The sequence below is a fragment of the Callithrix jacchus genome, chromosome 22 (assembly GCF_049354715.1).
Source record: "Callithrix jacchus isolate 240 chromosome 22, calJac240_pri, whole genome shotgun sequence".
Taxonomy (NCBI): Eukaryota; Metazoa; Chordata; class Mammalia; order Primates; family Cebidae; genus Callithrix; species Callithrix jacchus.
Window position 1 is genome coordinate 22,875,248 of NC_133523.1, and position 288,358 is coordinate 23,163,605.

Sequence of the window (288,358 nt, forward strand, 5' to 3'; positions counted from 1 at the left end):
AAATATTTTAAAAATATTTAATATATTTTTCTTTGAACACATGGCCTTTGCAAGCAAATATGAACTGTTACTATTGATTTACAGTGTTAAATATACACATCTATTAGTCTAAAGATAAACCTTAGGTGTGGAGTGTGTTTGTGTGAGTATAAGTTTATAACTATTTTTAGCAGAAAAAAGCAATACTGGGACAAAATAAATTGTTTTAAAAAGGTGTCTAATTTACTAGAAAACAAAAAGTCTCAAAAACGCTTAAAGCAAATTTATGTTCTGTGCTTTTATATTGAATTCATTACTGTATTATTTTTGGGCTTGTGGTTCAGAGTCTCCACATATAAATTATGTTTTTTTTTTTTAATTTTTTATTGCATTTTATGTTTTGGGGTACATGTGCAGAACATGCAAGACAGTTGCATAGGTACACACATGGCAGTGTGTTTTGCTTCCTTTCTCCCTTTCACCCACATTTGGCATTTCTCCCCAGGCTATCCCTCCCCAGCTCCCCCTCCCACTGGCACTCCCCTTTTCCCCCCAATAGACCCCAGTGTTTAGTACTCCCCTCCCTGTATCCATGTGTTCTTATTTTTCATCACCCGCCTATGAGTGAGAATATGCGGTATTTCATTTTCTGTTCTTGTGTCAGTTTGCTGAGAATGATGTTCCCCAGATTCATCCATGTCCCTACAAATGACACGAACTCATCATTTCTGATTGCTGCATAATATTCCATGGTGTATATGTGCCACATTTTCCCAATCCAGTCTATCATCAATGGGCATTTGGGTTGATTCCAGGTCTTTGCTATTGTAAACAGCGCTGCAATGAACATTTGTGTGCATGTGTCCTTATAGTAGAATGATTTATAGTCCTTTGGGTATATACCCAGTAATGGGATTGCTGGGTCAAGTGGAATTTCTATTTCTAAGGCCTTCAGGAATCGCCACACTGTCTTCCACAATGGTTGAACTAATTTACACTCCCACCAACAGTGTAAAAGTGTTCCATTTTCTCCACATCCTCTCCAGCATCTGTTGTCTTCAGATTTTTAAATAATCGCCATTCTAACTGGCGTGGGATGGTATCTCAATGTGGTATTGATTTGCATCTCTCTGATGACCAGTGACGATGAGCATTTTTTCATATGATTGTTGGCCTCATATATGTCTTCTTTCGTAAAGTGTCTGTTCATATCCTTTGCCCAATTTTGAATGGGCTTGTTTGTTTTTTTCCTGTAAATCTGTGTTCTTTGTAAATTCTGGATATCGGCTCTTTGTCAGATGGGTAAACTGCAAAAAATTCTTTCCCATTCTGTTGGTTGCCGATTCACTCTAGTGACTGATTCTTTTGCCGTGCAGAAGCTGTGGAGTTTGATTAGGTCCCATTTGTCTATTTTGGCTCTTGTTGCCAATGCTTTTGGTGTTTTGTTCATGAAGTCCTTGCCTACTCCTATGTCCTGGATGGTTTTGCCTAGATTTCCTTCTAGGGTTTTGATGGTGCCAGGTCTTATGTTTAAGTCTTTAATCCATCTGGAGTTAATTTTAGTGTAAGGTGTCAGGAAGGGGTCCAGTTTCTGCTTTCTGCACATGGCTAGCCAGTTTTCACAACACCATTTTTTTTTTTTGGGGGGTGGGGAGGAAGGCAGGAAGGAAGGGAAGAAGGACGGTAGAGAGGAAGGAAGGGATGAAGGAAGGAAGGAAGGAAGGGAGGAAGCGGGGAGGGAGGGAGGGAAGGGAAGAAAGGAAATCAAGCAATGAAAGAGACATTGCCGACCTGGATCTAGAGGTTTACAAGTTGATTTCTTTTTTTTTGAGAGAAGGAAAGAAAAAAAAAAAATAAGTAAAGGAGAGGAAGAAAGAGGAAGAGAAAGAGGGAGAGTAAATGGAAATATTGCTTTATTTTGAAAAAAATTGGGTATTAATAATGGCCAATCAATGTTTCATTTAAACTAATGGGTAGGTGTGATGTGGTATTGACAAGAATGTATATTTTGTGTATTTGAAGTGGAGAGCTCTATAAATATTTATTAAGTTTACTTGTTCCGGATCTGAGTTCGAGTCCTTGATATCCTTATTAATTTTCTGTCTCATTGAATCTAAGTCTCCTATCTGGGTGTTAGGATCGTTAGCTCTTACTGTTGCATTGATCCTTTTACCACTATATCTTTGTTGCTTTAAAATCTATTTTATCCGATACGAGAATTGCAACTCCTGCTTTTTATTTATTTATTATTTATTTTTGCTCTCCATTTGGTTGGTAAATCTTTCTCCATCCCTTTGTTTTGAGTCTTTGTGTATCCTTGCATGTGAAACAGGTCTGGATGTAACATGCCGTTGGGTTTTGGCTGTGTCTTTTGATTGGGAATTCAGTCAATTTAAATTTAGGGTTACTGCCATTTGATGTTGACTGGCTGTTTTATCCATGTGTTGGTGTAAATTCTTCTTTATGTTGGTGCTCTTTACTTTTTGGTGTATTTTTAGAAAGGCTAATACTGGTTGTTTCTTTCTGTGTGTAATGCTTCTTTCAGAAGCTCTTGTAAAGCAGGCCTGGTGGTAATAAAATCTCTGAGTTCTTGCTTGTTCATAAAAGATTTTATTTTTCCTTCAGTTGTGAAGCTTAGTTTGGCTGGATATGAAATTCTGGGCTGAAGGTTCTGTTCTTTGAGGATGTTGAATATTGGCCCCCACTCTCTTCTGGCCTGTAGAGTTTCTGCCGAGAGATCTGCTGTAAGTCTGATAGGCTTGCCTTTGTGGGTTATCCGACCTTTCTCTCTGGCTGCCCTTAGTATCCTCTCCTTCGTTTCAACCCTGGTGAATCTAACGATTATGTGCCTTGGGGTTGCTCTTCTTGAGGAATATCTTTGTGGTGTTCTCTGTATTACCTGGGGTTGAATGTTGACCTGCTTTGCTAGTTTAGGAAAATTTTCCTGAATAATATCCTGAAGGGTATTTTCCAGCTTGGATTCATTCTCTCCGTTGCATTCAGGTACACCTATCAAACGTAAATTTGGTCTTTTCACATAGTCCCACATTTCTTGGAGACTTTGCTCATTCCTTTTTATCCTTTTTTCTCTAACTCTAATCTTTTCTTCACGTTTTATTTCATTAAGTTGGACTTTGACCTCTGATATCCCTTCTTCTGCTTGAACAATTCGAGTGTTTAAACCTGTGCATACTTCTCGGAGTTCCTGTATTGTATTCTTCAGTTCCATTAATTCACTCATACTCCTCTCTAAGTTGTCTATTCTCAATAGGATTTCATCAAGCCTTTTGTCAAAGTTCCTAGTTTCTTTACGTTGGGCTACAACATGGTCTTTTAACTCACCGAAGTTTGTTATTATCCATTCCTTGAAGAGTGATTCTGTCATCAGGAGGCGCTCGTTCTCCATCAAGCCTTGTTCCATTGTTGATGTGGAACTGTGATCATCTTTAGAGGGAGAGGCGTTCTGACTTTGAGTATTCTCAGCTTTTTTACGCTGGTTTCTTCCCGTCATTGTAAATTTATCCTCCTGTCTCTTTGAAATTACCAACTTTCAGATTAGGTCTCTTGAGTGGCCGTCCAGGTTGTTAGTTCCCAGGGCCAGAGCAGCGGCGTTAAAACTGATGGTGCTTTTCCGCCCAGGATTCTCCTGTCGGGCTTCCTTCTTGTGTCGGTAGTAGGCGACTCTGCCTTCTCGGGGCTCCAAACCTCGGTCAGAAGGGGAAGCAGTCCCGTTTACTCTGCTCCGAGAGCTGCCGCGCCGAGGTGCCGGCGGAACCGCTGCGCCGACCACGAGAGTCGCGCTGGCGACTTGTGTGTTTCCTCCACTGGGGGATCTTCTGCTCCGTGAGTGACCAGACTTTGTCTGAAAGTGTGGCGTCCTCTAGTTCTCTGCGCCTTCCCTGAGAGCTGCAATCCTGGGATGTTAGCGATTGGCCATCTTGGATCATTCTCACAACACCATTTTTAAACAGGGAATCCTTTCCCCATTGCTTGTTTTTGTCAGGTTTATCAAAGATTGTATTGATGTAGATATGTTGTGTTGCCTCCGATGTCTCTGTTTTGTTCCATTGGTCTATGTCTCTGTTTTGGTACCAGTACCATGCTGTTTTGATTACTGTAGCCTTGTAGTATAGTTTGAAATCCAGTAGTGTGATGCCCCTCGCTGTGTTCTTTTTGCTTAGAATGGACTTGGCTATGCGGGCTCTCTTTTGGTTTCATATGAAGTTCATGGTGGTTTTTTCCAGTTCTGTAAAGAAAGTCAATGGTAACTTGATGGGGATAGCATTAATTCTGTAAATTACTTTGGGCAGTATAGCCATTTTTACGATATTAATTTTTCCTAACCATGAACATGGAATGTTTCTCCATCTGTTTGTGTCCTCTCTTATTTCGTTGAGCAGTGGTTTGTAGTTTCCCTTGAAGAGGTGTCTTATGTTCCTTGTGAGTTGTATTCCTAGGTATTTTATTCTTTTTGTAGCAATTGTGAATGGCAGTTCGTTCTTGATTTGGCTCTCTTTAAGTCTGTTATTGGTGTAGAGGAATGCTTGTGATTTTTGCACATTGATTTTATATCCTGAGACTTTGTTGAAGTTGCTTATCTGTTTCAGGAGTTTTTGGGCTGAGGCGATGGGGTCTTCTAGGTATACTATCATGTCGTCTGCAAATAGAGACAATTTGGCTTCCACCTTTCCTATTTGAATACCCTTTATTTCTTCTTCTTGCCTGATTGCTCTGGCTAGAACGTCCAGTACTATATTGAATAGGAGTGGTGACAGAGGGCATCCTTGCCTAGTGCCGGATTTCAAAGGGAATGCTTCCAGTTTTTGCCCATTCAGTATGATATTGGCAGTTGGTTTGTCATAAACAGCTGTTTTTTTAATTTGATTTTGTTTTTAATTGTTTATGAAATAGAATAGACTATCCAATCATCATCAATCTCCAGTGTATTTTATGCATCTGCAAATTACATCTTTGTGAGAAAACACTGATAATCAATGAAAGAAATACATTGAACTAAAAATTAGAGGTCCAGGTCAGTTCTGGCTTTCCAGAAACTAGTTCTAATTCTGGGCAGATTATCATTTTACCCTGATCTTAACCATCTCCTATCTGTAGAGGAAGTAGCATAACTAGAAAATGGCTAAGAACTCCTATACCGGCGTCTGTGTCTCTGCGACTCTCTCAGGATAGACTAGAGATATAAACCTATGCTACACTTGTATAATCAGGTAAGGTGTTAATTGCATAAACAGCTTTTATTACTTTGAGATACGTTCCATCGATACCGAGTTTATTGAGGGTTTTTAGCATAAAGGGCTGTTGAATTTTGTCAAATGCCTTTTCTGCATCAATTCAGATAATCATGTGGTTTTCATTTTTGTTTCTGCTCATGTGGTGAATTACATTTATACACTTGCGTATGTTGAACCAGCCTTGCATTCCCGGGATGAATCCTACTTGATCATGATGGATAAGTTTTTTGATTTGTTGTTGCAATCGGCTTGCCAATATTTTATTGAAGATTTTTGCATCTATGTTCATCATGGATATTGGCCTGAAGTTTTCCTTTCTTGTTGGGTCTCTGCCGGGTTTTGGTATCAGGATGATATTGGTCTCATAAAATGATTTGGGAAGAATTCCTTCTTCTTGGATTATTTGGAATGGTTTCAGAAGGAATGGTACCAGCTCCTCTTTGTGTGTCTGGTAGAATTCGGCTGTGAACCCATCTGGACCTGGGCTTTTTTTGTGTGGTAGGCTCTTAATTGCTGCCTCGACTTCTGACCTTGTTATTGGTCTATTCGTAGTTTCAGCTTCCTTCTGGTTTAGGCTTGAGAGGACACAGGAGTCCAGGTATTTATCCATTTCTTCCAGGTTTACTAGATTATGTGCATAGAGTTGTTTGTAATATTCTCTGATGATGGTTTGAATTTCTGTGGAATCTGTGGTGATTTCCCCTTTATCATTTTTTATTGCATCTATTTGGTTGTTCTCTCTTTTCTTTTTAATCAATCTGGCTAGTGGTCTGTCTATTTTGTTGATCTTTTCAAAAAACCAGCTCTTGGATTTATTGATTTTTTGAAGGGATTTTGTGTCTCTATCTCCTTCAGTTCAGCTCTGATCTTAGTTATTTCTTGTCTTCTGCTGGGTTTTGAGTTTTTTTGATCTTGCTCCTCTAGCTCTTTCAATTTTGACGATAGGGTGTCAATGTTGGATCTCTCCATTCTCCTCATATAGGCACTGATTGCTATATACTTTCCTCTAGAGACTGCTTTAAATGTGTCCCAGAGATTCTGGCATGTTTTGTCTTCGTTCTCATTGGTTTAGAAGAACTTCTTTATTTCTGCCTTCATTTCATTGTTCATCCTGGCAACATTCAAGAGCCAGTTGTTCAGTTTCCATGAAGCTATGCGGTTCTGGGTTGGTTTCTGAATTCTGAGTTCTAACTTGATTGCACTGTGGTCTGAGAGACTGTTTATTATGATTTTAGTTGTTTTGCATTTGCTGAGCAGTGCTTTACTTCCAATTATGTGGTCAATTTTAGAGTAGGTGTGATGTGGTGCTGAGAAGAATGTATATTCTGTGGATTTGGTATGGAGAGTTCTGTAAATGTCTATCAGGTTTGCTTGCTTTAGGTCTGAGTTCAAGCCCTGGATATCCTTGTTGCTTTTCTGTCTGGTTGATCTGTCTAATATTGACAGTGGAGTGTTAAAGTCTCCCACTATTATTTTGTGGGAGTCTAAGTCTCTTTGTAAGTCGTTAATAACTTGCCTTATGTATCTGGGTCCACCTGTATTGGGTCCATATATGTTTAGGATCATTAGCTCTTCTTGTTGTATCGATCCTTTTACCATTATGTAATGACCTTCTTTGTCTCTTTTGATCTTTGTTGCTTTAAAGTCTTTTATCAGAGATGAGGATTGCAACTCCTGCTTTTTTTTGCTCTCCATTTGCTTGGTAAATCTTCATACCTTTATTTTGAGCCTTTGTGTATCCTTGCCTGTGAGATGGGTTTCCTGGATACAGCACGGTGATTGGTTTTGGCTTTTTATCCAATTTGCCAGTCTGTGTCTTTTGATTGGTGCATTTAGTCCATTTACATTTAGGGTTAATATTGTTATGTGTGAATTTGATATTGCCATTTTGATGCTAGCTGGCTGTTTTGCCCATTAGTTGTTGTAGATTCTTCATTATGTTGATGCTCTTTAGCATTTAGTGTGATTTTGGAATGGCTGGTACTGGTTGTTCCTTTCTATGTGTAGTGCCTCTTTCAGGATCTCTTGTAAAGCAGGCCTGGTGGTGACAAAATCTCTGAGTACTTGCTTGTTTGCAAAGGATTTTATTTTTCCTTCACTTCTGAAGCTCTGTTTGCCTGGATATGAAATTCTGGGTTGAAAGTTCTTTACTTTAAGGATTTTGAATATTGGCCCCCACTCTCTTCTGGCTTGTAGTGTTTCTGCCGAGAGATCTGCTGTGAGTCTGATGGGCTTTCCTTTGTGGGTGACCCGACCTTTCTCTCTGGCTGCCCTTAGTATTTTCTTTTTTATTTCAACCTTGTTGAATCTGACGATTATGTGCCTTGGGGTTGCTCTTTTTGTGGAATATCTTTATGGTGTTCTCTGTATTTCCTGCAATTGAGTGTTGGCCTGTCTCACTAGGTGGGGGAAATTTTCCTGGATAATGTCCTGATGAGTATTTTCCAACTTGGATTCATTCTCTTCGTCCCCTTCTGGTACACCTATCAAACGTAGGTTAGGTCTCTTCACATAGTCCCACATTTCTTGGAGACTTTGTTCATTCCTTTTTGCACTTTTTTCTCTGATCTTGGTTTCTCGTTTTATTTCATTGAATTGATCTTCGACTTCTGATATTCTTTCTTCTGCTTGGTCAATTTGGCTGTTGAAACTTGTGCATGCTTCGCGAAGTTCTCATATTGTGTTTTTCAGCTCCTTTAATTCATTCATATTCGTTTCTAAGTTATCCATTCTTGTTATCATTTCCTCGAATCTTTTTTCAAATCTTATTTCAAGTTTCTTAGTTTTTTTGCATTGATTTAAAACATGTTCTTTTAGCTCACAAAAGTTTCTCATTATCCACCTTCTGAAGTCTTATTCCGTCATTTCGTCACAGTCATTCTCCATCCAGCATTGTTTCCTTGCTGGTGAGGAGTTTTTTTCCATTGTAGGAGGCCAGGTGTTCTGGTTTCGCGTGTTTTCCTCCTTTTTGTGCTGGTTTCTTCCCATCTTTGTGGATTTATCCACCTGTCGTCTGTATAGTTGCTGACTTTTCGATTGGGTCTCTGAGTGGACGCCCAGATAGTTGATGATGAAGTATTTCTGTTACTTGGTTTTTCTTCTACCAGTCTAGCCTCTCCACTGTATGACTGCTGAGGTCCACTCCAGGCCCTGCTTGTCTGGGGTGCACCTATAGCAGCTGCAGAACAGTGAGGGATGCTACCAGTTTCTGTTTCTGCTATCTTTGTCCCAGAATGATGCCTGCCAAATGTCAGTCTTCTGGATATAGAGGGGTCAGGGAGCTGCTTGAGGAGACAGTCTGTACTTTGTAGGAGCTCAAGTGCTGAGCTGTGAGCTCTGTTGTTCATTCAGGGCTGTTAGGCTGGTATGTTTAATTCTGCTGCAACATAACTCATAAAAAAACCCTTTTTTTCTCAGATGCTTTGTCTCGGCGGGGGTTGGGGGTTTTTTTATGAGTGTCCATTGTGCTGTCCTGCCCAGCTAGGAGGCAGTCTAGTCACTATTTGCCTGCTGAAGCTCCGCCCTGCTGGTGTGAGGTTTGCCCTGTTGCTGCAGGCTCTGCCCTTCTGCTGCGGTCTCTGCCCTGCTGCCCCAGGCTACACCCGGCGGCGGAGTCTCTCTGTTGTAGCGGGTTTCCTCGGCAACGGCAGGCTGCCTCAGCAGTGGGCGTGTACCTCAGTAGGGGCGGATTGCCTCGGTAATGGCGGACGCCCCTCCCCCAGGGAGCTGCACCATACTGGGTTCAGCTGTGCCCTAAGGGAATCTCTACACCGGGAGCATTTGGAATCTCTGTTTTTTTTTTTTCCCTGCGCTACCCCAAATGCTGTTTTCCTGGAATCTCCTGGGCTGGCTCACTGTCCAAGTCTCATGTAGTCTCAAGTACAGCCCTCTCAAGTCTCAGATTGCCGGTTCAACAGGGCACCCGGACCAGTGTGCTTTGTGTGGAGCGCTGTGTAGCGCCACTGCACTATAGGGCTGGCCGCCGGCCGCACTGGCTGCCGGCTGCACCAGCCAAAACCTCTGCCTGGCATCCCGTGTCTATTTTATACCTGGGAATTTCTTTGTTCTATGGGCAACAAAGATCCGTGTGGAAATGCAACCCTGACTCACCCTCTCCGTGCATTCACCGAGAGCTTCAATTCTGGGTTGTTCTCACTGCGCCATCTTGAGTTCTTCTCCAAATTATCTGTTTTAACATGACTGGTACTCATGCTAGACTCATAATTTTCTTTTATTGTTGTTTGTTTAATACATTCTTATTTTTTCATATGGAGTCTTGCTCTTTTGCCCAGGCTGAAGTACAATGGTACTATCTTGGCTCATTGCAACCTCTGCCTTTTGGGTCCAAGCAATTCTGCCTCAGCCCTCAAGTAGCTGGAATTATAGGTGCCCATCAGCATGCGAAGCTAATTTTTGTAATTTTAGAGGAGGTGGCATTTCATCATGTTCGTCAGGCTGGTCTTGAACTCCTGACCTCAGGTGATCCACCCACCTTGGCCTCCCAAAGTACTGGGATTACAGGCATTAGTTACCACCCCTGACCTGTGTAATAGTTTATGAAGTATTCATTATGTGAACTGGTCTGTAAGTATAAGAATGATTTTTAAAAAATTTTTATTCTTCCATAAGTTATTGATATTTGGTTAGATGAGTAGGTTCTTCAGTGTTGATGTATGAGATCCTGATGGACTCGTCACCTGAGCAGTATACACTGCACTATATATGTTGTCTTTTATTCCTTCCCCTTCCCACCACTCTTCCTCCAAGTCAGTAAATTCCATTGTAGCATTCTTACACATTTTTGTCCTCATAGATTACCTTCCATATGTCTGTGAGAACATATGATGTTTTGTTTTTCATTCCTGAGTTACTTTACTTAGAATAATAGTCTCCAATCTTGGCCAGGTGCAGTGGGTCATGCCTGTAATTCCAGCACTTTTTGAGGCCTAGGTGGGCAAATCACAAGGTCAGGAATTTGAGACCAGCCTGACCAACATGGTGAAACCCCATCTCTACTAAAATATGCAGAAATTAGCTGGGCATGGTGGCATATGCCTATAATCCCAGCTACTCAGGAGGCTAAGGCATGAAAATATATTGATTCCCAGGAGGCAGAGATTGCAGTGAGCTGAGATCATGCCACTGTACTCCAGCCTGGGCGACAGAGTGAGACTTCATCTCAATGATGATAATAATAATAATAATAATAATAATAATAATAGTCTCCAGTCTTATCCAGGTCATTGTAAATGCTGGCAATGCATTTCTTGTTAATGGCTGACTATTATTTCAACATAAATATATATATAGTGATGTATCTATATCTATATATATATTTCCACTTTTTGATGGAGTTTTTTTTCTTACCGATTTGTTTGAGTTTGTTGTAGATTCTGGATATTAGTCCTTTGTCAGATGTATAGATTGTGAAGATTTTCCCACTCTGTGAGTTTTCTGTTTACACTGCTGTTTCTTTTGCCATGCAAAAGTTCTTTAGTTTAATTAGGTCCCAGATATTTATCTTTGTTTTTACTGCATTTGCTTTGGGGTTTTGGTTATAACTTTTTTTGCCTAGCCAATGCCTAGAAGGGTTTATTTGATGTTATCTTCCAGAATTTTCATAGTTTTAGGTTTAAGCCCTTATTCCATCTTGAGTTTTTTTTTTTAATAAGGTGAAAGATGAGAATCTAATTTTATTTCCCTACATGTGGCTAGCCAATTATTCCAGAACCGTTTGTTGAAAAGGGTGTTCTTTCTCCACTTTATGTTTTTGTTTGCTTTATTGAGGATTCTTTGGCTGTAAGTATTTGGGTTTATTTCTAGGTTCTCTATTCTGTTCCATTGGTCTATGTGTCTATTTTTATACTAGTACCATGCTGTTTTGGTGACTATGGCCTTACAGTATAGTTTGAAATCAGGTAGTGTAATGCCTCCAGATTTGTTCTCTTTGCTTAGTCTTGCTTTGGCTATGTGGGCTCTTTTTTGGTTCTATATAAATTTTAGAATTAGTTTTTCTAACTCTGTGAAGAATGATGGTGGTATTTGGATGGAGATTGTGTTGAATTTGTAGATTGCTGTTGTCAGTGTGGTCTTTTTAACAATTTTGGTTCTACCCATCCTTGAGCGTGGGATGTGTTTCCATTTGTTTGTGTCATCCATGATTTATTCTGGTAGTGTTTTGTAGTTTTCTTTGTAGAGGTTTTTTACTCGTTCATTAGGTATATTCCTAAGTATTTTATTTTTTTCAGTGATTGTAAAACTGAATTCTTGAGTTCTTGATTTAATTCTCCATTATGTTGCTGTTGGTGAATAGAAGAACTGCTGATTTGTGCACATTGACCTTGTCTCCTGAAACTTTGTTGAATTCTTTTATCAGTTCTAGGAGCTTTCTGGAGTAGTCCTTAGGGTTTTCAATGTAAATGATTATATCATCAGCAGACAGGGACAATTTGACTTCCTGTTTAGTGAATTGGATGCCTTTATTTCTTTCTCTTGTCTGATTGCTCTGGCTAGGACTTCCAGGACTATGTTGAAGAGAATTGGTGAGAGTAGTCATCCTTGTCTTGTTCCTGTTCTCAGAGGGAATGTTTTCAACTTTTTCCCATTCAGTATTAGGTTGTCTGTGGGTTTGTCATAGATAGCTTATATTACATTAAGCTGTGTCCCTCGTATGCCAGTTTTGCTGAGAGTTTTAGTCATAAAGTGATGCTGGATTTTGTTGAGTGCTTTTTTTGCATCTATTGAGATGATCATGTGATTTTTTTTTTCAATCCTATTTATGTGGTGTATCACATTAGTTGACTTGTGTGTGTTAAATCATCCCTGCATCCCTGGTATGAAACACACTTGATCTTGATGGATTATCTTCTTGACATGCTGCTGGATTCGATTAGTATTTTCTTAGTGATTTTAGCATCACTGTTTCTCAAGGATGTTGGTCTGTAGTTTTCTTTATTGGTTGTGTCTTTTTCTGGTTTTGTTATTAGGGGGATGCTGGCTTCATACAATGAAATAGGGAGGGTTCCTTCTTTATGTTGTAAAATAGTGTCAAAAGGATTGGTACCAATTATTTGAATATCTGGTAGATTTCTGCTGTGAATCTCTTTGACCCTGGACTTTTTTTTTTGTTGGTAATTTTTATTGTTATTTATTTATTTATGAGATGGAGTTTCGCTCTTGTTACCCAGGCTGGAGTGCAATGGCACGATCTTGGCTCACAGCAACCTCCGCCTCCTGGGTTGTGGCAATTCTCCTGCCTCATTCTTCTGAGTAGTTGGGATTACAGGCACGCACAACCATGCCCAGCTAATATTTTGTATTTTTTTAGTAGAGATGGGGTTTTACCCTGTTGACCAGGATGGTCTCGATCTCTTGACCTTGTGATTCACCTGCCTCGGCCTCCCAAAGTGCTGGGATTACAGGCTTAAGCCACCGCGCCCGGCCATGTTGGAAATTTTTAAACTACCATTTTAATCTCACTGCTTGTTATTTGTCAATTCAGGGTATCTAATTTCCTCCTGATTTAAGCTGGGAGGGTTGTATTTTTCTGGAATTTATTCATCTCTTCTAGGTCTTCTAGTTTGTGTGTAAAGGTGTTCATAGCAGCCTCGAATGATTTTTTATATTTCAGTTGTGTCAGTTACAATATCTCTTGTTTCATTTCTCAATGAGGTTGTTTGTATTTTCTTTCTTCTCTTCTTGGTTAATCTTGCTAATGATCTATGAATTTTATTTATCTTTTCAAAAGAGCAGCTCTTTGTTTCATTTACCTTTTGTGTTTTTTTGTTTGTTATAATTTTATTTAGTTATTCTCTGATCTTGGTTATTTCTTTATTTTTGCTGGGTTTGGGTTTGGTTTGGTCTTGTTTTTCTAGTTCCTTAAGGTGTTCGCTTAGGTTGTCTGTTTATGCTGTTTCAGACTTTTTGATGTAGGCATTTAGGGCTATGAACTTACCTCTTAGCCCTACCTTAGCTGTATCCCAGAGGTTTTTTTTTTTTTTTTTTTTAAAGAAAGAAAGAGAAAGAGAAAAGGGGGAGAGAGAACAGGAGTCTTGCTCTATTGCCCAGGCTGGAATGCAATCTAGAAATAGGTATTAAAAACCTCTTTTAATGCTGATGATTGTGCTTAACAGTGGAGACAGGAAGGAATAAGGAAAGAAAATAACAAACAGCCAACCAATATTTCGTTTAAATCTGTGAAATGCTGTGCAAGTGCTGAAGAGTGATTTGCTTCCATTTATGTGGTCACTTTCAAAATATGTGTAATGTGATACAAAAAAAAAAAGTATGTTCTGTGGACCTGGTATGTAGAATTTTATAAATATTCACTGAGTTTACTTGTTCCAGGTCTGAGTTCAAATCATAAATGTCTCTGTTAATTTTCTATCTCATTGATCCATCGAATATTAACAATGTGGTGTCAAAGTCTCCCGCTATTAGTGTGGGAGTCCAAGTTGCTTTATAAGTCATTGAAAACTTGTCTTATATATCTGGGTGCCCCTATATTGGGTACATATATATTTATGATCATTGACTCCTATTGTTGCATTGATCTTTTTATCATTATGTAATGTCCTTCTTTGTTTCTTTTAGTCTTGGTTACTATTGTAGTCTATTTTGTCAGAGATGAAAGTTAAGAGGTTTTTATAGGTTGTATCATTATTGTCATTCAGTTTGAATAATTTTTAAATTTCCATATTGATTTTGTTTTTGACCCAGTGCTCATTCAGGAGCAGGTTATTTAATTTCCATGTATTTGTGTGGTTTTGAAGGTTCCTTTGGGAGTTGATTTCCAGTTTTATTCCACTGTGGTATAAGAGAGTGTTGATATAATTTTAATTTTTAAAAATTTATTGAGGTTTATTTTATGGCCTATTATATGATCTATCTTGGAGAAAGTTTCATGCATTGTTGCATAGAATGTGTGTTCCTTGGTTGTTGGATGAAATGTTTTGTATATATCTGTTATGTCCATTTGTTCCACGGTATAGTTTAAATCCATTTTTTTGTTGTTGTTGTTGACTTTATGCCTTGATGACCTGTCTAGTGCTGTCAGTGGAGTATTGAAGTCCCCCACTATTATGGTGCTGCTATTTATCTCATTAAATTTGGGAGCTCCAGTGTTAAGTGCATATATGTTTAGGATTGTGATGTTTTTCCTATTGGATCAGGCCAGTGTGGGTAGGGAAAAACCACTGGGTGTCGGGGAGGGTTGCGGGGGAGGGGGTGGCAGTGGGCACTAGGTGTGTCTGAATACAGGCTCTCTTTGGGTGGCGGATCTTGCTGCAACTGCTGTGGGGATGGGGGTGAGATTCCCAGGTCACTGGATTTGTGTACCTAGGAGGATTATAACTCTCTGCTGAGTCATGCAGGATATCAGGAAATGGAGAAAGCCGGCAGTCACAGGCCTCACTGAGCTCCCATGCAAACCAAAGGGCCGATCTCACTCCCACTGTTTCTCACAACAGCCCTTAATCTGTTTCCCGGTGGAGGGCGAGTTGGGATTGAAAGTTGCCCAAGGCTTTCTGCCTGCAGGCTGGGAAAGAAAAGAGCTTTATTTCTTCTCCCGCTATGAAGTCTGCAAGCCAGATTCATGCCTTTCCTGAGTTCTGGCGAGGAAGCTTCTTGCTATGTTCAAATTGTTATAAAGTTTAGTTAGGGAAGTCCTTCTCCCCTTGGAGTTTTACCCCTGGCTCTTCTGTCCTCCCTCATGATGAATCCCTGTGGTGCCAGGCAGGAATGAGCTGCTTGGAAATTCAGCAAACTCTCAGGGCCTTTCTGCTGCCTCCTCCACCCCTGTATTTTACTCAGCCTGGCTCTCTAACTTGACTCAACTCCAGGTAGTGAGGAACTTCCATAAACAGACTTTCAGCTTCTCCAGTGGGTGTGTGTGTTTGGGAGAGGAAGGACTGCCTTTCACACTTCTGCAATTGGGGTACTCACACCATTTGGGGTGTCTCCCAGGTCCTGAAGCAGCAGTCAGCTTCCTTCAGTGGGTCTGTTCTGATGCCTCTAAACACAGATTCTCAAGATGAAGGTGGTGATTTGTTCAGATAATCTCTTCTGAGAAGAAATTAGAGAAGAGAGAAAAAATGGTTGATTCTCAGATAAATGTGTCCCAGGTAAATACTGTGTCTACATTTTCTTCTAGAATGTCATGTATTTAGAATTGCAATCATTTACATTTCTACTTGTGATGCTTTTACCTAACAAGATTATTTTAACTACCTTTTTCCTTCTCGTGACAGTGAATGGGCCTCTTTAAAGTAATTCTTCCCTGTATGTCAGAACCTTACCTTTATTCTCTCCATCCAGGCTTCTTACATATCGCAAATAATAACCACCTTAATTTATACCCTGAAATGTTGAAAATATTCCCTTTATTGACCGATAAGCCTGGGCAGGTGGGGATATAAAATATTCTTATTGGAGATGGTGCTGAGTCCTCAGATATCAGTGAGGGAGAAAAGGGCACTGTTTAGGCTTTATCTGGATGCTTTATCAATTCTATGAAGAACATAATTTTTAAATGTACACTTAAAAAGAATGGAATTAGCTGGGCACAGTCACTCACGCCTGTAATCCCAGTACTTTGGGAGCCCGAGGTGGGTGGATAACGAGGTCAAGAAATCGAGACCATCCTGGTCAACATGGTGAAACCCCGTCTCTACTAAAAATACAAAAATTAGCTGGGCATGGTGGCGTGTACCTGTAGTCCCAGCTACTCGGGAGGCTGAGGCAGGAGAATTGCCTAAACCCAGGAGGCAGAGGTTGCGGTGAGCCAAGATCGTGCCATTGCACTCCAGCCTGGGTAACAAGAGCAAAACTCCGTCTCCAAAAAAAAAAGAATGGAATTAATTTAGAAATATATATAAAGAAATTAATTAAAAAAATAAATGTGCATTCTAGAATGCTTGTAAGAGTATTTAAATACACTATTAGAAATTATAAAACATGGGCGACATATGTGTCTTGAACTTTACGTAAAATATGGTTTTCATGATTAGATTCAGATTATGATTTATGTTTTTTGGCCAGTAATCTCAGAAGTCATGTTGCATCTTCCTGTATGTATCAGCACTTGATACCAATCTGTCCCATTAATTTTATTCACTTGTTAGAGTGTTTTGTGAAGGATTTCTTCACGACAAAGTCACTTTTTAAAAACTATTATCAACAGTATTCTGACTAATGTATGTAAACAATCACATTTAATCTAAAAGTTTCCTTGTCATGCCATGTCAGGTTCCTGTAAGGCCGGTTGCCTTGCCGGGAGTCAAACGGACACATTCATCACTCTCCACACCTGATAACTGCGTCATCACCCGAGCTCATTATTTGGCTTCCCCACAAAGCTTCCCCACACCCACCTCTGCATACCATGCCCAAGCCCACATTCAGCACTAAATATGCATCCAACGTCCAGCCCGCTGTTAAAAAACCCTGCAGAGAAATTTTTTTTAAAAAGCCCCACCGTTTCCTGCACAGCAACAGCCTACCCAGTACGCCCCCCGCAGGCTCGCATACCCAAGGTCCTGCCCACCTACCAATGACAGCTAGTTTCATGTACTTCCTACTTTAACTCCATGTACTTCCTGCTCCTCAACAGCCAATAGAAATGCCTTCTCTTTGTTTCCCCAGTAACCAGTCAATTGCCTGCACTCCCCATAAAATCCCATGCCCTGAGCAGCCGGGCATGACTTCTCTGGCCCCCTCTTGGACCACTGAAGGTTGCCCGGGAGCTGAATAAATTAGCCTTTCACTTTTTTATACTTGCCTCAGTTTTCTCATTTTACCTTGGCAATAAATCTTACAGTTCTGACCCAAGCTGAGGTCTGATGGGAGTGGGTGGGCAAGCGGTGGGTTTCTGGAAAAACTCTCAAGGAATTGTGGGAAGTTTTGACATGGCTTTATTCTCTTTCTGGGCATAAGCCTGGGGACAAGCTCTGTGTAGAGTGCAAGCAGCTTTACTCTCTGTCTCCCCACTCCTGTCCACCTCTCTGTGTACCCCATACACACAATAGTGGTTCAGTGCCAAGTCTGAGCTTACACAACTAGGTTACATAATGAGCAGAATTGTGCACCTGCACTCCAAACTCACTGAGTCATGCTGAACCAGATGTTTACCTCAGCCTCTTCTTGACCACAGCACAACCATTTTTCTCACATCCCCTTTCTTAATAGTTTCTCTTTGTTTATACCTTGCTTTGGAAAATGAAGACTGTCATCTTTGTTTACTGGTCATATACACTGTGATAAAACCCAGGTTCTATCATTTACTAGATGTTTTACAGAGTATTTTCCTTAAGCTAAAATTATGGACATCATTGGTGAGTTTGTTAGGAATGCAGTAACTAAGGTATCATCCCACATCTCTTAAATTAGAATACATGTTTTAACAAAATCTTTAGTTCATTGATGTATACACTAAAATTTGAGAGGAACTTTGTAACTTAATGACTTCATATGAGAACTGGACACAACTTACTATGTATAATGTAAATATGGCACTTAAAACTATATGCTTGCTTTTATGCTATATATTTTATGATGTATCATTCAGAAAACTATAGTACCTCCACTGGCTTTATGGATCTTATTTCATGCTCTTTCCTCAGAATGAAGAACTATATTAGAGATTCTTTTTTTATTAAACAATTTTTTTTTTCTTTTGACATGGAGTTTTGCTCTTGTTACCCAGGCTGGAGTGCAATGGCGCAACCTCAGCTCACCGCAACCTCCGCCTCCTGGGTTCAGGCAATTCTCCTGCCTCGGCCTCCTGAGTAGCTGGGATTACAGGCACACACCACTGTGCCCAGCTAATTTTTTGTATTTTTAGTAGAGACGGGGTTTCACCATGTTGACCAGGATGGTCTCGATCTCTTGACCTCGTGATCCACCCGCCTCGGGCTCCCAAAGTGCTGGGATTACAGGCTTGAGCCACCGCACCCGGCCCTTAAACAATATTTTATTGGATAAGTCTAGTCTCTCATGTAAAACAGAGCCAGCTCTCTTAACTCTCAAACACCTAGAGTAAAATGAACAATTCTGCCCATAGCCACTTGATAAAAATGTGTGGGTGACGGCCGGGCGCGGTGGCTCAAGCCTGTAATCCCAGCACTTTGGGAGGCCGAGGTGGGTGGATCACGAGGTCAAGAGATCGAGACCATCTTGGTCAACATGGTGAGACCCCGTCTCTACTAAAAATACAAAAAATTATCTGGGCATGGTGGTGCGTGCCTGTAATCCCAGCTACTCGGGAGGCTGAGGCAGGAGAATTGCCTGAACCCAGGAGGCGGAGGTTGCGGTGAGCCGAGATTGCGCCATTGCACTCCAGCCTGGGTCACGAGAGCGAAACTCCGTCTCAAAAAAAAAAAAAGTGTGGGTGTTTGGGGTTTTATTTTTAGGAAATGTTAACATTCAAGGCTGTGGCCATAGCATTCCCTCAGGAGAGTGAATGTCTGAATCCTGCTCAGTGAAATTTGTATAGAGATGCAATATTAAAGAACTACAGAAACCTGGTCTCTCGGTGAGAATAAATTTTCCCCAGATTTCCTAATATACCCTAAGCCTCCTATTTTCTCCCTTTGTAGAATAGTTTTGGGAGTTTTTCTCTGCATACATTATTTTTAGATCAGTACTTTTTAGGAAAACTTGAAGGTTTATTGGAATAGAAAAACATCTTCAAGATGTTTTCTTTTTTTTCCTTTTTTTTAATTCAAGAGTTTTATCTTAACAGAAACCTTCTCCATTCTTGAACTAATCTGTATCCTTTGCTCTAGATTAATGATAATTTAAAAAATTCAGTGATATTAAATATGGTTGCCCAAATATTAAAATCCAATATCCAGCACCAACTTTAAATTCAATGGTATTGGATAGTAGAGATAAGGACCCAAATATGAAATATGTTCTAAATATTCTAAAAGTTCTTTCAGAAAACAGTATTTTGGAATTAAATTTCTGGAATCTTTTATACTATTCTCTCTACTGAACATAGTACTAGGTTGGTAACTGGAGAATCCCAGCAAGTCATGTTACTTTTTTCTAATAAAACAAGCCTTGCTGTCTCTAACCCTGATCTGATCTCCAGCCTTAAACAAATAAAAGAGCCCTGGAATGTGAAGAGACATGAGACAGTAGTCACTCAGGTACTTAAGCATGAATGAAACATAACACAAAAGACAAGAGGTACAAAGGTCAAAAGGATTCCAGACCTTAAAATGTGTTATGGGAGGCTCTTCTTCAATGGAAACGTTACCTAAAAAATCATTTTTTTTTTCTAGCTTTCAAAAAGGAGCACCTTTTGTCCCATACCCTTAAATTCTCTAAGGATTCTACTTCCTATTAGTGATTTTCCTTTGAGTGTACTGTAAGAGCTAAAATTCTCTTTATTGCTTAAAAGGTATTGCATAATATGCCTGTTCTTCCATTGCTTTGGGGAAATATGAGAATATCTCTGAGTATTTTTGAGGAACTTCATGTTAGATAATTTCTTATGTTTTCTTATTATCTAGATTATACACACATATTCTCTTTCTCTTTCTATATATATATATATATATATATATATATATATATATATAGCCTTTTCTGCCCAGGCTGGAGTGTGTTGGTTGATCTCAGCTTACTGCAACCCCCACCTCTCAGGTTCAAGCAGTTCTCCTGCCTCAGCCTCCCATGTAGCTGGGATCATAGGTGCCTGCCATCACGCCTAGCTATTTTTTTTAATATTTTTAGTAGAAATGGAGTTTCACCATCTTGACCAGGCTGAGCAGTATCAACAATAATAAGACAGTGCAACTTTATTCACCTGAAATGGAGCACAAGATTCATACCCATTCCTGCAAAAGTTGTATGACCCCCTGAAAGTAGCACAGAACTAAGTGTTTTTGTGTGCATTTCCAAAGAGGTTTTAGCCAAGACTTTTGTCTCTGACAGACTCCCTGATTAAAAGATAGCTTAGAAACAATAGCTGCCTACTTATAAAGGCATGAAATCTAGAGAATGCTTTCCGCGGGTGTTAAAAATGAATACAAAATCACATTATTCTCTTTGCAATTCCCTTTCCCTCACCTTCCACTTCTATTAAGTTTACTTTAGATTCATTGTGCACAGGTACGGAGACCACTACGTATAAAAAGAAAAAAATAAAACACCTCAAATATATGGGGATGGACTGGCAACTCTGCCTTTGCATAAATTACTTTGTTTCCTCCAGACAGAAATGTCTCACTATTTTCAGCATTCTTATCTAACAGGGAAACTTTGTTTCCATTGAATTTGAGAAGGCTAAGCTTAAATTGAAACTCTTAAACAAAAATGACAGTTCAATTTTCTATTAACAGAAATCCCAGACAGGTTTTTCAACCTACCACATCATTATATGCACCCTTCTATCTCTCACAACCAGTAACGTCAGCACCCACAAAAGAAGAAAAATATCCCTGCAATGTTCTTTGAATGTGTGCTGCTGCTAGTTGGGAAGCCGTGTAGTTTTGTAATGGGACGTGAACTGCTGCTCTGGATCTGGGCTCGTGTTCTGTCTCCGATCCAGTAAGGAGAGAGTGAGGACAAATCTGCTGAGCAGGGAAAAATTTTTTTCTCCTCATTTATAACCTCTCATGGATGCAGCGCTATTGAGGGTTGCTAGGTTCACGGGGCACCTGACAAGCGGCCCAATGGCCAGCGCTTCTGCGCGGGGCGGGGTCGCTGCGCTCTGCAGGTCTCCACCCTGCCTTAAAAGAAAGCAGCCCCGCCAGGCAGTGGGATCGACTGCCGCACCCGATCCTCACCATTGGCCAGAAAGGGTGTCACATCCTCAATGCGTCCTCGGCCCGGAAAATGTCCGGCTTCTCGGGGAGAGCATCGGTGACTGGAAGGACCTCCCTTGCTCCTTAGCAAACATTAGAGTCACAGTTTCCTAAGAGATGCAAGTGGGAAGGCGGGTAGAAACCTAGGCAGAGGCTGGTGCTGGGGGCAGAGGAAACGACAGTAGGCTGCGGGTCAGAGTGGGAGGAGGAAGGGAAGCCCCGGAACTATACAAATTTTTGCAGTGGGAGAAGACCCCAGCTTTTTCGCTGTACTCACTACGGCACCGGTCACCAACCCCCCAACTCGTGCAAGGAAGGTGCACTCCACACCGACGGATCCCTGTAAAACACGCACCCCACCAATGGAAGGGCGAGAAACAATAGACCAGGCCCTGGTCTCCTTTTTTCCTGGACGCCTTAGGTGGTAGTCAGCCACACCACAACCACCATTCAAGTCCCGGTGGAACCGTAACAAATTCACCCCAGTATTCCGGGAGGCCAAAGCAGGCAAAGCACTCGCGCCAAGAAGTTTCAGACCAGCCTGGGCAGCATGGTGAGACCCCATCACTACAAAAAACATTGTCAGGTGCGGTGGGCCACGCCTGTAGTCCCAGCTACTCAGAAGGCTGAGGTGAGTGGATCTCTTGAAACTACAGTAAGTCATAATCTTGAGCCACTGTACTCCAGCCTGGGTGACAGAGCAAGACCCTTTCTCGTAGATATATATATAATATATTAAATATATATTATATTTTTATAATATAATATATTAAATATATATTATATTTTTATAATATAATATATTAAATATATATTATATTTTTATAATATAATATATATTATATATTTAATATAGATAACATATAATAATATGTAATATATATTTATATATATATTATATATTTAATATAGATAACATAGAATAACATGTAATATATAATAATATAGATAACATATAACATGTAATATATAATATATATAATATGTCATATAAATATATAATAATATAGATAACATATAATAACATGTAATATATAATATATATATAATATGTTATATAAATATATATATATTATATATATAAACTCGGCCACTTGGGTTGGGCCGGATTCCTACCTTCCCAATGCTAATGTAGATGAACATAAGGTCTTGCTAGCATAGCACTGCAGAGGCTGCCACTACGTGTGCTGGGTGCTGTTTGGCATGGCCAGTGGCTCAGTAAGAGGAGAAGGAGGAGGAAAAGAGAAGAAGAGGAAAAGGAGAAAATTAGAGAAGAACAAGAGAAGAAAATGAAAAGTAAGAAGAGAAGAAGTAGAGAAAAAAACAGATAAAACAATGGGATGAGGAGAAAGGTAGCAGGGAGGAGGAGAGGAAAAGAAGGAAAAAGATTGGAGGAGGAGGAGAGGAAAAAGGAGGAGGAGAAGAGTTACCACGTGGCATTTGTGAATTATAAGTATTTTCATGGCTTTTGGAGTTAAGTTTAAACTCAATAGGAGAGATGGTGGCAAAGATGAAAGATCCAGATTATTTCAAGAGCCTGATTTCAGAGCTAAAGGAAAAGCTATGTGGTAATACAACCGTGGACATTGCCAGTGCAGAAAAGTTGCATTATCTTGGTTTTGGAGCCAGCCATATGTCATCGTATGCAATGTATGCAGTGTCTAGGAAAGAGCACAGAGCCACAGCACTTGGACGCTGGGCCCAGTGATACATCACAATCTCTCCTTGGTCAGAGCCCAAACAGTAGAAGAGAGTCACATTATCTAGGTCCAGCAATACATCACAGTACTTTCTGAGAGGAAGGCCAAAGCAGGAAAGCACATCACCTAGGTGAGAGCTCCAAAAATATGGCATGCTGCCTTTTGTTGGTAGGGCTCAGGAGGAAGAGGAAAGTTATATAATTTAGGGGCTACAGCCAGATAGATGTCACAATCATGCCAAGGGGCATGAACAATGCATGAGAGGAGAGTGACATCAAGTAGGTGGTGGGCAAAGCAATAAGTAACAGAGGAGAGTGTTATCACCTACATGCTGGGCCATGAGATATGTTACAACCTCCCTTATGGGCAAAGCCCAGGTAAGAGAAGAAATTAACATCAAATAGTTGATGGGCAAGAGATACTTTGCAATGCCCCCTGTAACAAGAGACTAGGAGAAATAAATCATGTTGCCTGTGTGCTGGGCCCAGGAATAAGTCAATTCCTTATCAGTGGACGTGACCCAGGCAGGAGAGGAGAGTCACATCATGTATATGCTGGGCACAGAGATCTGTAACAATCTCTTCTATAAGCAAAACCCTGTCAAAGGTTTGATGTGTCAAACCACATCAAATATAGTTTATTTTTTCAAAAGCTCAGGTGGAATTTAATGACTTTTGAATTAACAAATGGGATAGCTTGACCAACAAAAATAGTAACACACACAGTATATTAAAAGATGTGAAATATATAGATATCCATAAGTTCACAATGATATTTAAAGATAACATGTAATGTGCCATACACTTTGTTAGGATACCAATTATCTTAAAAATGGATAAATGTAAGAAAAGGTTCAAACATTTATACTACTTTCCTTGGTAACCTGTATTTCAGGTTAACCAAATAATTCACCCAGAAAACTTGTTTTATGTAGCAATGAACTGAATCTAAAATTTTTTGATATTATAAATTAAGCCCTCATGAAAAAATAGACTTATACCATGGTTATAAATGCAAGCTAAAACTGTCAGGTAAATGATTAATGGGTATATTTATTATGAATATGCTAGGCTGATAATACCTGATACAATTGATGAAATTATTTTAGAAAATGAACACTGAGGAGGATGTAAAAAAAGAAGGAAGAAAAGAAGAACAAAGGAAAAAGAGGAATAGTAGAAAGAAAATGAGGAAGAAGAAGGGGAGCAGGAGGAGGAGTGGTGAGTAAAGGACAAGGAGCATTGGTGGTAGAAAAATACCAAAACATGTATAACCAAAATTTAGCATTTAGATGACACATCAAATATTTTATGGACCCAGAGATATGTGACAGTGCCCCCTCTTGACATAGTCAAAGCAACAAAATTGTATCACCTCAGTCCTGCCTCCAGCAATAGGTCACAATGCCTTCTGAAGACAGGGCCAAATGAATAACATCTTGAAGCTGGTGCATCATATACATAACAATCTCCCCTGTAGGAAGACGTATTAAGAAGAGAAGTGTCACATTAGCTAGGTGCTGAGCCCAGGGATATGTCACTATCCCTCCTGTGAGCAGAAACCAAGCAAGAAATGAGAGTATATTACCTGGATGATGAGTGAACAGAGATGTCACATTCCCCCCTTTAGGCTGGACCCAGGAAGAAGAGTTACATCACCTGGGTGTTAGAATGAGGAATCTGTCACAATCGCCCTTGTGGGCAGCACCAAGGTAAGAGAAAACTTACATGACCTGAGTGCAAGTCCAAATGATATGTCATAATGCCTCCTGTAAGAAGCACCAAGGCTTGAGAATAGAGTCATCTCACCTAGGGGTTGGGTACAGCAATATATCACGATTCTATTTGTGAACCTAGCCCAGGCAGGAGAGTCAAATCAGGTGTTTGGCAGAGGTATACGTCACAATTACACCTCCAAAAAAGTCCTGGGGTGAGATTATCAATCCCTCACCTGTCCTGGTTCCAGGTATGAGAGTCAACATGTCTTGTATGTTGGATAAAGTCCACAAGTCACAATCTCAAATGAAACTGGATCTGTGCAGCAGCTTCTCAATGTTTTCTGGGCATTGTATACCCTTAGATTAGTCACAGCCTGAGACAAGTGCTAAAGTTTGGCTTGAGGGTACCAAATTCATGCATAACAAATCCATGTATGACAGTAAACATTGCATACCAACATCCATGTAGGAGAGTCAACATTGCAACTTTTGACTGCCTCTAGATGTAAGATTCAAAACCTCAACAGTGGGCCGTGCTCATGTGAGTGAGCGTCTTTACTCTTGACTGTGTGTGTATACCAGTGTCACAGTCTCACCTTTGTGCTGGGCTCTGTTAGGACACTCTGTACCACCCAAAGAATTTATGAGATACATGGTTTGACTCTATGTCCTCACCCAAATCTCATCTACAATTGTAATCTCCATGTGTCAAGGGAGGAGGGTAATTGCACCATGGGGTAGTTTCCCCCATGCTGTTTTCATGATAGTGAATGAGTTCTCAGGAGATCTGATGGTTTTATAAGTGTTGAGAGTTTCTCCTTTATTCACTTTCTTTCTGCTGTCACCTTGTGAAGAAGGTCCTACTTCCCCTTCTGCCATGATTGCAAGTTTCCTGAGGCCTCCCCAGCCAGTTGGAATGGTGAGTCACAAACTTCTTTTCTGCGTAAATTACTTGGTCTTGGACAGTTCTTTAAAGCAGTGTGAAAGTGATATGATAGACATGAGAGTTGCAATCTGTATTAAGACTTTGATGCTGATACAGACCCATGGTTGTACCTGTCACTCTGAGCTGAGGTATGAGAGTCAACACCTCCCAGTTGGCTGGGTCTAAATGAAAGAGTACTCACCTACCTATGAGCTAGGTTTAGAAATGTGTCTATGCTGTGTGTGGCTAGATGTTCACATATGACTGACACAATTCCATCTGTGGACTGTGTCTAATTATGACATTCAGGATCTCACCAGTGGGTTGTGTCCATGTGTGAGAATGTCTATTTTAAGGATTGTCAGGGTGTGCATATCAGAAACACTATATCTCCTGGGTCCTTGGACCTGTGATAATACTCTCTGTACCACTTAAGGGTTTTATATAGTATGCAAGAGAGTGGTAAACCTCTGTGACTTTGTACAAAGAGGACACCGAAGATCTTACCTTATTCCCTAAGCCTAGCTAAAAGAGACAGTATCTATCTTACTGGCTAGTTCAAGGTATGAGAGTCATCATCACACCTGTGAGCTGGACCAACATATATGTCACAATCACTCTTCTGGATTTGGAGTAAGCAGGAGAGCAGCATTACCTGGGTTTGGAGCCAGATGTATGACACAACCTTCTCTGAGGGCTCAGCAATATGTCACAATGATCTGTGTATTCAAGACCCAGTGAAAAGAGCCTCCTCACCTTGTTGCAGGGTCCAGTGATATGTCATAATCTTTTCTGTTAGGAGGGTGCAGGCAGAAAAGGAGAGTCACATCTCCTAGATAGTGTATGTGTATGCAGATGTATGTCACAAGGCCCCCTATGCGTAGGGCCCAGGCAGGTGCCTCTTATCTTCTAGGTGTTGGACCCAGCATTATTTCACAATACACCAAATATTTGAGGCCTAGGAGAAAGGAAAGTCACATCATGTAGGTGCTGGGCCAAGTGATATGTTATGATCCTCCTCTTTAGCAGGGCCCAGGCAGAAAAAAATGTGTGTCACATCACCTAGGTGATAAAAAGTTATGGCATAATACCCCTGTGGGCAGGCCTCATGCATTTCTCTTCAAAGAATCAGTATGTCAGTATGTTCAGCTCTTTTATTCTTTTTTGTTGTTGTTGTTGTTGCATTTTAGGTTTGGGGTACATGTGAAGTACAGGCAAGATAGTTGCATAGGTACACACATGGCAGTGTGATTTGCTGCCTTCCTCCCCATTGCCTATATCTGGTATTTCTCCCCATGCTATCTTTCCCCAATTCCCCACTCCCCGCTGTCCCTCGCCTGTTTCCCCCTGACAGACCCCAGTGTGTGATGCTCCCCTCCCTGTGTCCATGTGTTCTCATTGTTCAACACCTGCCTATGAGTGAGAGCATACGGTGTTTGATTTTGTGTTCTTGTGTCAGTTTGCTGAGAATGATGGTTTCCAGCTTCATCTATGTCACTACGAAGGACATGAACTCATCATTTTTTATGGCTGCATAGTATTCCATGGTGCATATGTGCCACCTTTTCCCTGTCCAGTCTATCATCAATGGGCATTTGGGTTGGTTCCAAGTCTTTGCTATTGTAAACAGTGCTGCAATGAACATTCATGGGCATGTGTCCTTATAGTAGAATGATTTATAGTCCTTTGGATGTATACCCAGTAAATGGGATTGCTGGGTCAATTTCTAGGTCCTTGAGGAATCGCCACACTGTCTTCCACAATGGTTGAACTAATTTACTCTCCCACCAACAGTGTAAAAGTGTTCCTATTTCTCCACATCCTCTACAGCATCTGTTGTCTCCAGACTTTTTAATGATCGCCATTCTAACTGGTGTGAGATGGTATCTCAATGTAGTTTTGATTTTCATTTCTCTAATGACAAGTGATGATGAGCATTTTTCATATATTTGTTAGCCTCATAAATGTCTTTTTTTTTTTGTAACGTGTCTGTTCATATCCCTCACCCACTTTTGGATGGGCTTGTTTGTTTTTTTCTTGTAAATCTGTTTTAGTTGTTTGTAGATTCTGGATATTAGCCCTTTGTCAGATGGGTAAACTGCAAAAATTCTTTCCCATTCTGTTGGTTGCTGATTCACTCTGATTACTGTTTCTTTTGCTGTGCAGAAGCTGTGGAGTTTGTTTAGGTTCCATTTGTCTATTTTGGCTTTTGATGCCAATGCTGTTGGTGTTTTGGTCGTGAAGTCCTTGCCTATGCCTATGTCCTGAATAGTTTTGCCTAGATTTTCTTCTAGGGTTTTTATGGTGTTAGGTTTTATGTTTAAGTCTTTAATCCATCTGGAGTTAATTTTAGAGTAAGGTGTCAGGAAGGGGTCCAGTTTATTCTTTCTGCACATGATTAGCCAGTTTTCCCAACACCATTTATTAAACAGGGAATCCTTTCCCCATTGCTTGTTTTTGTCAGGTTTGTCAAAGATCAGATGGTTGTAGATGTGGCATTGCCTCCGAGGCCTCTGTTCTGTTCCATTGGTCTATATGTCTGTTTTGGTACCAGTACCATGCTGTTTTGATTACTGTAGCCTTGTAGTATAGTTTGAAGTCAGGTAGTGTGATGCCTCCAGCTTTGTTCTTTTTGCTTAGAATTGACTTGGCTATGTGCGCACTCTTTTGGTTCCATATGAAGTTTAAGGTGGATTTTTCCAGTTCTGTGAAGAAGGTCATTGGTAGCTTGATGGGGATAGTGTTGAATCTATAAATTACTTTGGGCAGTATGGCCATTTTCATGATACTGATTCTTCCTAACCATGAACATGGAATGTTTCTCCATCTGTTTGTGTCCTCTCTTATTTCGTTGAGCAGTGGTTTGTAGTTCTCCTTGAAGAGGTCCTTTATGTTTCTTGTTAGTTGTATTCCTAGGTATTCTATTCTCTTTGTAGCAATTGTGAATGGCAGTTTGTTCTTGATTTGGCTCTCTTTAAGTCTGTTATTGGTGTATAGGAATGCTTGTGATTTTTGCACATTGATTTTGTATCCTGAGACTTTGCTGAAGTTGCTTATCAGTTTCAGGAGATTTTGGGCTGAACATTGGGGTCTTGTAAATATATAATCATGTTGTCTGCAAATAGAGACAATTTGACTTCCTCTTTTCCTAATTGAATACCCTTTATTTCTTTTTCTTGCCTGATTGCTCTGGCTAGAACTTCCAATACTAAATTGAATAGGAGTGGTGAGAGACAGCATCCTTGTCTAGTGCCAGATTTCAAAGGGAATACTTCCAGTTTTTTCCCATTCAGTATAATATTGGCTGTTGGTTTGTCATAAATAGCTTTTATTATTTTGAGATACATTCCATCAATACCTAGTTTATTGAGGGTTTTTAGCTTAAAGCGCTGTGAATTTTGTCAAAGGCCTTCTCTGCATCTATTGAGGTAATCATGTGGTTTTTGTTTTTGGTTCTGTTTTTGTGATGAATTATGTTTATAGACTTTGTATGTTGAACCAGCCTTACATCCCCAGGATGAAGCCTACTTGATCATGGTGGATAAGCTTTTTAATGTGCTGTTGGATTTGGTTTGCCAGTATTTTATTGAAGATTTTTGCATCTGTGTTTATCATGGATATTGGTCTGAAGTTTTCTTTTCTTTTTCTTTTTTGAAGGAAAGAAAAAAATGGAGTGAAGGAGAGGAAGAAAGAGGAAGAAAAAGAGGGAGAGAGAATGGAAATGTTGCTTTATTCTAAAAATGGGTGTTAATAATGGCCCATCAATGTTTCATTTAAACCTATCAGTAGGTGTGATGTGGTTGAAGTTTTCTTTTCTTATTGAGTCTCTGCCGGGTTTTGCTATTAGGATGATGTTGGTCTCATAAAATGATTTGGGAAGGATTCCCTCTTTTTGGATTGTTTGAACTAGTTTCAGAAGGAATGGTACCAGCTCCTCTTTGTGTGTCTGGTAGAATTCGGTTGTGAATCCATCTGGACCTGGGCTTTTTTTGGTTGGTAGGCTCTTAATTGCTGCCTCAAATTCAGCTCTTGTTATTGGTCTATTCAGGGATTCGACTTCTTCCTGGTTTAGGCTTGGGAGGATGCAGTTGTCCAGGAATATATCCATTTCTTCCAGGTTTACTAGTTTATGTGCATAGAGTTGTTTGTAATATTCTCTGATGATGGTTTGAATTCCTGTGGAATCTGTGGTGATATCCCCTTTATTGTTTTCTATTGCATCTATTTGGTTATTCTCTCTTTTTTATTAGTCTGGCTAGTGGTCTGTCTATTTTGTTCGTCTTTTTGAAAAACCAGCTCCTGGATTTATTGATCTTTTTGAAGGGTTTTTTGTGTCTCTATCTTTTTCAGTTCTGCTATGATCTTAGTTATTTCTTGTCTCCTGCTAGGTTTTGAGTTTTGTTGATCTTGCTCCTCTGGCTCTTTCAATTTTGATGATAGGGTGTCGATTTTAGATCTTTCCTTCCTCCTCATGTGGGCATTTATTGCTAGATATTTTCCTCTAGACACTGCTTTAAATGTGTCCCAGAGATTCTGGTATGTTGTGGCTTCGTTCTCTTTGGTTTTGAAGAACATCGTTGTTTCTGCCTTCATTTCGTTTTTTTTGAGATTGAGTTTCACTCTTGTTACCCATACTGGAGTGCAATGGCATGATCTGGCTCACCACAACCTCTGCCTCCTGGGTTCCAGCAATTCTCCTGCCTCAGCCTCCCGAGTAGCTGGGGCTACAGGTGCGTACCACCATGCCCAGCTAATTTTTGTAGTTTTAGTAGAGACGGGATTTCACCTTGTTGACCAGGATTGTCTTGATCTCTTGACCTCGTGATCCACCTGTCTTGGCCTCCCAAAGTGCTGGGATTACAGGCGTGAGCCACTGTGCCCAGCCTTCTGCCTCATTTCATTGTTTATCCAGTCAACATTCAAGAGCCAGCTGTTTAGTTTCCATGAAGCTATGCAGTTCTGAGTTAGTTTCTGAATTCTGAGTTCTAACTTGATTGCACTGTGGTCTGACAGACTGTTATGATTTCCGTTCTTTTGCATTTGCTGAGGAGTGATTTCCTTCCAATTATGTGGTCAATTTTAGAGTAGGTGTGATGTGGTGCTGAGAAGAATGTATATTCTGTGGATTTGGTGTGGAGAGTTCTCTAAATGTCTATTAGGTTTTTTTGGTCCAGGTCTGAGTTCAAGTCCTGGATATCCTTGTTAATTTTCTGTCTCGTTGATCGGTCTAATATTGATAATGGAGTGTTAAAGTCTCCCACTATTATTGTTCAGGAGTCTAAGTCTCTTTGTAGGTCATTAAGAACTTGCTTTATGTATCTGGGTGCTCCTGTATTGGGTGTGTGTATATTTAGGATTTTTAGCTCTTCTTGTTGCATCGATCCTTTTACCATTATGTGATGTCCTTATTTGTCTCTTTTGATCTTTATTGGTTTAAAGTCTATTTTTTCAGACACTAGGATTGCAACTCCTGCTTTTTTTTTGCTCTCTATTTGCTTGGTAAATCTTCCTCCATCCCTTTATTTTGAGCCTATGTGTATTCTTGCATGTGAGATGGGTTTCCTGGATACACACTGATGGGTTTTGGCTTTTTATCCAATTTGCCACTCTATGTCTTTTGATTAGGGCATTTAGCCCATTTACATTTTAGGTTAATATTGTTATATGCATATTTGATCCTGCCATTTTTATGCTAGCTGGTTGTTTTGCCTGTTAGTTGATACAGTTTCTTCATTGTGTCGATGCTCTTTACCATTTGGTACATTTTTGGAGTGGCTGGTACTGGTTGTTCCTTTCTATTTTTAGGGCTTCTTCCAGGTGCTCTTGTAAAGCAGGCCTGGTGGTAATGAAATCTCTGAGTAATTGCTTGTTTGTAAAGGATTTTATTTCTCCTTTGCTTATGAAGTTTAGTTTGGCTGGATATGAAATTCTAGGTTGAAAGTTATTTTTTTTAAGGATGTTAAATATTGGCCCCCACTCTCTTCTGGCTTGCAGGGTTTCTGCTGAGAGATCCACTGTGAGTCTGATGGTCTTCCCTTTGTGGGTAACCCGACCTTTCTCTCTGGCTTCCCTTAGCATTTTCTCCTTCATTTCGACCCTGATTGAATTCACAGATTCTGTTGATTATGTGCCTTGGGGTTGCTCTTCTTGAGGAATATCTTTGTAGTGTTCTCTGTATTTCCTTGACTTCAATATTGGCCCGCCTTGCTAGGTTGGGGAAGTTTTCCTGGATAGTATCCTGAAGAGTATTTTCTAGCTTGGATTCATTCTCTCCATCACATTCAGGTACACCTATCAAATGTAGATTCAGTCTTTTCACATAGTCCCATATTTCTTGGAGACTTTGTTCATTTCTTTTTACCCTTTTTTCCCTAACCTTGCCTTCTCATTTTATTTCATTGAGTTGATCTTCAGCCTCTGATATCCTTTCTTCTGCTTGGTCAATTCAGCTATTGAAACTTGTGTATGCTTCGCGACATTCTTGTGTTGTGTTTTTCAGCTCCATCAATTCATTTATATTCCTCTCTAAGCTGTTTATTATCATTAGTATTTCATCAAATGTTTTTTCAACATTCTTAGTTTCTTTGCATTGGGCTAGAACAGGTTCTTTTAGCTCAGAAAAGTTTCGTATTGCTGGCCTTCTGAGACCTGTTTCTGTCAATTCGTCAGACTCATTCTCCATCCAGCCTTGTACTCTTGCTGGTGAGGAGTTGTGATCTCTTGGAGGAGGAGAGGCGTTCTAATTTTTGGGTGTTTTCATCCTTTTTGCTCTGGTTTCTTCCCATCTTTCTCAATTTATTTACCAGTAGTCTTTGTAGTTGCTGACTTTCAAATGGGTTCTCTGAGTGTATGTCCAGTTTGTTGATGATCAAGTTATTTCTTTCTGTTTCTTAGTTTTTCTCTAACAGTCAGGCCCCTCTGCTGTAGGACTGCTGGAGGTCCACTCCAGGCTCTGCTTGCCTGGGGATCACCTGCCCCAGCTGCAGAACAGTAAGGGTTGCTGCCAGTTTCTTCTTCTGCTATCTTTGTCCCAGAAGGATACCCACCAGATGTCAGTCTGAGCTCTCTTTTATGAGGCAACTCTTTGGATATATGGGGGTCAGGGAGCTGCTTGAGGAGACAGTCTGTAAGTTTATTTTTCCTTTGAATATAGACAATTAGCAACCAGTGATGACTTCCAATATTTAGGTGAATTAAAATAAACTATATGTGACAAATGGTGCCATCAAGTCTTCTACTTGAGAACTAATTATGGTGCCTATTTGCAATTAAGTGTCTTTGCAGTTTCTTAGCAGTTTGTTTATAATGAATGCCCATCACAATCTGGTGTAATTCTGTAATAAAAGTTGTTGGTTTTTTTTTTTTTTCTGTTCTCCAGTTGTGGATAATTTCTCTGAGGCTTCAGATAATTCTGTTTATAATTATGTTTCTCTAACTTTCTCCAGAATTACTAAATAGGATATGAACACATAATGTGCCCACCAGGCTTCATTCTCTATGGCCCTTTCTTTTTGGGCTTCAAGTCACAACACATAGTTGTGCAGCAAACTGTGCATGGCTTGCTTTTCTCCCTCCAAAACTTAAGTCTGCAGTTTGAAAATTTGAGTCCAGCTTCTAGGGTTCTCCAGTACATGTTAGAGCAGCCTTCATGTGGGGATTTCTTCTCCACTTTGCCACCTTTCCTCGCCTTACTGTAACACAAAGAATATGGAGCCAAGTTAATGGTACCTAGAATCTACATATAAGGCTGAAAGCCGCCTGAAATTCACAAGACAAGGCCAGACTTTGGATCCTGTCAGCAAACTTTTGAGGTTGTGTGAGAAACTCTTGATGTAAACTGAAGCTGGTGGCAGAATCTGTTAAGTGTAAAGAAACACCTTAGCAGGAGGAAGGCAGGGACACACTGTCCAGAGCCATGAATACAACTCCATCTCCTATATGTGAATTGTATTACTGGGGGAAAGTGTTATTTTATTATGTTATTATTATTTTTTGAGACAGAATTTCACTCTTGTTTCCCAGGCTGGAGTGAAACGGCATGATCTCGGCTCACCACAACCTCTGCCTCTTAGGTGCAAGCGATTCTCCTGCCTCAGCCTCCCGAGTAGCTGAGATTACAGGCATGTGCCACCATGTGCAGCTAGTTTTGTATTTTTAGTAGAGATGGGTTTTCACCATGTTAATCAGGCTGGTCTCAAACTCCCAGCCTCAGGTGATCTGCCCGCCTTGGCCTCCCAAAGTGCTGGAATTACAGGCAAGAGGCACTGCACCCAGCCAAGAAAAATATTCTTGTCCTTGTATCCAACAGTTAGCTGAACAGGCAAAGGCAATATAAGATCTGGATCAAGAATTAGAGACTGTTTTACTTTTACTTTTTTTGTGTGTATGTTGTTGTTTTATTATTATTATTTTTTGACAGAGTCTTGCTCTGTTGCCCTGGCTGAATACAGTGGTGCGATCTTGGCTCGCTACAACCTCCACCTGCTAGGTTCAAGCACTTCTCAAGCCTTAGCCTCCCGAGTAGTTGGGGTTACAGGTGCCTGTCACAACACCTGGCTAGTTTTTTTCTATTTTTTTTAAGTAAAGACAGAGTTTCACCATATTGGCTAAGGTGGTCTTGAACTCCTGACCTCAGGTGGGATGACAGATATGAGCCACTGCATCTGGTCAACTGTTTCATTTTTATTTTGGCCCCACAGAGTCAGCCTGAGTCTCTTCTGTTTAAATTACTTTTGAAGCATCAGCCCAGGGCCACTGCAGACCCTCTCACTAGCACCTAGGGGTCTGAGGCATTTGGGAATGTCCTGTGCAGACTAGGGTTGAGCTGACAATGGAGTCCAAACCTCCTCTTGGAGTAAGACGAGTGAGTAAACCAGGGCTTGTCCCCTTCGCCCCCACAGAAGGAATCTCCTTATTCGATGTCCAAATGGGAGTTGCCCTTGTTTTCTGATGCTTGGATGAAGAAAAAGTAGGAGGTCTGGAGGCTCACACTAATAGGTAAGCAAATTGCTTTCTTTTTGCCATTAGAAGAACAGGTGAAACAGTCATGGAGTCTCCTATTCAGGAATTTTTATTCTAGCACCAATAAATAAATGGTTGAATTAAGAGTAATGTGATCAGAACAAAGACGGGAGTTGCACAGAAAACTTGGGCTTTATTTGGGACACTGCTTTTATGTTGTTATTGTGAGTTCTGATGTTACCACATACAGAGCCATCATAGAAGAGTTGTTACAATTTTATTTCTGTTGCTTTTCCCTTGTTAAGAATAGTTTCTAATATAATTTTTCTAGAAAGTCCTACATGTTTTGGTTAAATCAGTAGTTAGTATATCATGCAAAATAAAGATGAGGCTTAAACCATTAAAATCAGAAAAATTCTGGGAGTCAAATTCTTGTTGGTCCAGCTTATAAAAGTTAGAACACAAAATAAGCCAGCAGCATAGAAATGAGAATCTGAGGCCCAGGTCCCTGCCCCAGCCCTATTTAGACCTACCATCTTCTGAGCCTTGTCTGGGTCTGGACACACCCTGAAGTCTTCCCTCACAGAACTAACTGGAGATCAGACTTTTATGTGGCTTCCCTTGGTTTCTCTTCAGAGCTGGAACTCACAATTTATTCAAACCCCAAAGCAAATAAATGGGAGCAAAGGACTATACATTTGGGCCTTAACTTCTTTCTCACTGGAACCAGTGCTTCTAGAGACATTTCGCAAACAACCTGTTTTTTTTTTTTCTTTTTTTTTGAGATGGAGTTTCGCTCTTGTTACCCAGGCTGAAGTGCAATGGCATGATCTTGGCTCACCGCAACCTCCGCCTCCTGGGTTCTCTTGGCAATTCTCTTGCCTCTGCCTCCTGAGTAGGTGGGATTACAGGTACATACCACCATGCCCAGCTAATTTTTTGTATTTTTAGTAGAGACGGGGTTTCACCATGTTGACCAGGATGGTCTCGATCTCTTGACCTCGTGATCCACCCGCCTCCGGTGTGAGCCACTGCGCCTGACCAAGCAACCTGTTTTACATGTCTGAGATCCAATAGTTCTTCCATAGTCATAAGAAAGTAAATAGAAACACAACAGTTAAAAGTCTCTGTACTTACCCCTTCATTCTACATCCTTCCCATTTGTCTGTATCTGGCTTTTATTTATTTGTTTTTCTTTTTTCGCTGCTGAGAATTGTAGATGTATTTAGCTTTTTTTTTTTTTGAGACGGAGTTTTGCTCTTGTTACCCAGGCTGGAGTGCAATGGCGCGATCTCGGCTCACCGCAACCTCCGCCTCCTGGGTTCAGGCAATTCTCCTGCCTCAGCCTCCCCAGTAGCTGGGATTACAGGCACGCACCACCATGCCCAGCTAATTTTTTGTATTTTTAGTAGAGACGGGGTTTCACCAGGTTGATCAGGATGGTCTCAATCTCTTGACCTCGTGATCCACCCGCCTCGGCCTCCCAAAGTGCTGGGATTACAGGCGTGAGCCACCGCGCCCGGCCGTATTTAGCTTTTGTAGTGATAGAGAAACAAGAGGAAATAAAAAGCCTGGGCCATCATCTAAATTCTGCTGGAAATTATGAGACACTTAGTACCCAGCTTACAAAGGTTTTTGAGGCTTAACTCACACCATGTGAGTTTCCCAGGACAGCCCATGACAGCATTCTTGTGAGCGCATAATACAAGCTCAATAAATATTGCATTACTGCATTCTCCAGCCTTTTGTAAATTTTAAAAAGCTGGCGAAGCATGTGATCCTTTGGGACACTGGTTTGTAGTCTTCACTGTAACAAAAAGGATTTGTGCTGCAATAAGGGTATTGGATGTAAGGGACTCTGTGTGCTATGCCTGCTTTCTCCAAGTGCTGGAGAGCAGCATTAACATTAACGGGGCACTTTTGATAAGCCAATTTCTGGACCTCTTGAAACCTGCAGAATCACATTAGTTAGAGAGTGGCCCAGAAGACCACAAGACCTATATGCACATTGAAGCTTCAGAAGCAATGGTCAGCTAAGTGGTCCTCAGGCCAGGCTGCTAGTTAGGATTACATGGCCAGTTTGAAGAAATACCATCACCTGTGTCTTTCCTACAGGTTTTGTTTTTTGATGATTAGATTCAGATTAGTATTTACTTTTCTCCCCACCAATATCACAGCTGTAATTATGGACCCATCCGTGCATTGACTTCTGGATCCAATTTGTTTCATTACAGCTGACACTAACTTTATTCATCGGGCTAAGGTGTTTTCTGCCAAATTTCTTTACTATAAAGCTAGTTATTTTTCTTTTTATTATGAACGAGTATCTTGGAGGAATGGGTTTCCTAAATGAAGTGTATAAATTGTCCCACTTAATTCAAAAACTCTATTTCTGTTTAGTTTTTTTTTCTTATAACTTGCTTTGAAGAACAAATAATCTCACATTTGTTGACTGTAGATAACAGCTTTTGAAACTGGAAGTTCTAAAAAATGTCTCAGTTTGGTAGATTTTTATTTTATTTCATTTTTATTTTACAAGCATACCCTTTATTCTCTGTTCAGAGAAGGGGAATAAAAATTAATATATAACTGATATATGCTCTTAAAATTCTAAAACATAACATGGTACATAGAATAAATGGAGCCAAAAATTGTTTGTTTGTTTTCAAGACAGAGCCTTGCTCTTTTGTCCAGGCTGGGGTACAGTGGCATGATCTCAGCTCACCACAACCTTAACATCCTGGATTTAAGCAATTCTTCTGTTTCAGCCTCATGAGTAGCTGGGACTATAGGTGCATGCCACCATAGCTGGCTAAGTTTTGTGTTTTTAGTAGAGATGGGGTTTCACTATATTGCCCAGGCTGGCCTCAAACTCCTGACCTTCTGATTCACCCACTTCAAACTCCCAAAGTGCTGGGATTACAGGCATGAGCCACGGTGCCTGGCTCAAAATATTTTCATAAAAGGGAATGGATGTTGTTATTTCTCTCATAAATTATTTTGTGATATTGTTCATTAATATATAAAAAATTACTAGGATGAAATTTAGTATATAGTCAATATAGCCCAAAAAAGATTGTTGCTGAGCATGGTGGCTCACACCTGTAATCTCAGCAGTTTGGGCTTTCAAAGCAGGAGGATCACTTAAAGTGAGGAGTTTGAGACCAGCCTGGCCAATATGGTGAAACATCTCTACTAAAAAGTATACAAAAAATTAGCCAGGCTTTGTGGTGTGTACCTGTAATTCCAGCTACTCAAAAGGCTGAGGCAGGAGAATCACTAAAATCTGGAAGGTAGAGGTTGAGTGAGCTGAGATCGCACCGCTGCACCCCATCCTGAGTGACAAAATATGACTCTGTCTCAAAAAAAAAAAGATTGTTGTCAATCTTGTTATAATGATATAAATCTGTAAATTATTTTCTTTTTTTAACCCATAACTCCAGAGAATATACCAGGTAATAAACCTGTAAATTCTGTGCAACTCCAGTTTCATATTCTCCGTGAGTTGTTATAGGCACACACTTGTAATTCCAGCTACTCAAAAATCTGAGGCAGAAGTATTGATTGAACCCTTAACGCAGAGGTTGCAGTGAGCCACAATTGTGTCACTGCACCCCAGCGTGGAGAATAGGTGAGACTCTGTCTCCAAAAAAAAAAAAAAAATGCAGAAATATAGGCCCAAGTCCAGATCTCTTAAATCAGAACCTGCATTTCAATAATATCTTCAGTTTATTGTTGCACATGATACACTTTGCAATGTATGCTTCTGAGTCACTAACTTTTCCACCTGATAATTATACACAGCTGATTCTGGATGATCTAAAACAGCACCCAGTAATGTATATTTTTTCCACATGTGGTGGCTCACACCTGTAAACCCAGCACTTTGGGAGGCCGAGGTGCAGCCTGGAAAACAGGGTGAAACCCGGTCTCTACTAAAAATACAAAAATTAGCCGGGTGTGGTTGTGGGCATCTGTAATCCCAGCTACTTTGGAGGCTGAGGCAGAAGAATCACTTAAACCCAGGAGGCAGAGGTTGCAGTGAGTCAGCATCGCACCACTGCACTCCAGCCTGGGTGACAGAACGAGATTCCTTCTCAAAAAAAAAAAAAAAAAAAAAGCTTCCTACATATTCTAAAGAAGATGGCAGGAAACAGTATTTTGGGCATAATTTTAAAAAATCTTTTATAGGCCGGATGTAGTGGCTCATGCATGTAATCCCAGCACTTTGGGAGGCCAAGATGGTTGGATCACGAGGTCAGGAGTTCAAGACCAGCCTGGCCAACATGGTGGAACCCCATCTCTGTTAAAAATATACACATATAAAATTTAAAAAATAATAAAAAAACTTTTATAACGGCCGGGCATGGTGGCTCATGCCTGTAATCCAAGCACTTTGGAGGCCAAAGCAGGCGGATCACCTGAGGTCAGGAGTTCAAGACCAGCCTTACCAACATGGCGAAACCCCGTCTTTAAAAAAAAAAAATTATAATGTTCCCTTTTCTCTTCTGGGCACAGTACTGTAACCAGGTTTTTTGGGGGTATTGGTGAGGCACAGCTTCCCCAAGTGAATGCTATGGGTTTTTGGTTTCCGCTCTTTTGAGAATAAGAGAAGGGACCACTGCAGGTGTGCTGTATGCTTGTAAAAGTAAATATTGGGCCAAGAAGTGTTGCAGAAAGGTGATTTTATTTAGGTAGAGATAAGAGAAGAGAAGGAGAAGAGAAAGACTTCCAAGAAGAGTGTGGAAGGGGATTCCAGAGGGGAAATATGGCCAGATGTGTGGACACGGACTTTTATCCTGGGAGGAACCCCCACCTTCTCCAAGACCCTGGGCCAATGAAAAGAGTCCCTTAGAACTTCCGCTGTAGTGATTGACTTTTAGTTTCTTCCTACGCCTGCGAAATTCAAACATAAACCGTTAAATTTTCCGGATGAAGAGAGATGGGAGGGGGGCATGGCACTGGGAAATTCTTGCCCTTAAAACTACGCCCCCCTTGTAAACCCAGTAAAAGAATACATTCCCTCAATACTAAATTGGAAATTACAGATCCTCCAGCATGAGTCATCCTACTTTTCATTAAAAAAACAGGTTTTGCTCTAAGCTGGACCTGGTGACCTTTTTGGAGGGAAGGAAAGAGCCCTGGACTGTGAAGAGTGAGGAGACTGTAGCTGCACAGCCAGGTAAGTGAAAGTGAAGGAAGTAGGTGACCTGACTGAGAGGTCCAAAGGTCAAGAAGCCAGATTTTTTTTGTCTTCCATTATTTTATTATAATATATATATGCAAATCTGTTTTATGTACAGCAATTGATTCTATCAAATAATCAGACCAAGGCATTCTACTGGTAATTTTCCCACAAATCAATTCAGGTAAGGTTAGATATTTATGCACTTCGCGGGCTATCAAAACTTGAGATTTCAGTATCAACTTCAGTTCTAAGGCCATACACACAATTCAAAATGTACATTAACTAGGTTAAGGCGATTAAAGTGGGCTCAAAGAAACCACAGGATTCAGAAAATGAAACCATGTACTTTGTTTGTATGAGAGTCACAATACGAACAGCAAGTATTTTGCATATCTCATAGCTCTTCAGTATAGCAGCATAGAGGCTTCCAAACATTTAAGGTGATTGCACAGCACGTGGCCAAACAGCTATTGTGGCCTCCTGGAGGCTCTGTCTAGGATTAATTTCTTCTCTGCCTCTTCTGTTTTAGGTTCTATTTTTCCTTTGTCCCTGTTTTTTTTTTTTTTTTTTGATGGAGTCTTGCTGTGTCACCCAGGTTAGAGTACAATGGTGCAATCTCAGCTCACTGCAACCTCTGAATCGTGAGTTCAAGTGATTCTCATGCCTCAGCCTCTCGAGTAGCTGGGATTACAGGCTTGTGTTATCATGCCCAGCTAATTTTTTGTATTTTTTTAGTAGAGACAGGGTTTTGACATGTTGGCCAGGCTGATCTTGAACTCCTGACGTCAGGTGAGCCTCCTGCATCCGACTCATAAAGTGCTGGGATTACAAGCATGAGCCACTGCACCAGCCTCCTTTCCTATCTTCCTAATTTTTTTCTCCCTTTCTCTCTCTTTCTTTCTGTGTGTCCCTCTATCTGTATGTTTTCTCTCTCTTTTATTTTGTATTTCTCTTCCTCCATCTTTCTATTTGTTTCTTTAAAAATTTTTTTCCTTGTAGAACTTGGTTTCTTTCTTCCTTTTTAACTTTCTGTCTTCTCTCCTTCCATCCTTTCCTCCTTTCTTCCTGCCTGTTTTCCTTCCTACTACATGAGTATGCCATCATGCCCGGCTACATTTTTTTCTTGTTTTCTTTTTTGAGATTGAGTCTTGCTCTGTTGCCCATGTTGGAGTGCAGTGGCATAATCTTGGCTCACTGCAACCTCTGCCTCCTGGGTTCAAGCGATTTTCCTGCCTGAGCCTCCTGAGTAGTTAGGATTACAGGCACATACCACCATGCCTGGCTAAGCTTTGTATTTTTAGTAGAGAGAGGGTTTTACCGTGTGGGTCAGGGTTGTCTAGAACTCCTGACCTTGTGATTTGCCCGACTTGGCCTCCCAAAGTGCTTGGATTACAGGTGTGAGCCACCACGCCCAGCCAATTTTTTATTTCTTGTAGTAGAGACGGGCCTCGCTATGTTCCCAAGGCTGGTGTCAAACTTCTGTGCTCAAGCAATTCTCCCGTTTCAGGTTGCGAAAGTGTTGGGATTACAGGTTTGAGCCACCATGCTCTACCCTCTCTTATTTTCTTCTTTTTCCTTTTCATTTATTTCCACCTCCTTCCTTCTTCCTTTCCTCCCTCCCTCCCTTCTTCCCTCCTTCCCTCTATTATTCTTTTTGTTTTTTTTCCCCAAGATGGAGTCTTGCTCTGTCACCCACTGGCGGGTGGGAAGCTCCCAGACTTACACACCAGAGGGACAGTTTTGGGCATGAGCACCACATGTGGCCTGCAGGGTGGACCCGGTGGCTTCTCAGTCAGGCTGCTGGGTTACCAGATATGGGCTACGAGCTGTGGCCAGTGGTCGTGGTCGCTGCCCTCTCGTTTGGATGGACCAGGGACTCAAAGCTTAGAGAAGGAAGGTTGGTGGACTTAGAGGCCGGCCACGGAGGTGTGCTTCCTTGGCGGGGAATACGGTTCCAATGGGGACAGCTTCAGGCTGCAAGCACCACATGTGGCCTGTAGGGCAGACCTGATAGGCTTCTGCTTTCTCATTTTGGCCACCAGGTCTACAGGATTTGGTCACCAGCTCGAAATGTTTAAGGTGGACCAGATGGCTCTCTCTTGGGCAGTACCACTTAGGTCTAGTGGAGGAGTTAAATGATGGCTCACTGTGGTCTCCACCTTCCGGGGCTCATCCAGAGATTCCTTCCATTTTGGCCTCCCAAATAGCTGGGGCTTTGGGGATCTTTCTGTTTTTTTGTTTGTTTGTTTTTGTTTTCTAGCCCCACTTTGACTTTGTTTCCACAGTACATTGAATTCTGTTAGTTTTCTCTCTCTCTCTCTCTCTGTGTGTGTGTGTGTGTGTGTGTGTTTGTGTGTGTGTATGTTTCTCTTATGCTTCTTTCTGTACACTAAAGTTGCTGTTGTTTTAGATTTCTTTCACCCAGGCTAAAGTGTAGGTACGTGATCACAGCTCACTGCAGCCTTGACCTGCCTGGACTCAGGTAATCCTCTCATCTCAGACACGTTGCTTCCTAGTAGCTGGAACTAAAGGCATGCACCACCACGCAGGTGCTTTATTTTGCATATTTTACTTTTCATTTTTGTAGAAAGGGGGTTCCATCATGTTTCTCAGGCTGATCTCAAACTCCTGTGGTCAAGTGATCAGCTGGCTCAGCCTCTGAAAGTGCTGAGCTTACAGGCGTGAACCACCATGACTGGTTCTGTCTGTCTCTCTCTCTCTAATTTATCTTTTTTTTTATTAAATATGTGGTCTTGCTATGTTTTCCAGGCTCTGGTTTCATATACATATATACACACACATATATATATGTATAACAATTGATTCTATCAAATAATTATCCAAGGCATTCTACTGGTAATTTTCCACATCTTTTTAGTAGAGATGTGTTCTTGTTATGTTTTTCAGGCTCTGGTTTTATATGTATATATGTACAACAATTGATTCTATCAAATAATTAAACCGGGACATTCTACTGGTAATTTTCCCACAAAGCAATTCAGGTAAAATTAGATATCTATGCACTTCACAGGCTATCAAAACTTGAGATTTCATTATCAACTTCAGTTTTGAGGCTATACACACAATTCAAAATAAATATTAACTAGGTTAAGGCTATAAAAGTGGGCAGAAAGAAACCATAGGATTCAGAACAATGAAACCGTTTGCGTGTGTGTGTATGTGTGTGTGTGTGTGTTCTTTTGAGTTGGAGTCTCACTCTTATTGCCCAGGAATGGCACTGCAGTGGTGCAATCTCTGCTCACTGCAACCTACACCTCCTCGGTTTAAGCAATTCTCCTGCCTCAGCCTCCTGAGTAGCTGGTATTAACAGGCATGCACCACCATGCCCAGCCATTTTTTTGTATTTTTAGTGGAGATGGGGTTTCTCCAACTTTGTCAGGCTGGTCTCGAACTCCTGACCTCTAGGTGATCTGTTTGCCTTGGCCTCCCAAAGTGCTGGGATTACAGGTGTGAGCCACTGTGCACAGCCTATATATTTATTTTTAACTTCAATTATTATTTTTAAATATGGGTGTTGTCTCACCATGTGGCCCCCAGGATAGTCTCGACCTTCTGGCTCCAGGTATCCTCCCACCTTGGCCTCCCAAAGTGCTAGGATTACAGGCATGAGGCATCATGCATGGTCTGGTCATATTTTTGATGTGTTGATTCTTTCCAGTCCAGATATATAATCTCATCCCTGAACATTTCTGACAGTGTGATTATGACCTATGACTTTACCTGACACCAGAGTGAGTTGATGCTCCTGCCTGGGTCCAGCTGACAGAAGGGATTATGACATATCGTTGGACCCAGCACCGAGGTGATGTAACTATTCTACTGCCTTGGCACTGACCACAGAGGGCATTATGACATAGTGCGGGGTCTTCTACCCAGATGGTGTGAATCTTCTCTCCAGTTCTGGCTCTTCCACAGGGGGCATCGGGTCATATTTCTGGGCCCCACACATAGGTTATGTGACTCTCCTGCCTGTGTTCTGCCCACGTGGGCACTGTGACATATTGCTGGGTTCAACACCTAACTCTTCTGCTTTTAGGCCCTGCCTACAGAGGACATTGTGACATATCCCTACACCCATCACACAGGTAATGTGGCTCTTCTCCTGCCTGCCCCCTGGTCACAGAAGGGATTGTGACTTATCACTGGGCTCACCCCCTAGCTAAGTGACTTTTCTCCTCTTCCTAGGTTTTGCCCACAGGGGTTATTGTGACATGTCACTGGGCCTAATACTAAGGTGACATTACTCTTTTGGCATGGCACTGCGCTGAGAGGTGTGGTGATGTGTTGCTGGGCCCAGAACAAATGTGATATGAGACTCCTGCCTGGACCCTGCCTACAAGGTACATTGTAACATATCTAAGGCCCTTTGACTGTTTTATTTTATTTATTTATTTATTTCGTTTTAGACAATCTCGCTCTGTTGCTCAGGCTGGAATACAGTGGCATGATCTTGGCTCACTGTAACCTCCGCCTCCTGGTTCAATAGATTCTCCTGCCTCAGTCTCCTGAGTAGCTGAGATCATAGGCTCCAGCCACCATGCCTGGCTAATTTTTGTATTTTTAGTAGAGATGGGATTTCACCATGTTGATCAGGCTGGTCTCAAACTGCTGACCTCGTGATCTGCCTGCCTTGGTTTCCCAAAGTGCTGGGATTACAGGCATGAGCCACTGTGCCCGGCCAACTTTTTATTATATTTTATTTATTTTTTGAGACAAAGTCTCACTCTATCACCCAGGCTGGAGTGCAGTGGTGTAATCTTAGCTCCTGGGTTCAAGTGATTCTTCTGTCTCAGCCTCCTGAGTTGCTAAAACTACAGGGTTTTGGATTTACTACTAATGAGCTAGTATGGGGGAAAACAAAACAAAACAAAACAAAAAAACTACAGGTATGCAGCACCATGCTCAGCTAATTTTTGTTTTTAGTAGAGACAAGGTATCACCATGTTGGCCAGACTCGTCTCAAACTTTTGACCTCAGCCAATCTGCCCACCTCAACCTCCCAATGTACTGTGATTACAGGTGTTTGCCACTGTGCTTGGCCCCCTTTGACTATTTTACGTGACTCCTCTCTTAACTGGATGTTGCCCAAAAGGAGATTGTGACATATTTTTGGTCCTGGCACCGCGGTGATGTGACTCTTCTTCTGCCTGGTCCTTGCCCACAGAAGAGAGAGTGACTTATTGCTGAGTTTAACATATAGGTGATATGATTCTTCTGCGGGATCCCAGAAGGCACTGTAACATATATCTGGGCCCATCAATGAGATTGTGTGACTCTTTTCTCCCTGGGACCTGTCCATACTGGGATGGTGACATAATTGCTTGGTTAAGCACCTACATAATATGACTCTCTTCTTATGCCTGGGCCCTGCCCACTGGAGTGATTTTGACACATAGCTGGGCCCAGCTGAAAGGTTTTGTGACTCCACACTTCTTCCTGAGCCCTACCCATGAGGGTCACTATGTCTTATCTCTGAGACCCTTAATTAGGTGATGCGATTCTTTTTATTTATTTATTTATTCATAAGACGAGAAGACGAGGTTTCACCATGTTGGTCAGGCTGGTTTTGAACTCCCGACCTCAGGTGATCCGCCTGCCTTGGCCTCCAAAGCGCTTGGATTATAGGCATGAGCCACCATGCCTGGCGATGTAACTCTTTTTGAGATGGAGTCTGGCTCTGTCACCCAGGCTGGAGTGCAGTGGTGCGATCTTGGCTCACTGCAACCTCCACTTCCTGGGTTCAAGCAGGTCACCTGCTTCAGCCTCCTGAGTAGCTGGGATTATAGGCCTGTGCTACCACAACTGGCTAATATTTTTATTTTTAGTAGAGATGAGGTTTCACCATGTTGGCCAGGCTGGTCTCGGACTCCTGATCTCAAATGATCCACTTTCCTCGGCCTCCCAAAGTGCTGGGATTACAGGTGTGAGGCACTATGCCCAGCCAATGTGACTCTGTTGTTTGGCGCTTCTTATTGGGATATTGTGACGTATTGCTGGGCCCAGCATCTAGGTGATGTGACTCTTCTCTACTGTTGGTTCTCTGCCCCAAAACGGATTGTGACATATCACTGGGTAAAGAACCTAGATAAGGTAACTCTCCTCTCCAGTCTGGGACCTGCACACTTTGTGTATTGAGACATGTCACTGGGTCTAACACCTAGGTAATGCAACTCTCTTGCATGGGCCCCGCCCATAGGGTTATTAGGAAATATCTTTCTATTAATCACGTAGGTGATGTGACACTTCTCTTCTGCCTGGGAACTGACTAAAAAGTATTATTTCATATCACTGAGCCCAGCACGTGGGTGATGTGATGTGACTCTTTTCTCATGCATGGGCTCTTTGTACATCTAGTTGGGCCTAAATCCTAGGTCATGTGATTCTTTTATTTTCCTGGACTGTACTCACAGAGAGCATTTTGACATATTTTTGGGTCCATAATTTAGATGATGTGACTCTCTTGCATGTGCCCTCCCCAGAGCAGGTACTGTGACATATTGCTGAACTCATTACATAGGTGATGTGACACTCTCATGGGCCCTCCCCGTAAAGGGTAGTGTGACATATTGCTGAGACCAGTGCATAGGTGATGTGACTCTTCTCTATGGCTTGGGCTTTGCCCAGGCAGGAATACTGATGTGTTGCTGGACTCATCACTCATGTGTTGTGACTCTCCTCTTCTGCCTTAGCCCTGTTTGCATTGCATGTTCTGACATATGCATGGACTCCGAAGCTAGATGAGATAATATTATGACATGGGAACTGCCCACAGAAGTATTATGACACATCTCCTTTCACACCTGGTGAAGTGACGCTTTTATTTTTTCTGTTTCTGGCATATTTTGGGTATAGTGACATATCTTTGAGTTCAACACCCATGAGATTTTTGTATTTATGTGTCTGAATCTCATACCCAGATGCAGTCAAAAGTTGGGCTTCTGCCTGAGCCCAGCACATAAGTGGCCTTATGACATATCTTTGATTCATTATCTAGGAGATTTAACTCATTTTCTTTGTCTGCACCCTGACCACTGGGAAGACTGTGACAAATCACTGGTCTCAGCAATCAAGTGTTGTATTTTCCTGCCTGGTCCTTGCCCATAGATCATTGTAACGTATCACAGTGTCTAGCATTCAGGTGATGTGACTCTGCTGACTGTGTTCTACTCTCAGGAGGAGGTTTTAAACACATTCCTAATCAAGCTCCCAGGTGATGTGACACTTCTGCCTTTTCTCTGCCCTCAGAGAAGATTGCGACATATCACTGCCCCAAAAGACAGTTGATGTGAGTCTACTGGTCAGTTTCTATTCAGTGGCAGGATTGTGATGCATATCTTGTCCAAACTTATAAGTGCAATAGTGACTCTCATACCTTAAAACAACCAATATCAGATACACTGCCTCTCATAGCCAGGGTCAGGAAAATGAATAATGTCTCAATTCTCCTCTTTGCACAAAGGTGATGAGGAATTAACACTCTCTCACATACTGTGTAAAGTTGTCAAGAGGTACAGAGATTGTTCTAACAGAACTCAGCACACAGGGGAGGTTGTGATACTCATAGACATAGCCTGCCAACAGTAAAAGCTGTCATTCTTCCACATACACACAGCTCACTGTTGAGGTTCTGAATCTCATACCTAGATGCAGTCGAAAGTTGGAAAATTAAATCTCATATGTTAATTTGGTCCATAGAGAGGTTAGTGTCTGAGACCAAGATTCAGCACACCTGTGAGCTGGTGACTTCACTAAATTGACACAATTAGCAGGAGAAATTGAGGTTCTCAGACACAAATCCAGATCATCGATATTGTCACTCATGTACTTATACCCACCATACAGAGGGTTATGTCTTGTACCTAGAACTAAGAAATGTGTGAAATTGTTAGTCTCATACCTCAACCCTCATGCAGGTGTGATTGTGATATACACCTCTGCCCACTATCTGAGTGATTTGACTCTTCTGCCTGGGCCCGCTGTACAGATGGGATTGTGCCATGTTGCTGGACCCAGGATTTAGGTGATGCGAATCTATTCTCTTGCCTTAGTGCTTTTCACAGAGAGCACTGGACATAGCACTGGGCCTAGTGCCCAGATAATGTGCCTTTCCTCTACTTCCTGGGCTGTTCCCAAGAAGGAATCATAATATATTGCTGGGACAAGCCCCTGGGTGATGTTACTCTCCTTGGTGATGTGAATCTCCTGCATGGGCCTTGCCTATAGAGGTGTTATAACATATCTTCTTGTTCATTACCTAGGTGATGTAATTCTCTTTTTCTGCCTGGGGCCCTGCCGAAAGGGAGGACTGTGGCATATCACTGGACCCAGCACCTAGGTGATGTGATTCTCCCATTTCTCCTGGGCCTCACATATTCTGAGTATTGTAAAATATTACTAGGCCTGCCACTTATGGGATTGCATGCTCCTGCCTGGGCTTTGCACACAGGGACCTTGTGACATGTATCTGCATTCATGACCTAAAGATGTAATATTTCTTGCCTGAACCTGGCCCTACACAGGAAAGATTTTTATGTATCCCTGGAGCAGATACCAGGTGATGTGGCTCTTCTGCCTCTGTCTTGTCCTCAGGGAGCACTGTGACATACTGCTGAGCTCAGCACCCTGGTGATGTGACTCTTGCCTGTGCTGTGCTTTCAGGAGAGAATTGTAACATAGCCCTGGCTGACCACCCAGGTGATGTGACACTCCTGCTTGGTTCCTTCCCTCAGAGAAAATTGTGAAACATCCTTGGCTAACATCTCAGGTGACATGACTCTGCTGCCCATGCCCTGCTTTCAGGAGAAGGTTGTAATATATTCCTGGCTGAGTTTTAACATTCCTATCTGGTCCCTGCCGTTGGTAAAGATTGTGATGTATTCCTGGCCAAAAACCCAGGTGATGTCACCCTCCTCTCTGCCTATTCACAGGTGGGATTGTAAAATATATTTTGGCCTAGCTCATAAGTGCAATGGTGACTCTCATACCTCAAACCATCTAATAAAAGAGTTGCTCTTTTTTTTTTTCTTTTCCTTGAGATGGAGTCTTGCTCTGTAGCCCAGGCTGGAGTGCAGTGGTGTAATCTTGGCTCACTGCAACCTCTGAGATTCTCCTGCCCCAAACTCCCAAGTAGCTGGATTACAGGTGCACGCCATGACTCCCAGCTAATTTTTGTATTTTTAGCAGAGATGGGGTTTCAGAATATTAGGCTGTCTTGAACTCCTGACATCATGACCTGCCAGCTTTGGCCTCTCAAAGTGCTGGGATTACAGGCATGAGCTACTGTGCCCGGCCAATATTGTCTTTTACAGCTAGGCCTAGGGTAATGTTTATGACCTTGTGTCTCCTTTTTGTACAGAGTCATAGGGAGTTACCACTTTCTTGCATGCTAAATAAATCTCTGTGGTACAGAGTATCATATCACCACAGTTGAGATTGTGGTTCTCATGTGCACATGTCACCAATTGTTAGGATTGACACCCTTGTACATGGCAGAACCCACTGATGAGGCCCTGAATTTCATACAGACACAGTCCACTGTTGAAATTGTGACTGTCTTGTGAAGACCAGCCAGAGTTAGAATCATAACTTATTTCTAAACCCAGTTCATAGACAGGTGAGAATTCTATCTGAACCCATGAAAATTCCACCTGGGTTTAGGGTCAGAGTGAACACAGTTTACAGGAGGAATGCAGGCTCTCATGCTCCAATCCAGTTCATTGGTGAGATTGTCACTACTGTACTTGGATCTAACATAGAAAATGTGACTCTCAGGCTGGGCGTGGTGGCTCAAGCCTGTAATCCCAGCACTTTGGGAGGCTGAGGCGGGTGGATCATGAGGTCAAGGATCGACACCATCCTGGTCTACTAAAAATACAAAAAATTAGCTGGGCATGGTGGCGCGTGCCTGTAATCCCAGCTACTCAGGAGGCTGGGGCAGGAGAATTGCCTGAACCCAGGAGGTGGCGGTGAGCCGAGATCGCGCCATTGCACTCCAGCCTGGGTAACAAGAGTGAAACTCCATCTCAAAAACAAAAAGAAAAAAAGAAAATGTGACTCTCCTACCTAGAACCGGGACCTGTGCAGAATTGTTAATTCATTACTGGACTTTCCTGCAAATGTTATTGTTACATATGCCCATATTCAGCACATGAGTGATTTGGCTTTGCTGCCTGTTTCTAGTCTGAAGGGTAAGATTGTGATATATCACGGGATCCAGAAATTCAGTGATTTGACTTGCCTCTTTTTTTTAAGACTACAAATTCTGGGTATTGTCAATTATTGCTGAATCCCACACCCATGTTATGTGACTCTTCCAAATGTGCCTTACATGTTGTGCCATATTGTGGCACAATATATTACATTAGACATTGTTACATATTGCTGGGTTCAACACCCAGATGATATAACTTTTTTTTTCAGGGGAGGCCTGCCTACAGAAGATCTTGTGACATAACTCAATACCCATTACCCTGGTGACTCTCTTCTCCTGCCTGGTCCCTGCTCACAGAGCAATTGTGACACATCACTGGCTTAGCATCTAGGTGATGTGACTCTCCTCTTTGTCTCAGCCTCCACATATTTGAGTACTGTGACATATTGCTGAACTCAACACCTAAGTGATGGGAGTCTCTCACCTCAGCCTTTCCTACAAGGGGCATTGTGACATGTCTCTGCATTCCTCACAGAAAAGATGTGACCCTCTTCTTCTGCCTGCACCCTTCCTACATGGAAAGTTGTGGCATATTGCTGGTCAGCAACCAGAGGATGTGTTTCTCCCACCTGGGTCTTTATTACAGGAAAGATGATTGACATATGACTGGGCCCGGCATCCAGGTGATGTGACCCTCTTCTTCTGCCTGGTCCCTGCTTACAGAAAAATTGTAGCATATTGCTATACCCAGCACCTAGCTTATGTGACTCTTCTTTTAGATTTTGCCCTCAGGGGACATTGTGACATACTGTTGGGACCTGAACTGACAATTTATGACTTTTTCCTGATATTTGCTCACTTGGGCCATTGTTACCTATTCATGGGTTCAACACTCAGGTGATGTAACTTTTATGACTGAACATCTTGCCTACAGAAGTCATATTGAAATGTCTTTGCACCAGTCCCATGGGTGATGTCTCTCTTGTGCTACTTGGTTTCTGCTCACAGGAAGAATTGTGACCTTTCACAGCATATAGCTGATTTGACTTTTCTTTTTTTTCTTTGTAGGCAATCTCACTCTGTCGCCCAGGCTGGAGTGCAATGGCACAGTCTTGCCTCACTGCAACCTTTACCTCTCAGGTTCAAGCGATTCTTCTGCCTCAGCCTCCCAAGGAACTGGGATTACAGGCATCTACCACCACATCCAGCTAAGTTTTATATTTTTAGTAGAGACAGGGTTTCACTATATTGGCCAGGCCAGTCTCGAACTCCTGACCTCATAATCCTCCCTCTTCAACCTCCCAAAGTGGTGGGATTACAGGGGTAAGCCACCACCCGCGGCCAATTTGACTTTTATTTCTTAGTCTTTCTACAGGAAAGATTGTGAAATATTACTGAACTAAGCACCAAAAGAATATTACTTTTTTTTTCTTGGACCTTCCCATGCAAGACATTGTGACATATTGCTGGGTTCCTACATCTAGATAATGTGAGTTTTCTGCCCATCAACTATTTTATGTGACTCTCCTCTCTTATCTTCACTTTGGCCATAGATTAGATTGTAATATATCTTTGGGCCTGGGTCATGCTAACAGAAGTGAGAGGGATTTATTACTGGGCCCAGCACACAGGGGATGTGATTCTTCTGCTTGGTTCCTGACCAAGTAGTCATTGGAACATATCTCTGAGCCAATCACCTAATGATTGGCTTCTCCTTATTTTTTCTGGACCTGTCCACAGTTGGAAATGTTACATATGGCTGGGCCCAGCACCTATGTGATCTGACTCTCTTGTCATGCCAAGGCTTTGCCTAATGTAGTGATTGTGCCATGTAGCTGGGCCCAGCTCCTTTGTTAGCTGACTCCTGTTTTCTTTCTGATGCCTACAAAATGATAGCATTATAAAATATTTCTGGGTCTTGCGATGAGCCGAGATCGTGCCATTGCACTCCAGTCTGGGTAACAAGAGTGAAACTTCATCTCAAAAAAAAAAAAAGTATATATTTCTGGGTCTTTTGCCTAGGTGATGTGACTTTTCTTCCTGGGTTGTCCTCTCAGGGGGTATTGTGACATACTGCTGGATGCAGCATTTGGATGATGTAACTCTTCCTCTACTTCTTGGACTTTTTTTTTTTTTAAGACAGGGTTTTAGGCCGGGCGCGGTGGCTCAAGCCTGTAATCCCAGCACTTTGGGAGGCCGAGGCGGGTGGATCACGAGGTCAAGAGATCAAGACCATCCTGGTCAACACGGTGAAACCCCGTCTCCACTAAAAATACAAAAATTAGCTGGGCATGGTGGTGTTGCATGCCTGTAGTCCCAGCTACTCGGGAGGCTGAGGCAGGAGAATTGCTTGAACCCAGAAGGCGGAGGTTGCGGTGAGCCAAGATCATGCCATTGCACTCCAGCCTGGGTGACAAGAGCGAAACTCCATCTCAAAAAAAAAAAAAGACAGGGTTTCACCATGTTGGTTAGGCTGGCCTTGAACTCCCAACCTCAGGTGATCCGCCTGCCCTGGCCTCCAAAGTGCTTGGATGACAGGAGTGAAAGGGAATTGTGATGTATCACCAGGCTGAGCACCTATGTGATGAAACTCTTGTCTGGGCCCTACAAACATTTTGCATTGTGACATATAGCTGGGTCTCCCACCCAGGTGATATGAGTCTTCTATAGATGCCCTGACCACAAGAGTATCATGAAAATTTTTTTTATTCATCACCTAGGTAGCGATATGACTCTTGTTCAGCTTGTACCCTGCCACAAGGTAATTGTGAGGTATCACTGGACCCAGCCCCTAGATGATACAACTCATCTTTTGACTGGACCTTGCATAGTTTGCATATTGTTACATATCACAGGGTCTGGCATTAGGAGATGAGAGGCTCCTGCCTGGGCTGTACCCACAGGCAGCCTTGTGACGTATTTTAGAATTCAACACCTATAAAATGTGACTCTCCTCACCTACATGCAGCATGCACAAAGAAAAGATTGTAACATATTGCTGGGATCAGCCACCAGGTGTTTGTCTCACCTCTCAAGGTGTTGCTCACAGTGAGCTTTGTAACGTATCACTGGGCCCAGCACCGAGGTGATGTGACTTATGGCCTGTGCCCATTTTTTCTTTCTTTCTTTTTTTCTTTTTTGTGTTTGGTTACAATGGGAGAGTGGTAACCAATCTTTCTTTTTTTTTTTCTACTTTTCTTTTGAGACAGTGTCTTACTTTGTCACCCAGGTTGGATTGCAATGATGTGATCTTGACTCACTGCAACCTCTGCCTCCTGGGTTCAAGTGATTCTTCTGCCTTAGCCTTCCAATTAGCTGTGATTACAGGCATGCATCACCACACCATTTTTGTATTTGTAGTAGAGGTGGGGGTTTCACCAAGTTGGTCAGACTGGTCTCGAACTCCTGACCTAAGATGATCCACTTGCCTTGGCCTCCCAAAGTGCTGGGATTACTGGCATGAGCCACTGCACCTAGTCTGCCTGTGGCTATCTGATAGGAATAGATTTTAATGCATCCCTGGCCAAACACCTAGGTGTTGTAATATGACTATCTTGCCTGGTCCTTGCCTCCAGAAATGATTGTGACATACCTTTAGACCAGCCCCAGGTGATGTGTTTCTTCTGCTCACTCCCTACCCACCAGTCTAATTGTGACATAGATCTTGCCTGAGATTGCAATTGGCTATGATTCTCATACCTTCAACCAGGCAATAAACCAGGCTTAGCCTGGTCTAAGATTGTGTTTCCTGAAATAACTTACTGGCTGGGCATGGTTGCTCATGCCTGTAATCCCAGCATTTTGGGAGACTGAGGCAAGCAGATCACCTGAGGTCAGGTGTTCAAGACCAACCTGACCAATGTGGCGAAACCTCATGTCTACTTAAAATATAAAAAAAAAATTAGCTAGGTATGGTGACATATCACTGTAGTCTCAGTTATCAGGAAGCTGAGACAGGAGATTTGCTTTAACCCGGGAAGCGGAGGTCACAGTAAGCTGAGATTGTGCCACGGCATTCCAGGCTGGGTGACAGAGCGAGATGTTGTCTCAAAAAATAATAATTCCTAGATTTGGACTGCCTAAGAGATTACAGAGAGATAACGACCTATCTTTCACAGTGACAATTACACAAATCCTATCTTCAGCCCTAGAAATTTAGTACTGCCTTTACTCAGTGTGGAGGCCACCGTTTTCAGTGAAAGTAAAAAGAGCTAATCAAACTTTAAAAAGGACTCTTGCTAAACTATGCAAAGAAACATCGAATGCCTGGCTGTCTTTATTATCTGTAGCCTTATTACAGGTTCCAGTGGGATCTATGGAAAATCTGCCACTCAGTCCCGCTCCCCCACTTTTTTCTTTTCTTTTCTTTTTTTTGAGACAAAGTGTTGCTAAGTCTCCCATTCTGGAGTGCAGTGGTGTAATCTCAGCTCACTGTAGCCTCCACCTCCCAGGTTGAAGTGATTCTCCTGCCTCAGCCCTTTTGCTCGACCCAGTGCCTTTTGAAATAATGTATGGAAGACCTTTCTTAGCTACAGATCCTCTAATAGACACAGATACTTTCAAGCTACAGAATTATGTGACAAGTGCAAAACACACTTTAAATATGGAAATCAAAGACTCCATTTTCCAACTATGGAAAATAATCTTGTTACAACCCAGTTGGGAAATTGAGTCTTATTAAAAACTTAGTCAGAAGGATTTCTAGCAGATCGACTTCTCAAAATGGAAGGCACCCTATCAACTTCTCTTTAGTACCCCAACTGCAGTTTCAATTCTGGTAATAAACAGCTGGGTCTACTTATCTAGAATTAAACCCATAAAGTCCTATAGGCCAACAGAACACAAGAGATGGATCCTGTTTATTCTCATAAGTTATGTTTAGGAAAAATGAAAAAAATGTGTAACATAAGATATGAATTGGCATTGTACTTTTTTTTTTGGAGACGGAGTCTCTGTTGCCTGGGCTTAAGTGCAGAGGCATGATCTTTCCTCACTGTAACATCTGCCTCTCAGGTTCAAGTGATTCTCCTGCCTCAGCCTCCTGAGTAGCTGGGATTATAGGTGCGTGCCACCATGCCCACTAATATTGTATTTTTTAGAAGAGATGGGGTTTCACCATATTGGCCAGGCTGGGTTTGAACTCCAAACCTCATGATCTGCTGGCCTTGGCCTCTGAAAGTGCTGGATTACAGGTGTGAGCCACCGCACCTGGCTCTTGGAGTTTCTAAAAACCATATATTCATTTGATTAAAGGAGTTACCCCTCCCTATTGCAGATTACCATCTCTGCTCCCCAGAATTCTTCCTTTTTATTAAGCCATTTCAATGGTATAGGAGCAGAAGTCTCAGGGAAGGACCCCATAGAATCTTTGGAAACGTGGTTTATTGCCTCCTCACCTCCTGCACCCCCTTCTCCCTCTCCTAAGTTCTCCACTTAACCAAACCTCCTCTTGCCATCTACCCAAGAATAAAACCAAAGTATTTGTTGTAGGGGTTAAAGATTTAAAACAAACTATGGCAATTGAACAGGGTATCAGGACACAAATTCCTGGCTGGAATACATTAGATATTCTATTTGCACGCTAAACAAGAGTGACTGTTGTGCTTGTGCAACAAGCAGGCCAGAGACCCAGATTCCCTTTTCACTTGGGTGGTCCTTTGATGGGCTGGGCATGAGCTCTATGGTAACTCTCTTCCAGAACCCCACAGCCGGTGCGGGGCGGGTGGGGGTGATGAGTCATGTGAGCTCTTTCACTGCTGTTCCCTGAGGTTAAGAGTCCTCAGGGTCAGCCCCCAAGGGCTATCAGGCCTCCAGTCCCTGATGTTAACTTCACCACCTGCCTTTCATGGCAAGGGGAAAAGTTGGCATTCTGTAAAGACTTTTTTTTTTTAGATGGAGTTTCGCTCTTGTTACCCAGGCTGGAGTGCAATGGTGCTATCTCGGCTCACCAAAACCTCTGCCTCCTGGGTTCAGGCAATTCTCCTGCCTCAGCCTCCTGAGTAGCTGGGATTACAGGCACATGCCACCATGCCCACCTAATTTTTTTTGTATTTTTAGTAAAGACAGGTTTCACCATGTTGACCAGGATGGTTTCAATCTATTGACCTCGTGATCCACCCACCTCAGCCTCCCAAAGGGCTGGGATTACAGGCGTGAGCCACCGCACCCAGCTTCCTTAAAGACTTAACAGGGTGCGGCAAAACCAAGCCTTTTCAAGAGCTTACTAATCAATCTGCCCTTGTTTATCCCCAAGCAAATGTGTGGTGGTATTGCAGGGGACTGTTGCTGGTACTCTGAAAAGTAATTACAGCAGCACTCGTGCTCTAGTCTAATTGGCCATCCCTTACACCCTAGTATTCCGTCAACATGATAAAAAAAAAAATTGTAGAAGTGCCGTATATGGGTTCTTTAACCCCCATGTTTATATAAACACTATTGGAGTTGCCAAATAAATTTTAAACCTGAGATCAAATAGCTGAAGGATTTAAGTTATTATTTTCATAGGTGACAACTAATGATGTAAATTAATTATATCCATTATGATCAGCAGCATTTTCTTAATTACACTAAGGGATGTTGTCAAAGAGATAGCAGAACAGCTAAGCCAAGACATGTTAAGGAAGTTTGAAGAGAAAACTAAAAATTCAAGATGGGGAATTGTTAGATATAGTGAACCCCAAGTTCCTCTTCAAAGAATCAGGATGTCAGTATGCTCAGCTCTCTTCTTTCATTCTCCATTTTAAAGTTTAACTTCCTTGTAAGCAACCTTTTCCACCAGTTCTAATCAGTAGTTCACATCTATTTCCCCGGTCCCTGCCTCCATTCTGACTCATTCCGGTTACCTGCTCCAGTCACCTGCTTTGACCCCTGGTTACCTGCTCTGACCTGCCCGTAACTGTTCTTTCCACCTAACTACCTACCCCACCACTCTGGCTCATACTCCTGCTCCCTTTAAAATAGCCAGTTAGAATTAGACTAGACTGTGCGGTCTCTAACCCTAGCCAATACGGAATGACACAGCAGTAGGCATGACCTCCATGAGGAGTAAGTACCCTTTACCCTCCCTTGTCCAAGTGTGCACTCACCATTGTTTCATCTATGAGTGGCCCCCTCTATAGAAGTAAATTGCCTTGCTAAGGAAATTTATATTTGAGTGCTACTTCTTTTGCAGCACCAAAAATTTTACATGTAAGAGAATGAACCTTCTAGCATTGTAAGACCTCATCTAATGACCAGATCAGACAACTCTAGGAATAACCCTTTCTAGTGCCATGGGGCCTGATGCTGTTGGCCTGATATGCATTCTGTGAAATGCTTTTTGGCCAAGAGAAGGGACTGAGGACTAAGCTCTGATTTTTTATTTTGCCCAGATTCCTACCTAAGGGGTCTAAAGAGTCATGCCCCACAAACCATAAATTCTCATTAGATGGGGTTTATTTGACCCTATATGTCATGACTTACTTTTCACCCTGACTCTGACATCACATGATAAGACAAGAAAAAAGTATTTAAACCCAAAACATATTTCCTTGTCATACCTTGGAATTGCCGTGTAAATCTCTTGTGGGAAAAATTTACATTCTGTAGAGAATCCCCTCCCGCCTTTGCTTTCCTTCTTTTTTTTTCCCCCAGATCCAGGAGATAATCAACTAAGATTCATGCACCCTTTTAGGTTTGATAAGAAACAGTTTACAACGTTCTCTTTCTCTGAAGTCAGCTATCTGAGGGACTTCTCTGCACAATGAAACTTGGTCTCCACAATCCTTTACCTTAACCTAAACAATCCCTTTTATTGATCTCAGGTCTTCAGATAAACTGCACCAATAGTCAACCAGAATATATTTAAATTTACCTGGAAGCCCTCTGCTTTGAGTTGTCTTCCCTTTCTGGACAAAACCAGTGTTTTTTGCTTGTTTGTTTTTGAGACAGTGTCTTGCTCTGTTGCCCAGGCTAGAGGGCAGTGGCATGATCTCGGCTCACCGTAACCTCCACCTCCCATGTTCAAGCGATTCTCCTGCCTCAACCTCCCGAGTAGCTGAGATTACAGGCACCCACAACTGCGGCTGGCTAATTTCTGTATTTTTAGAAGAGATGGGGGTTTCAACATCTTGGCTAGGCTGTTCTTGAACTCCTGACTTTGTGATACACCCACCTCGGCCTCCCAAAGTGCTGAGATTAGAGGCATGAGCCACCGTGCCTAGCCGCCAATGTATTTCTTAAATGTATTTGGTTGATGTCATATGCCAAACTATATCAAAGCAAGCTGTACTTTGATCATCTTGGGCACACGTTCTCAGGACCTCCTGAGGGCTGTGTCGTAGGCAATTATCACTCATATTTGGCTCAGAATCAACTCTTTAAAAAAAATTTTTTTTTAAAAAGTCATCTGTGACAAACCCACAGCCAACATTACACTGAACGGGAAAAAATTGAAAACATTTTCTCTGAGAATTGGAACAAAACAATAATCCCCAACCTCACCACTTCTATTCAACATAGTACTGGAAGTCCTAGCCAGAGCAATTAGAGAAAAGAAAGAAAGAAAGAGCATCCAAGTTGGCAGAGATGGTCAAATTGCCACTGTTCACCCATGTTATAATTATATACTTAGAAAACCCTAAATACTCATGAAAAAGCTCCTAGATATGATAAACAAATTCAGTAATGTTTCAGGATACAAAATCAGTCTGCACAACCGGGCACAGTGGCTCTCGCCTGTAATCCTAGCAGTTTGGGAAGCTGAGGTGGGTAGATCACCTGATGTCAGGAGTTCAAGACCAGCCTGGCCATCATGGTGAAACACCATCTTAAAAAAGAAAAAAAAAAAATCAGTCTGCACATATTAATGGCATTGGTATATACCAACAGCGACCAAACTGATATTTAAATCGAGAACTCCACCCCATTTTAAAGCAGCCACAAAAAAATAATTAGGAATATACCTAACAAAGGCAATGAAAGATTTCTACAAGAAAAAACTATAAAACATTTGCTGAAAGATATTATGGATGACACACACAAATGAAAACACATCCCATGCTTATAGATGGCTAGAGTTAGTATTGTAAAAATGAACATACTACCAAAAGCAATCTACAAATTCAATGCAATTTCCATCAAAGTAACACCATTAGTCCTCACAGAACTAAAAAAAATCTAAAATTTATATGAAATTAAAAGAGCCTGCATAGCCAAAGCAAGACAAAATCTACTCAAGATGAATAAAAAATGTTAAGACCTAAGGGCCGGGCGCGGTGGCTCACACCTGTAATCCCAGCACTTTGGGAGGCCAAGGCGGGTGGATCACGAGGTCAAGAGATCGAGACCATCCTGGTCAACATGGTGAACCCTGTGTCTACTAAAAATACAAAAAATTAGCTGGGCACGGTGGCACGTGCCTGTAATCCCAGCTACTCAGGAGGCTGAGGCAGGAGAATTGCCTGAACCCAGGAGGCAGAGGTTGCGGTGAGCTGAGATTGCGCCATTGCACTCCAGCCTGGGTAACAAGAGCGAAACTCCGTCTCAAAAAAAAAAAAAAAAAGTGTTAAGACCTGAAACTATAGAAATTCCAGAATATATTATTGCATAAACTCTTCTAGACATTGGCTTTAGCAAAGGGTACATGGCCAAGTCCTCAAAAGCGCATTCAACAAAAAGACTGATGAGACAATTCTCAAAAAAAGATATAAAAATGTCTAACAAACATGGGTTAAAATGCTCAACATTATTCATGATTAATGATCAGGAAAATGCAATTCAAGACCACAATGTGATACCACCTTATTCCTGTAAAAATGGCCATAATTAAAACATCAAAAATAATACACATTGACATGGCTGTGATGAACAGGAAAAATTTTTAATACTACTGGCAGAATATCGTACAACCACTATGGAAAACAGTACGGAGATTCATTAAAAAGCTAAATTAGAACTGCCATTTGATTCAGCATTGCCTCTACTGGGTATCTATAGAGAGATAGACGTCATTATATGAGTAAGACACTTGCACACGAATGTTTATAGCAGCAGAATTTGCAATTGCAAAAATATGGAAGCAGCCTAATGCCCATCATCTAATAAGTGGAAAAAGAAAATGTGGCATACATATACCAATGAAGGTTACTCGGCCATAACAAGGAATAAAATAATAGCATTGCAGCAACCTTGCTGGAGTTGGAGACCATTATTCTGAGTGAAGTAACTCAGGAATAAAAAAATCCAAACATTGTATGTTCTCTTAAGTGAGAACTAAGCTATGAGAAAGTAAAGGTGTAAAAATGATATAATGAACTGGGTACTCAGCGAGAAGGGTGGGAGGGGGTAAGAGATAAAAGACTACATATTGGGTACATTGCAGGCTGCTTGGGAGATGCATGCACCAACATCTCAGAAATGACTACAAAAGAACTTATCCATGTAACCAAACATCAATTGTACCCTTTTTAAGGTACCTTAGAAACAATAACAAAAAACCCCAAACCTTCATAAGTTTAACTTTCTGTGCTTTGGCTGTTTTTGTTTGGTTGGTTTTGTTTTAGAAAGGGTCTCATTCTGTCACCCAGAATAGAGTGCAGTGGCTTGATCAGAGCTCACTGCAGCGTCCACCTCTTGAGCTCAGGAAACCACCCTCCCGCAACCTCTCGAATAGCTGGTATTAAAGTGCAGGCCACCATGCTCACAGTTAATTTTTGTATTTTTTTAGACACGTGTTTTTGCTATGTTGCCCAGGCTGATCTCAAATTCCTGGTCTTGACCTCCCAAAGTGCTAGGATTATAAGCCTGAGCCACAAGACCTGACCAGAATTTTTTTTTTTTTTTTTTTTTTTTGAGATGGAGTCTCACTCTGTGGCCCAGGCTGGAGTGAAGTGGCATGATTTCGGCTCACTACAACCTCTGCCTCTCGGGTTCAAGCGTTTCTCCTACCACAGCCTCCTGAGTAGCAGGGACTACAGATGCCCACCACCACGTCCAGCTAATTTTTGTATTTTTTAGCAGAAATGGGATATTACCATATTGGCTAGGCTGGTCTCGAACTCCTGACCTCATGACTTGCCCGCCTCGGCCTCCCAAAGTGCTGGGATTACAGGGGCGAGCCACCACGCCTGGCCCAGAATCCTTTTTTTAAATTATTATTGTGATAAGATGATATAGAAATGCTAACTATATTTAGATCTGTTAGTTAAAAAAATGGAAAAAAACCTCTTTATTAAAAAACAAAATATTTTTTATCTACAAATATTGACAGAAAACAGTTCAAAATGAATTCCCAGGAATATCACTAAAAATTAGTTTGTTAAGAGTTAATGTAATTAACCAGTTCTTTTAGACAGTATATAAACAAAGGCCAGGAGTGGCTCAGGTCTGTAATCTCAGCACTTGGGGAGGCTGAAAGCAGGCACATTATTTTGAGTTTAGAAGTTCAAGACAAGCCTGAGCAACACAGCAAATCCAGTCTCTACTTAAAATACAGAAATAAACCAGGTATGATGGCGCACATCTTTTATCCCAGCTATTGCTGAGGCTGAGGAATCGGTTGAACCCAGAGTTGGAGGTTGCAGTGTGCCCAGATCACGCCACTGCACTTCAGCCTGGGTGACAGAACAAGACTGTCTCAGAAAACAACAACAATGACAAAAAACGAGAGAGTTTATGAGCAATAGCAAAATATGCTTTTGATGAAGAAAGAAACATTACTTCTACTTTGAAATTACTTAAAGGTTGTTTTAAATTGAAAAAATATAAAAAATGTAAATTAAAATAAAATACAGAAAGTTAAAAAATGGCCGGGCGCTGTGGCTCACGCCTGTAACCCCAGTACTTTGGAAGGCTGAGGTGGATGGATCCCGATCATCTGAAGCCAGGGGTTCGAGACCAGCCTGGCCAACATTAGACCCCATGTCTACTAAAAATACAAAAAAATTAGTCGGGCATGGTGGTGCATGCCTGTAATCTCAGCTATTCCGAAGGCTGAGACAGGAAAATCGATTGAACCCAGGAGGCAGAGATTGCAGTGAGCCGAGCTCAGGCCACTCCACTTCAGCCTGGTCAACAGAGCAAGACTCCAATCTCAAAAAAAAAAAAAAAAAAGTTAAAAAATTTAAGAGGTCATAAAATATCCTAAAAATCTAGAGCAGTGATAAAGACAAATTTGGTGGACTTCTTTTTTTAATTTTAATTATATATATTTTTGAAACAGAGTCTCACTGTGTCACTTTGGCTGGGGTGCAGTGGCACAATCTCGACTCGCTGCAACCTCTGCCTTCTGGGTTCAAGCAATTCTCCTGCCTCAGCCTCCCGAGTAGCTGGGATTACTGGCGCTCCATTATGCCCAGCTAATTTTGTTTTCTTTCTTCATTTTTTTTTTTTTGAAATGGAATTTCGCTCTTGTTGCCCAGACTGGAGTGTAATGGTGTGATCTAGGCTCACTGCAACCTCCGCCTCCCAGGTTCACGCAATTCTCCTGCCTCAGTCTCCCAAGTAGCTGGGATTACAGGCATGGGCCACCATGCTCAGCTAAATTTGTATTTTTAGTAGAGATGGGGTTTCTCCATGTTGTTCGTGCTGGTCTCGAACTCCTGACCTCAGGTGATCTTCCTGCCTCGGCCTCCTAAAGTGCTAGGATTACAGGGGTTAGCCACTGCACCTGGCTGCCCAGCTGCTTTTTGCATTTTTTTTTTTTTGACTGCAACCTCTGCCTCCTGAGTTCAGGCAGTTCTCTGCCTCAGCCTCTCTAGCAGCTGAGGCAGAGAACTGCCTGAACTCAGGAGGCACCTGCCGCCACGCCCGGCTAATTTTTTTAATTTTTAGTAGAGACGGGGTTTCACCATGTTAGCAGACTGGCCTTGAATTCCTGACGTCGTGATCCCCCCCGCCTCGGCCTCCCAAATTGCTGGGATTAAAGGTGGGAGGCACCGCGCCCGGCTGATGAATTTACTTATAATGTTTTATCAAATTAGCTCTAGTATTGATAATGCTCTATTACCAAAGTGAATGTTGATTTTCTTTTGAACAAAAATTTTATGTATCAATATACATAAAATGGTTTTGTTCACATTTTGAATACATTGAAAAAGAGAGCAAAAAAGAGACCGAATTTTCCCATGCTCTAGGGTGGGCCTGGCTCAGCTCAAGGAGGAAGCCTTGCCTGAAAATGCAGCAGCTTAGATTGTCACACGTTCTTCATTCAGCTCCGCGTCTCATCACATCTTCTGTCACTCAGAGTCAGAGAAGGCGGGGTCTTAAATGTTATCCAATCAGGGACACTGGTCTGGGAACTGTCCAATCAGGCACACAGCGGGAGCGGACAGGGCGGCTTCCGGGATGTGGCGGGGTCTTTGTCTCTTGCTGCGGCCGGACCTCCATGTCTCTGCTTCACTCGTCTCTGCCCTCTCCTTTTAGAGGCCGAGCCTCTGTGACTCTGTGACCTGCAGGTATTGGAGATCCACACCTAAGACGCCAGGACCCTGTGAAAGCCTAGAAATGGTGAGAGTGCTGGGTGCGACATTCCGACAGAGGGGATGGGGCTGATTGGAACCAGTGCGAAGTGGCCGTGGTGGACTCAGGCCTCTCCGCTGTCAGCTCAACAATCTGTGCCTCTAGTTCTCCTTGCCCAGCTGGGCTTCAGTCCCCTTCAGCCATAAGATGGCGGCTGCACTGACAGTCGGCTCCCGGGCGTCTTGTCTTTTCCCTGCCCAGTGACTGTGCCCTGGCCTGGAGCCCTCTCTGGGCAGCTCTGCATCGGTAGGCTCCCTCTCTCTTAGATTGTGCAGGGACCACTGGAGGATCCTCAGCACGGAATCCTGACTCGGGGTGCGGGTTCATGAATGGGAAGAGCTTTGGTCCATGGAGTTCCCAGGCTTTCTTTTTTCCTATTAAAAATTCACTGGCGTCACCGTGAAAATATTAAATAATTAAAGAGTGATTCCAAAATTGTAGAGCACCTAGCTGTGGTTTGTAATTTGTGGTCCATGGAAGGGACTTGATGGAAAGATTTTTTTGAGGTTCAGGATAAAGAAAACCAAATTCAATAATTGGCAAGGTATGTAGTGTTTTTTTTTTTTTTTTCTCCCCGGAGACAGAGTCTCACTCTGTTGCTTAGGCTGGAGTGCAGGGGTGTGATCTCGGCTCACCGCATCCTCCGCCTCCCGGGTTCAAGCGATTCTCACGCCTTAGCCTTTCTAGCAGCTAGGAATACAGGCAGCCCTCATCACACCCAGCCAATATTTTTTTTATTTTTAGTAGAGACGGGGTTTCACCATGTTGGCCAGGCTGGTTTTGAACTCCTTACCTGAGGTGATCCACCCACCTTGGCCTCCCAAAGTGTTGGGATTACAGGAATGAGCCACCATGCCTGGCCTAGTTTCTTTATTTTTACCATCTAGGTGGAAATACCCCGATTGTGTAATCAGTGCTTAATTGACAGTTTAAAGTTGTTTAAGCCTGAATTTTGTTCCGGCAATGTAGTAATTTACCAAAAAAATGCTCTTGAGTATAGTTGTTTTTTTTTTTAAAGAAATTGAAATCCGGGGACTAGAGCCACCTCAATCTGATTGCCTGCCACATAATTATTTTCACACTCCACAGGGGACTGATTTTTCCCTGAATTTTTCACATGTGCTTTCAAGCAGGGCCTCAAGTCCTCCCTTGTCACCTATCCCTCCAGCCTAACTCTGGCTTGCAGTAAAATACTAAATTTCCATTTTTTTTCTGACATTTCCAAATACCAATTTCCCCTTTTGTTTAATTTTCTTTTTTTTTTTTTTTTGAGATGGAGTTTTGCTCTTGTTGCCCAGGCTGGAGTGTAATGGTGCAATCACTGCTCACCGCAACCTCCACCTCCCGGGTTGAAGCAATTCTCCTGCCTCAGCCTACCAAGTAGCTGGGATTACAGGCACCCGCCACCACACCTAGCATATTTTTGTATTTTTAGTAGAGTTGGGGTTTCACTGTTTTGGGCATGTTAGTTTCCAACTCCTGATCTCGTGATCCTCCTACGTTGGCCTCCCAAAGTGCTAGGATTACAGGTGGGAGCCACTGCACGCAGCCCAATTTCCCCTTTCTAATTCACTTGATCAACTATTTGTTTTTTAGTGTACATTTTGATAACTATATTAATTTACCTTTTTTTTAAAAAATTCTTGAGATGGAGCCTTACTCTGTCACCCAGGCTGGAGTGTAGTGGCGCAATCTAGGCTCACAGCAACTTCAGACCCCTGGACTCAACCTATTCTCCTGTCTCAGTCTCCCAAGTAGATGGAATTACAGGTGCCCACTGCCATGCCTGGCCAATTTTTGTATTTTTAGTAGAGACATGGTTTCACTATGTTTGCCAGGCTGGTCTCAAACTCCTGGCCTCAAGCTATCTGCCTGCCTTGACCTTCCAGAGAGCTGGGATTACAGATATGAGCCACTGAGCCTGGCCAATTAATCAGCTTTTGACAAAGCATTTGATGGCACATTTAAAAAATTTGTGTTTTTTTGGTAAACATTTCCTATGAGAAGAAAGCAAAGAATAATTTCCTGACACTGTACTGTAAAATATCTCTGTGTGTTTTTTTGTCGTCTCTTTTCCCTAGACACAGGTATTTTTTCAGAATGCTTTTGGGTAAAGTTTTCCCAAATTTTATAGGGTGATGTGTCTTCAGTCACCTTTTAGTTTTTTTCTTGGACCTGGGTTTCAGTACTGTATGGGGATAAACCAAGATACCCACCATGGCCCATGGTTATGTCTGCTACAGTGTCTAGTGAATATCGGCTTCTGTATCATTTTCTCTCATAGGACAACCTGAGGTATTGAGTATAGTTTCTCAAGTGTTCAGGTGGATGTTGAGAGGATAAGAAGCAATTCCTGGTGAACTTTTTTTTTTTTTTAAGCTAATTCCTTGAGACATTCATATTGTCTTCACCCAACCCAGCTTTCATTTCTTGGAGACACATTGCTGGTCATCCAGTAAGATACTAGTATTGAGGAGAAAACAAATAATTTTTGCCTGCTGGATTTTCTTAGGGGGCAGAAAAGTAGTAAAAAATTTCTAGGAAAAAAAACAAAAAAAAAACGAACAAAAAACCCCTACGACTCCAAAAGACAAAAAGAAAAAGAAAAAAACAGGGCTGGGCATGGTGCCTCACGCCTGTAATCCAAGCACTTTGGAGGCCAAGGCGGGTGGATCACCTGAGGTTGGGAGTTCAAGACCAGCCTGACCAACATGGTGAAACCCGGTCTTTAAAAAAAAAAAAAAAGAAAAAGAAACAAACAAACAAAAAAATGACCCCAGTGAGATGGTATAAGAACTTGCAGAGTAAAATGTGCCTGAGGCACTCACTGGGGCATAGTTCAGTCTCTTGAGAGGAGGTTATTGAGCACTCAAGTGAGCAGGATAAGGTGGGACAATCTCTCAAGTAATTGAATGGCTTGACTTCTTGACACATGAGTAAGACAAATCTGTACCTTGAAAAGATTTGTTCACTTACTTTTACCTAAATTTTTTTGTTTGTTTTTGACAGAGTTAATCTCTACCACCCAGGCTGGAGTGCAGTGGTGGCATCTCGACTCACTGCAACCTCCAAATCCTGAGTTTATGTGTTTCTCATGCCTCAGCCTCCCAAGTAGCTGGGACTACAGGTGTGAACCACCATATCCAGCTAGTTTTTGTATTTTTAGTAGAGACAGGGTTTTGCTATGTTAGCCAGGCCGGTCTCAAAATTCTGACCTTAAGTGACTCACCTGCGTGAGCCTTCCAAAGTGCTGAGGTTACAGGTGTGAGCCACTGTGCCCAGCAGACCTCAGTTTTTTAACTGTATATTGCATTTTATTAGTAGAGCTTGAAAGGCAAGAAAATATTTCCAAACGCCATAACATACATGAGTTACAAAAAATTAATATCTAATAATATATTTATTTGTTGAAAATTTTCATTTGCCTTTTTCTTTCTCAGAGTGAATTTAGAAATTTTCTCTGTTTTTTTTTTTTTTTTTTTTTTTTTTGAGAGTCTCGCTCCATTGCCAGGCGCCAGGCCGGAGTGCAGTGGCGCGATCTAGGCTCACTGCAACCTCCGCCTCTTGGTTTCAAGCAATTCTCCTGCCTCAGCCTCCCGAGTAGCTGGGACTACAGGCGCATGCCACTACGCCCAGCTAATTTTTGTATTTTTAGTAGAGACGGGGTTTCACCATGTTGGCCAGGATGGTCCCGATCTCTTGACCTCGTGATCCACCTGCCTCAGCCTCCCAAAGTGCTGGGATTGCAGGCGTGAGCCACCACGCCCGGCCTCTGGTGTGTTTTTTATGGCTCAGTGATTTCAAACAGAATTCTATCTAGCTTTTAGAATGTTAGTTACAAAGGAAAATAATAAAGAAAATTTCTATTCAATTTCAACTGTAGAAAATGAATACATTTCCACGAAAAGTGTGGTAGATAATTGGTGAGTTACATAGATTTCTGAAAACTTCAGTTCTTTTTTTCTAGCCGGGTAAACTTGTGACAGTGAATATCTTTGTTTTATATCCTGGTTTTGTTTGTTTATTTTTGAGATGGAGTCTCACTGCGATGCCCAGACTGGAGTACAATGGTGCAATCTCAGCTCACTGCAACTCTCCCTTCCCTGGTTCAAGTGATTCTCCTGCCTCAGTCTCCTGAGTAGCTGGGACTGCAGGCACATGCCGCCACACCCGACTAACTTTTGTATTTTTAGTAGAGACAGGGTTTCACCATGTTGGCCAGGCTTGTCTTGAACTCCTAACCCCAAGTGAATCCACCACCTTGGCCTCTCAGAGTGCTGGGATTACAGGTTGCCTGTACAATACACCATGCCTGGCCCTATGTCCTGTTATTTTGATTTTTGAGTTTAATGCTAAATTTTATTTTATTTATTTATTGTTTGAGATGGAGTCACTTTGTTGCCCGGGCTGGCGTACAATGATGTAATCTTGGCTCACTGCAACCTCCAGCTCTGGGATTCAAGCATCTCTTGCCACAGCCTCCTGAGTAGGGATTACAGGCATCTGCCACCATGCCTGGCTAATTTTCGTATTTTTAGTAGAGAGAGGGTTTTGCTGTGTTGGCTAGGCTGGTTTTGAGCCCCTGACCTCAGGCAATCTGCCTGCCTCGGCTTCCCAACGTGTAATTACAGGTGTAAACCACTGCATCTGGCTCATTGTTTATTACATATTTTTTAATACAAATAACAAAATAATACATTTATTGTTTGAAAGAAATAAATACTTCTTCTTTTCTTACTCAGGTATAAAAGGTAAGCACCTTAAAATTTTTTCCCCTTATATGAAGACTTTGAGGAATTTTGGGAAGGTCTTATTGAAGATAAAGTTGATTTTTTTTTTTTTTTGAGATGGAGTTTCGCTCTTGTTACCCAGGCTGGAGTGCAATGGCGTGATCTCAGCTCACCGCAACCTCCGCCTCCTGGGTTCAGGCAATTCTCCTGCCTCAGCCTCCTGAGTAGCTGGGATTACAGGCACGCGCCACCATGCCCAGCTAATTTTTTGTATTTTTAGTAGAGACGGGGTTTCACCATGTTGACCAGGATGGTCTCGATCTCTTGACCTCGTGATCCACCCACCTCGACCTCCCAAAGTGCTGGGATTATAGGCTTGAGCCACCGCACCCGGCAAAGTTGATATTTTTAAAAGATAGTTTCTTGACTTTTTAAAATAAAACAGATACACGTAAAAAGTTGAATTTCAAAGGAGTATTGCAACAGGAGGAAGCAGCAAATATAAGATTTTTAAAGATTGCAAAGATTAGGCAGAAAAGGGCTATTTTTTTCTAGGGAAAAGCAAACAAGATTAGTAAGGCGGTTGGAGGGTAATGTTAAATGTTTAAATGGAGGGTAATAAAGTCAGAATTTAGGTCAGAGAATGTTTTACCCTGAAGCCAGCATGTTCTTAAGAGGGACATAAAATGGAGTTGTATGGTGGCTCAGACTGAGTAGCTCAGAGTTCAGGAGCCTGTGGGAAGAAAATAAACTTCAGTTCAGTTTGATTAAGAAGTATTTTATGTTGACCTCTGAAGACAAAGTCAGCTGATTTTTAAATGAGAAAAAGGAGAAAATGTGCGTTTTTCTGGCTGTGTGATAGGTAAGAAAAAAAGCACCATTTCAGTCATAATGGAAAGTTTTTTCTTTTCATAAAGTGTTCCTGGAGAACACAAAGAATAGAGAATTTTATTAATCACAGCTGTTGATCATTTATATGCTTCATCTTTTCTCACCTTTTTCTTGGTCCTATAATTGACTTTTTGGGGGTTGTATTTTTTTTTTTTTCCCAGTTGTTAGTTTTGCTCTTGTTGCTCAGGCTGGAGTGTAATGGCACATCTCAGCTCACCACAACCACTGCCTCCCAGGTTCAAGCAATTCTCCTGCCTCAGCCTACTGAGTAGCTGGGATTACAGGCATGCGCCATTATGCCCTGCTAATTTTGTATTTTTAGTAGAGACAGGGTTGCTCCATATTGGTCAGGCTGGTCTCGAACTCAGACCTCAGGTAATCTGCCCACCTCAGCCTCCTAAAGTGCTGGGATTATAGGCATGAGCCACTGTGCCTGGCTGGGATTGTATCTTTTGTATAAAAATGGTAAATGTAACTACAGTGTTCTGCTGAGTTCTGTGAGTAACTCTATCAAATTGGTAAATTTCAGTAACATTATGGGAGTCCTCAATTTGTAAACAGTATCTCAGAAGCATAGATGGGCAGTGAGGACAACGTTGTGGGACTGAGCCCTGAATCAGGGTCTGTGCTGAATCTGGGTGGTGTCAGAATTCAAGTGTTAGACAGTAAGTTGGTGTTGCAGAATTGCTTGTTCAGCAAACTCGACAGATTTGGTGGCAGAAGAAAGATATTACAGTCTCCTGGCCTAGAATAAAACTTTGAATGTCCAGGAATGGGAGGCTGTGCTATGCTCTACACGGGCTGTTACACTGTTTCTTGTTCTGTGATACCAGCTCTCCTTCCAAGGTGACAGAGGACTGAAAACTTAGAGAAAAGAAGCTCTGATGACAGACCCCTTTTGCCACAGCTGCCACCACAAGATTTTCAACCACTCACAAACATACCCACTAGACAGTAATGTGTCCACACCTCTTCCAGGACCAGGAACCACACTCAGGAATTTTACCTCAGCATTTTTAATCATCGTGTTTTTTTTTTTTTTTTTTTGCCAAAAACTTACAAAAGTGACTACAAGTCTCCTGGCATATTCTCACCTCCAAACACTCAATCTGCAGTAGCAGCAACCTGTTTTCTCTACCAACCTAGGGTTCTGGACCACTGGTTCATAATGTCATCTGCCTGCATGGACCCAGAAATAAATCAGAGTACAGCCCCACCTGGGCCACCATAAGTAGCACAAACCAGTCCTTCAGCCTGCATTGCACTCTTTCCCACCCAGGTATTTTTTTTTTTAACTTTTATATGTGGTTTAGGGATACATATACAGGTTTGTTGTACAGCTAAAATTGTGTCATGGGGGTTTTGTGTGTACATTATTTTGTAACTAAACTAGCATAGCACCAAAGAGGTATTTTTTCTGACCGTTTCTACTCCCACCTTCCACCCCTAACTAGGCCTCTGTGTCTGTCATTCCTCTCTGTGTTCCTGTGTTTTTATTTTTTAGCTCTTATAAACGAAATGCATTTGGTTTTCTGTTTTTACATTAGTTTCCTAACAGTAATGGTCTCAAGCTTTATCCATGTTGCTGTAAAAGACATAATCTTGTTTTTGGTTGTTTTTTTTAATTGCCACACAGTATTCTATGATGTTTATGTACCATATTTTAAATTATTTATTTATTTTTTTTGAGACAGAGTTTCGCTCTTGTTACCCAGACTGGAGTGCAATGGCACGATCTCGGCTCACCCCAACCTCCGCCTTCTGGGTTCAAGCAATTCTCCTGCCTCAGCCTCCTGAGTAGCTGGGACTACAGGCGTGCACCACATACCCAGTTAATTTTTGTATTTTTAGTAGAGACGGGGTTTCACCTTGTTGACCAGGATGGTCTCGATCTCTTGACCTCGTGATCCACCTGCCTTGGCCTCCCAAAGTGCTGGGATTATAGGCATGAGCCACCGCACCGGCCTAAATTATGTATTTTATGTTATGTTGTGTTGTTTTATTTTTGGAGACAGGGTCTCACTCTATTGCCCAGGCTAAAGTACAGTGGCGTGATGTTCGCTCACCGTAAACTCAACCTTCCAGCCTCAAGGAAACTTCTTTATGAGACGGTGTCTCTCTTGTGGCCCAGCAGGAGTGCAATGGTGCAATCTTGGCTCACTGCAACCTCTGCCTCCTGGGTTCAGGTGATTCTCCTGTCTCAGTCTCCTGAATAGCTGGGATTATAGTCACCTACCACCACCATGCCTGACTAATTTTTGTATTTTTAGTAGAGACAAGGTTTCACTATGTTGGTCAGGCTGCTCATGAACTTCTGACCTCAGATGATCCACTTGCCTTGCCATCCCAAAGTGCTGGGATTACAAGCATGAACCATCGTGGTGGGCCAAGCAATCCTCTTGTACCCCAGCCTTTTTTTTTTTTTTGAGACAGAATCTCACTCCATCACCAGGTGCCAGGCTGGAGTGCAGTGGCGTGACCTTGGCTCACTGCAACCTCCGCCTCCCAGGATCAAGCAATTCTCCTGCCTCAGCCTCCCAAGTAGCTGGGACTACAGGCGTGCACCACCACGCCCAGCTAATTTTTTTGTATTTTTAGTAGAGATGGGGTTTCACCATGTTGGCCAGGATGGTCTCGATATCTTGACCTTGTGATCCACCTGCCTTGGCCTCTCAAAGTGCTGGGATTACAGGCGTGAGCCACCGTGCCCAGCCACCCCAGCCTTTCAAGTAGCTGGAACTACAAGTGTGTGCCACCACGCCTAGCTGTTTTTTTTTTAAATTGTTTTAGAGATTGGATTTTTTAATGTTGCTCACTGTGGTCTCAAACTGCTGAGCTCAGACAGTCCACCTGTTTTGGCCTCTCAACGTGCTAGGTTTACAGGCATAAGCCATTGTGCTCAATTATACTAAATTTTCTTTATCCAGTCTACCATTGATAGGCATTCAAGTTGATTCTATGTCTGCTATTGTGAATAGTGCTGCAGAATACGCTTGTGCTTAGGTCTTTATGATAGAATAATTTATATTTCTTTTGAGTATATACCCAATTATGAGGTTGCTTGGTGAAATGGTAAATCTGGTTTTAGTTCTGCGAGGAATTGTCACACTACCTTTTACAATGGTTGAATTAACGTACACTCTTAACAGTAGCGTATAAGTATTTCCTTTTCTCAGCAACCATCACAACATCTATTTTTTGACTTTTTAATAGCTGTTCTCACTGGTATAAGATAGCATCTTATGTTTTTTCTTTTTATTTTTGTAGCGATTATTGGTGAGCATTTTATTATATGCTTGTGAGCCACATATTTGTCTTCTTTTGAAAACAACTTTTTCATGTTTTTTGTCTACTTTTTAGTGAGGTTTTTTTTTCTGTAAACTTGTTTAAGTTCCTTATGGATTCTAGATATTAGATCTTTGCCAGAAGCATAGTTTGCAAATATTTTCTACTATTTTGTAGGTTGTCTGTTTACTGTGTTGATAGTTTCCTTTTCTGTGAAGAATCTCTTTAGTTTAATTAGGTCCAATTAGTCAATTTTGGCTTTTGTTGCCATTGCTAAGTTGCAACAATTCCTAAGTTATCTTCCAGGGTTTTTTTTTTTATGATTTTAAAATACACATTTCAGTCTTTAATTATTCTTGAGTTGATTTTTGTATATGGTGTAATAAAGTGGTCCAGTTTCAGTCTTCAACATAGTGCTAGCTAGTTATTCCACCACCATTCAAAAAATTGGAAATTCTTTCCACATTTCTATTTCTATTGTCACCTTTGTTGAAGATCACATGGTTTTAGGTGTATGGCATTATTTCTGAACTCCCTATTCTGTTGCATTAGTCTATGAATTTGTTTCTGTACCATTCCATGTTGCTTCGTTTACTGTAGCTCTGTAGTATAATTTGACGTCAGGTAATGTAATGCTTTCAGCTTTGTTATTTTTGCTTATTATTACCTTGGCTATTTGGACCCTTTTTTGGTTTTAAATAAACTTTAAATAGTGGTTTTTTTTTTTCCCTTTAGTTTTGTTAAAAATATTTTGGTCCTTAGAATAGCGTTAAATCTGTAAATTTTGGAGGGCAGTATGATCATGCTTAGGATATTGATCTTTTCTGTTTATGAGCATAAAGTTGTTTTCTATTTGTTTGTGCCATTTCTGATGGCTTTAAGCATTGTTTTGTCATTCTTACAGAGATCTTTCACCTAGCTGGTTAGTTATTTTCATAAATATTTTATTCTTTTTGTGGCAATTGTGAATGTGATTGTGTTTATGATTCATATTTGGCTTGGATGTTGTTGATTTACAGGAATGCAACTAATTTTGTACATTTATTCTGTATCCTGAAATTACACTGATGTTGTTAGTAAGTTTAAAGAGCTTTTCTGCCAAGACTATATGGTTTTTCAGCTGTAGAATCAGGTAATCTGCAAACAGGGATAGTTTGATTTCCTCTCTTCCTGTTTAAATGCCCTTTATTTTTATATTTTGCCTGATTGCTTTGACCAGGACTTCCAATTTTATCTTGAATAGTAGTGTTGAAAGAAGGCATCTTTGCTTTGTGCCAGTTTTCAAGGAGGAATGCTTCAAGCTTTATTTTTATTTTTATTTTTTATTTCTGAGTTTTCTTTTGTTTCTGGGGCTGGAGTGCAGTGGCACGATCTTGGCTCATTGCAGCCTCCTTCAAGTCTTCTCCTTTCCTAGCCTTTTGAGTATCTGGGATTATAGTCATCCGCCCTCACACCTGGCTAATTTTTGTATTTTTAGTAAAGACAGCGTTTTGCCATGTCAGCTAGGTTGATCTCAAACTCCTGACTTCAGGTGATCCACCTGCCTTGGCCTCCTAAAGTGCTGGAATTACAGGTGTGAGCCACTGCACCCATCTTCTAGGTTTTGTTCATTCAGTATGTTGGCTGAGGTTTTGTCATAGATAACTTATTATTTTAACATATATACCTTCAATGCCTAGGTTATTGAGGGTTTTTAACACAAAAGATGTTAAATTTTATCAAACGTTTTTTCAGCATCTATTGAAGTAATCTTGGGGTTTCTGTCTTTAGTTCTGTTTATGTCATGAATCACGTTTATTGATTGTGTGTGTTGAACCAACCTTGTATTCCCAGAACAAATTTTACTTGATCATAGTTGGTTAGCTATTTTATATGCTGCTGGATTTGGTTAGTCAGTATTTTGTTGAGGATTTTTGCATTAATGTTCAAAGACATTGGCCTGATTTTTTTTTTTTGCCAGGTTTTGGTATTAGAGTAATGCTATTCTTATATAATAAGTTGGAGAGAAGTTACCTTTTCTTAATTTCTTAAAATAGTTTCAGTAGAAATAGTACCAGCACTTTTTGTACATCTGGTAGAATTCAGCTGTGAATGTCTGGTCCTTGGCTTTATTTGGTTGGTAGGCTATATATTACTAATTCAATTTTTGAGCTTTTTATTTACTTATTTAAGGCTTTTTTTTTGTAAATTTGTTCATTCTTGGAAGAATGTATTTGTTCAGTACTTTCTTCTTCTTTGTTTTTTTAAAAGACGGGGCCTCACAATGTTGCCGAGGCTGGAGTGCAGTGGCTATTCACAGGTGCGATCCCACTACTGATCAGCATGAAAGTTTTGACCTGCTCCATTTCCGACCTGGGGCGGTTTGCTCCTCTCTAGGCAACCTACTGGTTCCACACTCCTGGGAGGTCACCATATTGATGCCGAACTTAGTGTGGACACCCGATCGGCATAGCGCACTACAGCCCAGAACTCCTGGGCTCAAGTGATCCTTCCACCTCAGCCTCACGAGCGGCTGGGACTATAGGCATGTACCACAGCTCCTGACTTTTTTCTTTCTTTCTTTCTTTTTTTTTTCTTTGAGACAGAGTCTTGCACTTGTGCCCAGGCTGGAATACAGTGGCCTGCTCTCTGTTCACTGCAACCTCCGCCTCCTGGGTGTAAGCAATTCTCTGCCTCAGCCTCCCAAGTAGCTGGGATTACAGGTGCCCGCCACCACCTGGGCTAATCACGGGATTTCAGCATCTTAGCCAGGCTGGTTTTGAACTCATGACTTCGTGATCCACTTGCCTTGGCCTCCCAAAGTGCTGGGATTACAGGCATGAGCCACCGGCGCCCGGACAGTTTTTAAATTTTTTTCAAGATTTTTTTGTTTGTATACACAGAAATGTTCATAGTAGACTTCATTATTTTTTTGTGGGGTCAGTGGTAATGTGTCTTTGGTTATTTCTGATTGTGTTTATTTCAATCATTCCTTCTTTCTTCATTAGTTTAGCTAGTGGTTTATTTTTTTTCATAGATTTAATTATTGGATTTCTTGATATTTTGTAAAATTTTCATGTCTAAATTTAGTTAAGATTTTATTTTGAGGCCGGGCGTGGTGGCTCATGCCTATAATCCCAGCACTTTGGGAGGCCAAGGCGGGTGGATCACGAGGTCAAGAGATCGAGACCATCTTGGTCAACATGGTGAAACCCCGTCTCTACTAAAAATACAAAAAATTAGCTGGGCATGGTGGCGCGTGCCTGTAATCCCAGCTACTCAGGAGGCTGAGAATTGCCTGAACCCAGAAGGCGGAGATTGTGGTGAGCCGAGATCGCGCCATTGCACTCCAGCCTGGGTAACAGGAGCGAAACTCCGTCTCAAAAACAAAAACAAAAAAGAAACAAGATTTGACTTTGGTTATTTCTTGCCTGCTTCTAGCTTAAGGGTTGATTTGCTTTTGCTTCTTTCATTCTTTTATTTATAATGTCAGGTTGTTAAATGAAGATCTTTCTAACTTTTTGATTTGGGAATTAAATGGTATAAATTTCTCTTTTAACACCACCTTAGCTGTGTTGCAGAAATTCTGATGTGTGTGTACGTGTTTTTTGTTTTATTGTTCTTTTTTTGTTTCTTTAATTTTTTTTGAGATGGAGTTTCGCTCTTGTTGACCAATTTGAGTGCAGTGGCACGATCTCAACTCATTGCAACCTCCGCCTCCTGGATTCAAGCATTGTCCTACCTCAGCCTCTCAAGTAGTTGGGATAAAAGGCATGTTCCACCACTCCCACCTAATTTTTGTAATTTTAGCAGAGATGGGGCCAGGCTGGTCTTGAACTCCTAACCTCATATGATCTGCCTGCTTCACCTTCCCAAACTCTGGGATTACAGGCATGAGCCACAGTGTGTGGCCTGTTTTTTTGTTCTTATTTGTTAAAAAACAAAAACAGAAAAGCTTACTGGTTTCTGCCTTAATTTCATTATTTACCAATAAGTTATTCAAGTGCAGGTCGTTTAATTTTTATGTAATTGTATGGTTTCAAGTTGTTTTCTTTTTATTGAATTATATTTGTGTCAAGCTGTGGTCTGTCTGTATGGTTCGTATAATTTTGAGATTTTTGAATTTACTGAGGATTGTTTTATTTCTGATTGTGTGGTCAGTTTTAGAGTATATATAAAAATATCTATATCTATATATATGTATTGTTTTGAGACGAGGTGTTGCTTAGTCACTCAGGCTGGAGTGAAGTGGCAAAATCTTGGCTCACCACAACTTCTGCCTCATGGGTTCAAGTGATTCTCCTGCCTCAGTCTCCCGAGTAGCTGGGATTACAGGTGCCCACTACCACGCTCAGCAATTTTTTGTATTTTTAGTAGAGATGGGGTTTTGCCATGTTGGCCAGGCTGGTCTCAAACTCCTGACCTGAAGTGATCCACCTGCCTTGGCCTCCCAAAGTGCTGGGATTGCAGGCATGAGCCACTGCGACTGGCGAGAAGAATGTATATTATGTTATGTTTAGACAAAGAGTTCAGTAGATGTCTATTAAAAATATTTGGTCAAGTGTTGAGTTTAGGTCCTAATATTTTGTTACTTTTCTTCTTCCATTATCTGTCTATTAGTGCCTGTAGGATGTTGTAATCTCCCACTATTATTATGTCTGAATCTAAATCTCTTTATAGGTTTCTAAGAACTTGCTTTATTCATGTGAACCCATGAATTTTATATAACACATTTCTCTCTTCTGCTATTTTTCCCCATAAACATTTCCATGTGTGCACAGTGTGCAGAATTTAGATGTTCAAGAGTTAAAAAAAAATGTTTAGAGACCTGGCTGTTGCAAAAGAGAATATAACTTAGAAATAAGAGGCTTAATTAGTCTATATACAAATAAGAGAAAATGGCTTACTAAAATCTCTATTCTTAAAACATTTAGATTATGTGTAGATTTTTATCTTCCTTCTTTTGAAATATATGTAAATCATATTAACAGCTATATAAATATTTTGTCATTTTTTTTCTTTTTGACTCAGGATTGTCTTTATCCAGGACCTGATATTAATTGCTTGGTTTTTGTTTTGGCAAAAGATGATTCTTACTATTTTTAGTTGTTTAAAGTTGACACAGATTTGTTCAGAGTAAAGCTCATTCCAAGAGCACGTAAAAGTTGAGCATAAAAGCAGGATTAAATTTAGCATACAGAATTGTAAAGACTAAAAGATACTGAGCAAGTTGTTTGACAGAAATGTGATTATCCAAGGTGATTATTTACAGGCTGAACTATTTATGCTACAAAAGCAAAAAGAGTTCAGTTTTCTTCTTTCTTTCCTTTTCTTCTTTTCTTTCTTTGAGATGGGGTTTCTCCATGTTGGCTAGGCTGGTCTTGAACTTCTGACCTCAGGTGTGATCCACCTACCTCAGCCTCCCAAAGTGCTGGGATTACAGGCATTAGCTACCATGCCTGGCCTCAGTTTATAAACTGAACAGTGGAGTCTGTTGTCAAACTTTGATTTCTATTATTATTTAATACAATTAGCATAGTTATGTGTAGTGTTTGTAAACAGCCTGTATTCATATACATTCAGTAGTATTTTCTACAGTAGTATGAATGTAAAGTTACAGTATTTACTTTGAATGCATTCCTTACTTATTTACTATTGTGTTTCATACTTTTAAAGTTTCTCAACTGAATTATAGTTACAGAAAATTTTTGAAAATCTTACATACATTATTACCAGTACATTAAAATTACTGATACTTACATAACATCCAAAGAAAATTTACTATCAAATTGTTATAGTAGATATTAGTCTGATATGATTACCAATTTAACCAGCAAGGATAATTATATGTAAGCATAATTTTAGTGTCTTTTATTTTACAAGTTGGAATGCTGCTATTACAGGACAAGTAAAGGCAGGTGATGTGGCTGCCCCAAAACCGTAATAGCTTTCCAGTTAGCTGTGTTGCAGTCTCACATATATTCCACTACATTACCACAGGAAGATTTTAATTTTTTATCAAAAAGTGCCGGTGGAAGTTGTCAGATACATTTCAATATAGATTCTGCATTCAATTGCTAGAAGATTAGAGAGCAGCAGAAATTTAAAAAAATCTTAAAATTCTACTAATAATCTTCATGATACTCATATTTCTCATGTTGAGAGTATCTATGCATGTTGGGCATTTAGAGAGAAATTATTTTTAGAGAAATATTTTCTGGCTAACTTAATAAATCTTATGTCTGATCTCAGTTTTCTTCTTAAGAGGCTTTTAACTTCTTTTTTTCTCTCAGTATAATCTTTCTTGAAGTGAGAGCTGCTTTTCTTTTGAATGCTTTGTGTATCTGTTTTAGAAGCCCTATAAGAATCACATAAAGTCTGTGAAAAGTGTAGGCTGTCACAGTGAGGACTCTTGGAGCTATCTCTATCTGGATGCCTGGTGGAAATCCAGCAGTATTTCTTCTATGTCACCATTATAAATAGATCCTGTGGCTTCAATAATGCTCTTATTTCTATTATTGTGAAGGTGCAGCTCTACCCAGGAGTCCTGCAGGCTCTCCTCCTGCAGCTTAGGCTTCACTCTCTAATGTGACACTAAAGTGCTGCTATGACAATTGGCATACACCTAAGATGTGAGCTGCCAGCTGTGAGCCCTGTGTTGTGGGCTGTATCTCAGTGGCAGATAGTAGAAAACAAAAGAGAACACTGGCCACCAGAAGAGGGGAAGCAGGAGAGCTCTAGCCCAGTCCTCAGGGAGTAGAGAGCCACTACTTTAAAATGCAAATAGCCAAAAAGATAGCACCCTTTTCAACCACTTTTGTAGAAGAGTGAAAGTCTACTTTAAGCAGGCACCTGGATTCAGGTTGCAAAACTACCTTCTGTCATCAAGATGTGAAAAGCTTATTTTGTCATTGATATAACCAGTTACCATACACGGATGGCCTCTCCAATGACCAGGTGAATTTAGGATGAACTATGTATGACATGGTGCTTTAAATTCTTCTACTTGTGAACTAATTGTGGTAACTATCTTTCTGTCTTTTTAATCTCTTAAGCCTACTGACTGTAATATGTGTGACATTCAGATTTAGTTGTGTAATGAGACGGTTTTCTTTCTGTTCTATTATTGTGGTTTCTCTGGAGCTGAAGATAATTTCTTTAAAAATTGTATTTCCCAAACACTGTGTAGAATTACCAGACCAAATATAAATACATAAGGTGCCAACCAAGCTTTATTCTACAGGGGACTTTTCCTCTCAGGCTTCCAGTTAACTCACTGGAAATGCATGCTGTCACCTAAATATGCAGGCAGAATTGTGTCTCTGCCTATTTAGTATCTATAGTCCTCTACAGTGACTTTTAGAGAGGCGAGACCAGCTTTTTACAAACTTTATGGGCAGATATTAATCATTTTACTTCTTTCAGTGACTCTTGTGTCTTCAGAACTGGAACTGACTCAGAGGCTATAGAGCACAGAAACCCAATCTGAGTAACCGTGTGCACTGAGTAGACAAAGACATGAGAATCTCCACTTCTCTTTTCCTCCTCTCGATGAAATGCCCACAATTGCAGGTAAAACCTGCTGCTACTCCACCCATCTGGGACCTAAATCTGGAGCTCTAAAATCTAAATTTAGGCCTTGAAATTTTAAAAAAACAAAACAAAATAAAAAAAACCAAAACTTTTATTTGAGGAATGCAAGTCTTTTTACTTATAAAGTTTAGAGAGACTTTAAAATAAGAGCACAATTATGTCTTTCTCTTTTCTTTCAACTATTTGTTTATCTTTTGAAACCATTCACTATTGCTACAAGTGGGTATACGCTGAACTAATAATGTCAAAAAGTAATTAAACTTATTTATTTAAATAAGTCAGTGTCAGTAGCAGGGGAGGGCACCTGAGGACAAAACAAGAAAAACATATTTAAAACTGCCATCTTTATTTCTGTGGAGCAGCTCATTGTTCCTGAATCTTTTCTGTTATAAAAGACAGAAATTTTAGTTTTTCTGTCTTGGGCCCTCTGCCTTTGGGTGTGGTGGTGACAGGTAAACATGTGGTGCTCAAAATTGTAAAGAAATATTCTAAAGATGCAGGTGTAATTAGTCCAGAAGATCTCATCTGAAAAGCAATTCTAGAGGAGGAGAAAGAGAAAAAAACTTTTTTTTTTTCCTGCTAAATATGTCTCAGATCAAGAGCTGTGTTTGCTCTGCCTCCTGGAGTGCTATACATTTAGCACTTGCAAATCTTTACTTCTATTACCTGTGTTTTTTCTTTTTAATGAGTTTGTCTTAACTTAAAAAATGCTTATGATAGACAAGGGTCTCTGAAAAAAATTTTTTTTTCTCAATATCAGAGCCTTCTCTTCATTATGGCTTCTTAGATGCCATGCAGAATTCTCACCATAAATTTGTGATCTGCAGTATTGAAAATGTTCCCTTTGTGGCTGTTGAACATGGAAAGGTGTGGATAATATTTCTATGAGGAAAACCTGGGGTTCTTAGTAAAGATGGAGAACATATAATGTTGAGGTTATATCTGTTTTTTTTTTTATCTCTATGTAGTACATGATTAAGAAAATGCTCATTTAAACAGGATGACATTTATTACCCAGAAAGTTCTGAAAAAAATTATCAGGAGTTACCTGTTTATTAGGGTGCTAAAGAAAGACTACTTAAAATTCCTATTTTTTAATACTTTTTAAACAATTTTTATTGTGGAACATGGAAGATATCGGTATCTTGAACTGTCCATAAAACTGTTTTCTTGGGGGAACGATCCAAGATGGCCGATCGCTAACATCCCGGGATTGCAGCTCTCAGGGAAGGCGCGGAGAACTAGAGGACGCCACACTTTCAGACAAAGTCTGGTCGCTCACGGAGCAGAAGATCCCCCAGTGGTGGAAACACACGGGTCGCCAGCGCGACTCTTGTGGTCGGCGCAGCGGTTCCGCCGGCACCTCGGCGCGGCAGCTCGGAGCAGAGTAAACGGGACCGCTTCCCCTTCTGACCGAGGTTTGGAGCCCCGGGAAGGCAGAGTCGCCTACTACGGAAACAAGAAGGAAGCCCGACAGGAGAATCCTGGGCAGAAAAGCACCATCAGTTTTAACGCCGCTGCTCTGGCCCTGGGAACTAACAACCTGGACGTCCACTCAAGAGACCTAATCTGAAAGTTGGTAATTTCAAAGACGAGAGGAGGATAAATTTACAATGACGGGAAGAAACCAGCGTAAAAAAGCTGAGAATACTCAAAGTCAGAACGCCTCTCCCTCTAAAGATGATCACAGCTCCACATCAACAATGGAACAAGGCTTGATGGAGAACGAGCGCCTCCTGATGACAGAATCACTCTTCAAGGAATGGATAATAACAAACTTCGGTGAGTTAAAAGAACATGTTGTAGCCCAACGTAAAGAAACTAGGAACTTTGACAAAAGGCTTGATGAAATCCTATCGAGAATAGACAACTTAGAGAGGAGTATGAGTGAATTAATGGAACTGAAGAATACAATACAGGAACTCCGAGAAGTATGCACAGGTTTAAACACTCGAATTGTTCAAGCAGAAGAAGGGATATCAGAGGTCAAAGTCCAACTTAATGAAATAAAACGTGAAGAAAAGATTAGAGTTAGAGAAAAAAGGATAAAAAGGAATGAGCAAAGTCTCCAAGAAATGTGGGACTATGTGAAAAGACCAAATTTACGTTTGATAGGTGTACCTGAATGCAACGGAGAGAATGAATCCAAGCTGGAAAATACCCTTCAGGATATTATTCAGGAAAATTTTCCTAAACTAGCAAAGCAGGTCAACATTCAACCCCAGGTAATACAGAGAACACCACAAAGATATTCCTCAAGAAGAGCAACCCCAAGGCACATAATCGTTAGATTCACCAGGGTTGAAACGAAGGAGAGGATACTAAGGGCAGCCAGAGAGAAAGGTCGGATAACCCACAAAGGCAAGCCTATCAGACTTACAGCAGATCTCTCGGCAGAAACTCTACAGGCCAGAAGAGAGTGGGGGCCAATATTCAACATCCTCAAAGAACAGAACCTTCAGCCCAGAATTTCATATCCAGCCAAACTAAGCTTCACAACTGAAGGAAAAATAAAATCTTTTATGAACAAGCAAGAACTCAGAGATTTTATTACCACCAGGCCTGCTTTACAAGAGCTTCTGAAAGAAGCATTACACACAGAAAGAAACAACCAGTATTAGCCTTTCTAAAAATACACCAAAAAGTAAAGAGCACCAACATAAAGAAGAATTTACACCAACACATGGATAAAACAGCCAGTCAACATCAAATGGCAGTAACCCTAAATTTAAATTGACTAAATTCCCAATCAAAAGACACAGCCAAAACCCAACGGCATGTTACATCCAGACCTGTTTCACATGCAAGGATACACAAAGACTCAAAACAAAGGGATGGAGAAAGATTTACCAACCAAATGGAGAGCAAAAATAAATAATAAATGAATAAAAAGCAGGAGTTGCAATTCTTGTATCGGATAAAATAGATTTTAAAGCAACAAAGATATAGTGGTAAAAGGATCAATGCAACAACAAGAGCTAACGATCCTAACACCCAGATAGGAGACTTAGATTCAATGAGACAGAAAATTAATAAGGATATCAAGGACTCGAACTCAGATCCAGAACAAGTAAACTTAATAAATATTTATAGAGCTCTCCACTTCAAATACACAAAATATACATTCTTGTCAATACCACATCACACCTACCCATTAGTTTAAATGAAACATTGATTGACCATTATTAATACCCAATTTTTTTCAAAATAAAGCAATATTTCCATTTACTCTCCCTCTTTCTCTTCCTCTTTCTTCCTCTCCTTTACTTATTTTTTTTTTTCTTTCCTTCTCTCAAAAAAAAAAGAAATCAACTTGTAAACCTCTAGATCAAGGTCGGCAATGTCTCTTTCATTGCTTGATTTCCTTTCTTCCCTTCCCTGCTTCCCTCCCTCCCTCCCCGCTTCCTCCCTTCCTTCCTTCCTTCCTTCATCCCTTCCTTCCTCCCTACCGTCCTTCTTCCCTTCCTTCCTGCCTTCCTCCCCCCCCCAAAAAAAAAAAAAAAAAAAACAACTGTTTTCTTACATTTAAATTTCGACTGTAATTTCCTTTAGTGGTGGCAGTATCTCAGTAGTAATGATGTGTTCTGGGTGTATCAGTACAGTATAAAAACTTGTCCTAGTGCAGTTGATGTTAATAAGCTTTTTTATAGATTTTTTCACTACAGAGTTATTTTTCTCTCTTCATCATTAAGTATCTTTATGAAGGTAATATGCATAAACCATCACATTTAATCTGGCAGCTGTACCCCCATTTTTTTAAGGTTTTTTTTTTCTTAATCGTACTTTAAGTTCTGGGGTACATGTGCAGAACATGCAGGTTTGTTACATAGGTATACACAGGCCATGGTGATTGGCCGCATCCATCACCCATCATCTACATTAGGTATTGCTCCTAATGCTATTCCTCCCCTAGATCCCTAGCTCTCGACAGTAATGGTATGTGTGATGTTCCCCTCCCTGTGTCCACATGTTCTCATTGTTCCACTCCCACTTGTAAGTGAGAATATGCAGTATTTGGGTTTCTGTTCTTGTGTTCGTTTACTGAGAATGATGGTTTCCACCTTCATTCATGTCCCTGCAAAGGGCATAAACTTATTCTTATTTTTATGGCTGCATTGTATTCCACGGTATATATATGCCACAGTTTTTAAGTCCAGTCTATCATCGATGGGCATTTGCATTGGTTCCAAGTCTTTGCTATTGTGAGCAGTGCTGCAATAAACATACTTGTGCATGTGTCTTTAGAAGAGAGTGATTTATAATCCTTTGCGTATATACCCAGTAATGGGATTGCTGGGTCAAATGGTATTTCTAGTTCTAGATCCTTGAGGAATTGCCACACTGTCTTCCACAATGGTTGAACTAATTTACACTACCTCCAACAGTATAAAAGTGTACCTATTTCTCCACATCCTCTTCGGCATCTTTTGTCTTTTGACTTTTTAGTGATCACCATTCTAACTGGTATGAGATAATATCTCAATGTGGTTTTAATTTTCATTTCTCTAATGACTAGGGATGATGTGCTTTTTTTCCATATGTTTGTTGGCCGCATGAATGTCTTCTTTTGCAAAGTGTCTGTTCATATCCTTTGCCCACTTTTTGATGGGGTTATTTTTTTTTCCTGTGAATTTGTTTAAGTTCTTTGTAGATTCTGGATATTAGCTCTTTGTCATATGGGTAGACTGCAAAATTTTTTCTTCCATTCTGTAGGTTTCCTGTTCACTCTGATGATAGTTTTTTTTTAGCTGTGCAGAAGCTCTTTAATTAGATCCCATTTGTCCCTTTTGGCTTTTGTTACCATTGCTTTTGGTGTTTTATTCATGAGGTCTTCGCCCATGCCTATGTCCTCAATGGTATTGCCTACATTTTCTTCTATGGTTTTTATGGTTTTAGGTCTTACATTTAAATCTTTAATTCATCTTGAGTTAATTTTTGTGTAAGGTGTAAGGAAGAGATCCAGTTTCAGCTTTCTGCATATGGCTAGCCAGTTTTCCTAGCACCACTTATTAAATAGGGAATTCTTTTGCCATTTCTTGTTTTTGTCAGGTTGGTTAAAAATCAGATGGTTGTAGGTTTATGGCATTACATCTGAGGTCTCTGTTCTGTTCCATTTGTTTATATAATCTGTTCTGGTATCAGCATCATGCTGTTTTGGTTACTGTAGCCTTGTAGTATACTTTGAAGTCAGATAGTGTGATGCCTCCAGCTTCCCCCCAGCCACTTAGAATTGTCTTGGCTATATAGGCTCCTTTTTTGGTTCCATATGAAGTTTAAGGTGGTTTTTTCCAGTTTTGTGAAGAAAGTCAGTGGTCACTTGACGGAGATAGCATTGAATCTTTAGATTACTTTGGGCAGTATGGGGATGCTCACCATATCGATTCTTCCTAACCATAAGCATGGAATGTTTTTCCATTTGTTTGCATTCTTTCTTATTTCCTTGAGCAGTGGTTTGTAGTTCTCTTTGAAGAGGTCCTTCACATCCCTTGTAAGTTGTATTCCTAGGTATTTAATTCTCTTTGTAGCAATTGTGAATGAGAGTTCACTCATGATTTGGCTCTCTGATTGTCTGTTATTGCTGTATAGGAATGCTTGTAATTTTTGCACATTGACTTTGTATCCTGAGACTTCACCGAAGTTGCTTATCAGCTTAAGGAGATTGTGGGCTGAGACAGTGGGGTCTTCTAAATATACAATCATGTTGTCTGCAAATAGAGACAATTTGACTTCCTCTTTACCTATTTGAATACCCTTTATTTCTTTCTCTTGCCCGATTGCCCTGGCCAGAACTTCCAATACTATGTTAAATAGGAGTGGTGAGAGAGGGCATCATTATCTTGTGCCAGTTTTAAAAGGGAATGCTTCCAGTTTTTTGCCCAGTCAGTATGATGTTGGCTGTGGGTTTGTCATAAATAGCTTTTATTATTTTGAGATACATTCCATCAGTTCCTAGTTTATTAAGAGCTTTTAGCATGAAGGGTTGTTGAATTTAGTTGAAGGCCTTTTCTGCATTTCTTGAGATAATCATGTGGTTTTTGTCTTTGATTCTGTTCGTGTGATGAGATACATTTATTGATTTGCATATCTTGAACCACCCTTGCATCCCAAGGATGAAGCCGACTTGATTGTAATGGATAAGCTTCTTCATGTGCTTTTGGATTTGGTTTGACAGTATTTTATTGCGGATTTTTGCATCAATGTTCATCAGGGATGTTGGCCTAAAATTTTTTTTTTTTTTCGATTGTGTCTCTGCCAGCTTTTTCTATCAGGATGATGTTTGCCTTGCCTCATAAAATGAGTTAGGGAGGATTCCCTCTTTTTCTATTGTTTGGAATAGTTTCAGAAGGAATTTTACCAGCTCCTCTTTTACCTCCAGTAGAATTTGGCTGTGAAACCATCTGGTCCTGGACTGTTTTTGGATGGTAGATTATTAACTGTTGCCTCAATTTCAGACCTTGTTATTGGTCTATTCAGGGATTCAACTTCTTCCTGGTTTAGTCTTGAGAGGGTATAATTGTCCAGGAATGTATCCACTTCTAGATTTACTGGTTTGTGTGCAAAGAGGTGTTTGTAGTAATCTCTGATGGTAGTTTGTATTTCTGTGGAATCAGTGGTGATATCCTCTTTATAATTTTTTACTGCATCTATTTGATTCTTGTTTCTTTTCTATTAGTCTGGCTAGCAGTCTATCTATTTAGTTGATCTTTTCAAAAAACCAGCTCCTGGATTCATTAAATTTTTGAAGGTTTTTTTTTGTGTGTGTGTCTCTATCTCCTTCAGTTCTGGTCTGATCTTAGTTATTTCTTGTTTTATGCTAGCTTTTGAATTTGTTTGTTCTTGCTTCTCTACTTCTTTTAATTTTGATGTTAGTGTGTTAATTTTAGGTCTTTTCTGCTTTCTCTTTTGGGCATTTTGTACTAAAAATTTTCCTCTACATAGCGCTTTAAATGTGTCCCAGAGATTCTGGTACATTGTGTCTTCGTTCTCATTGGTTTCAAAGAACATCTTTATTTCTGCCTTCATTTAGTTATTTATCCAGTACTCATTCAGGAGCAGGGTGTTTAGTTTCCATGTAGTTGTGTGGTCTTGAGTGAGTTTCTTAATCCTGAGTTCTAATTTGATTGCACTGTGGTCTGAGAGACTGTTTGTTATAAATTCTGTTCTTTTGCATTTGCTGAGAAGTGTTTTACTTCCAATTATGTGATCATTTTTAGAATAGGTGCAATGTGGTGTCAAGAAGAATGTATATTCTGTTTATTTGGGGTGGAGGGTTCTGTTGATGTCTGTTAGGTCCGCTTGGTCCAGAGCCAGCTCAAGTCCTGGATATCCTTGTTAATTTTCTGTCTTGTTGATCTGTCTAATATTGACAGTGGGGTGTTAATGTCTCCCATTATTATTGTGTAGGAGTTTAAGCCTCTTTGTACATCTCTAAGAACTTACTTTATGAATCTGGGTGCTCCTGCATTGTGCATATATATTTAGGATAGTTAGCTCTTCTTGTTAAATTGATTCCTTTACCATTATGTAATACCCTTCTTTGTCTCTTTTGATCTTTGATGGTTTAAAGTCCGTTTTATCAGAGACTAGAATTGTAACCTCTGTTTTCTTTTTGCTTTCTATTTGCTTGGTAAATATTACTCCATCTCTTTATTTTGGGCCTCTGTGTGTGTCTGCACACGAGGTGGGTCTCTTGAATACAGCACACTGATGGGTCTTGACTCTATCCAATTCGCCAGTCTGTTTCTTTTTATTGGGGCATTTAGCCCATTTATATTTAAGGTTAATATTGTTATGTGTGAATTTGACCCTGCCATTATGATGCTGGTCATTTTGCCTGTTAATGTAGTTTCTTCCTCGCATTGATGGTCTTTACAATTTGGTATGTTTTTCCAGTGACTGGTACCAGTTGTTCCTTTCTATGTTTAGTACTTCCTTAAGGAGCTGTTGTAGGGCTGGCCTGGTGGTGTTCTTTAGGTTTTCTTTGCACTTACCTTTCTTTGATAAATGAAAGCTCTCTTCTTTGTTTACAGGCCAGAAAAACTGAAAACAAACAAACAAGAAAACAGGCTCTTCCAATTACTGGATGTTTGACAAAATAGTTTTCTGGGGCCAAAACATTGGCATTACTGGTGAGCTTGTTAGAAATTCAGTAACTTAGACTTCATTTCAGATCTCCTGAAAAAATAATCTGCATTTACGAGATGCCCAGTTTTGTGCACATTAAAATTTGAATGGTACCTTCTAACTCAACATGTCTATCTTGTATGAAAAATATAAACAACTATGTCTTTTTCTTCTGAAAAATATACAGAACTCATTCTGTATTATGTAAATATAGCACACAAAAATACACGTTAGCATTTATGCCCTCTATTTTCCATTTTATCATCCAGGCAAGTATATATACACTGATGTTGTGGATATTATGCCACTCTCTTTTCTCAGAGTTAGAGAATATGTTACAAAATGCTTGTATATTGACAGTTATTTTATTGGTTAGTTTCAGCCACTCTTATAAGTCAGAACCAATTCTATTCACTTTCTCATTTTACCTTGAGTCAAATGAAAAATTCTGCCCATACCCACTTTGTAAATATGTGTGTGTGTGTGTTTTCCAGGGACTATTGACATTTAGGGATGTGGCCATAGAATTCTCTCTGGAGGAGTGGCAATGCCTGGACACTGCACAGCAGAATTTATATAGGAATGTGATGTTAGAGAACTACAGAAACCTGGCCTTTCTGGGTGAGGATAACTTTAATATGGAATTCCTAATATAAACTAAAGGTTTCATTACTTTTTTGTAGAATGTATTTTGCTTATTTATGCTTTCAGATTTCTGTTTTCAAGAAAATCCTGGGGATTTGTTTAGAAAAGGATTTCTTCAAGATATTTTATTTTAACTCGAACTTTCCATATTCCTGAGCTGATCTGTGTCCTTCACTTTAGTGGTAATTTCAGTAGTTTAGTGGCATAGAACATTGTTTCTCACACTTTAAAATCTAATTGCCATCGTGAATTTTTGATTGAGTAGTAATAGGCAGTGAAATTAATAATCTACAAAATTAAAATATTTAATAAATATTAAAAAATTTCTGTTATAAATTGGTATATTGGGATAAATTTATTAGAATACTTTATTATATCTTCTTTACTGAGCACATTACTAAGTTGGTAATCGGAGAATATGAGCAAGATTCATGTTAGTTATTTTTAATAAAACAGGTATTGCTGCCTCTAAGCCAGACTTGATCACCTGTCTGGAGAAAGCAAAAGAGCCCTGGAAGATGAAGCGACATGTGATGGTGGATGAACTCCCAGGTAGGTGAGAGTGAATACAACAGACGACATGGATGAGAGGTCCAAAGTCAAGGAGAAAGCCAGTCTTTAAAGTGATTCGGGAAGCTGTGTTCCAGAGTAAATAGTTTCTGGGAAGCCTGTAATTAAAAAAAAAATTAAACTCTCACATAAGGGGCATCTTCTGTCTTATGCTTATAAAATATCTAAGAAGTCTACTTTTCCTTAAATGATCTTCCTTCCAGTTTACAGTGACAGCCAAAGTACTGTTCATGGCATAAAATAGAGTATAAAATCTGACTTGTTTTTTCTTGTTTTTGTGGAGAGACAGGTATCTGCATAATTTTGATTTACTGTATGTTAACCTTTTTTTTTTGAGATGGAGTTTCACCATGTTGGCCAGGATGGTCTCGATTTCCTGACCTTATGATCCACCCATCTCAGACTCCGAAAGTGCTGGGATTACAGGCGTGAGCCACTGCACCTGGGGTTAACCTATTTTTTAAGTTCTCTTTTTGCATCATGACTGAGATGCATGAGAGCAGTGGTTTCTGTTCCATTGATTTTTAAAAATTTTTCTGCACATTTTGTCCTATTTCCACTACTATAGTCTTAAATATGGTTTAAAATTATAAAGTATGATGTCATTCTGCTTTGTTCTTTTTCCTCAAGATTGTGTTGGCTATTCAGAGTTTATTGTAATTTTATATACATTTTAGGGTTATACTTTTTATTACTGTGGAAAAAAACTGGATATTGATAAGGAGTCTATTGAATCTATAGCTCACTTTGCATATTATGGCAGTTTCACAATAGTTATTCTTTCAATAGAAATAACATATTTTAAAATTTATTTTTGCCCTCTCTTAATTTTTTTCATTGATATAGTTTTCACTTAAAAGATTTATAAGTTTCTTGGTTAAATGTGTTCTAAAATTGATTATTTTACTGCTATTTTAAATTAGATTTTTTTTTCTTTATCAAATAGTTTGTTTTAGGTATATGGAACCATAACTTATATGTTAATTTATATTTTGCTAATTAACTGAGTATATTTATTAGTTTATACAGATTTTAACGTAGTGTTTATGTTTTTTAATATATAAGATTACATGATCTACAAACAGCAACGTTTTACTTATTGGTCTTCAATATTGATGTATTTCAATTTTTCTTTGTCTATTTCTTCTTCCACATACTTTCAGTGCTATGTTAAAATAGAAGCATTGCAATAAGAAGTTTACATTGGTGTCTGTAAATCTGAATGAGCAAACAGCTTTCCAAGTTTCTATAAACTGATTTGAGAAAGTAAAAATCTATTTTTGTTGGGTCTGTCAAGTGGTAGAATGCCCTCTGGGTTTGTAGTGAAGAGGGGTTATAGCTTGGTCTTAAGGCTGCTGGGTTTGCACACAGGCCACTGTTAGCTGTCTTGTTAAAAGGGGCTTGGATAGTTGTAATTCTCATTTAACTTTTGGACAGAGTGAATATTCTTCAGGACTTTGCTCGGCAGGGCAGATTCAAGTGCAGGTTTCTGTAGTCAGGTTTGCATATGGTGGGCTTTATATCAATATGTGGATGAGCGTGGCTTTCACTGAGTTCAAAAGAGGTTTTTCCCGGGTCACTCCGAGTTTGTACATAGGCAGAACTGATCATGAACTGAGTCATGGAACTGCTTCAGGGATCAAAGTAAAAGTCATGGTCTGCAGGCCTGCTGGATGGCTATAAAATGGGGGACTTCATCCAGGCCTCTGGAAGAACAGGATCTCCTTCAGACTGTGGCTGGGAAAAGTTAGGGATAGTTACAGATTAAGTTCAGAATTCTCAGTGGAATCAAGTTAGGTGGAACAACATTTTCTTATCTGTAGCCAAAAATGGTAGTCTAGTAGTTTGCCACCTGAGTGAGTGCCTTCCTTCTAAAACAGATTTTACCTTCAATCTTGGGCCTTAGCAGAGTTTCACAACTCCCTTCCTGAATCTCAGAGCTCTCTTAAAGGCACTTATTTTTGAGATGGGGTCTTGCTGCATTACCCAGGCAGGTCTTAATATTTTTACCAGAAGCAATTCTCCAATTTTAATGTACCATGTAGCTGACACTTCAGGTGGGATCCGTGATGCCTGCTTCTCTCATAAAGGCATTTTTTTCAGGAATGGCTGACAGATTTTCTTGCTGTCAGGGGATAAGCAAATAGGGAACCCTTTTTTTTAAAAAAAAAAATCTTATTAATGTCACTCTCCATATAAATTTTTAGTTTCTATTTTTTATTTCAAATTTGTCTATTATTCTAGATTCAGACATTTAGGGCAATATACTAAAATTTACATGTTGTACCTGAATTAGATATTATGCAGGCAGACAAAAAGGAATTACAGAATTTTCAACCATTTTTGTCAGCCTATATCTAAATAAAAACATAATTTCCCAAATATTTGTTTTATATATGAGGCTCTGTTAAATATATACATAATTTAGCAATGTTAGGCTATTTTTTGCTTTTAAACTTGGGTTACAGTAGTTTTAGTTTGTGAAAAATGAATATATTTAAAACATAAAAATTTACACTATTTTTAAAATTTATACATATACATATTTTCTATTTTTATTTTATATATATGTATTTTTTATTGCACTTTATGTTCCTGGGTACATGTGCAGAACATGCAGGATTGTCGCATAGGTATATACACGGCAATGTAGTTTGCTGCCTCTATCCCTCCATCACCTATATCTGGCATTTCTCCCTATGTTATTCCTCCCCAACCTCCCTAACCCCTGCTGTCCCTCCATTCTTCTGTACCAACAGACCCCAGTGTATGATGCTCACCTCCCTGTGTCCATGTGTTCTCATTGTTAAACACTTGCCTATGAGTGAGAACATGCGGTGTTTGATTTTCTGTTCTTGTGTCAGTTTGCTGAGAATGATGGTTTCCAGGCACATCCATGTCCCTGCAAAGGACACAAACTAATCATGTTCTGTGGCTGCATGGTATTCCATGGTGTATATGTGCCACATTTTTCTTTTTCCAAAAAGAAACACGAGAAAAAACAGAGACATAAAATGAGAGGAGAAGTTATACCATTAAGAGTACTATCAAAGTAAGTCTGTGGTTTAAATTCTGTTGTCATTGGTTTAAGAATCCAGTGTGCCACATTTTCTTTGTCCAGTCTATCATCGATGGACATTTGGGTTGGTTCCAGGTCTTTGTTATCGTAAACAGTGCCGTGATGAACATGTGTGTGCATATGTCTTTATAATAGAATGATTTATACTCCTTTGGATATATATGCCCAGTAATGGGATTGCTGGGTCAAATGGAATTTCTATTTCTAGGTCCTTGAGTAATCGCCACACTGTCTTCCACATGGTTAAACTAATTTACACTCCCATCAACAGTGTAAAAGTGTTCCTATTTCTCCACATCCTCTCCAGTATTTGTTGTCTCCAGATTTTTTAATGATTGCCATTGTAACTGGCATGAGAGGGTATCTCAATGTGGTTTTGATTTGAATTTCTTTAATGACCAGTGATGATGAGCATTTTATCATGTGTTTGTTGGCCTCACATATGTCTTCTTTTGAAAAGTATCAGTTCATGTTCTTCTCCCACTTTTGAATGTTTTTTTTTCATTGTAAATCTGTTTTAGTTTTTTGTAGATTCTGGATATCAGCCCTTTGTCAGATGGGTAAACAGCAAAAATTTTTTCCCATTCTGTTGGTTGCCAATTCACTCTAATGACTCTTTCTTTTGCTGTGCAGAAGCTGTGCAGTTTGATTAGGTCCCATTTGTCTATTTTGGCTTTTGTTGTCAATGCTTTTGGTGTTTTGGTCATGAAGTCGTTGCCTACTCCTATGTCCTGAATGGTTTTGCCTAGATTTTCTTCAAGGGTTTTTATGGTGCTAGGTCTTATGTTTAAGTCTTTAATCCATCTGGAGTTAATTTTAGTGTAAGGTGTCAGGAAGGGGTCCAGTTTCTGCTTTCTGCACATGGCTAGCCAGTTTTCCCAACACGATTTATTAAATAGGGAGTCCTTTTTTCATTGCTTGTTTTTGTCAGGTTTATCAAAGATTGTATGGTTGTAGATATGTTGTGTTGCCTCCAATGCCTCTGTTCTGTTCTATTGGTCTATATCTCTGTTTTGGTACCAGTACCATGCGGTTTTGATTACTGTAGCCTTGTAGTATAGTTTGAAGTCCAGTAGTGTGATGCCTCCTGCTGTGTTCTTTTTACTTAGAATTGACTTGGCTATGTGGGTTCTCTTTTGTTTCCATATGAAGTTTAAGGTGGTTTCTTCCAGTTCTGTGAAGAAGGTCATTGGTAGCTTGATGGGGATAGCGTTGAATCTGTCAATTACTTTGGGCAGTATGGCCATTTTCCTGATATTGATTCTTCTTAACCATGAACATGGAATGTTTCTCCATCTGTTTGTGTCCTCTCTTATTTCATTGAGCAGTGGTTTGTAGTTCTCCTTGAAAAGGTCCTTTATGTTCCTTGTTAATTGCATTCCTAGGTATTTTATTCTCTTTGTAGCAATTGTGAATGGCAGTTTGTTCTTGATTTGGCTCTCTTTAAGTCTGTTATTGGTGTAGACGAATGCTTGTGATTTTTGCACATTGATTTTGTATCCTGAGACTTTGCTGAAGTTGCTTATCAGTTTCAGGAGATTTTGGGCTGAGATGATGGGGTCTTCCAGGTATGCTATCATGTCGTCTGCAAATAGAGACAATTTGGCTTCCACCTTTCCTATTTGAATACCCTTTATTTCTTTTTCTTGCCTGATTGCTCTGGCTAGAACTTCCAGTACTATATTGAATAGGAGTAGTGAGAGAGGGCATCCTTGTCTAGTGCCAGATTTCAAAGGGAATGCTTCCAGTTTTTGCCCTTTCAGTATGATATTGGCCGTTGGTTTGTCGTAAATAGCTTTTATTATTTTGAGATACGTTCTATCAATAGTGAGTTTATTGAGGGTTTTTAGCGTAAAGGGCTGTTGAATTTTGTCAAAGGCCTATTCTGCATCAACTGAGATAATCATGTGGTTTTTGTTTTTGGTTCTGTTGATGTGGTGAATTACGTTTATAGACTTGCGTATGTTGAACCAGCTTTGCATCTCCGGGATGAATCCTTCTTGGTCGTGGTGGATAAGCTTTTTGATGTGCTGTTGCAATCGGCTTGCCAGTATTTTATTGAAGATTTTTGCGTCTATGTTCATCATGGATATTGGCCTGAAGTTTTCTTTTCTTGTTGAGTCTCTGCCGGGTTTTGTTATCAGGATGATGTTGGTCTCATAAAATGATTTGGGAAGGATTCCATCTTTTTGGATTATTTGGAATAGTTTCAGGGGTTATGGTACCAGCTCCTCTTTGTGTGTCTGGTAGAATTTGGCTGTGAACCCATCTGGACCTGGGCTTTTTTTGTGTGGTAGGCTCTTAATTGCTGCCTCAACTTCAGATCTTGTTATTTGTCTATTCATGGTTTTGACTTCCTCCTGGTTTAGGCTTGGGAGGATGCAAGTGTCCAGGAATTTATCTATTTCTTCCAGGTTTACTAGTTTATGTGCATAGAGTTGTTTGTAATATTCTCTGATGATGGTTTGTGGGATCTGTGGTGATTTCCTTTTTATAGTTTTTTATTGCATCTATTTGGTTATTCTCTCTTTTTTCTTTTTTTATTAATCTGGCTAGTGGTCGGTCTATTTTGTTAATCTTTTTGAAAAACCAGCTCCTGGATTTTTTGATTTTTTGAAGAGTCTTTCGTGTCTCTATCTCCTTCAGTTCTGCTCTGATCTTAGTTATGTCTTGTCTTCTGCTAGGTTTTGAGTTTTTTTGATCTTGCTCCTCTAGCTCTTTCAATTTTGATGATAGGGTGTCCATTTTGGATTTCTCTACTCTTCCCATGTGGGCACTTATTACTATATATTTTCCTCTAGAGACTGCTTTAAATGTGTCCCAGAGATTCTGGAATGTTGTGTCTTTGTTCTCGTTGGTTTCAAAGAACTTCTTTCTTTTTGCCTTCATTTCATTGTTTATCCAATCAACATTCAAGAGCCAGTTGTTCAGTTTCCATGAAGCTGTGTGGTTCTGAGTTAGTTTCTGAATTTTGAGTTCTAACTTGATTGCACTATGGTCTGAGAGGCTGTTTGTTATGATTTCAGTTGTTTTGCATTTGCTGAGCAGTGCTTTACTTCCAATTATGTGGTCAAGTTTAGAGTAGGTGTGATGTGGCACTGAGAAGAATGTATATTCCGTGGATTTGGGGTGGAGAGCTCTGTAAATGTCTATCAGGTTTGCTTGTTCTAGGTCTGAGTTCAAGCCCTGGTTATCCTTGTTGATTTTCTGTCTGGTTGATCTGTCTAATATTGACAATGGAGTGTTAAAGTCTCCCACTATTATTGTGTGGGAGTCTAAGTCTCTTTGTAAGTCATTAAGAACTTGCCTTATGTATCTGGGTGCTCCTGTATTGGGTTCATATATATTTAGAATCATTAGCTCTTCTTGTTGTATCGATACTGATACCATTATGTAATGTCCTTCTTTGTCTCTTTTGATCTTTGTTGCTTTAAAGTCTATTTTATCAGAGACAAGAATTGCAACTCCTGCTTTTTTGCTGTCCATTTGCTTGGTAAGTCTTCCTCCATCCCTTGATTTTGAGCCTTTGTATATTCTTGCATGTGAGATGGGTTTTCTGGATACAGCACACTGATGGGTTTTGGCTTTTTATCCAAGTTGCCAGTCTGTGTCTTTTGATTGGTGCATTTAGCCCATTTACATATAGGGTTAATATTGTTATGTGTGAATTTGATACTGCCATTTTGATGCTAGCTGGCTGTTTTACCCATTAGTTTATGCAGATTCTTCATTTTTTTGATGCTCTTCCCATTTGGTATGTTTTTGGAGTGGCTGGTACTGGTTGTTCCATTCTATGTGTAGTGTCTCTTTCAGGAGCTCTTGTAAAGCAGGCCTGGTGGTGACAAAATCTCTGAGTGCTTGCTTGTTTGCAAAGGATTTTATTTTTCCTTCACTTCTGAAGCTCCGTTTGGCTGGATATGAAATTCTGGGTTGAAAGTTCTTTTCTTTAAGAATGTTGAATATTGGCCCCCACTCTCTTCTGGCTTGTAGTGTTTCTGCCGAGAGATCTGCTGTGAGTCTGATGGGCTTCCCTTTGTGGTTTACCCGACCTTTCTCTCTGGCTGTCCTTAGCATTTTCTCCTTCATTTCAACCCTGGTAAATCTGACAATTATGTGCCTTGGGGTTGCTCTTCTTGAGGAATATCTTTGTGGTATTCTCTGTATTTCCTGGACTTGAATATTGGCCTGCCTTGCTAGGTTGGGGAAGTTTTCCTGGACAATATTCTGAAGAGTATTTTCCAGCTTGGATTCATTCTGTTTGTCACATTCAGGTACACCTATCAAACGTAGATTAGGTCTCTTCACATAGTCCTACATTTCTTGTAGACTTTGTTCATTCCTTTTTGTGCTTTTTTCTCTAATCTTGGCTTCTCGTTTTATTTCATTGAGTTGATCATCAACCTCTGATATCCTTTCTTCTGCTTGGTCAATTCGGCTGTTGAAACTTGTGCATGCTTTGCGAAGTTCTCATGTTGTGTTTTTCAGCTCCATCAATTCACTCATATTCCGCTCTAAGTTGTCCATTCTTGTTATCATTTCCTTAAATCTTTTTTCAAGGTTCTTAGTTTTTTTGCATGGATTTAGAACATGTTCTTTTAGCTCACAGAAGTTTCTCATTACCCACCTTCTGAATTCTGATTCTGTCATTTCATCACACTCATTCTCCATCCAGCTCTGTTCCCTTGCTGGTGTGGAGTTGTGATCCCTTGGAGGAGGAGAGGTGTTCTGGTTTCAGGTGTTTTTCTCCTTTTTGTGCTGGTTTCTTCCTATCTTTGTGGATTTATCCACCTGTTGTCTGTGTAGTTGCTGATTTTCAGATTGGTTCTCTGAGTGGATGTCCAGATTGTTGATGATGAAGTTATTTCTATTTCTTAGTTTTCCTTCTAACAATCTGGCCCCTCTGCTGTACGACTACTGAGGTCCCCTCCAAGCCCTGCCTGCCTGGGGATCACCTGCAATAGCTGCAGAACAGTAAGGGTTGCTACCAGTTTCTTCTTCTGCTATCTTTGTCCCAGAATGATGCCTGCCAAATATCAGTCTGATCAGTCTTTTTTGAGGTGAGTCTTTGGATATACGGGGGTCAGGGAGCTTCTTGAGGAGACAGTCTGTTTTTTATGGGAGCTCAAGTGTTGAGCTGTCAGCTCCATTGTTCATTCAGAGCTGCTAGGCAGGTACGTTTAAGTCTCCTGCAGCAGAACTCGTAAACCACCTTCTTTTTCCCAGGTTCTCTGTCCTGGGGGGTTAGGGCTTTATTTATGATTATCCGCTGTGCTGCTGCATTTTTTTTTTTTTTTTCTAAATTTCAGGGCTGCCCTGCCCAGCAAGGAGGCAGCGTAGTCTCTGTCTGCCTGCAGAGGCTTTGCTGAGCTGCTGTGGGTTCCGCCCTGCTGCCGGCTCCGCCCTGCTGCCGGCTCTGCCCTGCTGCCATGTGAGCTTCCCTGCAGTCCTGTTTATATGGGTGTGGTTAGAACTGCCTCATGCTGGTGGCCCACCTCTGTAATGGTGGACTCTCTCTGTTATGGCGGGTTGCCTCAGCAATGGCAGCCTGCCTCAGCAACGGCGGACAACCTCCATAGGGGTGGAGTGCCTCAGTAATGGCAGATGCCACTCCCCCACCGGGCTGCACTGTCTTGGGTTCAGCTGTGCTCGCCGTGAAACTCTCAACCCCGAGCATTTCCAATTGCTGTTTTGTTTGTTTTTGTGGGTGTGGGACCTGCTGAGTCTGATCACCTGGCTCCCTGCCTCAGAGCCTCTTCTTTTTTTTTTAAGTTGAACGGTTGACTCTCTCCTGGGTGTTCCATTCGCCTGCTGAAAGGGCGCTGGGATCTGTGTGATTTCCCATGTGGTGACCCGCTGCGCTGGCTGAAACAACAGTGCTGCCCGGGAATCTCCTGTCCTGTCTCCTTGTTTCAGACCCGTTTAATCAGGTGAATGGGCGAATCTGCCTTCCCACAGCACCAATTGCCAGCTTAAAAGGGCAACCAGACCAGTGTATTTTGTATGGAGAGCCTGCCACGCTGCGGTGCCGGCAAAACAGCCATGCGGCCAAAACAGCCACACTGGCCAAAACAGCTGTGCTGGTGATCCATAGGGCTCCTCCGCCTGGGAATCTCCTGGTCTGTGGGCAATAAAGATCCACTGGAAATGTGGCATCCACTCACCTTCTGCGCTTTCTCTGGGAGCTATCCTTAGTTCTAATTTGATTGCATTGTGCTCTGAGAGACTGTTTCTTATGATTTCCATTCTTTTGCATTTGCAGAGGCTTAATTTACTTCCAATTATGTGATCAGTTTTAGAGTAGATGTGATGGGGTGCTGAGAAGAATGTATATTCTGTGGATTTGGGGTGGAGAGTTCTGTAGATATCTATTAGGTTTGCTTGGTCCAGATCTGAGTTCAAGTCCTGGATATCCTTGTAATTTTCTGTCTCATTAATCTGTCTAATATTGACAGTGGAGTGTTAAAGTCTCCCACTATTATTGTATGGGAATCTTAGTCTCTCTGGGTCATTAAGAACTTTCTTTATGTATCTGGGTGCTCCTGTATTGTGTGCATGTGTATTTAGTATCATTATCTCTTCTTGTTGCATTGATCTTTTTACCATTATGTCATGCGTTTCTTTGTCTCTTTTGATCTTTGCTGGTTTAAAGTCTATTTTTTCAGAGACTGGGATTGCAACTCCTGCTTTTTTTTGCTCTTCATTTGCTTGGTAGATCTTCCTCCATCCCTTTATTTTAAGCCTATGTGTGTCCTTGCATGTGAGATGGGTCCTGAGGACAGCACACTGATGGGTTTTGACTTTTTATCCAATTTGCCAGTCTGTGTCTTTTGATTGTGACATTTAGCCCATTTACATTTAAGGTTAATATTGTTATGTGTAAATTTGATCCTGCCATTTTATGCTAGATGGTTCTTTTGACCATTAGTTGACCCAGTTTCTTCATTGTGTCAATGCTCTTTACCATTTGGTACATTTCTGGAGTGGCTGGTACTGGTTGTTCCTTTCTATGTTTAGTGCTTCCTTCAGGAACTCTTGTAAGGCAGGCCTAGTGGTGACGAAATCTCTCAGCAATTGCTTGTTTGTAAAGGATCTTATTTTTCCTTCCCTTATGAAGCTTATGAAGTTTGGCTGTATATGAAATTCTAGGTGGAAAATTTTTTTCTTTAAGGATGTTGAATATTGGCCCTCACTCTATTCTGGCTTGGAGGGTTTCTGCCAAGAGATCTTCTGTGAGTCTGATGGGCTTCTCTTTGTGGGTAACCCAACCTTTCTCTCTTGTTGCCCTTAGCATTTTTTCCTTCATTTCAACCCTGGTGAATCAGAAGATTGTGTGCCTTGGGTTTACTGTTCTTGAATATCTTTGTGGTGTTCTCTGTATTTCCTGGACTTGAATATTGGCCTGCCTTGCTAGGTTGGGGAAGTTCTCCTGGATAATATCCTGAAGAGTGTTTTTCGGCTTGGATTCATTCTGTTTGTCACATTCAGGTACACCTATCAAACGTAGATTAGGTCTTTTGATGTAATCCCATATTTTTTAGACTTTGTTCATTTCTTTTCACTCTTTTTTCCTCTGATCTTGCCTTCTTATTTTATTTCATTGATTTGATCTTCAATCTTTGATATATTTTCTTCTGCTTGGTCGATTCGGCCATGAAACTTGTGTATACTTCACAAAGTTCTCATACTGTGTTTTTCAGTTCCATCAAGATATTTATATTCTTCTCTAAGCTGTTTGTTCTCATTAGCATTTTGTCAAACCTTTTTTCAAGGTTCTTAGTTTCTTTGCATTGGGTTAGAACTTGTTCTTTTAGCTCAGGGAAGTTTGTTGTTACCCACCTTCTGAAGCCTATTTCTGTCAATTCATTAAACTCATTTTCCATCCAGCTTTCTTCCCTTGCTGGTGAGGAGTTGTGATCCCTTGAAGGAGGAGAGGTGTTCTTGTTTTGGGTGTTTTCATCCTTTCTGCACTGGTTTCTTCCTGTCTTTGTTGATTTGTCTGCCTGTGGTCCCTGTAGTTGGTGACTTTCAGATGGGGTCTTTGAGTGGATGTTCTTTTTGTCGATGGTGAAGTTATTTCTTTCTGTTTTTCAGTTTTCCTTCTAACAGGCCCCTCTGCTGTAGGACTACTGGAGGTCGTCTCCAGAACCTGCTTGCCTGGGGATCACCTGCAGCAGCTGCAGAACAGTGAGGGTTGCTGCCAGTTTCTTCTGTTATCTTTGTCCCAGAAGGATACACGCCAGATGTCAGCGTGAGCTCTCCTTTATGAGGTGTCTATTTGAATATATAGGGGTCAGGGAGCTGCTTGAGGTGACAATCTGTCCCTTATAGGAGCTCAAGTGCTGAGCTGGGAGCTCCATTGTTCCATTCAGAGCTGCAGGGCAGGTGAGTTTACGTCTGCTGCAGAAGAACTCATAATCACTTTTTTCTCAGGTGCTCTGTCCTGTGAAGGTGGGGCTTTATTTATAAGTTCCTAATGTGCTCCTGCCTTTTTTCAGAGCTGCCTAGCCTAGCAAGGAGGTAGCCTAGTCACAGTCTGCCAGCAGAGGTGTTGCCTAGCTGTTGTGGGCTCTGCCCAGCTGCTGTGTGAACTTCCTTTTGGTTTTGTTTATAGGGGAATAGTTAGAACTGCCGTGGTAATGGTGGTCTGCCCCAGTAATGGCAGACTGCCTTGATAATGATGGATTTCCTTGGTAGTGGTGGACTGCCTCAGTGATGGTGGATGCCCTTCCCCCTACAGAGCTGGACTGTCCTTGGTCCAGCTGCTCTTGCTGTGAAACTCTCAATGCAGAGTATTTCAGATTTCTGGTCTTTGTGGGGGTGGACCTGGTGAGCCATATCACCTATCTCCCTGTTTCGGCCCCCTTTTTTTCAGTTGGATGGGCAGCTCTGTCTCCCAGGCATTCCAGGTGCCAGGGATGGGATGGCCACACAGATTTGTGTGAGTTTTTGTGTAGAGATCCGCTGCGCTGGCTGAAACAGCTATGCTGGAAACTCATGGCACTTTTCAGCCTGGGAGTCTCCTGGTCTCTGGGCAGTAATAACTCATTTGGAAATGTGGTGATCACTCACCCTCTGTTTTGATCTAGCTGGGAACTGCACTCCAGGGCTGTTCCTATTTGACCATCTTGGATCTGTCCCCTGCCCCCCCCCACTATTTTCTTTTCAATGCTTATCTAGTAAAAGGTTCTCACTAGCATCTCCTATTTATGATTATACTGCATTTTCTTTGAAATTTTATTGCCATACAATAGATACTAGTAATTTAAAATTCCTGCCATCCCTGAATGCAGTTAATGTCAAACATTGCTTTTAACTAGACAAATTATTTGTTAAGGTAAATTAATGTTGCCAACTAGATTTTATGAGTAAACATTTCTTTCATTATTGTCTTGAAGTTCTATATTAGTATGTCTTTTTAGTGTAAGCTTCTTAATATCAGTTTATTGTGATTGTGGTTTTACTTATGTATTAGAATTTTAGACAATTTGCAATTCTGTTTGTATACTTTAAGTGAATGTTGGGTTTAATTAAAAGATAAATGAGCCATATGTCTGTCACAATCAGATTATACGTATGTGTATGTTTATATCTACACATATGACCCCAATATTGTTTATAGCTTATCTTGTATGTATTCTTTCTTAGCTCATTTTCTTTTTTTCCTTGTTTTTTTTTTGAGGTGGAGTGTTGCTCTTGTTGCCGAGGCTGGAGTGCCATGCACAATCTCAGCTCACTTTGGTCTTCTTAAATTTATTTGTTGTTGTTATATTTGTTGTTTTTGTTTGGAGACATGATCTTACTCTGTCACCCAGCCAGAGTGTACTGGCCTGATTTTGGCTCACTGCAGCCTCGACCTATTGGTCTCAAGTAGCTGGGACTATTCTTTGATTAGTTTTAGGGATAGTGTCTCACTATGTTGCCCAGGCTGGCCTCAAACTTTTAACTCCAAGTGATTCTTTCACCTTGGTCTCTCTAAGTGTTGGGATTAGAGGTATGAGCTACACCACCCAGCTGGCATTTCCATATTTAATAAGACTTACTGTGTGTCCTAACACAGTGCACCAAGTGCAAAGAAGACTGTTTTGTATTCTCTTGCTTTTTTGAGTGTAATGTTTTGTATGTCAGTTAAAGCTTGTTAGTTTATAATATGGTTCTCATGTTTGTGCTCTCCAAACCTTATGCTGTAATGTAATCCTTAATGTTGGGTGTGGGATCTAATGAGAGATGTTTGGGTCATGGGGGCAAAGTCCTCATAAATAGCTTGGCACTATCTTCTTGGTAATCAAAATGTTTACACTCCATTAATTCAAATGAAAGCTGCTTTATTAGAAGAACCTGTCTTCTTCACCTCATATTTGCTTTGTCTCTTATGTGATATGTACAGTTACTCTTCACTTTCAACCATGATTGTAAGCTTGCTGACACTCTCACCAGAAGCAGATGCTGGTACACAGTTTTGGTATAGTCTGCTGAATTGTGAGCCAAATATACTTGTTTTCTTTATAAATTATCCACTCTCAGGTATTCCTCTATGTGCAAAATAATTAATAGTCTGTAATATCTAGGTTTTCTGTTTTCTTACTGTTTTTTTTTCCCTCTGTTTTTTTTTTTTTTTAAAGACAGGTTTCACCATGTTGGTCAGGCTTGTCTTGAACTCCCATCCTCAGGTGATCCACCTGCCTTGGCCTCCAAAGTGCTTAAATTACAGGCGTGAGCCACCATGCCCGGCCTTCTTATTGATTTTTTATCTGAATTTTCTGTTTATTGTTGAAAATGGTATCTTGATGTCTAAAATTATGGCGTTGCTATGTATTTCTTGCTTTACTTTTGTCAATATTTGCTTTATATATTTTGGAACCCTGATGTTATATGGATTGATGTAGATAGCTAGATAGGTAGATAGATATAATAGTTATAGATTTGTGGTAAATCAACTCATTTTACCAGTATATAATATCAGTGTTTGTCTCACATTAGCACTTGACTTAAAGTATATTATGTCTAGTATCCTATCATAGCTACTATTTTCATAAAATAGTTTTTTTCTCAGTCTGTGGTTTTTAGCCTATTGGACTCAGTGCCTAAGTGAGTCTCTTGTAGGAAGCATATTGTTTGTTTTTTTCTTAAGCCACTAAATAATTTTATTATTTTTAAAAATAATTTTATTTATTTATTTGTTCATTCTTTTAATTTTGAGATAGGTCCCACTCTGTCAACCAAGCTGGTTTGCAGTGTTGTGATCATGGCTCACTGCAGCCTCAACCTCCCAAACTCAGAAGATTCTTTCATTTCAGCCTTTCAGGTAGCTGGGTTATGAGTATGTAGCATCACACCTGTAATCCTCTGAGACCCAGTAATTAGCCCACCGTAGCCTCCCAAAGTCCTGAGATTACGTTTCTTTTTCATTCATTCTTTATTTATTTTTCTTTTTTTTTGAGACTAAGTTTTGCTCTTGTCAGGCTGGAGTACAATGTTGTGATCTTGGCTCACTGCAACATCCACCTCCTAGGTTCAAGTGATTCTCCTGCCTCAGTCTCTCAAGTAGCTGGGATTACCGGCACCCACAGGCACCTACAAGCATGCCCAGCTAATTTTTGTATTTTTAGTAGAGTAGGGGTTTCACCATGTTGGCCAGGCCAGTCTCGAACTCCTGACCTCTGGTGGTCTGCCCTCCTCAGCCTCTCAAAGTGCTGGGATTACAGGTGTGAGCCACTGCACCCATTCTACATTTCTTTTTATTAAGTAGTTTAATTAATTTATATTTAAAATTATTTCTTTTTTTTTTTTTTGAGATGGAGTTTCGCTCTTGATACCCAGGCTGCAGTGCAATGGTGTGATCTTGGCTCACTGCAACCTCTGCCCCCTGGGTTCAGGCAATTCTCCTGCCTCAGCCTCCTGAGTAGCTGGGATTACAGGCACGTGCCACCGTGCCCAGCTAATTTTTTCTAATTTTTAGTAGAGACAGGGTTTCACCATGTTGACCAGGATGGTCTCGATCTCTTGACCTCGTGATCCACCCGCCTCGGCCTCCCAAAGTGCTGGGATTATAGGCTTGAGCCACCTCGCCCAGCCAAAATTATTTCTTAAAAATAAAATTATGGGCGCCAGGAGGAGCCGTGCCCTGCCGGTGCTGCTGCTCTCGCTGCCGTCAGTCAGGGTGTGCCCACTTTTTCAGGGCCAGTCCCTCGGACCCATCACTGCTTCTAGATTCTACTGCAGTCTTGGATCTTGCTGGGAAAATGTCTGATGAATTTTTGTTGGCAGATGCACTACCTGAACCTTCCCCTGCCAAAACTTCTGCTGTGAGCAATACAAAACCTGGCCAACCTCCTCAAGGCTGGCCAGGCTCCAATTCTTGGAATGATCCCAGTGCTTCACCTTCTGTGCTATCTGGACTCCCACCATGTGCAACACCCTGTACTGTGCCTTTTGGACCAGCACCAATGGGAATGCACCCCTCCGTGCCTCCCACCAAACCAACTCCAGGACCCCAAGCACCCTTTCTTCCTTTCGGACCATCATGCCCCCCCACCTGGTGGTCCTTATCCAGCCCCAACTGTGCCAGGCCCTGGCCCCACAGGGCCATATCCTACACCAAATATGCCCTTTACGGAGCTACCTAGACCATATGGTGCACCCACACATCCAGCTGCAGCTGGTCCCTTAGGTCCATGGGGATCCATGTCTTCTGGACCTTGGGCATCAGAAATGGGAGGACAGTATCCTACCCCTAATATGCCATATCCATCTCTAGGACCATATCCGGCTCTTCCTCCTCCCCAGACCCCTGGGGCAACACCACCTTTCCATGGAACACGTCCACCAGGAGCCTGGCGACCACCAGCTCCATATCCTGCCCCTACAGGATCTGACCAGGACTCTATCCTACTTCCAATAATCCTTTCCAAGTACCTTCAGGAACTTCTGGTGCTCCACCGATGCTAACCCTAACTTCCTGGTTTGTTTTTAGTTATATGAGTCATATAGCACTGAAGTCTCCTCTTTATGGAAACTTTTTTCTTTTTAATCCAAGCCAAAATGTATGTATATTAAATTTTTAGATAATTGATTATCTCTTTGTACTACTTAAGATTTGATTATGAGATGCGCATATTGCTTTGGGAAAAGCTTAAGGAAAGAAATAATTCTCTCCTTTGTTTTGAACTTCAAACTAGATAAACCCTAGGTATTGCTTAATTGCAACAAGTAGTTTTCATTGCCACAAAAACCTGAGGCAGCTCTTCTGCCCAGGGCATTCTCTGCAGCCACCCTACCCCACTTGCCCTTGGTTATTTAGAAAGAGCACATCCCTTGATTCCTCCTCCATGTGGTAAACTGGCACACTCTAGAGGTCTAAAACATAAAACAGTTGTGTTTAGAGAACCTTAAGTCATGCAGATATGACTGTTCTCTTTGTACAAGTGTGAATCGAAATAATGTATCTTTCAGAGTCTGGTTAAGCTATGTCATTGTCTCCTGCATAGTTTCCTGAGTCTTTTTGTAAAGTGCTTATGGCTAACGGTTCAATTCTGTATTTGTTGACAGGTAAGTAAGTGGAGTTGAGTGCCATCTTTGAAAAAATTACCCTCTAGCTCTAACACTGAAAGTAATAATAAATTGTAGATCTCTGCAACTGAGTTTAAAGCAGTGTGACTGTATGGTGTAAATATTAAGTATTGTTTATAACCACTGAAAAACAGCCCTAGTAGTTTTTTGGCACCTTATGTTTAAATCAGATTCTTAGATTTGGGGTAGACCTGACCTTGTTATTTATTAGATAACATTTTGAATGTATCCATTGGATTTCTAAAATGTATTGTTAATTTTCTCAAACAGGATTTATGATGGAGCTCTGTTTTTGCTTAGAAATAAAATATTTAGTTTATTTCTGCTCTAATTAAAATGTTAAAAAAAAACTAGTAACTTAGTTACTAGTTTATTGTTTTATGTATTCTTGGGTGGTATGTTTTTTTTTTTATGTACTGTTTTATTTCCTTAAATTTTAATTGTGTAGTGATTGCTTCAATTATTTTTTAAATTTTGTTTTGCATAGTTTCCATAAATATTATCTTTATAATCATCTTCTGTATTAGTCTGTTTTCATACTGCTGATAAATCCATACCTGAGACTGGGCAATTTACAAACGAAAGAGATTTATTGGACTTACAGTTTCCTGTGACTGAGGTGACTTCACAATCATGGTGGAAGGTGAAAGGCATGACTTACATTGTGTCAGATGAGAGAGAGAAAGCTTGTGCAGAAAAACTCTGTTATAAAGCCATCAGATTTCATGAGACTTATTCACTGTCATGAGAACAGCACAGAAAAGGCCTGTCCCCATGATTCAATTACCTTCCACAATGTCCCTCCCAGAACATGTGGGAATTAAAGATGAGACTTGAGTTGGGACTCAGCCAAACCATATTATCTTAAAAAGTAAAGTTTACAGCTGGGCACGGTGACCCACACTTGTAATCCTAGCACTTTGGAAGGCCAAGGCAGATGGATCAACTGAGGTCAGGAGTTTAAGACCACCCTGACTAATATGGTGAAACCCTCTCTCTACTAAAAATATAAAATTAGGCAGGTGTGGTGGTGCACGCCTGTAATCCCAGCCACATGGGAGGCGGAGGCAGGAGAATTGCTCGACCCCAGGAGATGGAGGCTGCAGTGAGCTGACATCTGCCATTGCACTTCAACCTGGGCAACAAGAGTGAAACTTTGTCTGAAAACAAAAACAAAACAATGGAGTTTACATGTAACATTTTAAAATAAAACAATATATTTTAATCGCATGACAATTTCAATTGACTATAAAAATTACATGTCTATATTTTTCAGTTTAAATTTATATTGTGTTGACATACTTATGCAGATTTTTGTTGTTTTAAATATTCTGCAGAAGAGCTTTAAGGGTTTTATGCATCAACATTATCATAGTAAAGAGTTTTATATTTGTGTATTTACATTTAATAGAGAGCTTTATTTTATATATGGTTTTATGATGCTGTCCAGTATTATTTTTTTAAACAAAATTGACTCATTTTAGCATCTTTTTTTATTTGAAGAGTTTCATTGTATTACTCAGCCTGATCTTTTTTTTTTTTTTTTTGAGAGAAGGAAAGAAAAAAAAATAAGTAAAGGAGAGGAAGAAAGAGGAAGAGAAAGAGGGAGAGTAAATGGAAATATTGCTTTATTTTGAAAAAAATTGGGTATTAATAATGGCCAATGTTTCATTTAAACTTATGGGTAGGTGTGATGTGGTATTGACAAGAATGTATATTTTGTGTATTTGAAGTGGAGAGCTCTATAAATATTTATTAAGTTTACTTGTTCCGGATCTGAGTTTGAGTCCTTGATATCCTTATTAATTTTCTGTCTCATTGAATCTAAGTCTCGTATCTGGGTGTTAGGATCGTTAGCTCTTGTTGTTGCATTGATCCTTTTACCACTATATCTTTGTTGCTTTAAAATCTATTTTATCCGATATGAGAATTGCAACTCCTGCTTTTTATTTATTTATTATTTATTTTTGCTCTCCATTTGGTTGGTAAATCTTTCTCCATCCCTTTGTTTTGAGTCTTTGTGTATCCTTGCATGTGAAACAGGTCTGGATGTAACATGCCTGTTGGGTTTTGGCTGTGTCTTTTGATTGGGGGATTTAGTCAGTTTAAATTTAGGGTTACTGCCATTTGATGTTGACCAGCTGTTTTATCCATTCGTTGATGTAAATTCTTCTTTATGTTGGTGCTCTTTACTTTTTGGTGTATTTTTAGAAAGGCTAATACTGGTTGTTTCTTTCTGTGTGTAATGCTTCTTTCAGAAGCTCTTATAAAGCAGGCCTGGTGGTAATAAAATCTCTGAGTTCTTGCTTGTTCATAAAAGATTTTATTTTTCCTTCAGTTGTGAAGCTTAGTTTGGCTGGATATGAAATTCTGGGCTGAAGGTTCTGTTCTTTGAGGATGTTGAATATTGGCCCCCACTCTCTTCTGGCTTGTAGAGTTTCTGCTGAGAGATCTGCTTTAAGTCTGATAGGCTTGCCTTTGTGGGTAACCTGACCTTTCTCTCTGGCTGCCCTTAGTATTTTCTCCTTCGTTTCAATCAGCCTGATCTTAAACTCTTGGTCTCTAGTGTTCTGGCAGGCTTAACCTCCTGAAAGTGTAGAATTACAGGCATGGGTCACGGTGTCTGGCTACCATGTAGCATTTCTTTTTGTAGAACTGTGCTAGTGGTGGAGAACAACACCCTCACCTTTTATTTTGGAAATTTTTTTAATTTTCATCTTTTTTTTAAAGTGAAACAAATAAAGATCAAATAATATTCGTTAAAAGTATTTTTTAAATTATATCAAAATTTGGAAAATTTTCATTGTTTTTTGATCTTCAAGTAACTTCCGTATTATTTTTTCCTATATTCTTTTTCTAAGATTTTCTTAATATATTGATCTACTTGATGGAATCTAATAAGTTTTACAATTTCATAGTTAGTTTTGTTTTGCAATTTTATAGTTTTGTGTTATATATTTTAGGGTGTGCTACTCCACATCTGTCAATTTTATTTTTATTCCTTAGTAGATATTATAATTATGCATGACAGTATTTAACTTTGTACAATTTAAGACAGCGTGGAGCAAAATGAAATGTGAATCAGCCAGATATTTTTCCAATGGAGTTATCTCTATGTTTGTTTGCCCGAATAAATGTTATCCTTGTATTTTTTTTCTTTTATTTTTAAATTGTATTTTAGGTTCTGGGGGTACATATGCAGATCATGCAGGATTGTTGCATAGGTATATACATGGCAATGCGGTTTGTTGCCTCCTTGTATTTTTTTTCAATTCAGGTTTGTTGTGAATGGTTTTTTAATACTGCATAGATGAGTAGTCATGAAATTCTTATAATTTCCTTTTTTTTTTTTTTTTTTCCTGAGACAGAGTCTTGCTCTGTCACCCAGGCTGGAAGGCAGTGGTGTGATCTCAGCTCTCTGCAACCTCCACCTCCCAGGTTCAAGCAATTCTCTTCCCTCAGCCTCCCCAGTAGCTTACAGGCGCATGCCACTGTGCCTGGCTAATTTTTGTATTTTTTTGAAGAGGGTGTTTCACTATGTTGGCCAGGCTGGTCTTGAACTTCTGACCTTGTGATCCACCTACCTCAGCCTCCCAAAATGATGGAATTAGAGGTGTGAGCCACCATGCCCAGCAATTGTAATCTCAACATCTCATTTATTTGTGAATCTGTATGATTTTTGTGTGGGCGAAACACTTTTGGATTTGAATAAATTTAAAACTATCATGACTCTTTTATAGGTATTATTGTTTATTGTTACTTGTAAAAAAGTAACAAAATTTACCACAAAATATTTTTTAAATATTCAGTTTAGTCATATGATTTTGACATTGTCCTATAACATATTGCTAACATGTTTTTATCTTGCAATACTTAATCTTAATAAATATGAAACAACTACCTTTTTGTTTTTTTTAGATTGAGTCTTGCTCTGTCACCCAGCCTGGAGTACAATGGCATGATCTCAACTTACTGCAACCTTTACCTCTCAGGTTCAAGCAATTCTTGTGCCTCAGCTTTCTGAGTAGCTGGGATTACAGGTGCTCATCACCATGAATGGTTAATTTTTGTATTTTTAGTAGAGATGGGCTTTTACCATGTTGGCCAGGCTGATTTCAAACTCCTGACCTTAGGTGATCCATCTATCTTAGCTTCTCAGACAGCAAGGATTACAGGTGTGTGCCACCACGCCTGGCCCCAATTTTTTCTCTTTTATGGCACTTTGCACAGACCACTCTTCTTTTTTTCTAAGAGTGAACTGCTTCATGTATCACATACCATCTCTGTCTTTTTGTGGCTGGCTTATTTCATTTTCCATAATGCCAACAAGATTTATCTTTATAGTTGGTAGACTATTTCCTGCTTTTTGAATACTGAGTGATTTTCCGGAATTTTTATATTTCAAATTGTATCTACTGAATGATTTGGTAAAAGAAATTTGCATTGCTTTTACCTATTGGCTTACAGTAACAATGCTGCAGTAATTACAATTATGTAAATGATTCCTTGTATGACCATATACGTAAAAGTTTATATATATGCTGGATTCTATTTTATTAGTCTTTTTCACATTTATACTTATACCAAATTGTTTTAATTCTGTAGCTTTGTAATGTGTTTTGAATCAAGAACTTTAGTGCCTCTGGCATCCTTCCCCTTCCCCTTCCCCTTCCCCTTCCCCTTCCCCTTCCCCTTCCCCTTCCCCTTCCCCTTCCCCTTCCCCTTCCCCTTCCTTCCCCTTCCCCTTCCCCTTCCCCTTCCCCTTCCCCTTCCCCTTCCCCTTCCCCGTTGGGTACTTTATTGTCTCTTCAGATTCTTTATATTTTTGGGGTTGCTGTTTCTGTTTCTTCAAAAATTCAGTGAGAAATTTGAAAAACATTGCATTAAATCTGTAGATTGCATGGAGCAGGATGGACCTCTTCACAATATGAACTATTGCAACCTTTGTATGAGAGCACACTCAAGAGTGTGTTGCTTAATTTGTATACATTTATAAATTTTTCAGTTTTTTAATCTTATATACTCTCATTCCATTTTGGTCATAGAAAGTAGTTCATCAAATTTTATTTTTAAAATTTTGGTAAGACTTCCTTTTTGGCCTAAGATGTGGTCTAGAGAGGAAAATGTATGAGCTATTGAGAAGGGTGTGTATTCTGATGTTGAGGAGTGTTCTCCATAATTCTGTTTAGAATACTATTTTTATACTGCCTTTAAGTAGTCGGTTCCCTTATTAACATTCTTTCTTGTTTTATTTTTATTGTAGAAAGTGTGGTATTAAAATACCTTGCTATAATTATATTGCTTTCCATGTGTTTCTTTCATTCACATAGGGCATATATGTTCTCATTGTTCAACATTCACTTATGAGTGAGAACATGCAGTGTTTGGTTTTCTATTCTTGTGTCAGTTTACTGAGAATGATGGTTTACAGCTTTATTCATGTCCCTGAAAAGGACATGAACTCATCCTTTTTTTTTTTCAACTAAAACTCAAGTACTAGAATTCAGATATACTATATTTTCTTTATTCAGTCTGTCATTCTTTGATTCTATCAAATTTGCTTTATATATTTGGAACTCTAATGACACACACACACACATACACACACATCCTAGGCTCCCAGTGAATGAATCTATTATTTCTTGATGTCCTTCTTTGTTTCTTTGGAGTTTCAATTTCAAGAACATTTTATAAAATATCATACTTTTTGACTTAAGATGTACCTTGTGTAATATTATTTTGACTGTTTCTGCTCTCATTTGATTAGTATTTGCATGGAATGTCTAATTCCATTCTGCCGCTTGAGTCTTTTTTTATCATTAGATTTCAACTGCCTCTTGTAGAAAAGCAAGATGGATCTTGGCTTTTAAATTTTTTAAATAAATCTGTTTATTGAAAGTATGTCTCAATTTAAAAGTTAATTATATATATTTAAATAATTTTCTGAAAGAGAAAGACTTATTTTTTTTTTTAATTAATTTTTTTTTTTGAGACAGAGTTTCGCTCTTGTTACCCAGGCTGGAGTGCAATGGCACGATCTCGGCTCACCGTAACCTCTGCCTCCTGGGTTCAAGCAATTCTCCCGCCTCAGCCTCCTGAGTAGCTGGGATTACTGGCACACGCCACTATGCCCAGCTAATTTTTTGTATTTTTAGTAGAGACGGGGTTTCACCATGTTGACCCGAATGGTCTCGATCTCTTGACCTTGTGATCCACCCGCCTCGGCCTCCCAAAGTGCTGGGATTACAGGCTTGAGCCACTGTGCCCGGCCAAGACTTATTTTATTAAATATTTTTATTTATTTGACAAAGAGATATCTTTGTTATTTTTTTGTGTCTCTGATGTTTTTATTGATATGCTTTTACTTATTTTCTTTGTGTATTTATACCAATATTTTTGTGGTACCCTGGGGATTATATATAACCTGTAAAAGATATAACAATATATTTTAATCTGGTAAAAAAATAAACAAGTTCATATAAAAATTATTTATGATTACATCTTCCCTCAAATTTGTCTTCGATGTTGTTAATTATATCTTTTTGTGTTGTATATTCACTAACAAGGGTTTATATTGATTTCTATGCTTTTATTCTTCAAATTTCAGAGAATAATTATAAATGTTTTATTTTCTTTTTTCTCTTTTTTAAAAATTTTATTTTTCCTACATTTCCAAGGGGCTGTGAATAAATGTTTTCTTTTTTAAAATTTATTATATTTTAATTTCTGGGGTACATGTGCAGAACCTGAAGGTTTGTTACATAGGTATACACATGCTTTGGTGGTTTGCCACTTTCATCACCCTGTCATCTACATTAGGTACTTCTCCTAATGCTATCTCTACCCATTCCTCCACTTGTTGCTATCCGTCCCCTAACCTCCAACCCTCTGGCAGGCCCTGGTATGTGATGTTTTCCTCCCTATGTCCATGTGTTCTTATTGTTCAGCATCCACTTGTAAGTGAGAACATGCAGTGTTTGGTTTTCTGTTCTTGTGACAGTTTGCTGAGAATGATGGCTTCCAGAACGTTTTCTATACTACTGAAATAATTTATTTCAGTAGAAGGAACTGTTTTCAGCATATTATTCCCACTGAAAGCATCCTTTTTTATGGCTGCACATAGTATTCCATGGTGTATATGTGCCACATTTTCTTTATTCAGTCTATCATTGATGGGCATTTGGGTTGGTTCCAAGTCTTTGCTATTGTGAACATTTTCTACTGACTGAAATAATGCTATGAAATTCTACTATTGAGTATTTGCATAGTTTTCACAGAAAATAATGTATTTTTATATGATAATGTTTCTTTTTTTTAATCATTAAAAAATTATTTAATGTTATTTTCGGTAGAAGGAACTGTTTTCAGCATGTTTTATATGTAGGGGCTATGTAGTTACAATATAATTTTATGGAATTTGGTTACTTTGAAAGCTTATTATTTTATTTTGCAGGACAGATTCACTGACGATATTTTTCCCACTTAAAGCTATTTTTTTCACAGTTTTTTTCATGACTGTATCACATAGTTTTCTTATTGCCTGCAAAATTTTTGTTAACAGTTCATTGATTATCTCATAAGACTATATTTGTAAATGGAAGATCACTTTTCTTCTTCTTCTTTTTTTTTTGGAGACAGAGTCTCACTCTATTCCTTACCCAAACTGGAATATAGTGGTGTGACCTTAGCTCACTGCATCCTCCACCTCCTGGGTTCAAGTGGTTCTTCAGCCTCAGCCTCCTGAGTAGCTGGGATTGCAGGCACATGCCAGCATACCCACCTGAGCTTTGTAGTTTTAACAGAGACTAGGTTTCACCATGTTGGTCAGGCTGGTCTCAAACTCCTGACGTCAGGTAACCTGCCTACCTTGGCCTTCCAAAGTGCCTGGACTCCAGGAGTGAGCCACCATGCCTGATTTGGCATATCACTTTTATCTTCAGCTCCAAAGATAATCATTTTGTCTGTGGCTTTTGAAATTGTGCTTATATATGTGTTTGTTATAAATATCTTTTTGTGTTCCTAGTTTGTTAAGCTTCTTTATTTTTACTTTTTTTTTCTTTTAGGATCTATTAATTTTTTTTTTATTTTTTCCTCCAGAATTTCTAATTTTTTGAAATCTTCAATAATTTTATTTTCATCCTCATTTTTCTGATTTTCCATAGTTGTCTCTGTATTTTAATCAGTATTTTTCAATTTATTAGCAATTCTTTAAACTGATGTATACTTTTGAATGTTTTTTTCAGAAAATTTTATATTTTTGGTGGGATTATATTGCCCTATTTTGTATATATTATGATCTTTGATTTAGATTTGGACATTAAAAAAGGTTACTTGTCAAAATCTTTAAAATGTAGCTTTTTTTCTGGCACAATCTGAAAACAGTCATCTTGACTGGTGATTATGGGAGTTTCTCAAACATGTACTTAGGATATGTGTTGTCTAAAATTTAGTGTTTATTTTTATTTATTTATTTCTTTTTACAGGCTTAATTCATTTATTTTTTTTGTATGAAACCCTATGTTGTAGCTGCTGGAGCCTGGGTCCTCTGCACAGATAATCTGGTGTAGGCCTTGACAAGGTGGTCAGTGAATTTCTGATAGGGGACTTGGTGAATACAGTCTCCTTCTGGAGATCGGGTGTCAGGTAGCTGTAGCTCTTAGAGATGGCATCAAAGGTGGCCTTGGTGAAGTTGCCCAGGGTGGCAGTGCAGCCCCTGGATGAGGTGTAGCAGTCATCAATACCAGCCATCATGAGCAGCTTCTTGGGTACAGGCGGTGAGACAATGCCAGTGCCCCTGGGCGCGGGGATGAGGCTCACCAGCACAGAGCCACAGCAGCCTATAACCTTGTGAGAAATAATGTGGAGCTTACCGATCTTGTTTCCCAGTAGCCTCTGCACACAGCGACGATGGAGAGCTTGGCCAGGACAATAGCCCCGCAGATGGCAGTGGCCACCTTATTGGACCACTAAATACCCAGACCAACGTGGCTGTTCTAGTCCCTGATGAAACAAACACTTTAAGCCTGGTGTGCTGGCTGACACGGGTCTGCTTATGCACTGCATAGTCTTCAAAACCTCATTCTTGAGAGAGGCCCCCAGGAAAAAGTCAGTGATCTCAGATTCCTTGTTGGGCATGGAGACTAGATAGATCTTCAGGGACTTGATCTTCATGTTCCTAACCAGGCTGCCCAGATTCGTGACGGGCATCCACGCCTTATCTTTGGCCTTGCCTCCACAAGCTCTGTGGCCCAACTGCGGACCGGGCCCCAGACCTGTCCAAGGCTGAGACACTGGGTCTGATGCTGCTGCCAAAACATCCTCAGAAACCACTGCTGTTCCCCATCCCAGGGCCCCCTGCCGCACTGGCGTCCTCCATTTTTTTTTTCTCAGAGAAAAAGCTGTGTTTTTTTATTTAAGAGAGTTTACTAATGTTATTCTGTAGGAGTCAGTAATCACTTGCCATTCTGGTTCCCTATCTGTAGCTCTGCAGTCTCTCTGCTGCTGTAAGATTTTTCTTTGGTCTCAGTAGACTCAAACTCTCATTTCAAAATATACCACCATTTTTTTCAGCACTTTATGTCATGAGAGATAGAAACCAGTGTCAGAAAAAGCCCCTAAAAGCCAGAAATAACAATGAACGTGCCAGTATTTTATTTTAAAACAGAAACCAAGAGCTGGCAATTTACTTCTAAAGGCACTATGTTATAGTGGGAAGCAGAAAAGCTGTGTTGGATAAATTTAACAGACTTTTATTTTTCTTTTATGTGGTTTTTTGCATTGTGCTCACCTGGGACACTGCATACAAGTAATTCATTTATAACTTTTCCATAGATGTTTTTGGGTCTGTATGTTTTTGTTACACTTATATGTCTATGAAAGAATTAGGGCCTGGGGTATTTTGCAATGCCGTTTTTATTATGTAGTTTATATAATGTTATAGGTAAGATTTTTAAACTACATCCATGTGACTCTAGCAAATGGAGTAATTTATTATTTTTATTTATTTTCTTTTCAGTTATATGTCCTCATTTTGCTCAAGACCTTTGGCCAGAGCAGGGCATGGAAGATTCTTTTCAAAAAGTAATACTGAGAAGATATGAAAAATGTGGACCTAAGAACTTACAGTTTAAAAAAGGCTGTAAATGTGTGGATGAGTGTAAGGTGCACAAAGAAGGTTATAATGGACTTAATCAGTGTTTCACAACTACCCAGAGCAAAGTGTTTCAATGTGATCAATATCCGAAAGTTTTTAATAAATTTTTAAATTCAAACAGACATAAGGTAAGACATACTGGAAAGAAATCTTTCAAATGTAAAAAATGTGTCAAATCATTTTGCATGATTTCACACAAAACCCAGCATAAAAGCATTTATACACGAAAGAAGTCCTACAAATGTAAAGAATGTGGAAAAATCTTTAATTGGTCCTCAACCCTTACTAATCATAAAAAAATTCAAACTGAAGAGAAACCCTACAAATGTGAAGACGTTGGCAAAGCTTTTAAGCAACCCTCAACCCTTTCTACACATAAAATAATTCATGCCAGAGAGAAACTCTACAAATGTGAAGAATATGGCAAAGCTTTTAACCGGTCCTCAAATCCTCCTACTCATAGGATAACTCATAGTGGAGAGAAACTTTATAAGTGTGAAGAATGTGGCAAAGCATTTATCTGGTTCTCAACCCTTACTAAACACAAGAAAATTCATACTAGAGAGAAACTCTACAAATGTGAAGAATGTGACAAAGCATTTATATGGTCCTCAACCCTATCTAGACACAAGAGGATTCACACTGGAGAGAAACCCTTCAAATGTGAAGCGTGTGGCAAAGCTTTTAGCCAGTCCTCAACCCTTAATACACATAAGATAATTCATACCGGTGAGAAACCCTACAAATGTGAAGAATGTGGCAAAGCTTTTAAGCAACTCTCAACCCTTACTACACATAAAATTATTCATGCTGGAGAGAAACTCTACAAATGTGAAGAATGTGGCAAAGCTTTTAATAGATCCTCAAATCTTACTACACATAAGATAATCCATACTGGAGAGAGACCTTACACGTGTGAAGAATGTGGCAAAGCATTTATCTGGTCCTCAACTCTTACTAAACATAAAAGAATTCATAGTAGAGAGAAACCCTACAAATGCGAAGAATGTGGCAAAGCATTTCTATGGTCCTCAACCCTAACTAGACATAAGAGGATGCACACTGGAGAGAAACCGTACAGATGTGAAGAATGTGGCAAAGCTTTTAGCCAATCCTCAACTCTTACTACACATAAGATAATTCATACTGGAGAGAAACCTTACAAATGTGAGGAATGTGGAAAAGCTTTTAACTGGTCCTCAACTCTTACTAAACATAAGATAATTCATACTGAAGAGAAACCCTACAAATGTAAAAAATGTGGCAAAGCCTTTAACCAGTCTTCAATCCTTGCTAACCATAAGAGAATTCATACTGGAGAGAAGCCCTACAAATGTGAAGAATGTGGCAAATCTTTTAACCGGTCTTCAACCTTTACTAAACATAAGGTAATTCATACTGGAGTAAAACCCTACAAATGTGAAGAATGCGACAAGGCCTTTTTCTGGTCCTCAACTCTAACTAAACATAAGAGAATTCATACAGGAGAGCAAACCTACAAATGGGAAAAATTTGGCAAAGCCTTTAACCAGTCCTTGCACCTTACTACAGCTAAGACAATTCATATTGGAGAGAAGTCTTACAAGTGTAAATAATGTGGCAAAGCATATAAAAAGTCTTAAATTCTTTTTTTTTTGTTTTTTTTTTGAGACGGAGTTTTGCTGTTGTTACCCAGACTGAAGTGCAATGGCACAATCTCAACTCACCGCAACCTCTGCCTTCTGGGTTCAAGCAATTCTCCTGTCTCAGCCTCCCGAGTAGCTGGGACTACAGGCATGTACCACCATGCCCAGCTAATTTTTGTATTTTTAGTAAAGATAGGGTTTCACCTTGTTGACCAGGATGGTCTTGATCTCTTGACCTCGTGATCCACCCGCCTCGGCCTCCCAAAGTGCTGGGATTATAGTTGTGCGCCACCGCGCCTGGCCAAAAAGTCTTAAATTCTTAATAAGCATAACATTCATGCTGGATAGAAACTCTACAAACCTGAAAGATGTGCTAATGCTTTTTACAATACCTCAAACTATTCTAAACATAAAGAAAATCAAATGTATTTTCACTTGCAGTAAATATAAAAGATATTCAATTCAAAATTAAATATCAGGGAATAATTCACAGAAATATCTAGGGCACTCTAAAATTAGACATTACATGAAATCAGAGTGCTGAGTATAGAAAATGCAAACTCAAGTTTGTGTAAGCATTATTTGTATATAACTTTAAAAGAATTAGAATATTTTTTGGAGCATTATAATTACATTCAAAGTATACTTTTTTTGAAAATACAGATTTTTTTAAAAAGTGAATAATAATGGTGTTAAACTCTGAAATTACTTCATGCTGTTTCATCATTCCTGGTGTATTCACATGTGAAAGCATGTGACTAATTGTTGCTGCATAAAAGATATGAGAGATTCTTTTTTATTCGGCATTATTTATGATCTTTTTTGTGGAAAGGTAAGGACATTAAAATGTAAGATGCATGATGAAAATTTAAGTAGGGAGGCTCTTTGTAGTTAACTTATAATATTGAGTGATGCAGGAGGTAGGTGTTCAAAGTAATATTCTTCTGCATTATTATGAAAGAGAAATATTCTTAATTTTAAAATTTAGTAGTATGTTGTTTTATTAATTGTGCTTTTATGGAATAATATGCAGCATATTTTAAAATTATAAGTTATATGCGAATTTATCAATTCAACATTTTTAACATGTTAAATATGATTTTGAATTCAATAAATTGTTCTTATGCCACTAACCTTAACCTATTCCACGTTACTCAAGGGTGTAGGTAAAAGATGGTAAGAATACACTATTTGGTAAGGTAATGGACTAACATCTCTAGTGATCTTTTTTGCCAGTAGCTTTAAATTGCCAGTAAGTTAAAAAATATTATCCCTATAGGTTAAAATTTTATTCCTATTTTCACATTTAAATTTATTCTTAATTTTTGTGGATACATAATATGTGTATATATTTATGCCATATATGGCATATTTTTGATACAAGCATACAATATATAATAATCACTTTAGAGGAAACGAAGTATCCATTACCGCTAGCATTTATTCTTTGTATTACAAGCAATTTAATTCTACAGTTTTACTTGTTTTTAAATGTACAATTAAATTGTTATTGACTCCAGGGTCATTTATATGGCCGTAATGAAAATTATATACTAAGAATTATATACAAATACAAGTAAAATCCATACATTTCTGAGTTCTGAATATTTTTATACATTTTAATATATTTTTCTTTGAACATGTGACCTCTGCCTGCAAGCACATATGGACTCTTAGTATTGATTGACATCGAGTTAAATATATACATCTCTTAGTCTACAGATAAACCTTAGTTGTAAATAAATAATGGAGTAATTGTGTTTGTGTGAGAAAACATGTTTTCAAAATTTTATTCTGTAAGTTATTGGGGTACGGGTGGTATTTGGTTTGTTGTGTAAGGTTTTTAGTGGTGATTTGTGAGAACCTGGTACACCCATCACCCAAGCAGTATACACTGCACCATATACGTTGTCTTTTATTCCTCCCCTCTTCCACTCTTCCCCATGTCCCTGAAGTTCGTTGTATTATTATTCTGCCTTTGTGCGCTCAAACGATGTTTGCTTTTCCATTCCTGAGTTACTTCACTTAGAATAATAGTCTCTAGTCTCATCCACGACATTGCAAATGCTGTTAATTCATTCCTTTTTATGGCTTAGTATTCCAACGTATATATGTACCACAGTTCCTTTATCCACTTGTTGATTGATGGGCATTTTGATTGGTTTCATTATTTTGCAATTGTAAACCGTGCTTCTAGAAACATGCATGTGTGCAGGGCGTGGTGGCTCATGCCTGTAATCCCGGCACTTTGGGAAGCTGATGCAGGTGGATCACATTAGGTCAGGCGTTTGAGATGAGCTTGGCTGGCCTGGTGAAATGCTGTTTTTACTAAATAAACAAAAAATTAGCCTGGTGTGATGGTATGCACCTATAGCATTTGTAGAATCTGTAATCCTAGCTACTCGAGAAGATGAGGCAGGAGAATTGTTTGAACATGGGAGGTGGAATTGCAGTGAGATGAGACTGTGCCATTGCACTCCAGCTTGGGAAACGAGCAAAACTTTGTCTCAAAAAAAAGGGAGGATGGGAAGGAGGGAGGGAGAGAGGGAAACATGTATGTGCAAGTATTTCTTTCAGATAATGACTTCGTTTTCTCTGGCTAGATACTCAGTAGTGGGATTGCTGGATCAAATGGTAGTTGTACTTTTAGTTCTTTAAGAAATCTCTACACAGTTTTCCATAGTGGCTGTACTAGTTTACATTCCCACCAGCCAGTGTCCCCTGATGGCCAAATCCATGCCAACATCTACAATATTTTGATCTTTTCATTATGCATTCCTGCATTCTTGCAGGAATAAGGTGGTATTGCATTGTGATTTGAATTTACATTTCTCTGATCATTAGTGATGTTGAGAATTTTTTTGTTTGTTGGCTATTTGTATATCCTCTTTTGAGAATTGTGTATTCATGTCCTTAGCTCACTTTTTGATGAAATCTTTTTTTCTTCTTACTGATTTGAGTTTGTTGTAGGTTCTGGATATTAGTCCTTTGTCAGAAGTATAGATTGTGAAGAATTTCTCCCACTCTAAGTTGTCTATTTACTCTACTGACTGTTCCTTTTGCCATGTAAAAGCTTTTTAGTTTAATTAGGTCCCAGCTATTTATCTTTGTTTTTACTGCATTTGCTTTTGTGTTTTTGGTAATGAAATTTTTGCCTTGCCAATGCTTAGTTTTTCCAGTGTTATCTTCCAGAGTTTTTACAGTTTCATGTCTTAGAATTAAGTCCTTAATCTATCCTGAGTTTATTTTTTTATAAAGTGAGAGATGAGAATTCGGTTTCATTCTCCTACATGTTGCTAGCCAATTATCCCAGCACCACTTACTGAAAAGGGTGTCCTTTCCCCACTTTATGTTTTTGTTTTTTTTAGTTGAAGACTGGTTGGCTATATTTGAGTTTATTTCTGGGTTCTCTGTTCCATAGTAATATGTGCCCATTTTTAAACCAGTACCATGCTGTTTTGGTGAATGTGGCCTTACAGTATAGTTTGAAATCAGGTAGTGTGGTGCCTCCAGATTTGTTCTTTTTGCTTAGTCTTGCTTTGGCTATGCAGCCTCTCTTTTGGTTCCATATGAATTTTAGAATTGTTTTTTCTAACTCTGTGAAGAATGATGGTGGTATTTTGATGGGAATTGTGTTTAATTTGTGGATGACTTTTGGCAGTGTGGTCATTTTCACAATATTGATTCTATCCATCCTGGAGCATGAGATGTGTTTCCATTTGTTTGTGTTGTCTGTGATTTATTTCAGCAGTGTTTTGTAGTTTTCTTTGTAGAGGTCTTTTGACTCCTTTATTAGGTATATTCCTAAGCATTGTATTTTTTTTTTCAGCTATTGTAAAAGGGTTTGCCTTCTTGATTTAATTCTCTGGTTGCTATTGGTGAATAGAAGAGCTACTGATTTGTGTACATTAATCTCGTATCCAAAAACTTTGCTGAATTCTTTTATCAGTTCTAGGAGCTTTCTGGAGGAGTCTTTAGGTTTTACAAGGTAAATGATTATATCATCAGCAAACAGGGACAGTTTGACTTTCTGTTTACTGATTTGTATGCCCTTTATTTCTTTTTCTTATCTGATTGTTCTGGCTAGGAATTCCAGGACTAACTATGTTAAAGAGGAGTGGTGAGAGTGCTCATCCTTGTCTTGTTCCCATTCTCAGAGAGAATACTTTCAAACTTTTTCCTCATAGTATTATGTTGTCTGTGGGTTTGTTATAGATAGCCTTTATTACATTAAGCTGTGTCCCTTGTATGTCAACTTTGTTGAGGTTTTAATCATAAAACAATGCTGGATTGTGTTAAATGCTTTTTTCTACATCTATTGAGATGATTGTGTGATTTTTGTTTTCAATTCTGTTTATGTGGATCACATTTGTTAACTTACGTGTGTTAAACCATCTCTGTATTCCTGGATCCCTGGTATGAACTCACTTGATCATGGTGGATTATCTATTTGACATGTTGGATTTGGTTAGCTAGTATTTTGTCAAGGATTTTAGCATCAGTGTTTATCAAGGATATTGGTCTGTAATTGTTGTTGTTTCGTTTGTTTTGCTTGTGTCTTTTCTAGACACAAGGGACGGTTCACTCTTTATCTTTGTTGTGGAATAGTGTCAAAAACATTGGTATCAATTCTTTGAATGTCTGGTAAAATTCTGTGAATCTTTCTGGTTCTGGACTTTTTTGTTGATAATTTTTGAATCACCATTTTAATCTCATTCTTTGTTATTGTTCAGTCCATGCTATCTAATTCTTCCCAATTTAAGCTAGAAGGGTTGTATTTTTCCAGGAATTTATCCGTCTCTATGAGGTTTTCTAGTTTATGTGTGTAAAGGTGTTTATGGTGGCCTTGAGTGATTTTTTGCATTTCAGTTGTTTCAGTTGTAGTATCTCCTGCTTCATTACTCAGTGATGTTATATGGATTTTCTATCTTCTCTTGGTTAATCTTGCTAATTGTCAATCAATTTTATTTATATTTTTAGAGAAGCAGCTTTTTGATTTATTTAGTTATTTTTTGTTTCATTTGATTTACTTCTGCTCTGACCTTAATTATTTCCTGTTTTTCTGCTAGGTTTGGGTTTGGTTTGTTCTTTTTCTTTAGTTCCTTGAGGTTTGACCTTAGATTTTCTGTTTGTTCTCTTTCACACTCTTTGATGTAGGCATTTAGAGCTATGAACTTTTAGCACTACCTTAGCTGTATTCCAGAGGTTTTGATAGGTTGTGCCATTATTGTAATTCAATTTGAAGAATTTATAAATTTTCATGTTGATTTTGTTTTTTGACCCAATGTCATTGAGGAGCGGGTTATTCAATTTCCATGTATTTGCATGGTTTTGAAGGTTCCTTTGGGAGTTGACTTCAGTTTTATTTCACTGTGGTCTGAGATAGTGCTTGATATCATTTCAATTTTCTTAAATTTATTGAGGTTCATTTTATGGCTTATTATATGATCGATCTTGGAGGAAGTTTTATTTGCTGTTGCATAGAATGTATGTTCTGCAGTTGTTGGACAAAATGTGTTGTATATACCTGTTGCATCCATTTGTTCCATGGTGTTGTTTAAATCTGTTGTTTCTTTGTTGACTTTCTTTATTGATGACCTGTCTAGTGCTGTCAGTGGAGTATTGAAGTTCCCCACTATTATGGTGTTACCAGCTATCTCATTTCTTAGGACTATTAGTAATGATTTCATAAATTTGAGAGCTCCAATGTTAGGTGTGTATATGTTTAGGATTGTGATGTTTTCCTGTTGGATGAGGCCTTTTACCATTATATAATGTCTCTCTTTGTCTCTTTTAACCACTGTTACTCTAAAGTTTGTTTTGTCTAATATAAGAGTAGCTACTCCTGCTTGCTTTTGGTGTCCATTTGCATGAAATACCTTTTCTACCCCTTTAAGTTTATGTTAGTCCCTTTGTGTTAGGTGAGTCTTTTGAAGATAGCAGATGGTTGGTGAGTTCTTATCCATTCTGCAGTTCTGTGTCTTTTAAGTGAAGCATTTAGGCCATCTACATTCAATGTTAGTATTGAAATGTGAGGTACCATTGCATTCATCATGCTCTTTGTTGCCTGCATACTTTGGTGTTATTTATTTTGAGATGGAGTCTCACTCTGTCGCCCAGGCTGGAGTGCAGTGGTACAATCCTGGCTCACTGCAACCTCCACTTCTCTTGCCTCAGCCTTCTGAGTAACCAGGACAACAGGCACTCGCCACCATGTACGGCTAATTTTTTTTTTGAGACGGAGTTTCACTGATGTTACCCAGACTGAAGTGCAATGGTGTGATCTCAGCTCACCGCAACCTCCGCCTTCTGGGTTCAAGCAATTCTCTTGCCTCAGCCTCCCGAGTAGCTGGAACTACAGGCGTGCACCACCATGCCCAGCTAATTTTTATAGTTTTAGTAGAGACGAGGTTTCACCTTGTTGACCAGGATGGTCTCGATCTCTTGACCTCGTGATCCACCCGCCTCGGCCTCCCAAAGTGCTGGGATTATAGGCATGAGCCACTGCGCCCGGCCATGGCTAATTTTTTAACATTTAGTGGAGATGTGTTTTCAGCATATTGACCAGGCCGGTCTCTAACTCATGACCTTGTGATCCACCCACCATTGCCTCCCCAAATGCTGGGATTAAAGGCATGAGCCACCACACCTGGCTGTTTTTGTTTGTTTTTATTTTTGGTTTTGAACTTATATTTTTGTTTTATAGGTTCTGTTTGATTTATGCTTTAAAAATTCTGTTGGATGTATTTTCAGGATTTGTTTCAAGATTTGGATTTTTTTTAACAGTTCTTTTAGTGAGGCTTGGTAATAGCGAATTCTCTCAGAATTTTTCTGAAAATGACTGCATCTTTCTTTCATATGTGAGTCTTAGTTTCACTGGATACAAAATTCTTGGCTGATAATTATTTTGTTTGAGGAGGCTGAAGATGGGGCCTCAATCCCTTCTAGCTTGTACGTTTCTACTGATAAATCTGCTGCTAAGCTGATAGTTTTTCTTCATAGGTCACCTGGTGCTTCTGTCTCACAGCTCTTTAGATTCTTTCTGTTATCTTAACTTTAGATAACCTGATGAGAGTGTGTCTAGATGATAATTTTTCTGTGATAAATTTCTCAGGTGTTCTTTATGCATCTTGTATTTGAATATCAAATACAAGATCTCTAGCAAGGCTGAGGAAGTTTTTCTTGGTTATTAACCCAAACGTACTTTTCAGACTTTGAGATTTCTCTTTTTCCTCACAAATGCCAATTATTCTTAGATGTGGTCATTTAACGTAATTTCGGACTTCCTGGAGGCTTTTTTCATATTTTCTTATTATTTTTTCTTTTTCTTTGTTGAATTGGGTTAAATACCTCAATTTTGAGTTCTAAATTTTTTCTACTTGTTTACTTGTGTTGCTGAGACTTTCCAGAGCATTTCACATTTCTAAAAGTGTGTCCAAAGCTTCCTGAATTTTTGATTGCTTTTTTCTTTAAGTTATCTATTTTGTTGACTATTTCTCCCTTCACTTTGGGTATGATACTTTGGATTTTCTTGTATTGGGCTTTGCCTTTCTCTGGTCCCTCCCTGATTAGGTTAATAACTAACCTCCCGAATTCTTCTTCTCAGATAAGTTAGAAATTTCTTTTTGGTTTGGCTCCAATGCTGCTGCTGAACTAGTGTGATTTTTTTGGGGTGGTGGAGGGGCTGTGTTGACAAACCTAGTTTTGTCATATTACCAGGTTCGCTTTTCTAGTTTCTTCTCATTTGGGTAGGCTCTGTCAGAGGGAAGGTCCAGGGCTGAATGCTGTTGTTCCCATTTTTTTTTGTCCCACTGGGTGTTTTCTTGATGTAGTACTCTCCTTTTTTCTGTGGATGTGGCTTCCTGTGAGCCAAACTGCAGTGATTGGTTGTCTCTATTCTGGGTCTAGCCACCCCGTGAGTTTTCTCAGCTCCAGGCTGATACTGGGGTTTTCTGCACAGAGCCCTATGATGTGAACCGTCTTTGGGTCTCAGCTATGTTTACTACTGCCTGTTCTAGTGGAGATGGTGGAAAGTGCAGTGGACTTTGTGGGGGGCCTTAGCTTTCGTGGTTTAATGCTTTATTTTTGTGCTGTTTGGCCTCCTGCCATGAGGTAGTGCTTTCCAGAAAACATCAGCTGCAGCAGTGTGGAGGGGGAGCAGTGGTGAGTGGGGCCTTAAGACGCCCAAGATTATATGTTCTTTGTCTTCTGCTACCAGGGTAGGTATGAAGGACCACTGGGTGTGTGTTGGAGGTTCGAGGCCTTTCTGAGTTCAGACACTCCTTGGGTAGATCTTGGTGTGGCTGCTGTGGGGGGATGGAGAGATTCTCAGGTCACTTTTGTTGTGTACATAAGAGACTTATGGCTGTCTCTGCTGAGTCATACAGGGTGTCAGGGAAGTGGGGGAAAGCCAGTAGTCACAGGCCACACTCAGCTCCATGCAAACCAAAGGACCAGGTCAAGTCTCACTCCCACTGTGCCCCCAACAACATTCTTGAGTCTGTTTTCAGGTTGAGGGCAAGTTGGGCTGGAAAATTGCTCAAGGCTTTCTGCCTTTGAGTGCGAAGGAAAAGGGATTTAGTTCTTCCCTGCCTGTAAAATCTGCAAGTCAGGTTCGGGCCTGTAGTTCTGGGCCCTTGAGTTCTGGCCCAGAGGCTTTTTGCCCTGTTCAACTTGTTACAAAGTTCAGCTAGGGAGGTCCTTCTCTGCTTGGAGTTTTACCTCCTGTTCCTCTGTCCTCCCTCCTGATGGGTCTCTGTGGTATCAGGCAGGAATGGGCTGTTTGGGGATTCAGTGTGCTCCCAGGGTCTCCCTGCTGTCTCCCCCACCCCTGTATTTCACTCAGCCTGGCTCTCTAACTTGACTCAGCTCCAGGTAGTCAGGAACTTTTCCCACAAACAGACTTTCAGCTTCTCCAGTGAGGGTGTGTGTTCAGGAAAGGAGGATTTCTCTTTCCTACTTCTGCAGTTGGGGCACTCACAGTATTGGTGGTATCTCCTGGGTCCTGCGGAAGCAGTCTGCTTCCTTCAGAGATTTGTCTTGATGCTTTTAAGATACATTCTCAAGATGAAGGTGGTGATTTGTTCAGATAATCTTTCCTGAGAAGGAATCAGAGAAAAGGGAAAAAATAGTTGATTCTCAGATAAGTGTGTCCTGGGTCAATACTGTGTCCACATTTTCTTCTAGAATGTCATATATTTAGAATTGTAATCATTTACATTTTTACTTCCGATGCTTTTGGCAAAAAGATTATTTCAAGTACCTTTTCTCTTTGAAAAGACCTCTTTAAAATAACTCTCCCCTATATATCAGAGTCTTGTTTTATTCTCTTCATCCAGTCTTCTTACGTATCACATATAGTACTCACCTTGAATTTATAGTCTGAAATATTGAAAGCATTTCCTATGTTGAAATATCAGCATGGGCAGGTGGGGATATAAGACATTCTTTTTGGGGATGGTGCTGGGTCCTCAGATATCAGTAAGGGAGAAAAGTGCACTGTTTAGGTTCCATCTGAATGTGCCATCAGCTGATACAGATGCACATAAGTCTTGCTAGTATAGCGCTGCAGAGGTTACCACTACATGTGCTGGGTGCTGCTTGGCATGGCCAGTGGCTCAGAAAGAGTAGGAATGGAGGAGTGGAGGAAGAGGAGGAGGAAAAAAGAAAATGAGACTACGAAAAGGAGGAGAAAACAGAACAGGAGGAAAAAAAGGAGAAAAGAAGAACATAGTGAGAAGAGAAGAATGGAGAAAAAAAATGAGAGAAGGATAACTGGACCAGGAGGGGAGATAAAAAAGGAATGGAAAAAAGGAGAGGAGGAGGAGGAGGAAAAGAGGAAGAGAATGGAAAAGAGAAGGAGGAGAGAAGAAAGGAGGAGAAAATAGGAAGAGGGGAGGAGAAAAAGAACAAGTAGGAGAGGAGGAGGAGAGCAGAAGAAAAAAAATGAATTGAGGTGGAGAGGAGCAGAAGGAGGAGAAAAAGAATGAGGAAAAGGAGAAGAGAAAGCAGAGAAGAACAGGAAGAGGAGATGAGGCAGAAAAGAGAGGGAAATGAAAAGAAAACAGGAGAAAAACGAGGAGAGAAAAGGGAAAAGGAGGAGAGAAGGAAAGGGGAGGAGGAGGAAGTAGAGGAGGAGAAAGGAGGGAGGAGGAGATAAGTAGGAGAGGAAGAGTGGGAGGAAAAGGGATGAAAAAGATGAGAAGGAATAGAAAAAAGGTGAAGGAGAGGAGAAAAGGAGAGGGAAAAGAAAAGATGAGGGGGAGAAGAGAAGAAGGAAAAAAATAGGCAAGAGGAGGAGAAGGATAAAAGGAGAAAGGAGGAGAAAATGAGTGGAGGAAAAAGAAAAAGAAGGCAAGAGAAGAGGGAGGAGGAGAGAAGGAGAAAAGGAGTAAAAGCAGATGAGGAGAAGAAAAAAGTAAAATAGGAGGAGGAGAGGCACAGAAGGAGAGGAGAGGAGAAGAAAGAAAAGGAAGGAGGAGAGGAGGAGAATAGGAGGCAGAGGAGAGGGAGAAAAAAGGAAGAGGAAAGCAGGAGAGGGGAGGATGGGAGAAGGTGAAGAAGCAGGAAAGGAAGAGGAGAGGAAGGGAAGAACAAAGGAGGGGGAAGAAGGAGGAAAGGAAAATGAGAAGGAAGAGGAGGATAGAAGAGGGAGGGGAGAAGAGGAGAAAAGAATGAGAGGAGAAGGATGAGAAGAGGAGAAGAGCAGGAGTAGAGGAGAGAAGAGGAGGAGGAGAGGAGGAGGTGGAAGGAAAAAGGATGAGGGGAGGAGGAATAGCGGTGGTGAAGAGGAGGAGAAGAGAAAAAGGAAGTGATGGAAAGGAGGAAGAGAAAAGAAAAAGGGGAAAAAAGTTGCCACATTGTGGCATTTAGTAATTACAACTATTTTCATGGCTGTTTGATTCAAGTTTAAAAGGAAAAGCTATGTGGTGATACACCTGTGAATGTTGCCAGTCCAAGAGAGTTGCATTATCTTGGTTTTGGACCCAGCCATGTATCACTGAATGCAAAGTATGCAGGGCCTAGGAGAAAGCAGAGAGAGCCACAACACTTAGGAGCTGGGCCCAGTGATACATCACAATCTCTCCTTGGTCAGAGTCCAAACAGTAGAGGAGAGTTCTAGGTCTAGGTTCTAGGTCCAGAAATACATCACAGTACTTTCTGAGAGGAAGACTAAAACAGGAGAGCCACATCACCTAGGTGAGAGCCCCAGTGATATGGCACACTGCCTTCTGTAGGGCTCAGGAAGAAGAGGAAAGTTACAGAATCTAGGGACTACAGCCAGCTAGATGTCATAATCACCCCAAGGGGCAGGGACAATGCATGAGAGGAGAGTCACATCAAGTAGGTGCTGAGAAAAGCAATATGTCACAGTCAGAAGAGAGTGTCATCATCTATATGCTGGGCCATGTGATATGTTACAACCACCCCTATGGGCAAAGCCCAGGTAAGAGAAGTGATTTACATCAACTAGTTGATGGGTTAAAAGATAGTTCACAGTGCTCCCTGTGAAAAGAGACTAGGAGAAATAAATCAGATTGCCTGTGTGCTGCGCCCAGAGATAAGTCACTTTTTTATCTGTGGACATGGCCCACGCAGGAGAGGAGAGTCACATCACTTTGATGCTAGACACAGAGATATGTAACAATCTCTTTTATAAGAAAAACCCTGATAAGAAAGAAATATCAAATATTTTGTGGACCCAGAGATATGTCACGATGCCCCCTCTTGATAGAATCAAGGCAAGAAAGTCACATAACCTTGGCCCTGGGCCCAGCAATAGGTCACAAAACTTTGTGAAGACAGAGCCAGGGCAAATGAGTAACATCTTGGAACTGGTCCATCATATATGTAACAGTCTCCTGTGTGGGCAGAAGAGAAGTGTCACATTAGCTAGGTGCTGAGCCCGGGGTATGTCAGCATTACTCTTGTGAGCAGAAACCAGGCAAGAGATGAGAGCACGTTACCTGGGTGATGAGTGAATAGAGATGTCACAATCCCCCCTTTAGTCTGGGCTTGGGCAGAAGAGTTACATCAGCTCGGTTTTGGAATGAGCAATCTGTCACAATCGCCCCTGTGGGCAGCACCAAGGTAGGAGAGACAACTTACATCACCTGAGTGCAAGTCCCAGTGATATGTCACGATGCTTCCTGTAGGAAGCAGTCCGGCACGTCTGCCGGGGGGGCTACCGACCTGCGGGAGTCCCCGAGACTGCCAACGTAGATGTCTCGTTCAACATGAGGGAGAGAGTGCGCGGAAGTGAAAGGAAATAGAAAAGCGGAGTCTGGAGGGCTGGCTTAGGCTATGTCCAAGCAGCAATTTTATTTTTGCAATATGTTTTATTATATACTTTTCTGAAGTTAAAGTTGTTTATGCCAGATCAACATACTTAAGTTACAGTAAGCAAGTTACCCCCACTAAGTTACGCCCAGTAAGTTAAGCCCAGTAAGTAGGTTACACCCAGTAAGTTATAGTAATTAAGTTACAGTTACACCCAGTAAGTTACGGTAAGTTACCAAGTGTAAATACCTAAGTTAATATTTTACAATGAAGGTAACAAGGGTCCAAAATGAACACAAGCAATAAACCATAAGAAGCCAAAAGTGGACACAATGCTTCCCATGTCCTCATATCCATAAAGTTATGTCTGTTAATTATTTTGAATAACACAGTCCCTCTTTTGGTTCCTGCTTTCCCTCAGCTCGACTCCCCCAACCAGGGATCTGTGTCCAGGCTCAAGCTTACGGTATGGTGAGGCCCATTTCCTAGGGGCCTCACACGGGAGCAATCCCCACAGATTCCCTCAAAGCACCAAGGCTTGACAATAGAGTCATCTCACCTACCTGGGTCCAGCAATATATCACGATTCTATTTGTGAACCGAGCCCAGGCAGGAGAGTCAAATCAGGTGTTTGGCAGAGGTTTACGTCACAATTGCACCTCCAAAAAAGTCCCGGGGTGAGATTATCAAACCCTCACCTGTCCTGGTTCCAGGTATGAGAGTCAACATGTCTTATATGTTGGATAAAGTACACAAGTCACAATCTCAAATGAAACTGGATCTGTGCAGCAGCTTCTCAGTGTTTTCTGGGCAGTGTGTCCCCTTAGATAAATCACAGCCTGACATGTGGGTTGAATTTTGGTTTGAGAATCACTAAATCCATGCCTAACAAATCCATGTATGACATTGAACACTGCATATGAAGATCCATGTAGGAGAGTCAACATTGCAACTTTTGACTGCCTCTAGATATAAGATTCAAAACCTCAACAGTGAGCCGTGCTCATGTGAGAGAACAACAGTCTTTACTCTTGACTGTGTGTGTATACCAGCGTCACAATCTCAACTTTGTGCTGGGCTCTGTTAGTACTCTGTACCACCCAAAGAATTTATGAGATACATGGTTTGACTCTACGCCCTCACCCAAATCTCATCTACAGTTGTAATCTCCATGTGTCAAGGGAGGAGGGTAATTGGATCATAAGACAGTTTCTTCCATGCTCTTTTTGGGATGGTGGGTGAGTTCTCAGGAGATCTGATGGTTTTATTAGTGTTGGAAATTCCTCCTTCATTCACTTTTTTCCTCCAGCCACCTTGTGAAGAAGGTCCCTGCTTTCCCTTCTGGCCTTCCCAGCCAGGTGGAACTGTGAGTCAATTCAACCTCTTTTTTACAAAAATTGTCTGGTTTTGGGCAGTTCTCTTTTTTTGAGACCAAGTCTCGCTCTGTCGCCAGGTATCAGGCTGGAGTGCAGTGTCGCAATCTCGGCTCACTGCAACCTCTGCCTCCTGGGTTCAAGCAATTCTCCTGCCTCAGCCTCCTGAGTGGGCAGTTCTTTATAGCAGTGTGAAAATGAACTAATAAAATATGATAGCCATGAGAGTTGCAAACAGCATTAAGAACTTCATGCTGATATGGACCCATCATTGTACCTGTCACTCTAAGCTCAGGTATGAGAGTGAACACCTCCCCCACTTGCTGGGTCTAAATAGAAGAGCACTCATCTGCATGTGAACTGGGTTTAGAAATGGGTCACTATCACATATGTGGCCAGGTGTTCACATATGACTGAAATAATTCCATCTGTAGACTGTCTATGTGTGAGATTAAGGATCTCACCAGTGGGTTGTGTCCATGTGTGAGGATGACTATTTTGTTTTTGTCTTTTATTTTCATTATGCTCACATGACTAGCAGAGGATGACTATTTTAAAGATTGGCAGGTGTGCATAAGAGAAACAGTATCTCCTGTGACCTTGAACCTGTGATACTACTCTCTACCACTTGAGGGCTTTATATCATATGCAAGAGAGTGGTAAACCTGTGTGACCTTTGTACAGCCGACACCAAGGATCTTACCTTTTTCCTAAGCCTAGCTATAATAGACAGTATCTTTTTTTTTTTTTTTTTTTTTTGAGATGGAGTTTCACTCTTGTTACCCAGGCTGGAGTGCAATGGCGCGATCTCAGCACAACCTCTGCCTCCTGGGTTCGGGCAATTCTCCTGCCTCAGCCTCCTGAGTAGCTGGGATTACAGGCATCCGCCACCGTGCCCAGCTAATTTTTTGTATTTTTAGTAGAGACGGGGTTTCACCATGTTGACCAGGATGGTCTCCATCGCTTGACCTTGTGATCCACCTGCCTCGGCCTCCCAAAGTACTGGGAGGACAGGTGTGAGTCACCACACCCGGCCCGATAGACAGTATCTATCTTATTGGCTAGTTGAAGGTATGAGAGTCGTCACCACACCTGTGTACTGGGCCACAATATGTCACAGTTACTCCTCTGGATTGGGAGTCAGCAGGAGTGCAACATTACCTTTGTTTGGGGCCAGATGTATGTCACAATCTTTTCTGAGGGTTCAGCAATATGTCACTGATCAACGTATTCAAGATTTAGTCAAGGGAGCCTCATCACCTTGTTGTGGGGTCCAGTGACAGGTCATAATTTTTTCTGTTAGGAGGGTGCAAGCAGAAAGGAAGAGTGACATTTCCTAGGCAGTATATGCAGATGTATGTCACAAGGCCCCCTGTGGGCAGGGCCCAGGCAGGAGCCTCTTATATTCTAGGTGTTGAAACCAGCATTATTTCACAATACACCAAATATTTGGGACCTAGGAGAAAGGAAAGTCACGTCATGTAGGTGCTGGGCCAAGTGGTGTGTTAAATTCGCCCTCATTAGCAAGGCCCAGGCAGAAAAAAATATGTTATATCACACCTAGGTGATAAACAAAAAGATATGGCATAATACCCCTGCGGGCAGGGTTCATGCGGAAGAGTTGTATTACATAGTTGTTAAGATAGGCCCTATGCCACACTACACAATTCATGCTGAGCGCAGGCAGGAGAAAAGAGTAACATTACCTGTGTGCTGGGCTCAGTGGTACATCACGATACCTCCTTGATCAGAGCCCACAAAGTAGAAGAGAGTTACCTCACCTAGGTGCTGGGTCCATCAGTATGTCACAGAACTCACTGAGGGAAAGGCCAAGAAAGAGGATTACATCATTTTGGTGAGGAGCCCAGAGACATGTGCCAGTGATCCCTGTAGGTAGGGCTTAGGATAAAAGAAGAGAGTCACATGGCCTAGACAGATGAACCCAGCTCTATGTCAAAATTACAACAGTGGTCAGAGTCCAGGCATGAGAGGAGAAGGACATCACATAAATTTTGGGTGAAGAAATATGTCACAATCCTCACTGGGGACAGAAGCAGAAAAATCAGGAGAATTACACCATCTAGGTAATGGGCCCGGAGATACGCTGCAGTGACCCATGTGGGCAATGACCAGGCAGCAGAATCACATCACCTGTGTGTTGGACCCGGTGATGATTCACTCTACCTTCAGTGGACATAGCATAGGCAAATGAGGAGTCACAGCACCCACGTGCTGGAATCAGAGGCATGTCACAATCACTTCTAATGGCAAAGCCCAGGTAAGCAAGAAGAATCACATCAAATAGTTCATGAACTTAGAGATATGTCACAATGCCCCTTGTGGGCAGTGTCCAGGCAAGAGACTCACATTATCTTGGTGCTGAGCCCAGCAATATGTCACAAAGCTTTCTAGGTCAGGACCAAGGCAAAAGCGTGACATCACCTTACTGTTTGGTCCAGAGACATGTCACAACCTCTCCTGCAGGAAGAACCTAAAAAGGATAGAAGAGTCACATCAACTAAATGTTGGGCCCAGTGATAGGTCATAATATTTACTGTGAGCAGAGATCAGGCAGAAGTAAGTCACATCACCTGGGTAATGGGTGCAGCGATGTCACAATGCCTCCTGTAGGGCCCAATCAGGAGAGTTACATCACCTAAGTTTTGGAACCAGTAATGTGTCACAGTGGGCCATTTGGGCAGGATACAGGCAGGAGAATCACATAACCTGGGTGTGGGGCCCAGTGATATGTCACTATGCCTTCTGTACACAGTGACAAAACAGAAGGGTGACTCACATTAACTGAATATAAGGCCTAGTTGATAATGTCACAATGCTGTTTGTGGGTAGTGCCAAGGCAGTGGGATAGAGTCGCATCATGAAGATGCTGGGTTTAGCACTATGTCAGATGGAAATCTGTGGGCTGGGCCCAGGCAGAAGGGTCAAATCACTTAGTTGCTGGACTGAGGCATATGCAACACAATCTCACATGCAGAATAATACAGGGATAAAGTTAAAATTCTTGCACATGAACCAATTTTGAGTATGGGAGTCAATATCCCCTCCCCTCCCCTCCCCTCCCCTCCTCTCTTCTATTTTTGGCTTTGGCAGGGCTCAGGCAGAAGAGGAGAGTCACATCATCTAGGTGATGAATAAAAAGATATGTCATTATTCCCCTGTGGGTAGGGCTTGTGCATAAATTTGCATATTCTAGGTGTTGGACTCAGCAATATATTACATCTGCAGCACTTTGAAAGGAGAGGAGAGCCACATCCCTTGGGTGCTAGGCCTAGCAATACATCTCAATCACTTCTTGGGCAAAGCCCAAGAGTCACATCACCTAGGTTCTGGGTATAGCAATATGTCACATTACCTTCTGAGACGAGGACCCAGGAAAGAGAGTCACCATGGTGAGAATCTCAGAGATATGTAGCAATTCCATCTTTGGCTATTCACAAAAAAGAAGAAAGTCCCATAACCTAGAAGCGGAGCTCAGCTCTATGACACAGTCACCCTAGCGGACAAGTTCATTAAAGAGAAGAGTGTCGCATAATGTAAGTGCTAGATAAAGTGATATGTCATAATCCTCATGGTGATAGGCCCAGAGACATGTCAAAATGACCTCTTTAGGCAGAGAACAGGCAGAAGAATCATATCACTTGTGTGCTAGACCTAGTGATAAGTCACCCTAATGTCTGTGGACATGGCCCAGGCAGAAGAGCAGAGTCACAGTATTTCAATGCTGGGACAAGATACGTCACAATCTTTTATATAGGCAAAACCCAGATAAAAGAGGGAAGACTAACATCAGATAGTAGGTGTTAGCAGAGATATGCCACAATGCTCCCTGTATGAAAGACTCAGGCGGTCAAAACATCACTTGGTTGCTTAACCTACTGATGTTACCATCTTTCCTGTGGGCACGATGCAGGCAGAAGAGGAAAGTCATATCTCCTAGGTGACGGATGCAGAGATACGTCACAAAGCTCCTGTGGGCAGGGTCCAGACTGAAGCCTTCCATCTGCTAATGTTTGGGCCCAGTGATATATCACAATACCCAAATTATTCAGGGCCGAGGCAAAAAACGAGAGGCACATTACTTAGGTACTGGGTTTCATGGTATATTGCAATTTTTTTTATTTTGGCAGGGCACAAGCAAAAAGAAAAGTTACATCACCCAGGCGATGAATGAAAATACATATCATAATAGTTTTATGGGCAGGACTCATGTAGAAGAGTCACATTACCTAGGTGTTAGACCCAGAAATATATCACAATATACAATGTATACAGAGCCGAGGCATGAGACAATAGTAGCTTCACTTATTTATTGGGCCTAGCTATACAATCTTTTCTTGGGCAGAGCCCAAGGAGTAGAGGAGAGTCACATCACCCAGGTGCTGGGTCCAGCAATGTGTCACAGTACCTGCTGAGGGGAGGGTACAGGCAAGAGAGCCATGTCACTTAAGTGAGGGGCCCAGTGATATCTCTCAATGTCCCCTGTGGTTAGAACTCAGGAAAAAGAAGAGCACATAATCGAAAAGCTGAGCCCAGGCTGGGCTTGGTGGCTCACGCCTATAATCCCAGCACTTTGGGAGGCCGAGGTGGGTGGATCACGAGGTCAAGAGAGCGAGACCATCCTGGTCAACATGGTGAAACCCTGTCTCTACTAAAAATACAGAAATTAGCTGGGCATGGTGGCACGCACTTGTAGTCCCAGCTACTCAGGAGACTGAGGCAGGAGAATTGCCTGAACCCAGGAGGCGGAGGTTGCGGTGAGCCGAGATCGCGCCATTGCACTCCAGCCTGGGTACCAAGAGCAAAACTCCGTCTCAAAATAGAAAGAAAGAAAGAAAGAAAGAGAAAGAAAGAAAGAAAGAAAGAAAGAAAGAAAGAAAGAAAGAAAGAAAGAAAGAAAGAAAGAGAAAGAAAGAAAGAAAGGAAAGAAAGAAAGAAAGAAAGAAAGAAAGAAAGAAAGAAAGAAAAGAAAGAAAAGAAAGAAAGGAAGGAAGGAAGGAAGGAAGGAAAGAAGGAAAGAAAGAAAGAAAGGAAGAAAAGAAAGAAAGAAAGAAAGAAAGAAAGAAAGAAAGAAAGAAAGAAAGAAAGAAAGAAAGAAAGAAAGCCTGAGCCCAGCTATATGTTACAATCACCCCAGTGGACAGGTCCCAGGCATGAGAGTAGAGTCACATCGCTAGGTGCTGGGTTAAGCAATTTGTCACAACCTACACTGTGGATGAGACCCAGGAAAAAGAGGAGAGTCACATCATTTAGGTAGCAAAACCTGAGTTATGTCACAGTTACTTGTTTGGGAAGAGGTCAAAAAGTATCTATCACACAACCTGTGTGCTGGGCTAAGCAATACGTCACTCTTTTATTTATTATACTTTAAGTTCTGGGATATATGTGCCAGTCTTGCAGGATTGTTACATAGGTACACACATGCCACAGTGGTTTGCTGCTCCATCCCCCCGTCACCTACATACATTACCAAGCAAACTAACTCTCAACTAGTTACTTTCACCAAACATCAACACTTGCTGAATGAGAAACTAATTCTCCACAAGAATTAAATAATAGTGATGGTTTCTCTTAAATTTCATTGATACAAAAACATCAAGGCGGGGATAATGTTGGAAAGGGGAGCAGAAACTAACCCATGCCCTTACCCCTTGCTCTGTTCTGCAAGTTTTACAAGTTTATGGATTCCTGTAGTCTGTGACTGATAAACATGTTTCTGTTTCCTTTCAATAAACACAGTGAAGGTTATGAGAATAGCCTAAGCAGGCTGGACTCCAGCCATCTAGTCGCTGTAGCGAACGTCAGTGAGATACGGCCTGTGCTACTATCCTTGAAGCACAGGATAACACAGATGTCAGATAACTAACATCTGTGCTGCACAGCAAAAGTCACATGTAAGCCTGAGTTATGTGCCTGTCATCGTTTGAGAAACTGTATTTGTTCTGCGCCTGCAAACTTGCTTTCTCTCCACTATGTACTTCATGTATAAAAACCACGCCCTGTCTTTGTTCGGGGCTCAGCTTTTGGATGCAAATCCACAGAGCTGGTGAAAAAAAAAAAAAGAAAATCCTCCTGTTTCACCCATTGGTCCCTCTGGTCCCCTGAATTTCCACAATAGGGCATGAGGAATCATTGAGGTAAAACACAAACCTGGAATAATCATAAGTGTCCTGTTTTATCTACTTAAAAACCTAGAAACTCCATTCTATCCTTAGTCTGCCTCCCTGCAGGGTTAAACAGAACTGATTATTTTTTTAATCTGAAGCCTAGAGAAGAATTAGAAAAAACCTAATAGTCTAAGTATTAGGTGACACAGTGTATCAGATATTTTTAAAATTCTGTGGATACAGTGAATCATTTATAACTAAAGGTTCCTCACACTGGGGCACTTCAGGTGTTTAGTAAGGGTAGTGATAAGTTTGTTTCATTGCTGTTTTGTTATATTCTCTAATACTCTATAAATAGAGTGCATGGATGTTTCTTGGAAATAGTTGTGTAGAAATAGAAAATGTTGTCAGTGAAACAATTTGATTTTCTTTCATACATCAATGCATTATATTACAACAAACTTTCCAAACCATAAGCAAAACTTTAATGTAAGCATGATTGATTTTTTTTTTTTTTTTTGATGGAGTCTTGCTCTGTCATCCAGGCTGGAGTGCAGTGGCATGATCTTGGCTCACTGCAACCTCTGCCTCCACCTCTACCTTCCAGGTTCAAGCAATTCTCTTTTCTCAGCCTCTCAAGTAGATGGAATTACAGGCGCAAACCACCACGCTCAGCTAATTTTTGTATTTTTAGTAGAGTTGGGATTTCAACATGTTGGCCAGGCTGGTCTCAAACTTCTGAACTTGTGATCCATCTGCCTCAGCCTCCCAAAGTGCTGGGATTACAGGCTGAGCCACCTCACTTGACTGCTTTTATATTACTATATTTACTCATCCACCTTCTTACAAAAAGAAAATGAGATCATAGTAACAATTGGCAGCAGCGTGTTCCTCTGATGTATATGAAATATTTAAGTTCTAGGCTTCCTCAGGTATAAACAGAATCATTTACATAAAGTATAAATTTACAACACCAGGGACACTGCAAAAACAAAAAGCAGAAACGATGTTATAATGTGTTATTACAGGAAATGTTGGTGTCTTGTGCACCTGTGGTTTGTAGCATTGCATGTTTATTACACGTTTCCTTGCCAACTTTCTGTATTTATTTTGTAGGAGCCATTTATTCTTGAATCTTGTTTTTTTTTTTTTTTTTTTTGAGACAGGGTTTCCCTCTTGTTACCCAGGCTGGAGTGCAATGGCGCAATCTCGGCTCACCTCAACCTCCGCCTCCTGGGTTCAGGCAATTCTCCTGCCTCAGCCTCCTGAGTAGCTGGGATTACAGGCATGCGCCACCATGCCTAGCTAATTTTTTGTATTTTTAGTAGAGACGGGGTTTCGCCATGTTGACCAGGATGGTCTCGATCTGTTGACCTCGTGATCTACCCACCTCAGCCTCCCAAAGTGCTGGGATTACAGGCTTGAGCCACCGCGCCCCGCCTCTTGAATCTTATTAATACATTTACATTAGTGCATTGTTTATTTCATAAACTGTGACACCTAAGGGAGAATGACTGGGTTTCTTAATCTTTACAAATCAGAGAAGAATTACAGGGCATGGAAGTTGACTTGTACAGTATCCAAAGTATCCGTTAGCAAGCAAGCTCATAGGGTTGTTGTGAGGATTAAATGAGAAACCCTTATAATCAACTCTAAATATTATATCTTTTTATAAACAAATGTGAGATCTTTAAATGCATACTGTCTCTGGATTCTCTTGGTTGTGCTAAGTTTGTATATTTGGTGTCCCACATGAAGTGCTTAGAAACAGACATGAAATTAAGCAAGACCTCAATGTGTGATATATATTATTATTACTGCTGTCATTATGGTTCTGAAATTGTAGTTCTCTGGGTCAGTGCCACAAGCAAGTGGTTAAAGGGGATGGAGAAACTACTGTTAAAGTATAACAAAATTTATAATCTTTCTGTTTACAGGAAATCTGGAAAGTATTTGCCACTGATTAGGAGAGCCTTTTTTATTAGAATACATCCATCGCTGAATGGGAAAGCAGGAAGAGAATCTGCCAGTGATGTGTAAAAAAATACTGTGCGGGCTGGGCGCAGTGGCTCACGCCTGTAATCTTAGCACTTTGGGAGGCTGAGGTGGGCGGATCACCTGAGGTCAGGAGTTCAAGACCAGCCTGGCCAACATGGTGAAACCCTGTCTTTTTAAAAACAAACATACAAACAAAAAAACCTGTGGGTTAAAAAAACTATCTTAGTGTGTAATACACAGTTTTATATGTTAACATTTCTCTAGTAATTTAGAGAATAGTTTTCTGGAAATAAATAAGATTTACAAACAATTCAATGTATTGACTATAAAACCACACAGTTATTTCAAGCTATGTATGACCATCTGTTAACATTCTGAGTGACAGCCGGGCACGGTGGCTCATGCCTGTAATCCCAGCACTTTGGGAGGCCGAGGCGGGTGGATCACGAGGTCAAGAGATTGAGACCATCCTGGTCAACATGGTGAAACCCCGTCTCTACTAAAAATACAAAAAATTAGCTGGGCATGGTGGTGAGTGCCTGTAATCCCAGCTACTCAGGAGGCTGAGGCAGGAGAATTGCCTGAACCCAGGAGGCGGAGGTTGCAGTGAGCCGAGATCGTGCCATTGCACTCCAGCCTGGGTAACAAGAGCAAAAACTCCGTCTCAAAAAAAAAAAAAAAAAAAAAAATTCTGAGTGATAAATTTGGTGGGAGAAAATTAGGTAAAGAGAGTATCTCAGAAATCTTCTGGGGTGAATCAAAAAATGCCAGGAATGTCCAGGCATGCTGCCGAGGGAAACTGAGAACCCCCAAATAAAGGAAGCACAAGCAAAGCACACCTGGCACCACAGGAGGGCATGTGCTGGAGTCCAAGCCTCTTGCAGGGATTCCTGCCAGAAAAGCCAGAAGGAACCCCCAAGTGCAAAACACCCCAACCTCCAAACCGGGATCACTACCTGTGAACTGGCTGCACCCAGCCAACCCCCAGTCTCTTTTGCTCTGTGAAATCTCTGACAGCCGAAAAATCCAGTGCTGAGAGGCTGTGGCAGCCAGGAACAGCAATCGGAGAGCCCTCAACACTGAGAAAACAGCCGCAGATGACATGAAACAGAGCCATGATTAGAAGATAAAGGCCAGCCATGGCTGGCTCCCTCTCATCCTATGGGCACCATGCAGGCATCTGATGAAATGGGGAGACTAAGAGTTTCCTTGTTGGCGGAAGCTAGGGGCATCCAAGATGCCAGGAGCATCCCAGCAACCCAGTCATTCAGAAAGGTGAGTGTTGAGAAGGAAGCAGTTTCTGTGACAGCTGTCTGCATCTGTCTTGCAGGTGGAGGTGCCGACCCTCTCCACACCTCAGCGGATTGTATCTTCACACTTATCTGACCTTATTATTTCTGCACACATCCTCTGACCCTGAGGGAAATCCAAAGAGGATGAAGGAGTGCCTGCCTCACCTAAAGCTGCAGCTCCGTGAGACACCGAAGTAGAGGTGAGCTCACAGGGGTCCTGAAAACCGGACAGTTAGGGTCCGTCCAGTCGTAGATATGCCACAGATCCAAGGGCTCTTGGAGGAGTTTGTTTGTAGGTGTGTTGGGCTTATCTTCTTACTCAAGAAGTGACCCCTCGAGATAGGTAGGTGATTAGGGCGCCTGTAGGTCGGAGCCAGCCCCCCACTACACTGAGGCATTAGAAACCACGAGGAAAACAAAGCATGCGCAGCCCTGCAGCTCCCAAGCTGAGCCAAAGACAGACACGCATCAGAAGGTAGGGGGACAACAGAGAAAAGGCTCTGAAGTGCACCTGTCAACCTCATTTTACCATACACCACACCCCCGTTTCACACACACACGTGAACATGCACAGGAAGACACACACACACACACACACACACACACACCAGACACTTGCACAGAAACAAACACAGCCAGGCAACTTCTGAAGCTGCTGGGTTCTGATTTCTGCCAGGAAGCCCAATGGGGAGAGAGCAGCCCCCTCGGAAGACAGGCAGGCTGTTCCTGGAAAACCCAGTAGGGACAGCTTTGAGGGAGACGCGCCACAATACCGCTGAGGCGGGCCTGAAGCGTTGTCGGGATCCTTAGGGATCTTACATGCATCCTTAAAATTCCACTTGATTGGGCAAAGGATATGAACAGATACTTTACGAAAGAAGACATATATGAGGCCAACAATCATATGAAAAAATGCTCATCGTCACTGATCATCAGAGAGATGCAAATCAAAACCACATTGAGATACCATCTCACGCCAGTTAGAATGGCGATCATTAAAAAATCTGGAGACAACAGATGCTGGAGAGGATGTGGAGAAAAAGGAACACTTTTACACTGTTGGTGGGAGTGTAAATTAGTTCAACCATTGTGGAAGACGGTGTGGCGATTCCTCAAGGCCTTAGAAATAGAAATTCCATTTGACCCAGCAATCCCATTACTGGGTATATATCCAAAAGACTATAAATCGTTCTACTATAAGGACACATGTACACGAATGTTCATTGCAGCACTGTTTACAATAGCAAAGACCTGGAATCAACCCAAATGCCCATTGATAATAGACTGGATTGGAAAAATGTGGCACATATACACCATGGAATATTATGCAGCAATCAGAAATGATGAGTTTGTGTCGTTTGTAGGGACATGGATGAATCTGGAGAACATCATCCTCAGCAAACTGACACAAGAACAGAAAATGAAACACCGCATATTCTCACTCATAGGTGGGTGATGAAAAATGAGAACACATGGACACAGAAAGGGGAGTATTAAACACTGGGGTCTATTGGGGGGAAAAGGGGAGGGCCAGTGGGAGGGGGAGGTGGGGAGGGATAGCCTGGGGAGAAATGCCAAATGTGGGTGAAGGGGAGAAGAAAAGAAAGCACACTGCCATGTGTGTACCTACGCAACTGTCTTGCATGCTCTGCTCATGTACCCCAAAACCTATAATCCAATAAAAAATTTAAAAAAAAAAAAAATTCCACTTGATGTTTTTTCAGCCTGGTTCGGCCCTACTAAACTCCCAGAATCACGTGACTGTTACGAGGATCCCCAGGAAAGGGAATGGGGGGGTGCAGAGCCTAACACCCACGCAGTGCCACAGAGGGCTCCTGTTCTGCCAAGCCGCTGAGACCGTTCCCCAGGCTACGGTGGCAGTCAGTGTGACGTCAAACCCAGCTCAGCCTTCGAGGCTAGCCCATGGGCTGACAGGCCTCCGGAAGGTCAGGGCTCTCCGGCTGCAGCCGCGCAGCAAAACGGTGGAGGCGGTGCAGGGGAGGCGGCCACTGGGAACAAGGCTGAATGCCACAAGCAGCGCACGACCCTGGCAGTCCTGATCTTAGTACCTCCTTGAGCTCACTTTCCTGTTCGGGTCCAGGTAGAGGAAGAGGAGGGCACTTCACCGAGAGGTGGGCACTCAGGACGGCTCCTCTGATTTGATTCTGGGTTGAATGGCATGGGCAGGAATTGGGTCCCTTGGGGCTGGAGATTCAGTCTGGTGAGGTGTGGCTAGGGTGGTGGGGGGGTCGCTGGACCCCAGAAACATACCTGAGACTCTCGGGGAGGCTGTCAGCAAAATATTTCCCAGCTCCATGAGCTGACTGCCTCCCTTCAACCTGGGCTACCCACCAAAGGCTCTGCCTTGATCTCCAAACACAGGGACTTGTGCTTTTCAGCACTGCTGCCCAGAAAAGGTGGAAACCAGGACAAAGCAAGTCCAATGCAGAGCAGAGGTGGCAACACCTGGAACTGGCCTCCCATGGGGGCAGATCAGGTGGACAGAGTGTCTCAGATGCCTTCTGGGCGAATCCAAGCCTGCAGGGATGTCAAGATTTTACAACGTTTTACCATGTTGGTCAGGGTGGTCCCGAACTCCTGACCTTGTGATCCACCTGCCTCAGGCTCCCAAAGTGCTGGGATTACAGGCATGAGCCACCGTGCCTGGCTAAAAAGAATTTCTTAACAACTCCTTTATTATCTCCCTCTCAAGAGATGCAAACCTAACTGCTATTAGGGGGTATTGGATGACGATTCTTTGTGGCTATTTCCTGCTGAAATGGGGCATCAGGTGGGGGGCAGCACTTGTGGCTCCTCCTGAGGTTCATCTAAGTGTTCTTGGAAGAATGGCATATCCACATGTGGCTCTGTTTGCAGCATCATTTGAAGTTTGATTGCTACTAGTCAGGAAAGGATAAATTTTACAAGAAAGTTGAAAATATAGAGTTACAATATGAGTATTAAGATTACCACTAATACTGGGGGTACTATGGGCCATAACTATGACAGTAGAGTTTGATACCTGTTAGTTATCCCAATGTATTATAATACCAATTTGCCTCCAATAGATGCCTCTTTACATTACCAGAAATGCTAATATGAAAGTAACATTTTCCTTGAGGAAAACATACATTTTTCCCTTTGATAAGCAATTAGAGAATAATTTTAGGTTTAGGCCATTTTTTATAACTTGTGATCTGATTGAAAGAAATATGTTTTTGGGTGGCTAAAATAACTTTAGTGTTAATCTTGGCAATTTCTTTTCTTTAATTCTTAAGTTCCCTTTGACTCTCACAGACACTCTTACAATATACTTTAACTTTCTGACTTGTTCTAAACATCCTTTAAAGAAACAGCCATTTTCTTTTAAGATAAGAATTTACCATACAAGATTCTTTCTTACATAAAATCTCTTTCTTTGCCAGGCATGGTGGCCACACCTGTAATCCCAACACTTTGGGAAACCGAAGTGGGTGAATCATGAGGTCAGGTGTTTGAGACCAGCCTGATCAACACAGTGAAACCCTATCTCCACTAAAAATATCAAAATTAGTCAGGTGTGGTGGTGTGTGTCTATAATCCTAGCTACTCAGGAGGCTGAGGCAGGAGAATTGCTTGAACCCGGGAGGTGGAGGTTGCAGTGAGCCAAGATCATGCCACTGCACTCCAGACTGGGTGACAGGGCAAGACTCCATTTAAAAAAAAAAAATTCTTGCCTGTAATCCCAGCACTTTGGGAGGCTGAGGTGGGTAGATCACAAGGGCAAGAGATCGAGACCGTCCTGGTCAACATGGTGAAATTCCGTCTCTACTAAAAATACAAAAAATTAGCTGGGCATGGTGGTGCGTGCCTGTAATCCCAGCTACTCAGTAGGCTGAGGCAGGAGAATTGCCTGAACCCAGGAGGCGGAGGTTGCGGTGAGCCAAGATCGCGCCATTGCACTCCAGCCTGGGTAACAAGAGCGAAACTCCATCTCAAAAAAAAAAAAAAAATTCTTTCTTTATAAGTTCCTTTCCATAACTTAAAGTGTACCATATTAATTCATCTTCAATAAAATGTCCTTTCAAGCACTGTGCTGAGAGAACGGCTGCTCTCTCCAGAGCCAGCAGGCAGGAACATTTAAGTCTGCTGAAGCTGCACCTAAGTTGCCCCTTCCCCCAATGCTCTCTCCCAGAAAGATGGGGGTTTTATCTAGAAGCCCCTGACTGGGGCTGCTGCTTTTTTCTTTTCTTTTCAGAGACTCCCTGCCCAAACAGGCAGAATCTAGAGAGGCAGTCTGGCTACAGTGGCTTTGCTGAGCAGCGGTTCTCCCAGAAGAGTGCTTGAGCTCTGCTGAAAGACAGACTGCCTCCTCAAGTGTGTCTCTGACTCCCATGCCTCCTAACGGGGAGCTATCTTCCAGCAGAGGTCAACAGACAATTCATACAGGAGAGCTCTGGCTGGCATCTGGTGGGTGCCCCTCTGGGATAAAGCTTCCAGAGGAAGGAAAAGGCAGCAATCTTTGCTGTTTTGGAGCCTCTGCTGGTGATACCGAAGCAAAGGTCTGAAGTGAACATCCAGCAAACACCAACAGACTTGCAGCAGAAGGACCTGACTGTTAGAAGGAAAACTAGGGCGGGGCGTGGTGGCCCACGCCTATAATCCCAACACTTTGGGAGGCCGCGGCGGGTGGATCACAAAGTCAAGAGATCGAGACCATCCTGGTCAACAAGGTGAAACCCCATCTGTACTAAAAATACAAAAATTAGCTGGGCATGGTGGTGCGCGCCTGTAGTCCCAGCTACTCGGGAGGAGGCTGCGGCAGGAGAATTGCTTGAACCCAGGAGACGGAGGTTGCGGTGAGCCGAGATTGCACCATTGCACTCCAGCCTGGGTAACAAGAGTGAAACTCCATCTAAAAAAAAAGGGAGGAAAACTAACAGAAAGAAAGAGCATCAACATTAACAAAAAGGACATCCATACAGAAACCCCATTTGAAGGTCACCAAAGGTAGATAAATCTATTGAGATGAGGAGAAACCAGCACAAAAAGACTGAAAATTCCAAAAACCAGAATGTCTCTTCATCTCCAAAGGATCACAACTCCTTGCCAGCAAGGGAACAAAACTGGATGGAGAGTGAGATTGATCAACTGACAGAAGTAGGCTTCAGAAGTTGGGTAATAACAAACTCCTCTGAGCTAAAGGAGCATGTTCTAACCTGATGCAAGAAAACCAAGAACCTTGAAAAAAGCTTAGAGGAATTGCTAACTAGAAACCGATTTAAAGAAGGACATTAATGACCTGAAGGAGCTGAAAAACACAGCACAAGAACTTCATGAATCATATACAAGTATCAACAGCCAAATCTTACTCAAATCTTACTCAAATTTTATTCTAAAATTGACCATATAATTTGAAGTAAAACACTCCTCTGTAAATGGAAATGAGAGGAAATCAAAGTAGTCTCTTAGACCACAGCGCAATCAAATTAGAACTCATGATTAAGAAACTGAATCAAGGCTGGATGGATCACGAGGTCAGAAGTTTGAGACTGGCCTGGCCAACATAGTGAAATGTCATCTCTACTGAAAAAAAAAAGACTCACTAAAAACTGTACAACTACATGGAAACTGAACAACCTGTGCCTGAATGACTACTGACTATATAAGAAAATTAATGCAGAAATAAATAAGTTCTTTGAAAATCATGAGAACAAAGACACAACCTACCAGAATCTCTGGCACACGCCTAAAGCAATGTTTAGAGGAAAACTGATAGCATTAAGTGCCCACGAGAAAAAGCAGGAAAGATCTAAAATTGACACCCTAACATCAAAATTAAAAGAAATAAAGAAGCAATAGCAAACAAATTCAAAAGCTAGCAAAAGACAAGAAATAATTAAGATCAGACCAGAAGTGAAGGAGATAGACACCAAAAAACCTTCAAAAAATCAGTGAAGCCAGCAGCTATTTTTTTTAAAGATCAGCAAAACAGACTGTTAGCCAGACTAATGAAGAAAGAAGAATCAAATGGATGCAATAAAAAATAATAAAAGGGATATCAGCACTGATCCCACAGAAATACAAACTACCATCAGAGAATACTATAAACACCTGTACGCAAGTAAACTAGAAAATCTAGAAAATATGGATACATTTCTGAACACATATACCCTCCCAAGTCTAAACTAGGAAGAAGTTGAGTCCCTGAATAGACCAATAACAAGTTCTGAAACTGAGGCGGTTATTAATAGCCTACCAATCAAAGAAGCCCAGGACCGGATGGATTCACAGCCAAATTCTATCAGAGGTACAAAGAGGAGCTGGTACCATTCCTTCTGAAACAATTCCAAACAATAGAAAAAGAGGGAATCCTTCCTAATTCCTTTTAGGAGACCAACATCATCCTAATACCAAAACCTGGCAGAGACACACACAAAAAAGATTAGACCAATATCCCTGATGAACATTGATGTGAAAACCTTCAATAAAGTGCTGGCAAACTAAATCCAGTGGCACATCCAAAAGCTTATCCAATGTGATCATATCAGCTTTATCTTTGGGATGTAAGGCTGGTTCGACATGTGCAAATCAATAAACATAATCCATCACTTTATCAGAACCAATGATAAAACCACATGGTTATTTCAATAGTTGCAGAAAAGGTCCTCGATAAAATTTGACACTTCTTCATGCTAAAAACTCTCAATAAACTAGGTATCGATGGAACATATCTCAAAATAGTAAGTGCTATTTATGACAAACCCACAGCCAATATTATACTGAACGGGCAAAAAACGGAAATTACTCCCTTTGAAAACTGGCACAAGATGAGGATGCTCTCTCTCACCACCCCTATTCAACATAATATTGGAAGTTCTGGCCAAAGCAATCAGGGAAGGGAAAGTAGTAAATCGTGTTCAAATAGGAAAGAGAAGAAGTCGCCGGCGCGGTGGTGTGTGCCTGTAGTCCCAGCTACTTGGGAGGCTGAGGTGGGAAGATCGCTTGGGTCCAGGAGTTCTGGGCTGTAGTGCACTATGCCAATCCCGTGTCCGCACTAAGTTCAGGATCAATACGGTGACCTTCCGGGAGCGGGGGACCACCAGGTTGCCTAAGGAGGGGTGAACTGGCTCAGGTTGGAAACGGAGCAGGTCAAAACTCCCGTGCTGATCATTAGTGGGATGGCGCCTATAAATAGCCACTGCACTCCAGCCTGGACAACATTGCCAGACTCTTAAAATAATATAAATAAATAAATAAAGGAAAATAAATATTCTTTCTCTTAAAATAAATAAATATTTTTTTTCTCTTAAATAAAGGAACAAGAAGAAGTCAAATTGTCTGTTTGCAGATGACATGATTGTGTTTTACAAAACCCAGTTGTCTCAGCCCAAAATCTTTTTTTTTTTTGAGATGGAGTTTCACTCTTCTTACCCAGGCTGGAGTGCAATGGCACGATCTTGGCTCACTGCAACCTCCGCCTCCTGAGTTCAGGCAATTCTCCTGCCTCAGCCTCCCGAGTAGCTGGGATTACAGGCACACGCCACCATACCCAGCTAATTTTTTGTATTTTTAGTAGAGACGGGTTTTCACCATGTTTATCAGGATGGTCTCGATCTCTTGATCTCGTGATCCACCTGCCTCAGTCTCCCAAAGTGCTGGGATTACAGGCGTGAGCCACTGCGCCTGGCCCATTCAGCCCAAAATCTTTTTAAGCTGATAAGCAACTTCAGCAACCTCTCAGGATACAAAGTCAATGTGCAAAAATCACAAGCATTCCTATACACTAATAATAAGGAAACAGAGAATTCAATCATGAGTGAATTCCCATTCACCATTGCTACAAAGAGAATAAAATACCTAGGAATACAACTAGGAAAGAACATAAAGGACCTCTTCAAGGAGAACTACAAACCATGGCTCAAGAAAATAAGAGAGGATACAACCAAATGGAAAACATTCTATGCTTATGGATAGGGAGAACCAATATAGGGAAAATGGCCATACTACCCAATGTAATTTATCAATTCAATGCTGTCCCCGTTAAGCTACTATTGACTTTCTTCACAGAATTAGAAAAAGACTACTTAAATTTTATATGAAATCAAAAAGAGCCCGCATAGCCAAGCCAATCCTAAGCAAAAAGAAAAAAGCTGGAGGCATCATGCTACCTGACTTTAAACTATACTACAAGGCTACAGTAATCAAAACAGCATGGTACTGGTAATAAAACAGATATACAGACCAATGAAAGAGAATAGAAACCTCAGAAATAACACCACGCATGTACACCCATCTAATCTTGAACAAACCTGACCAAAAGAAAAAAAAAGCAAAGGGGAAAAGATTTTCTATTTAATAAATGGTGTTGGGAAAACTGACTAGCTATATGCAGAAAACTAAAACTGGACCCCTTCCTTACATCTTTTACAAAAATTATCTCAAGATGGATTAAAGTTTTAAACATAAGACTTAAAACCAGAAAAAGCCTAGAAAAAAACCTAGGCGATACCATTCAGGACATAGGCATGGGCAAAGAATTCATGACTAAAACACCAAAAGCAATGGCAACAAATGCCAAAATAGACAAATGGGATATAGTTAAACTAAGGAGCTTCTGCACAGCAAAAGAAACTATCATCAGAGTGAACAGGCAACCTACAGAATGGGAAACAATTTTTGCCATCTAGTCATCTGACAAAGGGCTAGTATCCAGAATCTTCAAATAACTTAAACACATTTACAAGAAAAAACAAACAACCTCATCAAAAATTAGGTGAAGGATATGACCAGAGACTTCTCAAAAGAAGATATTTATGTGGCCAACAAACTTATGAAAAAAGCTCATAATCAGTGGTCATTAGAGAAATGCAAATGAAAATATCAGTGAGATACCATCTCATGCCAGTTAGAATGGCAATCATTTAAAAGTGAAAACAGATGCTGGAGATGATGTGGAGAAATAGGAACACTTTTACACTGTTGGTGGGAATGTAAATTAGTTCAATCATTGTGAAAGACAGTGTGGCGATTCCTCAAGGATCTAGAATTAGAAATACCATTTGACCGAGCTGGGCGCGGTGGCTCATACCTATAATCCCAGCACTTTGGGAGGCCGAGGCGGGTGGATCACACGGTCAAGAGATTGAGACCATCCTGGTCAACATGGTGAAACCCCGTCTCTACTAAAAATACAAAAATTAGCTGGGTATGGTGGCGCACACCTGTAGTCCCAGCTACTCGGGAGGCTGAGGCAGGAGAATTGCTTGAACCCAGGAGGCGGAGGTTGCGGTCAACTGAAATCGTGCCATTGCATTCCAGTCTGGGTAACAAGAGCGAAACTCCGTCTCAAAAAAAAAAAAAAAAAAAAAAAAAGAAATATCATTTGACCTACCAATCCTATTACTGGGTATATTCCAAAAGGATTATAAATCACTCTACTATAAAGACACATGCAAACATATATTTATTGCAGCACTGTTTACAGTAGCAAAGAGTTGGAACCAACCCAAATGACCATCAGTGATAGACTGGATAAATAAAATGTGGCACATGGACACCATGGAATACCATGCAGCCATAAAATAGGATGAGTTTACGTCCTTTGCAGAGACATGGATGAAGCTGGAAACCATTATTCTCAGCAAACTAACACAGAAACAGAAAACCAAACACTGCACATTCTCACTCTTTTTTTTTTTTTTTTTAAATTTTTTATTGGATAATAGGTTTTGGGGTACATGAGCAGAGCATGCAAGACAGTTGCGTAGGTACACACATGGCAGTGTGCTTTGCTTTTCTTCTCCCCTTCACGCACATTTGGCATTTCTCCCCAGGCTATCCCTCCCCACCTCCCACTCCCACTGGCCCTCCCCTTTTCCCACCAATAGACCCCAGTGTTTAGTACTCCCCTTTCTGTGTCCATGTGTTCTCATTTTTCATCACCCACCTATGAGTGAGAATATGCGGTGTTTCATTTTCTGTTCTTGTGTCAGTTTGCTGAGGATGATGTTTTCCAGATTCATCCATGTCCCTACAAACGACACGAAGTCATCATTTCTGATTGCTGCATAATATTCCATGGTGTATATGTGCCACATTTTTCCAATCCAGTCTATTATCAATGGGCATTTGGGTTGATTCCAGGTCTTTGCTATTGTAAACAGTGCTGCAATGAACATTCGTGTACATGTGTCCTTATAGTAGAACGATTTATAGTCTTTTGGATATATACCCAGTAATGGGATTGCTGGGTCAAATGGAATTTCTATTTCTAAGGCCTTGTGGAATCGCCACACCATCTTCCACAATGGTTGAACTAATTTACACTCCCACCAACAGTGTAAAAGTGCTCCTTTTTCTCCACATCCTCTCCAGCATCTGTTGTCTCCAGATTTTTTAATGATCGCCATTCTAACTGGCGTGAGATGGTATCTCAATGTGGTTTTGATTTGCATCTCTCTGATGACCAGTGACGATGAGCATTTTTCATATGATTGTTGGCCTCATATATGTCTTATTTCGTAAAGTATCTGTTCATATCCTTTGCCCACTTTTGAATGGGCTTGTTTGTTTTTTTCCTGTAAATCTGCTTGAGTTGTTTGTAAATTCTGGATATCAGCCTTTTGTCAGATGGGTAGACTGCGAAAATTTTTTCCCATTCTGTTGGTTGCCGATCCACTCTAGTGACTGTTTCTTTTGCCGTGCAGAAGCTGTGGAGTTTCATTAGGTCCCATTTGTCTATTTTGGCTTTTGTTGCCAATGCTCTTGGTGTTTTGTTCATGAAGACCTTGCCTACTCCTATGTCCTGGATAGTTTTGCCTAGATTTCCTTCTAGGGTTTTTATGGTGCCAGGTCTTATGTTTAAGTCTTTAATCCATCTGGAGTTAATTTTAGTGTAAGGTGTCAGGAAGGGGTCAAGTTTCTGCTTTCTGCACATGGCTAGCCAGTTTTCCCAACACCATTTGTTAAACATGGAATCCTTGCCCCATTGCTTGTTTTTGTCAGGTTTATCAAAGATTGTATAGTTGTATGTATGTTGTGTTGCCTCCGGTGCCTCTGTTTTGTTCCATTGGTCTATATCTCTGTTTTGGTACCAGTACCATGCTGTTTTGATTACTGTAGCCTTGTAGTATAGTTTGAAATCCGGTAGTGTGATGCCCCCCGCTGTGTTCTTTTTGCTTAGAATTGACTTGGCTATGCGGGCTCTCTTTTGGTTCCATATGAAGTTCATGGTGGTTTTTTCCAGTTCTGTGAAGAAAGTCAATGGTAGCTTGATGGGGATAGCATTGATTCTGTAAATTACTTTGGGCAGTATAGCCATTTTCACGATATTAATTCTTCCTAACCATGAACATGGAATGTTTCTCCATCTGTTTGTGTCCTCTCTGATTTCGTTGAGCAGTGGTTTGTAGTTCTCCTTGAAGAGGTCCCTTACGTTCCTTGTGAGTTGTATTCCAAGGTATTTTATTCTTTTTGTAGCAATTGCGAATGGCAGTTCGCTCTTGATTTGGCTTTCTTTAAGTCTGTTATTGGTGTATAGGAATGCTTGTGATTTTTGCACATTGATTTTATATCCTGAGACTTTGCTGAAGTTGTTTATCAGTTTCAGGAGTTTTTGGGCTGAGGCGATGGGGTCTTCTAGGTATACTATCATGTCGTCTGCAAATAGAGACAATTTGGCTTCCACCTTTCCTATTTGAATACCCTATATTTCTTTTTCTTGCCTGATTGCTCTGGCTAGAACTTCCAGTACTATATTGAATAGGAGTGGTAAGAGAGGGCATCCTTGTCTAGTACCAGATTTCAAAGGGAATGCTTCCAGTTTTTGCCCATTCAGTATGATATTGGCTGTTGGTTTGTCATAAATAGCTTTTATTACTTTGAGATACGTTCCATCGATACCGAGTTTATTGAGGGTTTTTAGCATAAAGGGCTGTTGAATTTTGTCAAATGCCTTCTCTGCGTCAATTGAGATAATCATGTGGTTTTTGTTTTTGGTTCTGTTTATGTGGTGAATTACGTTGATAGACTTGCGTATGTTGAACCAGCCTTGCATCGCTGGGATGAATCCTACTTGATCATGATGAATAAGTTTTTTGATTTGCTGTTGCAATCGGCTTGCCAATATTTTATTGAAGATTTTTGCATCTATGTTCATCATGGATATTGGCCTGAAGTTTTCTTTTCTCGTTGGGTCTCTGCCGGGTTTTGGTATCAGAATGATGTTGGTCTCATAAAATGATTTGGGAAGGATTCCCTCTTTTTGGATTGTTTGAAATAGTTTTAGAAGGAATGGTACCAGCTCCTCCTTGTGTGTCTGGTAGAATTCGGCTGTGAACCCGTCTGGACCTGGGCTTTTTTTGTGAGGTAGGCTCTTAATTGCTGCCTCAACTTCAGGCCTTGTTATTGGTCTATTCATAGTTTCAGCTTCCTCCTGGTTTAGGCTTGGGAGGACACAGGAGTCCAGGAATTTATCCATTTCTTCCAGGTTTACTAGTTTATGTGCATAGAGTTGTTTGTAATATTCTCTGATGATGGTTTGAATTTCTGTGGAATCTGTGGTGATTTCCCCTTTATCATTTTTTATTGCATCTATTTGGTTGTTCTCTCTTTTATTTTTAATCAATCTGGCTAGCGGTCTGTCTATTTTGTTGATCTTTTCAAAAAACCAGCTCTTGGATTTATTGATTTTTTGAAGGGTTTTTCGTGTCTCAATCTCCTTCAGCTCAGCTCTGATCTTAGTAATTTCTTGTCTTCTGCTGGGTTTTGAGTTTTTTTGATTTTGCTCCTCTAGCTCTTTCAATTTTGACGATAGGGTGTCAATTTTGGATCTCTCCATTCTCCTCATATGGGCACTTATTGCTATATACTTTCCTCTAGAGACTGCTTTAAATGTATCCCAGAGGTTCTGGCACGTTGTGTCTTCGTTCTCATTGGTTTCGAAGAACTTCTTTATTTCTGCCTTCATTTCGTTGTTTACCCAGTCAACATTCAAGAGCCAGTTGTTCAGTTTCCATGAAGCTGTGCGGTTCTGGGTCGGTTTCTGAATTCTGAGTCCTAACTTGATTGCACTATGGTCTGAGAGGCTGTTTGTTATGATTTCAGTTGTTTTGCATTTGTTGAGCAGTGCTTTACTTCCAATTATGTGGTCAATTTTAGAGTAGGTGTGATGTGGTGCTGAGAAGAATGTGTATTCTGTGGATTTGGGGTGGAGAGTTCTGTAAATGTCCACCAGGTTTGCTTGCTCCAGGTCTGAGTTCAAGCCCTGGGTATCCTTGTTGATTTTCTGTCTGGTTGATCTGTCTAGTATTGACAGTGGAGTGTTAAAGTCTCCCACTATTATTGTGTGGGAGTCTAAGTCCTTCTGTAAGTCATTAAGAACTTGCCTTATGTATCTGGGTGCTCCTGTGTTGGGTCCATATATGTTTAGGATCATTAGCTCTTCTTGTTGTATCGATCCTTTTACCATTATGTAATGGCCTTCTTTGTCTCTTTTGATCTTTGTTGCTTTAAAGTCTATTTTATCAGAGATGAGAATTGCAACTCCTGCTTTTTTTTGCTTTCCATTAGCTTGGTAAATCTTCCTCCATCCCTTTATTTTGAGCCTTTGTGTATCCTTGCATGTGAGATGGGTTTCCTGGATACAGCACACTGATGGGTTTTGGATTTTTATCCAATTTGCCAGTCTGTGTCTTTTGATTGGTGCATTTAGTCCATTTACATTTAGGGTTAATATTGTTATGTGTGAATTTGATACTGCCATTTTGATGCTAAGTGGCTGTTTTGCCTGTTAGTTGTTGTAGATTCTTCATTATGTTGAAGCTCTTTAGCATTCAGTGTGATTTTGGAATGGCTGGTACTGATTGATCCTTTCTATGTGTAGTGCCTCTTTTAGGAGCTCTTGTAAAGCAGGCCTGGTGGTGACAAAATCTCTGAGTACTTGCTTGTTCGCAAAGGATTTTATTCTTCCTTCACTTCTGAAGCTCAGTTTGGCTGGATATGAAATTCTGGGTTGAAAGTTCTTTTCTTTAAGAATGTTGAATATTGGCCCCCACTCTCTTCTGGCTTGTAGTGTTTCTGCCGAGAGATCTGCTGTGAGTCTGATGGGCTTCCCTTTGTGGGTGACCCGACCTTTCTCTCTGGCTGCCCTTAGTATTCTCTCCTTTATTTCAACCCTGTTGAATCTGATGATTATGTGCCTTGGGGTTGCTCTTCTTGCGGAATATCTTTGTGGTGTTCTCTGTATTTCCTGCAATTGAGTGTTGGCTTGTCTTGCTAGGTGGGGGAAATTTTCCTGGATGATGTCCTGAAGAGTATTTTCCAGCTGGGATTCATTCTCTTCGTCCCCTTCTGGTACACCTATCAAACGTAGGTTAGGTCTTTTCACATAGTCCCACATTTCTTGGAGACTTTGTTCATTCCTTTTTGCGCTTTTTTCTCTGATCTTGGTTTCTCGTTTCATTTCATTGAGTTGGTCTTCGACTTCAGATATTCTTTCTTCTGCTTGGTCAATTCGGCTATTGAAACTTGCGTTTGCTTCGCGACGTTCTCGTATTGTGTTTTTCAGCTCCTTCAATTCATTCATATTCCTCTCTAAGGTATCCATTCTTGTTATCATTTCCTCGAATCTTTTTTCAAATCTTTTTTCAAGGTTCTTAGTTTCTTTGCATTGATTTAATACATGATCTTTTAGCTCACAAAAGTTTCTCATTATCCATCTTCTGAAGTCTAATTCCGTCATTTCGTCACAGTCATTCTCCGTCCAGCTTTGTTCCCTTGCTGGTGAGGAGTTTTGGTCCTTTCTAGGAGGCGACGTGTTCTGGTTTCGGGTGTTTTCCTCCTTTTTGCGCTGGTTTCTTCCCATCTTTGTGGATTTGTCCGCTGGTCGTCTGCGTAGTTGCTGACTTTTCGTTTGGGTCTCTGAGTGGACACCCAGAATGTTGATGATGAAGTATTTCTGTTGCTTGGTTTTCCTTCTACCAGTCTAGCCCCTTCGCTGTACGACTGTTGAGGTCCGCTCCAGACCCTGCTTGTCTGGGGTGCACCTCTAGTAGCCGTGGCACAGCGAGGGATGCTACCAGTTTCTTTTTCTGCTCTCTTTGTCCCAGGATGATGCCTGCCTGATGACAGTCTTTTGGATATAGAGGGGTCAGGGAGCTGCTTGAGGAGACAGTTTGTACTTTATAGGGGTTTAATTGCTGAGCTGTGCACTCTGTTGTTCATTCAGGGCTGTTAGGCTGCTATGTTTGATTCTGCTGCAACGCAGCTCATTAAACAACCCTTTTTTTTTCTCAAATGCTCTGTGTTGAGGGGTTTGGGCTTTATTTTTGGATGTCCGATCAGGTGTCCTGCCCAGCTCGAAGGCAGACTAGCCACTGTTTGGCTGCCGAGGCTCCGCCCTGCTGTTGTGTGATTCGCGCTGTTCTTGCCGGCTCTGCTGTGGTCTCCGCCACGCCCTGCAGCGGAGTCTCTTCATTGTAGCGTGTTGCCTCAGCAACGGCAGGCTGCGTCAGCAGTGGGCGTGTATCTCAGTAGGGACGGGTTGCCTCGGCAACGGCTGGCTGCGTCAGCAGTGGGCGTGTATCTCAGTTGGGGCGGGTTGCCTCGGCAACGGCTGGCTGCCTCAGCAGTGGGCGTGTATATCAGTTGGGGCAGGTTGCCTCCGTAGTGGTGGACGCCCCTCCCCCACAGAGCGTCTCGGACCGTCTGCCCGGGATAGTTTGAAATCGCGGTTTTGTTCGTCCCACTGGGTATCCCAAACGATCTGTCCCTGCAATCCCCTGGGCTGGGCTACTGTGCAAGTCTCGTTCAGTCTCAAGTCCAGCCCTCTCAAGTCTCAGGCTGCCGGTTCAACAAGGCACCCGGACAAGCGCGCCCTGTGGGGATGGCTGGGTAGGGCCGGCCGCCGCTGCCCCGGCTGCCGGCTTCGCCAGGCAGACCTACTGCCTGGCGTCCCGTGTCTTTTTATACTTGGGAGTTTCCCCGTTCTGTGGGCAACAAAGATCAGTCTGGAAATGCAGCACTGACTCACCATTTGCGGATTCAACACGGGCTCCAATCCTCCACATTCTCACTCTTAAGTGGAAGTTGAACAATGAGAACACATGGACATAGGGAGGGGAACATCACATACCTTATTAGCCTGTCGAGGAGTGGAGGGCTAGGGGAGGGATAGCACTAGGAGAAATACATAATGTATTTGACCGGTTGATGGGAGCAGCAAACCACCATGGCACATGTGTACCTATGTAACAAATCTGCACCTTCTGCATGTTTACCCCAGAATTTTAAAGTATTATAATAATAATTAAAAAAGAAATGACCAAATGTTGAACCAAAAGAGGCATACTTCAGAATTCTTCCCCACAGGGAGATTGTCCCAAGACATCAGTAATCCACAACCCCACCCTGTCTTCAATGATGCTGGCCCGGCTAACAGATCACCCATGATTACAGATAAGTCCTCCAGCAAGCTATGTAGATCCTGCACCTCTACGCCCCTTCTGCATACCCTGCATACCAAAATTTCTTCTTACAACCCTGCTTTCTGCCCAGAACACTGAAGTGGCTTCTTGAGATATGAATTTGTCCCTTCCCCATTGCTAAAATCTGGAATGAAGTCTCTTTCTTTAAACAAACAAACAAAAGTTATTTTAAACTTAGTGATAGTAAACCTTTCATGCTTACTTCTTGTCTTTATTACACTTGCTTAAGCAAAACAACCTTGGTTAAATCATTCCTATGGCTGCATGGTATTCCATGGTGTCCATGTGCCACATTTTATTTATCCAGTCTATCAATAATTAATCCTGCTATTAATATAATAATTAGGTGGCCGGGCATGGTGGCTCATGTCTGTAATTCCAGCACTTTGGGAGGCCAAGGTGGGCAGATCACAAAGTTAGTAGTTCAAGACCAGCCTGACCAAAACGGTGAAACCCCGTCTCTACTAAAAATACAAAAATTAGCTGGGCATAATGGTGTGTGCCTGTAATCCCAGGTACTCGGGAGGCTGAGGCATGAGAATTGCTTGATCCCAGGAGGCGGAGGTTGCAGTGAGCCGAGATCACACCATTGCACTCAAGCCTGGGTGAAAGAGAGACTCTGTTTCAAAAAAAAAAAAAAAGACTCAGGTTAGCCAGGTGCGGTGACTCAGGCTTGTAATCCCAGCACTTTGGGAACCCGAGGTGGGTGGATCACCGGAGGTGGGCGGATGATCCAAGGTCAGGAGTTCGAGACCAGCCCGATCAACATCGTCAAGCCCCGTCTCTACTAAAATGCAATAAATAAATAGCCGGGCATGGTGGCGCGAGCCTGTAATCCCAGCTACTTGGCAGGAGAATCACTGGAACCCCGGAGGCAAAGACTGCAGTGAGCCGGGATCGCACCATTGCACTCCAGCCTGGGCAACAGAGCGAAACTCAATCATAAAACAAAACAATATCAAGCTGCCTGCTCAAAGGACCAGAAGCCAGGAAGGTTATAAAGGCTAAACTTTAAAAATAATTTTTATTCTTTTCATGTGTGAGCAGCCATATAGTACATGGCTACAGGCAAACACCTTCTGGGGTGGGCCTGGCTCAGCTCAGGGAAGAAGCCGTTTGAAAAGGCTGTACCTTTGGCTGTCACTCTTTCTTCAATCAGCCAGCATTTGGTCATGTCTTCTGTCATTCAGGGTCTGAGGCGACGGGGACTTAAACCTTGTCCAATCAGCGAGGATGCTCTGGGAACCGTCCAATCAGGCACGGAGCCGGAGCCGGAAAGGCTGGCTTCTGGTATGTGGCGGCTGTTTTGTCTTTTGCTGCAGCCCGAGTTCCGGGTTTTGTCTTCGCTGTCCTCTGCTCCTAGGGGTCCAGCCTGTGTGAGACCTGCTGGTACTGGAGATCCACAGTTAAGACGCCAGGACCCCCTGGAAGCCTAGAAATGGTGTGAGTGCTGGGTCCGATATCCCAAGAGGGGAAGGGGCTAGTTGGAACTTGGGGGAAGTGGCTGTGGGGCCTCAGACTTCCCCGCAGTCAGCTCAGCAATCTGTGCCTCGAGTTCTCCGTGCCCAGCTCCGCCTCAGTCCCCTTCAGCAATAAGATGGCGGCTGCGCAGTGACTGTGCCCTGACCTGGAGCCCTCTCTGGGCAGCTCTGCACCCGCAACTCCGGGTCTCTTCCACATTTTCTCTTTTAGGGACCACCGGAGGGTTGCCAGGGGAGAATCCTGACTCAGCTTCCGGGTCATGAAAGGGAAGAGCTTTGGTTTGCTTTATGGGGTTCTCAGTTTCTCATTTCTCCTATTAAAAATTTGTGGGGCCGGGCGCGGTGGCTCACGCCTGTAATCCCAGCACTTCGAGAGGCCGAGGTGGGTGGATCACGAGGTCAAGAGATCGAGACCATCCTGGTCAACAAGGTGAAACCCCCCTCTCTACTAAAAATACAAAAAATTAGCTGGGCATGGTGGTGCGTGCCTGTAATCCCAGCTACTCAGGAGGCTGAAGCAGGAGAATTGCCTGAACCCAGGAGGCGGAGGTTGCGGTGAGCCGAGATTGCGCCATTGCACTCCAGCCTGGGTAACAAGAGCGAAACTCCGTCTCAAAAAAAAAAAAAAAAAAATGTAAGCACCTTATAATTTTGTCCCTTTAGATCAACACTGTGTTTGAATAATGTTGCTGAATTTTTCACACATGTTGTTTTGAAAACCAAGTTAAATAATTCTGATATGAAAATAAAAGCTTGAGCCTAGTGTCTCCAAGCTCAGGCAGATATTGAACCTCCAAAAGAAGATTATTAACAACCCAATTAATTGTTTTCTGAAGTGTCTGCCTTGCAGATGTCCCAGCCTGCTCATCCCAGCCATGGAAGAATCCTTCATAGTGCGGGGGTGAAAAAAATCAGATTCTAGATTAATGTTTTACCCTGAAGTCAGCATGTCCTTAGGAAGGACATAACATGGGGTTGTGTATTTTGACTCAGATTGAGTGTACCTGAATGTTCAGGAGCCTGTGGGCAGGAGACAGACTTAAGTGAAGTTTGATTAAAAATGTTTAATTTTGACCACTGAAGAAAAATTCAGCTGATTTTTAAAAATGAGAACAAGAAGAAAATGTGCAAAGTCTCTGTCTGGCTATGTGATAGGTAAGAAATAGAGCACCAACTAAGTCATAAGGGAAAGCATGTTTCTTTCCATAAACTGTTTCTGGAGAACACAAAGGATTAACAATTTTATTAATCACAGCTGTTTATCTGTATTATCTGTGTGCTTTATCTTTCTCCATTTTTTATTTTGTGCTATAGTTTTCATTTCTTTTCTTTTCTCCCACCCCTCCCCTCTTTTCTTTTACCCTGGCTGGAGTGCAGTGGTGCAATCTCGGCTCATTGCATTGTCCACCTCCTGGGTTCAAGCAATTCTCCTGCCTTAGCCTCCTGAGTAGCTGGGAATACAAGTGCACTCCAACATGCCCAGCTAATCTTTGAATTTTTAGTAGAGACAGGGTTTCACTATGTTGGTCAGGATTGTCATGAACTCCTGACCTTGTGATTTACCCACCTCGGCCTCCCAAAGTGCTGGAATTCCAGGAGTCAGCCACCCCGCCAGGCCACATTTCCTACATTTGACTTTTTCTGGGTTGTGGCTTTTTTTTTTTTTTTTTTTAATTTCCTTTGAAGCTACTGTAAAGGGTTGTGTTTTTAATAATGAGCTGATAAATGTTGCTACAGTGTTTTGCTGAGCTGTGTGAGTATCTCTAACATATTATGAAACTTGAGGGAGGTTACGGGAGTTCACAGTTTTTAAACAGCAGCTCAGAAGCATGGATAGGCCTGTGGGGTTTGTGACTGGGATCTGACATTAGGACAATGTTGTGAGACTGAGCCCAGAATCAGGGTCTGTGCTGACTCTGGATGGTGTCAGAATTCAAATTCAAATGTTAGTCGGTGAGTTGGTGTTGGAGAATGGCTTTGTGTTCAGCAAACTCTACAGATTTGGTACAAGAAAAAAGGTATCACAGAGGCCTGGCCTGGAATAAAACTCTGGTCGTCTGGGAATGGAAGGCTCTGCTCTCCTGTACACAGGCTGTCACACTGCCCATTGTCCTGTGATTTCAGGTCTCCTCCTGGGGTGAGGGAGGGTAAAAACTTAGAGGAAAGAACTCTGATAGCAGACCCCCTTTTCCCTCAACTGTCACCACAGGATTCCCACTCACAGGCATACCCACTAGATATTAATGTGTCTACACCTTTCCCAGGACTAGGCACCACCCTGAGAAATTTCACGACAGCATTTTTGATTCTAATGTTTCTTGGCAAAAACCTACAGAAGTGTCTACAAGACTTGCCATATCCCCACCCCGAGACACTGAATCTGCCACAGCAACCTGTTTTCCTCAACAACTGAGGGATCTGGACCACCTGTTCTTAATCTTATCTGCCTGCATAAACACAAACATACATCAGAGTATACGTCCACCTGAGCCGCTATCTGTAGCACAAACCAGTCCTTCCGCCTACATTGCACTGTTTCCCACTTACAGATTTTTATTTAACTTTTATTTTTGGCTCAGGGGTACACATGTAGGTGTTTTATACAGCTAAAACAGTCACGGGGATTTGATGTGCAGATTACTTTGTCACTGAGGTACTAAGCATAGCATGAAACAGGTTCTTTTTCTGTTGCTCTTTGTCCTCCCATTCTCCACCCTCAGCTAGGTCTCAGTGTCTGTTGCTCGGGTCTGTGTTCCTGTGTTCTTATAATTCAGCTCATACTTAGAAATAACATGCATCTGGTTTTCTGCTGCTGCATTAGTTTTCTAAGAATGGTTTCCAGCTTCATGTATGTTGCTTCAAAGGACATGGGTGTGTGTGTGTGTGTGTGTGTGTGTGTGTGTGTTTTAATGACTATGCAGTATTCTATATTTATGTATCATATTTTATTTCTATTAAACCTTTTATTTTATTTTTAAAGACAGAGTCTCACTTTTTGCTCAGACTGGAGTGCATTGGCATGATCTCAGCTCATTTCAACCTCAACCTCCCAGGCTCAAGCAGTCCTCTTCTACTTTAGTCCCCCAAGTAGCTGGGACTACAGGCACACACCAGCAGGCCTGGCTAAAATTTTTTTTGTAGAAATGGGGTCTTGCTATGTTGCCCTGGCTAATCTCAAACTTTTGAACTCAGGCAATTTACAGCCTCAGCCTCCCAAAGTGCTGAGATTACACATGTGAGCCACCATGTCTAACCATATTATATTTTCTTTATCCAGTATGCAATTGATAAGCATTTAGGTTGATTCCATGAATAGTGCTGCAATGAAGATGCATATGTCTTTATAATGGAATAACTTATATTTTACTGTGTATATGCCCAGTTGTGAAGTTGCTGGGTCAAAAGGTAATTCTGTTTTTAGTTCTGTGAGGAACTGTCACATTGCTTTTCACAATGGTTGAACTAATTTACACTCCCACCTGCAGTGTATAAGCATTCCCACTTCTCTGTAACCTTGCAAGCATCTGTTGTATATTCACTTTCTAATATTAACCATTCTCACTGGTGTGCGATGATATTTCATTGTGGTTTTTCTTTGAATTTTTCTAATAATTAGGGATGAGCATTTTTTATATGCTTGTTGGCCGCATGTATTTTTTCTTTTAAAAATATCTTTTTCATGTTTTTTGTCTACTTTTAATTGAGGTTTTTTTATTTTCTGTAAACTTAGGTTTCTTATAAATCATGAGTGTTGGACCTTTGTCAAAAGCACAGTTTGCAAATATTTTCTTTTATTCTGTGTGTTGTTTGTTGACTGTGCTAATCGTTTCCTTTGCTGTGAAGAAGCTTTGTAGCTTAATTACGTTCCATTTGTCAATTAATTGTTTTTATTGCAATTGCTTTTGGCATCTTTATTTAAAAATTACCTGTTTCTACATTTACAATGGTATTTCCTAAGTTATCTCACATTTTTTGTTTTGTTTTTTTATAAATAGAAGTTTTACATTTAAATCTTTAATATATCTTGAGTTGATTTTTGTATATGGTTTAATGAAAGCGTTCAGTTTCAATCGTATACATAGTGCTAACTAGTTCTTCCAGCACCATTTATTGAATAGGGAATTCTCCCCAGATTCCTTCTGTTAGCTTTGTCAAAGACCAGATGGTTCTGTTAAGAAAAGTTTTTGGTAGTTTGATAAAAATAGCATTAATTTGTAATCTGTAATTTTTTGGGCTGTATACCATTTTAATAATATTGGTCTTTTCTGTCCATGAGCCTGAAATGATTTTTCATTTGTTTGTTTTATCTCTGACTTCTTTAAGCAGAGTTTTGTCAGTCTTGTCATAAATATCTATCACCTCCCTCATTAGCTGTGTTGCTAGATATTTTATTCTCTTTGTAGTGATTGTGAATGGAATTTCATTTTTGATTAGGCTTTTGGCATGCATGTTTTTGATTTATAGGGATGCTACTAATTTTTTGTGCATCTATTTTGTATGCTGAAATTTTTCTGAAGTTTTTTGTCAGTTTAGAATGCATTTATGCCAAGATTATAGGGTTTTTCAGATGCAGCATTATGTCTTCTGCAAACAAAAATAAGTTTCTTTCTCTCTTCCTGTTTTCATTGTCATTTATCTTTTTATCTTGCCTAATTGCTCTGACCAGGACTTCCAATTTTATGTTGAATAGGATTATTGAAAGAAGGCATCCTTGTCTTGTGCCAGTTTTCAAAGAAAAATGATTCCAGGTTGTGTGTATTCAGTATGTTGGCTGTGGGTTTGTGATAGATAATTCATTATATTGAAGTATGTAGCTTCCTTGCCTAGTTTGTTGAGACATTTTAACATAAAAATGTTAAATTTTATTGGAATTCTTTTCTGCATCTATTGACATAATTTTGTGTTTTCTGTCTTTAGTTCTGTTTATGTGATGAATCACATTTATTCTTTTTTTTTTTGAGAGTCTCACTCTGTTGCCCAGGCTAGAGTGCAATGGTGCAATGTCAGCTCACTGCAAACTTTGCCTCTCAAGTTCAAGCAATTCTTTTGTCTCAGCCTCCCAAGCAGCTGGATTACAGGTGCCCATTACCATGCCCGAATGATTTTTGAATTTTTAGTAGAGACATGATTTTGCCATGTTGGCCAGACTGGCCTTGAAGTCCTGACCTCAGATGAGCTGCCTGCCTTGGCCTCTCAAAGTGCTGGGATTAGAGGCGTGAGCCACCATGCCCCACCTCATGTATGTTGAATCAACTTTGCATCCCAGAAATAAACGCTACTTGATCATAGTCGGTTGACTTTTTGATGTCCTGCTCAATTTGGTTTGTCAATATTTTGTTGAGAATTTTTGCGTCATTGTTCATCAAAAATATTGGTCTAAAGTTTTCTTCTTTTGTTTTCTCTCTGTCAAGTTTTGGTATCAGAATCGTGCTGTTTTTAATTTTTTGAAAGCATTTTAGTAGAAATGATACTAGCTCTCCTTTGTACATCTAGTAGAATTCAGCTGTGAATCTGTCTGTTTCTGGGCTATTTTGACTGGTAGGCTACTGTATTACTAATTTGATTTTCGAGCTTATTATTGACCTATTAAGGGATTTGATTTCCTTTTATTCAGTCTTGAGAGGATATATTTGTTCAAGCATTTGTCCATTCCTTCTAGAGTTTCAAGTTTGGGTGCATAGAGGTGTTGATAGTAGATTTTAGTATATTTTTGTGGGGTCAGTTGTTATGTCTCTTTCGTCATTTTTAATTGTGTTTATTTGGATCTTTTTTCTTCATTCATCTTGCTGATGGTTTATTTTATTTTTTTAAATATTTTACTCCTGCAATTCTTAATATTTTATAGAGTTTTTCATGTCAAAATCTTCCGTTCAGAAATGATTTTATTTCTTGTCTTCTGCTAACTTAGGGGTTAATTTGCTCTTGCTTCTCTCAGTCTTTTATTTATGTTGTCAGATTGTTAAACTGAGGTCTTTCTCTTTTCTTTTGTTTTCTTTTCTTTCTTTTCTTTTTTTTGAGTCTCACTCTGTCACCCAGGCTGGAGGGCAGTGCTGCAGTCTTGGCTCACTGCAACTTCCACCTCCCGGGTCCCAGCGATTCTCCTGCCTCAGCCTCCAGAGTAGCTGGGATTAGAGGTGTCCGCCACTAACCCCGGCTAATGTTTTGTATTTTTAGTAGAGATGGGGTTTCACCACATTGGCCTGGCTGACCTGAAACTCCTAAACTGAGGTTTTGTTGAACTTTTTGATGTAAGCATTTAATGCTATAAATTTTTCTTCTAACATGACCTTAGCTGTGTTGCAAAAATTCCGGTATATTGTATCATTGTTCTCATTTTTTTCAAAGAATTTCTTGGTTCCTGCCTTAATTTCATTATTTACCCCTAAGTAATTCAATTTAGCTTGTTTAATTTCCATGTATTTGTATAATTCAAGGTTTTCTTTATTGAATTACATTTTTATCAAGCTGTGGCTTCTGTGTGTGGTTCATGAAAGTTTGGAATTTTTAAATTTGCTGAGGATTGTTTTGCTTCTGACTGTGTGATCAGTTTTAGAGTATGTGCCATGTGGTGATGACAACACTGTATACTGTTATTTTTAGATGGAGAGTTGTGTAGAAATCTATTAGGAATATTTAGTCAAGTGTTGACTTTGAGTCTTAATATCTTTGTTAATTTTCTGCTTCAATAATGTTTCTACTAGTACCTGTGGGTGTTGTGGTCTCCCACTGTTATTGTGTATCTCATTCTCTTCATAGGTCTCTAACAACTTCATTTATTTATGTACATCCATCACTTTATTATAACACCTTTCTCTCTTCTGCTTTTTTACCAAAAACATTCTTTCAAGTTAACAATTCAGACGTCCAAGAGTTCAAGAATATGTCCATTGACATGGCTGTTTTAGAAGAAAATATAAATTAAAAATAAAAGACTTTATTCACATACGTGAATATAGGGGAGGATGTTTTGTTCATCTCTGTTTTATTAAAACATTTAGATTATATGTAAATTTTTTTCTCTGCTTTTTGGAAATATATTTAAATTATATTTACAGCTAAGTAAACCTTTTGTCATTCTTCTTGACTCAGGATTATCTTTATTTGGGACTTAAAATTTACTGCTTTGTTTTTGCTTTGGCAAAAGTTTATTTAAAGGTAGAATCAAATTTAGCAATACAGAATGATAAAGACTAAAAGATACAGAGTAAGTTCCTTTGACAGAAATGTGATTATCCAAGGTAATTTTTGACAGGCTGAAGTACTTACAATGCAAATGTAAAATAGTTCAGTGTGTAAACTGAATGGTGAAGTTTGTAGTATTTTTTTTATTACTTTAGAACAGTTAGCATAGTTATGTGTAGTGTTTTTAGACAACCTGCATTTATATAAATTAAACAGTATATTCTATGATGTGAATTATTATTTTGACAATATTTACTTTGAATAAATTTCTTAGTTATTTTAATATTGTTACACTTTTAAAATAAAAAGTGTTTTAACTGTATTTAGTTACAATTCTTCAAAATACTACTTAAATTATGAATAACACATTAAAATTAACACTTAGATATTTATATCTAATATTAAAAAATTACTACCAAATTATTACAATAGATATTAGTGTAACATGCATATTAATTTAATGGAGTCTCATTTAGTCTCCCAGGCTGAAGGGCAGTGGCATGATCTCAGCTCACTGCAACTTCTGCTTCCTGGGTTCAAGCAGTTTTCCTGTCTCAGCCTCTAGAGTAGCTGTGATTACAGGCACCCACCACCATGCCTAGCTAATTTTTGTATTTTTAGTAGAGACGGGGTTTTACCATGTTGGCCAGGCTGGTCTCAAACTCCTGACCTCAGGTGATCTGCCCCACCTCAGCCTCTGAAAGTGCTGGGATTACAGGGATGAGCCATCACGCCTGGGCTTGAATATTGCTACTATTACAGGACAAATAAAGACAGGTGATGTGGCCACTCAAAAACAATAAAAGCTCTTCAGTTAGCTATGTTGCAAGCTCTAATATATTCCACTAATATAAACAGAGTCAGATTCTAATATATTCCACTAATATAAACAGAGTCAGATTTTAATTATTCATCAGAAAGTGCTGGTGGAAGTGCATGCCTTGGAAACAGTTAATTAATGCAAAATGTTCTTTCCTTTTTAAAAATTTACTGACAAGTTGCTCTAGTAACCCAAAGATGTGAAGGAGAAAGCAGCTGCCTCACTGCACAGACATTGATTTATTCAAATGTTTCAATGCCTCATGATACAATAAAACCACAAAAATTTTCTTCACAAACAAAAAGTGCTGGTGGAAATTATGAGATGCATTCCAACACAGATTCTTCATTCAGTGGCTAGAAGACAAGAGAGCAGCAGACTTGAAAGAGAAACCTTATAAAATTCTTCCGAGAATATACCCCCTTTCTTAATAATGTTAATGTTTTTTGTTAAAAATATCCCAGGCTGGAGTTTAGTGGTGTGATCTCAACTCACTGCAACTTCTGCCTCCCAGGTTCAAGTGATTCTCCTGTCTCAGCCCTCCTGAGTAGCTGAGATTACAGGCACTTGTCACCAAGCCTGGTTAATTATTTTTGTATTTTTTCATAGAGATGGGGTCTCACCATGTTGGCCAGGCTGGCCTCAAACTGCTGACCTCCAGTGATCCACCCACTTTGGCCTCCCAGAGTGCTGGGATTACAGGCGGGAGCCACTGAGCCTGGCACATTAATATTTTTAATGCTGATAGTAGCTGTTGACTTTGAGTGGTTAGAGTGCAATTTTTTTGTGGAGGTATACTTTCTGGCCGAATTGATCAATCTTGTATCTAATCTGACTTTTTCTTAACATGCTTTTAATTTTTTTTCTCTCAATATAATCTTTCTCAAAAAAGTGCTGGGATAACAGTCTTGAGCCACCTTGTTCGGCCAAGAGATGTTTTTATGTCCAATGCTTTAGGTTCCCCTTTAGACCTATTAGTTTCCCTGTGTGTCTGTGAATGAAGTGGGCTGCCACAGTGAGAATTTTTGGAGCTATCTCTATCTGGATTACTACTTGAAATCCAGCAGTATTTTTTTCATCACCGAGACACTGGGTCCCATTTTCATTATTGTGAAGGTGCAATTCTACCCAGGAGACCTGCAGGCTCTCCTCCTGCAGCTCATACTTCACTCTGATGTGACACTGGAGTGCTGTTGTGGCAATTGGGGTTCTCATAAGTTGTGAGTTGTCAGCTGTGAGTTCTGTGCTGTGGAATGTGCCTCAATTGCAGATGGTAGGGGTCAAGAGAATACACTAACCCCCAGGGGATGGCAAACAGGGGTGCTAGAGCCCAGTGCTCAGAAAGTAGAGAGCCATTAATTTAAAATGTACATAGACAAGAAGATTGAATCCTAGTCAACCATTTTTGCAGAAAAAATTTTTCTTACCGGGCTTGTAATAGTAAAACTACCCTCAGTCATGAAGATGTGAAAAGTTAATTTTGTTATTAAATATAATTAATTAGCATACATAGATGGTCTCCGAAGTTACAAAGTGAATTTATGATAAACTATGTATGACAGGTTCTCTGTTTTTCTACTTTTGAACTGATTATGATGACCATCTTTCTGTCTTTGCAATCTTTTCAGGAGATTGACTATGATACATTTTACAGTCAGATTTAATTTTGTAATCATACAGTTCTGTTTTCTTCTTCCCTTTCCTCCCTCCTTTTCTTTCTCCCTCCCTCCCTTCCTTTCATCCCTCCCTGTTTCTTTTTCTCTTGTTGCCAAAGCTGGACTGCAATAGCAGGATCTCAACTAACTGAAACCTCTGCCTCCCATGTTCAAGTGATTCTCAGTCTCCCGGGAAGCTGGGATTAGAGGCATGCTCCACCATGCCCAGCTAATTTAGTATTTTTAGTTGAAATGGAGTTTCTTCATGTTGGTCAGGCTGGTCCTGAACTCCCAACCTCAGGTGATCTGCCCACCTTGGCCTTCCAAAGTGCTGGGATTACAGACATGAGCCATTGTGTTTAACATTTTTTTTTTGAGATGAAGTCTCACTCTTGTCTCTCAGGCTGGAGTGCAATGGTGATCTCGGCTCACTAACTCCGCATCCTGGGTTCAAGCAATTCTCCTGCCTCAGCCTCCCAAGTAGCCAGGATTACAGGCGCCTGCCACCACTCCTGGCTAATTTTTGTATTTTAAGTAGAGATGGGGTTTCGCCATGTTGGCCAGGCTTGTCTTGAACTTCTGATCTCAGGTGATCCACCCACTTCTGCCTCCCAAAGTACTGGGATTACAGGTGTGAGCCACTGTCCCTGGCCAAGAAACAACTTATTATCAGTTTACTCTGTTGTCTCTTTTTTTACTTTTACAAATTCATTATTTAAAAAACAAAAACAAACAAAAATAAAAACAGAGTCTTGCTCTGTCACCCAGAGACATGATGTGAAGAAATCTCTCTTTCGATTGTACTTTACTTGCTGTAACACGCAAAAATGCAGAGCGAGGTTGATCTCACCTAGAATCTCCCCATAAGTTTTGGCCTCTCCCTCAGATTTACAAGACAAGGCAGACTTTGGATTGAAAATGTGCCGAAAACTAAGAGAAGGCATTTTCTGCATTGTAAGATGTCAACACAGACATCTTAAAGTCCCCCTCTGAGAGTGTGGCTCTTTGAACTTTTCAGGTCTTGTTCAGTGACCTGCTACGGTTCTGTGAGAGGGTCCCAGGGTAAGTAGAATCTGATGGCAGAATCTGTAAGTGTAAATGACTATCTTAGGAGTCAAAGATCAAGACTATGAAGTATCCAGAGCCATAACCACAACTATACCTATGCGTAAAAATGTGATACTGGAGTAGAATATTCTTGTCTTTATTCTTACCCAAGAGATACCTCATCGGGACATACGGTAATCCAGGTTCTCGAGCTCCACCTAAGCAGCTCCATTTTTTATTTAGAATCAGCCTGAATTGGCTGAGCATGGTGGCTCATGCCTGTAATCCTAGTATTTTGGGAGGTCAAGGTGGGTGAATCACCTGAGGTCAGGAGTTTGAGAGCAGTCTGGCCAACAGAGTGAAACTGTATCTCTGCTAAAAATACAAACATTAGCCCTGTGTGGTGGTGTGTGCCTGTAGTTCCAGCTACCTGGGAGGCTCAGGCAGGAAAATCACTGGAACCCAGGAGGCAGAGTTTGCAGTGAGCCAATATTGCATCATTGTACTCTAGCCTGGGCAACAGAGTGAGACAGTGAGACTCCATCTCAAAAAAAAAAAAAAAGAATCGACCTGACTCTCCTCCCTGACTTACCATTGGGCCACCAGTACAGGGTCACTGGGAACACTATCACAAATCACCTAGGCATCTTTGAGTTATTTGACATTGTCCAAAACAGAATTTTGTTAGGCTGACAAGAGTGGTTAATTCTACTTCTCAGTGAAAGAGAAATTACTCATTCTGTGTTTTTTCTTGTCTTCTTTGTGTCTGTTCATCTGCTGCTCACTTTGTGATGGTATTGTTTTTTTCCTGTAAATTTTTAAAAGTTTCTTGTAAATTCTGGATATTAGACCTTTGTCAAATGGTTATATTTCTGCCATTCTATAGGTTGTTTGTTCAGTGGTGATTTCTCCTTTTTTTAAAAAAAAAAATGTGTGTATTTGATTTCTCTCTCTCTCTTTTTTTACTAGTCTAGCCAGCCAGCAGTCTTTTTTTTTTTTTTAAGACAAGGTCTCACTCTGTCACCCAGGATAAAGTGCAGTAATGTGATCTTGGGTCACTGCAACCTCCACCTCCTGGTTTCAAGCAGTTCTTTCTGCCTCAGCCTCCTGAGTAGCTGGGATTACAGACAACCACCACCACACCCAGCTAAATTGTCTATTTTAAAGTAGAGATGGGGTATTGACATATTGAGGCTGGTCTTGAACTCCTGATCTCAGGTGATCTCCCTGCCTTGGCCCCCCACATTGCTGAGATTACTGGCATAAGCCATAACACCCGGTGTTAGCTCTTTTGAATGTGATGTTAGGGTGTCAAGTGGAGATTTTTCTAGCTTTGTGATGTGGGCATTTAGTGCTATAAATTTTCCTCTTAACACTGTTTGAGTTGTGTCTCAGAGATTCTGGTATGTTGTGTCTTTGTTCTCATTGGTTAAAATAACTTCTTGATTTCTGCTTCAATTTTATTATTTACCCAGGAGTCATTCAGGAGCAGGTTGTTCTTTTTTTAATGTAAATGTGTGGCTTTGAGTAAGTTAATCCTGAGTTCTAATTAGACTATGCTGTGGTCTGACAGACTGTACGATGTCAGTCCTATTGTATTGCCTGAGGAGTATTTTATTTCCAATTATGTGGTTGATTTTAGAAAAGTGCCATGTGGCACTGAGAAGAATGTATATTCTGTTAACTTGGGGCAGTACATTTTGTAGATGCCTATAAGGTCCACTTAATCCAGCTGAGTTCAAGCTCTGAATATCCTTGTTAATTTTCTGTTTTGTTGATCTCTCTAGTGTTGACAGTGGAGTGTTAAACTCTCCCACTGTTATTGTGTGGGCATCTAAGTCTCTTTGTAGGTCTATAAGAACTTGTTTTATGAATCTGGGTGCTTCTGTATTGGGTGCATATATATTTAGGATAGTTAGTTCTTTATCCAATTTGCCAGTCTGTGTTATTGTATTGGGACATTTAGTTCATTTACATTTAAGGTTAGTATTGCTTTGTGTGAAGCTGATCCTGTCATCATGATGCTATTTGGTTATTTTGTGCACTTGTTGATGTCTTTCTTCGTAGTGTCATTGTTCTTTATGGTGTGTTTTTGCAGTGGCTGGTACTGTTTTTTTTTTTTTTTTTCCTTATTAAGTGCTTTTTTCAGAGGCCTTTGCAAGCCAGTCCTGTATTTCTGGAAAGGATTTTATTTCTTTTTCACTTATGAAGCTTATTTTGGCTAGATATAAAATTATGGGTTCAAAATCCTTTTCTTTAAGAATGTTAAATATTGTCTTGTACTGTCTTCTGGCTTGTAGGGTTTCTGCTGAGAGGTCCACTGTTAGTTTGATGGACCGACTTTTGTAGTTGACCTGGCCTTTCTCTCTGGCTGCCCTTAACATTTCTTTATGTTCATTTCAACCTTGGAGAATCTGATGCTTATGTTTTTTGGGGTTGATCTTGTGGAGTGTCTTAGTGGTGTTCTGTGTATTTCCTGAATTTGAATGTTAGCTTGTCTTGCTAGGTTGGGGAATTTCTCCTGGAGAATATCCTGAAGTGTGTTTTCCAGTTTGTTTCCATTCTTCCTGTTTCCTTCAGGTATTTCTGTCAATCATAGGTTTAGTCTTTTTATGTAGTCTCATATTTTTCAGAGGCTTTATTTATTGCTTTTTATTCTTTTTTCTCTAATCTTGTCTGCATGCCTTATTTCAGCAAGATGGTCTTCAAACTCTGATGTATTTTCGTATACTCTGTCAATTTGTCTGTTGATACTTGTGTATGCTTCAAGAAGTTCTCATGCTGTGATTTTTTTACTCCATCAGTTCATTTATGTTTGTCTCTAAACTGGTTAGTTAGCAGCTTCTCTCTCTTTTTATCAAGGTTCTTAGCTTCTTTGCCTTCAGTTAGAACATGCTCCTTTAGCCCAGTAGAGTTTGTTACTACCTATCTTCTGAAGCCTACTTCTGTCAGTTTGTCTATCTCATCCTCCGTTGAGTTCTGCACCCTTGCTGGAGAGGCATTGCAGTCATTTGGAGAAGAAAAGGCACTCTTTGCCTTTTGGATTTTTAGCGTTTTTTTCATTGATTCTTTCTCATCTTCAGGACTTTGTCGAGTTTTGATCTTAGAGGCTGCTGACTCTAGGATAGGGTTATTTTGGGAACTGTTTTTTTGCTGTTGTTCATTGCTTTTTGCTTTCCTTTAAATGGCCAGGTCCCTCTTCTATAAGTTTGCAGTCGTTTTCTGGGGGTTCACTTCAGACCCTATTTATCGGGTTCACTCCTGCACCTGGAGATATACTCAAGGAGGCTGCAGAACAGCAAAGATGGCTGCCTGCTCCTTTCTCTGGGATCTCTGACCTCAAGGAGCACCAATCTGCTAATAGTGGGAATGTTCCTGTGTAGGGTGTCTGCCAACCTTTGTTGGAGTATCTTGTCTAGTTGGGTGGCACGAGGAACAGGACCCATTTAATAAAGCACTTTTACTGTCCTTTGGTGGAGGGGGTGCTTTGCTGAGGAGAAGCCCTCATTTTTGGGCTGCTTGGATTCCTCAGAACTCACAGGAGGAAAAGCTAATTCTGCTGGTCTGCAGAGACTGCAGTCAACTCTCCCCCTAGGGTCTCAGGCCAGGGAGATCAGAATTCTGTCCCTGCGCCTCTGGCTGAAGTTGTTGGAGTTCCTCCAGGGAGACCCCTCACAGAGCCGAGGGATAGGTCAGGGTCAGGCCTGAAGAGGTGCTCTGGCCACAGTCTGCCACCTCTGGTGTGTTGGGGTGTGGGAGACACCTCTTGGGACCAAGCCATCTAGCATCCCTGGCTCCAGCAGGGGAAACGTGTGGCCCTTTCTCTGCCCAAGGAGCTTAGTGTGTTAGGCAGCTTTCAGTCCCAGCGCTGGTTCCTGCGCCTCCCCCAGGAGCTCAAATGGCTTAGACAGCAGGCATCAGCAGCTGTGGGGCTGGTCACCCCTCCCATGGGATCTCAGCAGGCTTAAGCAGATTTTAGCTGAGAGGTTGTAGGGAATCTGCACAGCTCTGGGGTTGGAACCCTAGGCCCTGGTACTATGGCTTCTTGAGTAAAATCTTTCAATCTGTGGGTTACACAGTTGCATGTGAAAAGCTTGCTTGTGTTGGCTAAGTAGCACACTCATTCACTGCCTCTTTGGCTGGGGGGTGGGGGCTTCCATGTCCTGTGTGGCTCTCAGGTGGGTTGCCACACCACACTGCTCTTTTTCTTCCTCTCTGTGGGTCATGCCAGTTGTCTAGTTAGTTCTGATGAGATAACCTGGATAATACCACAAATACCGGTGCAAGATTCACATGCTATTATGTTCCTTTCGATAGAAGTCTTCTAGTCAGCCACTGCTTCTAGTCAGCCATGTTTGTCCCACTCTTAAAAAATGGCTTTTTTCTTTAAAGCTAAACATGTCTCAGATTAAGAGCTGTGTCTGCTCCGCCTCCTGGAATGCTGTGCATTTAGTACTTGCAAAGCTTTACTTTTCTACTTGTGCTTTTTCTTCCTAATGAGTTTGTTTTAACTACTTTTTAGTTCTTTTTTTTTTTTTTTGAGACGGAGTTTCGCTCTTGTTACCCAGGCTGGAGTGCAATGGCACGATCTTGGCTCACCACAACCTCCACCTCCTGGGTTCAGGCAATTCTCCTGCCTCAGCCTCCTCAGTAGCTGGGATTACAGGCACGCACTACCATGCCCAGCTAATTTTTTGTATTTTTAGTAGAGACGGGGTTTCACCTTGTTGACCAGGATGGTCTCGATCTCTTGACCTCATGATCCACCCGCCTCAGCCTCCCAAAGTGCTGGGATTACAGGCTTGAGCCACCGCGCCCGGCCTACTTTTTAGTTCTTATAATAGTGAAGGGTCTCTGAAAAATATTTATTTCCTAGGTATCAGAGTCTCCTTTACATTCTCAACATCATGGCTTCTTATATGTCATAAGGAATTCTCATCATGAATTGATGAACTGCAATATTAAGAATATTTTCTTCATGGCTGTGGAACATGGGAAGGTGTGGATACTCAGGATTTCTATGGGGGAAAACCTGGAATCCTTAGTAAAGGTGGAGAGCCCGTAATGTTGAGGTTCCATCTCTGTTCTCCGTTAGCTGTATGCAGAACAGGATTAAGAAAATGCTTATTTAAATGAAATGGCACTTATTACCTAGAAAGTTTTAAAAAATTAAAGAATACTTGCTCTTTATTTCTTTATAGTGTGAAAGAAACACTGCTTAAAATCAGGATTAAAATTAACAGAATATTGGGGATATCTGCATCTAACTTTGCATAAACTGTTTTCTTTTTTTGAGATAAGAGTTTAGCTCTGTCATCAGGCTGGAGTGCAGTGGCATGATCTCGGCTTACTGCAACCTCTGTCTTCTGGATTCAAGCGATTCTCCTGCCTCAGCTTCCCGAGTAGATGGGACTACAAGTGTGTGCCACCACATCTGGCTAATTTTTGTATTTTTAGTGGAGACAGGGTTTCACCATGTTGTCCAGGATGGTCTCGATCTCTTGACGTCATGTTCCACCTGCCTTGACCTGCCAAAGTCCTGGGATTATAGGCGTGGGCCACCATGCCTGGCCAAACTGACATTTCGTGATTAATTTCAGACCGTAATTTACTTTTTTGGGGAGGTGATATTATAGCCGTGGTACTGTGTCCTCTGTGATCAGCACATCACGGATATTTGTCTTAATGCAGTTGATATTAATAACTTACTTGGTTAATGAGCTCTGTGACTGATTTTTTTTTCTACAGCGTTAATTATTTAACTCTTCATTATTAAGTGTCTTTATTCAGCTGATGTGGATAAACAATCACCTTTAATCTGGCAGCTGCCCTTTCTTAGGTTTTCTTTGCATTTATCTTTCTTTGGAAAATGAAAGCTCTCATCTTTGTTTATAGGCAGGAAAAACTAAAAAACACACAGGCTCTTTCACTTACGGGATATTTGACAAGATAGTTTTCTTGGACCAAAAACATTGGCGTTACTGGTGAGCTTGTTAGAGATTCAGAAACTCAGATTTTACTCCAGATTTTCTGAAAAAATTATCTGCATTAACAAGATCTCCAGTGTATTACACATTAAAATTTGAGCAATACTTTCTATCTCAGTATGTTTTTTCCATCTGAAAAATGTACACACATCATTCTCTACGATGTAAATATGGCACTCAAAAATGTACATGTTAGTGTTTGTGCTCTCAGTTTTACACTTCAACATTCAGAAACGTTTCATCTATATTTTGATGTTGTGGATCTTATGCTACTGGCTTTTCTCAGAGTTAGATAATACATAAGAGAATATTTCTGTGTTAATAGTTATTTATTAATTATTTTTAGTCACTCCTGTAAGTAAGAACTACTTCTCTTTATTTTTGTTTTGCCTTGAGTCAGATTAAAAATTCTGCTCATGGTCACTTGGTAAATATATGTGCATATGCGTGTGTGTTTCAGGGAGCGTTGACATTTAGGGATGTGGCCATAGAATTCTCTCTGGAGGAGTGGCAATGCCTGGACGCTGCACAGCAGAATTTGTATACGGATGTGATGTTAGAGAACTACAGAAACCTGGCCTTCCTAGGTGAGCATAACTTCAGTAAACAGTTTCCTAATATAGCCTAATATTTATTTATTTATTTGTAAATTGGTTTTTTAATTTATGCTTTCAGATCTTTTTTTTTAACTTCAAGATATGCATATATAAAAGAGAATTTTAAGATGTTTAATTTTGACCTGAACTTTCTACATTCCTGAGCTGATCTGTGTCTTTCATTCTAGATTAGTGTTAATTTTAGAAATTTAGTAGCATAACATACTGTTGCCCACATCTTAAAATCTAATTGCCACTACTAATTTTTGATTGAGTAGTACTAGGTAGCGAAATTAAGAACTTACAAAATTAAGGGCCGGGCGCGGTGGCTCAAGCCTTTAATCCCAGCACTTTGGGAGGCCAAGGAGGGTGGATCGCGAGGTCAAGAGAGATCAAGATCATCCTGGGCAACATGGTGAAACCCCGTCTCTACTAAATATACAAAAAATTAGCTGGGCATGGTGGTGCGTGCCTGTAATCCCAGCTACTCAGGAGGCTGAGGCAGGAGAATTGCTTGAACCCAGGAGGCGGAGGTTGCGGTGAGCCGAGATCGCGCCATTGCACTCCAGCCTGGGTAAGAAGAGCGAAACTCCGTCTCAAAAAAAAAAAAAAAGAACTTACAAAATTAAAATGTTTCCTTAATATTTAATTTTTTTATAAATTGGTATTTTAGAATTCATTTACTAGAATATTCTATTACATTCTTACGGAGCACACTACTAAGTTAGTAATTGGAGAATAAGAGCAAGATTCATGTAACTTTTAATAAAGCAGGTATTGCTTCCTCTAAGCCAGACCTGATCACCTGTCTGGAGCAAGGAAAAGAACCTTGGAATGTGAAGAGACGTGAGCTGGTAGCCGAACCCCCAGGTAGGTGAGAATGAATGTGAGTACAGCTGACAACACAGATGAGAGGTCGTAAGTAAAAAAAAAAAGCCAGTCCTTAAAATGATTTGGAAATCCATGTTCCACAGGAAATAATTTCTGGGAAGCCTGAGGTATATATTTTTTAAATTTTGCTTTCACATAGAAACATCTTCTGTCTTCACCTTTTTAAAATCGCTACAGATTTTACTTTCCCTTCAGTGATCCTCCAAGTTTACAGTGACAGCCAGAGTCCTCTTCGTGGCACATAAATAAGACTGAAAATCTGACCTCTTTTACATTGTTTTTGAAAGCACACAGATATCTGCATAATTTTGAGGAACTTTATGTTAAACTTTTTTTTTTTTTTTAAGTTTGCTTTTTACATCATGTCTCAAATGTGTGAGAGTGGTGGTTTCTGTTCCATTGGTTTCTTTATTGCTAATTTTTCTGCACATTGCATTTTGTCTTTTATAGTCTAGAAGTATAGTTTGGAATTATAAAATATTTATAAAATATGTTCTGCTTTGTTGTTTTTTTTATTTCAAGATTGCTTTGGCTATTCAAAGTTCATTGTAGTTCTATGTGAATTTTAGAATTGTATTTTTTATTACTGTAAAAAATACTGAAATTTCAATAGGGCATTTAGTGAATCTAAGGATCACTATAGATTATATGGCACTTTAACAATATTCTTTCAATCAATAGACATGAAATGTTTTTAACTTTATTTGTCATGTCAATTTTTTTATTGATGTATCTTATTTGAAAGATAAACTCCTTGATTAAATTTGTTCTTAGAAATTTATTATTTTAGTACTATTTTCAATAAGATTACTTCCTTTTTCTATCTTATCAGATAGTTCCTTTAAAGTGTATGGAACCAGAACTCATACTTCTATGTTAATTTTCTATTTTGCTAATTTATTGAGTGTAATTATTACTTTAATTAGATTTTAATGTACTGGTTATGTTTTTTTATATAAGATCAAATAATCTACAAAAAGCAACTTTTTACTTATTTGTCTTTAATTTCAATGACTTAAAATTTTTTTGACTAATTTTTATTCCACATACTTCCAATGCTATGTTAAAATAGAAGCATTCAGAATGAGCACAAGATACTTTTGCATTGGTGTCTGTGAATTCGAAGGAGTAAACACCTCTTCAAGTTTTTATAAACTGGTTTCAGAAAGTAAAGATCTTTTGTTGAGCTCCCAGGATAATGGGATGTCCTATGTGTTTGTAGTGGAGAGGGGTTGTAGCTAGGTCACAGAGGCTGCTGGGTCTGCATTAGGGTCCACCTTTAGCTGGATTGTTACAAGGGAATTGGGTAGTTGTAATTCCCATTATATTTTTGAACAGAGTGAATATTCTTCAGGACTTGGCTCTGTGGGGCAGACTCTAAGGCAGGCTTCTGCACATGGGTCTGCATATGTTAGGCTTTATATTAGGATGTAGATGAGTTTGGCTTTCACTGAGAACCAGAGAGGATTTTTCCAAAGTTGCTGTGTGGGTTTCTACGTAGGCAGAATGTGCCATGAACTGTGGCTCAGGGAGCTAAAACTGAGTCATGGAACTGCTTCAGGAACCACAGTAAGGGACAGTGTCTGTAGGCTTGCCAGCGTGGCTATAAATGGGTTTCTTCCTCCAGGCCTCCAGAAGGGTAGGATCTCTCTCAGACTGTGGCTGGGAGGATTTTGGGATGATTACAGAATTCTGAGTGGGACCAAGTTCAGTGGGCCATTTTCTGGTCTATAGCCAAGAACAAAGGTCCTGTAGTTTGCCACCTGAATGGAAGCCTGCCTTCTGAAAAGAATGTTCCTCAGTCTTGGGCATTAGCAGAGTTCCACAACTCCCTCCCTGGTTCTCAAAGCTCTTTTAAGGGCATTTATTTTGGAGATGGTGTCTTGCTATATAACTGAGGCTGGTCTTAAAATTCTGGCCTAAAGCAATTCTCTGACTTAATGTACCATGTAGCCGTCATTACATGTTTGAGCCAATTCCTGTTTCTCTCATAGAGGCATTTTTCTCAGGGATGGCTGACAAATTTTCTTGTTGACAGAAAATAAGCAAACAGGGCACCTTTTATTTTTCCATCTCAGTGATGTCACTCTCACTGTACATGTTTACCTTGTATTTTCTATTTTAATTTTGTCTGTAATAATAGATTTAGACATTTAGGACAATATACTAGAGTTTACATGTTACACCTGAAATGAATTAGATAATTAGTAGACAGGCAAAAAGAGATATAGGCAGGTGAAAAAGATTATCGGATTTTCACTCTCTTTTGTCAGCCTATATCTAAAATATAACATAATTTATTCCCAAATATTTGTTTTATGTATCAGAGGCTCTAACCATATTCTGCAAAATAGATATATATATTTTTGTATTTAGTCATGTAAGGCTGTTCTTTGCTTCTAAAGTTGGATTACAGCAGTTTTATTTTGTGTAAGAATAGTATATATTTAAAACTGAAAAATTATCTCATATATTAAAATGCTTATTTGTGAAAAGTTTGTCATCAGAATCTTTATTTTATGATTATACTGCATTTTTTTCTGAAATTTTACTGCATGGTAGTGCATGGCAATGATTGAAAATAACCACCTTCAATGAGTAGACTGTTAACAGTAAAATCTTGCAGTTATCTACATACATTCTTTTCAATTCTTCATCAATGTTGCATATCAGATTTTATAGCCAGACATGGTGGTGTGGTCCTATGTACTTGGGAGAGTTAGAAGGGAGGATTACTTGAACCTTGAAGTTTGAGGCTGCAGTGAGCCATAATTGTGCCATGCACTTCAGCTTCGGTGACAAAGTAAGACCCTGACTCAAAAACACTGTACATTTCAGGCATGTTAAGTATAGTAACATTTTTTTTTAATAGAGATGGCATTTCACCATGTTGGCCAGGCTGGTCAAACTCCTAACCTCAGGTGATCCACCCACCTCAGCCTCCAAAAGTGCTGAGATTACAGGCATGAGCCACCACACCCAGCCAGTTACATTGTTTTGTAAAAGATTTCTGGAAATTTTACAATACCCATTAAACAACTACCAGTTTTTCCCATTTTCTGGCACTTTTCAAAAACAATTCTGTTTTCCCTTTCTAAGAGTAAGTGGTTTATATATCTGATAACATCTCTGTTTGTGGCTGGCTCATTTTATTTTGCATAATGCAATCAAGATTTACCTTTATAGTTATATTTTCAGCTTTTTTGCAAACTGAGTAAATACGTTGGTATTTTTTTTATGTGAAAATTATTATTATTTTTTATTTATTTATTAAAATTTTTAATTTTTTTTTTTTTTCGATTTTAGGTGGTTTTTTCCAGTTCTGTGAAGAAAGTCAATGGTAGCTTGATGGGGATAGCGTTGATTCTGTAAATTACTTTGGGCAGTATAGCCATTTTCACGATATTAATTCTTCCTAACCATGAACATGGAATGTTTCTCCATCTGTTTGTGTCCTCTCTGATTTCATTGAGGAGTGATTTGTAGTTCTCCTTGAAGAGGTCCCTTACGTTCCTTGTGAGTTGTATTCCAAGGTATTTTATTCTTTTTGTAGCAATTGTGAATGGCAGTTCGTTCTTGATTTGGCTTTCTTTAAGTCTGTTATTGGTGTAGACGAATGCTTGTGATATTTGCACATTGATTTTATATCCTGGGACTTTGCTGAAGTTGCTTATCAGTTTCAGGAGTTTTTGGGCTGAGGCGATGGGGTCTTCTAGGTATACTATCATGTCGTCTGCAAATAGAGACAATCTGGCTTCCACCTTTCCTATTTGAATACACTTTATTTCTTTTTCTTGCCTGATTGCTCTGGCTCGAACTTCCAGTACTATATTGAATAGGAGTGGTGAAAGAGGGCATCCTTGTCTAGTGCCGGATTTCAAAGGGAATGCTTCCAGTTTTTGCCCATTCAGTATGATATTGGCTGTTGGTTTGTCACAAATAGCTTTTATTACTTTGAGATACGTTCCATAGATACCGAGTTTATTGAGGGTTTTTAGCATAAAGGGCTGTTGAATTTTGTCAAATGCCTTCTCTGTGTCAATTGAGATAATCATGTGGTTTTTGTTTTTGGTTTTGTTTATGTGGTGAATTACATTGATAGACTTGCGTATGTTGAACCAGCCTTGCATCCCCAGGATGAATCCTACTTGATCATGATGAATAAGTTTTTTGATTTGCTGTTGCATTCGGCTTGCCAATATTTTATTGAAGATTTTTGCATCTATGTTCATCATGGATATTGGCCTGAAGTTTTCTTTTCTTGTTGGGTCTCTGCCAGGTTTTGGTATCAGGATGATGTTGGACTCGCAAAATGATTTGGGAAGGATTCCCTCTTTTTGGATTGTTTGAAGTAGTTTTAGAAGGAATGGTACCAGCTCCTCTTTGTGTGTCTGGTAGAATTCGGCTGTGAACCCGTCTGGACCTGGGCTTTTTTTGAGTGGTAAGGCTCTTAATTGCTGCCTCGACTTCTGACCTTGTTATTGGTCTATTCAGTTTCAGCTTCCTCCTGGTTTAGGCTTGGGAGGACACAGGAGTCCAGGAATTTATCCATTTCTTCCAGGTTTACTAGTTTATGTGCATAGAGTTGTTTGTAATATTCTCTGATGATGGTTTGAATTTCTGTGGAGTCTGTGGTGATTTCCCCTTTATCATTTTTTATTGCATCTCTTTGGTTGTTCTCTCGTTTATTTTTAATCAGTCTGCCTAGTGGTCTGTCTATTTTGTTGATCTTTTCAAAAAACCAGCTCTTGGATTTATTGATTTTTTGAAGGGCTTTTCGTGTCTCAATCTCCTTCAGTTCAGCTCTGATCTTAGTTATTTCTTGTCTTCTGCTTGGTTTTGAGTTTCTTTGATCTTGCTCCTCTAGCTCTTTCAATTTTGACAATAGCATGTCAATTTTGGATCTCTCCATTCTCCTCATATGGGCACTTATTGCTATATACTTCCCTCTAGAGACTGCTTTAAATGTGTCCCAGAGGTTCTGGCATGTTGTTTCTTCGTTCTCGTTGGTTTCGAAGAACTTCTTTATTTCTGCCTTCATTTCATTGTTTACCCAGTCAACATTCAAGAGCCAGTTGTTCAGTTTCCATGAAGCTGTGCAGTTCTGGGTCGGTTTCTGAATTCTGAGTTCTAACTTGATTGCACTATGGTCTGAGAGGCTGTTTGTTATGATTTCAGTTGTTTTGCATTTGCTGAGCAGTGCTTTACTTCCAATTATGTGGTCAATTTTAGAGTAGGTGTGATGTGGTGCTGAGAAAAATGTGTATTCTGTGGATTTGGGGTGGAGAGTTCTGTAAATGTCTATCAGGTTTGCTTGCTCCAGGTCTGAGTTCAAGCCCTGGATATCCTTGTTGATTTTCTGTCTGGTTGATCTGTCTAATATTGACAGTGGAGTATTAAAGTCTCCCACTATTATTGTGTGGGAGTCTAAGTCTCTTTGTAAGTTATTAAGAACTTGCCTTATGTATCTGGGTGCTCCTGCACTGGGTCCATATATGTTCAGGATCGTTAGCTCTTCTTGTTGTATCGATCCTTTTACCATTATGTAATGGCCTTCTTTGTCTCTTTTGATCTTTGTTGCTTTAAAGTCTATTTTATCAGAGATGAGAATTGCAACTCCTTTTTTTTGCTCTCCATTTGCTTGGTAAATCTTCCTCCATCCCTTTCTTTTGAGCCTTTGTGTATCCTTGCATGTGAGATGGGTTTCCTGGATACAGCACACTGATGGGTTTTGGCTTTTTATCCAATTTGCCAGTCTGTGTCTTTTGATTGGTGCATTTAGTCCATTTACATTTAGGGTTAATATTGTTATGTGGAATTTGATACTGCCATTTTGATGCTAAGTGGCTGTTTTGCCTGTTAGTTGTTGTAGATTCTTCATTATGTTGATGCTCTTTAGCATTCAGTGTGATTTTGGAATGGCTGGTACTGGTTTTCCTTTCTATGTGTAGTGCCTCTTTTAGGAGCTCTTATAAAGCAGGCCTGGTGGTGACAAAATCTCTGAGTACTTGCTTGTTCGCAAAGGATTTTATATTTCCTTCACTTCTGAAGCTCAGTGTGGCTGGATATGAAATTCTGGGTTGAAAGTTCTCTTCTTTAAGAATGTTGAATATTGGCCCCCACTCTCTTCTGGCTTGTAGTGTTTCTGCCGATAGATGTGCTGTGAGTCTGATGGGCTTCCCTTTGTGGGTAACTCGACCTTTCTCTCTGGCTGCTCTTAGTATTTTCTCCTTTATTTCAACCTTGTTGAATCTGACGATTATGTGCCTTGGGGTTGCTCTTCTTGCGGAATATCTTTGTGGTGTTCTCTGTATTTCCTGCATTTGAGTGTTGGTCTGTCTTGCTAGGTGGGGGAAATTTTCCTGGATGATGTCCTGAAGAGTATTTTCCAGCTGGGATTCATTCTCTTCGTCCCCTTCTGGTACACCTATCAAACGTAGGTTAGGTCTTTCCACATAGTCCCACATTTCTTGGAGACTTTGTTCATTCCTTTTTGCGCTTTTTTCTCTAATCTTGGTTTCTCGTTTTATTTCATTCAGTTGGTCTTTGACTTCAGATATTCTTTCTTCTGCTTGGTCAATTCGGCTATTGAAACTTGTGCATGCTTTGCGAAGTTCTTGTATTGTGTTTTCAGCTCCTTTAATTCATTCATATTCCTGTCTAAGTTATCCATTCTTTTTATCATTTCTCCATATCTTTTTTCAAGTTCCTTAGTTTCTTTGCATTGATTTAATACATGTTCTTTTAGCTCACAAAAGTTTGTCATTATCCACCTTCTGAAGTCTAATTCTGTCATTTCGTCACAGTCATTCTCTGTCCAGCTTTGTTCCCTTGCAGGTGAGGAGTTTTGGTCCTTTCTAGGAGGCGAGGTGTTCTGGTTTCGGGTGTTTTCCTTCTTTTTTCGCTGGTTTCTTCCCATCTTTGTGGATTTATCTGCTTGTCGTCTGCGTAGTTGCTGACTTTTTGATTGGGTCTCTGAATGGACACCCAGATTGTTGATGATGAAGTGTTTCTGTTACTTGGTTTTCCTTCTAATCTAGCCCCTTCACTGTACGACTGCTGAGGTCCACTCCAGGCCCTGCTTGTCTGGGGTGCACCTCTAGCAGCTGTGGCACAGTGAGGGATGCTACCAGTTTCTTTTTCTGCTATCTTTGTCCCAAGATGATGCCTGCCAAATGTCAGTCGTTTGGATTTAGAGGGGTCAGGGAGCTGCTTGAGGAGACAGTCTGTATTTATAGGAGCTCAATTGCTGAGCTGTGAGCTCTGTTGTTCATTCAGGGCTGTTAGGCTGCTATGTTTGATTCTGCTGCAACAGAGCTCATTAAAAAAACCCTTTTTTTCTCAAATGCTCTGTGTTGGGGGGTTCGGGCTTTATTTTTCGATTTCCGCTGAGGTGTTTTGCCCAGCTAGGAGGCTGACTAGCCACTGTTTGCCTGCCGAGGCTCCGCCCTGCTGTTGTGTTGTTCTCCCTGACGCTGCAGGCTCTGCTGTTCTGCTGTGGTCTCCGCCACGCCCTGCGGCAGAGTCTCTTCATTGTAGCGGGTTGCCTCGGCAATGGCAGGCTGCGTCAGCAGTGGGCGTGTATCTCAGTAGGGACAGGTTGCGTTGGCAACGACTGGCTGTGTCGGCAGTGGGCATGTATCTCAGTTGGGGCGGGTTGCCTCAGTAATGGTGGACGCCCCTCCCCCTCAGAGCGTCTTGGACCGCCTGCCCACGGATTGTTTGAAATCGCGGTTTTGTTCGTCCCACTGGGCTACCCCGAACGCTTTGTCCCTGCAATCCCCTGGGCTGGCCCCCTGTCCAAGTCTCGTTCAGTCTCAAGTCCAGCCCTCTCATGTCTCAGGTTGCCGGTTCAGCAGGGCACCCGGACAAGCGCACCCTATGGGGAGCGCTGGGGTGGCCCGCCGCCGCCACCCTGGCTGCCGGCTTCGCCAGGCAGAGGTGCTCCCTGGCGTCCCGCATCTGCTTTATACTTTGGAGTTTCCCCGTTCCGTGGGCAACAAAGATCAGTCTGGAAATGCAGCTCCGACTCACCTCTCCGCGGATTCAACGAGAGCTCCAATCCTGGGTTGTTCTCACAGCGCCATCTTGAGTCCTCCCCCATATGTTAGTATTTTTATATTTCAAATTATGTCTGCTGAATGATTAAGTAACAGAAATTTGCATTGCTTTTACTTATGTGGTTTCAATAACAATGCTAAAATAATCATGGACATGCAAATGACTATGCATATAATTATGGTATGCAAATGACCATATATGTGAGAGTTTATATATGTGTTGCATCCTATTGAATTCAATTTTTTTTTCTTTTTGAGATGCAGTTTTACTCTATTACCCAGGCTGGAGTGCAATGGCACAATATTGGGTAACTGAAACCTCAGTATCCTAGGTTCAGGCAATTCTCCTTCCTTAGCCTCCTGAGTAGCTGGGATTACAGGTGCCTGTCATCGTGCCTGATGATTTTTTTTAATTTTTAGTAGAGATGGGGTTTCAGTATGTTGGTCAAGCTGGTCTTGAACTCCTGACCTCATGATTCTTCCACCTCAACCCCCCAAAGTGCTGGGATTACATGCATGAACCACTGTGCCTGGCCTATTCTACTTTATGAGTCTACTTTTTCACCTTTATACTCATACAAAATTGTCTTAATTCTGTAGCTTTGTAATGTGTTTTGAAATCAGGAAGTATAATGCCCCGAACATTGTTTTGTTGTGTTTTCAATATTTTTGGATACTTTATTTTCTGTAGAGAGTCTATATAGTCGGGATTTCTCTTTCTTTTTCTTAAAAAATGCAGTGAGAAATTTGAAAACTTTGCATTAAATCTGTAGATTGCATTGAGAATAATGCACATCATTATAATATTACCTTTTCAACGTTTCGGAAGGGCACGCTCAAGAGAGTGTTGTTTGTAAAATTTTTAGTATTTTTTCTTTTATTGATACTCATTTCATTTTGGTAATACAAAGTAATTTATAAAATTTCAGTTCTTAAAAATGAACTAAGAGTTTTTTTTTGACCTAAGAGGTGTTCTATCAAGAAATATGTTTTATTAGCTATTGAGAACCATGTGCATCCTGATGTTGAGGAGTGTTTTCTATACCTCTGTTACAAACATTTGTTTGATACTGTCTGCAAGTCCTCTATTTGCTTAGTAATATTCTTGTTTTATGTTTATTACTAAAAGTACAGTATTGAAATATTCTACTGTAATTAGGTTGTTCTCTATTTGTCTCTGTTATTCTGTTATTTGCTTTATATGCTTGAAGCCATAATGTGAGATACATACACACGCACACACGCATACATGTATATACCAATTTGTCATAGGTTTCCAGTCAAGAAATCTATAATTTTTTATTTATTTATATTTTTTAGACAGTCTCACTCTTTTGCCCAGGCTGGAGGGCAGTGGTGTGATCTCAGCTCACTGCAACCTCTGCCACTCGGATTCAAGCAATTATTCTGCCTCAGTCACTAAAATAGCTAGGATTACAGGTACATCCCACCATGCCTGGCTAATGTTTGTGTCTTTAGTAGAGATGGGGTTTCATTATGTTGGCCAGGCTGGTCTCGGTCTCCTGACCTCAAGTGATCTCCCTGCCTCAGCCTCTCAAAATTCTGGGATTACTGGCATGAGCCAGTGCTCCTGGCTAAATATGTAAGTTTTAATGTCCCTTTTTGTCTCCTTGGAGTTTTTACTTCAAGTACATTTAATAAAATATGACAGTTTTTGACTTAAAGTGTAGCTTGCCTAATATTTTGATTTATTCTGCTCTCATTCGATTAACATTTGCATAAAATGTCTACTTTTCGTCTTGCCCTTTTCAGTGTTTTTTTATCACTAGATCTTAACTGACTTGTAGAAAAAAAAAGTTGGATGTTGGTTTTTAAGTTTTTAATAAATTTATTTATTGAAAGCATGTCTCTTGATTTGAAAGTGTATTACATATATATTTTAATAATTTTCTGAAAGAGACTTGCTATGTTTTTAATTATTATATTTGGTTTTTACAACTTTGTTTCTTATTTTCTCTCCATCTTTCTTTGTGTCTTTAGATTTTTGTATTGATAAGCTTTTACTTATTTCTAATGCACTTTCAGGTATCCATATGGATTTGTGTTTGTGTCTGTGATATCTTGGGGGTTACATAAACCTCTATAAGAAATAACAGTGTATTTAAATTTGGTACAAAATAAACTTCAGTTGAATAATAAATTTTTCCTCATTACATCTGCCCTAAAATTTGTCATTGATGTTGCTAATGTTTTACATTGTATATTTATTAAGAGATGTTCATAATTTCTGTGTTTTCTTTTTTTTTCTTTATTTATTTTTATTGCATTTTAGGTTTTGGGGTATATGTGAAGAACATGCAAGATAGTTGCATATGTACATGTGTAGCAGTGTGATTTGCTGCCTTCCTCCCCTTCACCCATATCTGGCATTTCTCCCCATGCTGTTGCTCCCCAACTCCCAACCCCCGACTGTCCCTCTCCTATTTCCCCTGACAGACCCCAGCGTGTAGTGCTCCCCTCCCTGTGTCCATGTGTTCTCATTGTACAACACCTACCTATGAGTGAGAACATGCAGTTTTTCATTTTCTGTTCTTGTGTCAGTTTGCTGAGAATGATGGTCTCCAGATTCATCCATGTCCCTACAAGGGACATGAGCTCATCATTTTTGATGGCTGCATAATATTCCATAATGTATGTGTGCCACATTTTTCCTGTCCAGTCTATCATTGATGGGCATTTGGGTTGGTTCCAGGTCTTTGCTATTGTAAACAGTGCTGCAATGAACATTCGTGTGCATGTGTCCTTATAGTAGAATGATTTATAGTCCTTTGGATATATCCCCAGTAATGGGATTGCTGGGTCAAATGGAATTTCTATTTCAAGGTCCTTGAGGAATCGCCACAGTCTTCCACAATGGTTGGACTAATTTACACTCCCACGAGCAGTGAAAAAGTATTCCTATTTCTCCACATCCTCTCCAGCATCTGTTGTCTCCAGATTTTTTAATGATCACGATTCTGTCGTGAGGTGGTATCTCAATGTGGTTTTGATTTGCATTTCTCTAATAACCAGTGATGATGAGCATTTTTTCATATGATTGTTGGCCTCATATATGTCTTCTTTTGTAAAGTGTCTGTTCATATCCTTTGCCCACTTTTGAATGGGCTTGTTTGTTTTTTTCTTGTAAATCTGTTTTAGTTCTTTGTAAATTCTGGATATCAGTCATTTGTTAGATGGGTAAACTGCAAAAATTTTTTTCCATTCTGTTGGTTGCTGATTCACTCTAGTGACTGTTTCTGTTGCCGTGCGGAAGCTGTGCAGTTTGATTAGGTCCCATTTGTCTATTTTGACTTTTGTTGCCAGTGCTTTTGGTGTTGTGGTCATGAAGTCCTTGCCTACTCCTATGTCCTGAATGGTTTTGCCTAGATTTTCTTCTAGGGTTTTTATGGTGCCACGTCTTATGTTTAAGTCTTTAATCCATCTGGAGTTAATTTTAGTGTAAGGTGTCAGGAAGGGGTCCAGTTTCTGCTTTCTGCACATGGCTAGCCAGTTTTCCCAACACCATTTATTAAACAGGGAATCCTTTCCCCATTGATTGTTTTTGTCATGTTTGTCAAAGATCAGATGGTTATAGATATATTGTGTTGCCTCTGAGGCCTCTGTTCTGTTCCATTGGTTTATATCTCTGTTTTGGTACCAGTACCATGCTGTTTTGATTACTGTAGCCTTGTAGTGTAGTTTGAAGTCCGGTAGTGTGATGCCTCCCGCTGTGTTCTTTTTGCTTAGAATTGACTTGGCTATGCGGGCTCTCTTTTGGTTCCATATAAAGTTTAAGGTGTTTTTTTTTTCAGTTCTGTGAAGAAGATCATTGGTAGCTTGAAGGGGATAGCGTTAAATCTATAAATTACTTTGGGCAGTAAGGCAATTTTCACGATAATGATTCTTCCTAACCATGAACATGGAATATTCCTCCATTTGTTTGTGTCCTCTCTGATTTTGTTGAGCAGTGGTTTGTAGTTCTCCTTGAAGAGGACCTTTACATTCCTTGTTAGTTATATTCCTAGATATTTTATTTTCTTTGTAGCAATTGTGAATGGTAGTTCATTCTTGATTTGGCTCTCTTTAAGTCTCTTATTGGTGTCTAGGAATGCTTGTGATTTTTGCACATTGATTTTTTTATCCTGAGACTTTGCTGAAGTTGCTTATCAGTTTTCAGGAGATTTTGGGCTGAGATGATGGGGTCTTGTAGATGTACAAACATGTAGTCTGCAAATAGAGACAATTTGGCTTCCTCCTTTCCTATTTGAATACCCATTATTTCTTTTTCTTTCCTGATTGCTCTGGCTACAACTTCTTGTACTATATTGAATAGAAGTAGTGAGCAAGGGCATTCTTGTCTAGTGCCAGATTTCAAAGGGAATGCTTCCAGTTTTTGCCCATTCAGTATGATATTGGGTGTTGGTTTCTAATATATAGCTTTTATTATTTTGAGATGCGTTCCATAAATACCAAGTTTATTGAGGGTTTTTAGCATAAAGGGCTGTTGAATTTTGTCAAAGGCCTTCTTTGCATCAGTTGAGATAATCGTGGTTTTTGTCTTTGGTTCTGTTTATTTGGTGAGCTATATAGAGTTGCATATGTTGAACCAGCCTTACATCTCCGGGATGAATCCTACTTGATCATGGTGGATAAGCTTTTTGATGTGCTGTTGTAATCAGCTTGCCAGTATTTTATTGAAGATTTTTGCGTCTTTGTTCATCATGAATATTGGCCTGAAGTTTTCTTTTCTTGTTGAGTCTCTGCCGGGTTTTGGTATTAGGATGATGTTGGTTTCATAAAATGATTTGGGAAGGATTCCCTCCTTTTGGATTATTTGGAGTAGTTTCAGAAGGAATGGTACCAGCTCTTGTTTGTTTTTATGGTAGAATTCGGCTGTGAACCCATCTGAACCTGGGCTTTTTTTGTATGATAGGCTGTTAATTGCTGCCTCAACTTCAGATCTTGTTCAGGGTTTCGGCTTCTTACTGGTTTAGGCTTGGGAGGAGGCAAGTGTCCAGGAATTTATCCATTTCTTCCAGGTTTACTAGTTTATGTGCATAGAGTTGTTTGTAATATTCTCTGATGATGGTTTGAATTACTGTGGAATCTGTGGTGATATCCCCTTTATCGTTTTTTATTTTGTCTATTTGGTTATTCTTTTTTTTTCTTTATTATTAATCTGGCTAGTGGTCTGTCTATTTTGTTGATATTTTCGAAAAACTAGCTCCTGGATTTGTTGAATTTTTGAAGGGTTTTTTTTTTTTGGTCTCTATCTCCTACAGTTCTGCTCTGATCTTAGTTGTTTCTTGTCTTCTGCTAGGTTTTGAGTTTTTTTTTTTTTTTTGATCTTGCTTCTCTTGCTTTTTCAATTTTGAGGATATGGTGTCAATTTTAGATCTCTCCTTCCTTCTCATGTGGGCACTTATTGCTATATGTTTTCCTCTAGAGACTGCTTTAAATGTGTCCCAGAGATTCTGGTATGTTGTGTCTTCGTTCTCGTTGGTTTCAAAGAACTTCTTTATTTCTGCCTTCATTTTATTGTTGTTCAGTTTCCATGAAGCTGTGCGGTTCTGACTTAGTTTCTGAATTCTGAGTTCTAACTTGATTGCACTGTAGTCTGAGAGACTGTTATGATTTTCGTTCTTTTGCATTTGCTTAGGAGTGATTTACTTTCAATTATCTGGTCAATTTTAGAGTAGGTGTGATGTGATGTTAAGAAGAATGTATATTCTGTGGATTTGGGATGGAGAGTTCTGCAAATGTCTATTAGGTTTGCTTGTTCCAGGTCTGAGTTCAAGTCCTGGATATCCTTGTTAATTTTCTGTTTGGTCGATCTAATATTGACAATGGGGTGTTTAAGTCTCCCACTATTATTGTGTAGTAGTCTAAGTCTCTTTGTAAGTCATTAAGAACTTAACTTATGTATCTGGGTGCTCCTGTATTGGGTGCATATATATTTAGGATTTTTAGCTCTTCTTGTTGCATTGATTCTTTTACCATTATGTAATGTTCTTCTTTGCCTCTTTTGATCTTTGTTGCTTTAAAGTCTATTTTATCAGAGATGAGAATTGCAACTCCTGCTTATTTTTGCTCTCCATTTTCTTGGTAAATCTTTCTCCGTCCCTTTATTTTGAGCCTTTGTGTATCCTTCATGTGAGATGAGTTTCCTGGATACAGCACACCGATGGGTTTTGGCTTTTTATCTAATTTGCCAGTCTGTTTCTTTTGATTGGGGCATTTAATCCATTTAGAGTTAATATTGTTATGTGTGAATTTGATATTGCTATTTTGATTCCAGCTGGCTGTTTTGCCCGTTAGTTGATGCAGATACTTCATTTTGTTGATGCTCTTTAGCATTTGGTATGTTTTTGGAGTGGCTGGTACTGGTTGTTCCTTTCTATGTGTAGTGCCTCTTTCAGGAGCTCTTGTAAAGCAGGCCTGGTGGTGACAAGATATGTGAGTCCTTGCTTGTTTGCAAAAGATTTTATTTTTTCTTCACTTATGAAGCTTAATTTGGCTAGATGTGAAATTCTGGGTTGAAAGTTCTGGCTTGTAGGGTTTCTTCTGGCTTGTAGGGTTTCTGCCAAGAGATTTGCTGTGAGTCTGATGGGCTTCTATTTGTGGGTGACCCGACCTTTCTCTCTGGCTGCCCTTAGCATTTTCTCCTTCATTTCAACCTTGGTGAATATGACGATTATGTGCCTTGGGGTTGCTCTTCTTGTGGAATATCTTTGTGGTGTTCTCTGTATTTCCTGAACTTGAATATTGGCCTGCCTTGCTCGGTTTGGGAAGGTTTCCTGGATAATATCCTGAAGAGTATTTTCCAGTTTGGGTTCATTTTGTTTGTCACATTCAGGTACACCTAGCAAACATAGATTAAGTCTTGTCACATAGTTCCATATTTTTTGAAGACTTGTTCATTTTTTTTTTTGCGCTTTTTTCTCTTATCTTGCCTTCTCGTTTTATTTCATCGTTTGATCCTCAACCTCTGATATTTTTTCTTTTGCTTGGTCAATTCAGCTGTTGAAACTTAAGCATGCTTCGTGAAGTTTTTTTGTTGTGTTTTTCAGCTCCATCAATTCACTCATATTTCTAAGTTGTCCATTCTCGTTAGCATTTTGTCAAATCTTTTTTCAGTGTTCTTCGTTTCTTTGCATTGGGTTAGAACATGTTGTTTTAACTTGCAGAAGTTTCTCATTACCCACCTTCTGAAGTCTGATTTTGTCATTTCATCACATTCTTTCTCCATCCAGCTTTGTTCCCTTGCTGGTGAGGAGTTGTGATCCCTTGTAGGAGGAGAGGTATTCTGGTTTCGGGTGTTTTCCTCCTTTTTGCACTGGTTTCTTCCCATCTGTGTGGATTTATCCACCTGTCGTCTTCATAGTTGCTGATTTTCAGATTGGGTCTCTGAGTGGACGTCCAGTTGATGATGAAGTTATTTCTGTTTCTTGTTTTTTCTTCTAACTGTCTGGCCCCTCTGCTGTAGGACTGCTGAGGTCTACTCCAGGTTCTCCTTGCCTGGGGATCACCTGCAGAACAGTAAGGGTTGCTACCAGTTTCTTCTTCAGCTCTGTTTGTCCCAGAATGATGCCCGCTAAATGTCAGTCTGATCAGTTCTTTGTGAGGTGACTCTGGATATACGGGGGTCAGGGAGCTGCTTAAGGAGACAGTCTGTCCTTTATAGGAGGTCAAGTGCTGAGCTGTGAGCTCCGTTATTCATTCATATCTGCTGGGCAGGTACGTTTAAGTCTTCTGCAGCAGAACTCATAAACCCCCTTCTTTTCCCCCAGGTGCTTTGTCCCAGGGAGTTAGGGCTTTATTTATGAGTTTATGTTGTGCTGCTGCCTTTTTTTCCAGGGCTGCCCTGCCCAGCAAGGAGGCAGCCTATTCACTTCTGCCTGCTGAGACTTTGCTGAGCTGCTGTGGGCTCCCCCCTACTGCCATGTGAATTTCCCTGCAGTCCTTTTTATATGCATGTGGTTAGAATGGTGGCCCACCTTTGTAATGGCAGACTCTCTCTAGTGGCGTGTTGCCTCAGTAATGGTGGGTTGCCTCAGCAATGGCGGACTACCTTCATGGGGTGGAGTGCCTCCATAATGGCAGATGCCCCTGCCCGACAGAGCTGGACCATCCCGGCTATATTTGTGGTTGCCATGAAACTCTCAACCCAGGGTGTTTCCAATTGCTGGTTTTTTTTGGGTGGGGGGGTGGGACCCGGTGAGCCTGATCACCTGGCCTCCTGCCTCAGAGCCTTTTTTTTTTTTAACGTTGAGCGGTTGACTCCGGTGTTCAAGTCACCTGTTGAAAAGGCGCAGGGATCTCTGTGATTTCCCGTGCTGTGACCCACTGTGCCGGCTTAAACAACGGCTCTGCCCAGGAATCTCCTGGCCTGGCTCCCTGTTTCTGTCCCCTGTTTAATCAGATGAGTGGGGAACTCTGCCTTCCCAGAGCTCCAATTGCCAGCTTAAAAGTACAAGTAGACCATTGTATTTTGTACGGAGAACCACCGCACAGGGGTGCCGGCAAAATAGCTGTCCTGGTGACCCTGGAGGCTCATCTGCCTGGGAATCTCCTGGTCTGTCAGCAATAAATATCCATCTGGAAATGCAGCGTCCACTCACCCTCTGTGCTTTCACTGGGAGCTGCAATCCTGAGCTGCTCCTAAACCACCATCTGTGCTTTTAATTTTCAAATTTTAGAGAATAATTTAGAATGTTTTTTGCACTTTCATGATAATGCCACAAGATTCTATTTTTGTGTATATGCCTGTCTTTCCCAGTACATAATGTATTTTTATTTGATTATGTGTTGTTTTCTTGAATCCTTTTATTTTCAGTTTAAGAAACTACTTTCAGCATCTTTTGTATATATGGCCTATGCAGTGCCAGTACACTTTTTCAGGATTTGGTTGTTTCAGAAGGGTTTTTTTTTTTTATTTTTTGGTCAGAGACTTAGTGTCACCAGACTGGAGTGTATTGGTAAAAATCTCAGCTCACTGTAACCTCCACCTCCTTGGGTTTAAGTAATTCTCCTGCCTCAGCCTGCTGAGTGGCTGGAACAACAGGCACTAGTTACCACACTTGACTAATTTTTGTATTTTTAGTAGAGACAGGGTTTCACCATGTTGTCCTGGCTTGTCTCTCCTGACATTATGATTTGCCTACCTCAGTCTCCCAAAGTGCTGTAATTACAGGCCACCATGCCTGGCCTGGAAGGTTTATTTTCTTTTTTCTTGGCAGGAAAGATTTGTTGATGGTTATTATTCTCACCTGATAGCTTTTTTTTTTTTTAGAGTTTGACTAAACCACATGGTTTCTTTCTGGCCTGCAAAATTTATGTTGATAATTCACTGGTTACATCATAAGACTGTGTTTGTAAATGACACATTACATTTATCTTGCAGCTTCTAAGACTTTCTTCTTGTCTGTGATTTTTGAAAATGTACATATATATACATATATATACTTACAATTTGCATGTATTCTAATTTCTTTGTTGAACTTCATTTTTACATAATTTTCCTTACATTTATGATTTTCCAGTTGTTATTTTAATTTTTTACCTCCACAATTCAAAAATATGTTTCAGATTTCTAAAAATTATTATTTTTTGATTTTCTATAGTGGTCTGTATTCCTGTTTCGCTCATTAAATATTACTCAATTTATTATCTGTGTTTAAAATTAATGTGTACCTTTTAATGGTTTTTTTGAAAGTTATATAATATTTTTGATGAAACTATATTGCCCTGTTATGTATACATTGTAATCTTCGATTGACATTTGGACATTAAAAAAACTATCTGTCATAATCTTTAAAAGGTCGTGTTTTCTGACATTGTCTGAAAACAATTATCTTGACTAGAGATTCTGGGAGTCTCTATCGTGTTTCTAGGATATGCCTTGTCAAAAAGTTTTTTTATAGTTTTTTTTGAGACAGTTTTGCTGTTGTTACTCAGACTGGAGTGCAATGGCGCAATTTTGGCTCACTGGAACCTCCGCCTCCTGGGTTCAAGCAATTCTCTTGCCTCAGCCTCCCGAGTAGCTGGGACTACAGGCATGCGCCACCATGCCCAGCTAATTTTTGTAGTTTTAGTAGAGATGGGGTTTCACCTTGTTGACCAGGATTGTCTCGATCTCTTGACCTCGTGATCCACCCGCCTTGGCCTCCCAAAGTGCTGGGATTGTAGGTGTGAGCCACCGTGCCTGGCTCATTTTTTAGTTAAAGAAGTTTCCGTTGTCTTTTTCTTCTCCTCTTCCTCCTCTTCTTCTCCTCCTTCTCTTCTTTCTTTTTCTTTTCTTTTTTTTTTTTTTTTTTTGAGACAGAATTATGCTTCTTTCACCCAGGCTGGAGTGCAATGGCATGGTCTTACTAGCTCACTGCAGCCTCTGCCTTCCAGGTTCAAGTAATTATCCTGTCTCAGCCTTTCATGTAGCTGGGATTACAGGCCTGTATCTCCATGCTCAGCTGATTTTGTATTCTTAGTATAGACTGGGTTTTACCATTGCCCAGGCTGGTCTCAGACTCCTGAGTTAAGGTGATCCACCCACCTTGGCCTCCCAAAGTTCTAGGTTTACTCTTGTGAACCACCACACTCAGCCTATTTATGTTTCTTCTTAATCAATACTCACTTGCTACAATTGTTTCCTGTCTGTGATACCACAGTCTTTCTGCTGCTGTAAAACTTACCTTTTGTGTCAGCATACTCCAACTGTCATTTGAAAGAACACTGCCATTTTTATCAGAACTTTATGTAATGAGAGACAGAAAATGTGTTTTTGTAGGCTCTACCACCCAGAAATAAAGATGTATAAGGCAGTATTTTACTTGTCTTTTAAAAAAGAAACCAAGAATTGGCAATTTATTTCTAAAGTCACCATGTTATATTGGGAAACAGGAAAATCTGTGTTGGTTAAACATAACAGATTTTTTCCTTTTTCTAAGTGTCTCTCTCATTGGGCTCACCTCGAGCATTGCATACACTTAATTTTTTACAAATTAATTTGGTCTGTATGTTTTTGTTTCATCTATATGCCTGTGAAAAAAATAAAGCTTGTAAAATTCTGCTATGCCATCTTGTGATGTAGTTTGTGTAATTTTATAGGTAAGATTTGTGAAGTATATTCATCTGAGTCAAGTAAGTGGAGTAATTTGTTATTTTTATTTCCTTCAGTTGTAGGTTCTTTGCCCAAGATCTTCGGCCAAAGCAGGGCATAAAAAATTGTTTCCAAAAAGTGATACTGAGAAGATATAAAAAATGCAGACATAAAAATTTACAGTTAGGAAAATGTGGTAAAAGTGTGGATGAGCACAAAAAATGTTACAATGGACTTTTCCAGTCTTTGACAACTACCCGGAGAAAAATACTTCAATGCAAAAAATTTGTAAAAGTCATATATAAATTTTCAAATTCAAGCAGACATAAAATAAGACAAGTTGGAAAAAAAACTTTCAAATGTGAAAAGCCATTTTGCACAGTTTCACACTTCACTCAACATAAAAGAATTCATACTGGAAAAAGACATTGCAAATGTAAAGAATGTGGCAAAGCATATAATGAGGTCTCAAACCTTTCTACACGTAAAAGAATTCATAGTGAAAAGAAACCCTACAAATGTGAAGAATGTGGAAAAACTTTTAACCAGTTCTTATACCTTATTACACATAAGAGAATTCATACTGGAGAGAAACCCTACAATTGTGAAGACTGTGGGAAAGCTTTTAAGCAATCTGCACATCTTACTACACACAGGATAATTTATACTGGAGTGAAACCCTACAGATGTGAAGAATATTGTGGCAAAGCTTTTAGCTATTCTTCAACCCTTACTACACATAAGATAATTCATTGTGGAGAGAAACCCTACATATGTGAAGAATGTGGCTTAGCCTTTAACCAGTCCTCAAGGCTTACTAGACATAAGATGATTCATAACGAAGAGAGACCCTACAAGTGTGAAGAATGTGGCAAAGCCTTTAACTGGTCTTCATACCTAACTGTACATAGAATAATTCATACTGGAGTGAAACCCTACAAATGTGAAGAATGTGGCAAAGCTTTTATCTGGTCCTCACACCTTGCTAGACACAGGATAATTCATACTGGAGTGAAACCCTACAAATGTGAAGAATGTGGCAAAGCTTTTTCCTGGTCCTCACACCTTACTAGACACAGGATAATTCATACTGGAGAGAAACCATACAAATGTGAAGACTGGCAAAGCTTTTAGCAATCCCTCAAACCTTACTACACACAGGATAATTCATACTGGAGAGAAACCCTACAAATGTGAAGAATGTGGGAAAGGCTTTAACCGGTGTTCAAACCTAACTACACATAAAATAATTCATACTGGAGCGAAGCCCTACAAATATGAAGAATGTGGCAAATTTTTAAACCAATCTGGACACCTTATTTCACACGAGAATTCATATTGGAGAGAAACCCTACAAATGTGAAGACTGTGGCAAAGCTTTTGGCAATTCCTCAACTCTTGCTAAGCATAAGATAATTCATAATGGAGAGAAGCCCTACCAGTGTGAAGAATGTGGCAAAGGTTTTAGTCGGTCCTCACACCTTACTAGACATAGGACAATTCATACTGGAGAGAAACCCTACAAATGTGAAGACTGTGGCAAAGCTTTTAGCCATCCCTTAACACTTACACACAGGATGATTCATACTGGAGAGAAACCCTACCAGTGTGAAGTGTGTGGCAAAGCCTTTAGCTGGTCTTCAAACCTAACTACACATAAAAGAATTCATACTGGAGTGAAACCCCACAAATGTGAAGAATGTGGCAAAGCTTTTCACCAATCCGGACACCTTATTTCACACAGGAGAATTCATACTAGAGAAAATCTTTTAAAATGTGAAGACTGTATCAAAGCTTTTAGTGGTTCTTCAACTCTTACTGTGCATAATTCATAATCAAGAGAAAGCCTACCAGTGTGAGGAATGTGGCAAAGCCTTTGACCAGTCTTCAACCGTAACTACATATAAAATAGTTCATACTGGAGTAAAACCCTGCAAATAGGAAGAATGCGGCAAAGCTTTTAGCTGGTCCTCAAACACTACTAGACAGGATAATTTATACTGGAGAGAAACTCTACAAATGTGAACACTGGCAAAGCTTTTAGCCAGTTCTCATACCTTACTGCACATTAGAGAATTTATACAGGAGAGAAATTCTGCAAATGTGAAGAATGTGGCAAAGCTTTTAGCCAGTTCTCACACCTTACTACACTCAGGAGAATTCATGCTGGAGAGAAACCCTACAAATGTGAAGATTGTAGCAAAGCTTTTAGCTATTCCTCAATTCTTACTAGACATAAGGTAATTCATAATGGAAAGAAACTATACCAGTGTGCAGAATACCTTTAACTGGTTTTTACACCTAACTACAGCTAAAAAAAAATTCATACTGGAGTGAAATCCTAGAAATATGAAGACTGTGGCAAAGCTGTTAGCTGGTCCTCATACCTTACTACACATAGGAGAATTCATGCTAGAGAGTAACTGTACAGTTGTGAAGACTCTTGCAAAGCTTTTAGCCATTCCTCACACCGTACTACATATAAGATCATTTGTTTTGAATGAAAACCCTACAAATGTGAACCATATGGAAAAGCCTTTAACTGGTTCTCACTCTTTACAACACATAAGATAATTCATACTCGAAAGAAAACCTAAAAATGTGAAGAATGTGGCATAGCCTTTAACCAGTCCTCAAACCTTACTACACATAAGATAATTCAAACTGGTAAGAAACCCTGTAAGTGGGAAGAATGTGGCAAAGCCTTTAACTAGTCCCCACTTCTTAACAGATGTAAAGTGATTCAAACTAGAGTGAAACTCTGCAAACCTGAAAGTTGTGACAGTGCTCATGACAACATCTCAAACGTTTACAAACATAAAAGGAATTGTGCTGGTGAGAAATCATAGAAATATGAAAAATGTGGCAAAGCCTTTACATAGTTATCACAGTTAATTGTAGGAAAGGTAATTCATGCTGGAGAAAACTTCTACAAGTATGAAAAATGTGGCAAAACTTTTAAACTGTTCACACATTGCACAGGAAAGCATTTATACTTGAGAACAAATGTGCAAATATAAAAGTAAAAAAGTGATTATCTGCTCAGAATCTTACTCTACATCAGAGTTTATACTTAATAAAAGCATTAAAAGTGCAATTCTTTCAATAGATACTTCAGAAAACACAAGCCTTTAAAGTGCTGTAGAGAATTATAAATATAAAGAGTTGCAGTAACTTGTAACACAGATGTTGGTGTACTCATTTTGTTTTAGAGGCAAACCTGAAGCAATTGCTCAAACTTTGTTCAACATCAGAGAATTTATATTGAAGAAAACCCCTGCAAATGTAATAAATGTGAGAAAATACCATTTATTCAAAAACTACAGCTTAGAAAACTCCGGAGATTTTATGGTAAAATATATTTCTGCAGATACAGTAAATAGGAAAAAAATATTTAATCCAAAATTGTCTATGTAAAAAATTTACATTAGAAAGTACAGTAAAAAATTTAAAAAAAGGAATAAGTACCTAGACATCTGTCGGAAAAAAAAAAAATGTATACGGCCCTGACCCTTCAGACATACCAAATCAGAGTTCTGAGTTTAGAAAATTATCCAAAACAAAAGTTGGTACAACAATTATTTGTATGTAACACTAAAAGCTTAGAAAATTTTTGGAGATTTACAATTACATAACAAGTATACAATTTTCTTTTGAAAGACTACAGATTTTTTGAGAAGTAAAGTTATAATTAAGTGTCGAATTACTTCATAGAAATAATGTAATTCTCAAGTTTCTTCATGCTAAAGAAATCATTTTTTTTTTTTTTTTTGACGGAGGGCAGATGGATACTTCCTCTGTTACCAAGCTGGAGTGCAGTGGCATGATCTCGGCTTACTGCAACCTCCACTTCCTGGACTCAAGTAATTCTGCCTCAGCCTCCCAAAAAGCTGAGATTACAGGTGCATACCACCATGCCCTATTATGTTTTGTACTTTTAGTAGCAATGGGGTTTGCCATGTTCGCCAGGCTGGTCTTGAGCTTGTGACCTCAGGTGATGCGCTCATCTTGGCCTCTTAAAGCGCTGGGATTACTGCTGTTAGCCACAATGCCTGGTCCATCCTGTTTCCTTATTATTGTATTTAGACATGAAAGCATGTGACCAATTGTTGCTGCATCAAAGGTATGAGATATTTTTTTTATGTGAGCATTTATGACCTCATTTATGAAAGAGTAAAGACATGTAAGATGTATGATAAAAGTCAGAGTAAATTTCTTTATGGTTAACTTAAAAAATTGAGTGATGCATGAGGTAGGTGTTCACAGTAACATTTTTTCTACATTATATTGAGAGAAATATTTTTAGTTTTAGTTAAAATTAAATTGGCTGGGTGCAATGACTCCCACATGTAATCCCTCACTTTGGGAGGGTGAGGCAGGTGGATCCCGAGATCAGGAGTTCAAGACCAGCCTGGCCAATATGGTGAAACCCCATCTCCACTAAAAATACAAAAATTAGCCAGGCCTGGTGGTCCACACCTGTAGGCTGAGCTACTTGGGAGGCTGACACAGAAGAATTGCTTGAATCCAGGAAGCCGAGGTTACAGTGAGCCAAGATCATGCCACTGCACTCCAGCCCTGGCAACAAAGCCAGACTCCGTCTCAGTTAAAATACATTAGTAGTATATTATTTTACTAATTGTACTTTTATAAAACAATATGGTACATTAAAAAATTTTAGATTACCTGTGAACTTAATTTCTTAATGCTTTTCACGTGTTAAATATTGCACATTCAGTTAAGTCTTAATATTCCTCTTTAACCTAGTCTTCCTTATTAAGGGTGTGGGTAAAAGATGGCAACAATACACTATTTGGTTAAATAATGGATTAACATGTCTAGTAATCTTTTTTGCCAGTGACTTAAAACTGCAAATAAGTTAAGAAATATTGTTCCTTTTGGTAAAATTTTTATTCTTTTTTTTTACATTTAAATTTACTGTTAATTTTTGTTGGCACATGTTTATGTCATATATATGTATGTATGTTATATATTCTGATAGAGATGTACAATGTACAGTAATCAAGTTAGGTTAAATGAGATATCATCACCTCTAGAATTTACTTTTTGTATTACAAACCAATTCTGCAGTTTTAGTTATTTTGAAATGTACAATTAAATTGTATGGACTACAGGATTGTTTTTGTAATAATAAAAATTATATACTACTATAAAATTTACACATTGGAGTACTGAATACTTTTTAAAACTTCATATATATATATTTTTGAATCTGTGGCCCGAATGCTTGCAAACACATGCACACCTTCAGTTTAATTTTACGTAGACTTAAATATACACATCTGTTAGTCTAAATATGAACCCTAAGTGTAAGAAAATTATGAATTGTGTTTGTTTTACTATGAGTTTGTAATTTTTCAGAATAAAAGATTAATATTGGAACAAGACAAATCATTTTAATGAGGTGTTTAATTTTCTTTTTTTCTTTTTCTTTTTTTTTTTTTGAGACAGAGTCTTGCTCTGTTTCCCAGGCTGGATTGGAGTGTCATAATCTTGGCTGGCTACAACCTCTGCCTCCCAGATTCAAGCAATTCTCCTGTCTCAGCCGCCTGAGTAGCTGGGACTACAGGCACAGGCTAATTTTTGTATTTTTAGTACAGATGGGGTTTCACCGTATTTGTCAGGCTATTCTTGAACTCCTGACCTAGGTGATCCATCTGCCTTGATTTACCAAACTGCTGTGATTACAGGTGTGGGCCCGCAAACTCAGCAAGGGGTCTAATTTTTTAGAAAACAAAAAATTCTCGAAAACACTGAGTGCAAATCTATACTCTTTCATTTGTATTGAATTTATTACTGTAATATCTTACGGCTTGTGGTTGAGAATCTCCCCATACAAATTCTCTGGTTTTACTTGCCTGATACTTATGCTAGACCCATAACTTTCTTGTTTCTTATATTTTTTGTTTTACGGTTTATGAAGTATTAATGTGAGCTGTTGTGTGATTATAAGAAACATTTAAATGAAATTAGCCATCGGCCAGGCCCGGGGCTCACACCTGTAATTCCAGCACTTTGGGATGCTGTGATGGGTGGATCACATGGGGTCAGGAGTTTGAGATTTGCCTAGCTAAAATGGTGAAACCTCATCTCTACTAAAGATACAAAAATTAGCCACATGTAGTGGCATGTACCTGTATTGCCAGCCACTGGGGAGGCTGAGGCAGAATAGCTTTAACCCAAGAGACAGGTTGCATTGAGCCAAGATCACACCACTGCAATCCAGCTTGGGTGATAGAGACTCAGTGTAAAGAAAAAGAAAGAATTTTACTTATGTATACAAAAGAATTATAGCTGTAATTCCAAAATTAATATATTAAATTTTATTTAGTTCAAACATTTCAATTCAACTCTATATAAACCTAGTTTTTTTTTTTGAGATGGAGTTTCGCTCTTGTGAGCCAGGCTGGAGTGCAATGGCGTGATCTCAGCTCACCACAACCTCCGCCTCCTTGGTTCAGGCAATTCTCCTGCCTCAGCCTCCTCAGAAGCTGGGATTACAGGCACGTGCCACCATACCCAGCTAATTTTTTGTATTTTTAGTAGAGACAGGGTTTCACCATGTTGAGCAGGATGGTCTCGATCTCTTGACCTCGTGATCCACCCGCCCCGGCATCCCAAAGTGCTGGGATTACAGGTGTGAGCCACTGTGCCTGGCTGTTTATTTTTGTGACAGTCTTGCTCTGTCACCTGGGCTAGAGTGCCATGATGTGATCTTAGCTCACTGCAACCTCCACCTTCTGGGTTCAAACTATTCTCTTACCTCAACCTCCTGAGTAGTTGGGATTACAGGTCCCTGCCACCACACTCAGCTAATTTTTTGTATTTTTAGTAGAAATGGGTGTTTGCCATGTTAGCCAGGCTGGTTTCCAGCTCCTGGTCCACCTCCCTTGGCTTCCCAAAGTGCTGGGATTACAACCATAAGCCACTGCACCCAGCCTTTTTTGTTTTTGTTTTTTGTGAGAGTCATTCTAACAAGTAAGTTGAGATATCATAGTTTTTTTTGCTTGCTTTCCCTATTAAGAATTGACATTCAACCTTTTTTAATATGTCTGTTTGCCATATGTATGTATTCTCTTGTTTATTGTTGTACAATCATTTAAGTTTCTTACATATTTTTGATATTTACCACTTGTCCCATATTTAAGTTATGCTATTGATTGTATTATTTAGTTAGTCTGTTGATGTACAATATTCTGTGCAGCAGCATTATAGTTTCAAGTATTCTGACTCTTAGGTTTTCTATTGTTCCCTGGGGTTTTGAGGTTAAATAAAGAGTCACTGCCCAACCAATGTTATGGAACTTACTCACTTTTTTTTTGTTTTTATAGTAATAGTTACAGAGTCTCAGGCCCACATATATGGATCTAATTTATTTCGAGTGGATTTTTATGTGGTGCGAGTTGAGGGTCTTCTTTTATTACTCTGCATGTGTCCATAAAATTTTGTCAACAGCATTTACTGTTTTTTTGCCTAAGAAACTGTCACCTTCATTTAAAATCAGTTAGCTGTAACTACATGATTATGTTTCTAATATATTTTTTCTGCTTCATTGACCCAGTATCTGTTTTTATTCAATTACCATTCTGCTTTTGTGACTACAGTTTTGTAGTATATTTCAAAGTCGGGTAGGGTGATAATTTCAGTTTTTTCTGTTTGATGGCTTTGGCCATTTAGGGTCTTTTGTGGTACCATATAAATTGTATATCTATTGTTAAGATTTTTTTTTTTTTTGAGACGGTGTCTCACTTTGTTGCCAGGCAGCAGTGCAGAGATATGATCGTGGCTCCCTGCAACCTCAGCCTCCTGGGTTCAAGTGTTTCTGCCACCTCAGTTCTGCTGAAGTAGATGAAACTACAGGCACAAGATACCACGGCCAGCTAATTTTTGTATTTTTAGTAGAGATGTGGTTTCACTATATTGGCCAAAATGGTCTTGATCTCTTGACCTAGTGATCTGTTCACCTTGGCCTCCCAAAGTGCTTAAATTATAGGTGTGATCCACTGTGCCTGGCCTATTCTTAAGAATTTTTGTTAAGTTTTCCACTGATATTTTTATTGAGGTTGCATTATATCTGTAGATCATTTTGTGTAATAAAATATTTAATGATATTAATAATGGCAGTTCATTAATTACTTTTTTGATGTATTTCTTTAATGTTTTTAAAGTATAATGTAAGATGCTTCATATTTTTGGTAAAATTTATTTCAAAGTACAGTTACTACAGTTATTGTAGATGGAATTGTTTTTAATTTTATTTTGAGATAATTTTTAGTTTATAGAAATACTACTGACAGGCCAAGAGCAGTGGCTCATGCCTGTAAATCTCAGTACTTTGGGAGGCCGAGATGGACAGATCATGAGGTCATGAGTTTGAGAGCAACCTGTCCAAATCAGAGAAACCCTGTCTGTACTAAAACTAAAAAATTCACCAGGCATGGTGGTGTGTGCCTGTAGTAGTTCCAGCTACTTGGTAGGCCAAGGCAGAAGAATTGCTTGAACCCAGGAGGAAGTTGCAGTGAGCCAAGAAAGTGCAATTGCACTTTAGCCTGGGTGACAGAGTGAGACTTTATCTCAATAATAATGATAAATAGTACAAAGAGAACTGCTTATTCATATGCAGAGAAAAGTGGGCCCCTGCCTTTTTCCATGTAGAAAAAGTAAGTCAAGATAGAGTAAAGATTTATCTGTGAGTCTTCATGCTACAAAAATCTAGAAAAACACTTAGAAAGTACTCTTCTACACACTGGCCTCTGGAATAAAATTCTGAATAACATCTTAAAAGTGAATGCAAGAAAAATAAAAATCAAAACTTTGCATCTAATTAAACTCAAGAGCTTCTGCACAGCCAAAGAAACTATCAACAAAGAAAGCAGACACCCTCCTATATGAAATATTTCCAAACTGCATACAAGTGATTAATACATAGACTCTATAAGAAATTTAATTTGAAAAATCAGAAAAATAATATAGACACTTCTCAAAGGAAGACATAAGAGTTTCCAATAAAGATTCAAAAAATGCCTAATACCACAAACATCAGAGACGTAAACGAAAATGACAAGGTGATACCATTTCACACCGTTTAGAATGGCTGTTATTGTAAGTCAAAAAATAACATTGAAGTTGTGGAGAAACAGGTATTATTGTAACTATTGGTGGGAATGCAAAAAAATTTAGCCCCTGTGGAAAGCAGTTTGGGGATTTCTCAACTAAATTTAGAGTTGCCATTTAACCTACTAGCTCCATCACTTTCGAAGGAGAATAATTTTTTTTTTTGCCAAAAGACACCTGCACTCAAATATTTATCACAGTAAAATTCACAATACAGAAAGATTTAAACAGGGTGCTTATAAATCTTAGATTGGATAAGAAAAATGAGGTGCTTATACAGCATGCAATACTGTGCAGCCACAGAAAAGAATGAAGAAATGTCCTTTGCTGCAGCATGAATGCAGCAGAAGGCCATTAATATAAGCAAATTGACACAGATCAGTAAAATTGATACCACATGTTCTATCTTATATGTGAGAGGTAAATAGTGTGTGCAGATGAAAATAAAGATAAAAATAAACACTAAAAAGATGAAAATAAACATCTAAAAAGATGGAAGAAGAAAGGGAGACGTATTGGAAAGCTACTTTTAGGTGTGATGTTCACTACTTGGGCAATGGGATTATTAAGTATCCAAACTTCAACACCATGAAGTATACCTGTGCTGCAAATCTGCACATCTTTCCTGAACCTAAGATAGAAATAAGATGTCTTGTGGCATAATGACATATTTCTTTAGTTCCAAGTTAATAGTTGGAATCAGTGGTGAAAGAATTATTTACTCCTTAAGGCATAATGGTAAATGTTTCTATACCAGGTCTCCCATGTTTTGGGAGCTATCTTCTCTGTAAGCTCTTGGCCTATAGCCCAAGATGTGTTTTATTCTCAAGTGTGCAGTTAAAATAGATGACGCTACATCTGTATTTTTTATGTATTAACTATACACTAGACTTACAGTATTAATTTGTTACTCTTTGAGGAAAAGTGGTAAGTGATTTAATCGTTTTTTTAAGAATGAACCATTTTTGAAAATACGAGGCTGTGTAGGTTATGCTAAATAATTGAGTTAACAAAACATTTTTCTTAAAATAGGCATAGAGGTTTTATGACCATAGCCCAAGAATGATGAAACAGGGAGCGTTAAGACAACACTGCTGCAACCATTCCATCACAATCACTCTTGTGAAAAAGTGATAATGGGTCAAAGGAATTTTTAGAATACTTTTTTAGATTCTATCAAAGTGTTAAATATTTGCTTCTTTTTTTATTTTTTTTTTGAGATGGAATTTTGCTCTTGTCCAGGCTGGAGTGCAATGGCACAATCTCAGCTTGTTGTAACCCCCACCTCCCTGGTTGGCCAAACTGGTCTCCAACTCCAGACCTCAAGGGATCTGCATGCCTCGGCCTCCAGAAGTGCTGACATTAAAGACATGAGCCACTGTGACCAGCCCAAAATTTTTAAATAAAACATTCTCAGCAATTTAATAGACCTGAGATTTGAAAAAAAAAATTGTTTACCCAGCACTTTGGGAGGCCAAGGTGGGCAGATAACCTGAGATCAGGAGCTCGAGACCAGCCTGGTGAATATAGTGAAACCTAGTCTCTACTAAAAAAACAAAAATTAGTCGGGCATGGTAGCATACACCTATAGTCCCAGCAACTCAGGAGGCTGAGGAAGGAGAATCACTTAAACCGAGGTTGCACAACTGTGCTGTAGCCTGGTGACAGAGTGAAACTCGATCTAAAAAAACAAACAGAAAACACCAAATTCGTGATGAAAAATATTTACTTTTAACAGATTTTTGACCTTATATATACAAACACTAAATCAAACCTAATGCTGATAAATTTGCTTTTTTTTTTTGAGACGGAGTTTTGCTCTTGTTACCCAGGCTGGAGTGCAATGGCGCGATCTCGGCTCACCGCAACCTCCGCCTCCTGGGTTCAGGCAATTCTTCAGTCTCAGCCTCCTGAGTAGCTGGAATTACAGGCACGTGCCACCATGCCCAGCTAATTTTTTGTATTTTTAGTAGAGACGGGGTTTCACCATGTTAACCAAGATGGTCTCGATCTCTCGACCTCGTGATCCACCCACCTCGGCCTCCGAAAGGGCTGGGATTACAGGCATGAGCCACCGTGCCCGGCCAAATTTGACTTTTTAAATACTTGGAAATATCTGTCACTGCAGTGAAAAATCAAATTATTTATTTATTTATTTTTATTTTATTTTTTGTTTTTCATATTTTTTTTTTATTTTTATTTTTTATTTTTTTCTTATTTATTGCATTTTAGGTTTTGGAGTACATGTGCAGAGCATGCCATACAGTTGCATAGATACACACATGACAGTGTGTTCTGTTTGCTTTCACCCCTTCACCCACATTTGGCGTTTCTCCCCAGGCTATCCCTCCCCACCTCCCCCTCCCACTGGACCTCCCCTTTTCCCTCCAATAGACCCCAGTGTTTAGTACTCCCCTCTCTGTGTCCATGTGTTCTCATTTTTCATCACCCGCCTATGAGTGAGAATATGCAGTGTTTCATTTTCTGTTCTTGGTCAGTTTGCTGAGAATGATGTTCTCCAGACTCATCCATGTCCCTACAAACGACACGAAATCATCATTTCTGATTGCTGCATAATATTCCATGGTGTATATGTGCCACATTTTCCCAATCCAGTCTATCATCAATGGGCATTTGGGTTGATTCCAGGTCTTTGCTATTGTAAACACTGCTGCAATAAACATTCGTGTGCATGTGTTCTTATAGTAGAATGATTTATAGTCCTTTGGGTATATACCCAGTAATGGGATTGCTGGGTCAAATGGAATTTCTATTTCTAATGCCTTGAGGAATCGCCACACCGTCTTCCACAATGGTTGGACTAATTTACACTCCCACCAACAGTGTAAAAGTGTTCCTTTTTCTCCACATCCTCTCCAGCATCTGTTGTCTCCAGATTTTTTTTTTTTTTTGAGACGGAGTTTCGCTCTTGTTACCCAGGCTGGAGTGCAATGGCGCAATCTCAGCTCACCGCAACCTCCGCCTCCTGGATTCAGGCAATTCTCCTGCCTCAGCCTCCCGAGTAGCTGGTCTCCAGATTTTTTAATGATCGCCATTCTAACTGGCGTGAGATGGTATCTCAATGTGGTTTTGATTTGCATCTCTCTGATGACCAGTGACGATGAGCATTTTTTCATATGATTGTTGGCCTCATATATGTCTTCTTTCGTAAAGTGTCGGTACATATCCTTTGTCCACTTTTGAATGGGCTTGTTTTTTTTTTCTTGTAAATCTGTTTGAGTTCTTTGTAAATTCTGGATATCAGCCCTTTGTCAGATGGGTAAACTGCAAAAATGTTTTCCCATTCTGTTGGTTGCCGATCCACTCTAGTGACTGTTTCTTTTGCCGTGCAGAAGCTGTGGAGTTTCATTAGGTCCCATTTGTCTATTCTGGTTTTTGTTGCCAATGCTTTTGGTGTTTTGTTCATGAAGTCCTTGCCTACTCCTATGTCCTGGATAGTTTTGCCTAGATTTCCTTCTAGGGTTTTTATGGTGCCAGGTCTTATGTTTAAGTCTTTAATCCATCTGGAGTTAATTTTAGTGTAAGGTGTCAGGAAGGGGTCCAGTTTCTGCTTTCTGCACATGGCTAGACAGTTTTCCCAACACCATTTGTTAAACAGAGAATCCTTTCCCCATTGCTTGTTTTTGTCACGTTTATCAAAGATTGTGTAGTTGTAGATATGTTGTGTTGCCTCCGGTGCCTCTGTTTTGTTCCATTGGTCTATATCTCTGTTTTGGTACCAGTACCATGCTGTTTTGATTACTGTAGCCTTGTAGTATAGTTTGAAATCCGGTAGTGTGTTGCCCCCCGCTGTGTTCTTTTTGCTTAGAATTGACTTGGCTATGCGGGCTCTCTTTTGGTTCCATATGAAGTTCATGGTGGTTTTTTCCAGTTCTGTGAAGAAAGTCAATGGTAGCTTGATGGGGACAGCATTGATTTTGTAAATTACTTTGGGCAGTATAGCTATTTTCACGATATTAATTTTTTCTAACCATGAACATGGAATGTTTCTCCATCTGTTTGTGTCCTCTCTGATTTCGTTGAGCAGTGGCTTGTAGTTCTCCTTGAAGAGGTCTCTTACGTTCCTTGTGAGTTGTATTCCAAGGTATTTTATTCTTTTTGTAGCAATTGTGAATGTCAGTTTGTTCTTGATTTGGCTTTCTTTAAGTCTGTTATTGGTGTAGACGAATGCTTGTGATTTTTGCACATTGATTTTATATCCTGAGACTTTGCTGAAGTTGCTTATCAGTTTCAGGAGTTTTTGGGCTGAGGTGATGGGGTCTTCTAGGTATACTATCATGTCGTCTGCAAATAGAGACAATTTGGCTTCCATCTTTCCTATTTGAATACCCTTTATTTCTTTTTCTTGTCTGATTGCTCTGGCTCGAACTTCCAGTACAATATTGATTAGGAGTGGTGAGAGAGGGCATCCTTGTCTAGTACCAGATTTCAAAGGGAATGCTTCCAGTTTTTGCCCATTCAGTATGATATTGGCTGTTGGTTTGTCGTAAATAGCTTTTATTACTTTGAGATACGTTCCATCGATACCGAGTTTATTGAGGGTTTTTAGCATAAAGGGCTGTTGTATTTTGTCAAATGCCTTCTCTGCGTCAATTGAGATAATCATGTGGTTTTTGTTTTTGGTTCTGTTTATGTGGTGAATTACGTTTATAGATTTGCGTATGTTGAACCAGACTTGCATCCCAGGGATGAATCCTACTTGATCGTGATGAATAAGTTTTTTGATTTGCTGTTGCATTCGGCTTGCCAATATTTTATTGAAGATTTTGGATCTATGTTCATCATGGATATTGGCCGGAAGTTTTCTTTTCTTGTTGGGTCTCTGCCGGGTTTTGGTATCAGGATGATGTTGGTCTCATAAAATGATTTGGGAAGGATTCCCTCTTTTTGGATTATTTGGAATAGTTTTAGAAGGAATGGTACCAGCTCCTCTTTGTGTGTCTGGTAGAATTCAGCTGTGAACCCATCTGGACCTGGGCTTTTTTTGTGTGGTAGGCTCTTAATTGCTGCCTCGACTTCTGACCTTGTTATTGGTCTATTCATAGTTTCAGCTTCCTCCTGGTTTAGGCTTGGGAGGACACAGGAGTCCAGGAATTTATCCATTTCTTCCAGGTTTACTAGTTTATGCGCATAGAGTTGTTTGTAATATTCTCTGATGATGGTTTGAATTTCTGTGGAGTCTGTGGTGATTTCCCCTTTATCATTTTTTATTGCATCTATTTGGTTGTTCTCTCTTTTATTTTTAATCAATCTTGCTAGTGGTCTATTTTGTTGATCTTTTCAAAAAACCAGCTCTTGGATTTATTGATTTTTTGAAGGGTTTTTCGTGTCTCAATCTCCTTCAGCTCAGCTCTGATCTTAGTTATTTCTTGTCTTCTGCTGGGTTTTGAGTTTTTTTTATCTTGCTCCTCTAGCTCTTTCAATTTTGACGATAGGGTGTCAATGTTCGATCTCTCCATTCTCCTCATATGGGCACTTATTGCTATATACTTTCCTCTAGAGACTGCTTTAAATGTGTCCCAGAGATTCTGGCATGTTGTGTCTTCGTTCTCATTGGTTTCAAAGAATTTCTTTATTTCTGTCTTCATTTCATTGTTTACCCAGTTTACTTCATTTCATTGTTTACTTTCCATGAAGCTGTGCGGTTCTGGGTTGGTTTCTGAATTCTGAGTTCTAACTTGATTGCACTATGGTCTGAGAGGCTGTTTGTTATGATTTCAGTTGTTTTGCATTTGTTGAGCAGTGCTTTACTTCCAATTATGTGGTCAATTTTAGAGTAGGTGTGATGTGGTGCTGAGAAGAATGTATATTCTGTGTATTTGGGGTGGAGAGTTCTGTAAATGTCTATCAGGTTTGCTTGCTCCAGGTCTGAGTTCAAGCCCTGGATATCCTTGTTGATTTTCTGTGTGGTTGATCTGTCTAATATTGACAGTGGAGTGTTAAAGTCTCCCACTATTATTGTGTGGGAGTCTAAGTCTCTTTGTAAGTCATTAAGAACTTGCCTTATTTATCTGGGTGCTTCTGTATTGGGTCCGTATATGTTTAGGATCGTTAGCTCTTCTTGTTGTATCGATCCTTTTACCATTATGTAATGGCCTTCTTTGTCTCTTTTGATATTTGTTGCTTTAAAGTCTATTTTATCAGAGATGAGAATTGCAACTCCTGCTTTTGTTTTGCTCTCCATTTGCTTGGTAAATCTTCCTCCATCCCTTTATTTTGAGTCTTTGTGTATCCTTGCATGTGAGATTGGTTTCCTGAATACAGCACACTGATGGGTTTTGGATTTTTATCCAATTTGCCAGTCTGTGTCTTTTGATTGGTGCATTGAGTCCATTTACATTTCGGGTTAATATTTTTATGTGTCAATTTGATACTGCCATTTTGATGCTAAATGGCTGTTTTGCCCTTTAGTTGTTGTAGATTCTTCATTATGTTGATGCTCTTTAGCATTCAGTGTGATTTTGGAATGGCTGGTACTGGTTGTTCCTTTCTATGTGTAGTGCCTCTTTCAGGAGCTCTTGTAAAGCAGGCCTGGTGGTGACAAAATCTCTGAGTACTTGCTTTTTCGCAAAGGATTTTATTTTTCCTTCATTTCTGAAGCTCAGTTTGGCTGGATATGAAATTCTGGGTTGAAAGTTCTTTTCTTTAAGAATGTTGAATATTGGCCCCCACTCTCTTCTGGCTTGTAGTGTTTCTGCCAGTAGATCTGCTGTGAGTCTGATGGGCTTCCCTTTGTGGGTGACCCGACCTTTCTCTCTGGCTGCCGTTAGTATTTTCTCCTTCATGTCAACCTTGTTTAATCTGACGATTATGTGCCTTGGGGTTGCTCTTCTTGCGGAATATCTTTGTGGTGTTCTCTGTATTTCCTGCATTTGAGTGTTGACCTGTCTTGCTAGGTGGGGGAAATTTTCCTGGATGATGTCCTGAAGAGTATTTTCCAGCTTGGATTCATTCTCTTCGTCCCCTTCTGGTACACTTATCAAACGTAGGTTAGGTCTCTTCACATAGTTTCACATTTCTTGGAGACTTTGTTCATTCCTTTTTGTGCTTTTTTCTCTGATCTTGGTTTCTCGTTTTATTTCATTGAGTTGATCTTTGACTTCAGATATTCTTTCTTCTGCTTGGTCAATTCGGCTATTGAAACTTGTGCATGCTTCGCGAAGTTCTCGTATTGTGTTTTTCGGCTCCTTTAGTTCATTCACATTCTTCTCTAAGTTATCCATTCTTGTCATCATTTCCTCAAATCTTTTTTCAAGGTTGTTAGTTTTTTTGCATTGATTTAGAACATGTTCTTTTAGCTCAGGGAAGTTACTCATTATCCATCTTCTGAAGTCTAATTCCATCATTTCATCACAGTCATTCTCCGTCCAGCTTTGTTCCCTTGCTGGTGAGGAGTTTCGGTCCTTTCTAGGAGGCGAGGTGTTCTGGTTTCAGGTGTTTTCCTCCGTTTTGTGCTGGTTTCTTCCCATCTTTGTGGATTTATCCACTTGTCGTCTGCGTAGTTGCTGACTTTTTTATTGGGTCTCTTAGTGGACACCCAGATTGTTGATGATGAAGTATTTCTGTTACTTGGTTTTTTTTCTACCAGTCTAGCCCCTTTGCTGTACGACTTCTGAGGTCCACTCCAGGCCCTGCTTGTCTGGGGTACACCTATAGCAGTTGCGGAACAGTGAGGGATGCTACCAGTTTCTTTTTCTACTATCTTTGTCCCAGGATGATGCCTGCCAAATGTCAGTCTTTTGGATATAGAGGGGTCAGGGAGCTGCTTGAGGAGACAGTCTGTACTTTATAGGAGCTCAATTGCTGAGTTGTGAGCTCTGTTGTTCATTCAGGGCTGTTAGGCTGCTATGTTTGATTCTGCTGCAACAGAGCTCATTAAAAAACCCCTTTTTTTCTCAAATGCTCTGTCTTGGGGGTTGGGGCTTTGCTTTTGGATGTCTGCTGAGGTTTCCTGCCCAGCTAGGAGGCAGTCTAATCACTATTTGACTGCCGAGGCTCTGCCCTGCTTTTGTGAGGCTCGCCCTGTTGCTGCAGGCTCTTGCGGTTCTGTCGCCTTGCAGCAGAGTCTCTCTGTTGTGGCGGGTTGCCTCGGCAACGGCAGGCTGCATCAGCAGTGGCCGTGTATCTCAGTAGGGGCAGGTTTCCTCGGCAACTGCAGGCTGCGTCAGCAGGGGGCGTGTGTCTCAGTCTGGGCGGGTTGCCTCGGTAATGGTGGATGCCCCTCCCCCATGGAGCACCTCAGGGACGGTCTTCACAGTGAGATTGTTTGGAATTGCCGTTTTGTCTGTCCCACTGTGGTATCCCACACGCTGTGTCCCTGCAATCCCCTGGGCTGGCCCACTCCCCAAGTCCGTTTCAGTCTCGAGTTCAGCCCTCTCAATTCTCAGGTTGCCGTTTCAACAGGGCACTCGTACAAGTGCGCCCTGTGGGGATCGCTGGGTAGGGCTGGCCGCTGCCACTCCGGCTGCCAGCTTCTCCAGGCAGAGCCTCTGTGTGGTGTCCCGCATCTCCTTTATACTTTGGAATTTCCCTGTTCGTTGGGCAGCAAAGATCAGTCTGAAAATGCAGCTCCAACTCACCTCTTTGCGGATTAACCGAGAGCTTCAATCCTGGGTTGTTCTCACAGCGCCATCTTGAGTCTCTTCCATGAAAATCAAATTATTTAAATCTACTTTCTAAATAATTTTGATTAAAGCATTCTGTATTTTAATGGGGTGCCAATATTCATATAGTATGCTCAACCACCCATTGTTTTTTTTACTATTGTGTTATTTTATAAAATAAGACTGAATTTTTGGAAACATTTTTAAAGAAACCAATCTTTTCTACAAAAGCATTTAGACATCAAAAATAGAAGTGTTAGTGCCACCTTATATACATAGTTTGCTGAACTCTAATTTGTAAAGTTCTTTTGTGTACACCAATCTTAGATTTTCTAAAATGAAATGTTGGGTTTTTTTTTTTTTGAGACGGAGTTTTGCTCTGGTTACCCAGGCTGGAGTGCAATGGTGCAATCTCGCCTCACCGCAACCTCCGCCTCCTGGGTTCAAGCAATTCTCCCACCTCAGCCTCCCGAGTAGCTGGGATTACAGGCACGCACCACCATGCCCAGCTAATTTTTTGTATTTTTTTTTTTAGTAGAGACGGGGGTTTCACCATGTTGACCACGATGGTCTCGATCTCTTGACTTTGTGATCCACCCGCCTCGGCCTCCCAAAGTGCTGGGATTACAGGCTTGAGCCACTGTGCCCGGCCCTGTTGGGTTTTTTAAATGTTAAATTTAATATTCAAAGCCCAAAATATATCCAGACAGACAAAAACTGGCTGCCACATTAAAGAACAAATATTTTCGTCCGACACACGGTTCTGTGTATGTAGCAATGAAAAACCAAGTTTTGAAGTTTTCAAATCATAAACGTCATTATTTGTGAGTCTGAGCCTTAAATATGTATAACAAATACACACCGTTTACTCTTCGTAATTTGAAATATACTGTAGTTTGAACAATTCAAGTGATATAAGACGATCGAAAACTTTATAAGCCATGCAACAGTCAACTGCATTTTCAAAAGTATAAGAACTTTAAAAAGTAAACTAAACCATGACAGATTAGTTTTTAAAAATAATTTTTTATTCACCCTTGTGATGAGAATCAGCTTTATTCATTTTAGAACAAATAGGAAATGGTGCAGTTGTAGCTTCTGGGTGGTGACTGTGATGGTACTTACTGTCCTGGGGATGGTGGGATCCAGAGGATCATAATTATCAGCCCCTTGCCATGCTCACTGCTGTCATTTCTGTAACTAAGGTTTGTTTCCCAGACTCCTTCATCAACTCCGTTTCCTTCGTGGCATGAACTGGTTCTCACTGCTTTAGCATCTGCCTTTGGTTTCTGCTAATTTTTTTTGACTTTCATTTTTCTTGTCCTTCTTTGGTGGTTGCTTTGCTGCTCCACTTTGAGGAGTTCAGGCAGCTTCACCCTCTGCTGCTGCAACAGTTTATTTCATTTGGCTTAAGCTCTAGGGCAGTTTCTCCTGGTTGTTCTTTCCTCGTTTCAAGAGGTGTCAGCAGGGCCTGATTTTCAGGAACCATGGCTACCGCCTCCTCCAGCCTGCAGGGCATCTCCTGCATTTCTGACCACACTGGTCCCAACTTCTGTTCATCCAAGCACAGAAGGAACAGCAGCAGCAGCAGGAGCACCCACTCCCTGGGTTGCCCAGCCCAGGGACGCCTTAGCTGCAACCTTGGGTCGAGGCCCAGCTCTGTGTGCAGAAAGGCAATGTCAACCGGAGCATTTCCCACAGCTAGGTAAGCTCTTCTTGGCCTGTGGGGCCAGTTTCTCCCCCTGGCTTTTTGCTGCCACCTCCACTTCCATCATAAAGATGCTTAGGATGGCACAGGGGCCTGGAGACACTGTGGAGTCCAGGATTATGAGGAAGGCCTTTGCCAGGCAGCCTCAAGCCCAGAGCTGGGTGGTGCCCCTTATGCCTGAACAGAGATCAGCCAGTGTCACCATGGGGATGACCCAGATTCCTCAGCCAGTCTCCCTTTGCACCAGAAGAGGAGAAAACTATTTACAAAACTAAAAAAGTATAGAGTAGAATTTGCAGTTCTAACCCAGCCAAGTTTTCATTCTTTTTCTTTTTGATGTATTTCTTTCTCAAATTATGCTTGCCTAATGGAAGACTTTATGTTTCATCTTCACATGAAAATTTAAATGTAATTATAATGGTCACAAATTAAGAAAACTATGCATTTTACTTTGCTTTGCCTAATGCTGAGGTAACATTAAACTTTCCATGGTGCATTCTGCACTTGATCTTAGCCAAAACGTCAAGAAGCGATCCATAGTGCTTTCTGAATCTTAACATTTATTATCTTTAATTTCATTCTATTAACTAAACTGTAGTAAGTAATAATAAACTCTTGATTTACATAGCTTGACAGTTTACAAAGGACATGTATTCATTTATTTAATCAATAAATGTGTGTTCAGCATACATATGCTATACTTTTTGCTAGACTTGGGAGATAAAATTAAGAAGGTATTGTCCAGGTGCAGTGGCTTATGTCTGTAATCCCAGCACTTTTGGAGGCCGAGGTGGGCAGATCACAAAATCAGGAATTCAAGACCAGCCTGACCAACATAGTGAAACCTCATCTCTACTAAAAATACAAAAATTAGCTGGGCATGGTGGCACACACCTGTAGTCTCAGCTAATTGGGAGGCTTAGGTAGAAGAATTGCATCAAGCTGGGAGACAGAGGTTGTGGTGAGCTGAGATCACATCACTGCCCTCCAGCCTGGCAACAGAGCCAGACTCCACCTCAATAAATAAATAAATAAGGAAAGAAAAAAAGAAATGAAAGTATTGATCTCTACTCTCAGGAAACTTTCAGTCGGCTTCATAAAATTCTCACACACTCTTGTAAAGTACATACCTTTAAAGTCTTCTATAAGCCTCCTACCCCAAAGTGACCACTATCTGAATTTTTTATCATTTACTTTATGCAGTTTTAATCTGTGAACAACGTACATTTTAGTGTTGCCTGCTTTTTTGCCTGTATATATATGCTACCATAAACTTTCATCTGTGTCTTGCTTTTTTACTTATATATTTTCTTCCTAATTTTTTGTGTTGCCTTGCATAGGTCTAGTGTTTTTATGTACCTTTAGAACTAGTGTTGTATGCAAGTTTCCTGGATTAGAGCAGTGTCTTTAACAGTTAGAAGAGCAGGCTCAGAGTATCTGTGTAACCTTGGGCAAGTTTCTTAACCTCTCTGATTTCTCCATTACTTAGAAATAATAACATGGCAGTGAAATCTGTGTTGTTCTTCGAATGTTATAATAAATTAGATAAAGTTAAGTTAAGAGCAATAAAAACATTACAAAAGGCAAAAGAGAACGATCCAAGATGGCCGATCGCTAACATCCAGGGATTGCAGCTTTCAGGGAAAGCACGGAGAACTAGAGGACGCCACACTTTCAGACAAATTTTGGTCACTCACGGAACAGAAGATCCCCCAGTGGAGGAAACACACGGGTGGCCAGCGCTACTCTCGTGGCCGGCGCAGCGGTTCCTCCAGCACCTCGGCATGGCAGCTCTTGGAGCAGAGTAAACAGGTTTGGAGGACCCGCACGGGCCCCCAGCACGACACCAGAGCCTGGCACAGTGGCTGTGATGGCACCTCAGCACGGTAGTGCTCGGCACAGAGTAAACGGGACCGGTTCCCCTTCTGACTGAGGTTTGGAGCCCCGGGAAGGGAGAGTCGCCTACTACGGACACAAGAAGGAAGCCAGACAGGAGAATCCTGGGCAGAAAACACCATCAGTTTTAACGCCACTGCTCTGGCCCTGGGAACTAACAACCTGGACGTCCATTCAAGTGACCTAATCTGAAAGTTGGTAATTTCAAAGACGACAGGTGGATAAATTTACAATGACGGGAAGAAACCAGCATAAAAAAGCTGAGGATACTCAAAGTCAGAACGCCTCTCCCTCTAAAGATGATCACAGTTCCACATCAACAATGGAACAAGGCTTGATGGAGAATGAGCTCATCCTGATGACAGAATCACTCTTCAAGGAATGGATAATAACAAACTTCGGTGAGTTAAAAGAACATGTTGTAGCTCAACGTAAAGAAACTAGGAACTTTGAAAAAAAGTTTGATGAAATCCTATTGAGAATAGACAACTTAGAGAGGAGTATGAGTGAAATAATGGAACTGAAGAATACAATACAGGAACTCCGAGAAGTATGCACAGGTTTAAACACTCGAATTGTTCAAGCAGAAGAAGGGATATCAGAGGTCAAAGTCCAACTTAATGAAATAAAACGTTTGCACCAACGAATGGTTAAAACAGCCACTTAACATCAAATGGCAGTAACCCTAAATTTAAATAGACTAAATCCCCCAATCAAAAGACACAGCCAAAACCCAATGGCATGTTACATCCAGACCTGTTTCACAGGAAAGGATACACAAAGACTCAAAACAAAGGGATGGAGAAAGATTTACCAACCAAATGGAGAGCAAAAATAAATAAATAAAAAGCAGGAGTTGCCATTCTCGTATCGGATAAAATAGATTTTAAAGCAACAAAGATATAGTGGTAAAAGGATCAATGCAACAGCAAGAGCTAACGATTCTAACACCCAGATACATAGAGACTTAGACACAATGAGACAGAAAATTAATAAGGATATCAAGGACTCGAACTCAGATCCGGAACAAGTAAACTTAATAAATATTTATAGAGCTCTCCACTTCAAATACACAAAATAAACATTCTAGTCAATACCACATCACACGTACTCATAAGTTTAAATGAAACATTAATTGGCCATTATTAATACCCACTTTTTTAAAGAATAAAGCAATATTTCCACTCACTCTCCCTCTTTCTCTTCCTCTTTCTTCCTCTCCTTTACTCATTTTTTTCTTCTTTCCTTCACTCAAAAAAAAGGAAATCAACTTGTAAACCTCTAGATCCAGGTCAGCAATGTCTCTCTCATTGCTTGAATTCCTTCCTTCCCTTCCCTTCCCTCCCTCCCTCCCTCCCTCCCTCCCTCCCTCCCTCCCTTCCTCCCTCCCCTCTTCCTCCCTTCCTTCATCACTCCCGTCCTCAAAAAAAAAAATAAACAAACGCTTCAAAGTCTAATCAAATTTATTTATTTGATTAAAAATTCCAGATACTATGGTGAATGAAATTAAAGGCCTCTGACCACAAAGTTTACACTGTAGGGTTTGAAAAATAAAGACAATTATCGCCCCGACGGCGGCTGGCCCGGGGGATGGGGAAAGGCGGGGCGGCCCCCGCGCAGGCAAAGGCTGCGGGGCCAGGGCGCAGCCATGCAGCTCTCGCCCGAGCCGAGCACCCACCACTGCCCGTGCGCCACTGCGCCTCCCTGCATGGCCGGCCTCAACTCCCAGGAGGCAGTGAAATGCAAGATCCAGGCTCTGCAGCAGCAGGTGGACAAGGCGGAAGGCCACGCGCAGGGTCTGCAGCGGGAGCTGGATGACGAGAGTGAGCAGCGCCAGAAAGCTGAAGGTGATGTGGCAGCCCTTAACCTACGCATCCAGCTCGTTGAGGAGGAACTGGACAGGGCTCAGGAACGAATAGCCACAGCCCTGAAGAAGGAGGTGGAAAAGGCCGCAGATGAGAGAGGAATGAAGGTGATAGAAAACCAGGCCATGAAGGATGAGGAGAAGATGGAGATTCAGGAGATGCAGCTCAAAGAGGCTAAGCACATTGCGGAAAAGGCTGACTGAAAATACAAGGAGGTAGCTCAGGAGCTGGTCATCCTGGAGGGTGATCTGGAGAGGGAAGAGGAGCCTGCGGAGGTGTCTGAACTAAAATGTGGTGACCTGGAAGAAGAACTCAAGAATGTTACTAACAATCTGACGTCGCTGGAGGCTGCATCTGAAAAGTATTCTGAAAAGGAAGACAAATATGAAGTGTGGGGTCTGGCACGTCTGCCGGGGGGCTTCCGACCAGCGGAGAGCCTCAGCCCCACTCACGTGTTCTTAACCTGGAAGAGGGAGTGCACGGAAGAAAAGATAGATAGAGAGCGGGGTCTGGAGGACTGCCAGGCAATGCCGGAGCAAGAAGTGCCAAGACAGCAAGTTTATTTGTGCAAACTACAGGTTATATACCTTTCAGTGTTTGAGGAGTGATGTACATTCCATTGTATCTTGAAATAAAGTCAAGAATATAAATCACAAGAAAAGGGGTACAGAAAGTATGACTCTTAATCAAAGGGTGTACAGCAAAGGGACAATAAAGTTTACAAAAAGGGGGTCATAAATCTAAACATGTGTTTTTCTAAAATCAGTTAAGCAAGTAAGTAAGATTGTTAACAAGGTATAGCTGGACCTTTCTAAATGTCATTCTAACCTTGCCTATTCATATAGGATCATATGCAAACAATATGATTGAGTTAGCAGAGGTAAATGAAGTCATACAGTTATTGTGCAGAGAAGGAACTAGGAGGCACACAATGTCTACCCATACAATGTTTCATTAGACCACAAGGCCTGAGCTCAGCCATTCTGTTGCTAATGTCAGAGGCAAAGATTGATGTTTATAAAATCAGTGCAACTAGACTTCCTCCTTTCCCTTAGCTCAACAGCCTCCAGGAGAGGAGAAACGTGTATGGGCTCAAGCTCAAGATGGCGAGGGTCCTGTCAAGGGCCCTTCACAGGAGCGATCCCCACAATGAAGAAGAAATTAAATTTCTGTCTGACAAACTGAAAGAGGCTGAGACCCGTGTCAAATTTGCAGAGAGAACGGTGGCAAAACTGGAAAAGACTATTGATGACCTGGAAGAGAAACTTGCCCAGGCCAAAGAAGAGAACGTGGGCTTACATCAGACACTGGATCAGACACTAAATTAACTTACCTGTATATAATCAAAACAGAAGAGTCTTGTTCCACGAGAAACTCTGGAGCTCTGTGGGTCTTTCTCTTCTCTTGTAAGAAGTTCCTTTTGTTATTGCCATCTTCACTTTGCTGGATATGTCAAGCAAATTAGGAATATATGACCAAATATTTTGTATCCGAGAAGCTTTGAACACCAGTTAAATCTCATTTCTTTCCCTTTTTTCCCCCCACAAATGGCACCAGCTTTTTCAGCTCTCTTATTTTTTCCTTAAGTTGCATTTATTCCTAAGGTAGGCAGGGTATTTCCTAGTAAGCATGCTTTCTTAAGACAAAGGGCATTTGGTTCCTTGGAGAATAGCAGCCCCACACTTTGAAGAACGCAGACCCCAATATCTAGTGGATCTATTTAAAATGCTGAAGAACATAACCTTTTGGGTCAAGGTTGGTCAAACTATAGGAGAGAACAGGGACCGTGACATGGGTGGGGATTTTCCATTCAGAGCCAAAAAAAGGGCTGGGCGGGGGGGGGGCATTGTGGAAAGTCATAACCCATGGATAAATTAACCTAAGAACCCTGGCCCTTCCTCACCCTCCACCATGCAGAACAAACATCCTCTCAAGCAGTCGACGTAGAATGCTTGGGAAATAGTCGTAATTACCCACATATTTTCTGGATAGCTCCTTGATGTAATGTTCTGCATATTTCCTTCATTCGAAAGTTGTTCTCCGGCCGGGTGTGGTAGCCCACACCTGTAATCCCAACATTTTGGGAGGCCAAGGTGGGCAGATTATTTGAGGTCAGGAGTTCAAGACCAACCCAGCCAACATGGTGAAACCCCATCTCTACTAAAATTACAAAAATTACGATGGTGCCTGCCTCTAGTCTCAGCTACTCCTGGAGACTCAGGCAGGAGGATCCCTTGAACCCAGAAAGTGGATGTTGCAGTGAACAGAGATCATGGCACTGCACTCCAGCCCAGGCAACAGAGTGAGACTCCATCTCAACAAAAAATGAAATAAAAATACAGTTGTCCTTTGAGGAGCAAATGTCTCATTCTAATAATGACCCATCCACTCAGCAGGAATATGGTGAATTTCAGTCCAGTTCAGGTCAGCTATATCCAAAAGACTACAAGTCATTAATAAGTTGAGCAGAAGAGGTTTTTTTTTTCTCTCTCTCTCTTAGAAGAAAGGGCCTTTCTGGCAGTAGAGATTAAAAACTGGCCCAACTCCAACTAAAAATCACCCTGCTTCTGGCTTATTTGAATCCCCTATCCACCCACCCCACTGCCCTGCTCCTATTTACTCAGCACACTACCCAGGAAATAACACTAGCAAATTGTGCAATTGAATGGAATCCACCCTTTTCTTTAGATTCTTGCAACTGTATCATATGCAATAGTATCACTTTTCTACATTTTGGTCAAATAAATTTTTACATAAACTAAAAAAAAAAGGAAGAAAGAAAAATAAAGACAATTAGATAATAATCCTCATATACTACCACTAGTATAAGTTGGTACTACATTCTAGAAGAGGGCTTTCCAATGCCTACACAAGCTGAAGACAGAAATATACTTTAATTATATTTGTGGTTAAATACATAATGGCATAAAATGATCTTTAAAAATGCACAAAATGGTCTACAGAAGCACTGAAAAACCTGGAAGATTACCAAAATGTTCATGAACAGTTGAATAAATAAATTGTAGTGTATTTATATAATGTTACATTATAGATCAATGAATATGCAAACCACGAGTAGCAACAAATATTAATCTCACAATGTTAAACCAAATAACCTAGACAAAAATGAGAACTTATTGTATTAATCTAAAGTTTAAACGCAGGCAAATATTATTTATTATATAAACATCCAGGATATAAGTTCCTCCTGGATAAACGGCGATTAAAAAGGAGAATAAAGGAGGGAGAGGGCCGGGCACGGTGGCTCACACCTATAATCACAGCACTTTGGGAGGCCAAGGCAGGTGGATCATGAGGTCAAGAGATCAAGACCATCCTGGTCAACATAATGAAACCCCGTCTCTACTAAAAATACAAAAATTAGCTGGGGATGGTGGCACGCACCTGTATAGTCCCAGCTACTCGGGAGGCTGAGGCAGGAGAATTGCTTGAACCCAGGAGGTGGAGGTTGCGGTGAGCCAAGATCACGCCATTGCACTCCAGCCTGGGTAACAAGAGCGACACTCCGTCTCAAAAAAAAAAAGGAGGGAGAGTGCCCAGGTTATCACACTCTTCCATCACTGGGTACTAGGTTCACAGTATATGTATTTTGTAAAAATTTATCAAGCTGTTCTTTTATAAGATATGTGCTTTTTAGGTGTGTAAAATTAAAAACTTTTTTTCAATTTTTCTATTAATCTTTTTTATTACTTCCTCAATCAGTTTTGTCACTTGCTTTTCTAGAAAAAATAAAGGTAGTTTTATCTACATTTTCAAATTTGATAACATGAAATTGTTTTAAAAATTATCTTATGTTTAAGTCTTGAATATATCTGTATTCTCTTTTGCCTTTTGTTTTTTTTTTTTGAGAGAAGAAAAGAAAAAAATAAGTAAAGGAGAGGAAGAAAGAGGAAGAGAAAGAGAAAGAGTAAATGGAAATATTGCTTTATTTTGAAAAAAATTGGGTATTAATAATGGCCAATCAATGTTTCATTTAAACTTATGGGTAGGTGTGATGTGGTATTGACAAGAATGTATATTTTGTGTATTTGAAGTGGAGAGCTGTATAAATATTTATTAAGTTTACTTGTTCCGGATCTGAGTTCAAGTCCTTGATATCCTTATTAATTTTCTGTCTCATTGAATCTAAGTCTCATATCTGGGTGTTAGGGTCGTTAGCTCTTGTTGTTGCATTGATCCTTTTACCACTATATCTTTGTTGCTTTAAAATCTATTTTATCCGATACGAGAATTGCAACTCCTGCTTTTTATTTATTTATTATTTATTTTTGCTCTCCATTTGGTTGGTAAATCTTTCTCCATCCCTTTGTTTTGAGTCTTTGTGTATACTTGCATGTGAAACAGGTCTGGGTGTAACATGCCATTGGGTTTTGGCTGTGTCTTTTGATTGGGGGATTTAGTCAATTTATATTTAGGGTTACTGCCATTTGATGTTGACCAGCTGTTTTATCCATTCGTTGGTGTAAATTTTTCTTTCTGTTGGTGCTCTTTATTTTTTGGTGTATTTTTAGAAAGGCTAATACTGGTTGTTTCTTTCTGTGTGTAATGCTTCTTTCAGAAGCTCTTGTAAAGCAGGCCTGGTGGTAATAAAATCTCTGAGTTCTTGCTTGTTCATAAAAGATTTTATTTTTCCTTCAGTTGTGAAGCTTAGTTTGGCTGGATATGAAATTCTGGGCTGAAGGTTCTGTTCTTTGAGGATGTTGAATATTGGCCCCCACTCACTTCTGGCTTGTAGAGTTTCTGCTGAGAGATCTGCTGTAAGTCTGATAGGCTTGCCTTTGTGGGTAACCTGACCTCTCTCTCTGGCTGCCCTTAGTATTTTCTCCTTCGTTTCAACCCTGGTGAATCTAACGATTATGTGCCTTGGGGTTGCTCTTCTTGAGGAATATCTTTGTGGTGTTCTCTGTATTACCTGGGGTTGAATGTTGACCTGCTTTGCTAGTTTAGGAAAATTTTCCTGAATAATATGCTGAAGGGTATTTTCCAGCTTGGATTCATTCTCTCCGTCGCATTCAGGTACACCTATCAAACGTAGATTTGGTCTTTTCACATAGTCCCACATTTCTTGGAGACTTTGCTCATTCCTTTTTATCCTTTTTTCTCTAATCTTTTCTTCATGTTTTATTTCATTAAGTTGGACTTTGACCTCTGATATCCCTTCTTCTGCTTGAAAAATTCGAGTGTTTAAACCTGTGCATACTTCTCGGAGTTCCTGTATTGTATTCTTCAGTTCCATTATTTCACTCATACTCCTCTCTAAGTTGTCTATTCTCAATAGGATTTCATCAAAATTTTTTTCAAAGTTTCTAGTTTCTTTACATTGGGCTACAACATGTTCTTTTAACTCACCAAAGTTTGTTATCCATTCCCTGAAGCGATATTCTAGCATTGGGATGCGCCCGTTCTCCATCAAGCCTTGTTCCATTGTTGATGTGGAACTGTGATCATCTTTAGAGGGAGAGGCGTTCTGACTGAGTATTCTCAGCTTTTTTACGCTGGTTTCTTCCCGTCATTGTAAGTTTATCCTCCTGTGGTCTTTGAATTTACCAACTTTCAGATTAGGTCTCTTGAGTGGGCGTCCAGGTTGTTAGTTCCCAGGGCCAGAGCAGCGGCGTTAAAACTGATGGTGCTTTTCTGCCCAGGATTCTCTTGTCTGGCTTCCTTCTTGTGTCCATAGTGGGCGACTCTGTCTTCCCGGGGCTCCAAACCTTTGTCAGAAGGGGAGCCGGTCCCGTTTACTTTGCGCCGAGTGCTGCCGGGCCAAGGTGCCGTCACAGCTGCTGTGCCGGGCTCTGGTGTCATGCTGGGGGCCCTTGTGGGTCCTCTGAACCTGTTTACTCTGCTCCGAGAGCTGCCATGCTCAGGCGCCGGCAGAACCGCTGCGCCAGCCATGAAAGTTGCACTGGCGACTCGTGTGATTCCTCCACTGGGTATCTTCTCCGTGAGCGACCAGAATTTGTCTCAAAGTGTGGCATCGTCTAGTTCTCCACGCCTTCACTGAGAGCTGCAGTCCCGAGATGTTAGCGATCAGCCATCTTGGATCAGTCTTCCTAAAGCATTTATTTAAAAAAAAATGACTGTGGTAAAATTGATTTATTTTTTCTGATTTTTTTTTTCTTCACAGCTTTGTTTCTTTACATATAAAATTTATTTGCCCAAAGTTTTTTCTTATTTCAGTAAGGCTCATTTCATCTCAGGAGATGCTGTAATGAAGCAGATGCAATTTCAGCATGGTTTTGAAGAAGATAGACCTTGGCTGACCAGGTGAGCCATAGTAATTGTAAATAACACCTTCTAAATATATAAAATTTATATATTTTATTTATGCACCCTAAATATTTATCAAGCTGTAATATTTACAATACTGTTTCTGTTTCAAGTTCTATAAATATACCTACATAACACCAATGACAATATTTTAATCAACAGGAGAAATATATATACAGCTTTGCAAAAACGAATTCTGATACATTTGCATCTGTGTAAGATAATGTAGAATCAATTTATCAAAGCTCAAGAAACTAAAACACAAACACACACACACACACACACACATACACGCATGCATGCACACACAACATCCTGTTACAAGATTCATCATCTCTTTGCTGGGTCCGGGTATGAGAGTCATCACTGTGCCTGTGAGCTGGGTTCAGAAATAAGACACCACACTTGTGGTAAAATTCACATATAGCAATCAAACTATGAGCTGTGTCCACAAGTGAGACCCATACCCTCATCACTGGGCTCTGTTCATGTGTGATGGTGATAATCCTGTCAGCTGGGTGTGCATGGAGGAGTCACAATCTCAACTTTGTACTGGGTCCTGTTATGAAACTGTATGAAACTTAAGGGCTTTATATTCTATGCATGAGTGGGGTAATCTCTCAGAATTTTCTGCAGACAGAAGACTCAGGACCTTACCAATGTCCTAAACCCAGCTACAAAATCAACACCTCTTCTATTGGCTAAATTCAAATATGAGGGTCATTGTTGCACCTGTGAGATTTGTCTAGAAATGAATCATCATCTCACATGTTGCAGAATTTACATGTGACAGTCACAACTCTAACTGTGGTTGATGTCCGCATGTTTGACTCATGACCTCACCAGTGACTTCTGTCCATGTGTAAGAGTGACAATTTTAATTGTTGGCTGGGTGTGCCTATGGGATGCATAATCTCACCTGTGTGTTGGTGCTTCAGTGTCATCCCCTTCTGTGAATTACCACAAGTAGAAAACAGAAGACCTGACCTATTCCCCTAATTTCAGCCATGAAAGTCAAAATCTTTTCTATCAGTTGAGTTCACATATGAGAGTCATGTTATCATCACGCCTGTGAGCTAGGCCAGTGGGAGGATACCAAACAGGAGAGTCACACTGATTGAATGTTGGTCTAGGAATATTTCAAGAAACCTCTATATTCAGGGCCCTGGCAAGAAAGTCACATTACTTGAATGCTGAGCTCAGCAATATGTCAGAATGCCTCTTGTGGGCAGAGCCCAGCCTAGAGACCCACATCACCTTGGTCCTGTGCAAAGCAGTATTTCACAATTAACTCTGTTTACAGGGCTCAGGAAGGAGAGGAAAGTCAGATCATGTAGGTTCTAGCCTATTGGATAGGTCACAATGCCTTTTTTGGCAGAACTTAGGCAGCAGAGTCAGATCATTTGGGTGTAGGGCCCAGCAATATGCCAAAATCCTCACTGACATCAGGGGCCGTGCAGGAAGAAGGTGTCATGTCACCTAGATGCCGTGCAGGGAATATGTCACAATCCACCTGTGGACTCAGCCCTGGCCCCAGGGTAACATGTCATGAGCACTAAGTTCTCAAATATGTCACAATGCCCTCTGTGGTACAGGCCAGAGCAGAAATATGATATCACCTAGGTGCTATGCCTAGCAATATATTATTATTTATTCTGTGGGCAAGGCCCAAGCAAAAGAATGACATCATCTAGGTGATGGGCCCGTGATATGTCACAGTGCTCCCCTTGGATAGGGACTGAGCAGAAATGAAGTCACATCATTGTTTTTTGGGCCTAGGAATATGTCACAAAGGCTGGTGTAAGCAGTGGTTAGGCAGAAGAGTCTCATTACCTAGATGCTGGGCCCAGAGATACATGGAAATCTTCCTGTGGGCAGAGCACAAGCAGGTGAGGAAGGTCACATCACCTAGGTGATGGGCCCAGAGATATGTCACAAATCCTCCTTTATGTTAGGCCAATGCAGAAGAGTCACTTCACCTAAGAGATTGTCCCCACACTTATCACCTAGCCCCTTCTAAACAGGGCCCTGATAGAAGCTGAAAATCACATTACCTTAGTGCTGGTCTTAGTGATATCTTACCATTCTCATTGAGGACAGAGTCCAAGTAGAGAGGGAGGTCACGTCACCTAGGTACTGAGCCCAGTGACATATCACCATTCCCTTTGACGGCAGGGCCCAGGAGAGTCACATCACCAGGATGTTGTGTTCAGTGATGTGTCAAAATCTCTCCTATGAACAGGGCCATTTTAATAATCCCCATGTATCAAGAGCAAGGCCAGGTAAATATAATTGAATTATGGAGGTGTTTCTCCTATACTGTTCTTGGGGTAGTGGATAAGTCTCTTGAGATCTAATGGTTTTATGAAGGGGAGTTCCCCTGCACAGGCCTTTGTGCCTGCCAACATGTAGAATGCCTTTTTGCTCTTCCTTCATCTGTTACCATTATTGTGAGACCTTCACAACAGTGTGGAACTGTGACTCCATTAAACCTTTTTTTTTAAAATTACTTAGTCTTGAGTATGACTTTATTAGCAGTATGAGAACAGACTGATATAGAAAGTCACATTTTTAGTTGATGGGCCCATACATGTATCACACTGCCCTCTGTGGGCAAGGTCCATGCAGCAGAGTCAAACCACTTGAGTGTTAGGCCCAGGGTTTTGTAGCAATCACAGTGTGAGCAGCACCTATTTAGAAGAGGATATCCACTTCATCCAGGTGATGGGGCCAGAGATATGTCACAATGCCCCTTTTGGGCAAAGTCCAGGTCGTAGAGGAGAGTCATCTCACCTAGTTCTATTTTTATTTTTTTATGTAAGGCACAGAAAAAAGTCACATCACCTAGGTTCTGGGGTCAGTGATATGTCACAATTTTTTCTATTTGTAGGGAAGAGGCAGAAAAGTCACCTTACCTACATTCTGCATACAGTGATATGTCACAATTTTCTAAGAACAGAGTTTTGACAGGTAAAAAGCATCCCATTACTTGTGTGATGAGCACAGACATCACAATGCCTTTATGGGCAGCCAAGGCCAGGCAGGAGAGTAACATCACCTGGGTCCTGGGCTCAGCAACATATCACAATCTCTTCTTGGGCATTGCTCAGGCATGAAAGGGAGTTACATCACCTAGGTGATACCTCCAAATACATGTCGCAATATATCCTATAACCAAGGCCTATGAAAAATGCTGGGATATATTACCTAGGTGCTGGGTCCAGTGATAGATTACATTCTTTTCTGTGAGCCAGAACAAGACAGGAGTCACATCATGTAGATGATGGATGTGGAGACATGTCACACTATTCTCCATAGGCAGAGCTTGGGTAGGAGAGTTAAATCATCTGGATTCAAGGCCAAGTTATATGACGCAGTGACCCCTATGACCAGGACTCAATCAGGTGAAAAGAGTCACATCATTTAGCTGTTGAACCCAGTAATATGTCACAATACCCACCGTGGGTGGGTCAAGAAAGGGGAGAAGCATTACATCACCTAGGTCATGAGTGCAGTGACATGTCACATTTCCCACTGTGGGGAGGGTCCAAAGAGGAGGAGAGAGTCACATTACATAGGTACAAGGCCTAGAGATAAGTAACTTTCCCACTGAGCAGATTGCAGGTAGGAGAGGAAAGTGACATCATCTAATTGCTGGGCTTGGCAATATATTACCATTTATACTGTGGATGGGGTCTAGGCAGTAGAGGAGAATCTGATCACCTAGGTTCTGGGTTCAGTGATATGTCATAATCCCCCCTGGGGAAATGACCCAGGGATGAGAGGGGAGTCCCTTAATCTAGTTAACATTCCCAGAAATATGTCAGAATTTCCCTGTAGGAACAGGGAGGAATATATCACAATGTCCCCAGAGGAAGAATCATATAACCTATGATGGCTGGGCTTAGTAATATATCACAATCATTTCTGTTTGTAGCTTCCAGGCAAAAGAAGGAAGTCACAGCATTTAGGTGCTTGACCCAGGGATAGGTCACAATTTCAGTTTGGGACTGGGCATGGACAGGAAAGTCAAATTATTAAGGGACTGGGCAAAGGCATATGTCATAATCACATTTGTGGGAAGGTGCAGAGATGAGATTGACAATCCTGTCAGTCCCAGCTGTAGGTATGAGATTCAACATCTGTGTGGTGGGTCCTAGAACATGAGTTACAAACTCAGTGGTTGACTGGGTATTTGCATGGAACCTCAATCTCACCAGCAGACTGTATCCCAGTAGGGAACTCACAGCCTCACAGTTGTGTTAAATCCAGGTCAGAGAGTCACTAACTCACTTGTGGACTGGATTCTTGTCTGAGACACAATTCCAAATTTTGACTGCCTCCAGCTCTGAGATTTAGGACTTCAGCAGTGTGCTGCATTCAAGTGGCAGAGTGACAGTTCTTACTTTCATCTGGGTGTGGATATAAGAGTTACAGTCTCATTGGTGTGCTGGGCCTTATTATGACACCCTGTACAACTCAAGGGCTTTAAAATATACACCTGAGAGTCACAATCTGCTCTGAGACCTTCATGCCTATATGGATTCACAGTCTTACCCATTGCCCTCTAATCAGGCATGAGATTAAACATCTCTCTTATTGGCTGGATCCAGGTATGAGAGTTATCACTGTTCCTGTGATCTGAGTCCATCAATGAGTCACCATGGAAACTGTGACCATATTCACTTATGATCATCACAATTCCAACTGTGGGCTGTGTTCACAATTCAGGCTCAGAATTTTACTAGCAGATTCTGTCCATGTGAGAGAGTGACAGTTATTATTGTGGCCTGGGTGTCACATGAGAGTCACAATCTCAACTATGTGCTGAGCTCTGCCATGATGCTCTCTGTACCACTCGAGTACTTTATATAGTATGCGTGAGTGATGTAATCCTTTCTGATCTTTATACAATTAGGAAACTAAGGGCCTTACTGGTTGCCCTAATCTTGGATATGAAAGTTACTATCTTTCCTAATGGCCAAGTTAAGGTACAAAAGTCATCCTCATCTCTGTTAGCTGAAAGCAAGGATGAGGCTGGATCATCACATCCTCTGGGTGCTGGACCAGGAATATGCCACAGTTTCCTCTATGGGAAGGACTCAGGCAAAAGAGTCACATCACCTCAGTGCTGGGCCCAGTGAAATGTCACAATGCCCACTGTGAGCAAAGCTCAAGAAAGTCACTTCACCTGGGTGCTCAGCCCAGTGATATGATCCAGGTTTTCCTTTGGGCAAAGCACAGGCAGAAAAAGACAGTCACATCATCTAGGTCATGAAACCAAAGATATGTCAAAATGCCTGCCTGTGAGCAGGGCTCAGGCAAAAGAGTTACAGCACCCAGGTGCTAGACTCAGCAATAAGTCATAATTCCTCCTATATGAAGGGCCCAGTTAAAAAGGGGTCACATCATCTAGGTGCTGGGTCCAGAGATATGTCACAATGCTCTCTCTTTGGACATTCCCATGAAGTAAAGTCACCTTAATGTTGGGCACTATGTTATGTCACCATGCCCCCTGTATATAAAACCCAAACAGAAAAGAATATTTACTTCATCTGGGTACCATGCTCAGTGCTATGTCACAATCCATAAAATGGGCAGGGCCCAGACATGAAAGGAGAGTTGTATTATCTAGGTGTTGGGCCCAGTGATATGTCACAATGCTCCCAGTGTGCAGGAATCAGGCAGGAGAAAATAAATACATCACTAATGTACTGGACCCAGAAATATTTGAAAATCTCCCTTGAGGGCAGTACCCAGGAAGGAGAGTTATATCACCTAGTTGCTTGATTTAATTAATGTCACTGTGTAGGCTTGGCCTACACAGGCAAGTGGAATTCCTCTAGTGCTAGGCAAATATATATATATAAATCATACATGCAAGAAGGTTCAGTGGTTAGATTTACTATTCTGCACATGTCCCAGCTACAGGTATGGGAGTCAATGCCTCCTGTGAATTAGTGCAATTATGGGACTCATCATCTCAATAGTAAATTGGATCTGTGCATGAGAGTTCCAACCCCACCTGTGGACTCTGTCCCGATATTACAGTCACAGGGTCCTGGGTGTGCTGTATTCTGGTCTAGAGTCACCACTCCACCTGTGCATGGTATCCATATATCATAGTCATGATTTTAACTTTGAACTGCCTCTGGGTATCAGATTGAGAATCTCAAAGGTGAGCTGTGTCCATGTGGGAGAGTCACAACACTTACTTTTGGGTGGGTGTGCATTTAAGGATCACGATCTGACCTGTGTGATTGGCACTATTATGACATTTTCTGTTATCATCCAAAGGCTTTATATGATATTCATGAGAATCACAATCTATTCTGAGAATTTTGTGATGGTGTGGCCCATGATTTTATCTGTTGCCCTATGCCCAGGTTTGAGAGTCAACCTCTGATTTGCTGCATCCAGGAATGAGGGTCATTACTGTGCCTGTCAGCTGCATTCAGAAGTGAGTCACCATCCTACCTGTGGCTGGATTCACATGTAAGTCACAATTCTAACTAAAAAGTCCATTTATATGTGGGATTTGGGACCTTAACATGTGTGTAAGTTAAAATCCTAACTGTTTGCTGGGTATGTATATGAAAGTCACAGTCTCACCTCTGTGCTGAGCCCTGTTATGACACTCTTTGTACCAACTGAAAGCCTTGTAAAATATGCATGACTATTGTAATTTTCTCTGACTTTCATAGAAGAAACACTGAGACCTTACCCGTTGCCCTAAGCCTAGCAAAGAGATTCAATATCTGTCCTATTTGCTGGGTTCAGGTATGATTATAATCATTGGTGAGTTAAGTCCAGGTGTATGTCACAATCACACCTGTAGGCAGAGACCAGGCAGAAGAGGCACATCACCTGGATGCTAGGACAGGAATATATCAATCCTCACTATGAGCAGGATCAGGGAGGAAGAGTCATATCAGCTGGGTTCTGGGCCTAGTGATATGCCATAATCCTTCGTGTGGACAGGTCCCAAGCAGAAGAGAACAATAACATTACTTAGATGATGAGCTCAGCAATATGTAACAATGCCCAATGTGGGCAGGGCCCAGGAAAGAGAGGAGAGTCACATCACCTAGTTTCTGGTTCCACAATTTATTTCAATTTCCACTGTTTGCAGGACTTAGCAAAAGAAGTGAGTCACAAAATTTTAAGTGCTGGGTTAAGCAATAGTTCACAATCCCCATTATTGGCAAAGATCAGGGAGCAGAGAAGATGCAAATTATCTAGGTGCTGTGCCCAGCAATATGTCACATTTTATTCTGAGGCTGAGACACTGGAAGAAGAGAAGAGTCACTTCACCTAGGTGATTGACAAGGAAATATTTTATAATGTTTCCTTTGGAAAGAATTAAAGCAGAACAAGCATATCAACTAGGTGCTCATCTCAGTGATATGTCAGAGTCTTCTCTGTGCTCAAAGCCTTGGCACAAGAGGAGAGTCATATCACAGTGGTATTGCATTCAGAAATATGTAACAATCACTTCTAATGTGATGGGTCCAGGCAGATGAGGACAGTCATATTACCTTGGTGCTTGGCCTTCGTATATGTCTTATTTTTATTTGTGGGCTGGGCCTAGGCAGAAAATTAAAATCGCTTAGTGTATGGGTAAAAGCATCTGTCACAATCACACCTTTATAAAAGTCCAGGGATGAGATAAACAATCCCAAACATGTCCAGCTCTAGGCATAACAATCAATATCTCCTGTGTGTTCAGTCCAAATATACAAGTTAGAATCTAGATACTGGGCTGAATTCGTGCCTGAGAGTCTCAATTCAACCTTCAGATTGTGTCCTTGTAATAGAGTCACAGCCTCAGAGGTGTGATAAATCTCAGTTTGAGAGTCATCATCTCATCTGTGGACTTGATCCATGTATGAGACTCACAGTTCCAACTTTTAATTGCCTCTGAGTATGAGATTCAGAACCTCAACAATGGGCTGTGCTATTTAAGAGGGTGAAAATCCTTACTATAAACTGTGTGTGCATATGAGGGTCACTATCTCCCCTGTGCACTGGGCCCTGTTATTACACTCTCGGTGCCACCTGAGATTTTTCATTGTGCCTGAAAGTCACAATCCACACTTAGTTCTACATGCTGGTGTGAACTCATGATCTTACTCATTGTCTTAAGCCCAGGAATGAGAACTAGCATCTCTCTTATTGGCTAGGTTCAGGTATGAGAGTTCTCACTGTGCCTTTGAGTTGGGTGCAGAAAGAAGTCATCATCCCACCTGTGGCCCGATCCACCTATGACAGTCAGTTTCAATTGTGTGGGAATGACAATTCTCTGTTGTCTGAATACACCTATGAGAATCACAATTTTTACTTTGTGCTGGGATCTGTTATGATACTCTGTGTACCACCAGAAAGGATCATACATTATGCATAAGTTTTATAATATTTCATGACCTTTATAGGAGTAGAAAGCCTAGGACCTTGCCCATTGCTTTAAGGCTACCTATGAGAGTCAACAGGTCTCTTATTGTCTAGGTCCAGATATTCAACTAATCATTGTGCCTCTGAGTTGGGTCCAGATTTCAGTCACTATTCAACCTGTTTTCAGATGTATTCATGATAGTCAGACTTTTACCTGTGGACTGCATCTGCATATGAGTTTCAGAAGCTCACCAGTGTCCTTCTTTTATGTTTGAAAATGACAATTCTTATTGTTGGTTTGGTGTGCCTGTGAGAGTCACAATCTCACCTGTGTGGTGAGCCCTATTATTACATTCTCTGTAGTATAAAAAGTATTTATAGGATATGCACAAATTTTATACATCTCTGTGACCTTTCTAAAAGTAGGAAACTCTGGACTGTACCTACTGCCTGAAGTCTACCTAAGGGCCTCAAAATCATCCTATTATCTGGGTTCTCATATGAGTGTAATTATGATGCCTGTAAGCTGGGGAAACTGTATGTCAAAACAGCCTGTGTGAGTAAACCAGAAAAGATAATCAGATTACCTGAATGCTGGACCAGAAACATGTCAATATCCATTCTGTGGGCAGGGCTGTGGCAGAAAAGTCATAGAGCCTGGGTACTGGGCCCAGCAGTTTGTCCCAATGCCTTCAGTGGGCAGGGTTCATGCAGAAAAGGCACATTATGTGCATGCAGGGCATAGTAATATATCATCCTGTGGACAGGGCTCACGTAAGAGGGGAGAGCCACAATACCCAGTTGACGGGCCTATTGATACATCACCATGCCTCCTTTTGGAGGGGCCAAGGCAGGAAAGTCATATTATTTATGCATAGGGCTCGGTGATATGTCACAACCCACACTGCTGCAAAGCCCACTCAATAGAGTCAAGTCACACCACTTAGGTGATTTGCCAAGTTACATGCTACAACTGTCTCTGTTGGCAAAGCCCAGGCAAAAGGGGAAGATTATATAACCTAGGTTATGGGTCCAGTGATATGTCACAATTTCCCTTGAGGACAGGCCCTATGCAGGAAAGTTAAATAAGTTAAATGCTTAGCCCAGGTATATATCACAATTTTATTTTTTGAGCTTTACCCAAGCGGGATAATCAAATCACTCAGGCAATGGGCAAAGTTACATGTCACAGTCACACTAGCAAGAAGGTTGAGACATGAGATTGAAAATTCCACACATTTTCTGACTTCAGGTATTAAAGTCAAGAGATCTCATTTGAATTGGGTCCAAGTACATCAGTCACAGTCTTAATGGTAAACTTTCTCCCTGCAAGAGAGCCACAACTCCAAATCCAAAACCAAAATATTCCTTTTTTTTTTTTTTTTGAGACGGAGTTTTGCTCTTGTTACCCAGTCTGGAGTGCAATGGTGCTCACCGCCACCTCCACCTCTGGCTCACCGCAACGTCTGCCTCCTGGGTTCAGGCAATTCTCCTGCCTCAGCCTCCTGAGTAGCTGGGATTTACAGGCATGCACCACCATGCCAAGCTAATTTTTTTGTATTTTTCGTAGAGACGGGATTTCACCATGTTGACCAGAATGGTCTCGATCTCTTGACCTCATGATCCACCTGCCTCGGCCTCCCAAAGTGCTGGGATTACAGGCGTGAGCCACTGCGCCTGGCCGATTTATGACTGCCTCCATCTGTGAGATCCATAGCCTCAACAGTGGATGGTTTCTGTGTGTGAGAGTGACAGTGTTTACAGTTGGCTGAGTGTGCACAGGAAAGTCACAATTTCACTTGTGTTCTTGGTTTTGTTATGACACCCTCTGTATTACCCATGGACTTTACATGGTGTAAGTGGCAGTTGCAATTTGCTTTGAGACCTTCATGCTGGTATAAAACAATGATCATGACCATTGCCCTATGCCCAGGTATGGGAGTCACATCTCTCTTCTTGGCCAGATATAGGTATGACAGTCATCAATGTGTTCATAAGCTGACTCCAAAAATAAGTCATCATACCAAGTGTCTCAGGACCCACATATGACTGTCACAAACCTAATTGTGGAGGGTGACTGTAAGATTCAGGATCTCACCATTCGGCTCTTTTTTTTTTAAATTGCATTTTTGTTTTTGGGGTACATGTGAAGAACATGCAAGTTAGTTGCATAGGTACACACGTGACAGTGTGATTTGCTGCCTTCCTCCCCTTCACCTATATCTGGAATTTCTCCCCATGCTATCTCTCCCCAACTCCCACCCCTGCTGTCCCTCCCTTATTCCCCCCAACAGACCCCAGTGTGTAGTGCGCCCCTCCCTGTGCCCATGTGTTCTCATTGTTCAACACCCACCTATGAGTGAGAACATGAGGTATTTCATTTTCTGTTCTTGTGTCAGTTTGCCGAGAATGATGTTCTCTAGGTTCATCCATGTCCCTACAAAGGACACGAATTCATCGTTTTTGATTGCTGCATAATATTCCATGATGTATATGTGCCACATTTTCCCAGTCCAGTCTATCATCAATGGGCATTTGGGTTGATCCCAGATCTTTGCTATTGTAAACAGTGCTGAAATAAACATTCGTGTGCATGTGTCCTTATAGTAGAAAGATTTATAATCCTTTGGGTATATACCCAGTAATGAAATTGCTGGGTCAAATGGAATTTCAATTCTTAGGTCCTTGAGGAATCACCACACTGTCTTCCAAAATGGTTGAACGGATTTACACTCCCACCAGCAGTGTAAAAGTTTTTCTATTTCACCACATCCTCTCCAGAATCTGTTGTCTCCAGATTTTTTTTTTAAATTGAATTTTAGGTTTTGGGGTACATGTGCAGAACACACAAGATAGTTGCATAGGTACACACATGGCAGTGTGATTTGCTGTCTTCCGCCCCTTCACCCACATCTGCCATTTCTCCCCATGCTATCCCTCCCCAGCTCCCCCCGACTATCCCTCCCCTATTCTTCCCAATAGACCCCAGTGTGTAGTGCTCCCCTCCCTGTGTCCATGTGTTCTCATTGTTCAACACCCGCCTATGAGTGAGAATATGTGGTATTTCATTTTCTGTTCTTATGTCAGTTTGCTGAGAATGATGCTCTCCAGATTCATCCATGTCCCTACAAACGACACGAACTCATCGTTTTTGATTGCTGCATAATATTTCATGGTGTATATGTGCCACATTTTCCCAGTCCAGTCTATCATCGATGGGCATTTGGGTTGGTTCCAGGTCTTTGCTATTGTAAACAGTGCTGCAATGAACATTCATGTGCATATGTCCTTACAGTAGAACGATTTATAGTCCTTTGGATATATACCCAGTAATGGGATTGCTGGGTCAAATGGAATTTCTATTTCTAGGTCCTTGAGGAATCGCCACACTGTCTTCCACAATGGTTGAACTAATTTACACTCCCACCAACAGTGTAAAAGTGTTCCTATTTCTCCACATCCTCTCCAGCATCTGTTGTCTCCAGATTTTTTAATGATCGCCATTTTAACTGGTGTGAGATGGTATCTCAATGTACTTTTGTTTTGCATTTCTCTAATGACCAGCGATGATGAGCATTTTTTCATAACTTTGTTGGCCTCGTGTATGCCTTCTTTTGTAAAGTGTCTGTTCATATCCTTTGCCTACTTTTGAATGGGCTTGTTTGTTTTTTTCTTGTAAATCTATTTTAGTTCTTTGTAGATTCTGGATATCAGCCCTTTGTCAGATGGGTAAACTGCAAAAATTTTTTTCCCATTCTGTTGGTTGTTGATTCACTCTAATGACTGTTTCTTTTGCTGTGCAGAAGCTGTGGAGTTTGATTAGGTCCCATTTGTCTATTTTGGCTTTTGTTGCCAATGCTTTTGGTGTTCTGGTCATGAAGTCCTTGCCTACTCCTATGCCCTGAATGGTTTTGCCTAGATTTTCTTCTAGGGTGTTAGGTCTTATGTTTAAGTCTTTAATCCAGCTGGAGTTAATTTTAGTGTAAGGTGTCAGGAAGGGGTCCAGTTACTGCTTTCTGCACATAGCTAGTCAATTTTTTCAACACCATTTATTAAACAGGGAATCCTTTCCCCATTGCTTGTTTTTGTCAGGTTTATCAAAGATTGTATGGTTGTAGATATGTTTTGTTACTTCGATGCCTCTGTTCTGTTCCATTGGTCTATATCTTTGTTTTGGTACCGGTACCATGCTGTTTTGATTACTGTAGCCTTGTATAGTTTGAAGTCCAGTAGTGTGATGCCTCTTGCTGTGTTCTTTTTGCTTAGAATTGACTTGGCTATGCGGGCTCTCTTTTGGTTCCATATGAAGTTTAAGGTGGATTTTTCCAGTTCTGTGAAGAAGGTCATTGGTAGCTTGATGGGGATAGCATTGATTCTGTAAATTATTTTGGGCAGTATGGGCATTTTCCCGTTATTGATTCTTCCTAACCATGAACATGAAATGTTTCTCCATCTGTTTGTGTCTTCTCTTATTTTGTTGAGCAGTGGTTTGTAGTTCTCCTTGAAGAGGTCTTTTACATTCCTTGTAAGTTGTATTTATAGGTATTTTATCCTCTTTGTAGCAATTTTGAATGGTAGTTAGTTCTTGATTTGGCTCTCTTTAAGTCTGTTATTGGTGTTTAGGAATGCTTGTGATTATTGCACATTGATTTTGGATCCTGAGACTTTTCTTATCAGTTTCAGAAGATTTTGGGCTGAGATAATGGGGCGTTCTAGATATACTATATGTCGTCTGCAAATAGAGACAATTTTGCTTTCACCTTTCCTGTTTGAATACTGTTTATTTCTTTTTCTTGCCTGATTGCTCTGGCGAGAACTTTCAGTACTATATTGAGTAGGAGTGGTGAGAGAGGGGATCCTTGTCTAGTGCCAGATTTCAAAGGGAATCCTTCCAGTTTTTGCCCATTCAGTATAATATTGGCTGTTGTTTTGTCATAAATAGCTTTTATTATTTTGAGATACGTTCCATTAATACCTAGTTTTTTGAGGGTTTTTAGCATAAAGTGCTGTTGAATTTTGTCAAAGACCTTCTCTGCATCAATTGAGATAATCATGTAGTTTTTGTTTTTGATTTTGTTGATGTGGTGAATTACGTTTATAGACTTGTGTATGTTGAACCAGCCTTGCATCCCTGGGATGAATGCTACTTGATCATGGTGAATAAGCTTTTTGATGTGCTATTGCAATCAACTTGCCAGTATTTTATTAAGGATTTTTGCGTCTATGTACATCATGGATATTGGCCTGAAGTTTTCTTTTTTTGTTGAGTCTCTGCCGGGTTTTTGTATCAGGATGATGTTTGTCTCATAAAATGATCTGGGAAGGATTCCATCTTTTTGGATTATTTGGAATAGTTTCAGGAGGTATGGTAACAGTTCTTCTCTGTGTGTCTGGTAGAAATCGGCTGTGAACCCATCTGGACCTGAGCTTTGTTTGTTTGGTAGGCTTTTTTTTTTTTTTAATTTGTTATTGGATTTTAGGTTTTGGGGTACATGAGCAAAGCATGTAAGACAGTTGCGTAGGAACACACATGGCAGTGTGCTTTTCTTTCCTTCTCCCCTTCACCCACATTTGGCATTTCTCCCCAGGCTATGCCTCCCCACCTACCCCTCCCACTGGCCCTCCCCTTTTCCCCCAATAGACCCCAGTGTTTAGTACTCCCCTTTCTGTGTCCATGTGTTCTCTTTTTTCATCACCCACCTAAGAGTGAGAATATGCGGTGTTTCATTTTCTGTTCTTGTGTCAGTTTGCTGAGGATGACGTTCTCCAGATTCATCCATGTCCCAACAAACGACACAAACTCATCATTTATGATTGCTGCATAATATTCCATGGTGTATATGTGCCACATTATTCCAATCCAGTCTATTATCAATGGGCATTTGGGTTGATTCCAGGTCTTTGCTATTGTAAACAGTGCTGCAATGAACATTCGTGTACATGTGTCCTTATAGTAGAACGATTTGTAGTCTTTTGGATATATCCCCAGTAACGGGATTGCTGGGTCAAATGGAATTTCTATTTCTAAGGCCTTGAGGAATCGCCACACCGTCTTCCACAATGGTTGAACTAATTTACACTCCCACCAACAGTGTAAAAGTGTTCCTTTTTCTCCACATCCTCTCCAGCATCTGTTGTCTCCAGATTTTTTAATGATCGCCATTCTAACTGGCGTGAGATGGTATCTCAATGTGGTTTTGATTTGCATCTCTCTGATGACCAGTGACGATGAGCATTTTTTCATATGATTGTTGGCCTCATATATGTCTTCTTTCATAAAGTATCTGTTCATATCCTTTGCCCACTTTTGAATGGGCTTGTTTTGTTTTTTTCCTGTAAATCCGTTTGAGTTCTTTGTAAATTCTGGATATCAGCCCTTTGTCAGATGGGTACACTGCAAAAACTTTTTCCCATTCTGTTGGTTGCTGATCCACTCTAGTGGTTGTTTCTTTTGTGCAGAAGCTGTGGAGTTTCATTAGGTCCCATTTGTCTATTTTGGCTTTTGTTGCCAATGCTTTTGGTGTTTTGTTCATGAAGTCCTTGCCTACTCCTATGTCCTGGATAGTTTTGCCTAGATTTCCTTCTAGGGTTTTTATGGTGCCAGGTCTTATGTTTAAGTCTTTAATCCATCTGGAGTTAATTTTAGTGTAAGGTGTCAGGAAGGGGTCCAGTTTCTGCTTTCTGCACATGGCTAGCCAGTTTTCCCAACACCATTTGTTAAACAGGGAATCCTTTCCCCCTTGCTTGTTTTTGTCAGGTTTATCAAAGATTTTATAGTTGTAGATATGTTGTGTTGCCTCCGGTGCCTCTGTTTTGTTCCATTGGTCTATATCTCTGTTTTGGTACCAGTACCATGCTGTTTTGATTACTATAGCCTTGTAGTATAGTTTGAAATCCGGTAGTGTGATGCCCCCCGCTGTGTTCTTTTTTCTTAGAATTGACTTGGCTATGTGGGCTCTCTTTTGGTTCCATATGAAGTTCATGGTGGTTTTTTCCAGTTCTGTGAAGAAAGTCAGTGGTAGCTTGATGGGGATAGCGTTGATTCTGTAAATTACTTTGGGCCGTATAGCCATTTTCACGATATTAATTCTTCCTCATCATGAACATGGAATGTTTCTCCATCTGTTTGTGTCCTCTCTGATTTCGTTGAGCAATGGTTTGTAGTTCTCCTTGAAGAGGTCCCTTACGTTCCTTGTGAGTTGTATTCAAAGGTGTTTTATTCTTTTTGTAGCAATTGTGAATGGCAGTTCGTTCTTGATTTGGCTTTCTTTAAGTCTGTTATTGGTGTAGACGAATGCTTGTGATTTTTGCACATTGATTTTATATCCTGAGACTTTGCTGAGGTTGCTTATCAGTTTCAGGAGTTTTTGGGCTGAGGCAATGGGGTCTTCTAGGTATACTATCATGTCGTCTGCAAATAGAGACAATTTGGCTTCCACCTTTCCTATTTGAATACTCTTGATTTCTTTTTCTTGCCTGATTGCTCTGGCTAGAACTTCCAGAACTATATTGAATAGAAGTGGTGAAAGACGGCATCCTTGTCTAGTGCCAGATTTCAAAGGTATTGCTTTCAGTTTTTGCCCATTCAGTATGATATTGGCTGTTGGTTTGTCATAAATAGCTTTTATTACTTCGAGATACGTTCCATCGATACCGAGTTTATTGATGGTTTTTAGCATAAAGGGCTGTTGAATTTTGTCAAATGCCTTCTCTGCGTCAATTGAGATAATCATGTGGTTTTTGTTTTTGGTTCTGTTTATGTGGTGAATTACGTTGATAGACTTGCGTATGTTGAACCAGCCTTGCATCCCCGGGATGAATCCTACTTGATCATGGTGAATAATTTTTTTGATTTGCTGTTGCATTCAGCTTGCCAATATTTTATTGAAGATTTTTGCATCTATGTTCATCATGGATATTGGCCTGAAGTTTTCTTTTCTTGTTGGGTCTGTGCCGCGTTTTGGTATCAGGATGATGTTGGTCTCATAAAATGATTTGGGAAGTATTCCCTCTTTTTGGATTGTTTGAAATAGTTTTAGAAAGAATGGTACCAGCTCCTCTTTGTGTGTCTGGTAGAATTCGGCTGTGAACCCGTCTGGACCTGGGCTTTTTTTGTGTGGTAGGCTCTTAATTGCTGCCTCGACTTCTGACCTTGTTATTGGTCTATTCATAGTTTCAGCTTCCTCCTGGTTTAGGCTTGGGAGGACAGAGGAGTCCAGGAATTTATCCATTTCTTCCAGGTTTACTAGTTTATGTGCATAGAGTTGTTTGTAATATTCTCTGATGATGGTTTGAATTTCTGTGGAATCTGTGGTGATTTCCCCTTTATCATTTTTTATTGCATCTATTTGGTTGTTCTCTTTTTTCTTTTTAATCAATCTGGCTGGTGGTCTGTCTATTTTGTTGATCTTTTCAAAAAACCAGCTCTTGGAATTATTGATTTTTTGGAGGGTTTTTCGTGTCTCAATCTCCTTCAGTTCAGCTCTGATCTTAGTTATTTCCTGTCTTCTGCTAGGTTTTGAGTTTTTTTGATCTTGCTCCTCTAGCTCTTTCAATTTTGACGATAGGGTGTCAATTTTGGATCTCTCCATTCTCCTCATATGGGCACTTATTGCTATATACTTTCCTCTAGAGACTGCTTTAAATGTGTCCCAGAAGTTCTGGCATGTTGTGTCTTCGTTCTTATTGGTTTCGAAGAACTTCTTTATTTCTGACTTCATTTCATTGTTTACCCAGTCAACATTCAAGAGCCAGTTGTTCAGTTTCTATGAAGCTGTGCGGTTCTGGGTTGGTTTTTGTATTCTGAGTTCTAAATTGATTGCGCTATGGTCTGAGAGGCTGTTTGTTATGATTTCAGTTGTTTTGCATTTGTTGAGCAGTGCTTTACTTCCAATTATGTGGTCAATTTTTGAGTAGGTGTGATGTGGTGCTGAGAAGAATGTGTATTCTGTGGATTTCGGGTGGAGAGTTCTGTAAATGTCTATCAGGTTTGCTTGCTCCAGGTCTGAGTTCAAGCCCTGGATGTCCTTGTTGATTTTCTGTCTGGTTGATCTGTCTAATATTAACAGTGGAGTGTTAAAGTCTCCCACTATTACTGTGTGGGAGTCTAAGTCTGTTTGTAAGTCATTAAGAACTTGCCTTATGTATCTGGGTGCTCCTGCATTGGGTCCGTATATGTTGAGGATCGTTAGCTCTTCTTGTTTTATCGATCCTTTTACCAGTATGTAATGGCCTTCTTTGTCTCTTTTGATCTTTGTTGCTTTAAAGTCTATTTTATCAGAGATGAGAATTGCAACTCCTGCTTCTTTTTGCTCTCCATTTGCTTGGTAAATCTTCCTCCATCCCTTTATTTTGAGCCTTTGTGTATCCTTGCATGTGAGATGGGTTTCCTGGATACAGCACACTGATGGGTTTTGGATTTTTATCCAATTTGCCAGTCTGTGTCTTTTGATTGGTGCATTTAGTCCATTTACATTTAGGGTTAATATTGTTATGTGTGAATTTGACACAGCCATTTTGATGCTAAGTGGCTGTTTTGCCTGTTAGTTGTTGTAGATTCTTCATTATGTTGATGCTCTTTAGCATTTAGTGTGATTTTTGAATGGCTGGTACTGGTTGTTCCTTTCTATGTGTAGTGCCTCTTTTATGAGCTCTTGTAAAGCAGGCCTGGTGGTGACAAAATCTCTGAGTACTTGCTTGTTCGCAAAGGATTTTTTTTTCTTCACTTCTGAAGCTCAGTTTGGCTGGATATGAAATTCTGGGTTGAAAGTTCTTTTCTTTAAGAATGTTGAATATTGGCCCCCACTCTCTTCTGGCTTGTAGTGTTTCTGCCGATAGATGTGCTGTGAGTCTGATGGGCTTCCCTTTGTGGGTGACTCGACCTTTCTCTCTGGCTGCCCTTAGTATTTTCTCCTTCATTTCAACCTTGTTGAATCTGACGATTATGTGCCTTGGGGTTGCTCTTCTTGCAGAATATCTTTGTGGTGTTCTCTGTATTTCCTGCATTTGAGTGTTGGCCTGTCTTGCTAGGTGGGGGAAGTTTTCCTGGATGATGTCCTGAAGAGTATTTTCCAGCTTGGATTCATTCTCTTCGTTTCCTTCTGGTACACCTATCAAACGTAGATTAGGTCTTTTCACATAGTCCCACATTTCTTGGAGACTTTGTTCATTCCTTTTTGCGCTTTTTTCTCTAATCTTGGTTTCTCGTTTTATTTCATTGAGTTGGTCTTCGACTTCAGATATTCTTTCTTCTGCTTGGTCAATTCGGCTATTGAAACTTGTGCATGCTTCGCGAAGTTCTCGTATTGTGTTTTTCAGCTCCTTTAATTCATTCATATTCCTCTCTAAGTTATCCATTCTTGTTATCATTTCCTCATATCTTTTTTAAGTTCCTTAGTTTCTTTGCATTGATTTAATACATGTTCTTTTAGCTCACAAACGTTTCTCATTATCCACCTTCTGAAGTCTAATTCCATTATTTCATCAGAGTCATTCTCCGTCCAGCTTTGTTTTCTTCCTGGTGAGGAGTTTTGGTCCTTTCTAGGAGGCGAGGTGTTCTGGTTTCGGGTGTTTTCCTCCTTTTTTCGCTGGTTTCTTCCCATCTTTGTGGGTTTATCCGCTTGTCGTCTGCGTAGTTACTGACTTTTCGATTGGGTCTCTGAGTTGACACCCAGATAGTTGATGATGAAGTATTTCTGTTACTTAGTTTTCCTTCTACCAGTCTAGTCCCTTCGCTGTATGACTGCTGAGGTCCACTCCAGGCCCTGCTTGTCTGGGGTGCACCTCTAGCAGCTGTGGCATGGTGCTACATTTGTTTTTCTGCTATCTTTGTCCCAGGATGATGCCTGCCAAATGTCAGTCTTTTGGATATAGAGGGGTCAGGGAGCTGCTTGAGGAGACAGTCTGTACTTTTTTGGAGCTCAATTGCTGAGCTGTGAGCTCTGTTGTTCATTCAGGGCTGTTAGGCTGCTATGTTTGATTCTGCTGCAACTTATCTCATTTAAAAAACCCTTTTTTTCTCAAATGCTCTGTGTTGGGGTGTTCAGGCTTTATATTTTGATGTCCGATGAGGTGTCCTGCCCAGCTAGGTGGCAGACTAGCCACTGTTTGGCTGCCGAGGCTCCGCCCTGTTGTTGTGTGATTCGCCCTGTTCCTGCAGGCTCTGCTGTGGTCTCCGCCACGCCCTGCGGTGGAGTCTCTTCGTTGTAGCGTGTTGCCTCGGCAATGGCAGGCTGCGTCAGCAGTGGGCGTGTATCTCAGTAGGGACGGGTTGCCTCGGCAATGGGAGGCTGCATCGGCAGTGGGCGTGTATCTCAGTAGGGACGGGTTGCCTCGGCAATGGCTGGCTGCGTGAGCAGTGGGTGTGTATCTCAGTTGGGGCGGGTTGCCTCAGTAGTGGTGGATGCCCCTCCCCCACAGAGCGTCTCGGACCATCTGCTCGGGATAGTTTGAAATCGCGGTTTTGTTTGTCCCACTGGGTGTCCCAAATGATCTGTCCCTACAATTCCCTGGGCTGGCCTACTGTCCAAGTCTCGTTCAGTCTCAAGTCCAGCCCTCTCAAGTCTCAGGTTGCCGGTTCAACAGGGCACTCGGACAAGTGCCGCCTGTGGGGATTGCTGGGTAGGGCCGGCTGCCGCCGTCCTGGCTGCCGGCTTCTCTGCCTGGCGTCCTGTGTCTTTTTTATACTTGGGAGTTTCCCCATTCTGTGGGCAACAAAGATCAGTCTGGAAATGCAGCTCCGACTTACCTCTTTGCGGATTCAACGAGAGCTCCAATCCTGGGTTGTTCTCACAGCGTCATCTTGAGTCCTTTGCAACAAATTATTTTATATGCTTTTATACTTAATTCAACATAAGAGAATTCATACTAGAGAAAATTTGTACAAATCTTAAGAATATGGCAAAGCCTTTAAATGTTTCTCAACTCTTATTAAACATAAGCTAATTCATACCAAAGAGAAACCCTACAAATATAATAATTGTGGCAAAACCTTTAACTTCTTTTCAATGTTTACTAAACATAAGGTAATTCATACTGAAGAGACACAGTTCAAATGTGAAGAATGTGGCAAAGCTTTTAACCAGTCCTCAAAGTTTACTAACTATAAGAGAATTCATACTGGAGAGAAAACCTACAAATGTGAAAAATGTGGTAAAGCTTTTAAATAATCCTCAAAACTTACTGAACATAAAATCATTCATACTGGAGAGCAACCCTACAAATGTGAGGAATGTGGCAAAGCTTTTAACCATTTATCAGGCCTTAGAAGGCATAAGATAATTTATACTGGAAAGAAACTTTTGAAATGTGAAGAATGTGGCAAAGCTATTAGCCAGTCCTCAACCCTTAGAAAACATGAGGTAATTCATGTTTTCTACACATGAAACCCTACACATGTAAAGAATGTGGTAAATCTTTTAACAATTTCTCAATCCTTTTGAAACATAAGATAAATTTATGCTGGGGAGAAACCCTGCAAATATGAAGAATGTGGCAAAGCTTTTAAGAAATCCTCACACCTTTTTAGACATAAAGCAATTTATATTGGAGAGAAATTCTACAAATGTAAAGAATGTGACAAAGCTTTTAACCATTTCTTATGCCTTACTAAACATAAGATAATTCATACTGAAGAGAAACTCTACAAATGTAAAGAATGTGGCAAAGCCTTTAACCAATTCTCATACCTTAATACACATAAAATAATTGATACTGGTGAAAAACCCTACAAATGTAATAAACATGGCAAACCTTCTAACCATTGCTCAGCTCTCACTCAAACTGAGAGAAATTCTAAAGAAGATAAACTTCTTAAATGTAAATAATATGACAAAGCTTTTAACCTATCCTCAAATCTTACTGAACATAAGATAATTTATACTGAAGAGAAACCCTTCAAATGTGAGGAATGTGGCAAAGCTTTCAATCAGTCTCAAACTTTACTAAACATAAGATAATTCATACTAGAGACAAACACGACAAATGTAAAGAATGGTCAAAGCTTTCAACCAGTCCTCAAATTGTACTCAACATAAAATAATTTATACTGGAGAGGATCACTGAAAAAGCAAAGAATTTGGCAAAACTGTTAAATCCTTCTCAAAACTTACTGAACACAGGATAATTCATGCTGGAGTGATACTTAACCAATGTGAAGAATGTGGTGAAGCTTCTAAGAGGTTCTCAAATCTTACTGAATATGAAATAATTTATATTAGAAACCCTATAAATGTCAACAATGTGGCAAAGCTTTTAACTGCTCCTTAAATTTATATTGAATATAATTTATACTGGAGAGAAACCCTACAAATATAAAAAATGTGGCAAAGCTTTTTTTTTTCTTATTTTTTTATTGCATTTTAGGTTTTGGGGTACATGTGCAGAGCATGCAATACAGTTGCATAGGTACACACATGGCAGTGTGTTCTGTTTGGTTTCACCCCTTCACCCACATTTGGCGTTTCTCCCCAGGCTATCCCTCCCCACCTCCCCCTCCCACTGGCCCTCCCCTTTTCCCCCCAATAGACCCCAGTGTTTAGTACTCCCCTTTCTGTGTCCATGTGTTCTCATTTTTCATCACCTGCCTATGAGTGAGAGTATGTGGTGTTTCATTTTCTGTTCATGTGTCACTTTGCTGAGAATGATGTTCTCCAGATTCATCCATGTCCCTATAAACGACACGAACTCATCATTTCTGATTGCTGCATAATATTCCATGGTGTATATGTGCCACATTTTCCCTATCCAGTCTGTCATCAATGGGCATTTGGGTTGATTCCAGGTCTTTGCTATTGTAAACAGTGCTGCAATAAACATTCGTGTGCATGTGTCCTTATAGTAGAATGATTTATAGTCCTTTGGGTATATACCCAGTAATGGGATTGCTGGGTCAAATGGAATTTCTATTTCTAAGGCCTTGAGGAATCGCCACACTGTCTTCCACAATGGTTGGACTAATTTACACTCCCACCAACAGTGTAAAAGTGTGGCAAAGCTTTTAACTGGTTCTCAGATCTTACTCAACAGAAGACAGTGTATACTGAAGAGAAACTCTGGAAATGTGAAGAATATGGCAATGCTTTTAATCAATTCTCAAACCTTAGTAGACATAAGAAAATGCACACTGGAGAAAAATTTTATAAATGTGAAGACTGTGGCAAAGCTTCTAGACAGTCCTCAACTCTTACTAAACAAGATAATTTAATGGGAGGGAAGCCCTACAAATGTGAATAATGTCATAGGCATTTTTCAATTCGTTTTTTTTTTTTTGAGACAGGGTTTCACCATGTTGGTCAGGCTGGTCTCGAACTCCTGACTTTAGGTGATCCACCTGCCTTGGCCTCCCAAAGTGTTGGGATTAGAAGCATGAGCCGCCATGCTCCATGCATTTTTTAATTCTTAATAAACAATTTATACTGGAGAGAAACCCAGCAAACCTAAAGAATGTTGCAAAGTTTTTAACTGGTCCTCAAACCTTACTGAACATAAAATAATTCATAATGGAAAGCAACCCTACAAATGTGAAGAATGTGGCAAAGCCTGTAACCATTTCTCATACCTTACCACACAGAAGATAAATCATACTGAAGAGAACCCCTACAAATGGAAAGAATGGAAAAAGTCTTTAACTGGTCTTCAACTCTTACTGAACATAAGAGAATTCATACAGAAGATAAATTTTCCAAATATGAAGAATGTGACAAAAGCTTTAATAACTTTTCAACCCTTACCATATGTAAGATAATTTATGCTGCAGAGAAATTCTAAAAATGTGAAGAATGTGACAAAGCTTTTAATAAGTTGTCAAATTATACTGCAGAGTAACTACAAACCCCAAAAATGTGACAGTGCTCAAAGAGAACACCTCAAACTTTTCTAAACATAAATCATACTGGCGAGAAAACCTAGACGTATGAGTGATGCCACAAAGTCGTTAAGTGGTTGTCACCCTTGATTGTAAGTAAGATAATTTATACTGGAGAAAACTCCTTCAAGTGTGAAGAATGTGGCAAAACATTTAACCAATGCTCACGCCTTATTGCACAGGAAAATGTTTATACTTGAAAAAAGTACACAGAGAAAGAATATAAAAAAACCATTAGTAACTTGCTCACATCTTACTCATCATCCCAGAGTTTATACTTCATAAAAACATTAAAAATGCAATTACTGTCAGAAGATTTTGTAGAAAATATACACCTTAGAATGGTGAAGAGTACTTCTTTTGATGACATTACACATATAAAGATTGTTTTAGTAGTATGTTTGTATCACAAATCTTATTGTACACATTTTGTACCAGAGAATAACCCCAAAGTTGCTCAAACTTTGCTCAATATAAGGAAATTTATATTAGAGAAAAATTCTGCAAATGTAGTAAGGTAGGGGAAAAAATTATAAACTATATCTTAGAAAACATCAGAGTATACTAAAATATACATTTTTGTAGATGCTGTAAATATTAAAAATATTTAATCCAAAATTAACTCTCTAAATATCAGAGAATTCACAGTAGAAATAATAAGCCATTGGCACTTCAGATATTACACTAAACCCCAGTGTTGAGCATAAAAAAATTTTTAAACTAAAATTATTAGATAAGTTATTTGTATATAACATTAAAAAGAGGAAATGATTTTTTGAAAATTATAATTACATTTGAAGTATACATTTTTACACTTCAAATATCAAATAAATTAACATTGTGATAGTAAAAAAATTACATACTCTTTGAAATGCAAATAAGAATTTAATTCAACTCTCAAATTCCTCCATGTTCTTCATTCATATATTATTTCCATGTGAAAGTATGTAATCAATTGTGGCTGCATCAGAGATATGAGAGATTCTTTTTTTTTTTTTAATTTTTTATTGGATTATAGGTTTTGGGGTACATGAGCAGAGCATGAAAGACAGTTGCATAGGTACACACATGTCAGTGTGCTTTGCTTTTTTTCTCCCCTTCACCCACATTTGGCATTTCTCCCCAGGCTATCCCTCCCCACCTCCCCCTCCCACTGGCCCTCCCCTTTTCCCCCAATAGACCCCACTGTTTAGTCCTCCCCTTTCTGTGTCCATGTGTTCTCATCTTTCATCACCCACCTATGAGTGAGAATATGCGGTGTTTCATTTTCTGTTCTTGTGTCAGTTTGCTGAGGATGATGTTCTCCAGATTCATCCATGTCCCAACAAACGACACAAACTCATCATTTCTGATTGCTGCATAATATTCCATGGTGTATATGTGCCACATTTTTCCCATCCAGTCTATTATCAATGGGCATTTGGGTTGATTCCAGGTCTTTGCTATTGTAAACAGTGCTGCAATGAACAATCGTGTACATGTGTCCTTATAGTAGAACGATTTATAGTCTTTTGGATATATACCCAGTAATGACATTGCTGGGTCAAATGGAATTTCTATTTCTAAGGCCTTGAGGAATCGCCACACCGTCTTCCACAATGGTTGAACTAATTTACACTCCCACCGACAGTGTAAAAGTGCTCCTTTTTCTCCACATCCTCTCCAGCATCTGTTGTCTCCAGATTTTTTAATGATCGCCATTCTAACTGGCGTGAGATGGTATCTCAATGTGGTTTTGATTTGCATCTCTCTGATGACCAGTCATGATGAGCATTTTTTCATATGATTGTTGGCCTCATATATGTCTTCTTTCATAAAGTATCTGTTCATATCCTTTGCCCACTTTTGAATGGGCTTGTTTTGTTTTTTTCCTGTAAATCCGTTTGAGTTCCTTTCAAATTCTGGATATCAGCCCTTTGTCAGATGGGTAGACTGCAAAAATTTTTTCCCATTCTGTTGGTTGCCGATCCACTCTAGTGACTGTTTCTTTTGCCGTGCAGAAGATGTGGAGTTTGATTAGGTCCCATTTGTCTATTTTGGCTTTTGTTGCCAATGCTTTTGGTGTTTTGTTCATGAAGTCCTTGCCTACTCCTATGTCCTGGATGGTTTTGCCTAGATTTCCTTCTAGGGTTTTTATAATGCCAGGTCTTATGTTTAAGTCTTTAATCCATCTGGAGTTAATTTTAGTGTAAGGTGTCAGGAAGGGGCCCAGTTTCTGCTTTCTGCACATGGCTAGCCAGTTTTCCCAACACCATTTGTTAAACATGGAATCCTTTCGCCATTGCTTGTTTTTGTCGGGTTTATCAAAGATTGTGTAGTTGTATGTATGTTGTGTTGCCTCCGGTGCCTCTGTTTTGTTCCATTGGTCTATATCTCTGTTTTGGTACCAGTACCATGCTGTTTTGATTACTGTAGCCTTGTAGTATAGTTTGAAATCCGGTAGTGTGATGCCCCCCGCTGTGTTCTTTTTTCTTAGAATTGACTTGTCTATGCGAGCTCTCTTTTGGTTCCATATGAAGTTCATGGTGGTTTTTTCCAGTTCTGTGAAGGAAGTCGATGGTAGCTTGATGGGGATAGCGTTGATTCTGTAAATTACTTTGGGCAGTATAGCCATTTTCACGATATTATTTCTTCCTAACCATGCACATGGAATGTTTCTCCATCTGTTTGTGTCCTCTCTGATTTCGTTGAGCAGTGGTTTGTAGTTCTCCTTGAAGAGGTCTCTTACGTTCCTTGTGAGTTGTATTCCAAGATATTTTATTCTTTTTGTAGCAATTGCGAATGGCAGTTCGCTCTTGATTTGGCTTTCTTTAAGTCTGTTATTGGTGTAGACGAATGCTTGTGATTTTTGCACATTGATTTTATATCCTGAGACTTTGCTGAAGTTGCTTATCAGTTTCAGGAGTTTTTGGGCTGAGGCAATGGGGTCTTCTAGGTATACTATCATGTCGTCTGCAAATAGAGACAATTTGGCTTCCACCTTTCCTATTTGAATACCCTTTATTTCTTTTTCTTGCCTGATTGCTGTGGCTAGAACTTCCAGTACTATATTGAATAGGAGTGGTGAGAGAGGGCATCCTTGTCTAGTGCCAGATTTCAAAGGGAATGCTTCCAGTTTTTGCCCATTCAGTATGATATTGGCTGTTGGTTTGTCGTAAATAGCTTTTATTACTTTGAGATACGTTCCATCGATACCGAGTTTATTGAGGGTTTTTAGCATAAAGGGCTGTTGAATTTTGTCAAATGCCTTCTCTGCGTCAACTGAGATAATCATGTGGTTTTTGTTTTTGGTTCTGTTTATGTGGTGAATTACGTTGATAGACTTGCGTATGTTGAACCAGCCTTGCATCCCCGGGATGAATCCTACTTGATCATGATGAATAAGTTTTTTGATTTGCTGTTGCAATCGGCTTGCCAATATTTTATTGAAGATTTTTGCATCTATGTTCATCATGGATATTGGCCTGAAGTTTTCTTTTCTTGTTGGGTCTCTGCCGGGTTTTGGTATCAGGATATGTTGGTCTCATAAAATGATTTCAGAAGGATTCCCTCCTTTTGGATTGTTTGAAATAGTTTTAGAAGGAATGGTACCAGCTCCTCCTTGTGTGTCTGGTAGAATTTGGCTGTGAACCCGTCTGGACCTGGGCTTTTTTTGTGTGGTAGGCTCTTAATTGCTGCCTCGACTTCTGACCTTGTTTTTGGTCTATTCATAGTTTCAGCTTCCTCCTGGTTTAGGCTTGGGAGGACACAGGAGTCCAGGAATTTATCCATTCCTTCCAGGTTTACTAGTTTATGCGCATAGAGTTGTTTGTAATATTCTCTGATGATGGTTTGAATTTCTGTGGAATCTGTGGTGATTTCCCCTTTATCATTTTTTATTGCATCTATTTGGTTGTTCTCTCTTTTATTTTTAATCAATCTGGCTAGTGGTCTGTCTATTTTGTTGATCTTTTCAAAAAACCAGCTCTTGGATTTATTGATTTTTTGAAGGGTTTTTCGTGTCTCAATCTCCTTCAGCTCAGCTCTGATCTTAGTTATTTCTTGTCTTCTGCTGGGTTTTGAGTTTTTTTGATCCTGCTCCTCTAGCTCTTTCAATTTTGACGATAGGGTGTCAATTTTGGATCTCTCCATTCTCCTCATATGGGCACTTATTGCTATATACTTTCCTCTAGAGACTGCTTTAAATGTGTCCCAGAGGTTCTGGCACGTTGTGTCTTCATTCTCATTGGTTTCGAAGAACTTCTTTATTTCTGCCTTCATTTTGTTGTTTACCAGTCAACATTGAAGAGCCAGTTGTTCAGTTTCCATGAAGCTGTGCGGTTCTGGGTCGGTTTCTTAATTCTGAGTTCTAACTTGATTGCACTATGGTCTGAGATGCTGTTTATAATGATTTCAGTTGTTTTGCATTTGTTGAGCAGTGCTTTACTTTTAATTATGTGGTCAATTTTAGAGTAGGTGTGATGTAGTGCTGAGAAGAATGTGTATTCTGTGGATTTGGGGTGGAGAGTTCTGTAAATGTCTATCAGGTTTGCTTGCTCCAGGTCTGAGTTCAAGCCCTGGATATCCTTGTTGATTTTCTGTCTGGTTGATCTGTCTAGTATTGACAGTGGAGTGTTAAAGTCTCCCACTATTATTGTGTGGGAGTCTAAGTCCTTTTGTAAGTCATTAAGAACTTGCCTTATGTATCTGGGTGCTTCTGCATTGGGTCCATATATGTTCAGGATCGTTAGCTCTTCTTGTTGTATTGATCCTTTTACCATTACGTAATGGCCTTCTTTGTCTCTTTTGATCTTTGTTGCTTTAAAGTCTATTTTATCAGAGATGAGAATTGCAACTCCTGCTTTTTTTTTTTTGCTCTCCATTTGCTTGGTAAATCTTCCTCCATCCCTTTATTTTGAGCCTTTGTGTATCCTTGCATGTGAGATGGGTTTCCTGGATACAGCACACTGATGGGTTTTGGATTTTTATCCAATTTGCCCGTCTGTGTCTTTTGATTGGTGCATTTAGTCCATTTACATTTAGGGTTAATATTGTTATGTGTGAATTTGATACTGCCATTTTGATGCTAAGTGGCTGTTTTGCCTGTTAGTTGTTGTAGATTCTTCATTATGTTGAAGCTCTTTAGCATTCAGTGTGATTTTGGACTGGCTGGTACTGGTTGATTCTTTCTATGTGTAGTGCCTCTTTTAGGAGCTCTTGTAAAGCAGGCCTGGTGGTGACAAAATCTCTGAGTACTTGCTTGTTCGCAAAGGATTTTATTTTTCCTTCACTTCTGAAGCTCAGTTTGGCTGGATATGAAATTCTGGGTTGAAAGTTCTTTTCTTTAAGAATGTTGAATATTGGCCCCCACTCTCTTCTGGCTTGTAGTGTTTCTGCCGAGAGATCTGCTGTGAGTCTGATGGGCTTCCCTGTGTGGGGGACCCGACCTTTCTCTCTGGCTGCCCTTAGTATTCTCTCCTTTATTTCAACCTTGTTGAATCTGACGATTATGTGCCTTGGGGTTGCTCTTTTTGCGGAATATCTTTGTGGTGTTCTCTGTATTTCCTGCAATTGAATGTTGGCCTGTCTTACTAGGTGGGGGAAATTTTCCTGGATGATGTCCTGAAGAGTATTTTCCAGCTTGGATTCATTCTGTTTGTCCCCTTCTGGTACACCTATCAAACGTAGGTTAGGTCTTTTCACATAGTCCCACATTTCTTGTAGACTTTGTTCATTCCTTTTTGCGCTTTTTTTTTCTGATCTTGGTTTCTCGTTTTATTTCATTGAGTTGGTCTTCGACTTCAGATATTCTTTCTTCTGCTTGGTCAATTCGGCTATTGAAACTTGTGTTTGCTTCGCGAAGTTCTCGTGTTGTGTTTTTCAGCTCCTTTAATTCATTCATATTCCTCTCTAAGTTATCCATTCTTGTTATCATTTCCTCGAATCTTTTTTCAAATCTTTATTCAAGGTTCTTAGTTTCTTTGCATTGATTTAATACATGATCTTTTAGCTCACAAATGTTTCTCATTGTCCATCTTCTGAAGTCTAATTTTGTCATTTCGTCACAGTCATTCTCCGTCCAGCTTTGTTCCCTTGCTGGTGAGGAGTTTTGGTCCTTTCTAGGAGGCGAGGTGTTCTGGTTTCGGGTGTTTTCCTCCTTTTTGCGCTGGTTTCTTCCCATCTTTGTGGATTAGTCCGCTGGTCGTTTGCGTAGTTGCTGACTTTTTGATTGGGTCTCTGAGTGGACACCCGAAATGTTGATGATGAAGTATTTCTGTTGCTTGGTTTTCCTTCTACCAGTCTAGCCCCTTTGCTGTACGACTGCTGAGGTCCGCTCCAGACCCTGCTTGTCTGGGGTGCACCTCTAGCAGCTGTGGCACAGCGAGGGATGCTACCCGTTTCTTTTTCTGCTATCTTTGTCCCAGGATGATGCCTGCCTAATGTCAGTCTTTTGGATATAGAGGGGTCAGGGAGCTGCTGGAGGAGACAGTTTGTCCTTTATACGGGCTTAATTGCTGAGCTGTGCACTCTGTTGTTCATTCAGGGTTGTTAGGCTGCTATGTTTGATTCTGCTGCAACAGAGCTCATTAAAAACCCCTTTTTTTTCTCAAATGCTCTGTGTTGAGGGGTTTGGGCTATATTTTTGGATATTCGATGAGGTGTCTTGCCCAGCTAGAAGGCAGACTAGCCACTGTTTGGCTGCCGAGGCTCCGCCCTGCTGTTGTGTGATTCGCCCTGTTCCTGCAGGCTCTGCTGTGGTCTCCGCCATGCCCTGCGGCAGAGTCTCTTTATTGTAGCGTGTTGCCTCAGCAACGGCAGGCTGCGTCAGCAGTGGGCGTGTATCTCAGTAGGGACGGGTTGCCTCGGCAACGGCTGGCTGCGTCAGCAGTGGGCGTGTATCTCAGTTGGGGCGGGTTGCCTCGGCAACGGCTGGCTGCCTCAGCAGTGGGCGTGTATCTCAGTTGGGGCAGGTTGCCTCGGTAGTGGTGGACGCCCCTCCCCCACAGAGCGTCTCGGACCGTCTGCTCGGGATAGTTTGAAATCGCAGTTTTGTTCGTCCCACTGGGTATCCCAAACGATCTGTTCCTGTAATCCCCTGGGCTGGGCTCGTTCAGTCCAAGTCTCGTTCAGTCTGAAGTCCAGCCCTCTCAAGTCTCAGGTTGCCGGTTCAACAGGGCACCCAGACAAGCGCGCCCTGTGGGGATTGCTGGGTAGGACCGGCCACCGCCGCCCCGGCTGCCGGCTTTGCCAGGCAGACCACCTGCCTTGCGTCCCATGTCTTTTTATACTTGGGAGTTTCCCCATTCTGTGGGCAACAAAGATCAGTCTGTAAATGCAGCTCTGACTCACCGTTTGCGGATTCAACGCAAGCTCCACTCCTGGGTTGTTCTCACAGCGCCATCTTGAGTCCTCTCCGAGAGATTCTTTTTTATTTGGTGGGCATTATGACCTTTTTCATGAAAGAGAAAGGATATTAAAATGTAAAATGCATAATGAAAATCTTAAGTTGGAGAGGCTTCTTGTCGTTAACTTACAACATTGACTGATGTATACACAGGTGTTCTCAGTAATATATTCTTGTACATTATAATGAGAGAAAAAATTTAATTTCAGTTAAAACTAAATTAAAACCAAGTAAATTAGTGGTGAATTATTTAAATTGTGCTTTATGTAATAAAATGCAGTACATTTATAAATTTCTAGATTATATGTTAATTTAATTTTTTTAAACATTTTTTAACATGTTAAGTCTATTATATATTCAATGAAGTGTTATTATGCCACTCATTTTACCCTATCCCACCTTACTCAAGGGTGTAGGTAAGAGATGGCAATAGTTTCCTATTTGGTAACAGTGGAATAACATCTCTAGTCATCTCTTTTATTTTAGTGACTTTAACCTGCAAATAAGTTAAAAAACATTTTTTTCATGGGTTAAATTTTTATAGTTTTATTCTTATTTAAATTTATTTTTATTAAATTTTGTGGGTACACAGTGTGTGTATATAGTGTGTGTGTATGTAGCACATTTTGATATCAGCATAAAATATGTAATAATCAAATCAGGGTAAATGATTTTTTATTTTTAAATTATCTTCAGTTTTGTTCTTCTTTTCCTGTGTTACAGCTACAATTTTCTCACTTGTCTTTCTGCCATGTTATTTTACGTGGTACTCTATAGGTTCTGATGATAAAGTGGTTTTTTCTTTTTTTTTTGAGAGTGTCTTGCTCTGTCCCCTATGCTGAAGTAACCTTCAACATTTATTTTTTGAATTACAAGCAATCTGAATTTACACTTTAGTTATTTTGAAATGTACAATTAAATTTTTTTTACTATAGAGTCATTTTTGTGGTCATAATACAAATCATATAAGAATAATAATAAAATTTATACATATCTGGGTCCTGATTAAATATGTTTAAAGATTTATTATATATTTTTCTTTGAACATGTGGCCACTATGCCTCCAAACACATACATACAGACTTTTAGTTTTGATTTACATAGGGTTAAATATACACATATATTACTCTAAATCTATACCTTAGGTGTAAAATTATCAAGTGTGTTTCTGTAATTACGAGTTTGTACCTATTTTTAGAGAAAAACTTTATTAGAACAAAACAAATTACTAGAAATCTAAAAACCTCAAAAATATGGAAAGCAAATCTATACTTTCTGGTTTATATTGAATTAGTTACTATAAAATCTTATGTCTTATGGTTCAAATCTCCCCATGAAATATCTTTGTTTTTCCTTGCCTAGTGCTCATGACAGACCCATATTTTTCTTGTTTCTCTCTTTTTAAAAATTTTTTTAATTTTTATTTTTGTTAAAAGACGAGGTTTCACCATGTTTGCCAGGATGGTCTCGATCTCCTAACCTCATGATCTGCCCGCCTTGGCCTCCCAAAGTGTGGGGATTACAGGAATGAGCCATCACACCCAGCCTCTTGTTTCTTTATATATATATTTTTTTGTTTTGTTTTGTTTTGTAGTTTATGAAGTATACATTATGTGAGCTGGTCATGGGTTATAAAAATATTAATGAAATTTAGTAGTGCAGACAAAATAATTTTTAAATGTAATTCCACAATTAGTGTATTAGGTTACATTTTATTTAGTTAGAACATTCTATTTATTTCTTTTACTTGGAGAACCCTATAGAGGCTCACCTTTACTTAGTTATTGTTTCTTTCCATTTTTAAAATTGTCTTAAGTTTATTTATTTAATGAGCAAATTTCTTAAGGGAAATATTAGGGAGGCTTCCATAAGTCAGAAGAATGTTATGTATATAAATGCAGCAAACAAACATGGTAGTGCTTGCTGTGTAGCAGATGCTTTATGATAAGCCATAAGTATTCCTCCTGGAGTTAGTGCGTAACTGTAAGTCAGAATGAAAAATATCAATGGTGAAGAAATTACATTGATTCCTCATATTGGGAGGACATTTTTTTCCAGGATGCAAAACTCTCTCTTGCTGAATTTAAAAAGAAATTTTGCTTCTTTATTTTTAAATTATCTTCAGTTTTGTTCTTCTTTTCCTGTGTTACAGCTACAATTTTCTCACTTGTCTTTCTGCCATGTTATTTTACGTGGTACTCTATAAGTTCTGATGATAAAGTGGTTTTTTTTTTTTTTTGAGAGTGTCTTGCTCTGTCCCCTATGCTGAAGTGCAATGGTGTGATCTCAGCTCTCTGAAACCTCTGCCTCCCAGGTTGAAGTGATTCTTCTGCCCCAACTTCCTGAGTAGCTGGGCCATGGCCCCAGGCATGGGCCACCGCAGCCACCTAATATTTGTATTTTTTTAGTATAGACAGTTTTTTGTCATTTTGGCCAGGCTGGTCTCAAACCCCTGACCTTGTGATTTGCCTACATCAGGCTCCGAAGTGCTGGTATTACAGGCATGAGCCACCGTACTGGCTGAAAGTTGGTATTTTTAATGTGCTAAAAAGTTGGTTTTAGGCTGGGCACAGTGGCTCATGCCTGTAATCCCTGCACTTTAGGAGGTGGAGGTGGGTGGATCACGGGGCCAGGAGTTCAAGACCAGCCTGGCCAAAATGGTGAAACCCAGTTTCTACTAAAAGTACAAAAATTAGCTGGGAGTGGTGGCAGGCGCTTGTAATTCCAGCTGTTTGGGAGGCTGAGGAAGGAAAATCACTTGAACCCGGAGAGCGGAGATGCAGTGAGCTGAGATTGTGTCACTGCACTCCAGCCTAGGTGACAAAATAAGACTGTTTCAAAAGTAAGTAAATAAATAAATAAATATTGGTTTTTTTTAATTTTTTATTGGATTTTAGGTTTTGGGGTACATGAGCAGAGCATGCAAGACAGTTGCGTAGGTACACACATGGCAGTGTGCTTTGCTTTTCTTCTCCCCTTCACCCACATTTGGCATTTCTCCCCAGGCTATCCCTCCCCACCTCCCCCTCCCACTGGCTCTCCCCTTTTCCCCCAATAGACCCCAGTCTTTAGTACTCCCCTTTCTGTGTCCATGTGTTCTCATTTTTCATCACCCACCTATGAGTGAGAATATGCGGTGTTTCATTTTCTGTTCTTGTGTCAGTTTGCTGAGGATGATGTTCTCCAGATTCATCCATGTCCCTACAAATGACACGAAGTCATCATTTCTGATTGCTGCATAATATTCCATGGTGTATATGTGCCACATTTTTCCAATCCAGTCTATTATCAATGGGCATTTGGGTTGATTCCAGGTCTTTGCTATTGTAAACAGAATTTACAAAGAACTCAAACAGATTTACAGGAAAAAAACAAACAAGCCCATTCAAAAGTGGGCAAAGGATATGAACAGACACTTTACGAAAGAAGACATATATGAGGCCAACAATCATATGAAAAAATGCTCATCGTCACTGGTCATCAGAGAGATGCAAATCAAAACCACATTGAGATACCATCTCACGCCAGTTAGAATGGTTATCATTAAAAAATCTGGAGACAACAGATGCTGGAGAGGATGCGGAGAAAAAGGAACACTTCTACACTGTTGGTGGGAGTGTAAATTAGTTCAACAATTGTGGAAGACAGTGTGGCGATTCCTCAAGGCCTTAGAAATAGAAATTCCATTTGACCCAGCAATCCCATTACTGGGTATATATCCAAAAGACTATAAATATTGGTTTTTAAGTGGAGAATTTGTTTAGCAATATAACTTTTGGATTAGTGAATTAAAATAGTAGTCATATGCTGTCTACAAGTGAAAGAATTAAATGAGTTAGCATTGTTTTTCTTTGTTTTTAAAAGAAGAATTTTATTGGATTGTACACAAACTGTAGCAGGTATAAAATTTGTTATAAAATATATATTAGAAATTAAATTTATAAGAGTTAATGGTAAGTAAAGAATTCTAAATTTAATTTTCTATGATATAGCACAACTTACATTTTTACAGAAACTCCTATTTTTAAGTGTAAATCTTACATGTTGCAAAATAATAAAATGTACTCCATGGATTAGAAATTTGAAATAATGTTTTTCATATTGATCTTGCCAGTCTTGAGACAATAAACAACACCTGCTTTTTAAATGTCTTTCATATCATTGAAATCAGTACTAGAAACTCCTGCTTTTCCAAGCTTAAAGCAAAAGCCCTGATGTACATTGGCTTCTCCCATGGGTGGTACTGTGTAGGAAACAGCTGTACAATACCCATGAGTACTCCGTGTTTGATGGGAAAAAGAAATGAGAAAATGATTGAGATAAAGTGTGACCAGGGGGCCATCACTTTATTACTTTGGAGGAGACAGTGAAGGCCATGAGCTCTGGTCATCCACACTACTTATTGGTTACAATGCGTTTGATCTATAGGGTAGGGGTGGAGTGATCATGGGGAGTGAGTGATGGTGGAGTGAATCAATGAGCCAGAACTGAATCAGTGAGCCAGAACTGGTTGTGTCATCCTAAGGATTGATAATAGTGGTGGTTTGGGAGTTTCACAAAACAAGAACATGTGGTTATCTTTAGCTTATTATCTATGTGCAGCTGATGGAACTAAGGCCCTACCAGGAGCGTACAAGTCTGGCTATGCCATAGTGCTACAAAGGAGTTTTACATCATTGAACACAACGTTTATGGTAACAGAGCCAAGGTCACACTGCACCAGAACATGAGGTATGCAGAGGCCTTTCTCTTCAGAGGCTTCCTGTGCCTTCTGCAGTTTGTTGTTTCTTGTTTATGTGTTACTCATAACCAATTTATGTAGGCACTCTGTAAATTCTTTCTCCTTTGCTGCTTTTCCCAACAGTACTAGATTCAGAACATGCTGTGTTCCTGTGGTTATGACTGAAAAATTAAATGACAGAAAAAGCACAAAACTAAATATTTAGGATACTATTTAGCCAAGTTAATAACAAAGACAGTCTTTTTAAAAATCGGTATTTTTCTGTGGGAGGAAAGTCTCATAAGTTCCAAAGCAGAAGACTGAAGCCTCAGCCAGTTTCTTTTTAATAAATAGAATATAGAAAGAAGAATCTAGTCAGGAATAAGTATCATGAGTGATTAGATATTAGTCTTATTGGATATTAAGTCTTGATTAAAGCCTTCTTGTACTTTATGCATAATTATTTAGGAACTTCAGGTTTCTATGGTCAGGGACTGATAAAGGACCCTATGGACTGTGTCTAGGAGGCAAGAGCATTAATACCTGTTGAACAGTGACTGGTGGTGATCAGCAGTCAACCTGTTGAATGCTGAAACCAAGCCCTATGTCACACCTGCATAAGGGTTGCTGGAGACATCTAAAATATCTGCCATAGTGACAGTGCTTGGGGAAGCACCTACTACTCAGCAGACCATGGAAGGGAACATCTCTTTTTGGGACAGCTGGAGAACATTACCCTCCCCCACATTCTTGTGGAAAAACTGATATCAGTCAGCCCAATCTGCAGCTACCTGGGGGCTTAATTTTCTCTGTGTGGTGCTGTGCTGTATTGGTTACAGTGCGCATCTGCCTTCACTCCCTACTTCTGCACCTGCAGCATGATTTTTGAAATCTTTGTTCTTATTTGACAAACTTAACAAAGTGCTGACGCATTTTTTTCCCACCTGCTTCAGCTACTTGCAAGTCCTGGGTCCCTTGTTTGATGACTAGCAAGCCCTAGGCCCTTTGTTCTTTAGACATGTGACCCTGCCCCCCTGTTTTGTGCCTAATAAAAGGATGTCCAGGCATTTGGGGACACTTCTGGTTTCTGTGTACTAGGTGGTAGTGGTTCCCTGTGCTCAACTTCTTTTCTCTTGATCTCGGTGTATTGTTTCATTTCTACAGTCTCTCATCTCCACACCCATAGAGATTACCCTCTATACCCAGTAGGTCTGGACCCTATATCCTTGTGTAATATTTTAAATAGATATTTTTCAACTTGACAGATAAACTTGTATTCTGTAAAACATGATGTTTTGAAGTATACATATGCATTGTCAAATGCTTAATTTTAGGTAATTAATGCTTTACCTCACTAGTTAACATTTTTGTGGTGAGAACACATGACATTGTCCTAGCATTTTTAAAAAATAAATTACTATTAACTCTAGACACCATGCTGTACAATAAATCGCTTGACCATATTACATCTATTTAACTATAATTATGTGTTGTTTGACAGACATCTTTCTAAAGCCCCCTTTCTTCTAAATACCTGGCATCTCATGATTATGATTTTACTCTCTACTTCAGTGAGTTTAAGTTTTATATAATTCATGTCTATGTGAAATCATAAAATTTTAAGTTTTGTGTGTCTGTCTAATTTAAACTAGTATATCTTCCAGATTAATCCATGTGATTGAACATAATATAATTTTATTTCTAAAAGATAAATATTTCCATTGTGTATATATATACTACATTGTCTGTATTTACTCATTTGATGTTGAGCTGTTGATTCTATATTTTGGCTCTTGTGAAGAGTGTTGCAAACAACATAGAAATGTAAATGCTTCTTCTAATTTCATTTGTTTTTAAATATATATGTCCAACAGTGAAATTGCTCTATTGTGTGGTAATTTGATTTTAAATCTATTGAGAAATCTCTATTTTGGTTTTCATAATGGCTGTCCTCATTTACACTCAAACCAACAGTGTACAAGAATTCCCTTTTCTTCACATCTTTACCAACACTCTTTTTTTCTTTTTAGTAAGACTTATTTTAATACGAATGACCTTATATCTACTAGATTTCTTTGGCTTGCCTTTCTCTGATAATAAGTGACATTGAGCATTTAAAAATATCTGTTGGCCATATGTACATCTTTTTTGGAAAATATTTAAGCCTTTTTTCATTTTAGTAGTTTTTTTTTTTTTTTTTTTTATTCAAGATTTAGAGAATAAATATCTTTATTTTGTAAATTCATACTGCTTTCTGCTATCATTTTCTTTTTTTTTTTTTTTTTTTTTTTTTTTAATTTTTTATTGGATTATAGGTTTTGGGGTACATGAGCAGAGCATGCAAGACAGTTGCGTAGGTACACACATGGCAGTGTGCTTTGCTTTTCTTCTCCCCTTCACCCACATTTGGCATTTCTCCCCAGGCTATCCCTCCCCACCTCCCCCTCCCACTGGCCCTCCCCTTTTCCCCCCAATAGACCCCACTGTTTAGTACTCCCCTTTCTGTGTCCATGTGTTCTCATTTTTCATCACCCACCTATGAGTGAGAATATGCGGTGTTTCATTTTCTGTTCTTGTGTCAGTTTGCTGAGGATGATGTTTTCCAGATTCATCCATGTCCCTACAAACGACACGAACTCATCATTTCTGATTGCTGCATAATATTCCATGGTGTATATGTGCCACATTTTTCCAATCCAGTCTATTATCAATGGGCATTTGGGTTGATTCCAGGTCTTTGCTATTGTAAACAGTGCTGCAATGAACATTCGTGTACATGTGTCCTTATAGTAGAACGATTTATAGTCTTTTGGATATATACCCAGTAATGGGATTGCTGGGTCAAATGGAATTTCTATTTCTAAGGCCTTGAGGAATCGCCACACTGTCTTCCACAATGGTTGAACTAATTTACACTCCCACCAACAGTGTAAAAGTGTTCCTTTTTCTCCACATCCTCTCCAGCATCTGTTGTCTCCAGATTTTTTGATGATCGCCATTCTAACTGGCGTGAGATGGTATCTCAATGTGGTTTTGATTTGCATCTCTCTGATGACCAGTGACGATGAGCATTTTTTCATATGATTGTTGGCCTCATATATGTCTTCTTTCGTAAAGTATCTGTTCATATCCTTTGCCCACTTTTGAATGGGCTTGTTTGTTTTTTTCCTGTAAATCTGCTTGAGTTGTTTGTAAATTCTGGATATCAGCCCTTTGTCAGATGGGTAGACTGCGAAAATTTTTTCCCATTCTGTTGGTTGCCGATCCACTCTAGTGACTGTTTCTTTTGCCGTGCAGAAGCTGTGGAGTTTGATTAGGTCCCATTTGTCTATTTTGGCTTTTGTTGCCAATGCTCTTGGTGTTTTGTTCATGAAGTCCTTGCCTACTCCTATGTCCTGGATAGTTTTGCCTAGATTTCCTTCTAGGGTTTTTATGGTGCCAGGTCTTATGTTTAAGTCTTTAATCCATCTGGAGTTAATTTTAGTGTAAGGTGTCAGGAAGGGGTCCAGTTTCTGCTTTCTGCACATGGCTAGCCAGTTTTCCCAACACCATTTGTTAAACATGGAATCCTTGCCCCATTGCTTGTTTTTGTCAGGTTTATCAAAGATTGAATAGTTGTATGTATGTTGTGTTGCCTCCGGTGCCTCTGTTTTGTTCCATTGGTCTATATCTCTGTTTTGGTACCAGTACCATGCTGTTTTGATTACTGTAGCCTTGTAGTATAGTTTGAAATCCGGTAGTGTGATGCCCCCCGCTGTGTTCTTTTTGCTTAGAATTGACTTGGCTATGCGGGCTCTCTTTTGGTTCCATATGAAGTTCATGGTGGTTTTTTCCATTTCTGTGAAGAAAGTCAATGGTAGCTTGATGGGGATAGCGTTGATTCTGTAAATTACTTTGGGAAGTATAGCCATTTTCACAATATTAATTCTTCCTAACCATGAACATGGAATGTTTCTCCATCTGTTTGTGTCCTCTCTGATTTCGTTGAGCAGTGGTTTGTAGTTCTCCTTGAAGAGGTCCCTTACGTTCCTTGTGAGTTGTATTCCAAGGTATTTTATTCTTTTTGTAGCAATTGCGAATGGCAGTTCGCTCTTGATTTGGCTTTCTTTAAGTCTGTTATTGGTGTAGACGAATGCTTGTGATTTTTGCACATTGATTTTATATCCTGAGACTTTGCTGAAGTTGTTTATCAGTTTCAGGAGTTTTTGGGCTGAGGTGATGGGGTCTTCTAGGTATACTATCATGTCGTCTGCAAATAGAGACAATTTGGCTTCCACCTTTCCTATTTGAATACCCTTTATTTCTTTTTCTTGCCTGATTGCTCTGGCTAGAACTTCCAGTACTATATTGAATAGGAGTGGTGAGAGAGGGCATCCTTGTCTAGTACCAGATTTCAAAGGGAATGCTTCCAGTTTTTGCCCATTCAGTATGATATTGGCTGTTGGTTTGTCATAAATAGCTTTTATTACTTTGAGATACGTTCCATCGATACCGAGTTTATTGAGGGTTTTTAGCATAAAGGGCTGTTGAATTTTGTCAAATGCCTTCTCTGCGTCAATTGAGATAATCATGTGGTTTTTGTTTTTGGTTCTGTTTATGTGGTGAATTACGTTGATAGACTTGCGTATGTTGAACCAGCCTTGCATCCCTGGGATGAATCCTACTTGATCATGATGAATAAGTTTTTTGATTTGCTGTTGCAATCGGCTTGCCAATATTTTATTGAAGATTTTTGCATCTATGTTCATCATGGATATTGGTCTGAAGTTTTCTTTTCTCGTTGGGTCTCTGCCGGGTTTTGGTATCAGGATGATGTTGGTCTCATAAAATGATTTGGGAAGGATTCCCTCTTTTTGGCTTGTTTGAAATAGTTTTAGAAGGAATGGTACCAGCTCCTCCTTGTGTGTCTGGTAGAATTCGGCTGTGAACCCATCTGGACCTGGGCTTTTTTTGTGAGGTAGGCTCTTAATTGCTGCCTCAACTTCAGACCTTGTTATTGGTCTATTCATAGTTTCAGCTTCCTCCTGGTTTAGGCTTGGGAGGACACAGGAGTCCAGGAATTTATCCATTTCTTCCAGGTTTACTAGTTTATGCGCATAGAGTTGTTTGTAATATTCTCTGATGATGGTTTGAATTTCTGTGGAATCTGTGGTGATTTCCCCTTTATCATTTTTTATTGCATCTATTTGGTTGTTCTCTCTTTTATTTTTAATCAATCTGGCTAGTGGTCTGTCTATTTTGTTGATCTTTTCAAAAAACCAGCTCTTGGATTTATTGATTTTTTGAAGGGTTTTTCGTGTCTCAATCTCCTTCAGCTCAGCTCTGATCTTAGTAATTTCTTGTCTTCTGCTGGGTTTTGAGTTTTTTTGATCTTGCTCCTCTAGCTCTTTCAATTTTGACGATAGGGTGTCAATTTTGGATCTCTCCATTCTCCTCATATGGGCACTTATTGCTATATACTTTCCTCTAGAGACTGCTTTAAATGTGTCCCAGAGGTTCTGGCACGTTGTGTCTTCATTCTCATTGGTTTCGAAGAACTTCTTTATTTCTGCCTTCATTTCGTTGTTTACCCAGTCAACATTCAAGAGCCAGTTGTTCAGTTTCCATGAAGCTGTGCGGTTCTGGGTCGGTTTCTGAATTCTGAGTTCTAACTTGATTGCACTATGGTCTGAGAGGCTGTTTGTTATGATTTCAGTTGTTTTGCATTTGTTGAGCAGTGCTTTACTTCCAATTATGTGGTCAATTTTAGAGTAGGTGTGATGTGGTGCTGAGAAGAATGTGTATTCTGTGGATTTGGGGTGGAGAGTTCTGTAAATGTCCACCAGGTTTGCTTGCTCCAGGTCTGAGTTCAAGCCCTGGGTATCCTTGTTGATTTTCTGTCTGGTTGATCTGTCTAGTATTGACAGTGGAGTGTTAAAGTCTCCCACTATTATTGTGTGGGAGTCTAAGTCCTTCTGTAAGACATTAAGAACTTGCCTTATGTATCTGGGTGCTCCTGTGTTGGGTCCATATATGTTTAGGATCGTTAGCTCTTCTTGTTGTATCGATCCTTTTACCATTATGTAATGGCCTTCTTTGTCTCTTTTGATCTTTGTTGCTTTAAAGTCTATTTTATCAGAGATGAGAATTGCAACTCCTGCTTTTTTTTGCTTTCCATTAGCTTGGTAAATCTTCCTCCATCCCTTTATTTTGAGCCTTTGTGTATCCTTGCATGTGAGATGGGTTTCCTGGATACAGCACACTGATGGGTTTTGGATTTTTATCCAATTTGCCAGTCTGTGTCTTTTGATTGGTGCATTTAGTCCATTTACATTTAGGGTTAATATTGTTATGTGTGAATTTGATACTGCCATTTTGATTCTAAGTGGCTGTTTTGCCTGTTAGTTGTTGTAGATTCTTCATTATGTTGAAGCTCTTTAGCATTCAGTGTGATTTTGGAATGGCTGGTACTGATTGATCCTTTCTATGTGTAGTGCCTCTTTTAGGAGCTCTTGTAAAGCAGGCCTGGTGGTGACAAAATCTCTGAGTACTTGCTTGTTCGCAAAGGATTTTATTCTTCTTTCACTTCTGAAGCTCAGTTTGGCTGGATATGAAATTCTGGGTTGAAAGTTCTTTTCTTTAAGAATGTTGAATATTGGCCCCCACTCTCTTCTGGCTTGTAGTGTTTCTGCCGAGAGATCTGCTGTGAGTCTGATGGGCTTCCCTTTGTGGGTGACCCGACCTTTCTCTCTGGCTGCCCTTAGTATTCTCTCCTTTATTTCAACCCTGTTGAATCTGACGATTATGTGCCTTGGGGTTGCTCTTCTTGCGGAATATCTTTGTGGTGTTCTCTGTATTTCCTGCAATTGAGTGTTGGCTTGTCTTGCTAGGTGGGGGAAATTTTCCTGGATGATGTCCTGAAGAGTATTTTCCAGCTGGGATTCATTCTCTTCGTCCCCTTCTGGTACACCTATCAAACGTAGGTTAGGTCTTTTCACATAGTCCCACATTTCTTGGAGACTTTGTTCATTCCTTTTTGCGCTTTTTTCTCTGATCTTGGTTTCTCGTTTTATTTCATTGAGTTGGTCTTCGACTTCAGATATTCTTTCTTCTGCTTGGTCAATTCGGCTATTGAAACTTGCGTTTGCTTCGCGAAGTTCTCGTATTGTGTTTTTCAGCTCCTTTAATTCATTCATATTCCTCTCTAAGGTATCCATTCTTGTTATCATTTCCTCGAATCTTTTTTCAAATCTTTTTTCAAGGTTCTTAGTTTCTTTGCATTGATTTAATACATGATCTTTTAGCTCACAAAAGTTTCTCATTATCCATCTTCTGAAGTCTAATTCCGTCATTTCGTCACAGTCATTCTCCGTCCAGCTTTGTTCCCTTGCTGGTGAGGAGTTTTGGTCCTTTCTAGGAGGCGATGTGTTCTGGTTTCGGGTGTTTTCCTCCTTTTTGCGCTGGTTTCTTCCCATCTTTGTGGATTTGTCCGCTGGTCGTCTGCGTAGTTGCTGACTTTTCGTTTGGGTCTCTGAGTGGACACCCAGAATGTTGATGATGAAGTATTTCTGTTGCTTGGTTTTCCTTGTACCAGTCTAGCCCCTTCGCTGTACGACTGTTGAGGTCCGCTCCAGACCCTGCTTGTCTGGGGTGCACCTCTAGTAGCCGTGGCACAGCGAGGGATGCTACCAGTTTCTTTTTCTGCTCTCTTTGTCCCAGGATGATGCCTGCCTAATGACAGTCTTTTGGATATAGAGGGGTCAGGGAGCTGCTTGAGGAGACAGTTTGTACTTTATAGGGGTTTAATTGCTGAGCTGTGCACTCTGTTGTTCATTCAGGGCTGTTAGGCTGCTATGTTTGATTCTGCTGCAACACAGCTCATTAAACAACCCTTTTTTTTTTTTCTCAAATGCTCTGTGTTGAGGGGTTTGGGCTTTATTTTTGGATGTCCGATCAGGTGTCCTGCCCAGCTCAAAGGCAGACTAGCCACTGTTTGGCTGCCGAGGCTCCGCCCTGCTGTTGTGTGATTCGCGCTGTTCCTGCCGGCTCTGCTGTGGTCTCCGCCACGCCCTGCGGCGGAGTCTCTTCGTTGTAGCGTGTTGCCTCAGCAACGGCAGGCTGCGTCAGCAGTGGGCGTGTATCTCAGTAGGGACGGGTTACCTCAGCAACGGCTGGCTGCGTCAGCAGTGGGCGTGTATCTCAGTTGGGGCGGGTTGCCTCGGCAACGGCTGGCTGCCTCAGCAGTGGGCGCGTATATCAGTTGGGGCAGGTTGCCTCCGTAGTGGTGGACACCCTTCCCCCACAGAGCGTCTCGGACCGTCTGCCCGGGATAGTTTGAAATCGCGGTTTTGTTCGTCCCACTGGGTATCCCAAGCGATCTGTTCCTGCAATCCCCTGGGCTGGGCTACTGTGCAAGTCTCGTTCAGTCTCAAGTCCAGCCCTCTCAAGTCTCAGGTTGCCGGTTCAACAAGGCACCCGGACAAGCGCGCCCTGTGGGGATTGCTGGGTAGGGCCGGCCGCCGCCGCCCCGGCTGCCGGCTTCGCCAGGCAGACCTACTGCCTGGCGTCCCGTGTGTTTTTATACTTGGGAGTTTCCCCGTTCTGTGGGCAACAAAGATCAGTCTGGAAATGCAGCACTGACTCACCGTTTGCGAATTCAACGCGGGCTCCAATCCTGGGTTGTTCTCACAGCGCCATCTTGAGTCCTCCCTCTAGTAGTTTTTTTTTTTACTTATACTCAGTTTCTTACATAATCTTGATATTCACCACTTTTCACATGTATGATTTGCAAAAATCTTCTTCCATTTATTAGTTGTCTTGTCAGTTGTGTCAGATTCTGTGCAGCAACTTTTTAATTTGAAGTAATCTAACTCATCTATTTTTTCTTTAGTTCCCTGGGATTTTGAGGTTAAATTTTAAAAAGTTGCTTCCCAAACCAATGTTATGGGGCTTTCAGTCTATACTTTTGGTAGTAGTTTCAGAGTTTCAGGCCTTAATTTAAATATTTAATATATTTTGAATTGATTTATATACTTGGAGTAAGAAGAGAGACTTATTGCTCTGCATGTGGGTATAAAGTTTTCTCGGGGGAGGACTCAAGATGGCTCTGTGAGAACAACCCAGGATTGGAGCACTTGTTGAATCCGCAAACGGTGAGTCGGAGCTGCATTTCCAGACTGATCTTTGTTGCCCACAGAACGGGGAAACTCCCAAGTATAAAAAAGACACGGGACACCAGGCAGTAGGTCTACCTGGCGAAGCCAGCAGCCGGGGCGGCGGTGGCCGGCCCTACCCAGCAATCCCCACAGGGCGCGCTTGTCCGGGTGCCCTGTTGAACCAGCAACCTGAGACTTGAGAGGGCTGGACTTGAGACGGAACGAGACTTGGACAGTAGGCCAGCCCAGGGGATTGCAGGGACAGATCGTTTGGGACACCCAGTGGGATGAACAAAACCGCGATTTCAAACTATCCCGAGCAGACGGTCTGAGACGCTCTGGGGGGGAGGGGCGTCCACCACTACGGAGGCAACCCGCCCCAACTGAGAAACACGCCCACTGCTGACGCAGCCAGCCGTTGCCGAGGCAACCCGTCCCTACTGAGATACACGCCCACTGCCAATGCAGCCTCCCGTTGCCGAGGCAACCCGTCCCTACTGAGATACAAGCCCACTGCTGACGCAGCCTGCCGTTGCTGAGGCAACACACTACAACGAAGAGACTCCGCCGCAGGGCATGGCGGAGACCACAGCAGAGCCTGCAGGAACAGGGCAAATCACACAACAGCAGGGCAGAGTCTTGGCAGGCAAACAGTGGCTAGTCTGCCTTCTAGCTGGACAGGACATCGAAAAATAAAGCCTGAACCCCCCAACACAGAGCATTTGAGAAAAAAAGGTTTTTTTTTAAATGAGCTCCGTTGTAGCAGAATCAAACATAGCAGCCTAACAGCCCTGAATGAACAACAGAGCTCACAGCTCAGCAATTGAGCTCCAAAAAAGTACAGACTGTATCCTCAAGCAGCTCCCTGACCCCTCTATATCCAAAAGACTGACATTAGGCAGGCATCATCCTGGGACAAAGATAGCAGAAAAAGAAACGGGTAGCATCCCTCACTGTGCTACAGCTGCTAGAGGTGCACCCCAGACAAGCAGGGCCTGGAGTGGACCTCAGCAGTCGTACAGCGAAGGGGCTAGGTGGGTAGAAGGAAAACCAAGTAACAGAAATAATTCATCATCAACAATCTGGGTGTCCACTCAGAGACCCAATCGAAAAGTCAGCAACTACGCAGACGACAAGCGGATAAACCCACAAAAATGGGAAGAAACCAGTGAAAAAAGGAGGAAAACACCCAAAACCAGAACACCTCGCCTCCGAGAAAGGACCAAAACTCCTAATCAGCAAGGGAGCAAAGCTGGACGGAGAATGACTGTGACGAAATGACGGAATTAGACTTCAGAAGGTGGATAATGAGAAACTTTTGTGAGCTAAAAGAACATGTATTAAATGAATGCAAAGAAACTAAGAAACGTAAAAAAGATATGAGGAAAGGATAACAAGAATGGATAACTTAGAGAGGAATATGAATGAATTAAAGGAGCTGAAATACACAATACGAGAACTTCGCGAAGCATGCACAAGTTTCAATAGCCGAATTGACCAAGCAGAAGAAAGAATATCTGAAGTCGAAGACCAACTCAATGAAATAAAACGAGAAACCAAGATCAGAGAAAAAAGCGCAAAAAGTAATGAACAAAGTCTCCAAGAAATGTGGGACTATGTGAAAAGACCTAATCTACATTTGATAGGTGTACCAGAAGGAAACGAAGAGAATGAATCCAAGCTGGAAAATACTCTTCAGGACATCATCCAGGAAAACTTCCCCCACCTAGCAAGACAGGCCAACACTCAAATGCAGGAAGTACAGAAAACACCACAAAGATATTCTGCAAAAAGAGCAACCCCAAGGCACATAATCATCAGATTCAACAAGGTTGAAATAAAGGAGAAAATACTAAGGGCAGCCAGAGAGAAAGGTCGAGTTACCCACACAGGGAAGCCCATCAGACTCACAGCAGATCTCTCGGCAGAAACACTACAAGCCAGAAGAGAGTGGGGGCCAATATTCAACATTCTTAAAGAAAAGAACTTTCAACCCAGAATTTCATATCCAGCCAAACTGAGCTTCAAAAGTGAAGGAAAAATAAAATCCTTTGCGAACAAGCAAATACTCAGAGATTTTGTCACCACCAGGCCAGCTTTACAAGAGCTCCTAAAAGAGGCACTACACATAGAAAGGAACAACCAGTACAAGCCATTCCAATATCACACTAAAAGTTAAAGAGCATCAACATAATGAAGATTCTTCAACAACTAACAGGCAAAACAGCCACTTAGCATCAAAATGGCAGTATCAAATTCACACATAACAATATTAACCCTAAATGTAAATGGACTAAATGCACCAATCAAAAGACACAGATGGCAAATTGGATAAAAATCCAAAACCCATCAGTGTGCTGTATCCAGGAAACCCATCTCACATGCAAGGATACACAAAGGCTCAAAATAAAGGGATGGAGGAAGATTTACCAAGCAAATGGAGAGCAAAAAAAAGCAGGAGTTGCAATTCTCATCTCTGATAAAATAGACTTTAAAGCAACAAAGATCAAAAGAGACAAAGAAGGCCATTACTGGTAAAAGGATCGATAAAACAAGAAAAGCTAACGATCCTAAACATATATGGACCCATGCAGGAGCACCCAGATACATAAGGCAAGTTCTCAATGACTTACAAGGAGACTTAGACTCCCACACAACAATAGTGGGAGACTTTAACACTCCAATGTCAATATTAGACAGATCAACCAGACAGAAAATCAACAAGGATATCCAGGGCTTGAACTCAGACCTGGAGCAAGCAAACCTGATAGACATTTACAGAACTCTCCACCCGAAATCCACAGAATACACATTCTTCTCAGCACCACATCACACCTGCTCAAAAATTGACCACATAATTGGAAGTAAAGCACTGCTCAACAAATGCAAAACAACTGAAATCATAACAAACAGCCTCTCAGACCATAGTGCAATCAAGTTAGAACTCAGAATACAGAAACCAACCCAGAACCGCACAGCTTCATGGAAACTGAACAACTGGCTCTTGAATGTTGACTGGGTAAATAATAAAATGAAGTCAGAAATAAAGAAGTTCTTTGAAACCAATGAGAACGAAGACACAACATGCCAGAACCTCTGGGACACATTTAAAGCAGTCTCTAGAGGAAAGTATATAGCAATAAGTGCCCATATGAGGAGAACGGAGAGATCCAAAATTGACACCCTATCATCAAAATTGAAAGAGCTAGAGGAGCAAGATCAAAAAACTCAATACCCAGCAGAAGACAAGAAATAACTAAGATCAGAGCTGAACTGAAGGAGATTGAGACACGAAAAACCCTTCAAAAAATCAATAAATCCAAGAGCTGGTTTTCTGTAAAGATCAACAAAATAGACAGACCATTAGCCAGATTGATTAAAAATAAAAGAGAGAACAACCAAATAGATGCAATAAAAAACGATAAAGGGGAAATCACCACAGATTCCACAGAAATTCAAACCATCATCAGAGAATATTACAAACAACTCTATGCACATAAACTAGTAAACCTGGAAGAAATGGATAAATTCCTGGACTCCTGTGTCCTCCCAAGCCTAAACCAGGAGGAAGCTGAAACTATGAATAGACCAATAACAAGGTCAGAAGTCGAGGCAGCAATTAAGAACCTACCACACAAAAAAAGCCCAGGTCCAGACGGGTTCACAGCCGAATTCTACAAGACACACAAAGAGGAGCTGGTACCATTCCTTCTAAAACTATTTCAAACAATCCAAAAAGAGGGAATCCTTCCCAAATCATTTTGCGAGTCCAACATCATCCTGATACCAAAACCTGGCAGAGACCCAACAAGAAAAGAAAACTTCAGGCCAATATCCATGATGAACATAGATGCAAAAATCTTCAATAAAATATTGGCAAGCCAAATGCAACAGCAAATAAAAAAACTTATTCACCATGATCAAGTAGGATTCATCCCGGGGATGCAAGGATGGTTCAACATACGGAAGTCTATCAACGTAATTCACCACGTAAACAGAACCAAAAACAAAAACCACATGATCATCTCAATTGATGCAGAGAAGTCATTTGACAAAATTCAACAGCCCTTTATGCTAAAAACCCTCAATAAACTCGGTATCGATGGAACGTATCTCAAAGTAATAAAAGCTATTTATGACAAACCAACAGCCAATATCATACCGAATGGGCAAAAACTGGAAGCATTCCCTTTGAAATCTGGCACTAGAGAAGGATGCCCTCTTTCACCACTCCTATTCAATATAGTTCTGGAAGTTCTAGCCAGAGCAATCAGGCAAGAAAAAGAAATAAAGTGTATTCAAATAGGAAAGGTGGAAGCCAAATTGTCTTTATTTGCAGACTACGTGATAGTATACCTAGAAAACCCCATCGCCTCAGCCCAAAAACTCCTGAAACTGATAAGCAACCTCAGCAAAGTCTCAGGATATAAAATCAATGTGCAAAAATCACAAGCATTCGTCTACAACAATAATAGACTTAAAGAAAGCCAAATCAAGAACGAACTGCCATTCACAATTGCTACAAAAAGAATAAAATACCTTGGAATACAACTCACAAGGAACGTAAGGGACCTCTTCAGGGAAAACTACAAACCACTGCTCAACGAAATCAGAGAGGACAAAAACAGATGGAAAAACATTCCATGTTCATGGTTAGGAAGAATTAATATCGTGAAAATGGCTATACTGCCCAAAGTAATTTACAGAATCAACGCTATCCCCATCAAGCTACCATTGACTTTCTTCACAGAAGTGAAAAAAACCACCATGAACTTCATATGGAACCAAAAGAGAGCCGGCATAGCCAAGTCAATTCTAAGAAAAAAGAACACAGCGGGGGGCATCACACTACCGGATTTCAAACTATACTACAAGGCTACAGTAATCAAAACAGCATGGTACTGGTACCAAAACAGAGATATAGACCAATGGAACAAAACAGAGGCACCGGAGGCAACACAACATATCTACAACTACACAATCTTTGATAAACCTGACAAAAACAAGCAAGGGGGAAAGGATTCCCTGTTTAACAAATGGTGTTGGGAAAACTGGCTAGCCATGTGCAGAAAGCAGAAACTTGACCCCTTCCTGACACCTTACACTAAAATTAACTCCAGATGGATTAAAGACTTAAACATAAGACCTGGCACCATAAATACCCTAGAAGGAAATCTAGGCAAAACTATCCAGGACATAGGAGTAGGCAAGGACTTCATGAACAAAACACCAAGAGCATTGGCAACAAAAGCCAAAATAGACAAATGGGACCTAATTAAACTCCACAGCTTCTGCACGGCAAAAGAAACAGTCACTGGAGTGGATCGGCAACCAACAGAATGGGAAAAAATTTTTGCAGTCTACCCATCTGACAAAGGGCTGATATCCAGAATTTACAAAGAACTCAAACGGATTTACAGGAAAAAACAAACAAGTCCATTCAAAAGTGGGCAAGGGATATGAACAGACACTTTACGAAAGAAGACATATATGAGGCCAACAATCATATGAAAAAGTGCTCATCATCACTGGTCATCAGAGAGATGCAAATCAAAACCACATTGAGATACCATCTCACACCAGTTAGAATGGCGATCATTAAAAAATATGGAGACAACAGATGCTGGAGAGGATGTGGAGAAAAAGGAACACTTTTACACTGTTGGTGGGAGTGTACATTAGTTCAACCATTGTGGAAGACGGTGTGGTGATTCCTCAAGGCCTTAGAAATAGAAATTCCATTTGACCCAGCAATGTCATTACTGGGTATATATCCAAAAGACTATAAATCATTCTACTATAAGGACACATGTACACGAATGTTCATTGCAGCACTGTTTACAATAGCAAAGACCTGGAATCAACCCAAATGCCCATTGATAATAGACTGGATTGGAAAAATGTGGCACATATACACCATGGAATATTATGCAGCAATCATAAATGATGAGTTTGTGTCATTCGTAGGGACATGGATGAATCTGGGGAACGTCATCCTCAGCAAACTGACACAAGAACAGAAAAAGAAACACCGCATATTCTCACTCTTAGGTGGGTGATTAAAAATGAGAACACATGGACACAGAAAGGGGAGTACTAAACAGTGGGGTCTATTGGGGGGAAAAGGGGAGTGCCAGTGGGAGGGGGAGGTGGGGAGGGATAGCCTGGGGAGAAATGCCAAATGTGGGTGAAGGGGAGAAGGAAAGAAAAGCACACTGCCATGTGTGTTCCTACACAACTGTCTTGCATGCTCTGCTCATGTACCCCAAAACCTAAAATCCAATAAAAAATTTAAAAAAAATAAAGTTTTCTCAACATTATTTGTTAAAGATACTGTGTTTTTTTTAATAAATTGTCATCTATATAAAAAATCAGTTGGCTTTAAATACATGGATATATTTCCAGTCTCCATTTGTGCTCTATTGGCCTATGTGACTATTTTTGTTCAAGTACCATACTGTTTTTATTACTATAGCTTTTCAGTATATTTCAAAGTCAGGTAGGATGATACTTTTAGCCTTTCTTTTTTGCTTGAATGCTTTTGCTATTTAGGGTCTTTTGTCATACCGTATACATTTTAGATTTTTTTTTTGAGATGGAGTTTATTTATTGTCACCCATGCTGAAGTGCTGCAGTTGCACAATCTCACCTCACTGCAACCTCTGCCTCCTGGGTTCAAGCAATTCTCCTACCTCAGCCTCTCAAGTAGCTGAGATTGCAGGCACACACCACTATGTCCAGCTAATTTTGTATTTTTAGTAGAGACAGGGTTTCACCATGTTGGCCAGGCTGGTCTTGAACTTCTGACTTCAAGTGATCCACCTGCGTTGGCCCCACAAAGTCCTGGAATTACAGGTGGAGACACTGTATCCGACTTTGGGCAAAACTTTATTAGTTTTTCTCTCTTTACTCCTTTTGTTTCTTTCTATTTTAAGAAGAATTTAAATTTCTACTTGAAATTACTAATTTGAACCCAAAAATATCTGAGATAGGCCTCAATTTAGAAAGTTTATTTTGCCCAGGTTAAGGACACACCTACCACAAAATCTCAGGAGGTCATGACAATGCATGCCCAAGGTTATTGAGGCACAGGTTGGTTTTATACATTTTAGGGAGACAGGAGATATCCATCACTGTATGTAAGATGTACATTGTCCAGAAAAGTGGGACAACATGAAGTGGGATGGGAGCTGCCACGTCATAGGTAGATAAAAAAAACAAATGGTGTATTTTGGCCAATTTTTTGCCTACTTTACAACATAAAACAACAGGTAATATAACCAAAAGCCATATGGTTTTCTAGCATGATTAAAAGCTACACATGTATTTTTAGCAGGGCAAAAACAACACAAACCATGGCGATTACAACAAAAACCCTTCTGTTCATGAGTAGCCCTTCAGTGGGTGACATCACACAGCCCACTGTGGAGTTTCTGAATTCTACACTTGAACGCAGTCAAAAGTTGGAAAATTGACTTACAAACATAAATCTTGTCCAAGGTAGGTTGGCGACTCCCACACCATGACTCAGCATACCCATGACATGGTGACTCTAGTAAGAAGAGGAAGTTTACAGGAGGAATAGAGATACTCATGTAGTCTACTGTTGAGATCGTGACTCATGTACTTAAACATTCAGGTGTTGACTCTTTTTTCTGAAACTGGAACATGTATGGAATTGTTAATCTCACCCTGAATCTTCCTGCAGATGTTACCGTGATGTCTGCTTCTCCCAGCCCTTGAGTGATTTGACTCTGTTGTCAGGGTGCGGCTGACAGATGGGATTGTGACATGTCACTGAACCCAGCAACTGGGTCAGAGACACTATTCTGCCTTGGCACCGCCCATTTGGGGCTTTGTGACATATGTCTGTGCTCATAACTAAGGTGATGTGATTCTTTTCTTTTGCCTGATATCTGCTCACATGGGAGTCAGTAACATATTGCTGGGCCCAATGTCAGAGGGACATTGCTCTTTTACCTTGACCTTCTTAGAAAACATTGTGATGTGTTGTTGAGCCCACAGTCAACTTGATGTCTCCTGCATGAACCCTGACCACAGAGACCATTGTGAAATATCTCTGGAAGCTCAACTATTTGAAGTGATTACCTTGTTAAACCTGCTCTTTGCCTATAGAAGAGGATGTGACATATCTCTGGGCCCAGCACCTAGTTGATGCAACTCTGCTCTCCTGCATGGGCTATGCTTACAGAAGAGAGAGTGACTTATCACTGGGCTGAGCACACAGGTGATGTAATTTTACTGCCTTGATTCTTGCCCACAGGAATCATCATTACATACTTTTGGTCTCTTCTACTAGATGATGTGTGTCTTTTTTTTTCCTGGGATGTGTTCACAGTGCAGATTGTGACATATTACTTGAACCAGCACCTACATGATGTACCTCTCATCTTATGCCTTGGATTTTCCCACTGGGCTGGTTGTGACATACAGCTGGGCACAGCTTCTAGGTTATTTAATTCAGCTCTTCTTTCTGAGTCCTAGCCACAGGAGGCATTGTGACATATCTCTAAGCACTTCACCTAGGTAATATGACTCTTTTCCCTGGAACTTCCCATAATATGGTATTGTAACATATTTCTGGACCAGCACCTAGTTGAGGTTACTCTTTTCTCCTACCTGTTACCTGTTACTGAAAGTGAATTCATATTGGTGTGGGTCTCCAGGAACCTCAGTTCTTGCCTCCTCAGAAGAAACAACTCAACTGAGTGGCACAAAGCAGGAGAGACCAAGGCAAGTTTCAGAGCAGCAGTAAAAGTGTGTTAAAAAACTATGGAACAGGAACAAAAGGAAGGAAAGTATACATGGAAGAGGGCCAACTGCATGACTTAAAAGTCCAGTGCATGGTGTGATTTTTTGACTGGGGGTTTTGTATGTTGGAATACTTCTGGGGTCTCTCTCTCTCTTTTTTTTGAGACTGAGTCTCATTCTGTCACCTGGACTGGAGTGCAATGGCCTGATCTTGGCTCACGGCAACCTTCATCCCCTGGGTTTGAGCAATTTTCCTGCCTCAGCCTCTCAAGTGGCTAGTATTACCGGCATCCGCCACCACAACCAGCTAATTTTTTGTATTTTTAGTACAGATAGATTTTCACTATATTGGCCAGGCTGGTCTTGAACTCCTGACCTTGTGATCCTCCTGCCTCAGCCTCCCAAATGCTAGGACTCCAGGCATGAGCCACCACACCTGGATACTTCTGGGGTCTTGCATTACTTCCCCTCACTTGCTCAACTCCTTAAATTTTATTGGGAAGCTGCTGATCACTAGTTGTAGATGATCCTCTAGTTACCACTTGAGAATAGAGGAGATACTGGAGTGAACTGTGGGCCCCTCTTCATCTATGGAGTTCTGGAATGCATAAGTCTTACCATGTACACCTAACTTTTGATCTCTGTTATGAGTTTCTTGCACTTGTGGCCTTGGGCTGGCCTATATCATGGACTCCATTGACCTCTAGTGACTCTAGCTAAGAGCATTCTAGCAACAAAATAAGTATTTCTTTTCTCGGGTTTTCACCTCCCGTGTTCTTTCAGTAGATGTGAAGCTCATTTTTTAACTAACTACCAAAAGGGGGCTAGACTTTCCTCCCCACTCCTTTCATATATGACCTTGAAGACCTTGGTGCATATTGAGAAGGGCAGGAAAGTAACTAGACAAATGGAGACTACAGAAGAAAGTGAATGAAAGCAAGAGGAATACTCATGGGAAGACTTCATATGCTCAACAGAACAGCAGCTCTTGGATTCAAGAGGGAAAAGTTTATTCAAAGCAGGTGAAAAAGTGATTCAAAAGTCACTGAGAAACTCATTCCTGGGGCATAACAGAATGAAAAGTACATGTTAAGTCATAAGAAGCTGGCAGAGCCACAGTTGCAATTAGTGTGAATTAGTGGAATTAGATTAGAGGCTTATGTCTGGACCCTATCTACAAGGAAATTGTGACATATATTTGCATTCGTAATCAAAAGTAGTGACTCTTTTTTCTTTCCACTGGGAAGACTGTAACCTATTACTGGGCCCAGTAACAAGTTATGTGCCTCTCTTGCATGGGCCTTGCCTAAAAAATGTATTGGGATGTAACACTGGGCTCAGCATCCAGGGGATGTGACTGCCACCTGTGCCCTCCTTTCAGGAGGTGATCGTAACATATTCCTGCCTAAGCCTCAAGGTGACACATGACTCTCCTGCCAGGTCTTTGCCCTCTGAAAAAATTGTGACATTTTCCTGAGTCAGCGCCAAGGTGACATACCTCTCCTACTCATTTTCTACATGTAGGAGGGATGTTGGTGTATGTATTTGCCCAGATCATAGAAACAACATTTATACCAAAAAAAAAGTTAACAGAAAATATACTATCTCTAATAGCTTGGCTTAGGAAAATTATAAAATCATGGGTCTTTTCTTTGTACAAATGTTGTAAAGAATTACCACTCTCTCATATAGTATAAAGCCATCAAGTTGTACAAACAATGTCATCACAGGTGTGAGAGATAGAAAAGTTCTTCAAAGCTTATATCTTAGACTGCATCATAAGGAGTTACAATCTCTTGCTCTATGGCCATTGTCCAGTATTAGCATAAACATATGCCCATGTATATATATTCTCTAAATCAGCTACATCTTGAATCAGCTATATTGACTCACTCTGAAATGTCTGAACAGGACTGGGCAAGTTCCAAACCCTGGTGCATGCCATTCCTTATTTGGAAACCCTCCTGACCTCCTGAGTAGCTTCTTTTTTCTTTTCTTCTTCCTCATCTTCTTTCTCCTTATCTATTCAGAAAATTTCCAAGTTTTTTTTTAGCCAGTTGGGTCAAGCATAGAATGTTAAGTCGCATTTCAGCCAATGGATACTAGACATAGCAGTAGGTTGTGAAATTTCATAATTTTCAGGTTATGAAAGTTATAAATGTCCCTTCTCCTTGTTCAAGTGTACTCTTGTTGCAAGACTGCCAGCGAGTTGCACCCTTTCTGCAGGAAGTAAACTAGCCTTGCTGAGTAATCCACTGTCTTGGCATGTATTTTTCTTATAACCAGTTTCCAAAAACAGGACACAGCACAAATATGAGATTGTGTTTTTGTGTGCACAATTTGCCAACCATTAAAATTGTCACCCTCACACATGGACAGGGTTCAATTTTGAGGTCCTGAATCTCACAAGGAGACACAGTTTCAAGGTAAAACTGTGACTGTCCACTGTGAACATCTGGCCACTGCTGGGTTAGTGACTCTTTAATAAACCCAGCTTATAGGGAGGTAAAAGCTTTTTCAATCTGGACTCTTTCCATTGAAGAGATGTTGATTCTCAGACCTGAGCTTAGGGCCATGGGTACAATCATGGGTTAATATCAGCATAAATATGACAGAGCAGATTGTGACTCTCATATATAATGTATAAAGCACCTATGTGATGCAGAGAGTGTCCTAAAAGAATTGAGAACACAGATGAGAATATGACACTCATATGCACACACACCCAACAGTCAAGATTGTCATGTTTCCAAATGAACATGCCCTACTGCTGAGGAACTGAATCTCCCAACTGGAGGCAGTCAAAGGGTGGATAATTGATTTTCACATGTGGATATGGTCAAAAGGAGGGCTGGTGACTTTTGGACCATGACTCAGCACACTTGTAAGACTGTTACTAATAAGACTCAATCCGCAGAAGATTCTTAAGAATCCCATGCATGATTCCAGTTCACCATTGAGATTGTGACTCTTCTATTTAGACCCAACATACTAGAAGTGTTGACTTTTATACCTAGAACCAAGACATGTGCTAAATTCTTAATTTCATCACTAGACCTTCCTGCAGGTGAGAGTGTGACATATGCCCCTGCTCATGGCCTGCATGATTTGGGTCTTCTGCCTGGGCTCAGTCAAATGTCAAATTGTGAGATATTGTTGGACTCAGTATCTAATTGATATGACTATTCTGCTTTGTCTCTAACTACAGGGGTTTTTGTGACATATTGCTGGTCCTTGTCACCCAAGTAATGTGACTCTCCTCTCTTGTCTTGGCAATACCACTGAACCATACAGGCATTATGACATATCACTGAGCCTGCATCCAGGGTATTTGGCTCTCCTGCCTGTGCCCTGCTCACTTGGGCCATTGAGATGTATTGCTGAGTCCAACACTCAAGTGATGTAACTCTCCTGCTTGGGCCCTTTCTACAAGGGGCATCTGCCATATCTCTGTGCCTATTATCCAGGTGGTGTGACTCTTTCTCCAGCCTAGTCTTAGTCTAAAGGAAAAATTGTGTTATATCTCTGAGACTATTATCTAGCTGACACAACTTTTCTCTTTTTCCTAGCTTCTGCCCACCAGGGTAATTGTAACATATCCCTGTCCCAGGACTATGTTAATGTTACTCTTTTGGCTTCACACTGCAATCACAAGACATTTTGACATATTTTATTTGACACCAACACCAAGGTACTTGAATTTCCTGCCTGGATCCTGCCCAAAAGGGACATTTTGACATATCTTTGGACCCATCAACTCTTTGATGGGACCTTCTCTCCTATGAGCTTTGCCCTGGACCATCTGCACAATAGATAGAGTGATTCATTACTAAGCCCAGCACACAGGTAATGTGACTCTCCTGCCAATTCCCTGCCCTGAGAAATAATAGTGACATATCCCTAGAGAAGGACCAGGTAATGTGATTCTCCTGCTTGCTCCCTACCCACAAATAGAACTGTGACATATATCTTTGCTCAGTTTACAGGTGTGATGATGACTTTTATACCTCAAACCAGCCAATATGGGTAATACTGTGGGCCTTTCTTTGTTTGAAGGTAATAGAGGGTTACTACTTTATTGCATGTCATATGAAGACCTTGGGTGGTACAGTGTCAACACAAAGCCCAGCATGCAGGTGAAATTGTGTTTTACATTCATGCACCCTGCCATACATTTCATTCATTACATCCACACATGAGCCAAGCCCACTGATGAAGTTTGAAATCTCACATGAGAATGCAGCTTACACTTGCAATTATGGCTTTTATCTGTGAAGACTTGGCCACACTTGGAATGGTAACTCATTTCTAAATCCCCTCATAGGCAGGACTCTCCTATCTGGACCAAGAGAACTGGAGTGACGTCGACTCTCATATCTTGGCTTAAGGCCGCAGATACAATCATTGGTCCATACCAGCATGAATGTCTGAGAGTGAATTGTCACACTAAAGCAAACTATATAATGCCATCAGTTGGTACAGAGAATGTTTTCATGGGGCCCAGCAGACAGGTGGGTTTGTGACGCTTATATGAACACCCAGCTGATAGTAAAGATGGTCAACACCATGTACTGTTGAGGTTCTAACTCTCATACTCAGATTCAGTCAGAAGAAGATTTTTAAAAAGGCTCTTGTACGTGAATGTGGTCCACCGGTGGGTTGGTGACTCTCAGACCAGAATTCAGCACCAAGGAGGCTGAGACTCCACTAAATCAACACAGTCTGCAATAGAAATTGGGACTCTGATCCATAGATTCAATTTACTGAAGAGATAGTGCCTCATGTAGTTGGACCCAACATTTAGGATGCGTCAACTCTCATACCCAAACTGAAATATGTGCAGGATTGTTCATCTCATCCATAGACCTTCCTGCAGGTGTGACTGTGACATATCATGTGCCCAGCACCCAGCATGATTTGAGTCTCCCACCTAAACCTAGCCCACAGATGAAATTGTGACATATCACTGAACCCAGAACCTAGGTGATGTTATTCTAGTCTTCTGCCTTGGCCCTGCCTACATGGGGCATTTTCACATGTTTCTAGGCCCCGCACTCAGCACTCAGATTATATGTCTCTTCTGCCTGTGCCCAGCCCATATGGGTTATGGTGACATATTTTTTGGAATGTCACCAATGTTATGTAAGACTCCTTCCTGGGGTCTGCCTGCAGGGTGCATTTTGGCATATCTATGTGCCAATCACACACGTGATGTGAACATTTTCTACTGCCTGGTTTCTGTTCAGAGGAAAGATTATGACCTATTAAAGGGCCACCATCTAATTGATGTGACTCTTTTTCTCAGGTTCTGTCTACAGGAAGATTATGACATAATGTGGCTTTCCTCTTCTCTTAGTTGAACTGTACCCATAAAACAGATTGTGGCATATCTCTAGAACCAGCACCTCAGTGATGTGAATGTCCTCTCTTGCCTGGCCATGCCTAGAGAAGGCAGCTACTGCTGGGCATCATGGCTCATGCCTCTAATCCCAGCATGATGTGGTGACTCAGGCCTGTATTCCAGCATTTTGGGAGGCTGAGGTGGGTGGATCACAAGGTCAATAGATCGAGACCATCCTGGTCAATGTGGTGAAACCCTGTCTTTACTAAAAATGAAAAAGTTTTCTGGGCATGATGATGCACACCTGTAGCTTCAGCTACTTAGGAGACAGAGGTGGGAGAATCACTTGAACCCAGGAGGTGGAAGTTGCAGTGAGCCAAGATTGCACCACTGCACTGAGGACAGAGGACTCCTTCTAAAATAATAATAATAATAATAAATAAAGGCAGTTACTCATGACTGGGCCTAGCACACAGGTGACAGAGGGCATTGGGACATATCTCTGGCCCCATCACCTGGATGATGTGACTCTTCTCTTTTTCATAGGACCTGTTTATATGAGGAATGTGACATATTGTCGGGCCCAGGATCTATGTGATGCATCCTTCCTCTCATGCCTGCTCTTTTTCAACTAAAGTGATTGTGACATAATGCTAAGCCCAGCCCCTAAGTTACATAACTTTTCTTTTGTTTCTGATTCCTACCCACAAAGAGGCATTGCAACATATTTTTGAGTCCCTCACCTAGGTGCTGTGACTTTCATGAGTGAGCCATCCACTTAGTGGGTACTGCAACATATTTGCATACAGCACCGAGGTGATGTGACTCTTCTGCTTGAAATTTGTTCAAGCAGTAGAAGACCCTGTGATATATCACTGGGTCCAGCACCTAGGTTGTTTGACTTTCCTTTACTGCCTGGGCCCTGCATACTTTCTTGTTTGCAAAGGATTTTATATTTCCTTCACTTACGAAGCTCAGTTTGGCTGGATATGAAATTCTGGGTTGAAAGTTCTTTTCTTTAAGGATGTTGAATATTGACCCCCACTCTCTTCTGGCTTGTAGAGTTTCTGCCAAGAGATCTGCTGTGAGTCTGATGGGCTTTCCTTTGTGGGTGACCCAACCTTTCTCTCTCGCTGCCCTTAGTATTTTCTCCTTCATTTCAACCCTGGTGAATCTGACAATTATGTGCCTTGGGGTTGCTCTTTTTGCGGAATATCTTTGTGGTGTTCTCTGTATTTCCTGGACTTGAATATTGGCCTGCCTTGCTAGATTGGGCAAATTTTCCTGGATAGTATTCTGAAGAGTATTTTCCAGCTTGGATTCATTCTGTTTGTCACATTCTGGTACACCTATCAATCGTAGGTTAGGTCTCTTCACATAGTCCCACATTTATTGAAGACTTTGTTCATTTCTTTTTGCGCTTTTCCCTCTAATCTTGATTTCTCGTTTTGTTTCATTGAGTTGATCTTCGACTTCTGATATTCTTTCTTCTGCTTGGTCAATTCGGCTGTTGAAAGTTGTGCATGCTTTGCGAAGTTCTCATGTTGTGTTTTTCAGCTCCTTCAGTTCATTCATATTCCTCTCTAAGTTGTCCATTCTTGTTATCATTTCCTCAAATCTTTTTTCAAGGTTCTTAATTTCTTTGCATTGATTTAGAACATATTCTTTTAGCTCATGGAAGTTCCTCATTAGCCACCTTCTGAAGTCTGATTCTGTCATTTCATCACACTCATTCTCTGTCCAGCTTGGTTCCCTTGCTGGTGAGGAGTTTTGGTCCTTTGTAGGAGGCGAGTTGTTTTGGTTTTGGGTGTTTCTGTCCTCTTTGTACTGTTTTTTTCCCATCTTTGTGGATTTATTCACCTGTCATCTGAGTAGTTGCTGACTTTTTGATTGGGTCTCTGAGTGGATGCCCAGATTGTTGATGATGACGTATTTCTGTTACTTAGTTTTTTTTCTAACAGTCTAACCCCCCTGCTGTATGACTGCTGAGGCCCACTCCAGGCCCTGCTTGTCTGGGGTACACCTGTAGCAGCTGCGGAACAGTGAGGAATGCTACCAGTTTCTTCTTCTGCTATCTTTGTCCCAGAATGATGCCTGCCAAATGTCAGTCTGATCAGTTTTTTTTGAGGTGACTCTTTGGATATACAGGGGTCAGGGAGCTGCTTGAGGTGACAGTCTGTACTTTATAGGAGCTCAAGTGCTGAGCTGTGAGCTTCGTTGTTCATTCAGGGCTGTTAGGCAGGTAGGTTTAAGTCTGCTGCAGCAGAACTCATAAAACCTTTTTGATTCCTCAGATGCTTTGTCTTGGGGAGTTAGGGCTTTCTTTATGAGTATCCATTGCACTGTCCTGCCCAGCTAGGAGGCAGTCTAGTCACTATTTGCCTGCTGAGCCTCCTCCCTGCTGCCATGGGCTCTGCCCTGCTGCCGTGGGTTCTGCCCTGCTGCCATGGGCCCCACCCTGCTGTCGTGGGCTCTGCCCTATTGCCGTGGGCTCCGCCCTACTGTCATGGGCTCTACCCTGTTTCCGTGGGCTCCGCCCTGGTGCCATGGGCTCCAGCCTGCTGCTGAGTGTAATTCCCTGTAGTCCTTTTTATATGAGTGTGGTTAAAACTGCTGTGGTGATGGTGGCCTGCCTCTGTATTGGCAGAGTCTCTGTTATGGCGGGTTGCCTTGGCAATAGCAGGCTGCGTCAGCAATGGGAGTGTACCCCAGTAGGGGCGGAATGCCTCGGTAGTGGCAGACGCCCCTCCCCCACCGAGCTGCACCATCCTGAATTCAGCTGTGCCCACAGTGAAACTCTCAACCCCGAGTGTTTTGAATCGCCATTTTGTTTGTCCCTGTGGGGTGGGACCTGCTGAGCCTGCTCATCTGGCTCCCTGTTTCAGAGCCCTTTTTTTTTTAAAAAAAATTAAACATTTGACTCTATCCCAGGTATTTCAGTCGGCTGCTGATACGGCATCAGGATCTGTGTGATTTCCCGTGCAGCAACCCACTGCGCCGGCTCAAATGTTGCTTCCCGGGAATCTCCTGTTGTGGCTTACTGTCCAAGTCCCGTTTAATCAGATGGATATGCTAATCTGCCCTCCCAAATCTCAGGTTTCCGGTTTAACAGGCCACCCAGACCAGTGCGTTTTGTGCGGAGTGCCGCTGCACTGCAGCGCTGGCTGAAACGGCTGCACCAGCCGAAACAGCTGCAATGGCGTCTTGTGTCTCTCCTACACCTGGGAATTTCCCCGTTCTGTGGGCAACAAAGATCCATCTGGAAATGCTGCTTGCACTCACCCTCTGCGTCTTCACTGAGAGCTGCAATCCTGAGTTGCTTTTACCACACCATCTTCTTACCCTTTCTTTTTTTTTTTTTTTTTTTGAGATGGAGTTTCGCTCTTGTTACCCAGGCTGGAGAACAATGGCGTGATCTCGGCTCACCGTAACCTCCGGTGAGGTTCAGGCAATTCTCCTCCTGGGTTCAGGCAATTCTCCTGCCTCATCTTTTGAGTAGCTAGGATTACAGGCACACGCCACCATGCCCAGCCAATTTTTTTTTGTATTTATAATAGAGACGGGGTTTCACCATGTTGACCAGGATGGTGTCGATCTCTTGACCTCGTGATCCACCCACCTCGGCCTCCCAAAGTGCTGGGATTACAGGCATGAGCCACCGTGCCAAGCCCGGAATTTTGTTTTTTAATTGCGTTTTAGGTTTTGGGGTACGTGTGCAGCGCATGCAATACAGTTGCATAGGTACACACATGGCAGTGTGTTTTGTTTGCTTTCTCCCCTTCACCCACATTTGGTATTTCTCACCTGGCAATCCCTCCCCACCTCCCCCTCCCACTGGCCTTCCCCTTTCCCCCCTATAGACCCCAGTGTTCAGTACTCCCCTCTCTGTGTCCATGTGTTCTCATTTTTCATCACCCGCCTATGAGTGAGAATATGCGGTGTTTCATTTTCTGTTCTTGTGTCAGTTTGCTGAGAATGATGTTCTCCAAATTCATCCATGTCCCAACAAACGACACAAACTCATCATTTCTCATTGCTGCATAATATTCCATGGTGTATATGTGCCACATTTTCCCAATCCAATCTATCATCGATGGGCATTTGGGTTGATTCCAGGTCTTTGCTATTGTAAACAGCGCTGCAATGAACATTTGTGTGCATGTGTCCTTGTAGTAGAACTATATATAGTCCTTCGGATATATACCCAGTAATGGGATTGCTGGGTCAAATGGGATTTCTATTTCTAAGGCCTTGAGGAATCGCCACACCGTCTTCCACAATGGTTGGACTAATTTACACTCCCACCGACAGTGTAAAAGTGTTCCTTTCTCTCCACATCCTCTCCAGCATCTGTTGTCTCCAGATTTTTTAATGATCGCCATTCTAACTGGCGTGAGATGGTATCTCAATGTGGTTTTGATTTGCATCTCTCTGATGACCAGTGACAA

At 40.6% G+C, this 288,358-nt stretch overlaps 2 protein-coding genes and 2 pseudogenes across 12 annotated transcripts; all 4 read left to right on the forward strand.

Moving 5' to 3' along the window:
• The first annotated feature begins 63,038 nt into the window (after positions 1–63,038).
• LOC100392046 (uncharacterized) lies at positions 63,039–142,212 on the forward strand. Of its 6 annotated transcripts, XM_078359871.1 has the most exons (6): positions 63,039–63,190; positions 88,299–88,425; positions 88,906–89,001; positions 115,680–117,205; positions 140,548–140,709; positions 141,874–142,212. In XM_078359871.1, the coding sequence occupies exons 1-5, from the start codon at positions 63,188–63,190 to the stop codon at positions 140,629–140,631; spliced, it is 1,836 nt and encodes a 611-aa protein (XP_078215997.1). In that variant the 5' UTR covers positions 63,039–63,187; the 3' UTR covers positions 140,632–140,709; positions 141,874–142,212. The 6 variants fall into 6 exon arrangements, with proteins under 6 accessions (XP_078215997.1, XP_078216000.1, XP_078215996.1 ...); XM_078359874.1 differs by lacking the exon at positions 88,299–88,425; XM_078359870.1 differs by lacking the exons at positions 140,548–140,709; positions 141,874–142,212 and adding an exon at positions 87,711–87,809 and having other exon boundaries at positions 115,680–119,216.
• LOC144580791 (MAPK-interacting and spindle-stabilizing protein-like pseudogene) lies at positions 101,604–106,883 on the forward strand (annotated as a pseudogene). Its single transcript, XR_013530936.1, has one exon. The product of XR_013530936.1 is annotated as an MAPK-interacting and spindle-stabilizing protein-like pseudogene (transcript).
• Positions 142,213–142,432: 220 nt separating the features above from the next.
• On the forward strand, positions 142,433–203,277 carry LOC118150202 (uncharacterized). Of its 5 annotated transcripts, none has more exons than XR_013530935.1 (4): positions 142,433–142,641; positions 175,608–175,734; positions 176,535–176,613; positions 195,867–203,276. XR_013530935.1 is itself a non-coding variant. In XM_078359878.1 (3 exons), the coding sequence occupies exons 2-3, from the start codon at positions 175,661–175,663 to the stop codon at positions 196,921–196,923; spliced, it is 1,131 nt and encodes a 376-aa protein (XP_078216004.1). In that variant the 5' UTR covers positions 142,433–142,641; positions 175,608–175,660; the 3' UTR covers positions 196,924–203,277. The 5 variants fall into 5 exon arrangements, 2 of the variants coding, with proteins under 2 accessions (XP_078216004.1, XP_078216005.1); XR_004738186.3 differs by having other exon boundaries at positions 176,539–176,613; positions 195,867–203,275; XR_013530934.1 differs by lacking the exon at positions 142,433–142,641 and adding an exon at positions 158,310–158,416 and having other exon boundaries at positions 176,539–176,613; positions 195,867–203,275.
• Positions 203,278–218,738: 15,461 nt separating this feature from the next.
• LOC118150203 (tropomyosin alpha-4 chain-like) lies at positions 218,739–220,807 on the forward strand (annotated as a pseudogene).
• The last annotated feature ends 67,551 nt before the right edge of the window (positions 220,808–288,358 follow it).

What these genes read in the sequence shown, in the direction of transcription:
- LOC100392046 (XM_008987657.6), top strand. An exon ending in CAGAAACCTGGCCTTTCTGG is followed by an intron (nt 88,426 to 88,905) that starts GTGAGGATAACT and finishes TTAATAAAACAG; the next exon opens with GTATTGCTGCCTCTAAGCCA. An exon ending in GATGGTGGATGAACTCCCAG is followed by an intron (nt 89,002 to 115,679) that starts GTAGGTGAGAGT and finishes TTTTCTTTTCAG; the next exon opens with TTATATGTCCTCATTTTGCT.
- LOC118150202 (XM_078359878.1), top strand. Translation starts at nt 175,661, where the DNA reads ATGCCTGGACGCTGCACAGCAGAATTTGTATACGGATGTGATGTTAGA. An exon ending in CAGAAACCTGGCCTTCCTAG is followed by an intron (nt 175,735 to 195,866) that starts GTGAGCATAACT and finishes TATTTCCTTCAG; the next exon opens with TTGTAGGTTCTTTGCCCAAG.